At 30.7% G+C, this 254109-nt stretch overlaps 5 protein-coding genes across 9 annotated transcripts; 2 read left to right on the top strand and 3 right to left on the bottom strand.

The window, feature by feature from the left end:
- Nucleotides 1-70862: 70862 nt before the first annotated feature.
- LOC129912742 (cyclic AMP-dependent transcription factor ATF-4) lies at nucleotides 70863-119171 on the bottom strand. 3 transcript variants are annotated; one of them, XM_055991143.1, is made up of 5 exons: nucleotides 119004-119171; nucleotides 110222-110479; nucleotides 110045-110161; nucleotides 74825-75069; nucleotides 70863-71983 (listed from the first exon to the last, which is right to left on the bottom strand). In XM_055991143.1, exons 2-5 carry the CDS (start codon nucleotides 110373-110375, stop codon nucleotides 71231-71233), a joined length of 1269 nt encoding a protein of 422 aa, XP_055847118.1. In that variant the 5' UTR covers nucleotides 110376-110479; nucleotides 119004-119171; the 3' UTR covers nucleotides 70863-71230. The 3 variants fall into 3 exon arrangements, with proteins under 3 accessions (XP_055847118.1, XP_055847113.1, XP_055847125.1); XM_055991138.1 differs by having other exon boundaries at nucleotides 70863-72010; nucleotides 119004-119170; XM_055991150.1 differs by lacking the exons at nucleotides 110045-110161; nucleotides 110222-110479; nucleotides 119004-119171 and adding an exon at nucleotides 88481-88634 and having other exon boundaries at nucleotides 70863-72010.
- Nucleotides 119172-131841: 12670 nt separating this feature from the next.
- LOC129912686 (protein WBSCR14 homolog) lies at nucleotides 131842-166234 on the top strand. 3 transcript variants are annotated; one of them, XM_055991051.1, is made up of 14 exons: nucleotides 131843-132377; nucleotides 149985-150091; nucleotides 155433-155506; nucleotides 157723-157839; nucleotides 157917-158031; nucleotides 158105-158191; nucleotides 158255-158350; nucleotides 158417-158789; nucleotides 158848-160243; nucleotides 163129-163368; nucleotides 163445-163572; nucleotides 163638-163761; nucleotides 163838-163967; nucleotides 166093-166234. In XM_055991051.1, exons 1-14 carry the CDS (start codon nucleotides 131920-131922, stop codon nucleotides 166224-166226), a joined length of 3579 nt encoding a protein of 1192 aa, XP_055847026.1. In that variant the 5' UTR covers nucleotides 131843-131919; the 3' UTR covers nucleotides 166227-166234. The 3 variants fall into 3 exon arrangements, with proteins under 3 accessions (XP_055847019.1, XP_055847026.1, XP_055847035.1); XM_055991044.1 differs by having other exon boundaries at nucleotides 131842-132377; nucleotides 158105-158350; XM_055991060.1 differs by lacking the exons at nucleotides 131843-132377; nucleotides 149985-150091 and adding an exon at nucleotides 153082-153347.
- A 367-nt stretch (nucleotides 166235-166601) lies between these two features.
- Nucleotides 166602-217737, bottom strand: LOC129912909 (gustatory and pheromone receptor 39a-like). Its single transcript, XM_055991252.1, has 4 exons — nucleotides 217319-217737; nucleotides 167777-167839; nucleotides 167368-167457; nucleotides 166602-167306 (listed from the first exon to the last, which is right to left on the bottom strand). The coding sequence occupies exons 1-4, from the start codon at nucleotides 217649-217651 to the stop codon at nucleotides 167187-167189; spliced, it is 606 nt and encodes a 201-aa protein (XP_055847227.1). The 5' UTR covers nucleotides 217652-217737; the 3' UTR covers nucleotides 166602-167186.
- LOC129912678 (uncharacterized) lies at nucleotides 181313-187189 on the top strand. The gene has a single exon (XM_055991036.1). It carries the CDS (start codon nucleotides 181394-181396, stop codon nucleotides 186416-186418), a length of 5025 nt encoding a protein of 1674 aa, XP_055847011.1. The 5' UTR covers nucleotides 181313-181393; the 3' UTR covers nucleotides 186419-187189.
- A 3096-nt stretch (nucleotides 217738-220833) lies between the features above and the next one.
- On the bottom strand, nucleotides 220834-227361 carry LOC129916429 (uncharacterized). Its single transcript, XM_055996409.1, has one exon. It carries the CDS (start codon nucleotides 227359-227361, stop codon nucleotides 220834-220836), a length of 6528 nt encoding a protein of 2175 aa, XP_055852384.1.
- Nucleotides 227362-254109: the final 26748 nt, after the last annotated feature.

Raw genomic sequence — 254109 nt, 5'->3', positions numbered from 1 at the left:
TTTTTTTTTTTTGCTCTTTTAACCTACAAGCTGAAATGAGAAAAAAAGAGTACACGAAGGCTGCTTCTCATACGTTCGTCTTGTACTTAAAAATAAATATAACTATGAACTTTTGCTCAAACTACTTTAGAGTCCGTAATTAAACGATCAGTGAGTTGAAAAACAATCAAGGTCAATTAAACCATTCTATGGAAGTATTCTGAGCATTCTAATGCGGCTTTTTGAAAAATATGCACGGAGCTATCTACCGCTTTCTTGAGTCCAAGAGACATTTGCATTTAATACCCTTAATTCTTTTGTAATTTTCGATTAATTTTTGAGGAGAGGGAAAGAATATTATTATGTAAAACAAACCTACTAGCATAAATTTAAGTGTATTTTTAATTTGTTTGTTCCAGAGATAATTAAAAATAAATGAAAAAAAAAAAAACATTGCGCACGTCACCATAATGGGGTTCTAATTAAAAATTTAAACTGCAACAATATCTAGACCGATCGATTGTAAACTTGTTACCGAACCAGAGTTCTTAGTATATAGCTTTTTTGTTATATGTTAAAATTATTTACATCTACTTATACCTACTTACTACTATAGAGTTAATGGCGTCCCGTGGAGTATAGTTCCATAAACCATCCCCACCCACTACCCACATATTCCGTATCGTATAGATATTCTTAAATACTCTAAATAGGACTCAATAGAATTCCCCCTTTATCAAAATCCATTGACTTTTTTACCCCCTTATCTCTGCGCCGTGTCGCCCGTCTTTGTCGCCGGCTGCGTTGATAAACTCTTGTCGACAGCTATGCACACAACATATTTTATAAAACAAAACAAAAATTGATCCGCTTTAGTTGTGTTTATCAAATCAATATTATATAGCGTCGATAGCTGGCAAATGGCACTGTCACACATCCTCTTCCGCTCGCTCTCACTCATGTGCTCATCAGGCAAAAATAAATTATAAGTCAAACAGGCTTTAGATCGTCTCCTTCTTCGAATTTTTTTTTTTTTTTTTGAAGTTGTTAATTAAGGGATAAAGATAACAGGGAAACCCTTGTGTAGCTTTACATTTACACAAAATGCTCTTTTTTTTTTACAGCGCATGGATATGAGTATTGGAGTTTTATGGGTAAAAGTATTTGTGTCATTGCAAAGTGCGGGGTAGAATTAAATACTGGGGGATGGGGTTGAAGTTGACATGAAAATCACTTTATTACCACCTCCATCATCACCTCGTCATTATTGGCGCAACAGTCTACCGTGTCGCCGACGGACTTCCCAATAGTCGAGTCGATTGGGGTGGAACGTTTTGGCTTGTGGTGGGGTTTTGGGGGGGGTAGAAATGAAGTGGAAAAAACGGTAATTAAAGTTCTTCTTATGACGTTTGTTCGAGTTGACATTTTATTTACTTTATTTTATTATATCCCGTTGTTATTAAGAGCTTTAAAAGTAAACTGGGCATTGGTTTCATTTCATTTTTGTATGCTGCTAGCCAATAAATGGATGTTGATATCGAAATGGATGTTAAAACATGATTAACAAAAGACTTTCATCATCTTGATGAGGGGTCGGTCATTCATTGGGTCATGATGGGGTCTCATTACATAATATTTTTTAATTAGGGGGATTAAGAAGCTGTTTTCATAGAAGGAATATAATTTTTTAAAAATAAAAACTTTTAAATGAGTTTCACAATATTTAAGTCAAGTTTGTTCTTCTTAATAAGGACTGATAAATATCAGTACATTTCCTTTAACCGTTGATGAACTGAATTATACAACCTTGAACACAGCTTGACATTGAACACTAAAGCTCATGATTTAATTTTTCTTTTAATATGACTTTTCTCCTGCCAGCTCTAGCGTTGGCCATCCTTGCAATTGGCATCGCAATAAAGCACCTGAACCTGATCTATTACAGACTGCTCTTAACATGGCCAGATCGCTGTGGTTTATTACAGTTTCTGCAAAACGACCGCGACGCACGGGAGTCCAGAATGGGCATACAAAAACCAGAACCCCCTCTTGATAAAAATTTCGGAAAAGTGTAATTTTTCGAAAACGGCTCAAACGATTTTGTTAAAAAATTTCAAATGGAATTTTTAAAACGAGGTCTATATTTTAATGAAAAAACTTTTTTTTGAAAATCATTATTAACGGTACCTGCCATAGAACTGTTTTTTCAAATCCGATTATCTCCGAAACTGTTCATTCGATTTCAACGAAATAATAATATAAGCCAAATTTAAAATTTCGAAAAAAATAATTTTTGGATTTTTAAAAAAATTTTGAAAATTTTTTTTTTTGGAAAATTCAAATTCTCAAAGACGGGACATTGAATTTTTTTGAAATTTTGTTTTTAGATGTTGATTAGTGATTTCTACAAAATGGCATACCAATTTTATTTTAAAACTTTTTTCCAAAAAAATTATTTATAAAAAATTAGTTTTTTAAAAAACGGCTCTAACGATTTTGAAAATTTTTTTTCTTAAAATGCATCTTAATATATCAATCAAAATGTATACTTGTTTTGGAGGGCAATTTGATTTCAGATTTTATTTTATTTTTTTTTTAAACGAATTTTAATTTTTTCAAATTTCTATATAAAAAGTCTTAACAATGTAAGCAACTTTAATTCTAAGAGCAAGTTCGTGCAACCCAGTCGTGCATTTTATTTTTAAATGTCGTGCTAGTTCTGATACACCTTGAACCTTGATATTTATTGCAAACAAACAGCTCTCCTTCGTCTCAAATCTTCCTCTCAATAATATTGGCCTCTCTGTAATTTTGAATTCTTTCCAAGCAATATTCAAGTAAATTGACTACACTATCCTGAGAACAAAGTTTGGAAAAAAATTTCAAACCTCCATACCTACTAAATCAGCAGCACAGATATCGGACAGTTAGGTCACCATCATATCCACTGAATCCGACTTCTGAAGCTGCTTTTGACTACTTTTATTTGAAGCAGATTTCTGCAGAAGCTGTGTCTTTCTTGTACTACCCTGCTCTTTCTTCACAACAGAAAACTCATTTGGTGGAGAATGTTATAATAATCCCAGTCATTTAGCCACTTCATTAAACTCCAAAGTATTCACTCTCCGCATACAAATTTTAAAATTTTCTTTTTTTTAATGGCAATTTTAAATTTAATGGAGTGTGAATAAATTGAGGATAAAAGCTATAAAGGATTCGACTTGTATAAAAACTCTACTGATTCATGCAGGATCAAAATGACCAAAAGACCTTCTCATCTCAGTCGCTATAGAATTCTTTCACAAAGTGATTGTTGAGATCTTGTAGACGCACTCGTACACATGATCATAAAATCGAGGAATAGGTTATCGATTATATTGGGCAACAAGGGTTATGTTTTATGAAGTTTGTTTGTTTGAACTTTTTCGAAGGGTTTTAAGGTGCTGAACTCGAATAAGAAGTCAAAAATATTCTATCAGCTCGCGTTTTCTAGATATTCCCGTTTTAATATCTTAATAATGGATTTTTTTCTGCTGAGCGCAGATTTGAAATCAGCGATGCCAAATTAGTAAAAAAAACTTTTAAGAAACTTTATAGAACAAAAAAGGTGCAACATTGTTTACCAGTGTTATTTATTGATGTTCTGGGATCTTACCCAAGATTTTCCGTTATTTAAATAATTGTTTTTTTCTGCATTATCGTACCTAGTCTAAGATTACACTTATATGAGCCGGTCGTACTATAAACGAAGCCTTCATGCAAAAGACTAATGCCCCTTTATTTGACGTAGATCAAGGCCTCTTTTATTGAGAATAAGGCAGTCAATACTGCTGTTCCCATCATAATCGGCAGGGTGTGTTTGTTATCCTTATTTCCTACGCTGTCCATACCTACACACCAAACTCCAGAGCTTGCAATGATGTCGACAACAGGAGATCCCCCAACCTGAAGTGCCGGATCTTTGAACAACCTGATCCTTATTGGGCTTTAAGCTCAATATTTCAAAGTAGCAATTAGAAGTTTTTCACTTACTAGTTCATTCTGTCTTAAATAGTAAACGCCATTATGGTTTCATCTAAAATAATTTAGTCTGTATCCTGGCTCTTGTTTACTGCAACCAACAATAATAAATAATAGATACCTAAAGATTCACCAAGTATGAGAATACGATTTAGGCTTTGCTAGTAGATAAAGCTTTGTTTTGAATCAAAAAAACCTAGGAAACTGTTGCCCTCTTAATTGGACATGATTTTTGATCTCCAGTGCTATTTCACGTAAATAATAATTCTTGACAAATAAAAGTTTTGGATACACAGAGACTTTAATTTTTCGAGATAATTTTTGTGTCAGGGTTAACCCTTCTTAGAGGATATAATATATGGAGTGCTTGTGCTGTTAGTTCCGTGAAGCTTTTATAGAGGGCTCTAGTTTCTTTATTTTCATTTGATGGCTGTCATCAACAGGCGTGTTTATTTACAGCTGCGGAACCGGACTCACACTGAAAAACGAAGGCAGCGACCTCTATCCATACATATGGCGTTACAATGTATTAGGTATAGGAACAAGCACTCCATATATTATATCCTCTAAGGGTTAACCTAAAGTAACAAAACTCACAAAAACGTTTTTCATAAAAAATATAACGCGGTTTTAAAAAAGACAATAAAAAATGTAAGACCTAAAACCTAAACCAATGCAGCCTAGCCAAATTATTGACTCCCCATCATTTATATTTTGTACACATACAAAGGTAATTACCACCTCTTCATTATCTTATCTCTGACACCAATATAAGCTTCCATCATCCAATAAATGTAGATAGAGGTTAGAAACTTTCAGCTCTGCACGATTGTTCAATTCATTTCAAATAGGTAGATAAGATGACAGTCATTGAAATGCCTCATAAAATGCGCGTTTTCCTAGCAAAATTGAACTTAAACCAAGTTGATTATAATGGAAATATATATAAAATACAATAATCGATACAATGATTATCTTTTATCGAAAGTGTAGGAGAGATAACATTTGGATATTATTGTGAAGCTGGCTAAATGATAACGTAGAATGTAGTTGAGTACCTACCTAAGCCTTATTCACATTCCTATAGCGTCATGAAAAGTCCTCGTGATAATTTGCAAAACAAAATGAAAACCTTCAACACAAGTATGCATAAATGTCCATTTGGTAATGAATGGCGTCAAATCAGAATTATAGCTCATTTCTAAAATAATCATTCCTCATTACGTCACTGTTCTTGTCTAAAATTATAGTTTCATTGCAATTTGCATTTTCTATGCGAATTCACAGACAAATTTCAATTAATTTTTGCCAGAAATTCAATAGGATTTTTCTCGATTGAATTCTTGCTAATCAAAAATAAATTAGATTTACTGATGATTCCTTCGGCTTGGCAAATATATGTAGTTAAAGCGATTGTATAATGCAAAGCTTCCAAGAAATGGATTCGATAATGAGTTATTTTAAGAGAAACACATCACTATGCAATGCATTGCAAGCTTTAAGGATTGGTAAGTTGTCAAGTACAAGAAGAGATTTATTTTCGCGAATAAAAAACTTGCGAAGAGCGAATCTCCTAGCTTTATCTAGAAAAGGAAGGGCCTTACAATGCCAAATTTCTTTAATTGGGTGAAGATTGTCAGAAGAATTTGATGTTCAAAGTGGAGTCATGCAGGGCTGAACACTATCAACAATTTTGTTTAAATTGGCGATAAGTGATGTACTGCGCGCAGCTTTGACATGAAACTATGGAATTTCGATAGAGTCTAATATTCAATTTAGAAGATCTAGATAAAGCAGACACCACGTATGTTTACTCTATTAAATGATCATGGTTCTCAATCAAATGACAATAAGAGTTCATAATTGAATACCAAAAGATTCTTGGAGGTCTGATCGCTGAGTTATTTGTAACCAGGCAGATATCTGCGGTTTACAGATATGAGTTCACAGTGAACAGGCCTATGCATTAAGGCTAAAATACAAATTTATTTTTAAGGTTTTCGAAAAAAAAACTAAGGTTAACTTTTTCGTTACCAGCGTTACTCTCATGTAACATATCTTTGAAAATTCGTAAAAAATATTTCATTAAATAATTTTTTAGGTTTCGATGGCTTAATTGAAAAATAATAATGCCTAGTTACTGAATTAGTACAAAAAGTTAGTCAAATATCATACTTTTAATTTTTTTTATAGAAAAAGGGACTGAAATCCACATTCTTTTTTTTGCTTTTTACAAAAAAATGTTAATCCAGAAAGTGTTTTGTTTTTTTGGCATAGAAGAAGTACAAACATTATTGTTCTGTAAAAAGTTATTTCACCAGTTGTCCGACTTTTTTTGGTTGTCATATGCAGTGTGTGTTACTTACATATAACATGAGAATAACACATTAGTTAAGTTAATCAGTGTTGCCAGAGCCGGCTATTTATCGCCAAACGGGCTCCTTGAACTTTTAACTCGGTCCTTTATATTTTGATTTTCGATTTATGGGATTTTGGCTCTTTTCGACTGACGGCTCCTTTAAAATCAAGGCATTTTATAGCAAAAAATCCACCAAAAATGTGAACAGACAACCAATTTGCATACATTTTTCATTTGATTTTCATTTAAAATTTAATTAAAACCAAAAAACATCAACTAAATGAAAAAAATAATTATATTTGAAGTCTGATAAGCAAAAGTTATTTGAAAATTAAAAAAAAAAGTTTTTTGTGTATTTTTGGACCATATTTGGAAGCGGCTATTTTTGGCTCCAAGATTGTTCAAAATCGGCTTCTTGCCTCGAAAATATTCTGGCAACACTGATTAGTTTTGTTATTTATTATTTTGGAACATAGTGGAGTAACTAAAGCTGAAAAATTGGCAATATTAGGGAACCCGGCCGAACAGCTTAGATTTTGATGATCTTTTTTTTCAAACGTCGGTAATTAAAAATACTTTAAAGTCTATAGATTAAAAATTGCCGGTGTTGCCGTTTTGATTTTTTAAATTTAATTGAAGATTTTTGTGAACAAAAACAAATTTTTTTCAAATTTTTTTCTTAAATTTCATAAATTAATTGATGCCAAAAGATTGTCTAGGAAATTCAAGGAAAAAAATATATGGGAGTGAGGGACAATCTTCCATAGTTCAAGCGATAGATGCAATTTTCTTATTAATTGATTTCAAACACAAAAAAAAAAATATTTGAACACAACGGCAACACCTACAATATTCAAATATACATTTTTTAAAAGCTAGAAGCTTAGTCATATATGTAAAATTAAAATTAAGTTAATTGAATGAACGGCTTTTGAAAGAATGGTAATTGAACTCAGATTTTTGAAAAAAAAAAAGTTATTTAAAAAATTTTAACATGTCGTTTTTAAACTTGGTCGTAATATAAAATGCATTTATTTTCAATTTTTTTGGCCGCATTTATTATGATTTTAAATTATAAAAGGAAATGTCAATATGTATTATGGTTTATGAAAAAAATTAAAAAGTATTTCATTTTCGAAGAACTTTTTTTAATAAATGTTTTGAAAAAAAAAGTAATTTATTTTTTTTTTTTTAAGTTCAACATCTAAACATAAAATTATTTTTTATTCATTTAATAACCCTTACTGTTGAAAGTTAAACTATTAATAAAATAAATAGTTGAAAGTTTAATATTGATTTTCATAGCTTGGGTTCGAAAGGGTTAACCTTGCCGAAAAAAATACCTTTTAAAAATTTCCTCGAAATCCATCGAGTAGGACATTAAATGAAAGATTTCTTTAAGCTCTATTCATAAAATAGTTTTCTTGGTGAGCTGGTTGCTGAGATGTTTTTATCTTAATATATCTCCTTAAGCTAAATATTCATAAATGGAACCCAAAGGTTGTAGAGCTGGGCAAAATTGTATCAGTATCAGTTGTATGCATGGAATCGAAATGATGATTGAGAATGAATGGAATGAACGAAATCCGAGTTCTGAGAGATTTTTTAGATGATTTTTGACTGTGAACGATTTGGATGAACAAAACGTTCTTTTCTACTTCGTGGTTTTTGATTGTGAACGATTTGGATGAACGAAACGTTCTTTTCCACTTCGTGGTTTTTGATTGTAAACGATTTGGATGAACGAAACGTACTTTTCTACTTCGTACTTTCTTATTTTATGAACGAGATTGATATAAGGATTGATTGATTTGGTTTATAGTGATTGCAATCACTCAGAATTTTCGGTGAACGGGTCAAAAAGACCGAATCAATCACGATTGACACAGCTCTAAAAGGTTGCTGAGTTATATTTTATTTATTTAAACAGGGTTCTTCTTTACATGATTATTCGGGGCTGACTCGCTTGCATGAGGGTACGCCACTACTCGAACCCAGTCGTTCCCTCAAATATTTGTCAACAGCCACTAAATATAGTAGAGAGGACGTATTGTCCCTTTTGAAGGTGGAACTGAACAAGGCATAAACAGCTGGGAAGGCAAAGGTTTCGTTCGGGATATTGCCTAATATTTGGAAGAAGAAATCTTTGAGCTTAAAAATGAAGCTGCGAGCCAATCAATGTGTTATCAACTGCTCACCAGAGAAGGCAAAAGACCGAGAAGGTCATCATAGCGGAGAACAGTCAAAAAAGAGTCAGTGCAATTTGGGAAGAGTTTGAAGAAGCTTGAAATCTAAATAAAAAGGACCTTATAAGGAAACATCTCTCGAACTTTATCCAATAAAGACTGAAAAGAGAGCATCTTAGTTAAGACGCTAGGCGATGTTGAGGATTTAGAAAAATGGCAAACCCTATTCTGCTTCAAGGCAGATTGCAGCAAGTCATCTGCCGAATATGGTCCCACAAAATGGAACCTCAGTATTGCTTGTCCAATTCTTTAGAATGTTTACCCTCTCAACTGATCTGAGTTGAGCAGAGGCATTTACATTCTCTTTCGTTTACCTCGTCAATAAGCTCATCTCTGGTCTGAAGCCTTTCGTTGCATATCTAGTATTTGGTGAGGTTTAAATTTTAAAATATAATATTAGAAAACTATATTGAAAAAGTTTCTTCATTAACCATGCCAGTTCAATATTGAAAAAAAATATCCCCTCTAAAGAATGACTATCACACACTTTTCACAGAGGTTAAACACATGTTTGTGGTTTTGGTCTGGAATTCAACAAACCTTTTCTGAGAAGTCACCATCATCAATGTGTAGCTCAAACCTCACATTGCAATTCAATGCCCCTAGAGTAAGTGAAGTGTAATATGGGGAAAATTTCCGTACACTATCTTCGGTGGAATTGTGAACCCAATATCAAGAGCAAAAAGGATTTCTTCACTTTGTAGGACAAAAAAAAAAAAAAAAAAACTTTTTTTGACGCACTTTTTATCCAACTTTTTTTTATTGTATTTTTTACTTGCAACAATAATAGCTCACTATACATTCACACGAAGGGGGTGGGGGTGTTGAAATAGTTCATATTGTTTTACAATGGCCCCAAGTCATTTTTATATGATGGCCATCGCCATGATGTCAAGCAGTACAAGATGTTTTATACTCTTGTTTTGTTGTTATATTTTTTGTAATGTAACCTTATAACCTTTTCTGTAACAGTTCTATGCCACAAAAGCCACGATGATGATGATGACGATGAATGCGACCGAACTTAGATGGGTGGGCGGCATCGGAATCGGTGCAATGGTGGTGAATGCAAGGCAAAGCGCCAACACATAACTTTCATCTATTCAGACTTTTAAATGAGCCACAAAAGTAAAGATATGAGGGTTAAGTAACGGCGACCGACTTGAACCCGTTTCCATAGCTTAGCCCTTGCATTTGTTTTTTTTTCTTTTATTTTTTTTGTGTTGTCCCTGGAACATTGTTGAAGTGTATAAGTTTACCACCAGAATGCAAACAGTATTGGAAGTGGAACAAAATTACAAAGAAATTTATTATGGGGGTGGTGATTGTTTTGCTGATGCTTCCCTCAGAATATTTTTTCCGCCGTTGTCCTTTTTTTTTTCTATTTCGATTAAAAAAAAAAAAAATAATAATACACACGAAACGCATTCAAACCGTGTTGCCAATCTAGTGTCTTTTTTAAATTCAAGTGTGAATTATAAATTGTGCTTTTAGTTGTTGCACCAATTTTTCTTGTATTTTTGTTTTTATTTAAGTCTATCAATATTTTTTTATGTAAGTACTAATTGAATGTGAAATAAATAACTATTCTGGGTGGGTGTAATAGATGTCAGAAAAAGAGCATACCTAAAAATTAATCTAAATAGAAATGCACTTTTTCATTTATAAATTCTTCTTAAGGCAGTGCCCTTGACTAAAAAAGGAGGAGGTATAGGCTGGATTCTTAGATAGGCATTCAACTTTTGAAGTTATACGGCATTATATTATATGTATGTACCTTTTTTTTTACCAATTAAAGGGTTGTAAGTTTAAAGGGTCTAAGTGCCATTTTTATAATTGAGAGATAAAAGAGAAAAACATAATAAAAAAATACGGGTTGGGGTCAAAATTCTGCCGGGGTCAAAATTCTGCTTTCAAAATTCTGCTTTACAAAATTCTGCTTTTCAAAATTCTGTTTTTCAAAATTCTGTTTTTCAAAATTCTGCTTTTCAAAATTCTGCAAAAAATTAAAAAAGGGTTTGGAAAATGTTAAAAAGCGCGCGCTTTTTAACACTTTCCAAACCCTTTTTTAATTTTTTGCAAAAATTTGTAAAATCATCTTCTTGAAAAATTTTCTGCTAATTTGATTACTTACCTTCATAATTTGTCATTCTTTGAAAGCAAATTAATTTTTGTTTTATAAATGAATAAATTTGAAAATATTAAGAATATTAATTAAAATTTTTTTAATTTATCAAATAAAGATGAATATTCAAAAGTTTGAATAAGAAAAGGAATATTTTGTATCAAACAACATCGGTTCCAATAAGTTAAACATAGATTTTATTTGAAAGAAAGTCAGTCTATGCATTTTAAAAAATATTTGCGACAATTTAACCAAAAAATTTAGGAAAGTACCAATATTGAATTACATTAATGAGGTGTATTTTTCGGGGGGAGCGGGTCATAATTCTGCTTGTCAAAATTCTGTGGGGTCAAAATACTGTAATACCATAATTCTGTACGTCATTATACTGTAAATAAAAAATTCTGTACCTACGTCAAAATACTGTATCAACAAAATACTGACATGCAAAATTCTGTTTTGTAAAATTCTGTACGGCAAAATACTGTATATCAAAATTCTGTAAAAATGCTGTAAAAAAATATCGTTTTGATAATGTAAAAAAGTGCGCGCGCACTATGTTGCAAAATTCTGTATTCAAAATACTGTATGCCAAAATACTGTATGTCAAAATTCTGTAAGTGCAAAATGCTGTACGAACAAAATTCTGAAAGTCAAAATTCTGTATAGCAAAATTCTGGTTGGTCAAAATACTGTATTTCACAATTCTGTACATCAAAATTCTGTATATCAAAATTCTGTAAAAATGCTGTAAAAAATATCGTTTTGATGCGAGCGCACTTTTTTACATTATCAAAACGATATTTTTACAGCATTTTTACAGAATTTTGAAATACAGATATATTTAAAACAGGGTTTACTATGAATTTCTAAGAGATCAACTTAATGAAGTGGCAAGCTTCTAATGCTGATTAATCTAGGTACTTTATTAGGAGATACGGAAAAAAGAGAGAGAAAACAAAACTACACTCATTTAAAAAAACAATATGAATTAAACCACGTTGCATACCTAAAACGGATTGAAAAAATATTAAATTTATTTTGATTTTGACATTTTTTTTGTAAAATGTATTTTGTATGTTTAAGAAAAGTTTGATTCGTGTTCCTAGAATTGATTTACTTTTTTATTTTAATAATTATGTTTGTATAAAGTTTCAACTTTACTGTCAATAATTATATTTAAAGCAAGTATTTAGTGTTTTTTTATCAAAGGAAATTTCTTTAAAATTACTGTATTGAAAATACAGTATTTCGCCGTACAGAATTGTACAAAATAAAATTTTGCAAGTCAGTATTTTGTTCATACAGTATTTTGACGTCCATAATTTTGTATTTACTGTATAATGACGTACAGAATCATGGTCTTACAGTATTTTGACCCTACAGAATTTTGTCGTACAGAATTTTGACAAGCAGAATTATGACAAGCAGAATTATGACCCGCTCCCGTATTTTTCTTTGGTCAGCGCATATGATATACAAAAAAAAAACAGAATTGGCAGAATTTTTTTGTTCAAGTATAATGAATTTTGAAAAGCAGAATAGAAAAAAGCAGAATTTTGAAAACAGAATTTTCGTTAAAAAAGCAGAATTTTGAAAAACAGAATTTTGACCCGATCCCAAAAAATACTACTTACTCAACTAACACTAACAATTTTATTTGTGTGTGTGTGTACTGTAGAGTGACCGCAACTCCCATAGAAAAAAATTTTTGTCGAATTTTTTTCGGGGGAACCCCATAAAATGTTCCGCCTTTTAGATAGCCAAAATTTCAGCTCGATTGGATAAGTCTAAATGGTGCCGACACTCGCTCAAAGTATCAAAAATCTCTGTTTTTTCACTGTTTTTCGAAGAAAATTAGCTCTAGCTCCCAAACAGATGGGGTTATTTTCACTTTTTATATATTAAATGAAAGGTAGTGCTTATTACACATAATTCAGATTCAAAATTTGTTTAGTTTTACAAAAAAAAAAAAATATTGTCATCAATTTAAATTTTCAGTACTTACCTCAAAAAGAGCTGAAGTGCAAACTCGATTTAAAATAAAACATTCTATGTTATAGATTGATGTTACCTATCTAATTGAAATGCTTCTCGTATTATATATAATAATATATAATAATTTTATCAATTATAGAAGCACAGAGTAAAATTGACTGAAAAAAAAAAAACAAAACAAAAAGGGCACCCAGTGGGGGTTGAACCTGCTATGCCTGGATTGATAGGCGAGCGCTTTAACATCGGGCTAACTCAATGTTGACAATTGTCGTGACAAACTAAAACAAATCTTAAGATATTCAACGAAGTGTTATGGAATTTTCAGGATTTAAGCTTTTAATAGAAAAAAAATTAAATTTTAGAGAAATAATTTTTCTGTTTATTTACGTTTTTTTTTATAGAAACAAAATAAAATGCAGTTGTAAAATACATATTTGTTGTTTTTTTTATGAAGTTTAAGCTTCACGAGTCGTTTCGTTGGTAGTTCAATAATTTTATTAAGATAAACTCTCGCTTTTTGCTAATTTTCCTTTGTATATAAAATAAATTAACTTAAAATAAAATGTGAGTATTAATTCTGTTGCGTTTTTGTTTTAAGATTAAAAGAAGTTTTAAGAATTGTTAGTGTTTTCCAGATATATTTTGTGTTCGTTGATATGGCATTGGCAGCAAACACCGGAGAAAAAATTTTTCTTGTAGGCTATCCGTCTCATCAAATTACAGGGTGTAAATTACCCTCAAATCGTCAAGTTTTGTCAACACTATTTTTTAATTTGCGAATTGTAAAATTAAATTTAAAGGAATCTGCAAGACTTGTCATTCGAGAGGTACTTATTTTTTGGGAAAAAGCCAGAATTCAAACAAAATATGAAAAAGATGCCATTGTTAAATTAGAAAAACTTTACAATGAGTGGAGAAATCACCAACGAAATAAAAACAAAACGCTTGAAAGCACCAAAAATAAAATAAAAGAATTTGCGTTGAAAATGGACGATCTCTTTGATATAGCACATCGAGATGCCTTGACCATTACTGAAAAAAAACGCAGAATTGAAGAATTCAGATTTGATATTGGTAAGCTTTAGTATTATTATCATTTTAATTAGATCTTTGCTAATGTTGACTGATTTTAAAAGATACTGAAGATGACGCGGAAACACTGGGGACGGAGGAGGAAGCTCAAGAAGAAGTATATAGCCAGAATTCTGCGGATTGGGATAGAATGGATGTTTCTCTATCTCAGGCAACCTCTGGGCCATCGGGTAGCAGGAAAATGAGATGGAAGCGTAGTTGGATTCAGGACACCAGGAGCCACTCATCATGCTAGGTGGATGGCCAAAGCTATTTATAGCTTAAAAATATTCATGTTTCGAAGCACTGTACTGTATAGTTAAAAAAAAATAAACAATTGGATCCATTTGGATATTATTATAAGGCTTGGTACTTAGATTGTATTTTAATAAAAATATTGACTTTTTGCACTTAGACCCGTTAGACTTACAACCCTTCAATTAAAGATTCAAAATAAGTTATTGTCAAATCTCTAAAAGGGATTCAACTTCGAAATAGAAGCTAATATGTTTTATTTAAAGTTATGTAAATATTTTTATTTGACATACTTTAACTAATCTAAAAAAACCTCGTAAAATCTCGCATTCGTTAGTTGGGAATTTCAAGGTTTATTCGGAAAAATAAAAAAAAACATGGTCAATTCTTATGCATAATCGAAATATTTCAAAATCAAGATGACAAATTCCAATCAATATATATATTCGATCAAGATTTTTTTCACGAAAAGGTATCTCCTGAAAATCTCCTTTTAAAGTGCTATTTTGAGTGATAGCGGAAATAGGATAGAAAACAAAAACCATTTCAAAAAGAGTTAAAAGGAGTAAAATGGGTATTGAGTAGGAGTCTACAAATTACTTATTATTTTAATATTAAATTAAATCGCGGGACAAAAAATTTAAAGTGAAGTATTATATATAATATATTATTATTATATTTGGGGACATTTTCCACATCAAATATAGGTACCAAATGACAAAAAAGTTATTTGGAAGGAAAAATTTTCATTTTCTTGGTACCGTGAAAGCCACTTAAGTGCTTACCCACTTACCTCCCGATTAGCCCGGAGAAAAAAAATATTAAAAATCATAAAATGCACGTACAATCCTGTGTTATAACTTTTCTTAAAGTAAGTAATTTATTCTTTATTTAATTTTTTGACTCAAGTTGTTTCAATAAATAGTTTTTGAGAAATTAAGTTTTAAAGATGAAATTTAGAAAAAAAAAATTTTTTCGTTTTTTTATTGATTTTGTATCAAATTTTGCAATATTATGGGCATATTTATACCATTATTAAATGACCTGGTAGTTTTTAGTCAAATACTAAAGACTTTATTCTAAAAAATATCAAAGTTTCTAAGAATACAAAAAAAACTGAAACATACTTTTTTCCCGGGAAACCCAGTTTTTTTTATTTTTATTTGCATTCAAATTTTTTTATATCTCAAGAATATTGTGTTCTAATTGTAGGTCTATTGGAGCCAAATTGACCAAGTTATGAGTATTTTAAAACTTCGCTTACGAACGTTTTAGTCCAGAGTTCAAACTTTAAATTGTTCTCCCCACAACTAATGTTTTCAAAACCGGTGCCCCTCAAAACATCAAAACTAAGTAAAGGTCGCTTTTGAGGAGTTTTTTTCAAGTTGTTTTTATTTTTGGGGGTGCAAACTTGGGCAAACTCTTGAAATGCAAGAGTGTTCTACATATCCAGCAGTTCAATAATATATAGGTTATGCAATGTTGTGGCGTGTTGGCCTTTTTTAAAAACACTAATGTTAAAAAAAAAACAACGAAGTAAGTGTGTACTTCAACCCCTCCGTATGAAAAAATATAGTTGCATATACCTACAATTAAATGTTTTTTTTTTAGAATACCATATATAACTGGATTGTCGATGTCCATATCAAAATTTTTCACCAAAATCACTTTGAAGTTAAAAAAAACACTTAGAAAATTCACTTTTTTTTACCAAAAAAAAATTCGTGCTTACCCAACAAAAAGTCTATTATTTATTTGTGAGGTGGACCTTTTCATGGGAAAGGGATGCAACAAACAATTAAATTCGCATTTCCAGCCAGAAATAAACAAGAGTTTCGTTTATGTTCTTTCTGTTATTATTCATATATTTTAACAACTCTTCAAATTTAATTTGCTTTAAGTATGAACCAGACCTGGGGGGGGGGGGGGGGATCCGCCGTTGGGTCATGGGTGCATGAGAGAAGCCGCCATCTTGAAAAAGAGGTTTGTTCGGTTTTCAAATTACCACTATAAAACCTGTAGACAGAAAAATTATTTTTTAAATGTAGGTAGGTACACATGTACACGCAATTGAAAGTTGTACTTTCACTCACAAAAATACACTTAATAGATTCATATTATAACAAAACTGTTTTACAATTATGAGCACTAGATGGGGCTATTTGCTAATCCCTTTGATATATCTTTTCAGAAAGTAAATGTTCATACCCAAACGCTGCAAAAGAAAAAAGCCTATTACCATTCGGTCAATTGATTTAACTTGAAGTTATTTCGAGACAAACTGCACCTACTTTTGACAAACAGTTTGAATGCCGGCCGTGTCAAAGACCTTACAAAGCTGAAAACAGCAAAAAGAACCCAAATGACATCTTTAATTTAAACTAAAAGTAAATTGACTTCAACTCACAGATATTACATAAATTAAAAATCTTCGAAAGTTTGAACTTTTTCTGGCCAAATTTTGTGCATATCAAAATTAGTTTATACATATGTACTTAATTTTCTTGTGGAAGTAAACTATTTTTATGTATGTATTTTGGACATTATAGCGGCAATCGACTTCACATTCACAGTTTAAAAGATTTAAAACCTCGTCACACAGAGCATTGGCAATTTGGACATTGCTCATGCAGTTTGTTTTCGTAATAAATCCTGTTTGAGTAATGTGTTAAGTTGATGAGTTTGTTCACCAAAATCATTGTCAATGCCAAATTCTTACTCAAGACTTTCATACATTTTAATTTAAAATTTTGATATGATATTCCAGTAAATTATTATAACTCTTTTAAAATATTTCGATACTGTTGCACGAAGAACATGGCCAGAATTATGAGAGAGAAAATTGGCCTACGGGTAAATTCAAAGTTTTGAAAAAATAATCTTGAAAAGTTTTGGAGACTCAGCAAATTTATATACTTCACATATCTATGACGATGTCAAAGGAAAATAACAAATCATTGTCTTTTGAAATGCTGACTAGGTCGCAGGCACTTGCTCTTAAAGTTCAATTTGTTCAAGTTAAAATTTGGTAAATTTAAATAAATTTAAATTAAAAAAAAATAAAGTACTTTATTAATGAATTTGGACTTCAGAGTTTGATTTCTTTCACTATGATGCATTTTAAGAAGAAAACTAAATGAAAATCGTTAAAAAAAATTAATTTTGTTGAAATAGGTAGATCATAAAATTTTGAAGTATAGCTTTTAATCAACATTTTAAACAAAAATTACAAATAAATCTATGTGCTGTTTTTTTTTTAAATTGATTTTGAAAAAAAACTATTAACATATTACAGTGATTTTTATTAGTTGTTAAAATAGAATTTGTGTTCGAGAAAGACCAAAATGAGAAAAGAAACCGTTATAGGGAAGAACCGTGTGTAACTTTTTTAGAAAAAAATGAATATACTTTTTTTTCAGTGTTCTAGAAAATAATAGATCGAAAATTTTATATGGGAGGTATCCGTTACAAGAAAGATATAAAAGAAAAAAATAAAAAACAAACAACTTTCAGAATTTCATTAAAATTATGTGTGCGATGGACATGGACATACAGCCGACGCTACGCACAAAGGAGTATTCTGGCTGAAAAGCTGGACAAAAGTCGATTTTCTAAAAATCAAAATTTTGAATTAAATTTTTTACAAAGCGGATATAAATATACATGGGCTCATATGATGCACTTCTTTTTTTTTTGTGGTAAAGTGTGTGGTGTGACAAAACAAGCTCAAAGTCAGCTGTTTATTTTCTGGATTTTTTTTTTGTAATTTATGGTGATTTGGTGAGTATTGTTAGGAGATTGATTGTTAGCGAGTGTGCTTTTGAAAATAACATTTTCAAATGAAAAATACAATTGCAGGTATTGAATAATAAAATTAAAAAGTAGTTATGGAAATATTAAATGTTTTTTGTTCAATTAAATGACAGTGGGAAACGAGTCTGCCACATATAGATATTTTTATTGATTTTTTTTTTTTTAATCTAATTGCTTTGTTATAGTAGTATACCCTACTATTCTGCTTCAATACATAGATTTATGATAATTTGACTATTCTTTTAATTTAATATCAAAAACTTGGGTGCGAATATTTGCGATTAACAAAATAATTTGCGAATGAAATTTTCACTTTTAGTAAAAATCACTCATACGCCCTACTTGTTTTTCTTCCTGGCTGTTAACATTTTCGAGGAATTTTTTTTATTGAAATTAATGCATTTGGATTCACTAAGCCTAAAAATCACAATGGTTCCTTTCTAGAAGCTCTATTATTTTTCACATTATAGGTGTATGAAATTTCATACTATTTTTTTTTAGTTTTTCTTATCACAAGCGTTTTTAAAGTACTTCAACTTATTTACATAAAACCGCCTTTCATTGCATAAATAATAGTTTCTAGCAACAATAAATTGTTTTACTTCAAAAAATAATTTTGTCCAGTTTTTGATCAAAATACTCCTATGTGCGACGGATGGCATTATGAAAACCAGTGTTTTGGATTTCTTCATTTTATTTTATTTTATTTGGATTTCTTCAAATAATTATACAACGTAGGTGCATAATAAAAAATAAATCTTTAATTTTGGATTCGATTACGACATTTAAAACACACTTTTTAAACAATTATTTACCAATCGTGTGCACTAGGCAACTCCATCCTCGCCTTACGATAAATTTTGATAGAGACAATTGAGTTGGAATCGGGTCAAAACTCTGGCTTCAAAATTCTGTTTTTCAAAATTCTGCTTTTTAAAATTCTGCTTTTCAAAATTCTGCCAGCATTATATTTGAACAAAAAAAATTCTGCCAATTCTGTTTTTTAATAGCATAGCAGGCTAAAGAATAATAAACCTCATTAATGTAATTCAGCATTGGTACTTTCGTAAATTTTTTTTTGTTTAAGTGTCGCAAATATTTTTTAAAATGCATAAAACTGACTTTCTTTCAAATAAAATCTATAAACTACTTGGAAACGATGTTGTTTTATTCAAAATATTCCTTTTCTTATTCAATTTTTTTTTTTAAATATTCATGTTTATTTGATAAATTAATAAAATTTTAATTCTTTTCGGAAGTGATTATACGAGGGCCGTTTGAAAAGTTCTCGGCCTAACATAGATGGCGTTGTTTAAAAAAATTAATTTTAATTACCCAAATAGCCCAATATATATTATAATTGTATGTTAAGTTTCATTAAAATTGGTCACGTATTTTTATCAGTGCAATTTTTTTTTGAACTTATCTTTTGCTAACAACAAAAATTTAAAAAAATTTTATTAAAGTCGTTATTAAAATTTGGCCAAAAAGAATATGACGCCAAGTCAAATTAAAGAAGACTTCTATTAGACATTGGGGGAATCTACCCCTTCATATTCCAGGGTCAAAAAGTTGGCAGCCTTATTAAAACATGGCAGACAGAGCGTCGAAGATGACCTCAGAAGCGGAAGGCAAAAACTTCCACCTCTTCAGAAAACGTCGATAAAGTCCATAAAATGGTTTTAGACCACCGAAGGTTAAAATTGCGAAAAATAAGCAAGACCATGGGAATCTCCTCTGAGCGGGTTTACCACATTTTGACCGAAGAATTGATGTTGAAAAAACGTTCCGCAAGGTGGCTGCCGCGTTTGCTTAAAAAAAAACAAAAATTCAATCGAGTTGAAATCCCAAGAGAGAATCTAAAATCCATGAACTTCGATTTGTTGTACTGAACTACCCCCTTATTCAGCTGATTTGGCACCATCAGACTATTACCTCTTTGCAAATTTAAAAAAAAAAATTGGCTGAACGCTAATTCTTCACCAACGAGGGGGGATTGCTGAGTCGAAACGGTTTTTTGAAGAGTTGGAGGAATCGGCCTGTAAAAAGGGAATAGAAGCACCAGAAAACAGATGAAATTAAGTGTATTGGCATAAGGAATTTTTAGAAAGGGATTAAAAAAAGTCTTAAAATTTATTGCGTTTTTTTGGTCAGGCCGAGAACTTTTCAAACTGCGCTCGTAGTTAAAACCTTTTCTTAATATTTTCGAATTCATTCATTTATTAAACAAAAATTAATATGCATTCAAAGAATGACAAATTATGTAGAATTTTGAAAAACAGAATTATGAAAACCAGAATTTTGAAAAACAGAATTTTGAAAAACAGAATTTTGAAAAGCAGAATTTTGACCCCAACCCAATTGAGTTGAATATGGAAGCTATTTGTGATGATGACATGAATCTAGTAGCTCGAAAATTCAGCTCGAAAAATGTCTCTTAGGCTTAGAAATCTCGCTACACCGCAGTTCACAACATTAGACCATGTATAGAAAATGTGAGAGTCAATTAACGACAGCTGATATGAAGATGATTCAAAGGACAACAAAGCTTGATCAAATTAGAACTAAGAACATCCAAGGAAGCTTATAAACAGTTAAAAATATCATCTCTTAAAATAATATGAATAACTAACTCAGTTGGTATTTCCATGTTCAAAGGAGAGATTCTGAAAATCCAGTCAAAAATAGAACGTTTTGAAACGACCGCTAACCAAGAAGAATGGTAGAACTAAAAACTCTTTCAAGCAAATGTAAAAACACCCAGCATTCCGTTGTTTTCAGAAATGGAACAACATAAAGCCAACAGGTTTGCCCGCCGCTTTCTAAGGTCCACCCGGCAAAACCTACATGCAGATCACGAGTGTTAAGCAGATAGATTATAATACCGTGGAATAAATGCAGAAGAGAACTGTAAACTCCAAAAGTTAAAGATTGATAAAAATTAGCAAATTTCGGGTCACTGTGGTGTATGCGTAACATTTTTTTTTTCTTTCTAAAATTAAACAATTTAATATAATTTTTCTATTGCTCACTAATTAGATTTTTGTTATCACCTTCTGATCTTTTAAATAATGTTTATGCTGGTAATTTCCAAGTTTAAGGCACATGTAAGTGATAAAAATCACACATGCAGAATTTCGAGATTTTTAAATAAGTACTAGATATTTTTTTTTGTGATAAGTGTTTGTGTTGAAACAATCAAAGCTAACATTTAAATTCTTTTAAAAATAGGTAATCCTTTGTGATTGTAAAGAAAAAAAAATTTAATCAAAGCAAAATAATCAAAAACAATCATAACCAATTTTGCCTATTTTTGTTAAATTTAAATACTATGGACATTGAAACGGTTTCTTAAGAAAGTTGAACTCAGAGATTCAAATTGAAAAATTTGCCAAATTTTCAATTTGGATTTGGACATTTTAACAGAAACAAAGTAAATACTGCTGGACCAAGCTTTCATTACAGAAATGACTGAAAGTAATGAAAGCTACATGTAATAAAAAATATTTTAACCAACATTATTATTGCAAGAGATTTTTGGAGTTGAGTTTTCGGCCTATGTGGTTTAGTTACTTCTGTATATCTGGTTCTGGGACAAATATACTTTAAGCAACAGGTAGTTTCTATTCAATAAAATACCTAATTGAAATTCAAATTTAAAAACAAAAACTTTGGTTTTTCAGTGTTTCTGGGCTCAAATCATCGGGACAGATTTCTTCCGGAGAATTTGCATCAAACCTTCAAAAGAGGTTTTTTTACATTTGTTAAAACCAAGTTTAAAAGTTTGAAAAATATGCCGAATTCAATATACCTAGAAGCGACGGATGATAACGTTTTGTTGAAAACTAAGAACTCCTTAAGATTATGTTCAAGAGTTGTGAGTTCAACTTTGTCTGCACAATGTTTCAAATCCTTGAGGACAATAGTTCTTTTAAATTTATTATTTGTAAATTCCCCAATGTGGCAACAATGAACTTAGTGCAAGACGATATTATAAGGTGGCATAAGTTGCTGGTTATACAATGATTTATTATCCATGTTCTTTAAGCGGTGATGCTTGAATATACGAGGACTTTGTACTTACTTGGAAAAGTAGTTAAAAATCGGCTCTTGAACTTTTATTAGATTAAAAAAGAAAACAAATCCACAACTTTAAATTGTCTTGTTAATAAAAACAACACAAAAGAATTAACGCACTTAATTCAAAAAAGGACTAAGGTCAATTAGTCCTGTTGACATTCAAAAAAATAAAATTCACTATCGTGACCTTGTGTTTTTTTTTTTTATTTTTAAATTCGTTTATTATTTTTGCTTTATATTTAACTAAAACTTTAGTTTAAACATTTTTCATTTAACCGGAAATAGGAAATTCACAAAAAAGGATTCACATTTAACAGTTCTTTAAAAAGAAAGAAACAACACCGCAGCCAGTAGATATGGTTGGTATTGGTACACTTGTTGACTACGACCGATTTCCGCAACAGATGTTTGATAACTAAACGGAAAGGAGGAACTCGATTGTTTCCTCCACCACCTTAATAACATCATACCGCTATATTGAGATGTTGCCGCTACCACTTGTGGAATTGTTTTGGCATTGCACAATCAACAAGTCAATGCGACCGACAACAACGACGATGTTGTTGGAAAGAAGTACAAAAAAAAAAAAAAACAGAGTAGAAGGAAACCGTTAAGGGTAGTTGTTGGTTTCTTTTGCTTGGAGGGTTGTACCTAAAAGCGAGCGTAAATTGATTCCTTCGGCGGAGTTTGTAATGCGCAGGTTTTGAGATTTTTGTTGGTCATGGAATTGCTGCTTTTTGAATTCACTTCTAATGCCGGTAGTTTTTAACACTGTTTTGAGTGAGATTCTTCGTTTTGAGTGATGGTAACTAGACGCAGAGTACAGAGTGGGTGGTGAATGCTGCTGGGTAAACGATAAGGGTTTGATAAAAGTAGATATCATGTGTGGGAGTTTGAGGGTTAGAATAATTTTGTTGAAGGTTGGAGTTGCAAGGAAGTTGAATATTATTGCTTTTGTTTTTATAAGTCTTTTTGTCAGGGATATATTTTTTTTAAATCCCTTCGTTGGAAAATTTGAAGGGCACAAGTTGAAAAGGCATACTCAGCCAATAATTATTAGTTTGCAGAGGAGAAATGATAAAGTTTATAAAAAGGTTATGGGAAAATTGTGCACTAAATAGCTCAAGGTAAGTTATTCAGGTCTGCAAATTAATATAACCACGATTTATTCAAGGAGTAAATTTTTGAACACAAGATGGATTATCGTCTTGGACTTAGGTACATATTCACTGAGTAAAAGATTAATGGCATTTATGCACTAGACGCATTTCCTACTATCGATAGTATGATACATAACAGCCAACGTTATGAATAATTATTGGGATGAAATCCCTTCCTTTTTGTTAAATGATATTTCAAATGCATTCCAAAAGACTAACCATTTTGGCTGCTGGTAACCTTAATTAAGAATGTAAGGAAGTATATCAAAGGAACAACTAAGTGATTGTTTTTGAGTACCTTAAAAAATGGCACGAATTTGAAATTTTTGGCTTTTTACGTTCACTCATGCTCAAGTTTAACGCACATTCTATTTATTTTACAGAAAAGTCCTATTGTTAAATTATGTCACAGTATCATGGTTATTTTCTCAAATGAGACAGACATGATCTTAAATTCAAGGTATCTCTGTCAATACGTTAATCTTTTAGAGAAGAGTCATAAATTTTCATGGAGTAAAATCTGCTTTACAACACGTACGGAGTTAGTGAGCTCTCCTAGACCTACGTTAAGTACCCAAAGATACTTGCTTGATAGTTTGAGAATATCTTCAAGATTTTAATATGCCAGTTTTGGATTGACCGCACAGAAATCTCCGGATTTAAATTCAATAGAATATACGTATGAAAATGTTGAAGAGATGCATTCGCGACCAAAATCCACCTCTAAGTAGTCTTGATCAACTGAAAACTCCAATGAAAGAAGAGTTACAACAAAACCTTCAAAAGTTAATTCAGCAGTTAATGCAGCAGTTAATTTTTAGCAGGAGTGTATGTTAGAGGGAGTCGAAAATGGCCTGAATTGGATCCTGTAAATAAGAGTGTAGTGCCAATGTTGGTAGACAACATGGCTGAGCCTCTTGATACCTAAGTCCATTTCACTTGATCAGGTCAGGTTGTAAACGGCTGTTCTTTGGTGTAGGTTCAGCTAACAAGACATTTTTGATCATGGTGTGACCGTGTTTCAGCGGTGGTTGAGTTTTCAAAAAGGCATAAGGAAGTGCTCCGGTGGTGGTTCGCCGAAGCAACCACTGCATCGGTTGATCGACAAGTACAAAATTCCGGACACTGGTGGATTATTTTTACTTTCGATTTGAATATTATTTTTCTAAGTGCTGCTTAGAACAATGTATCTTCTTACAATATCAAAACATTTTTGTTAGTTAACCTAACGGTTTCCAAGTTATAATGGTTTCAGTTAGCACTTTTTTTCAAAATAAAACAATAAGTCAATTTAGTTCAAGTTTCTTTCACAGATTTCTAACTCAATTTTGATGATATATCCTTAAAATAAATTTTGTTGGTCTTGAAATACTGGCGTTTGAATATTAAATCGTAAAAATAATCAATAGAAAGTTTTTTTCAATTAAAAAACAACTAGGTAGATATTTCTTAATTTTCTTTTTTTTTTAAACACAACCATTTTAGTCCAGTGCATTTATAATTTGACCCAGCAGTTTATACCACCCCAAATTTTTATTTCTCATTCAATAGAGCATTGGCTGAATATCATTACCAGGGATAGGATCTTGTGGACCTAAAAACTTAAAAAAAGGCAAAATAAAACTCCGAAAAAGGCATAAAAAGGCATTTATTGAGAGAAAGAATGAAATATAAAAATTAATTGTAGTAATTTCTAACAACCATGAGTTTTTTTAAATTTTAGGTAACAAACGCATGCGACGAGTGGAGCCAAATAAAAGCACTCGACATCACCCACTGCAACATTCGCCGGGAGCTCTAGATTTGTGTCCCCATTCATGTCTCAATTTATTTGTTCAACTCTCTCGAGTCCATTATTTGCCAAAAAAACTGATTTGTACTTCTCAACAACATCTTTTGCGAGTGCCCCTTTCCCGGCTTCCAAATCTCTCTTGATTTTGTCCAAAATCTGGAGAACTTCTTAAATCGTATTTTCTTGATTAAAAATTTTTTTTTTTAATGTTGGAGCTTTCTCGGTTCATTTTGCATTTCCAAATATAATGACTGGACTGTAGGTAGATCTTTTCACTCGAATTCGTTAGTATGGGGTAATTAGTGAATCCTTAATAATCATATATATATTGAGTAAGTTTCCTATTTGTTTGTAGGCTTGTGTAGTTCGCGAACGAACTAGTTCAATGAACTAGTTCATTTTGGTGAACTATGGAACTAAGTTCACTTAGTTAGTTCAATTTAGTTCGCTGTTAGCAAAGAAGATTTTTTCAACAAAATAAAAAGCAACCTAGAGCAGTCGTAATATGACATGACTGAACAGCTTGCGATCACCTTACACCATAATTATTAATGTTTATGAGTTCTTTGGGCGAAAGGAAGTCCCATATGTACAAGGAATTTTCAAACGTTGTCACCAACAGCACCCTTCTTTTGGACCGACGAACGTTTAAAGAATAGTGGTTCAGACACTAAAGTGCATATGAAACTGCATCCAATCCTTTGCGGAGCGAAATCGGTTCATCTGCTCTACTTCAAGATTTAGATGTAAAAGTGCACAAAGTCGCTTATGCAAGTTTCAGCTTTCAGCGTTTCAGCTTTCAGCGTTTCAGCTTTCAGCGTTTCTGCTTCAAGCACCACTACTCTAATTTCTGAGTAAGAACAAAAAACAATATAATAAAAGCAAAACGACCTTCTCCTACACTTCCAGGAGAAATCGGAAAGCTTGACAAGTTATGGACAAAATTAAGAATTTTTATAAGAAATAAAATGTTTATCTATTATTTTTAACTTGATGTTTGTATTATATGTAGAGTACTTAAATTTTACACAAATTTGGATATATTTTGAAAAAAGTACCTAATTTTGTTTTTTTTAATTCCAACAAAAACGGAGTCATTGAAATAAATTGAACTAAATTTAACTAGTTCAGAACTAGTTCAGTAGCGTGATTTGAACTAAAATGATCGATCACTCAGATGAACTAAAGTGCCCAACTCTATTTGTTTGTATATTTGAGTGTTTTGTGTGTAGACATTACTTTAAAGACGCTAAAAAGATAAAAAAACATAGGAAAAGGCAAAAAAAGGCAATAACAAAAGAAAAGGCAAAAAAAGGCAATAACGAACGAAAAGGCAAAAAAAAAAGGCAAAATAAAATATATATATTTGGCACGAGGGGGACGTGAAACGTGTTTGTTTTTAATCTATAATGTCGTACGATTAAGCCAGAAAAAAAGGCAAATTCCACAACATCCTATCCCTGATCATTACCCTGATTTATCGCACTCTCAAAATTCACCTTTCGGCCGCCATCTTGGATTTTAGTTTTTGTTGAATATCTCGATTTTTATTTATCCTACATAAAAGTTGTGTATACAAGAAACGTAGACAATTAGACAACATAAAAGACGCAAAATTTAATTGCCTACGTTTCTTGTATACACAAATCCAAGATGGCGGCCGAAAGGTGAATTTCGCGAGTGCGAAAAATCAGGGTAATGATATTCAGCCAATTCTCTATCGAATGAGCAAAAAAATTTGGGGTGGTACAAACTGCTGGGTCGCCCATATATGAATATCATAAAAAGTTAAGCTATTAAAAAATGCTTGCATTATGCTACTTTCTAGATCACTTTATCAAAATATCATGTTTGTTCTTGGAAATTGGATCCGACCGCATCTATGGGTTTTAAAAAAATTGTCTTTCTTATTATGTTTATTCTTTAGTCTATTGGTTTTTCGTTTGGTAGCAATAAAAGTTCAATTAAAATAATTGATTTAACAAAACTATTAATATTTGCTATAGTTTTATATAAAAAAATTAATCACAAGTGAGCCAACTACTTAAAAGATCGAACTTCCTGTTTTAGAAAAAAAAGCATTTAATTCCAGATTGTTTATCTTCACACTTTACTTGTTAGATTCAAATGATCACCCGTACAAACTTAGCATGACAACTTTTGAAAATGTTTTTTTTTGTTTATGCCATAAAGTCAAAAAATTGCTGCGTACTTAATTTGGTCAGAATCTGACCACAAAGGGTAGTCATGATAACTTCATTTAAAGTTAGCATGACCATTTTTAATTTTTAGTCAAATCCAATTTTTTCGCTCACTTTGTTTAATTTTTGTTTTTATGTCGTGAAATAAAAAAAAGAAATATGTATTCATCTAACAAATAAAAGTTCAAGTTCAAAATTACTCGTATATAAATTTTTTGGTTTTTTTAGGGATACAGTCTAACTACAAGCAGACTTATAAAAATTAACATACAAAATTTCTGTGACCTTTTTTATGTTTTATGTGTGATTTCTACACAGAATATATTGCAATACCTATTTCTGTTTTGTTTTCATTAAACTTAAAGTTAAAAAATCATGACACTATGAGCCTACTTTTTTAAGGGCAAATACAAATATTATTAACAAAATGGTTATGGCATTTAAAATTCTATTGGTCTCTTGGGTCATCTTTATATTCGTGTTGGTGTAAATTGAAATGTCAATAGAGTTCCGAAGTTAAATCAATATCCGTTTAGGCATTCCAAAAAATCTCATGTGAGTTAGATAAATGTGTGAAAGGAAAATTTCATTTGCAAATAGATTAAACTGGTTTTGAATATTAATGTGGCCAATAAAGTTCTTAATGCCCCAGGTTATATTTAAGCCAAAAAAATTTCACAGCGAATCTGTGAAAAATTAAAGAAAAACACAAAAGCAAAAAACTACATAGAAGAACTCATCAATTTTAACTATGTTATGTGATGTACACTATATTAATAAATTTTATTTATTTTTTTTTTTTTATGATTTGCAAGGAAGTTGGTTATAACTTCCAAAATTGATTATCAATAAAAACGTTAAATTAGATAATTTATTTTTGACGTATGGGTTTTTTCTTAAAAATCCAGAGAAAGTATTTTAGTAATCAAGTCTAACCGCAAAATTAGCACAAAGTCAATGTTAAGAACCAGTAAAATAATTTTTGTAATCTAAGTCGTTATTTGAACTAATTTTTCAAAAAATAAAAATATTTATTGAGAGCCTTCTGTGATTTTACCCTATCCGAAGATTTTTATTCAGAAAATTATCCCCCAAACCTAAAACGGAAAAAAATTATTCAGAACAAAATAATGTGTCACGCAGCATGTTGGAGCTTCTGACAAAATGACATTCGTTCACAGAATCATTTATTATAATTTTCACTCTCCAGCATTTACCAGAGATCAGACCATCATCAGCAACAGTTTACACACAGCTATACGAACAATCTTAGCCTTATCTTTCGACCTTCCTGAAACCAATTGTTGTCGACTTGTGAGTCGCCATGTCTTCAACTTACACACATATTATTCTAATACTCTGATGGTGCGGTGTCCTTGTGTGCAACGCTATTTTGAAACTCCCGCAGTGTCAAAGGAGCCCCCAAATGCGAGAGAGATTATTATTATATCCAGGAGTGTAACATCATTGCTGTCTGCTCATTTTCATCATCATCTTCATCGCCAGAGCTGGTTGAACTTAATTCAATCAATAACAATCATTGAAGGTGAGTTTTTTTTTTTTTTTTTGTCTTTACTTTCTGACGTAAGACACAAGATAAATCTTTTCCAAACCTGAATGTTGCTATTTCGTGATGTGCATTGTTTATTATATTCGGTCTTCTAAAAATAAAACTGCCACCAATAATGTAACAAATAAAGGGATGTTATGCAAATTTTTAATATTATTTATCGATAGATGAAGGTTGAGTTTGGGGTTGAGGTCTTAGATTTCATATTGGATATTGTAACCTAAGTAAACAGTTTATGGATAAGGATTTGATGTTCTTAGAATTTTCAAGTAAATAGTTCTTTGAAGCTATAATTTGTTTTGTTTCCTTGACCATTTAAAAAGCGCGTAGGTTAATTTTGGTCAATATAATCGTGGTAAAATAGATTTTTCATTTGTATAACGAAAAATAAAGTGCCACGATTGCCATGAATATTTTTATTTTTAGATCTAGAACATATAGATATTTGCCTCGTGTCCGAAACTCATTTCTCCAATGGACAAAGTCTAGATAATGTAATAGAAAACTATTCATGTTACCGCGCTCCACATCCAGCTGACAAGGCAAGAGGTGGATCGGCGATTCTTATAAAAGAAAGCTTAAAACAATATGAAGAAACCAAGCTTACTACTGAAAATATGCAAGTAACAACTATTAGTATTGGTATGAAAAAGAAAGAGTTTAAGATAGCAGCTATATACTGCCCACCAAGACTTCAATGCGAAACACACCCATTGGGATTCAAGACTTATATCAACAAAAGGCAAAAGACTTTTCCAAGCAGGCCGTAAATACAATTGCGAATTCTATTCGTCCAGGTCGCCAACTTACTGGCCTTCCGATACTAACATAATACCAGACCTTATTGACTTTTTCGTAGCTAAAGGAATCAAACAAAATCACATTAGTGTCGAAGGTAATTATGACCTGTCATCAGATCATACTCCAGTGATTCTATCACTAAGTGAATCGGAAGTAATAGAAAAAAGTAATCCAAAGCTTGTAAATAAGAAAACAAACTTTAGTGATTTTAGAGAAAGGCTTTTAAGTTTTATAAATTTAAGATCTCCCATATATTAAATCAAGCAAATTGACCATGTTGATGTGCAACAGGCCGCTGAAGAAAGTACTCCAACATTTTCTAATAGAAGACAAAATTAAATAAAATATCCTTTAGCGATAAGATAGTTGATAATAGAGAAAAGAAGAGCTCGAAGAAAATGGCAAAATACTAGATTTCCAGATGATAAAACAACGTTTAAACGTATAAGCAACAATCTTAAAAAACAAATTTATAAATTCAAAAATGATTCACTCAGTACATTCCTAAAAAATTTAACGACTGATGCTTCAACCGATTTTTCGCTATGGAAAGCAGCCAAGCGCCCGAAAAGACCGCACGGGTCGTTTGAACACGACACTACTGGAAGTGTCTTGCACTCCAGATTTTTTGATGCAGGAATGTTCCTTGTTGTCTAAATAGTAAGACAAAACCTTTTTTTTAATCTTTTATCGAGCTATTCGTTTTTGCGAGCTTAATTAGTTATGAAAAAAGCGTACTTTTACGTACTCTCATGTTTTGGCTCATAACTCTGTTAACAATAACGGTAAAAATTTAAATAATGGCTCTGTTTTTAGAAGTAATATGTCTCTTTTTAACTGCGTTTCAATTAAACTGATATCATTTTTAAATCTTAAGATATTCAAATTTAAGTCCGTTAATTTTTTCTGCCCTATTGGATTTCACTAATTGAAAAGTTTTTTTTTATAGAAGTCAGGGTATACTTTTCTAGTGGTTTTTCATATGCCAGACTCGAATCCGAAGTCAAAAAAATTCTATCACATCACGTTTTTGAGATATTACCGTTAGAAAATCAAAAATACAATTTTTTAACAGTTTCTGAGGTTATGTCCTTTTGCGTGATAATTTGTTATCATCAAATTTGTGGTGGTTTCTTTCAATATCTGTTTAAATCTTTTCAATATCTCTTTTCCTCTCTGAGAAATCCTAAGTTGAATTCAACATGTTTGGTGCATATTCTCTATGCAAAAACATCTTGTGTTCGTTTGGGTTTCATGGCAAATCTGAAAAAATTCAAATTTTGACATAATATTCTATTTGCATTCCTTTAAGTTTTTTGGTAAGTTTATAGGTAAGAAAATTATTAATAAAAAAAAAAGGATAATTTACTCTTTTTTTAAATGGTCGCATCCAGTCTCATTACATTCAGCATTATAAAATACATTACCGCATGAGTAGAGAAAGAGAAGACGATTGATCAAGTTAGAAAAATTTATATTATCATGCAAACTAAAATAACGACACATTAATTTAAAGTACATACAATCGTTTTCTCTTCCTCTACTCATGCGGTAAAAAAAACACAAAACAAAAAATACAAAATAGAGCACGTATACGCCACAGTGCATGTGGTCAACTTGCAATTAATGTGAATAACAACTTTGCCGTAGGTGCCAAAACACCAAAATCGAAATTAAATAACACTTGCATTGAATTTGTTCAACAAAATCTTCATATTTTTCCTTAAAAATTCTAGTAAGAAACCATCGATATACAATGTTCAACATTGGAGGTGATTATTTTTTGCGAATAACTACCTTTCAGACTTTCTCTTCAACAGTTAAAATAAATGAAAAAGTAATAGGTAGTAAGACAAAATTGACCTTTATTTAATTTCACAAAGAAATATCTATTAGGTAAATGCACATGATCAGAAATCCACCTGTTAAAAAACTTTGCGACGCAACTATTCTGATTCTTTGTTGTAAGAGTTCAAAAGGCTGCTATTTTTTAGGGCTATTAATCGCATCTAGAGAAAGCTATTTTAAATTTTTGCATTGTATGTAAATACTGGTTTTCGTGACGTTCTGATTGCAGAGGATTTTGCATTGGACACTATACTCGTAAGAATGATATGTAATCCATGTCAAGGAAGATCGGAAACAAAAAACATATCTGAAACATATAATAGGACGCTTTATATTTGTTTGATCAGTTTTTGGTCCGATATTTTAAACATTTCAGGATAAAATTTTTCATTCTGGAAAAAAAAATTCAGTGTTCTTTGCCACTTTTATTGAATTATCGAAAACTTATTGAAATATAAAACTAACAGCCAGGCTACAATATTTTGGTAAAGAAAAATAGATATTAAAATAATTTTGTTGTTATATGCATTAAGTTGTATTATGGTTAATAACCAAATCGCTAATTTTACTTGAATTTCTTTGTGCTTATTGAAATGAATTGCGGCCGAATTTAACCTTACACTTTTAGCCAGCTTCACCACATTTTGACTAAAGCATTTGACATTTTTTTATAATAGATTTACTTTTCAAAAACATTTTATAAAAACCCTCCATTTAAATATTGTATATGGAAACCAATGAAGAAAAAACATTCATCAGCACCGAACAAATCTTATAGTAGAGAAACTAAAGCAAATTATTAGGGAACCCGGCCGAACAGCTCTGATTTTGACTATTTTTTTTTTTTTCAAACGTAGGTAATTAAAAATACTTTAAAATCTATAGATTAAAAATTGCCGATGTTGCCGTATTGTTTTTAAAAATTAAAATTAAATTTTTTTTTAACAAAACCAATTTTTTTTGCTTAAATTTCATAAAACAAATGTTGGGAAATGATTCTCTAGGTAATTTAAGGAAAAAAAATATAGAGGAGTAAGGTACAATCTTCCATCGTTTAAGCGATAAATGCAATTTTCTAACATTCTGACCTCAAACACAAAAAAAAAATATTTTGAAAACAACGGCAACACCTACAATATTTTAAAATACATTTAAAAAAAGCCAGAAGCTCATTCTTATCTCTAAAATTTAAATCCACTAATTTTTATTAAGATTTTTAGAAAAAATGGTCCTCAAACTCAGAATTAAAAAAAAAAAATGTTATTAAAAAAATTTAAAATGATTTTTTTCTAAACTTTTTCTAATAAAATATGAATTTATTTTTAAAAAAATTTTGGCCATATATATTATCAGTTGAATTCCGAAGCAGAAAAGGTAATATATATCACACTTTTGAAAAAAAAATTAAAAATTACTTCAATTTCAATTTGTTTTTTAATTTTCTCAAAGATTTTGGTAAAAAAGAACTTTAAATTTTTGCTATTTAATTTTCAACAGTAAGGGCTATTAAATGAATAAAAAATAATTTTATGTTAAGATGTTGAACTTTAAAAAAAAATTTGTTAAATTTTTTTTCAAAACTTTTTTTAAAAAAAGTTCTTTGAAAATGAAATACTTTTTAATTCTTTTCATAAACCTTTATACATATTGACATTTTCTTTTATAATTTCAAATCATAATAAATGTGGCCAAAAAAATTTGAAAATAAATGCATTTTATATTACGACCAAGTTTAAAAAACGACATGTTAAAATTTTTTCAATAATTTTTTTTTTTTTCAAAAATCTGAGTTCAGTTACCATTCTTTCAAAAGCCCTTAATTCAATTAACTTAATTTTAATTTTACAAGTATGACTAGGCATCTAGCTTTTTAAAAATGTATATTTAAATATTGTAGGTAGGTATTGCCGTTGTGTTCAAATATTTTATTTTGTGTTTGAAGTCAATTAATAAGAAAATTGCATCTATTGCTTGAACGATGGAAGATTGTCCCTCAATCCCATATATTTCCATATATTTTTTTTTCTTGAGTTTCCTAGGCAATCTTTTGGCATCAATTAATTTATTAAATTTAAGAAAAATTTTTGAAAAAAAATGTTGTTTGTTCAAAAAAATCTTCAATTAAATTTAAAAAATCAAAACGGCAACAGCGGCAATTTTTAATCTATAGACTTTAAAGTATTTTTAATTACCGACGTTTGAAAAAAAGATCATCAAAATCTAAGCTGTTCGGCCGGGTTCCCTAATATTGCCAATTTTTTAGCTTTAGTTACTTCACTATTAAGTTACGTATAGATGAGTGAGTCTTAACGTTTTTTTTTTTTATTTTTAAATATTATATTTTTTTTGTGTTTGTTTGTTTGTATATTTCATCAAGAGGTGACTTTTATTTTTCAGAGCCACTTGTCGAGAACAATGATCGGTTTAATATGTTAGAACAGCAGCTCTATAGTTAAAGTAAAGTAGCTAAAGCAGAACAAACTATGTATATTATAATGCTGTTCCTTGTTCGAAAATCTCAATGGCAATCTGAAGAGCAATTCCGTTCTTATGCACTCACTTCTCTGGCAGTCAATATTTACATAATCATTTCTCCTACAAGTATTTATTGGTAGCCAGAACCAGAAATGCCATCACCACCCTTTAGATCCCCAACTGCTTATGCAGCGGTCGGTGGGTGAACATTTATTGCTGCTGAGGTTGTCTTCAGCTGTTGAATCCTTAAATCATTTTATCTGTCATTGCACGTTTATAAGGATTTACATTTTGTTTTGGTCTGGAAAAAAAGGATTTGTTTTGAAGTTCTTTTTCTTTTTTTTTTCTTTCTGATGTAAGCGCTAATTGTTTTTTTTTTTTTTTTTTTTTATTTTATTTTATTTTTTATTTTATATCGAGATTGTGAAATAGATTTGATCAAAAGCAGATGTGGTTCGAACAATAATGTCTAGTGCAGGTTCATATTAATTTATTTCAATTCTTTTACTTTTATTTTTATTTTCTATTTCAATGTCAGCAAAGTTACTTGAAATTTAAATTGTATCAGTTTGAAATATTTGGGGTGAGATAGGGTGATTTGGTCAGGGCATATTTTTTGGTTTGTGTCTCTTAAAAATTGAATCATTCAATGTAAAAATAGTACTTAATTCAGATAATTATATGTAAATTACATAAGCAGCATTTCATGTGGTCGTGGTCACGGGATTACGAAGTTTGAAAGTTCTTCGAAACGTCGGTCAAGGTGAAGAAATAAATCAAATATTTCTTATAAATACGCGGTGAGTTTCGTAAAATTTAATTAAACTTAAAATGATTGATACCCACGAAAAGAATAACTTAAAATCTTATACAGCATTTCATGGTCACGCAATGGAAAAAAAAATAAATTATTTATAATGGCAACATACATAGTAATAATTTATTTTTGTTTTGATCGGTCACTGTGGCGTATGCGCAACATTTAAAAAATAAAACAATTTTTTTTTTTCGCTAAGCAAAAAATAAAACCTATTGATAGTTGTGGACCATTTTTAATGGCATTTGACATAGGTGCCCTTAATAATTATGAAAGTGGACTAAGTCACTGCTAAAATAACGACTAAAACTAGTATATACAACTAAATTAAATTTAACTGTTAGACATCATTTCAAAGGAAAATTACAGTCGGTATATATATGGACTTATTTATTACTAGTTCAATTGTTTTAAGAATGAAATACCAATGAATCGTTTTAATGAAACTATTAGGTTTGTTAACCTTGAAACAATGCAAAAAGTGACTTAGTCCACTTTCATAATCAATAATTTTAATAAAAAAAAAACATATTTTGTACCGTTAATAACGGTAGGTACCATAAATCCGTTTAGTCGATTTTGACGAAAATTTTTGAACAAAATATTTTAGTAGTCTTAATTTAAAAACAAAGAAAAGATTTTAATCAATTTTTTCCAAAACGGAATAATGAATGTTCTTGAAACTTTGTTCTAATATAGGCATAATTTTGTATTCACTAAATTAAGTATTCTAATACATTAACACTCAGTATATTAATTTGTTTCTAATATTGAAAGTATTTTAACTACACAGAGAAAAATATGAGCACCTTAAAACTAACAGTTTACCTTATTGAACTGTTTTGTAAGGAAATCAACGATTAGAAAAAGGTAATGTTTTTCAAAAACGGCTCTAACGATTTTGATTAAAATTTTTGTGTGTAGTATTACTACGGTGATCATCCGTTCATTATAATAATGAACTGTTCATTATTTGAAGAACATGTTCATTATGAATTATTTTGTGTTAAAAAAACATAAAAATGTTCATTATTTCAAAAGCTGTTCATTTTTTGTTCAGTATTTATAATTTACAATATGCTAATGCGAACGTGTCCCAGTTTTCTGAATGTTCAAAAATCGTAATGTAATTACATGCGATTTTAACCCTTGAGACCCTGAAGCTTTTGAAGAATATTCGAGCATTCGAAACTGTTGTTTTTTTTTTTTTTGTTTAAATTGCACTAACTATGGGAAAAAAGTCAGAGGAAAACAGTAGCAAGTTGGACGAGAGGTTTCAAACAAAAATTTCAACATTTAAAAATATGTGGATTTTGGATTTTCGTGAAGATTTGTTTTTGTTTTGAAATAAAAAAAAAAAAACAATACCTAGTTAGAAACTCGGTTAACTTTTTGTCTTAGTTCATTATTTGAAATTTAAAAATATGGCCACCGTAACTATTACACATATAATTTGAAATAGAGCGGTTTTTTTTGGTTTCTGAACATTTCGTACAAGATTGACCCGATTTTAACTTTTTATACAAAAGCGTTTAGCTAAAGGTAATATTAAAATTTTAGAAAATTATTAAAAAACACATTTTTGAATTTTAAAAATATTTCAATTTTTTTTTTTTTTTTGAGAACGTGTTGGTGAAAAATTTTGGAATTTCGTTTTTATATAAACAGTTTTTATTTTTTTTTTTTCAATACTTATGAAATTCCTCAAAAATATCAAATTTTCCCACTGTCGTACCTGGGCAAAACGCTTTATAAATTTTTGGAGTTGAGGTCACTTGAACTTATAAATTGAAAAAGCTTTAACATTATAGTAACTTTTACCATAAGAGCAAGTACGTGAGACCCCAGTCGTGCATTTTATTTTTCTTAGCAAAACCCTACAAGTCCAGATTTTAAAACAATAAGGAAAACTCGATTGTTTCAATACGATTTCCTTCTTGGATGAAAATCATAGAGAAATCTTAATGTTTTTGTTCTATTTTATGTGCTCTAATTTTCTCTGCGTATTGTGCTGTCTGACAATATCTTCAAATAAGATTTTGGCATTTTTGGACGGGAAGTTTGAATTACTGCGAGCGGTCGATTTTCTTTTCGGATAATCTCGAAACTACATTTTTTGACATATGTATGGTACATTCGAGATCTCTTAAATTTATCTTCCCGATTGCTTTCAAATTTATATTGAATACTTTAAGGCATATTATCTACATATAATGAAGCGTTCGATTTTTTGATGATTAGTTGGAAAGTTTCCATAAATATGAAATTTATTTTTTGTACAACTTTCTTGCTTCTTCAATACTGAGTTTCCCAAAATTTTGTTAAATCTTTTGAAGTTTGTCGGTCGAATGTCCTTAAGGATAAAGTTGTTGTCCTCTAAATAGTCCAAACTGTTATGTCTGACACTTTATTTGAAATAGGCAGTGTATCAAATAAAATTGTAAATGAAAAATAGAGTGAATAAATTTGAGTGAGATGAATTTAAAAATAAAAACAAAATCCAGACTCTGAGTTTCATGTGAAAACACATCAGGTAGAGTTTCAGCTTGACAGTGGGTGGTATGGTAACTGGGTGAGTGAGTAGAACCGAGCAATTGAATGCAACTCAAACTCACCACAATAGCAAAAGGGAAACATTTTTGAAAATTCAATTGTCGTGAGTTTGCCACAGAAAAGGTACTTAGTAATGTAAGCCCTTGAGTTTGATGTGTGTAACGTATGCCAAATGGGGTTTCATTTATTGCCCAAGTTCCATAGATGTATGAATATTCCTACAAAGTATAGTTCGCGAGGGTTACATACATTTGTATAGATGTGCTGTGAACATGATGAGAAATGTGGATATGGAGATGCTAATTGGGCATCACTCTTGTCTTTGTTGTGATACCTTGAAATGCTCAATGGATGTTTTGTTATGCCATCTGATATGCAATGGGGTATGCAATATTGAGATATTGTCACGTTCGGATTGTTGGGACAATATAAAAAGATTCACGTTTAGATTTGTGCCAGCACAAATGTATAGGCGAGCGAACGCGTAAATACCTGGAAGCAAAAGGGTTAAATAGGTTTTATATGATTCGGGTATTTGTGTAACAAGTTTATTCCAACAACGCCAACGTAAAGATTCAGTACTGAATTCATTGCTGGAATTTGGAATTTGTATAAACAAAAATGGGGATGCATTTACTAAACGCATTTCTGAAAGCAATTGAATTGCAAATGCACGTAGGTACCTGGGTAGAAGATGCACTTTTCAATTTATAAATTGGTGCTCGTTGACTCTGGGAAGTGCTTAACCGTGATTTAAAAAAAAGCAAAAAAAAAAAAAAAAGAAGAAACCCTTGAAACCTTTTCGCAGAACTGTGCATTTTCATGCAGGATATTTTTCTTAGTTCACTACACAATGATTATAAAAATTTAAATAAAATGCACCACTTGGCGCACCTACTTGATCTTAAACTAAAAGTTGCTTTAAATATAATAAAAAAAAAATAATAAAAGACTTCTACAAAAATTTTTGTTGAATTCGGTCAAGCCATTAACGATAAAATAAGAAAAATATTTTTCTTAACCCTTTCGGACCCAGCGTTACTCTCATGTAACATTTTTTTAAAAATTCGTACAAAATATTAAATTAAACAATTTTTTAGGTAACGATGGCTTAATTGAAAGATAATAATGCCTAGTTACTGGATTATTACAAAAAAGTAGTCAAATACCTTTAATTTTTATTTATCGAGAAAGAGACTGAAATTCACATTTTTTTTTTGGAAAAAAAAAAAATTTTTATATATGGTCATAATTTTGAAAAAAAGATATAAAAAATGTAAACGCAGAAAATGTTTTGTTTTTTTGCTTAGACGAAGTAGCATACATTATAGTTTCATAAAAAGTTATTTTCTCAGTTCTCCGACTTTTTTTGGTGGTCATAGGCAGTGCATGTTATTTACATGTAACATGAGAAAAACACATTAGTTTTGCTATTTATTATTTTGGAAAATAACTTTTTTCTATTCATATTTCTTAGTTGTGATGTTTTTGACCCGATAAGAGCGAAAAAACATTTTTTAATATTGATTTTCATAGCTTGGGTTCGAAAGGGTTAATTCCATCCAACCAAAGCTTTTTTTTAATGTATTTGTTTTCCTTTACAAATTAAAGAAAAATATTTTTGGCAAATTTAAACTTTCCTGCATTGTAAAAAAAAATTAAATGCAAAAGTATGTATTAATTATTTTTTTAATATTCGTCGAATTTCAATAAACATTTTTTTTTAGCAAAATATTTTTATTTACAATACAAATTTTATTTTCAATGCAAATATTTTTCAGTTGCAATAACATTTTTTTTAATGCAAATTTTTTTCAATTCCAATAAATATTTTTATTTTAATTTCAAAAGCATTTTTTTGACGTGATAACGTCTTATAAATCGATGAACCATGGCAGCCACCACAAAAAAATGAAGCCATTCAAAACACTAGTGGATATCTGTTGCCCCCCGAACAGCCACCAGTGTGGGTAGTACCGTAATCTCAGTTTGGAATTTCGACATGGTTGACTTTAAAAAATTCTAACTTCTCTTGTCGGCATCTTTGAAATGAGATTGATACGTCAGATGAAAGGTGAAATAATAAGCTTTCACATGGTATACAATTTTTTATAGGTTTTCAAACAAAAAAATTGATTCTATAGCGTGAGAACATAAAAATAAATGTTTTTTTTTGGTTTTTTTAATGAAATTTGATCGAGTTCAAAAAATTCTAGCTCTTTTTGTAGATGTCTCATAGATCGATATATATATTTTGAGCTAAGACAATAAGCTTTTAGAAGGTGTAAAATTTTTTATAGGTTGTTAGGGAAATGGAATTAATGACGTGATTAATTAATTAATGTTTTTTTTTTTGCTTTTTTTGATGAAAATAATTGTTTTCAATTAATTATTTTTATACTTTTTGCGCATTGTAAAAATTAAAAAATGGTTTTATTCTTAAGAAGAAATACTTGGATTTAAATTGCATAATTTTTTTTTGTAAGCTTTTAAAATTAAAAAAATTAATATAATGAGAAAATATTAAATTTATTTTTTTTTTTTTAGCTTTTTCTTGTAAATTATGATTGTTTGAAAAAAGTAAACTCTTCAATTGACTCATTTTAAACAAAAGCACACAACATGTTTTCTGACGACGTTATCACGTAAAATCATTGTCCGTAAACCGGTTTACAGACAACTTCTTTTTTTTCAATTGATATTTTTGCAACTCTGCTCTCATAAATTATTATTATTATTGTAAATAATTATTTGGACATACTATAATGCTGATTACATTCAGATCTAAACCAAGTCAGACTCAACCACTCCTCAACTAGTTTTTGGCAACAACTTTCAAATTACAATTCCATCAATTTCATCCTGTTTTAGTACTATATGGTTCAAAAACCAAAGACGGAATGCGTAGTGGAGTATACTGGTGCAGACTAAATCTTAGTCTCTCCTTCTGTCTACTTGACCACTGTAGCGTGTTTCAAGCTGAAATTCAAAGGAGATATTCTCTAAGTTCTAAGACATCTATCAATTTATAATGTTTTCCAGAAACCAAAAATTTGCATATTTGTATATTCTTTTATACAAAGATCAGTCCGTCCCTGTCTTTTCTTGAAGTCAAGTACTAACATTATCCTTTTCGCACAAAACTCATGGACTAAAATTATATACCCCCTTTAATGTTTACTTAGCATAGCTTGTAGTTTAAATTTCATAGCGAAAACCAAGCAAAGCCACCCAGCTTGATATAATTTAATTTTTGATTTATCTATGTTAAGCATAGGATTACAATTAAAATACAAGGGGGCAGATAATGCAAATAAAAATAAAAAAAATAAAAAAAGAAAAAAAAGGAAAAACCAACTAACACAGGACACATGAATATCAAATGACATCTGATATGGTCATTTAGGTCATGATGGTTGTTATGTGATGCTCAATTAAAATTTAACGGCTCCTTACAGATTTATATCCCTGCTTCTGATGCTACCAAGCTCCTGTTGCTTCAGGGAAGCATATCTCAAGGATACTATATCTAGCTTTTTATATCTATACAACAAAAAGATGGTTATATCGGCGTCTGGGCGCTCCAGTTAAGGGAATGCTGTGGCATGGATTATCGCTTGCAAATTAAATTTTATTTTCATTTCTTGACTCGTGTTCGTGTATCGTGTTTTTATTTTACTTATTTTTGTGTTTTCCTTTCTTTGAGAGTCAGATAAGCAATTGGGTTGATCTGCAATTTCATTACTGACACCTCAAGGCTACTGGCTAAGTAGAAGCAGAGGCTTGAGATTCTAAAAGTAAGGTTAGCAATTCCGTGTATCTATAGAAGGGTACTTTAAGAAGATTGACAACTTATTTTTTCAAAGAGTAAACCATCAACCTTAGCTACAATGACAAAGTTTAACTTTTCAACACAACAACTGAACTGAACTGAGTCTGATTAGCTTTGCTTAAGGGATGGGATTTTCATGTTTATTTTTAAAACGTTTTCTTTTTATATTCCTGCTGAGACATTTGTCGATACGACAAAAAAAAAATATATGTACATTGAAAGTAAGCTGGCGTCATTCATTTTAAAAGAAAATTAAAGTGCGTTTGTTGAAAAATGGGGGAAAAGTTGTTTTATTGAAAAACAAAAAAAAAATCCTTTATTGGACATTTTAATGAGTTTTAGTGGTTTGGACTTCCAAAACAAGGGCAGTTCTTGCTATTATTTTACAACGGTTGGACAATATTTTTTGTTTCAATTTTTCTATGTCAAGTACAAGAACAAAAAAACATGATGTAGGTTAATGTAAAAAGGGTGAAAATGTAAAATTTAAATTCAAAACAAAAAAAAACTGTGTCTGACTTCAAGAAATAAATTTTTCACGCTTTTCTTTCAAGCGAATTCCGAATTCTTCCTTATTTTGTTACCTTTCTTTAATAAAATATTTTGATCTTCTTCGCAGGCTATATTATTCTTCTTGTAGGTATATTTAACTTTTCTGTCGACGTTTCTCGTGTGGTTACATACTTCTTCAGGATAATTTTAAAAATGCCTAAAATGTATAAAATTAATACTTATCTTTAATGTTTACATTTTTAAGTTGAATTATCAACTTAATTTCAAACGGTCGACCAGAATATTTGGATTTAAGAAAACTTTACATAAATCAAAACCTTGCATCCACCTACCTAATATTTGTAGTGAGTGGGTGGAGAAGGGTAATAATCAATTTTTTCAAAAAATGTAAAGAAGCCTCGGTCTAATAACCAATCAACATTTGGTGTCAAAATTTTGCTAATCGATTTCTTACAATCGGTATACTTCACAGAATCAAATGAGTGCAGGAAAATATTTAAGGAGAATTTTAACTATTGATCACAAAAGTAGCCAGATTTTTGAAAAGGTTCAATTTTTTTTTTTTTAAATTCGACTCCTAATCGCAAAATCGACTAAAGTAGCCCAACGATAACTTTGGGTCTGAGCCACATAAAAAATTTACTCAAAGCAGCGGCAAGCTTCAGGATTTTGAGCTGTTCCATTTTTGAGGTTAACTAATTTTTGGCGTTTTTTGCATTCATAACCAGGAATATTCTTATTTCAAATTTAAAAAATATTAAAACCAAAAATAAATAATTCAAAATATTTCTTCAAATATCCCCGGGTTCCCTGAAAATTCCGGGTCAGAGGGAATTCCTACCTTTAGCCCTCTCCCCTATTGGTAACACTGTCTCTGACGTCTGACCTACAATACATTGATCTCTCTATATGTGCATGTGAATGTTTCTTGAAATTGTGTTTTCATATTCTTTGACCTCTGCTATTCAAAGAACGTTTCATAAATTTGATAGAAATTTATGAATGTTTTTGAAAGAATTGTTGTTTTTTTTAATTTTTTTAATAAATACCAATTGAACCGTTTTTATTGTTCATAATTTTTAGCAGATTACAATAATCCTTATAAAATAAAAACATATCAATGAGAGAACAATTAAAAAGTAGTCCAGCTTCAACTAATTGCAAGCGATTTAATCATTCCATTGAACTTTATAAGGATTCAATCATTTTGTTGATGTTGAATCCATACAAATTCTCTTTCATTATTTCTCCAATTTGACACTTTCAATATACTCCCCCACAAATACTTGTTAATTTATATTGCATCCTATAACAAATACTATTTATATATGAAATCGAGAGCTTCCCAGGACGAACACCATAAAAAAAAATAAAAGTCCAACAACAGTGTGCCCCTTCTGCCGAATCAATTCTTTCATGTGGTAATTGCTTTCAAATAGGATTGACACTAACCACAGATGAGGCTCGTCGTGTCGCATGGTGCAGTTTGTCGATAAAATCGACGATGCCTTGAAAAGGTCATTTGATGCGTTTCGAAAATATTTTAAATATTCATATAGTGGCACATAAATTTAAACAACAAAAAAAAAATCGTATTTAACCTCGAAAAATATATAGAGAAAATTCAAATCTAAAAGACTCCTTTTTTCCAATCCCACTTAACTTTGGAGCACATCATTTAAACACACATACAAAAAATATATATTGGATGCATACATATATACAAACGTATGTAAGGATGGAAAAAACCTTATTCCACTTCCCCTTTTGTTAGTGTTAATTTCATGGCCCTTTCTTTTCTGTTATCGACATAAAATCCTGTTTGTGTAAATAACCATGCGTGGGTGGGTGTAAATAGAATTTGATTAAAGGGTAACTTGTCACTGTGGCGCCACAAATTTCCATAAGCCCGTAGCGAACTGACTGACAAAAATAATTCTACTCATACAAAAATAAACCTCCTCCAGGATACTTGAATACATCCTTTTGGTATTTTGGACCCCAGCTAAAAAAAAAGGACACAAATCCTAGCTTCGCACTCATGTTGAAGAGAAAGTATAGGACTTTGTTGCAAGTAGAAGTCCCCAGCATCGCCAACCGTGCCGCTGCTGAACTGAGCCCATGAAGAAGTAAAAGTCGACTTGTAAAATCATACCAAGAATGATATAGAGGAGGATGGCATTTTCGTATATGATGATATAGAAGTTCCAACGGGGATGGTGACTGACTTATTGAGGGATAATAATTTTATTACTCATAGAAAAGACTAAAATAATTATTATTTACACAGCATTAAGATTAAGGAGATCATTTCAAATGCTAATTGCTAAGCAGTAAGAGCGCAACTCTGGGTTGTTGTCGACTTTGTTTTTTTTTTTTTGTATTTTTTGTATTTTGGGTCTGAAATCCTTTTAGAAAAGAGATGTCGAGAGAAGTTAATTGTCTGGAATTTATAATGCGATATGAGTGTTGTCCTGTTTCGTATGCAAAGTATGAGTGTTGGTTTCGAATTTCTATTTAATGTTGAATATTTATATCAGAGCATCGTTATCGTGCATATAAAGACTGGGACTACGGTCTCTATTATTTTTCTACCCATAATTTTTTAAAATTTTAAATATTTAGCTTTCATGAGTTATTTCGTTCATTAATACTCAAATTATTCATTTAAAAAAATTAAATTGTTAAACTCAATAAATTCGTTTTTAATCGTAAAATTCACCTGTTGAATCGATAGCTATAATGATTATAAGTTTGGCCAACTTATGAAGAAGATGTGAACGACTTTTACACACAATTTCTATCCAAAAAGTACCTACATTTTTCAGTGGAGTAAGTTACTATTTATTATGATTTATTAAAGTACTTATATATTTTCGGATTATCTGGAACAACTTATCATCTAGTACCTAATTTATAAAATTAAACGTTTATCTCCGTTAACTCGTTGTAAAATTTTGTTCCCAAGAAATTTGTTCTGAATTTGATTAGACACAAATGATCTTTAGAGATTTCTACATAATTGTTAAAATAGTTGTAAATCAAGATCCGATAAAAACCAAGAGACAAAAAAACTATCATCTTAAGCCTACATGATAGTTTTTTTGTCTCTTGGTTTGTATCGGATCTTGATTTACAACTACTTTCCTATTTTTAAATTTTCTCAAAAACTAGAAGGCATAGAAACATTTGGTTTTCAGTATTTGATAAGGAATTAATTGAAGTAGTTTACTTTATCAATTTATCCCGTAATGAAACCCAAAGTCTTGACAAAAATAGTATTCAATGTATTTTTTTTAAACTTCTTTTTCACAATTGTTGACTTTGAAATCGATTATTTCGAAAACAACTGTTTAAAATAACTTGGTTTAAAAACTATAATTAAGTGTACAATTCTAGCTTTAAAAAAAGGTATCATTCCTAACTGTAAGTGTTGCCATTGTTTTTTAATAACACTGGTTAACAAAATTAAACTTTTTTTTTGTTGCCGGAACAAAAAAATACTTTTCTGAAGGTTTTCAGTGTGCTGAACTCGAATCCGTAGTCAGAAAAAATTAATCAGCTCCCGTTTTTGAAATATTACCGTTAGAAAATGCAGTACTTCGGGCCTTATTCTTTTATAGAAGGTAAATTGTTTGAGCATATTTAGTAACGGTTTTTATAAGAACTATTTTCCACCTTTTTAAATCTGTTTAAATCTTTACGATATCTTTTTTACTTCCCGAGATATCCTCAGTTGTTTGCATATTTCATAAATTTTAAAACGTCATAATCTCCTTTATGATATATGAAGCCAAAGCCACTTACTTAATTTTAAGATATCTCAGGCAATAACAAAGATAACGGAAAGATATAAAAAGTTCTTGAAAGAAGGAAAATAGTTTTTATAGAAACCGTTACTAAATATCTTCTAACAATTTTCCTTATATTAAAAAATAAGGCCCGAAGTAGTCAAAAAAACGTTTTTTTGCATTTTCTAACGGTAATATTTCAAAAACGTGAGCTAATCAATTTTTTCTGACTTCGGATTCGGATTCAGCACACCGAAAACCTTCAGAAAAGTATATTTTTGTTTCGGCAACAGAACCCTTGTTAACCAGTGTAATTTTTTGTTTGATTTTTTAGAAAACTGCCCCTCCCGCCTAAAGGGGGAGACATAGACCCTCCCTCCCAAAACCAAAAATGATTGTATTGAATATCTCTACTAAAAACCGTTTTCAATTCTCGGCGCCTAAGTTATCGTACTCGAGCCTTGCGTTGATATGAATTTTTCTCGAAAAAACAAGTTTACGAAAAAAGAAGCTAATCCGATTTTGGTAAAAACGGATTATTATTGCTGAGGCCTTCAGGAACAAAGCCGCATCCTTTGTTTTTGTCGTCATTTTAGATCAACCTTAAACTTGTTCAGGCTCACTGTGTATTACTTTAAGAATTCTGGGAATATTCTATTTTAAATTTTGTCCATTAAATTTATTCGGTTTTTAGCATTTTATTCCCATGATTTGTCAAGGACTTTTTCTCTAAGCATTTATAGACCTTTATATTAACAGCTCATAGGTCAAAACGGTATCCATTGCTTTGACGTGTAAATCAATTTATCTATAAGTTATATAAACGGTTTTATCATTTCTTTGCGAGATTTTCGGTTCCCAATATCTAGGTGAAATTTTTTTTTTTCAAGATAAAAATCAGCCCCGAAAACTAAATACATCAACCTCTTAAACACCAAAATAAAATAATCTTGTTCTGCCCAAAAAACAGGTCCGTCAAGCTGGGTACGCCTCAACCGAAAATTCAAAATCTGAGTATGCAGGAATTTGTTGCTAATTTGTTGCTTATTTTTTACCCCAATTTCGAATTTGTTGCTCCTACCCTTGACGTCAAGCTGGGTATGCCACAGATTTAAGGAGCAAGGGTAGGAGCAACAAATTCGAGATTGGGGTAACAAATTATAACAAATGCATACTCAGATTTTGAATTTTCGGTTATGGCGTACCCAGCTTGACGGACCTCCAAAAAACAACCAATATTGTTCAAACATATCAAACTCTTTTGTATTTTTTTTAGTATAAGATCGTATGATCTTCAGAAGTATATTGAAAATTTGATGCTGTACAACAGACAAATAAAAAATATATGTAACATTCCCAGAATTCCCAAAATTCTGCTTTTTTAACGAAAATTCTACTTTTTTTCTATTCTGTCTTTCAAGTTTGACAAGTTTTTCAAAATGCTAAATTTTCCCAGGAGGGTGGGGCGTCCCGAAAACCAGGAATTAAGATATTAAGCACCCTCTTTTGCAGATCTGAAAAAATCAGACTTAATATACATATTTAGTTCCATCAAATGCCTGTTTTTTTTTAATTCAATTTCCTATGAACTTTGATAACAGTTTTGCATTTTATTTAAATTTCAACAACTAAACTATTGTTTCATATTTCTCCTTGATATTCGCTCTTCATTAAATTCACCTCTTTTATAGCCTTGAACTATAAATAAATAAGACGTGCACTTGCATTTTATTTCCCTTAAACAAACTGCCATAAACCTTAAATTGAATTCAATAAAATAGTATTGTTCGATATGAATGAAATATGGTCGTGAAGCATCTGAAGAAATTCAATGCATAAACTGCAATCAAACAACGTTATGTGTTTTGTCATTTGTGTTTAAACCACCAACGCTTAAGAATTGAACTATTTTTATTTTTCTTCCACCATAAAATAAATTTTAATCATTTTGGAAAATGAATTTAAAATTTAAATGCAGGTAACTATCGAACGCAGAGGTTTTGTATCGAATGCGTGAGTTTTCTTACTATTATTTTAAGGGCACTGTGGTGTATGAGTAACATTTTTTTTTCTTAAATGGAAAATTAAAATCTTAAAATTCCGAAGATTATCATCACATTGCAAATTATTGTTTTTAAACCGAAATAAAAGAAAACAAGCTTTAAATGGAAGCAGGGTAATAGGTCATAATTTCCTGGCATTCAGTTAATATTACTTCTGAAATAAATAAATGATTTGTTTAAGTTACTATTCTAGACTGTTTTAAACATTCTCTAAATTGAAAGTCAGAGCTTTATCATTTTTAAGGCATTTACTGACCTTGACACAAACTTTTCGCGTTAAACAAAGAAAGTTTTGTGTAAAGTGTTTTGAAACTTTTCCTGTTTCTGTGACTAAATTTATCTTTCCTTAAGTTTGTAGTATGTTTTTTTCAGCGGTTTTCGTTGTCCTTTTCACATTGAATGAAATTGGAATTAAATGGAAGGAAAAGATACCATCTACAAAAAATGAAAAAAATAGTTTTCGAGTTTGTTTATATAACTTTGAATTTTGCCCTCTTTCATTCTGTTGATGTTTGTTTTTTTTTTTTTTGTATTCAATAAAAGTTATTTCGTGGTACACTTTAGTTCATTTTTTTAATAGACAAGAACGATGAACTTACAAATTGATAAATTTAATTTAATTGAATAAACTACGGTTTTAGAGTCAAGAAGATTTATTAGGGTAATTTTGGAATCTGACAAGAGAGAGAGTGAGTTTATTAATTTATTTCATTCTTTTTTGTCGTTTTCGATTGGTTTCACTCAAAAATTCACTCATTCTGAAATCGAATGGAACAGGTCAAGTCGCTTCCACTCAATTCTGTTTTTTTATTTTGTGTTTGTGAAATTTCAAATGTCAAATATTGATATTATTTTTTTTTTCAAACGAAAAAATTATACAAATTAAAAATCTGAAGACGACGGAAGAAGAAAATGTTAAAAAAATCATTCCACTGCATTAAGGTACCCATTTTAATCTTTTTATTAATTTTAATTATAATTTTATTTAAATTTTTCAATGGCAACAAAAAAAGAATGATTGAGTATTTTTTTGTTGACATTTTAGTGTTCATGTACTAGTGATTCTGATTTTAAATCGAGAAGAGAATTGCTCTTCTGAGAAGCGTTCTGTCTGTCAGTTTTGTGCGAATAAAACACTTTCAGAAGGCTTCTGAATGATTCCGGACGCTTCCGGAGAGCCAATCGAAAACGCCATTTGTTTTGTATTTATTTTATCCTTTTTTGTGACGGGTGACTTAAGCTTTTAAATGGGCACGTTCAGGAAATATTAGGGATATTGTAATTGTTTTTAATTAAAGAATAAATTTAGCAAAATTAAATTTATTTGTGGGAAAAACGGAGTGAACAGTGCATTATATCGGTTATAATTAATATAATTTATTCAGTAAAGTTAAGTGAAATTTGTTGTCTTCCCGGTAAAATCGGTAAAATACTTAAGTAAATTTCGAAATTTGACAATAGCATCCAAACTAATTTATGTCGTTTTCGATTGGGTCTCCGGAAGCGTCCGGAATCATTCAGAAGACTTCTGAAACCGTTTTATTGGCATTAAAATGACAACCAGAACGCTTCTCAGAAGAGAAATTCTCTTCTTGATTTCAAATCAGAATCAAATCAAGAAGCACTAATACATGAATACTCATATGTCAAAGATACACTCAATCATTGTTTATTATTATTTTTCATTCAAATTTTTTTCGTTTTCTGAAATTAATTTGTTTATTTATTTTCAAACAAATGAATTAAGCTTTTAAAATATTTTGCAAACCGAATTCCCGATTAATTTGTTGAATATTAGGTACTATTTTCTTCACATATTAATTATTTTTCAAGTCTTATGCCATATTTGACATTTTAAATTTCACAGAAAAACAAACACAAACACAAAAAAAAAAATAGAATTGAGTGGAAGCAATTCAAACTGTTTTATTGGATTTCAGAATGAGTGAATCCTTGAGTGATTCCAATCGAAAACGACATTAGTCAATTTGCTCAAATTTCCGTTCAGAAAATGACGTTACCTAAATATCTAGTCCCTAATTTTTCCTGAACGTGCCCATTTTCAGATTTGTTTTACTCTATGTGTGTGACTCTAGTTTAAATTGAATTCATCGTTTAAAGAACCTTCAAGATTTGATAACATTAAGAATATTATGCAGTATGCACATAGAATTATTAAGAAATAATTTAATTTTTAATCGATTTATCTTCAAAAAGAACAAACTTATTAAAATGAAAGTCATTTAAAATTTGACAGAGTTTAACCGAATTTCATTTATTTGTAGAATAAATTTTATTGTTTAAGTAGCTGGGGTTTTAAAAAGTACATCATCTTACTTTAACCCTGTCGGACCCAGCGTTACTCTCATGTAACATTTTTTTAAAAATTCGTAAAAAATATTAAATTAAACAATTTTTAGGTTACGATGGCTTAATTGAAAGATAATAATGCCTAGTTACTTGATTGTTACAAAAAGTTAGTCAAATATCATACCTTTAATTTTTTTTTATCGAGAAAGGGACTGAAATTCACATTTTTTTTTTTTTTTTGCAAAAAAACTTTTTTATATATATGGTCATAAATCATAATTTTGAAAAAAAGATATAAAAAATGTTAATGCAGAAAGTGTTTTGTTTTTTGCTTAGAAGAAGTAGAATACATTATAATTTCATAAAAAGTTATTTTCTCAGTTCTCCGACTTTTTTTGGTGGTCGTAGGCAGTGCTATTTATTATTTTTTAAAATAACTTTTTGCTATTCATATTTCTTACTTGTGATGTTTTTAATCCGATAATACCGAAAAAACATTTTTTAATATTGGTTTTCATAGCTTGGGTTCGAAAGGTTAAAGTGCCTTATTTTCCTCAGTGTAGCGTTTTACTATAGGTCGTTTCAAATCAAAAGTCCTGACTCAGAGTTTATTTTCTCCCTTCCAATAAAATTCAGAACAAATAAACAAAAAACTCAATTTTATTTGCTCATTGCGACAAATCAACTCAAAAATAACAACAAATCATGCTTGTTTGAATGAAAGAAATGCTAGAGAAAAAAATAAGCAAATGAAAAATCTGAATTTGTTTATTTATGATTTCTATGGTGACGACTCCAAAATAATTGAAAAATAAAAATAAGATATTTACTGCACAATTATACAAATTAAAAGTTGTGAATAGAATTTTAAGTTATGAATTGCTATCATATAAACTGGACATTTCTGGTCCATATTCACCTAGTCCTATAATAATATCTTCGGCAAAGTTATCCCAACTGCCTTCAAATGATAAATATTTAAATAATTGTATGTTTTTTTGTATTGGAGTGATGCAAGCCCGGGAGACTTGCCTCTGCTTTCTTAGGCTAACCCAGTGAACCTCACAGACGGATAAATTAATTAAAATAGGGATATCAAGAACTGTTCTTCATTATTTTATCGTAATTTTAGAAAAAGTTCAGCTGCCTCATAAATGCTTCCTTCCAGTAAGGGAATGGGTTTTTTTTATTTTTGCTCAATTTTCCATGGGACTTTTGATTTGAAACGACCTATAGCTCCTCCAAGAATTCTATTTTCATTCGTCTCTAGTTTATGAGAAAATTGAAAAATAAAAACAGATAAAAACAAAAAATATTTTGAAAAAAGAAAAATCTGATAAAATAATTTTTCAATTTTTTCAAAAACTAGAAGACATAGAAACATATAGTTTTAACTGTTCGATAAGGAATCAATTGAGGCAGTTTTCTGTGTGAGTAATTTTTTTTACTAAAATTCACGGTCTGGACAAAAATAGTATAAAATGAGTTTTAAAAAAAATTTTTTCGCCTATTTTTAACTTTGAAATCGATTATTTCAAAAACTATTGGTTATATTATATTGATTTAAGCATCAAATGTTCAATTTTTCCTTTCGGAAATGGTACCATTTATTACTGTAAGTGTTGCCGTTGTTTTTTAATAATTTTTTTTATTTTGATAATTTTTTTTTTTAGAAAAATGCCCCTCCCTCCTAAACGGGGAGAGATAGACATCCCAAAAAAAAAATGTTTGTATTAAGCTCCTCTACAAAAACCCGTTATCAAATCCTGGCGCCACAGTTATCCTACTACGTGCCGAAACAACATTTTTGTTTTATACCAAAAGTTCGAATTTCTGTATCTGGATTGAAATCGAAAAAATTTTTTTTCTAAGCCAATTTTTAAGTGATTTTCAAAAAAAATACCTCGATTGATTGGGAAATAGATATAGTTTTAGAATATATTTTTTAAATAGCATATTGTTTTCAAAACATATACTTTAAATTGATGCCGAAGTTGGGCAAATGACGAAAAAAATGGAATTTTTGAACTTTGACAGCTTATAAATTCTAAGTGATTTAACCGAGTTACATGTTTTATACATTGTTAAAAAGGTATATTTTTTATCTTCTATCAGAAACTGTAAAAAAATCGAAAATGGGTAAAAACTTGTCGAAGATAGAATTTTTTCAATGAGTGAAGGTCCAAAAAACCGTTTTTTGCCCGTAACTCCAGATTTTGGGGGTGTTAGGGGATTTTCAAATACCGTTTCGTATTCAGTGCGACTAGCTCTACAAAACCTGATAGGTCTCCGCCCGCGTATATTTTGAAACCTCATTTTTGTAACACCATGTTATTAAAGTGGGTCAAAAAATACGTTTTCTTTAGATTTAAAAATATTACAATTTGAATTTAAATAAATAAATAGAAGTATCATACGAATTTAAGTATTGCCATCGTACACCCCAAAAAGTTGTCGAAAGTTGGTTGGGTTTTCATTACGAAAAAAAAAAAATATTTTAAAATTCTCCACACTCCACCTTTTTCAAGATATCGTTTTAAGTCGAAAATTGTAAATTAGCAGTATTAAGATTAAGATTATGAATTATGTAGGTATATAATTTTAAAATAAAAATATTTTTTCCCACAAAAAAAAATGGCTTGTCTGGGGTTAGAAGTGAACTCACATATAGGTACATATTATATATTAGAGCGTTCGTTATTTAGGTTTTTTTCGGGAATCAGGTGAGGAGGTTCTATTCTATATTAAACACCCTTTTTAAAAATGTATAAACTATTTTTCTAGGATAAGGGGTTAAGTCAGGACATGCGTGTCTTTTTTGGGTTTTATTTTATTTTTTATGCTACTAATATGCTTGTTTTAATAAAACATGATTGGTTTAATAAACCCAAAAAGACATACATGTCCTGACTAAACCCCTCATCCTAGAAAAATGTTTTATACCTTTTTGAAAAGGGCGTTTAATATAGAATAGAACCTCATCAAACAAATTTACATTTAAGCTAAATGGCCTAATAAGTCAACATATTCTCAAATGAGAAAAAACTTTAACCCTCTTGGGGCGGGAAAGAGCACCCTCAAATTAGTAAAATTGCAACATTAACTCATTTTTGGTAAAAAGTGGATTTAGTACAATTTTGCTTTACGCCGACGATATATAGAAATTTCTCTTGAATATTATTTCGCTTCAACCCCAAATACTTACACTTTTTCTCATTTTCACACTTCTAAATATGAAAGATAATGATAATAATGGGTTCATTATGAGTTGTAATTGTGTAGTAATGCACTTCCATTTGTCCATCTTATGACATCAAAAGCTTTCTTTTCCAAACAAAAATTCATACTCGTATTGTTTTCTTTAATATCCAGAGTTACCACACACATTTCCCACTAACATAACACTCTCTTTCGCTTTCAACTAATGAGCATGTGTGTTGAACAACGAAGAAGCATCATGGACAGGAGAAGATAATCCAATGATTACATCCTCAGATATAAAACAAGTTTATACTTACTATCTATTCAATGGCGCCAGAGTGATACCAAAATTGGATTGCATTAACGCATTTTGTTGTTCTTTTCCTTAACACACATCTTCTGTTAAGAATGGGCAGTTACTTTAAGGATTTAAATGCAAATTTTGATACATCAAGGATTATATTCCTTTTTGATATAGAATACATGCAGGTATTTGAGAAAAGGTTTAACCGTAATAAGAATTTGTTGTTATTTTTTTTTTGAAATACTTTTAAGATATTTTCCTCGACCATTGCGGGAGTCATTGAAATCTTATTAAATTAGGAAATTCAAAGTAAGAAAATTCGAAAGTGTTGTTGAATTTACCCTTAATTTAGGGTTTTATGTTAATAGAAGTAAATACCGATCAAATATTGTAGCGAGTTGTAGATACAATTTAGTAAGTGGTATAGGTTATACAAACTCGTAAAACAAAAAAGGATATCTAGCTATAAAGGTATTGAGATCTAAAATCTTTAAAGGTTTGTATTGTATCAATTTGAAAAATTATTTTCTATAACTTTTGTTAAACATTGTGGCGGTGCAAAATTTTGAGCTTCAAGCATTTTTTTTAATCAAAATCACATTAAATTAAAAAATGTTCTCATTTACCGATTTTAATAATAGACATGCATCTAGAAATTCATTCGTTTTGGTTAAAAAAAAATTTCATACCTACTTTAATCTATCTAATATACGCAAACAAAAGCGTTCCCAGAATACTTCCACAACTCAAAAACTGAAATTCAAATGGCTTAAAAACACATTAAAATCAATTATTTTTAGGTATTGGTTTTCTAATTAACAATATTTTTCAATAATTTCGAAATGTCTTACAGAAATATCAAAAAATTATATCATTATTTATATTTTAATAAAAGTTGTCAGAAGAAATCATCTTACACACAAATGGCACTGCAAGCAGTTTTTTAGTTGCCATTGTATCACCCATTTTTATATCAATTAAACGTCATTCCGGGAACGCTTGTTTTGGGATATATAAAGATAGGAATTTTATTTTTAATTCGAAAAAAAAGGCAAAAAAAAATATTTCGTTTTTTACATTGTACCTAAGATAAAACATAAAAAACAATTATGGTTAAAACGTCATTTTTGGGAACGCTCTAGAATGCAGGTTTACAAACATAATTCAGTACTTTTAATCAGAATCATCTATGCAAGTATGGCTAGGATATAATTTTTTTATTAAAAAGAGGTTGTCTGTAAAGCCGATTTATGGACGTTGATTTTACGTGATAACATGGTCAGAAAACAGGTTGTGTGCTTTTGTTTAAAATGAGTCAATTGAAGCGTTTACTTATTTCAAACAATCATAATTTACAAGAAAAAGCTAAAAAAAATACCTTTTTTATTTTCTCATTATATTAATTTTTTAATTTTAAAAGCTTACAAAAAAAAATATGCAATTTAAAAGCCAAGTATTTCTTCTCAAGAATAAAACCATTTTTAAATTTTTACAATGCGCAAAAAGTATAAAAATAATTGATTGAAAACAATCATTTTCATCAAAAAAAGCAAAGAAAACATGAATTTTTATCTTCTCACGTCATTAATTCCATTTTTTTCCCTAACAACCTATACAAAATTTTACACCATCTGAAAGCTTATTGTCTTAGCTCAAAATATATATATCGATTACGTCTATGAGACATCTACAAAAAGAGCTAGAATTTTTTGAACTCGATCAAATTTCATCAAAAAAAGCAAAAAAAAACATTTATTTTTATGTTCTCACGCTATGGAATCAATTTTTTTGTTTGACAACCTATACAAAATATATAATATGTCAAAGCTTATTATTTCACTTTTCATATGACGTATCAATCTCATTTCAAAGATGCCTACAAGAGAAGTTAGAATTTTTTAAAGTCAACCATGTCGAATTTCCAGACTGAGATTACGGTACTTCCCACACTGGTGGCTGTTCGGGGGGCAATAGACCTCCACTGGTGTTTTGAGGTTTTTCGCAAGTTTCTTGATTTAACATTGTGTAGCTTGTAGTTAGTCTACCGTTCATAGCCGTAGCTAGGATTTCATTTCGGGGGGGGGGGGGGGGGGGGGGGTTAGCTCAGACCAAACAAAATTTTTTTTTAGAAATCACAATACTTTGTATCAACTATATGTAACTGCAGTCGATTCTAAATCCCGCTAAATCAAATAGTCATTTCAACTGTGCAGAAGCGAAATATTTGCCAATATCCTTTTTAAGTATTTTTTAGGAGAGGAATTCGTAGTTAAAAGTTTAAAAAAGCCCTGCTTACGGTAAACGAATTTAAAAATGGCCGAATATTCAGCGGCATCTCTAGTTTTGTAGGTACAAAGAGTGATAAGTTGGTTGATATAAATTGCGAGCGTTAGCGAGCAAGAAAATTTTTTTTAAGAAACAAATTTTAACCATTCTAAGGCTTTATAAAAAAAATTATTTCGTACAATTTAATATATAAAACATTGAACAATGGACTTTTTCTTGCACTGAAATTTTGTAGCAGAAAATTGAGAGGTACATTCTATCTATTGAGTTCTAAATGAAATTAGCAATACTTAAAAACCAAAATTTTAAATAATCCAAGTTTTTTGACATGAGCTAATTACACTGGTCAACAAGGTTTTTGTTACAGAAAACAGGGTATACTTTTCTATAGGCTGAGCTCGAATCCGAAGTCAGAAAAATTCTATCACATCACGTTTTGGAGATATTCCCGTTAGAAAATCGAAAATGCCGATTTTTAGGAGTTTTCAAAGTTATTTTTTAGCGTTTACTTATTTTTTTTAAATTAAATTTGTAACAGTTACTAAAAGAATTGTGTCAAAATTTGAAAGCGATTGGTACAGAACTTTTCGATATTTACTATTAAAAGCAAATAAATATGAGATGCCCCAAACACTTTGATTTCAAGTTATGATTTCTCGAGGAAGAAAATAGATATTTAAAAGATTTAAACGGATTTAGAGAGACAAAGCTTAATTCTTTTAGAAACTGTTACAAATTCAATTTAAAAAAAAATAAGTAAACGCTAAAAACTAACCCTGAAAACTGGTAAAAAGCGGCATTTTCGATTTTCTAACGGGAATATCTCAAAAACGTGATGTGATCGAATTTTTCTGACTTCGGTTTCGAGCTCAGCACACAAAAAACCTATAGAAGAGTATACCCTGGTTTCTGTAACAAAAAAAAAAGTTTAATTTTGTTGACCAGTGTTATACTTCACTTTGAAATTTAACAATAAACTGAAATTGTTTAATTTTATAATTTGAAACAAAAGAATAACGAAATGTTGTAAATACAGTGCTTTGCAAAAGTAAAATCGCACCATATAAAAATGCTATTTATATAAAACCGAGTATTGCAGCGACACCCTACTATTTTTTTACTTGCTCAATAGGGCAAGTATTGGTTTCGTGTAAAAAAAAAAATTCGAGGTTTTAATCAAAACTAACATTACGATGATGGAGAAGCCCAAAAAAGTGGGTTTCGTCATGACGTCCGTCGGTCTGTGCGTCGGTGCGTCGGTGCGTCCGTGCGTCCATCTGTACAAGTAGCTACAGCCTAAACGAGTGGACGGATTTTCTTGAAATTTGGTATGGATGTTTTTTTCGTAATTTCCAAGGTTGGTTTTTTTTTGTTTTTTAATATCTCGCTTAGAACGTATACCTCCCATACAAAATTTTCGAGTTATTGCAATTTTCTCGAAAACGGCTCTAACAATTTCGATTAAATTTAGCACACGTAATGCTGTATATAGTTCTAACATAACTGCGTTTTTAGTTTTTCTCAAAAAATACGGATAGTGGAAATATAGTCTTTACATTTTTTTAAATCGCGGATGTCGGCTCTTCCCGTACATCATTATGGAGTTATTGCAATTTTCTCAAAAATGGCTCTAATGATTTTGATAAAATTAAGCATACGTAATATTCAAAAAAATTGCAGTAAAACTGCGTTTTTAGTTTTTCTCAAAAAAGTCAAGTCAAATAAAAAAAAAATTTTATTTAACTAACATTTGGCCTCCATGCCGGCTCTTCCCCTACATCAACCAAATTTCTTAAAAATGTATATAGAGGCAGCTCTAATAACCTTCAAGTAAGCTAACATAAAAGTGCTTTGAACTGCAAGAGCAAGTACGTGCGGCCCCAGTCGTGCATTTTATTTATTAAAGGGGATCAAAAAACAAGAATATTGAGAAGAACAAAATGTCCCGTTACTTTCTCTTATAATTTTTAGAAATAAAAACAAGTTTTTCTTCCATTGCAAAAGTATAATCCGAACTCAGAAAAATTCTATCACATCGCGTTTTTAAGATATTCCCGTTAGAAAATCGAAAATCCTGCTTTTTACCAGTTTTCGAGGTAGCGTTGGTAGTTACTACAGTCTCTGAATAAATCGATGCATTTATTTTCGCTTACATACTGGATTTAAGGTTAACATAGAACAAAAGTGGGTAATAAGCAACTGAAGATATCTCGGACAGTAGAAAAGATGTCTGAAAGATTTAAATAGATTTAAGGGTAATATTTCAAAAAAGAGATGTGATCGAATAAGTCCGTCTTTGGATTCGAGTTCGGCCACCGAAACCTTTTGAAAAAGCATAGTTTAGTCTCGGCACAAAAAACCCTGCATAAGTACTTGTGGTATTTAAAGGGTTCTTAAAAGAGCATTTTAAGGTGTTAACATAGTGCTTAAGGAAATGGTCAAAGAGATAAAAACTCTTTGTTATGGACCAAACAATTTTTGTTTTCCTTTTTACAAACTTCATCGACAGCTTCTGCAACGATGCAAAATTGGTAGTGATTTTAAGGGAGATTTTCATATAGGTAATCAAATCACTAAAATACAAAAACAAATAATTTAGTGCTGCACATATTAGACTTGTATATGTTTATAATATAGGGATCTTTTGATTTTCTGAAAAAAATTTCGGGGGGGGGGTAAACACCCAAACCCCCCCCCCTAAATACGGCTATGCTACCGTTATGTGTGATATACCAAATGAAAGGTAATTGTATCAGAATGCTCATTAAAGTTTAATAAAATTTCTATCTGCTCTTGGTCAAAAGTTATAACCTGTTGAATTCTAAAATTTTATTTTACCGTTATCTCAAAATTGTGTTTACGAAAATGATTGAAATTTCGCACACATACATATAGTCGTAGTCATGGTCTATCATTACTCCATATACTTTATTCCTGTATCTATTAAAGAAAAAAGATAAAAATAAAAAACGATGAAAATTGGTTAAAAAATGTCAAAAAACGTGTTTTTTTTAAATTTGTTTCTTCCGTTATTCAGTCAAAACTCACTAAACGATTCTAAGTTTTTGCACATTTATGTATAAACTAAATCCTACATGTCCTATAAGTTTGAGATTTTTTGAACGCTCCAAAAAAAGCTAAAAATCAAAAATTTCCCAAAAATACCGCTTAAAAACAAGATATTTTTCAAAAATTCATATTTCGAAACTCAGAGTGTTGGAAAAAAATCCGTATCAGACACCTAATAAAAAATTTTTTCCCTCATCTTGCACCTGGCATCTTTAGAATTGTCAAAAAAAATTTCCTTTACCCAAAATCATCATTTTGTCATAGCCCCAACACGTGTACAACGTTCAAACAAAACGTTATAGCTTAGTTTCTATAGCAAACAAAATCAATTCTCTACGACTTCGCGTTTAGATTTCAGCCCAAATTTTATCTTTCCGTTTTACCCCTGTTTACCCTATTAAATGACGGAATTTTTAAAACTCCTTCATTTAGATTAAGCTTTAGGTTATTATCTTTCAAGGAAGCTATAGAAGATTTTTGTATCTCTAATAGTTTATTTTTAATTTTTAATTGAATTTTTTTGCCGCACTGCGAAAGTGCGAGAGTGTAACGTTAGAAAATGGCGTCACTTTTTTGTGGTGACTGCCATGGTTCATCGATTTATAAGACGTTATCACGTAAAAAAAAAACTATCCAAACTACATACTAATTAAAAATACTCATAAATAGAATAAAGATATTTCTGTAACGCGACAGGGATTTTTTTTAGTCCCCTAAAAGTCATATTTGATTTATTAAAGACCTTCTACCTTAATAAATCAATTCAATATTCAAATTGAATGATCTCCCATTTCGGCGAACTTTCTTCCTGTATTTTTGGTGTTTGAATGCATTTTTTTTTTTAATGTACAAGATTTTTAAGCATTTTATTAAATTCATAATGTTTTCATTTTATTTTTGAAATAGTTTTTAAAAGCTCTATAATAAAAGACGTTTCAAAAATACCTACATCATGAAAAAATAAAAAGCACGACTGGGTCGCACGAACTTGCTGTTGGAGTTAAAGTTGCTTAAATTTTTAAGAAATTTGGAAAAAAAATAAAATTCGTTTTAAAGAAAAAATAAAATAAAATCTGAAAATTGCCCTCCAAAACAAGTATGCAGTTTTGATTGATATATTAACGTGCATTTTTAGAAAAAAATTTTCAAAATCGTTAGAGCCGTTTTTTAAAAAACTAATTTTTTATAAATAATTTTTTGGAAAAAAAGTTTAAAAATAAAATTGGTATGCCATTTTATAGAAATCACTAATCAACATCTTAAAACAAAATTTCAAAAAAAAATTCAATGTCCCATTTTCGAAAATTTGATTTTTCAAACAAAAATTTTCAAATTTTTTTTTTAAATCCAAAAATTTTTTTTTTGGAAATTTTATTTTGGTTTATATTGAAATTATATAAATGCTTATTCAAAAAAGTTTCGTTGCAATCGAATAAGCAATTTCGGAGATAATCGGATTTGAAAAAAAAACGGTTCTATGGCAGGTACCGTAAATAATGATTTTCAAAAAAAAATTTTTCATTGAAAGATAGACCTTAGCTTAAAACTAGCATTTGAATTTTTTAAACAAAATCGTTGGAGCCGTCTTCGAGATATTTCAATTTTACTAAAATCGGTATATGACAAGTACCGTTATTTTTGGTCCAAAAAAATTAATTCCAAAAACCCCTCTGGAGAGTGGCCAAATAATGCTACATACCAAGTTTGACATTAATCGGTGCATCCGTTTAGACTGTAGCTCCTTATACAGACAGACAGACGGACTTCCAGGACCCACTTTTTTGGCATTGTCTACCATCGTAATGTCATGGAAAAATGTTATCTCAACTTTTTTTTTTTTTTGTACGAATGCATAACTTGATATATAGTACCTATATCGCAAGTAAAAATAAATGCACTTACTTTGTCCATCAACCCTTTGTAAATGAACTAAAAGTTTTTTTTTTTTTTGTGTAGAAAATTATATTAAAATGGTATAGGTATAAAACTTAAAGAACTATAAATTAAAAGAGAATTATCCACCACATCCAGCTCGCCATTGACTATTCAAATTTGTCCTTCTCTCATAAGCATATAACTTTTTGTTAACAACGTAAAGGTTGAAAAACAAGCAAGGGATTAATAGAACAAGAGTAATTACATAGATACACTGGCTGTCATTATCCAATCTATTCAATTCACTTTACAACTACCCTATTCAATTAGCAACACCAACTCACATGTTTCCTTTCTTTAAGCCTATTCTTTCGATATATTTATCCGACGATATAATAACGATGCATGTTCCTACTCGTATTTAACAATTTTAAAGTATAATTAAAAACAATGAAGCTATGCTTATAAACACATGTTTACCGTTAATGAGAACAGACAAAGTTTTGTAATGGAAGAGTAGGAAGTCTATAGCGTTTGTACTTTGGAGATTTACCTTCTCAGCGTGTAACTTTTATTTAACTTCCTTAATTTTGGTCCTTTTATATATCTAAACAGGAAACGATTGATTTTATGAATGCTTTTGCAAAAGAAAGAACTTGCTGTTAACTTTTATAATAACAAAGGGATGTTTTAAACAATTAATTGAAGTTTTATATAGTTAATTCAAAAACAAACAGGAGAAACATAATGCAGAGACTCTTGTACAGGGGCGTACACTCCCTTGGGGCAAGCAGGGCGACGCCCCGGGGCCCCCGACCGACCTCAGGGCCCCCACTGGAGACAATGCAGAGCAGGAAACTGTTAGCATAAATTGAGCTACGAAGTTAATTGAAATGTATTTGAATCACTTCGGATACAAGGGAGACAAATTATGTCATTCAGTGTAATGTATAATGGATTGGTAACCACACAATATATATTGATCTGATAAAAAGGTTACCCCATGGGCCCCAACAAAAATAAACTGCTTTTTTAAAAGAAAAATTATAATTTTATCTAAGGGCCGCAAAAAATATTACTTGAAAAATCTTTGCAACCACAAAAAATACATTAAGGGCCCAAAAAAAGCAAAAAACAACTTCAAGTCAGGGCCCTGCAGGGGCCCCAAATGCTTTTACTTCAGGACTTAAAAAAAAATTAAATTAAAAAAAAATTTTTTTTTTAAATTAAATTACATTTGTTGATGGATTACTAAATATTACTTTAGGAGCCCCAAAAAATATGACTTCGGGGATCCAAAAATATTATATGAAGGGTCCCAAAAAATAATTTCTCAGGAACCCCTTTAGTTGAGAGGCAATCAAATATTAATTTGTGGGCGCCAAAATCTATTAGATACTAAGGAGAACAAAAATTTTCATCAAATTTTCTGATGACATATGACAAATATTATTTGAGGATCCTCAAAAGCTATTACTTCAGTGGTTCAAAACAATCAAATGGAAAATTAAATATCAATTTAGGGGCCCCAACATAAATACATCAGGGCCCAAAATAAAAACATTACGTTATTGGTGGCATTCCGAATATTACATCAGAACAGAGGCCCCAATACCTATTAATTCTTGGCTCCAAAAAAACTATATTATATTTTAGGGGCCTCTAAGCACTTAATTTTGAGGTCCCAAAAATATTTTTCAGGGGCCGCGAAAGAAATAAACTATGTTTGATGATGGAAAATCAAATGTGTACACATTACTTCAGAACAGAGGCCCCAAGAACTATCAATTATTCTAAGCTAAAAAAATTTTTTATTTTTCAGGGGCCCCAAAATAAATTGTGTCTGATGATGGAAAATCAAATATGTATTTATTACTTCAGAACAGAGGCCCCAAGAACTATCAATTCTAAGCTAAAATATTTATTTTAGGGGTCTCTAAAGGGATCGGGTCAAAATTCTGGCTTCAAAATTCTGCTTTTCAAAATTCTGTTTTTTTAAAGAAAATTCTGTTTTTCAAAATTCTGCTGTTTTTCTATTCTGCTTTTCAAAATTCTGCTTTTTAAAATTCTGCTTTTCAAAATTCAGCCAGCATTATACTTGAACAAAAAAATTCTGCCAATTCTGTTTTTTTTTTTTTTTATAGCATATGCGCTGACTAAAGAAAAATACACCTCATTAATGTAATTCAACATTGGCACTTTCCTAAATTTTTTTTGTTTAAGTGTCGCAAATATTTTTTAAAATGCATAGACTGACTTTCTTTCAAATAAAATCTATAACTTATTGGAACCGATGTTGTTTGATACAAGATATTCCTTTTCTTATTCAAATTTTTGAATATTCATCTTTATTTGACAAAAATTAAAAAATTTTGAATTATTTTCTGAAATGTTTAGTATTCAAAACCTTTTCTTAATATTTTCAAATTTATTCATTTATAAAACAAAAATTAATATACATTCAAAGAATGCAAATTATGTAGATACATAAGTAATCAAATAAACAGATAATTTTTCAAGAAGATGATTTTACAGAATTTTGCAAAAAATTAAAAAAGGGTTTGGAAAATGTTCAAAAGCGCGCGCTTTTTAACATTTTCCAAACCCTTTTTTAATTTTTTGCAGAATTTTGAAAAACAGAATTATGAAAAGCAGAATTTTGAAAAACAGAATTTTGAAAAACAGAATTTTGAAAAGCAGAATTTTGAAAGCAGAATTTTGTAAAGCAGAATTTTGAAAGCAGAATTTTGACAAAAGAATTTTGACCCCGGCAGAATTTTGACCCCAACCCGTCTCTAAATATTTAATTTTGGGGGCCCCTAGAACAAGTATTTACTACTTTTATGATAGAAATGTTAAGTAAGTATACCAAAGTGCATTACGAACATATTAAAACATTAAAATAAACCTAAAAATAAATAAGCCATACAAAAAAAAATTATGGCGTATACGTACTTTTTTTGTATCTAAAGGGGCCCCAAAATTTAGTCTTGCCCCGGGGCCCTCACGACTCAACGTACGCCACTGCTCTTGTACCTATTTTGTGTATATTATTTAGTATCAATTATGTTGTTGTTCTGCAGTTTTAAAAATAGTCGGGTTATTTTTAAATGCAATTATAATAATACAAACAAGAAACACTGTTATTAGAATAATAAAAATTCATGGAAAAAGAAATAAAATAAAAATTTCAAAACCATCATAACCTTACAATGTCCTTGCAAACGCCCTTACTGTGGTTAAAATTAAAACAGTTTTCGCGGAAAAAAAAAAGAAGAAAACATGATAATTTTATTTCATGTCATGCAACTGCATAATAATTTCTTCATCGATACTTATTATCGTTTGATGATTATTCCAGGTGTCGTTGTCGTCGACTTTTGTCCAGAAAATCTTTTCAAACTTTTCCAATTTTTGTCTCATAAATTTGAATGTATAATGTAATAGAAAAGTTTTATAAGGATAATTTGATTCCACTTCAGTGGCAAATCAAAATGTTTAAGGTTAGAATTGTTTAATTTTTTTTCGTTTGAAATAGGTAGGTAAGAATATAAAGAAAAAATTATAAAGTTTAAATGAAAAAAAGGAAGAGTTAATAATATCAAAATATGAAAGGTTATTTTTTATTTTTTTTTTTTATAATCAAGATAATATCGGAATTTCAAAAAAATAATGTAGACGTAAAAAAAGAAAGGAGGAGTTCTATGTGAGGAAAAAGGTGCAAACAGTGAGACACTTTTTTTTTTAAATTGTTATATTTCAGAAAGTTATCTTAACAAAACTTGAAAGTCATTTTTAAGACATATTTTATCTTAATATTGCAGAAAAAGTTATAATTATAGAATTAATGATAGCATCACATTAAAGATTAAATTAAAATGTAGAAAACATCAAAACGTCTCACTGTTTGTAAGGGGTGCAATCAGTGAGACAGGCAAAGGCGAACAGTGAGACGGAAAAATAAAACAAACAAAATTTTCGAAAACGTCAAATAAATAAGTAACTAGGAGTTTATATAGTAAACTATGTTACTTTAACCCATTTCTTCAAAAAAATTACAAAAAAAAAAGAAAAAATAAACAAAAGAAAAAACTGAAATCATTTTCAATTCATAGATTTCTTTTAACTATGTATGTCTCACAGTTTGCTTTTTGTCATTTCTAGGAAAAATATAAAATTACAAGAAACGACAATGAATTCTTAGTAATTGAAGTGAAAACTTCTTTAGTATCGTAGTGATTTGAAACAAAATGAAACGAAAACGCGTTACGAACATTCAACTTGTTATAACTTTTTTGTTTTAATAGATAGATGAATGAAATTTGTACTGTAGATAGGTTACTAAATATGTAAATTATAATTGTATTGTTTCAATTAATTTCAAATTCAAAATTCTGAGATAACGGTAAAAAGATGTTCTTTTTCTAAACACGTTATATCTTTTGATCTAGTGCACATGCAAATTTGATTTAACTTTAATAAGCATGCTGATAACATAAACTTTTATTTGATATATTACACGTGCCCTACAAGTTACACAATCTTAAATTGAAAAAATTGAAAAATACCTCAAAACATCTGTGGAGATCTGTTGCCGATGACCAGCCACCAGTGTAGGAAGTACCATAATCTCAGTCTGGAAATTCGACATGGTTGACTTTAAAAAATTCTAACTCCTCTTGTAGGCATCTTTGAAATGAGATTGATAAGACATATGAAAGGTGAAACAATAAGCTTTTACATGGTATACAATTTTGTATAGGTTGTCAAAGAAAAAAATTGATTTAATAGTATAAGAACATAAAAATAAATGTTTTTTTTTGCTTTTTTTTATGAAATTTCATCGAGTTTAAAAAATTCTAGCTCTTTTTGTAGATGTCTTCAAAAAAACACCCTTTCTCCAAAAATAATTTTAAGAACTTTGCGAATCCCTTGTCCCTGCTTTATCTAAGACCTTCATCCCGAATTTCATCAGTGTAGCATGTTTTTCCCATGGGTTTCGGTTATATTTTACCTGTTGAAGTCAAAAAACAAGCACCCTTGTTTTCAATCGGCTATAACTTCTCTTAAAGCAATCGTATCGACTTTATTTTTATGTCATTAGATTCAGCATCAAAACAAGTGTTATATGATGATATTCGACAAACAATTTTTTTCAGTATATTTTTGACCTTCACCCCCTCCCTCTTGTCCGCGAAAAAACACCCTTCCACCCAACTTTTTTTTATAGACTTTTTTTGTACTTGGTTCTTATCCCAAAAGCAAACTTTTTGCCAAGTTTCATGAGTGTAACAATTTTTTTTTTTTCTTTTAAATGCCTATTTTACCTGTACTACAAGTCTACAAGTAGGTACAACACTAATAGTTTTATGAAATAGGGCCCTGATTTTGTGTAATATTTTCCGGTGTAGGAAAATGGACAACTTAATTTTAATCGAAACAAAATTAAAACACGCGGATGGGAAAATAAACGTTTTGATCCAAACTAGCGTTACTGTCCTTGGTGCTTGCTTTCAAAAAAGAGAAAGTTCGCACTGTCTCACTCTTAGCACCTTTTAACTACATACGTTTTTATATTTTACTAATTTTACAATTGGATAGTTTATTGTAAAGTTACTAATAGGTCCGGCAGACATTGCCAAATATGTTTTAAAAAACCTTTATCATCATGTTGTGAGGTTAAAAACCCATAATTAGAAAATTATATTTTGGTTAAACGAAAAAATAAATATAAAGTTTTTTTTTGATATTGTAATTTTGTGTTATTTTTAATCTTTACTTTTAAACATAGTAGCCAACAATATATCATCAAAATAGTCAATAATGCATCGCATTTTTCTACCAAACTGCTGTGGTTCGGCTGAGCTTCTGCAGTCAAAAAAAGAATTTTTTAATTCTATTTCCATTTTTCTCGGGTGATATTAAATATCAGTTTATGTAATCCTCCAAAAAATCCCAATGTTTTTCCATAATGATTCTGAAGATGCTTTGGCTTGCATCTGTGGTTGATTCACCCGCTGCAAACCATTACTGCGGTCATCAGAAACTCTTATTATTTTTCGCAGTCGAACATCCTAGATTCGCTTAACGTTCTTCATGGTGTGTAACATGGGGTTTAATCGAACGATAAAATGATCACACTTTTGCTTAAGGTAAAAACCTATTTCATGATATATTAGCATTGGCTAAGACAAAAAAAAGGAAAAGATGCAATTAAACCCAATTCTCCTTACAATCTGGAATTATAGGTATCCTTGTAGTTTCCAAAAAATGCTAGCCAAATGCCAAACAGTCTTAAAGATCTAAAGTCAAATCAGTCTCAACTCTATAACAATATTTCCGTTACTATATTGATTCGCTGTGTTAAATTAAAGCTGAATCTATTTTGAAAACTGGGCGTCTTTTAATCTTGTTCCCATTCAAAAAAATCATTGAGCTTAAAATGAGTAGCTACCACACATATCTACTTTCTGTTTTTTTTTTTTTTTTTTTCAATGACAACGTCAATTGGGATATTATGGCTTTTTAACCTTCTCATCTGGGGGAACTTTAATCATACAGTATGTATTTAGAATGTACCTTCCTTGAACAAGCTTGAAAGTCTATTGTGCCGGGGTAGGGTATTAAATTATAGCAAATAGAAAGAAAATCAATCTCAAGTCTTAAATTTTTGTCACACGCAGCAGACATGAACGGCAGCTCTGGGAGATGGTGGTTGGCGGCAGCGGGGGTGGTGGCGACACAACAAGGACGAAGCGGACGCCACCACCACCACATAGCATCATATAAGCACAGCAACACCAAATGACAAGGACAACTCCCAAACGTAATTTGTGAATTCATTGAACTGAGTAAGTGTGAAAAATATCAATTTAGATAAAAACACAACCACACACGCATTATATTATGAAAGAGAGTAGAATAGAAACTAGAGGTATGTATGTTTGCTGCTTTGGCCTATGTTGTAGTTAGAAGGAATCCTGAATTCTGAATCCTAGATCCCAACTCCTATCCTGCATGCATATACTGCTGCTTTGAATCCGTTCAGCTCATATTAATATAAATTAACGAGGCGGAAAATTTAGTTTAGTAGTGACGGGAAATGATGTCGCACGTAGGCAGGACATCAGTCATCTTAAAGCCGGAAAATCAAATGAAAAAGTGTAAAAGGATTTAAGCTAATGTTTTGCTCTAATTCGTTTATATTTGAAATGTTAGACGCGTGGGTGGAAAACAAAATGACCTTTGCTAATTTTTTTTGTTTGTTTTTTGTTTAATTTGTTTTTAACTGATAGAAAGCTTTTGTGAATTACTTCTTTAATGTATATCTGATTATTGCGTTTATATTTTACGTACCTTCATTTTCAAAAATTAAATATTTTAAAGGAGCATCAATAATAAGGTTAAAAAGTATCTTAGTCTTAATTTGAATTAAGGATATATTCGTAAAAGAAATCGAGGTTTATCTCACTGTTGAAGGGACTTGCTTTCGGAAAAGAATACTCTCCGTCAAGAGCGTTAAGGGTAGCTTAACAAAATGCATTAGGAAAAAGGCGATCTTCTTAGAAGAGGAAAAAGATGAGATATCATTCCTTGATAGAGCTAACTACCATCACCGAGCTAATATTCTAAGAGTATTGCTCTGCTATTTGACAGGAAACCAAATATTGTAAAAAATCTAATTAGAAGGTTAACGCAGAAAGGGGACGATTTGCAATAGGTACAAAATCAGAAAGAAAAAAAATACTCATACGCCATAGTGACCCATTCCTGCGTTGCCCTTTTTTTTGCAAGTTATTTTTTCTTGCTAGAGCAAAGAGCACACAAATCGTTTTTTTTTTTTTTACCAAAGTCTAAGCTTTCTGCATTATTTTTGTGAGTTTTTCAGAGACTAAGATATACTTTTCTGTAGCTTTTCGGTGTGCTGAATTCGAATCTGAAGTCAGAAATATCCTATCAGCTCCCGAAATATTACCGTTAGAAGATGTAAAAAAACTACTTTTGAGGTTATACTTTATGTGAAGAAATTTTTTTTTAATATAAATTATAACGGTTTCTATAAGAACTATTTTCCTTCTCTCAAGATCTTTTTAAATCTTTTCGATATCTTTTTTATTGTTCGAGATATCGTCAGTTTTTTGGCTTATTGTAATGTATCAAACAGATATCACTTTTTCATCTCCTTTTTGATAAAAACATACTTACTTCATTTCAAAATATCTCGGGCAGTAAAAAAGATATTGCAAAGATTTAAACTGTTTTTCAAAGGAGTAAAATAGTTCTTATAGAAACCGTTATGATTTATATTAAAAAAGAAATCTTCAAATAAAGGCATGACATCAAAAGTGGTAAGAAAAACGTTTTTTTACATTTTCTAACGGTAATATTTCCAAAACGGGAGCTAATAGGATATTTTTGACTTCAGATTTGAGTTCAACACTCTGAAAACCTATAGAAAAGTATATCTTAGTCTCGGCACCAAACAAAAAATTAAATTTTGTTGACCTGTGTTATAGAATACGAAGTCGATCGTTTAAGATTCGATATCTCCCTTTTTGACTCGAATCGAATCGCTCAATTATGGAATTCGAAGCGAATATTTCCAATATATTCCAGCCAAATGACAGCTGGATTCATTAGATTTTGTTTGTAATGTATGTGAAAACATCACGTACCTCTTCCTTAAGCTCGGAATTAAAATAAAATGGATACATTTTAGATGTACTAAAATGAATTTGTGTACAAAAAAAGTAAGAATTTCTTAAGCCAACCATGTCGAAATTTCAAACTGAGATTACGGTACTTCCTACACTGGTGGCTGGTCATCGGCAACAGATCTCCACATGTATTTTGAGGTATCTTTCAAGTTTTTCAATTTAAGATTGTGTAATTTGTAGAGCACGTACCGTTATGTGTGATATATCAAATGAAAGGTATTATTATCAAAATGCATATTAAAGTTAAATAAAATTTGTATGTGCTCTGGATCAAAAGATATAACGTGTTTAGAAAAAGAATATATTTTTACCGTTATCTCAGAATTTTGAATACGAAATTGATTGAAATTTTGTACAATTATAGCTTGTTTAATTACCTATCAGTATTCATTTTATTCATTTATCTATTAAAGAAAAAAAGTTATAATCAATTGATTTGTCGTGTCGCTTTTTCGTTTCATCTTGTTTCAAATCACTACGATACTAAACTGAATTTCCCTAAAAAATGGTGCTAATATAATTCTAGGTTAGGCTCTAAAGAGGCAAAAATATTATCTGAGCCCTCTTGATATCTAATTTAAATTTTCTTTAAATTTCGTATTCATTTTTCTATCTCGATATGAAAACGCCCCTGCCTTGTAGGGGCCACTTTTTAAAATTGAAAAACAAAATTATAAATTCTGGTATAGTATTTCTAGTACCTTCATAAGAAAATTATTTTTAAAATGAAATAAGTAATCCTAGCTTTTAATTTACGAATTTTAAAACTCACTTATGTATTAGTTTTCAAAAATTAACACACACATATTTGTATAAGTAGTTTTTTACTGAACTTATACAAATTTAAAAAACAAAAAAAATAATCCATCTAATCGTTTCTCAAAGTATAAACCAAAGATCAAGTCGACACTTGAAAGACGCATTGAAAATTTTAATTGGAAAACATTTTGAACTAAGGACGACATTAGAGAAGAAATATTACACATACACCATAATGACCCATCTGTATCTTTGTCGTACTCTTGCTCAGAAAACTAACTACTTTATTTCCTCAAGAAATAGAAAGTCGATGTCTTCTATTTCCTGCATGCCTTTCTTCGTAATTCGCAATCGTGTAAGACATACAACATTGTATAACTTGCAATGTAAATTCTTGGATAAAAATATTGATTGATAACTAGCAATAGCAATGTCAAGGTTTACAAAATACTTACACATTTTCTTTGTATTTTCTTCAGCTAAACTGCAATTTAAAAAAAAAAAAAAACAATTACAGGTCAAACCCGCAAAATAAAACAACTTTTGCATTTATATTAACCCTTTTGTTTATATATATTTTTCATGTAAGATAAACATAATATTTTTTTTTTTTTCTTAACTCAAACAGACAGTATATCTAAAAAAAAAAACACAAAATGTTGTACATTGATGTTCTAAAAGGGTTTTTTGTTTTGATATTTTTTGATATATTTTTATTTAACAAAATTGTGTTTTCCAAAATAAAAAAATATTTAATCTAATCAATTCAATAAACACACATAAAGACAACTCGTTTTTTTGAATTGACAAAACATACATATAATTCAATTTGCATTTTAGACCAAACATTTCTTTTATAAACAAATTAAGACACACAATTCTGTTTGAGTACTAAAACATATATATAGTACATATAGATTTCTATATATAAGATGGATAATAATTATTATTTTTATTAATAACTGTTTTGTTTTGTATAAAAAAAAAATATATATATTAAAAATTGTTTAAATTACAAATATGGAAATTTGGCTAAAACAAAGATAAAAGATATTATTATTATAAAACTTTGCAAATGTTACAAAGGAAACTAAAAACTGCTTAAAAATTAAGTTAAAAAAAGTATTATTTATTTATTTAAAAAGAAAAAAAATTGCATATTATGTTTGCTCTGTTTTTTGCAAATTTAAAATCGACAAAATATTGTACTTATACATTTAAAACTGAGATAATTATTAAACTTGTGTTTATTATTTTATTGTAAATTTTACTTTACTTTTTACTATTTTTTAAGTTTCCTTTTGTTTATTTTTTTTGAATGAATGTAGATAATATTAAAATTAGGAATTACAACTTTTTATTCTGATAAAATTCCAAAATCAATTTTTTCAAATATTTAGCCTCACGCTTGCGATCAGCAAGAGTGGCCGACAATGCCTTATTGATATTGGACAATTCTTGTTCCTCAGTAAGGACAATTTCCATTTCTTGCTTCTTCTTTTGACGATAACGTGTGGCTGCATTTTTGTTTTGTTCTTTTTTGCGATTTTTACGGTCTTCCGGTCCACGACCATAAGGTCGGGTACGTTTTTTAGCGAGACTGCTGCTCGTTTGCATTTTTCCACCACATCCATCACTGGACGAGGAGGAGGAATCTCCAATTACTGACGAGTACGATGAGTCAGAGGATGATGGGGATGAACGTCCCCAATCTTCATCGATCGACTGTGAAGGCGGCGACAATGAGGACATGAAGCATGATGAATTGAATTCAGAGCTTTGTTCATCTTGCCAATCGGGTAGCTCCTTGGCACGAGTTTCAACAATTTCATCGACAATCTGACAATTCTGGGCGATATCCTGGTTGGCGACATTGTTGTATGGATTTGGGGTGAAAGTCAATTGCGACGAATTGACTGGCAAAGGGGAATTATTGATCAAATCGGATACGGTGACAGGAATCGAGGAATTGGAGATGTTCTGATAGACAAGAGTAGGAATTCTTGGTTGCTGCTGCTGCGATTGGATAATATGATGAGCTGCTTGCTGTTGGTGTTCTAAGTGTTGTTGTTGTTGTTGCTGTTGCTGATGTTGGGTGACCTGTTGTGATGAAAAGTAATCGAAGATCTGAGAATGCATGTATCCCATTTAAAACCAAAGAAAAGAAACATAAAAAAAAAGAAAGAAAGGAAAAGCAAAATTAGAAAAGAAATTTGAAAAACTTAAAATGAACACTCAAATGGATTATGGATGCGCAAGGACAACACAAGACTATGTTCCGATTTGGTGAAGGTCCGCTGATTACTTTTTGACTTCAAGAAACCTTAAAGAAGTGAATGTCTCTAGGCTATACAAGGAAATAACCTTATTGAAGTATTTCAAAATTTATTTGGCCAGTTACGCAAACACACATAATTGAACGTAATTTTAAAAATAAGTGATGTATGTCAAACATTAGCTTTTGTTTGATCAAACGGGCTTGACTGAATGACGTAAAAGTTTCCGAACCCCTAAACTCACCATCATCTTGACAACAGTATGAAATTTTTAAATGTTTCCAACTATGTTCTGTTGGTGAAGTATTCATACTGTTTGAATGCCGGTTACTTCCTCATAAGTCTATTCAACTGTTTTTATTTCATCACTTTTTTCATTTTTTAGAAATCCTTAGCGCCATTACCAACAACGTTGGTAATTTTCCTATATGAGTACTTTGGAACCATAAGTAGGAATAATAAGTTTACAGGTGTGAAACTTAAAATCATACAACGTGTGTTTCAGATAATAATAGCCAAGCAAATAAAAAAGAAGCAAGCATTTTGATTTAGAACAGAAGGAACTAACCAGTTGTAACCGAATTAATTCAGTCTTTTTTGTTGACTTTTGATTTAGAACAAAATGTTTTTTTATTCTGGTTTTTGGATCTTTTTATCTATGTAGGTTTTATAGCTTTATCTAGCTGATTATAATCTTATTTTTAGAGTTAAGGAATCTAATTTGGGAAAAAGTATTTATATACTTAAATAAATTTAGAGACTTTTTTGATGTGTAAACATTGATAGAAACACATGTTGAAATAGTTGTTCGAAAATCGAAATTAGAAGTAAAACTAAATGATTCATAAAATGAGCTGATATAAAATGATACAAGAACCCACATTGGATTTGAAATTATAAAAGCTAATACAGAAACCAATTATTTTTTTAAATAAGTAGATTCATGGTTTGAGAAGGCGAAAACTTATAGCGATCATAGTTATAGCGATCCAATCAGTGAAAATTTATAAATCCCGCAAAGGATTTTAAGTTTTAATGCAATAAGCTCATATGACAAGTTTCTAATTTGTATCTCATTTGGTTTAATTACAAGAATGTTTTCAAAAGTCATTTTTCTTAATTAGTAGTTAAAATGAAAAAAAAAAAATTGTATATCGAGCGGTGATAAAATTATTTGTTTTGGATGATTTACTCCCAAATCAAATTCATTCGAAATTCAATCGTCATTCGAATGTCAATAGTCAAAAAGTGGACAGCTGAATTAAATTGTGAGGATATCCGAAGAATGTGTTTGAAACATGTTGCAGAAGGAATTATCCATTAAAAAGCTATACGCAAAGTTAGTGCCGCATTAGCTTAGTGCTTATCAAGGTCGCAAAAGAATTGCTGAGAAAAGTTTGGAGCATTTAAAGAAGGATCCGATTAAAATTGTAATCATGCATGAGACTCGAGCCCACCACTATACGCAAAACAAAACAACAGTCGAAGTAGTACATGTGGTTCTGTTTCAAAAAGACCAAAGCCGATCATCTCTGCCGGAAAAGTTATGGCCATAAATTTTTGGAATGCAAAAGCGATTCTACTGGTCCACACAACACAATATTATTCCAACCTTCTTAATCAGCTGAACGCGAAAATTCATTCACAATTGCGCTTTTCAGCAAGACGTCAGATTCTACTTCGAAGACTTTTAAGGCGTGATCATAATAATCAAGTTCTTTTATTATAAAAGTTTTTAATTTTGAAGGAACCAAAAATCGCCAAATTGAAAACTTAAGGAGCCTAATTTTGATAAATCGGAAATGAGAACTTGAAGGAGCCGGAGAAAACTTGAAGGAGCCGGTTTGGCTATAAATAGCCGGTCCTGCGACACTGTTTAAAGTATGTACTTCTTTTTTTCAATGATAAAGCGTTGATTTCATTTGTATTTGATTTTTTTTAAGAAAAGCTATTTCTTTAAATTTAATTTTGACTACCATTCTTCTACTTTAGACTTTCTTGTCTAAGTCTTCGCCAAAAAGATCAGTGATAGACGATGCAGCTCTAATGGAGTCGTTCAACGACGTATAACAGTTTGGGAAGTCACTTTATGGTTAGAACGGCTAGAATATGTTGACGTTTCAGTTTCTTAATGCCCGTCGTACACTTAGCGTTTAACGCACTCAACGCGAATTTAACAAATTAATTATAAAAAAACGACGCCACTATACGTATACTTTTTAATTAATTCGTTTAGTAGCGATCTCCAACTGTCTAAAACTCTTTGTTTGAATATAATTGAAAGCACCATCAATTAGAATTTAAGGTTTTAAATTTGCGTTGAATGCGTTGAACGCTAGGTGTACGACGGGCATAAGTCTTTTAATGTGATTCAAGAACACAAGGGAAGATACAATAGATCCACCAGTTTGAAGGTGATTTCCAACTAAATGAGGTGCCAAATTGAAGCTGTTTGGTTGCAGTTCGAAGTAACTAAAAGAGAGTTTTGAATGTGACCTTGAAGCATCCTCCGCTATAGTGTCATCATAAGTGTAAATAAAGGAAAGCCTTCTAAGAGTTTTGATAGACCCAACACCAATTTTGAAATGAAATGCAACTAAATTTTGTGAAACATGAAACGAAAAGTTATGAAAGAAATGAAAATTAAATAATTATGTTCTTATACCTCTTTTACATCTTGGGGTCCCTGTGGTGGAGATTGTGGTGGTGTTAAGGCAGCTTGAGGTGGGGATTGTGGCGGTGTTAATTGTGTTAAGATGGTTGCACTATTGAAAATTGATTTGCTGCAATTGTCTCCTTCATAGGGATTTTGTACTTTTGTTACCAAAGATGGATGATGAAAAACTGATTCGAAAGATTCAAAGTCAATCAGTTGCTGGGGTGAAGATGATTTTACTTCAGACCATGGTTCTGTAAATAAATAAAAAAAATTAAAACATTAAAATACAGTAAATAAACAGAATATCAAAAAGTCTATTAAATTAGCATCAATAGATAAAAAAGGATTTGAGTGGGATAAAGTTCAGCTGATCTTTATTATCTACCCGGAAATAATTCCTATTTTATTCTAAAATCTCATCTCGTCATCAACGTCATCTATATCTAATCTATACCAGAAATGCTTTCTATCTGTTATAATTTGATTAATTGTTCGGATTGTTTGATAATAAACATTTTTAGAAGCCATCTTTAGAACGAATTTCTTCTTCAAAGAAGATATCAAAACTAAAAATCTACCTTTGATTGACTATAAAATGATGACAATTTGGTCAAAATTTTAAAACAAAACAATCACATACTCAAAATGTGTATTCAAAAAAGACCTTGCCAACCTTAATTAGACTAAATAAATAATTTATTTATAAAATTGCTTTATTTCAAACAAAAATATTTACCGTTGATAATAATAATAATAATTTCTAGATGTGAATTTACTGATATAGCTGCAGTTGGCAACACAAATTTAAATAGATAAGCTTTTTGCTTGAATCTCACGTTGATTTGGTGTAGTTAAAAGTTTCTCTGCATAAGAATAAATCTCTTTTTTGATAAGACCTTAACTTGAGAAGAAAAAAAAAGATAGGTTACAGATGTGGTGTTTTTTGTTTTTAATCAGGTTACAATTTTTTTTTTTTGTTTTTCAATAAATTAACCTGCCAATCTGGCTTTTTCTGATAAATGAATAATTTTCTATTTACATAAATTACATGTTATTATTAAATTAATCAAATTGAACTTACATTTAATGTTTTAACCTATGTAAAAATAAGCGTTTTGGCTTTTTCGAATTTCACAAGATTGAATTCTTTGAAACTGGTGATTTTTAAGAAAAGTTGTGGAATACTGTTATTCTTTATGCTCAAGCTCATTAAATGTTGAAAAAAGGTACATATTTTGAGATCGGAATTTTGAAACCATCTTTAGAACATCGAAAATTTTGAAAATTTTTGTATGGAGACAAACTGTGAAATCATCAAGGACAAACTACAAAATAAAGAGGGCAGACAAAAATAATTTGTAGGACTCTCCCCAACGAACACAAAATGGAAATCACAGAAACAAGGTTTTGAATGCTTTTAGAAATATCTACGTTTGAGCAATGATATAAATCACTTATAGATATATTCAAAACTGCCGTTCCAAGAAAGGAGATTCTTTCACAAAAAATTTATAAATCTAAGAAGTCATGAGTGGGGCAAAATTTACCACACTCATAGTCGAAAATGACACTTTTTTCCTTTCGTTTTAAAAAACTGGAATTTTTGGTAAAATGAGGAGTTCTGCGAGTATTATTATAGAAGAACAGTTCAGTTTCACTTCTGACGAACTGAAAATAGCGAAATAGAGTTTATGATGAATACATTTTTGCATTTCAAAGCGGATTTCAAAACACGGTGGCTAAAAGTTCAGAGGATCGAGGAAATATTTTTCAAAACCAATAAAAGTTTTTAATTAGTTAAGAAACGTGGTCTTTCAGAAGTAATATTTGAGAATTCTTCCGAACGAACGTAAAACCAAGGGCTTGAGAGATTGTGTACTTGTTGATGTCATCAATTATGGTGGTCAAATAAAATTAAACTTAAGGGCTTTCGGACATATCCAAGCCGTAAAACTACTTAAAGAAAAGAATTACAGGCTACATTGTGCCAAAGTCAGTTATCAAACTTTGTTTGGCATAACATCAAAAAGACTAATTTCAAGGTTAGAGTGTGTTTTTGAGAAATTAGAACACATAGAACTTGAGAAGTATTACTCAATATCAAAGTTGGACTTCGATGGTAGCTCGAGACATAGCTCTTATAAACAAGCTTTTCACGGTCCAGAAGCAGTCGATTCTTCTGTTTTTATCAACAACAAATTTAAAGATATGATAGGAGGTCCATTTAAAACAGAACACGTATCTTTTGGAATGTCTCCATGGTAGGATAAGAATGTTTAAATGCCTTATACATTTAGCATACAAATTATCCATTAAAGAATGGCAAGCTCGTGCCAGTGACAATCGAAATGCTGTTGATTTGTAAGTGCAGATGCATCTTAAGAGTTTTAAGGTACTATTTTTTCTTATTAAATGCGATTATGACAATAAATGGCTTAAATATGTCAGATGTGATGGCAATTGTTTCGGTATTTTAAATTAAATGCTTGTTATTATTAGATGCGAAAAAACAATGCAGCATCAATTTTATTTTAGAGAGAATCAACTGTAGTAGTGAAAAAAAATGCAAACAACAAATGCAACAAATTGTCCAAGATCAAATTATAATAGAAAACAAAATTGTATTTGTTCTCAGAATTGCTTTAGATGGAAAAATTCCACTATACGGGTTGGGCAAAATACCAGTTCAAGCAGTGCAGAAATAATATATATGTTTTATGTATTTTTATTGAATTTGAATATTTCTATATTTGTATGTAAGCCTCTTAATGAATAATTGCATTTAAATACAATTAACAGCTGCAAAAATTTCAATTCAAGTAAACAAAATTCTCAATTAAGTTGTTTTGATATATTACGTACTCTCGTGTAAAAGTATATTATAAACCACTTTGTTGTAAGTTAAAAATGTATCATATTTAAATTTAAATTGTGTAGGAAGGGCTTAACAGCAATAAGATTTGTTTGAATTCAATTTATAACTTTATTTTATTATTATTTTAAATTAAATTAAATAAAATAAGCTTTTTGCATTAACATTTGCCAGATATAAACAAATTTGGAAAGAAGGTGGTTTAGAGCAATGAACCCTGGAAATTGACCCCTTTTTATAAGGAATCTTTTACTTTCAAGTTTCAAACTATATTTAGCTTAGGATACGGAATACCAATAAAAAGCTATGAGAATTCTCATACCAACTTTGCCATATTTTCTAGCACCTATACTTTTTACTAGAGAAGTAAACTCATTGGTTTATAAATTAAAAAGCTTGCTGGTCGATAAGTCGATCCTTGTAATCACTTTGAGAAAAGATATCAAGCCTTTGACCTCTGTTTCTGACAGTTGGTCCTATCATCAAAGAATGTACTTCTAAGAAATTGTTCCTTCGTTTTAACCATAGTAGAAAAGGAGCAAAAAAGTTGAAGGGTGGTGAATATGGCTTGACTTGGCTGTCTTACATATAAATTAAAAAAAAAACTTGCATTTTATAAACGTCCTTGAACCAGTAGAATAGGTTTCGAGCAAATAAACAAATGAATCACAAGCAAAAACAACAAAAAAAATGCCTAACGATCTACTCGCATGGACAAAACAAGTATGTTAATTTCTCAATATTTAACTATAAGCCCCCAACTAAAAGTAAGTACAAGTACGAGATAAAAAAAAAAAACAACAACCCAGAACATTTTGAATTTTTAATGAAGCAGGTGTGACTGAGTCTTGATAAACAAATTATAATAAAAAAAAAAATCATTTAAGTTGCTATGCTAACTCTATATAGGGTTGCAGAAAAATATAACTTATCAATAAAAACGGGGTTGAAAAAAATCTATTGACTTAAAGTTGATTTGTTTCCAATAACAAGGAAAAATTAAATTTCAAAAAGTGGAACGTGTTGATATTTTTGTTGTTGTTATTGTTTCTGTTTTGTGTTAAACAGATCGGGGTTATTTTCCTTTCAGATTGATATTTTCTTTATTTCAATAACAATGTATTGGTTATTCAAATGATAACCTTTTCGACTTTCAGTTCATATAAATGATTGAAGTAGAACATGAGTTCTTTTTTTTCTGTTTCTCAGTAAGAGCGATAGCTTATGGGGTAACACTAGAAACGTAATGAATCACAAATCTCAACTCAATATTGTGTTGATGAAATTGATTTCCTCATGCCATATAGAATGTAGAGTAACAAAACAAAAATTATGACAATGACGAAAGTATAGCAATTATTTGACAATACTGAGGGATTTTGTCGTTTTGATCTTTGATTTTTGTTTTTTTTTTGTGAAATTTATTTTTGCCACCTTTTAGCCTCAATATCGACATTCCCTTAACACATGATCAAACACTTTCGAAAAGTCGATATCATGACGAAAAAACTGCCACAAAATTTTTAATTTAAAATTAATTTAATCTTTTTAATCTAAGATTTTTACGCAATAAAATCTACATGTAATGTGGACTAAGGACTTATTCACTGAGTCCCCTGATGGACGAACTCTGCTTTTGTGCTTTAGGTAGGTATCTGATCAGGGCAGGTTCAGACCAACAATATCTCAGGACCAAAACAATCAGTAATTTTGTCTTTCTTGGACCACACCTATTTTGGATCAATCGGACATTTTACATTGAAAACCTTCGATTGAAACAAATTAGATGCTGGCGATACTCGATTGTGTCGAACACACGCGATTGTATCGAGTTACGTGCTGTTGTCACAGCTCTAAATTTGCTTTCCTGAGCGGGTACTCTTTCTACCACCATTTCTACCTACCTATCTACCGTGAACGAATGTTCGCAATTCGGCTATGTCATCCATCATTAATATAACTTCAAAAATATTAAAAAGATTGGAATTAAATTATTGTAAAGAAATATGAAATAATCATGTTCCCATTGAAAAGGACCTTGATCAGTATTGTCACAACTTAAAATGTACATATTTAAAAGCAATATTCATAAACGTATTAAAATAAGTGCATTACGCTATGCACATTTTACACAACAGTGTTGCCTGTTTGATTGAATTCAGTTTTTACGGTTTGGACTGAAAGAAAAATTTGAACCCAGCCGACTGTTTTATTTTACAGATTTTTTTTTTAAATAAGATTTCGGAGAGAAGCTTACATTAAATTCGATCTGAAAATTTAGCTCTACATAGAAAGTACCTACTAGTGGAGTAACTAAAGCTCAAAAATTGGCAATATTAGGGAACCCGGCCGAACAGCTTAGATTTTGATGATCTTTTTTTTCAAACGTCGGTAATTAAAAATACTTAAAAGTCTATATCTAGATTAAAAATTATCGGTGTTGCCGTTTTGATTTTTTAAATTTAATTGAAGATTTTTGTGAACAAAAAATTATTTTTCAAAAATTTTTCTTAAATTTCATAAATTAATTGATGTCAAAAGATTGTCTAGGAAATTCAAGGACAATCTTCCATCGTTCAAGCGATAGATGCAATTTTCTTATTAATTGACTTCAAACACAAAAAAAAATATTTGAACACAACGTCAACACCTACAGTATTTTAATATACATTTTTAAAAAGCTAGAAGCCTAGTCATATTAGTTAAATTAAAATTAAGTTAATTGAATGAAGGGCTTTTGAAAGAATGGTAACTGAAATCAGATTTTTGTTCTTTTTAAATTTTTTTCGTAATAATAAAATGCATTTATTTTCAAATTTTTTGGCCGCATTTATTATGATTTGAAATTATAAAAGGGCATGTCAATATGTATTACGGTTTACGAAAAAAATTAAAAAGTATTTCATTTTCGAAGAACTTTTTTTAATAGAAGTTTTGAAAAAAAATTTAACTTATTTTTTTTTTCAAAGTTCAACAACTAAATATAAAATTATTTTTTATTCATTTAATAACCCTTAGTGTTGAAAGTTAAATATCAAAAATTTAGAGTTCTTATTTACCAAAGTCTTTGAGAAAATTAATTATGTCAATGCAAAAATTCAGTTTTTATCAAAAAAAAACCCATTGAAATTGAAGTAATTTTTAATTTTTTGTTTTCAGAAGATATATATTACCTTTTCTGCTTCGAAATTCAACTGATAATATTTATGGCCAAAAATGTTTTAAAAATAAATTCATATTTTATTAGAAAAAGTTTGGAAAAAAGTAATTTAAAATTTTCTAATAACATTTTTTTTTAGTTCAGAGTTTGAGGACCATTTTTTCAAAAACTCTTAATTAAATTTAGTGGATTTTAATTTAAGAGATAGGAATGAGCTTCTGGCTTTTTAAAAATGTATTTTAAAATATTGTAGGTGTTGCCGTTGTTTTCAAAATATTTTTTTTTGTGTTTGGAAGATTGTCCCTTACTCCATTATAATTTTGTTCCTTAAATTATCTAAAGAATCTTTTGCTATCATTTGTTCAAAAAAAATTTAATTTTAATTTAAAAAAACAAGACGGCAACATCGGCAATTTTAAATCGGCCGGGTTACCTAATAATTTGCTTTAGTTACTCTACTATAATTTTGTTTTCAAAAAAAAAAATAAGATGTTGTTTTTACTGGAAATTTTTTACAAAAATGTTTAACTGTTTGTTTGACTGAATTCGGATAGAAAAAATCCAGTAAAAAAATTATTTTGACAAGACTTTTGAAACATTGGCACCGCAACAGTAACAAAATAAAACTACCGACTAAATTAAAGTTGATAGATTTGTTCAAAGAATAGTACAGGTCCAGAGAACCAAAACCACTTTTTGTTCTTTTCAGTTTTTGTAGAATCAAATCAAAGATGTCGGTTGTAAAGATGTGTAAGTGACAAAATTTTCCAAATTTTAAAGATCATAAAATTTCAGAATGAATCAAAATTGTCTTTTTTTTGTATTTTATGGAAAAGACAAAAAATAAGAAAAAAATTAAATTCTCTGGACTAAAGAGGCTTTACTGTATATATAACCCAATAATAATGTACAAGGACATCAAATAGTTAAAGTACGCGTGTTAACATTTCTATTAATAGAGTCTAATTTATATTTTGACCATTTTAAAAACAAGCAATTAACTGGGTTATCTATTAAAAACAACTTAATAGACATCAATTTAAAATAAATTTACATTGTAAGTAGAGTGCATAAGATAAGAAAAATCTATCAGTCAAATCATTTGGCCCTTTTTGTTGCCAAACAAAAGAATATTCTGAAATTTTATGTTTGCGCCACTGTGATTTCAAGTTTAAAAATAAATCTTTCAAAAGTATTAACATTTTTTTTTGGGGATAGTAATTAAAATAATAATGAAACTTGTTTCCGAATTTCATAATGTTTTTTGTCAAATTTATTTTCAATTTGGGCGCCATAAATGAGAAAGCAAATAATGATAAAGTTTCTTTCCATGACATAAAATTGAAATGTGTTTTTGTTTGAGGGGTGCCAAATAAATAAATTATTGAACTCTTTCTGTACGATCGAGAAAGTTTGAAAAAATGTTTTTTTTTGTTTTGTTTGTTTGTATTTAAATTCGATCAATAAATTCATTGACCCTAATATTGGAACACAAACAGTTTAATTGTTGTTTTTTATAGAGCTTGACCTTTGATGGATAACTTTTATTTTTATTCATAAACATCTTGAAAAAAAAAAATAACAAAATAATTAAGTTAATAGAAGAATTTAAAGACGTTCGATAGTATTGATTAACCAGTACAAAAAGGAAGGGATTTTGAAAAGTTTGATTGAATCTCAAAAATGCACGAATGCAATTAAATTGGATTAGAAAAGTTTTCTAATCTTTATAAAAAAAAATATTTAAAAATAAAAATAACAAAACATTGTAAATAATCATAATTATTTTTGTCTACTTTTGTTTTAAGAGCTTAATATGGTAGCTTTGCAAAAAGATAAGATATATCTTGCTTTAGCCTTGACTTAGAGTGAGTGATAGACCTCATTTTAGGTGTGAAAGTTAATTATAAATTCGAACTTTTTTCTCACCTTTTTTTCTCAGCTAATGATATATATTTTTTATTTACGTTAATCACGTTTTTTTTTTTTAATTTACGATATTTTGATATTTAATAAGATATACTTATTTTTTTATAATAATGTAAATAATTTGTTTTGCGTCACTGCAGCATGCATGTCTAGTTAGTCTGATCATTGTATTTATTTTAAAAGTATACCCACATTATTTTAAAAATACGTGCCCGGCAAAATAAATATAAATAAATTATAAATCTTCTATTCGATTTTATCGCGCTATAATCTTTGTAAAGATAGAAGCTATACATCTGCGAAGAATCAACACAGTTAATTAAATATTTGTGAATAATAAATAAAATTGAAATAAGAAGATTGTAACTGTCTGAAAACTGTTTTCTGAAGTTCGTGTAGTCTATTGTGTCTACTTCCGAGAAAAAAATTTAAATAACATTGGCAACTATAACTAACGAGTTTTTTTTACAAGAATAAAAATCAGAAGTGTTTTTGCATCAAATCGTGACAGCGAACTTGATTACTTGATTGCTAACACCTACGCATTCATTAACTCTATTTCTTCGATAGGAAATACAAAATTGACTTCGAATTTGCTTTCAAAGAATTATAAAAAAAATCTAAACGTGATTTAAATTCAATAAATGACAACTTTGGTGTCACCAAGACAAGTAGGATAGAATTTTTCGTCTGTGGGCTTAAATAACTATTTAAACATTTTCAAATATGCACTATTTGGATCGGACATTAGCAGTGGTAAAACTGGATTAGACAATTTAAAGTTTATGTCGATCTTTCCACACGAGTAAACCAAAGTTATGTTGTACTTACGTACAAGTGGGAAGTGTAGTAACACATAGCACTTTTAGATACCAACAACAATGTGGAAAAACTTATTTTTTTTTTTTTGTTCGTAATGAGTAATGACCAAAGGTGTAACGAAATACAATTAGTTTTGATAATTTAACCGAAGGCAAGAAATATTTTGTGCACAAAACTTGTGTTGTATTCAAGAGATTAGTAGGTGAAGGTAAATTTGAAGTTGTTTTACAACATTTTTTGTAGATTGTAGACTTCTTACTCTATTTAATAGGAGAGAGAGAAGTTTAACTTGTAGCAAAAAAAAAAAAAATTTTATGAACCTACCATACAAGATTTATTACATTGCATTGGTGAAATATAGGAAATTGGAAACCAGCACTGAATTTTGCGCTATATACACTCCTTTTCATCAGAATAGGTAAACAACTTTTCAAATGTTCATTAATCATTTGTCCCCAATGGTGGTGCGTGACCTAACAAGATTTTATTGTTTTTTGATTGTTTAAGATGTTAGGAAAAGTAACGGCTAAAATTTTTTCAAAATGGACCATAACTTTCCCATTGTTTTTATGGTAAAGTATTTTTTGAGAAAAAATTAACTTATTTTTTTCTTCATCAGAATAGGTACACCCTTGATATGTATCTTTAATGTTTTTGTGGGTTTCGAGCAAATCTACCATTAAAACAAGTAACTGGACTTTCCTAAGTGTAATTTAATAATCATACTACCATTTTGAAAAACATGGGTGGATTAAAATCGCTAAATTTTGGCGAAAACACCTTAAAAAATAAAACAAAAAATTAAGGTTCCACCAGTACTGGTTTGGTTAAAAAAAATTACGATTTGTTAATATGCTCTATCCAGACTTCAGATACAAACATTCTAGGGGTAAAAAAATGAATGGTGGTAAAAAAAATGCAAAAAAAACACTCTTTAAACGAGTAAATTTTTACATGTGCTACCAGTTTTGGTGGATTAACGACAAGAATAAAAGTGAAAAACAGTTGTTGTTTGCAATTTTAGGACAGTAAATAGAATGGTCATTAGTCCCAATCTTCTAAAATGGCTGAATTTTGAAAAGACACAATTACTAAACCAAGAACAGAATTGTATGCGTTTAAGGTTTTTGAAATCCCTTACCACATGAAAAGTTGAGTGGTATTTTTTGTTATTTTGGATCAACGAAGATATAATTTATTATGTGGCCTTGGTGAGTTAAACTATGAAATTAACATTCTGCGAAAGGAGAAATCATTTTGAGACCAACTTCATTGTCAAAAAGAAGTGTTAAGGCATGGAAGAAAGTAATCTACTACGATAATACAATGAATGAATGAATTTCAAACATGAAGAATAGTCACAAAATTATTTGTAAATGAATATTCAAGAAACTTTTCCTTAATTCTCTAGTGTTTGTGAACCAATATACTGAATTTTTCAACAGGACCACGCCTCCTACCACAAAAAATGGTCTGTAAATTATTGGGAGGAAGTGCAAATTTAGGAACTACTTCAGTATCTGCCATAGAAAGCAACCCTGAACCTTGTTGAACATGTTTGGAAATGGCTAGTCCGTACTGATAAAATTTGTGATAGTCGATTTTAAGACAAAAATATTTCCTAACCCACCATTCAACAATTTAGGGATGAGATTAAAATAGATTGCGAAAAGAGATTTAACAATGCAATTTCTGGACAGTTTTGTTATTTTTTAAGGAGTAAAAACGCCACTATACAAAAAATAAAATAATTAAAATACATTTTTAAGAAGAACTTGGTTTAAATTCATTTAATTGACCACTTTTTTTTTGCTGATTCTGCTAACATTTTAAACAATGACTTGACATCAAAAAATCTTCATTTTTCCTACACTGTAAGGAAAAAAAGAATACTGAACATTTGAAAAGTTGTGTGCCTATTTTGATGAAAAGGAGTGTATATTTATATATTTTTATATCTGTTTTTAGGAATTTGTCAATACCCTTTTGAACGGAAGCCAAAAGTCGTACAACAAATTGGGTAATACATTGTTGGTAATTTTCTCTAATTTTATTAAACAACTTTTTTTGATATTTTAAATCACATTTAATAGTTGGCGTAAGGAATTTTGTTGGGCCATTTCAGATTCGTTTTCAGAATCTCAAAAAAAAAAAAAAATAGATCAAATTTTCAATATAAGGTGAGTATTCCACAGTTCATTAATTAAAATAAATACTGAAAACTTTAAGCTTTCTGGTGCAAGCAATTGCAATTGAATTCTTGTTGATATTTCTATTCTCCTATATTAATCAACCATAAATTATGAAAAAAAAACTACAAACTAACGAATTTTACACGGTTTGAATTCTTTGATAAAGATAAGAATTGTGTAAAATCATTTTTTTTTTAAATTCATTTGGATTTCATTACAAATTTAAAAAAAAATTAATGCAAATAAAATAATAACACTTGTCAGCAAAATTGCACCTTTTTATGTTTTATGGAGCTTCTTAATTGTTTTTTTCTGCACTCAGTTTTTTTCTTGCAGCTCTAGTTTGGGTTAAACAGGTACTAAGAAAATGCTTAAAATATAGCAAAAAATCAATTATTGAATATATCAAATATATTGAATCATCTCAAAAACGCAAGCTGATAGAAAAAAAATCTAATTTCGGATTCAAGTCAGCACCCAAAACATCTAGAAAAATATTGCTTTGTTTTGTTTCAGCAAAACCACATATAAGCTAGGGAAATGCTTAAAAAGTACATAGCAAAAAATCGATTATCGAAATTTTATAACGAAAGTATCTCGAAACCGCGAGCTGATAGAACATTTTTGACTTCGAATTCAAGTTCAGCGCCCCAAAAAAAAAATCGGAAAAGTTCATCAAACTCAATAAAACAAAATCCTTCTTGCCCAATGAAATAATTGCAAATTAAAAATTTTTAAAATAAAAAAAAAAAATTTACGTAAACCGAACATTTTCTTACAAAAAAACGTTATGGCATTAAATAAAATTCAATGCAAAATGTGTCGGTACATAATTTTTATTTCAAAAGCAAACTTCTTAGTCTATATTTTTACAACCCTGATATAGATCGTTGAACCCTAAGTTACAAAATTTTGCAAATTCATTAAAGAAAAAAAAAAAAAATACTTAAATACAAGTTCCAGAACAAATCATTTTTATCAAAAAACAAAACCGAATTCCATGGATCAACATAGAGCATTATGATTTTTCAAAGGAAAATTAAAATCTCTCAAAAAATTCTCACAAGTTTAACGAAGAAAAATAATTTTGAGGGTATAATCATTGTATATATATTCTTATAGTACTCTCATGAAGTAGAATTTTCTGTTTTGCGTCGCCACCGCTGGGACCGCTAGTTTATTTTATGTTTGAACCTTATGCAGAAAATTGAAGTGCAGATCTACCAAAAGATGTCGCTAAAGTATTTTCATGGATTGATAGTACTATAGAAATATATATACAATGGTATAATCTTACAGAATCTCAGCAATAACATATCACGGTGTGACACTCAAAATATATGCAGGCGTAGACCAATCTCTTTTTGTAACATTGATATTAAGCCAAACCTGTTAATAACTATGTCAAACATCACAGGACAACTCGTTATGGACAGTCTATCAAAGAACTATCACAGGGAACATTTAGTCAATTCTTTTGAAACCATTAAAAAATAAGTAAAACAACAACCACCAAAAGGTGTGTTTTTCCAAAAGAAACTCATTCAAATAAATTGATCTCAAAATTAATTTGTTCCAATCAAAACTTGTGATAATATGTGCTGTGATTTGCTGAGTTGATCTGCAATTTCAGACACTGTCTTAATGGTAATTTTAAATTAGTTTCTTTTGCAAAGTGTTAAAATTGACGCATTTTTAAATGATTTACATTTTTACCGACTTCCAAAAAGTAGGAGGTATTCAATTCGCCTGTATTTTTTTTTTATGTTTGTTACCTCATAACTTTTGACTAGGTGAACCAATTTTGATAATTCTTTTTGTATTGGATAGCTGGTGACTGCAATGTGGTCTCATTTCAATTTCGTTCAGCAATAGGAACTATTAGAAAAACTATAAAACCCAGTTTTAATCCATGGAAGTCGGTTTTGTTTTTTGATAAAAAAGATTATTATAAAAGTTGACAGCTGACATTTGGTTTTCAAATAATACCCTATCGATTAAATACAGCTTAACAAACTATTCAACGTTTCATATTATATAAATCAGCTGAAAATAAAGCACATGCTTAATGCTTACGCTTAATAAATATTTAACACCAAGAAGCCAAAAAAAAAAAAAAACAATTAAAATCTATAAAAAAGACTATAAATGGGTATATCTCCTAAAAGCCTCAGATTAATCCAACGACCATGAGATTAAACAAAGAAAAAAAAAAGAATACCTAACTACCAAAAAAATATCGGTGTTCCCATACCATTTAAATCACCTTATCTCATTGCAAAAAAAAAATAATAATAATCTTCTATCTACTCCGTTTATGACGCTCATTAAAAGATTCCCCAAAATAATACACTCCAAGAGAGATAGTCTGTTACCATCCATGCCATGTGTGAATGTTTTTGTTTTAAATTTTTGTATTTGTTATTATTTCTATGTAGGTAAGTATCTCTTTTTCTCTTGTTTTTCTAAAAATAGAAAACAAAAAACATAGTGTGTACATTCCCCCGGTTTTTTTCCAATATGAAATATTTCAAAAAATTCCTCCAAAAATTGTCAAAAAAAAAACAAAACAAAAACAAACATTAAAAAATGTAATCTAAATGACATCCGCATAGCATTTAGCATATTGAAGAATCACTGAAAAACAAAAAGAAATAACAAATAGCTAAAAAAAAAAAAATACTAACCAAATGTATTCGCTGTCGCATAGGCATTCATTATTGCAGCAGCAAGATACTCGTATTTTTCGGCGCGAGTTAACAAATGCAAACAAACCAAAAAAAAGTTATATCGACAAAAAAAATGGTTTATATCTATTTTATGTATAAAAAAAAAAAAGCTTAAAGAGATAAAAACTTGAGATTTTTCTATTTTTTTGTATAAAAATGTAAACAATTCTATGGCAAATATTAATTAAATATAAATATCAAAAATAAGTCTAAATTATTTATTAAAATTATTTTTGTATTATTATAGAGCAACAAGAAAATAAAATAAAAAAAAAATTATTATTATCTACTCAACTATACAAACAAAAATGCAATTATTTAATTTCTTTGTGTTAACTAGAACCGAATGGCTAACGAATCACAGATTTCTTCAATATTTTTTGTATTTTTTTTTTTTTTATTTTGTTTTTAGTTTAATGGAAGGTTTTGAGATTTTTTTTTTTGTTTTATAAATTTAAATCTACCTGTTGAACTATTGTTTTTCTTTTTTTATTGAATGTTTATACGATATATTTTATATAAAAAGATTAATAGAAAAAAAATTGCATGCACAATAAAATTAAAGATAAAAGTAAAAAAAAAAAAATAAGAAAAATTAAATATTTATATATATATTTTTTTTATTGTTCTTCTTGACGTAAGTTAAAAAAAAAAAAGTGTTATAGAAAAAAATATGTAACAAAAAAAAAAATATTAAAAAATATTTATGAATGGAAAAAAAAAGAGTTTGAGATACAAAAAAAATAAAACGAAAGACGCGCTTGCTGCTGCAATTTGTATTGAGACTCCTTGTTGTTGTTGGGAGATTTAACGTCTCTTCACCAATTTTTGTGAATTGAACACAATTTCACGGTTCCATGTGTAACGATATCCGCAGTGAGGTATCATGCTCACGGTTGAGCGCTTATTAGATTTGAATTATTCTTTACATGTAACAACCAGGACGAGTGGATGTTGCCAAAATTTATAACGAAACTTTATATTTCTTCCTGTTTTTTTTTTTTTTTTTGAATTTTAGTGAAATTACAAAATATTATCACTTCGAGTGTTTTTTATTTTGTTGATATTGATAAAATCCAAGAGTTAAAACCACAAATAATATATCTTATTGAAGTTCATTCAATTTGCTTAAGGGGTTTTTTGTATCTTATAGACAAGACAAGATTGAAAAAAAAAAGATCGAAACGAAATTTTTTTAATGCGTCGTTTTGTATAGCACGGCCGATTGAAAGTTTCAAACTGTTTTACTTTATACAAGTTTTTCGCTCTTTAGGTTGATCATGATGATGATGATTGTTAATGTTAATTATATTGTTGTTCCACACACAACACCATACTGCTGCTGGTTAAAAGGTGTTGGTATTGGTTTTTTTTTTGAAAGTAGTGTTGCCACTTGAAATTTTGTTATTTTCTTTTTTTTTTTTTTTTAATTCATTCTTAATGACAGGGCTTGCAACTCAGGTTTGCTTAGTTTTATTTTGTTGTTGTTGTATTTCTTAATGTTACTATTATTATCAGGAAAGACATGTTATTTGGTTTAGAAAAAAATTCTGGTTCAAATTGGAAGGCAGGTGCTTATAGGAGTGACTGGGAGTTAAACTAATAATTGAATGCTCATTACGGTTAATTTATTTTATAACCTATTTAGTTGTATCTGTCCAATGTTTTTGTTTGTCAAAAGAGAAAATGTATTTTATATATTTTTGCACAAAATTTTTTTAACTTTAATATTATTTGTGAGCGAACGGAAATATTGAAATCCAATTTCAACTGATCCAATATAAATAATATAAATTGAATTGAATGCTAAAAGTTAAACATAGTAAAAAAAAAAGAGTTCAATGCAAATAACGAATTATTATATTGAAAATTATAAGTGTTTGCCTTTTTACCGACTTCCAAAAAGGAGGATTTTTTTTCTTTATGTTTGATAATTCTTTTTGTATTGGAAAGCTGGTGGCTGCAATGAGGTCCCATTTCAATCGTTCAGTTATAGCCATAGGAACTATTAGAAAAACCACAAAACCCACTTTTGATCCATGGAAGTCGGTTTTGTTTTTTGATAAAAAAAGATTGTTATCTATACATTTGTATCAATTTTTGATAAAATTTCGCGTTATTTATTATACAATCCATAGAGTCTCCTTGATACACAAGGTCCTTTTAGCCATAAGAAAAATTATGCATCAACGTTATCGTTGCTTAATATTTTTTTTTTTTTGTCGATTAGAAATTATTGTGGGTGTTGGTAAAATGTTTTGAAATCTTTTTGTCTTCGAGAAACGTTAGTTTAAAATAAACCTCATTCTTTCATATGAAATGTATGGAAATATGTATTTTTTGTATTATTTTTATATTGTTGAGTACATTTAAATAAGGCGAAAAAAGAGTAAAACTCGGAATGAATGCTAATTAAAATTTTTGACTGCCCAAAATCTTCGTCTTGGTATTATATAACTAACCTCAAAAGTCTAGAAATATATCATGTCCGCAACAAAACAAAAATAGACATATAATACATGATTTTAAGGTATTTCTTTAATGCTGATTCCAGGCAATCTGACGCCTCTCAACAAAAAAAAAAAAATAATACCTCTTTCTTTTTTGTCATTTCATATTAACTAAACAGTGGCAAACAGTAGCAAAAACAGCAAGAATTGTGTTTTTTGAAAGAAGAGGAAATTTAAGGATATGGAGAGTGTAAAAATTCCGCAACACTCGAAAACTATGGTCTTGCTACCATAGTTTTCGAGTGTTGCGGAATTTTTACAATTGGTAACAACTGAAGGTTGTCATTATCCTTCAAAACCTGCTGCACTTGAAAATTTTAAATATATTCATCCTTTTAGAGTATATAAGCAAATTTCATTTTAACCTACCAAAATTAATCACATTTGGCTTATTAAGGTACGTTTGCGAGAGCTCTTTACAGATTTCTAACAATTGAATATTTGCCCACTTGTATTCAGAACTAAGCAATATAAGACGTGTTTTTTCTAATACTCAGCAGTATAGCTACTCATTTTTTATTTTATTCGAAAAAATAAAAACAGCACAAATACTTGTGTAATTTGTTTTTATTTTGCTAATAAATTAAAAACTGAGTAGTAGCTACTGAGTATATAAGAAAGAACGAGACTAATAACTATATTAGATTTTCTATATTTGTGACCCTATGGGTTCCATGATGTTATTAAATTTATTTGTAAAACAAGAATGTTTGAGTCAAATACATTTATATATGACAAGCAAAACAATAAAAATAAAAAATTCACCAAACCTTGGACCACAAGTGAAAAAATCTAAAAAAAATTATGCACAACAGAATAAAAACGTCATACTCAAAATTATGTGTACCTATGTACATTTTGGATTTCGACGTTGAAATCTATGTACCTAAGTTTGTTTAGCTATCTGTAACTCATCACTGCTAAAAAACGTGTCTAGTTAGAAACATTTCTGACGAAATTAATTCTAAAAATTTCTCATACTCTATTTGTATGAATAAAATCAAGGAATCTTTTCTTAATTAACTTTATCTCGAAAGCGAAGCAATATAAGAGAGATAGAAATATGTTTTAAGAGACGTTATTTCAAGTGCAACAACAAATATAGTAATAAACTTGTGACTTTCTAAAAACTAAACAAAAGCAATTTTTAGAACAAATCATTTTCTGAATGTGAGGTAAATGAATGAAATTTTCCCAACTAAATTGAATTTTATTTTTGACACTTCATTTTAAGTCATACAAAAAATCTGAATATTGTTATTATCAAAAAACCTGATTGCAATTACGCCTTGTACAATTTTTTCAAACAAATAAATTTGAAAATTAAAGAAAAAAAGCCTTGAATGCTTTCCAAACGGAATGTGTATATGTAGCTCATTGTAAGCGTGTTCATGAAATGGTACATCAGCGATTAATTTCGAATGTTCACAAGTTGAGATGTGTTTTTTTTTTGTTCATTTCACTAGGAGTATGTACCAAACTACCATGCTTTATACTCGAATAGCGCACAGTGGTGCTTTTTGGAGTAAAAAAAAATTTTTGCACGGCCATTTCTTGGCGAAAAGTTATGGTACACTGAAGTATATAAGTATGGGAAATACAAAAAAGATGCCAACTTTTTTATTCAAAATCGTGCTCTATAATGGTGCCTCCAAAATGGCGAGCAGATTATGGTTTAAATAGAATTTTTTTTTTAGGTCAAAAATATCAAAAAGTTGTTCGACCTTGTTCAACTAAAGTAAATATTAACGTAGTTTTGATTTGCATTCTCTTATTTTTTTTGGCATTTTCATATTTATCACAATTAAATAACAATAAAAATAAGTTTTTAATATTTGCGATGTATGCAATTTTTGAAGAATTCAATAAAATGATTGCATTCATTGAATTCAGATTACGAATGCGACTTCAAATTTGCAGTCACCCATCATTTCAACGTTTTAGCCTGGTACGCAGATCTGAGCTAAATTATAGCTCCCAGACAAATTATTGATAAGATGCTCAGATTAATTTTAGCTCAGCTAACTCATTTCGAAAATTTGTATGGGAGCTAAAATTTATCTCGATCTGCGTACCAGATCGAAATCAAAATTCTTTTCGATGCTATTGAAAAACAGCCCAGGGTACGACACATACAAATACTAAAGAACGGTCAGAATTCTTTCAACGTTTCATTAAAAAATTAAATAAAAAAAAAAAAATAAAATTCTTTTATGTTTTTCTTTTAAAGTGATATAAGATCATATAAAGTGGGAACACTTTGTCTGAAATTACTGTCAACAACAAGTTGTCGTCGGGTACATATTTTTTATAAAGAAAAAAAAAACGTATGAATTTTAAATTTTAGATAGAGTAGAGAGAGTGTGTAAATGTTAAACAACAAAATGCTCATTCTGGTCTTGTCGGTTGTTATAGAGACAAACAAAACAGATTCAGATTCATAACTGATCAAGATCAAATAATCGAGAAGAAAAGACAAGAAAAAAAAATCAAAATCATCGATAAAGTGAGGAAGAACAAAAAAAAAAAAAAGCATCCAGAGATTTCTGACCAGTTGTTGTTGTTAGTATTTCTAAATGATTGTTTTTTTTTTTTTTCTTGTATAGAATGTTAACAGACTCTGATTGTATTAGGCACATCACAACCTGAATTCGAAATTTAATAAAATAAAAAAAATATATATACAAATACACACAGATACTGATACACCTAATATCATTTAAGTTCTTGTTGTTGTTTTTGTATATTTTTCTTTATGATTTTATATTAGTTTTATTTTATTTTGATTTTATTTAATTTGTCTTCTTCTGTTTATTGTCCTCTTTATTTCTTATCACACACAAAAAAATTGAGTGACAACAAGACAGCGCGAGATTTGTATTTCTTATTGAGATCATTTACTTATACAACTTTAATATTCAAAGACTGTAACTCTAAAATAATAGCGTGTAATTAGGATGCAGGAAGTTTTTTTTTTTTTTGTATTTTCATTTGTACATTTTGATTGATTTATAATTTTGTTTTTTATAATTGTTCAATAGAATAATATAGTTGTATTACTTGATTGTCAAGAATTTATAATATTTTTGCTTTTTTACATGCAAAACTAGTTGACGCCCTTGATATGTGCATAGGCAATTTGTTTCTAAATAAAAAAGCATAAATTATAAATATTCAGAAGTAAAATATAGAAACAACATGAACTAGAGCACCTTGAACCTATTTACTTTGCTAAACACTTTAAATAAAAATGTAGTAATGAAAGTTCGAGATCATTGTAAAATTTTTTTTAGAATTTTTTTATAGATGATTTTTGCAGGTTGAACAAGTGCAAAGGGTGTTTTTTTTTAATTTGTATTGAAAACAAATATGAAATATAACAAGATTCATAAGAATCTTCACGTCACGTCTTTTGAAACGTGACCTTTATGGGATTAAAAAAAAAAAAAAAAATTGTATTTGCAAAACCAAAATATTTGGAAATTTTAAGTGTTCCCAGTACGAACACACAGTGGTGCCTTTCATGTTTTAAGACGCCAAAACATGTTCTATAAATAAACCAAATTCGTCGTTTTTGTAAACTAAAGAAAAAAAAAACTTTAACAATTAACCCTTTTTACTCTTATTTTGGGTTGGGGTCGAAATTCTGTATGGGCCAAAATTCGGATTTCAAAATTCTGTATTCCAAAATTCTGTATTCTAAAATTCTGTAAATTCAAAATTCTGTATTTTTAAATTCTGTAAATTTAAAATTCTGTATTCTGAAATTCTTTTAAAAACAAAATTCTAGATTTCAAAATTCTGTATTCCAAAATTCTGTATTCTAAAATTCTGTAAATTCAAAATTCTGTATTTTTAAATTCTGTAAATTTAAAATTCTGTATTCTGAAATTCTTTTAAAAACAAAATTCTAGATTTCAAAATTCTGTAAATGATAAAAGCACTTTTGAGCACTTTTTTTCATTATCAAAACAACTTTTCTTTTATCATTTACAGAACATTGGAATACAGATCTTTGGTACGGCTCTTATACACTGTTATACTTAATTTGTTAATTGAATATAAATTGTTCAACAGGCAAGATAAAAATGTATAAGTTTGGAATATACAGAATTCCAAAAAGCAGAATATTGGATTTGCAGAATTTTGAAAACAGAATTTTGGATTTACAGAATTTTGAAATACAGAATAATAGAAAAGCAGAATAATGGAATACAGAATTATGTTCATACAGAATATTTCATTCAAATACAGAATTTTGGTCATACAGAATTTTGGAATGTAGAATAACGACCCGTTTCCTCTTATTTTTTTAGTGTACTTATTCCATAAAACGACCTTGATAATTCCAAAAATATTCCATCAGACTATCCCACCTGTATTTTTACAAAAACAAACAAACAATAACGTGAAAAACATGTGAGCTGCTGTTGTATTATAGAAAGTTGTTAGTTTCATGCCACAAATTATTTGATCAAGTGTAGTTATTTTTTTATTTGAACAACAATAAAAACAAACATAGAAACAAAAAAAAAAACTTTATAAAGATGTAGCCATGCCAAATGGTGATATTTTTTTTTATCTCAAAGTGTAACACTGATTTCGATGATTTTTCACTATTTTTTTTTTTCGATTTGCGTTTAAGCGTTAAAAGATATTTGCTCTACAGAAATAGAATCTTTTGGTAAATATTTTTGCAGCAGTAAAAACAAAGCAGGTTGTATATTTTATTTTCATGAATACAAGCTGTTAAAATATAGTTACGTAACTTGTTCAAAAATAAGTTTACCTGTACCTACGTAAAAACGCTGTTAGGTTCTGAAATCAATTTAATTTAATTTTGTTTTTAGAAATTTTGTTTAAAAAAATTTCAAGTCAAATTAAGGTTAAAATTTAAACGTTTTAAGGACGGTTAGGAAATGCAGCTAGCTGAAGATTAAATTTCAAAATTATTTTTAAATCGAAAAGCTTTAAGAAATGTCAGTCTAGTTTTTAACTCAATCCTTCAAAAGTTCAGAGCTCTGAATAAAGAATTAAGGGCCATTTTTTTCACTCGGAGTTGAACAAAACTTGAGAATTTTTAATATAAAAATTCTCAAGTTATGTTCAACTCCGAGTGAAAAAAATGGCCCTAAGTTTTCATCTTTATTTATGTTTTTAGGGGTCAAATCAAATATTTTTCTATGGTGTGTAAGTATGTACACAATATTTAATGGTATTATTGTTTTATAATTGTTTCTATGTTCGTGACCTTTTTTAAATCAAAAATATAATTCTAAGGGCCAATTTATTGAGCCTCCATTAAATTTTGAAATTTATCGCTTTAGTTAACGGCCTCGTTAAACTATTGTCGCCTTTAAGTATACATCATTAAAAATTCATTTAATTCACTCTTCTTTAGTTAAAGTCCTTACTTTTAATGGAAACTTTAAATTTAAAACTCTGTTAAAAATATCCTAGGGATTTTTTATTTTGTTTGAAAAATAATCTGTCAAAAGCTACAATTTTGTCAAATCAAATAGATTTGAATTGGAAGAAAAACCAAAAAACTATGACCCGTAAGTATTTTGCAGCTGAAAACGCCAGAAAATGCAAGAGATTAACGATATACCAGTGGTAACCAAAGAATGCTACAACCTACAATTGAAACCATGAGAAGAAGAAGGAGTTAAGTGAAATTTTTAATTTTTTCCATCGGTGTCAAATAACAACTTAAATTTAAGTGTTATCGGCACTCATCTCGTGTCATTGGTTTAGAAGTAAGCTTTATATCTCTTCTTCTCATGGCTTCAATTGCAATGTTATGTATGTTATGTATGTATTATGCAGCATCTCAAAAATGATTAGTTTTGAAGCGGAGAATATAATCTAGTTGATCTAGTAGGTATTATCTGTGCGAAGTAGACAAGAAATGCATTAATTTCTTTGAATTTTGTTCTTTTTTATGGTACAAATGCATGTGTGTATACCTACAAAAAATTCTAGTCTGGACTTTTTTCATAATTGTGATGTTTTTTTAATAATTCTTTAGCTCATTTGACATTTTTCAAATAAAATAATAATTCAAATAAAAAAATTAATGAAATGACATTTGACACTAATGGATAGTGAATAAATAGAAATTCTGTTTAAAACCTCCATTAGCTCTAAAAATCCCTCTTAAAAGGTCGAATTTGGTGTTTTAACTAAAACTACTTTTAAATTTAATGCTCAATTAGTATTAATGATGCCAAACTTCAAAAAAATCCTTAAAAGAGACTGAATTAAACGAAATTGGTTTTTAATTTTAAAATTCCCTTTTTTAATGGCGATTTAAGTTTAATGGAGAGTCAATAAATTGGGCTTAAGTGGGATTTAAATTATTTATTTATTTCTTTTTTTATTTTTTTTTTCAATTTTTTATATTTAGGTGTATGTTGTGTTTCTTCTAATTTTGTCTACTTATTTTTAATTGTAATTCTTATAATAAAAAAAAATGATATCGAAAAAAAAACTGATTACGTGTTGTTCTCGTTTTATATGTATGTAAAATTGATCCAGTTACACATGAATAATAAAAAACGTCTATTGTGTTTATACTCTGTCCGATAAAAATTGGCAGAAAAAGGAATATAGGACGTTTGCATGTCACTCTGATTCAATCCATTCTTCATTCTGCAGAATAGGTCATAAGGGGAAATACGTCGCTGAATAAAGAAATTGCAACAACAATGCCGTGGCACGTCTGTGGTGTTTTTGTGTTCCAGGTTGTGTTTCAGTTTTTTTAGTAATGCTTTTTTGTATTTAATTTTTTTTAACTCTTTTATATTATTTTTTTTTTTTGTTAATTTTTTTTTTTATATTTTTCTTTTTATTTATTTTTTTTTATTTTTTTTAAATTTTTTTTTAAATTTTTTTTTTGTTTATTTTTTTTTTTTATTTTTTTTTTTTTATTTTTATTTTTTTTTTATTTTTATTTTTTTTTTTATTTATTTTTTTTTTTGATTTTATTTTATTTTTTTTTTGATTTTATTTTTTTTTTTTGATTTTTTTTATTAATATTTTTTAAATATTTTTATATTTTTAATATAAAAATATATTTTTATATTTTTAATATAAAAATATATTTTTATATTTTTAATATAAAAATATATTTTTATATTTTTAATATAAAAATATATTTTTATATTTTATTTTAATTTTATTTTTTTAATTTTGTTCTTTTTACTTTTACTTTTATTATTTATTTTTACATTTTAGGTTTTGTTTTATTTTTAACTCCTTTTTTTCTTTTTAATTTCTTTTTTTTTTAATTTTAATTTTCTTTTTTTACTATTTGTTTAATTTATTTTATAATTTGCTCATTCGTTTGGATGACAATCTCTATCATTGAAATGTCATTTTTAATTTGTATCCCAAGTTGGATTTGTTTTACGAATGCATTATTTGACAGACCATAGAAAGGAAAACACTAAGGAATATTTCTTAATCTTTGAATATCAACAACACCAGGCCCTGATGATCATATTGACACCCAAAATATAGCTACAGTTTGTTGTTAGTCAAAAATTACAATATTAAAATGAAGACTGCATTATGATCATAAAATAGGAAATTTAAAATAATATATTAAGTTATAAAAATAAAATATATTAATAAATTATTAAGAATCAATAATATATCCTTTTTTTACTGAAAATATACCATTTGCATATAAATATTGTTATGGCGTTAATTTTATTCTTCCAATAAATTAAATTTTCAGAGGTAAGAAAGGTCAAAAAATCTTCATGCACCAGCTTAATTGTCAGGTCAATAATATTTAATCCGTTACACACCCCTTCTGAGGTTAATTTTAATTTTTTTTTTATTTTGTGCCCTCTGCAAATAATGACAAAAGTATAAGGATATCGAAAAAGAATTTGTTATAGAAGTAAAAAATAAATTATTTTACATTTCATTTAAGTGTAACTGATTTCTCAGCCGACGGCATGTGTATAGTAAGATCACTGACCGGCACCTCGAGATCAAGAAACAAAAGAAGGAAACAAAAAATAAAATGAAAATCCAAAAACGAAAAAAAAACAAATTACATGAAACTCAAGAGAATATGGATGAGGAGAGTCTGGTGATGCACCACAAGCTTCAATAGCAACCTCACGCATAAACAACATTTCATTCCCCCAGATACAGCCCAGAAAAGATCATGTAATTAATTTGTTGTTTTTCGTGTTTACCTTTAAGTGTGTTTTATTTAATTTTTTTTTCTTGGTTTGTTTTTCTGTCTCATCGTTTTCGTGAAATCGATTAAAAACAATAAGTATAAATTAAACTTTCATTTGAAATCAATTTACAGTAATTGTAATAATTATTCGAACGTTGGTATTTTTTTTATATTAAAGAGAGTTAATCATGAAAATCCATTACGTGTTTGAGGTGACTGTAAACACTAACTGGGAAGTAACTAAAGTTTTTTTTTTCATTTAGAAAAAATCGAATAAGAATGCATTAAACCTTTTCGAAACTACTAAGGTGTTTTAACTTTGAAAAAATGTTCAAACGAGTTAATTCCAAAGAAATTTTTGAATTAAAATTTAATTTTGTCATTAATCATACGAATATCACTCTATAACTATTTTTTGATCCAACGTTACTTTACTAATTTTTTTTAGTTGACTCTGAATTAACTTGCGATCAATATTGTATTGGAGATATGATTGAGGAGTAAACTCGAGGATATTACCGGAAGTATACTAATTCTACAAAATAACAGTATAGTTTGAATAATTACGGTAATTTCTGTCTAAACTACTTGAAAAAAAACAAATCAACGAAAGGCAATCAGAGGAGAGTACCTACATACATACACTGCGATTCACTTGAATAGAGGCACACATTTTAGAAAACAAAAAAGCGATTGGAGCTTTGGTAAGGTAACTTACCAGATTCTAGGTCTTGGTATTCCAAAAAGCAATTTATAACAAACAATATTGCAAAAACAAAAAGCCAAAACAAGAACCGTGTGGCTACATGTTGCGTTTTTTCGCAACTCTTCACAAAACACAGTGATTCACTAGAATAAAGGCAGGCTATCAAATCGAGTAAAAATTATGAAAAACGATGGATCAAACTGGTTATAGTAATAGTATAGAAAAGTGAAGCGTTGATATTATTTGTGCATTTTAACCAAATATGGACCAAGAGCTATTATTATTAACCACGAAAAAGGAGAAAATCGGAGTTTGCACTGAAAATGCATTTTCACAGTGCACAATCACGGACTAAAGTGGAGAAATTACACAAAATGCTTAGTAACATCTTAAAAAGTAAGAAATTATAGTTTTCCATAACATTTACATTCGATGAGTATGAAGGCTAGTCCAGTGAACTTTTGTCTTGATCCAAGATGCATCAGTTTTATTTCTATTGCGATGTGATTTCAGACATTTACCTTATGGAATGCTCATGACGTTTGTTTACCCATAGTGTTAACCATAACGAAAGCTACCACTGTTATTTGTTTGCAAAGTTTGCGATTATTTTCGAACCATGTTACTAAAAGTTAATTGTTGCTTATTATAAAAAAGTATTGTTTTCTATTAAACTTTTTAGTGACATTTGTTGGTGATGTAAAAAATGTACCTCCTTTCGAAATCTAAGGAATAGGACTAATATCGTTCTGGAACATTTTAGATGGTTTGTTTTCCATCCAAAAACCACTCACCACCCCATTTTTGTTTTCTTCAAATGCAACCGTAAATAATGAACTTTTTATTTTAACTTATTTGACCATAATAGTGGTCTTATTTTGCATTTTGAGGCTTTTTAAATATTGTACACATTTATAACTTCAGTGAAGGTACAAACCATCACACTAACATCAAATAAACACCACTTTTCGTTTGATTTTAGCGCCAACGTTTATGGAACGTGCAGCTAGTTTTTGAATTAATTTTCTCTTGGCTCTTTGTTTAGGTGCCCCATGCTTTACTTTTACATTAAATCACTAGTTTAAGTCAATTTCTAAATATTCTCATACAAATTTATTGTTTATTTATTTACATTTTTACAAGATTTAAAAACCTGCCTTTGTTCTAGTGACGCAAAAAAAAAAAACACAGTGTTTTGTGACGACATGCGAAAAAACGCAACTAATAGCCAAACGGTTTCTGTTTTTGGTTTTTTGTTTTTACAATATTGTTTGTAATAAGTTACTCTTTGAAAACCCAAAACCGAAAATCTGTTAAGTTACCAAACCACAGCACCAATCGCTTCTATCTTTTGTAATATTAGTGCCTTTATTCAAGTGAACCGCAGTGTATATCTTAAATAAATTGTATGCAGTTCATGCTCTCTTATTAATCAGCAATCTGTTTTCGTTTAAAAATAAGAAATTAATTTTAATCTAATTAAGCAAATAAAAGGTAAACACGAAACGATAAGAAGATCAAATAAAGCATAATATTTCTTAGAGTTTCACAACTTATTGTAAAACAACATCGATGTAAGTTATCATCAGAAATACTTTTTTTTGTTGTCAATTGAAAAGAAATAAAATTAAAACAAAACAAAAGCATTTTTTGACTTTGTTGATACTTTCACATAACCACAATCTCAGTTTCAATGTATGGGTATTTATAAGTTAAACACATACTACACATAACCGGTTTAACAACTTGGTTTCTTATGAATATAAATAAATAATTTAAACAGTGGCTTATGAAAGAAACTATACTTTTTTTACAAATTAATATTTTTAACATTATAGAGAAGTAATTCTTTCCGTAAGAGAAAGCAGACAGTAAACATTTAAGATATCTAGTTAGCCTGACACGCAACTGGAGTGAAATATAATGCACCAAAAAAATGCTGCCCATTTTCAAACACACAGTTCCAGAAAAGATTGCTGTGAATAAAATCCGGACCTGATGCCTTCAAGAACATCAACCGAATTGTTTGACAGAAGTCACCAATACCAAAAGTCATAACACCAGCATGTGGAAGCATAAAAAGGAACTTCACATCGAAAACTTCCGCAGATCCAGTCTTCTTGTGGGAAGTTGGAGCATCCATTCGAAGGACCCTACTACTTAACACGGATAAAGTAATATTAAGCTATCAACTCGATTATTTGCAGGATTGGCTACAGACCCGAATCTGAGTATCCCAGAAGAGATTGCTGAAATAATTAATTTATTCAAACCGAAGAAATCAGCTGGACGAGATAGCATTTACAACTTCATAAAGGGGCTCCCGCAAACAGTAATGATCTTAATAGCAATCATCCTCAATAACTGCATCAACAACAGGTACTTTCAGAAGATAAGTAATAGTGCAAGAATAGTTGCGATTCTTAAGTAAGGTGCTAGGAATATTATCTGAAATTACAGACGAATCTCTTTTTTAAACAATCTAAATAAGCTCTTGAAAGAGTTGACACTCAGGAAGCTCAAGAAGTTTAACAGCGCCAGCGACAGCAACATCATCCTGGACATGCAGTTTGGCTTTCGGTAGAAGCACTCCACACTGCATCCGATCCTGACGTTTTATCAAGACATCACATAAGCTTTGAACAACATCAAGTTACCGTAGCATGCATTCTGGATATCGAGAAAGCATTTGAATTAATAGAAATTAGAAACCCTCATCCATAAACTTTATTTACCTAGCTTTCCTAATGGCACTAATTCTTTTCTTTCTTCCTATAGCACTTATTTCTTTCTTTCTTTTCTAGAGTTGCCCAAGGATTAAAGCTTTGTCCCTTCTTTAATAGCTACATGACGTCAGCCAAAATTACCATCGAGTCACAGGCATCATGAATATACAAGTACAATATACCTAAAAAAAAAACATCATCCTGGAAAAAAAAACCACTAGTCGGAATCGGAACTGATCTAACAACGGGGATGTTTTTTTTTTTCAATATTCGATGCCGATTTTATCTTAAGGTGCAACAAGTATTATCCCTCTAATAAAATCCCATAAACGATGCCTATTCAATTCTACTTTCTGGGTAGAATGCAGCTAATAGCCCAAAGGGAAGAGAAAATTTCAGCTGCCTATTTAGTTTTGAAGAAAGTTTTTTTTTTAACGTATCCATTAATTGATGCGGAAGAGAAATGGACTCTAACAGAAGTGTAAGATGCTGCTTTATAGGCAGATTATGAGGCCAACTGCCAACACCACGTACATACAGCTTCTCCTTTTGTTTAAGGAAATCGAAAACGTTCTTTAAAAGAAATATCTTGCAAAAACTGTACCGTGAAGCAATATCACGGGATTTAAAAGAAATAACCCATTTATCCTCTCGAATTGATTACATGATGTTTAGACAAGTTTTTGATCGACATTTTTGGTGCCATCATGAATTTCTCGTGTCTCAGTTTTGTTTTAAATCACTTAAGAACCATTTTGATACATGTATTTCTATCGTATATTTTTTTAACGCTTACTTTACTAGGGTTTATCTGGCTATTAAAAAATTGGCTAGTAAAAAAATATTCCATTTTAATTCAATTTCAGTTAAAAACCTTGTAGTGAACTTTAAAGCATTCTTATTATAACTTGAAGAAAGTGAAAACTTCGAAGTTAAATAGTTTCCATGGGTCAAAATGTGTTAACAAATGTTAATTGCACAGGCGGAAATAGACAGCATTCAAAAATAATCCTGAAACATATCAAAACATTTCCGTTGTATTCGTAAACAAATTTGTAAAATGAATTTCCATAAATCTCTTCGAGGTTAAAAGATAGCAAATCTCCAAACAAACGTGGGTTTCTAATCCAACTCTAATAGATTTGATCTTTTTTTATGTATAAAAAAAACCACTCACTCCCCGACAGGAACGTTACAATTCATAGCTTTAACCTTAATTCTTGAATCCAATCAAAATGCAATTCATTTTACACCCTCCCACCTGTCAATGTGTTTCATACCAAACGTGTCAAGCCTGTTATAATGTCTTTTTCCGCTACACACATGTTACTCATACATAATTGTTACAATTTATGTTTTTTTTTTAGTTTGTTTGTGTACTTCCCTTTTCATTACAACAAAAAATACAATTCAAGTAAGAATATTTATTAAGTGGTTCAGTAGCTGGAGACCGTTTCAAAACCACCACCACACAAAGTATTCAAATCAAATGTAGACTTATATGGTACATTTGTACATTCCTTTAATCGATATCTATCATGAACAGAACAGCGTATGCGCACATGGGTCACAGTTACAGTCTGGCGCTACCACAGCTGTGATTTTTTTTTAACCATAAAACAACCTTCAAACGGTTTGCAATTGCACTTAATTTGTAGCACACGCGTTAAATTTATCACTTAATAATAAATTGATAGTATTCGCGAACAAAACAAATCAGATCAAAGTTCCAGGCAAGCCAGTTGGTTGGTTAGACATGGACATGATGCCAATTAGAACTCTTTTATTCACCCTCAGCTTTGTTTTTTTCTTGTTTGTTAATAATAATAATGTATGTGGTAGGTTCCTATGTAACATTTGTTGTGTATATTTATTTATTTAAAAATAAAACAATTTAATTTGTAAAACAAAAAAAAGTAAATATAGCATGTATAATAGACTTGTCCTTGTTTATCAATATATGGATTGATTTATCAATACTGCTTTCATTTTAAAGCCATCACCGTTAAGATATTATAAAAAATATAAAATAAAATATTATAAATGAAATCTATTGCCGAGTTCCACGAACTAACTTGATTAAATCGATTTCTCAAGGCTACAAAAGTGGTTTAGAATAATTGAAAAGGATTGATTTATGAATATATAAATAAATTAGAAGAAACAAAGGAACAAAGTCCTGTTATGGTAAACTATACATACAACAACCGGGTACATTTCTAATTAGTTAAGGAATATAAAAGCAAAACATTTCTAGGAAAATAGTTTTGACACAACAAATACATTGTATTTGGTGTCTTATTCCGGAAAACTTTCATAACTGATTCAAGTAAATTCTTGGAATCTGATTAGAAACCTTGAGTTCCACACGAAAATTAAACCGTGATTATTTTGAAATACCATTTTTGATCAAATTTTAAAACGCTTAACTTATGGAACTTATATATAAAAAAATTGGAATTCTTTTCTCAAAATAAGACCCTCTCCGTATTTTCGTGAAACTTCGAAGTCGTAAAAGTCTAACAAAGTGCAACAAGAATAACTTACTGGGATGCAAAAATGAGTTGGGTTAAATGCATTGAATCAGAAATCAGATTTACTTTGGATCGTTGTCCGGGCGGTCAACTTTTTCTTTTGGGACTATTTCAAAACTAAATTTTTCGAACTGTTACCTTCGTGATCTTGATTTAAATTTTTTAAATATTCTTACATGTAGCTAGCTTGATTTTTTTTTTTTTTTTGTTTCTATTCAATTTTCTATATTTTGTCTAAAGGTGGAAGAACGACTACGTTACATTATAGTCACACGACTTAAGAATAACCTTAAGGGGGGAAATCCCTCCAGACGACACCTTTTTCACTATTTTTTTATGAAAAACTGAAAGCACTTATTGAAATTTGGAAAAAGACAAGATATTACTGACATTATCAAGAATTGAAAAAAAAAAAATTTGAAATGAAAAAATAACAAAATGGCGGCTCTGGAGCCTTTCAAAGTTGACGCCTCTAGTTTGCGCCGTGCAATGTACAGGTCCAGGAAATCATCTTAAATCAAAAACGAAATTTTTTTCCGTTAGATGATATTAGTACGCATTGCATGAACCTAAATTTATTTTTTTTTAAATGAAAAATAAAAATTAAAAATCAAAAAAACGAAAAAAAACATGTTTTTTTTACAAAGAAGTAGTTAAAAAAAATATTTACTGTACAAATTTTATTCAACTTTTAGGTTCATGTTGTGGCCAATGATTTAAGGAGTAATTTGCTTCAAATTTCAAGTCGATAGCTTCATTAGTTTTTGAGTTACATTGCACGGCGCGGAAAAAAAATCGTTTCGAAAAAAATGCGTTTAAAGTTTTCGTTTTCGTACTATGGTAGGTTCGGAGCGCATTGGTTTCGGGACTATCTAGGCACTTTTGAGGCTTCATTTAAGGCTAAGACCACTGAAAATAGTTTCTTCGGTTGATAAATAAATTTATTACGCAAAAAAAAAATAATGCAAAAATAAAAAATTCCAGAGGGATTTCCCCCCTTAATGTACCATACCTGATCACGGCGCCATTTTGCAATATTTTCAAATAAAATTTTAAAATCTGGTTCTTGAAACCCTTTATGATATTGGGTCGTATGCAATAAAGACTTTTTAGTACATTTTCTTTTGATCTAGATCTCATTTTCGATTTTTGATCTGTGAAGTGATAAATTTGAATTCGCTATTACTGCTTATCCAAATGCCGGAGTTCGAAAAAATAAAATCATAAAATTCAAAGATTTTTCAATGATGTGAGCATTAAATTTAATTTTTTTCGAAATTCGACAGTTTGATTGGCTCATTGAAATTAATCACTTCAGATCATCACAGTTCGAGAATCGACGCGAAGGGTACTCATTCCATTACAGTCAAACTTCTTTATAACGAACCTTCAAGGGAACAAAAAATTGCTTCGTTATAAAGAAGTTTTATAAAAAATTCGTTATATAGAAAATTTATTTTTTAATACTGCATGTGTTCTTTTAAAATAATATGGTACAAAAAAGAACTCATCTTAAGGAAATTTATTCATTTATATTTTTTAGTTAAAACATATCAACTTTGAAATTGAACATGCACATGAATCATAACTTTAAAATTTTTAGTTAATTCTTTAACATTGTTGATAGTGTACTAAACGACACATCAAATTTTTCAGCCACATACTTTTCTTTTCTCCACTTTCAATTTTATCAATATTCTCTCATAGCGAAATAGCCTTGTGATTGGCTAACTTAAAATGTAAACTCAAACGAACGATTCACCTGTCTATATGCGTACCATTTTCTAAAACACATGTACCCTTTTTCATGCATCCAAACATACATACATACAATAACTTTAAGAAAATTCTTGCCAAAACGGGGAGTTCCCTTTTAAAACTCGGTATACAAATCTAGTGAGCTTTTTTTCAAATTTGAAAATTGACATTTCGTTATAAAGAAACGAATTTGCTCTTGGGCCAAAAAAAATTAGTTCTTTATAAAGAGAATTTCGTTATAGGGAACTTCGTTATAAAGAAACTAATTCGTATGGAATGTTTTTTAAGGGGAAGGGGAACGAAATGAAATTCGCTATAGAGAAAATTACGTTATAAAGAAGTTCGTTATAAAGAAGTTTGACTGTATTTTCAAAACGATTGTCACAAAAAGGATAACCGTTGACGATATCGTCATTCATTTGCTCTCTGTAACTTTATCACTATCTTCTCTTGTGTTATCAAGTACTGCCTACTTTGGGGAGCTTAATGAAGTTCTAATCATTCAATAATTAAAAATAGAAGTGACAGCGCAGATTAATCAAGCGCCAAAGGTACCGGAAGAAAGATGAACTACATTATAGGGCTGCGCCTCAACTAATCATTTTTTAAACCTTCATTAAAAATTCTTTTTTTTTTTCAATAGATTTTTTTATTGTAGACAATTATTGTATTTGTGCTTATTAACATAAACAGTTTCTATAAAATTGATAAAATTCACTAAAAGAGTTTATTTTTTTTGCAAATTAACTAACTACGATACCTATTTAGCAATCGTCCGAGCACAATCGTTTTCATGATGATAGTGATTATTGAAGTTACGGAAATTAACACAATCGTGAAATGACATCGTCTGGCCCACACATCTTTTATCAAGCCATTGCATACAAACTGAGAGTCAAAACCTTTCAATAGGAAATAAATAACTTTTCACTTTTTGTTTAAACTAATGTCGTTTTCTTTCACTCCAATGAGAGTACCCTTTTAGTACTTATTTTTGCACTTTTGAAGGTTTTGTGTTCTTTGACGCCACAAAAGTGTAAAAAAAAAATTACTCCGGAGTAATTTTAGTACTACGGAGTACCCCGGATTTACTACACATTTTTAGTCAGATTTACACCGATTTGCACACACACTTATGAATTTGAAGTTTGACATTTTAAAATTTTGTTTGAAAATTGAAAAATGTGAAAAGTTTTTCTTTCAAACTATTTTGTTATTAACAAAAACAACCATTATGAATATATTTTCTATTGAATTATAATTTTTACTTTTTCCGTAGGTCTTTCTTCAATATACTTAGTTAGTATTAGTCGACGTTTCGGGTATGCTTATACCCTTCTTCAGGACTAATATTTGTGAAATATATTAAATATATTTTTTAACCTCTAAGGTTTCTATCTTCTTGGAAAGTTGCTTGTTTTTGTTTTTAATTTTTAATATTTCAAAATTTCAACAATTGAAGTCTTGAAAAAGACTTTCGTTTTATCAAAATTTCAAAATAAACGAAAGTCTTTTTCAAGACTTCAATTGTTGAAATTTTGAAATATTAAAAATTAAAAACAAAAACAAGCAACTTTCCAAGAAGATAGAAACCTTAGAGGTTAAAAAAATATATTTAATATATTTCACAAATATTAGTCCTGAAGAAGGGTATAAGCATACCCGAAACGTCGACTAATACTAACTAAGTATATTGAAGAAAGACCTATAGCCCACGGAAAAAGTAAAAATTATTTTACTAAAAAGGTCACAAAAGGAGAAATTAACTATTGAATTATATTCCGCCAGATATATTTCTTCCATTTTGTTCGTTAATTCTTCACTTTTTCCAAAATGAAATTGAAAACCGAATAAAAAAATTGTTCAGCCAGTGTTCTTCATCAATAAAAAAAAATCCTGTCCCATATAAAAAAAATCCCATTTTTTTCTGCGTTGATGGGATATTTTTATTTTACAATAATCAAACTATGGGTGTGTGTCAATTAGGCAGAAAAAAACCGATCAGAAGTATAATGAAAAATATACCAAAATTAAAACTAAGTCCGCTTCTACACGAAGACGCAAAGCGTGAGAAGCCCATAAGAGCAAAGGAGAAATAGAGTTCGAAAAAAAGGGAAGGAAGATTTTTTCGTTTTGTATATTTTGGTGTTGTTTTTTGGAATTAAAATACAGTCTGCTTCTACACGCAGACGTAGACGCACAAGATGCACATAAGAGCACAGGAGAAATCGATCTTTCTCTCTCCCTTGTTCTGATGTGCATCTTGTGCGTCTACGTCTTCCTGTAGAAGTCGTCAAACGAAAACAAGAACAAAATAAAACCAAAGAAAATAGCTGTCAAATTTGCGTCTTCAAAAAAATACTACGTGTAGAATCGCGCGACGCACCGAAACGAAAATCAAAAGGAAATTCGAAGATAGTTTATGCGCCTTCGCCTTCGTGTAGAAGCAGACTTATCAACGAGCGCTTATTTTGCTTCATATATTATTAATATTAATTTTTTTTTTTTTTTTTCAAATCATAACATTTTTTCCCTAGGCCTGTTATCACTATTTTTTTCATAGAATTTATCCATTTTTGCCTTGTCACAAACACAATTACAAAACAAAAAATTTACTCTCATTATGTTCTATCACTCCAGAAAAAGGAGTAAAAATTTAGAGTCCTCCTTAATAGAGTGAAAGAAAACGACATAAGTATATAGTTCTGTTCCCCAAAATTCAACGCTCAATTTAACTTATAAAAACAGCAAATTAATGTACCATATAAGCCACACATCAGGCTCTGAAAATCGCATGGAAATTCTCAATTTTACTTTTAGCTTTTTCGGTTTTTTTGAGAGATAGCTAAATGCGGTTTATTCCCTTATGAAGTCACTCCTAAATTAATCTATATTCCCTATATTGGCAATTTTGCTGAACAATTTATTTATTTTTTATGAAAACAAAGGTTATCTAACTTCGTATAATTATGTTTATAAATCCTACATTTATTTATTTTTTATTTCTATAATAATTCGAATACATCAGAAATGTTGTTTATTCCCTATATTCTATTAAATATATTTTTTTTTTTGTATAACTTACCTTCTTTAACATCAAACTCAAGTTCTAGAATGACTTCCTCGCCATGATTGAAGTTATCATCGAATTCTGAGGGATTTAATTTTACATCTACATTCTTATTATCTACGAATAAAATATCTGAAAATAATAAATATTTTTCTAAACAATTGTTTATATTTAACAAAGAAATCAAAATACCATTTGCAAAGTTATCTTCTAATAGCCAAGACTCAACCGATTCAAGAATCGGAAAGAGCTCGCTGCTGGGCGGCGATGATGGTTCCATTTTGCCGTTCCAATATAAATCCTGCGGAAGGGCTAACGACTCCAGAGTAAGACTTGTTGGAATCATAATTTAAGTCAAATGAAAAAGACGTTATTGATGGTATTTCTATTAAGAAATTGGAGTCGTATCCTGATGGTAAACTTGGTTGGTGTGTGGGCGCCATGGCGGCACTAAAAATTGAAAAGAAAATTTATATTTATTTATTAATTGTGTACAGATTTAAAATGTTTCAATCAGTATTGGGTAGAACCATTGACAAAATAAAAAGGGCTGGAAAACTGTTTACAGCACTAATAACAGAGAAACAATGTCCTTAATTTTTTTATTTTTCAATATAAGAAGTTTTGAAAGTACTTTATATGTAAAACCAGTGGCGTATTAAGGGGGGGAGGGTTCAGGGGGCTCAAGTCCCCCCCCCCCCCAAGCCTCCAAGATCATGTTATTATTTACATCATAATGTACATGATTAACTGAAACTTGTTCGTAAATCTTAGAGATTTAGAGGCAGCTAAGATGCCCGAGCCCTCTCCAAATTCTGAAATGGCTGTTTGTGTTTGTTTGAGTAAGAGCCTTAGCTGACGCTGAGGGTTGTGAGACAAATTTTATCAAAAAATTTTGAAAAATTTTTCAGCCCCCTCCAAATTTTTTTCTGGATACGCCACTGTGTAAAACATATAATACACAAAAAAGCAAAATACTGGTTCTGATGTTTAAGTCCTTTCACAGTCGTAAAATTTAAATAACACTAAGATAAAAGAAAATAATTTAGGTTCACATCCATTCATTGAATATGAATATCTTCTTCTTCTTCCTTTTTTCTCGGCGCTGTTATGATCTCGATGTCGAGGGGATCATAACCTTCCCACGTTACTGCTTCACACTAGTGATCCGCCTGTGGGGTTCGCCGGGTTGACCTCAGAAATCGGCGGCAAGCCTCCCGGTTTTGTATTGTTCCGTTTCTGAGGCCAACTGAATGCTGGTGTTTTTGCATTTGCTTGTACCAGGAGTTTTTAGGCCTACCTTTCTTTTTATTTCATTGAATATGAATATATTTTAGTCAAAAGTTTCGCTTTTTTTATTTAACTCGCGGGATATCAACTCAGAACATTCTTGCCTTTTAGAACCCAATAGGTGGACATTTAAAAATATATATTATTAAAAAAATTAGAAACTTTTTTGTACTTTTTTCTTGTATTTTTAATAATAATTATTTTTTGTACGAATTTTCGTAAACGAATTAAGATTAAGTTTATTACGAACCTTCTTTGGGTAGGCGGTGTTGTATGATCATATTTTTCGATCAAATGACCGAGAGGATATGATTTTCCACTATTTTAATTCATAAACCTATGTTTAAACGTAGCCTACCCACTATTATCTTTCGAGTATTCATTAAAATTCCTTTATCTTTCAAAAAAACTGCACTTTTTTATTTCGAAAAATACAAATTCAGTGCAGAAAGGGGACAAACATTAAATAATATGGAAAAATTACCTAATATAAAAAACCGAATTTTGTAAGATAAAACATTTATGTTTCCGTTACTGACGAAATATTCTCAACAATGATATACCATTTTGAAAAGAGCATTGAACACACTAACTCTTGAGGTAACTTGCCAAAATATGTAGTGCATTTTTTTACACTACGGTGCATTAAATTAGAGTCATGTAAAATTTTTGAGTACTTAGTTGGGAAAAAAAGATATTTTCTTAAAAACTGATGCAGGGTTATTTAAGGTTCCGTAGCAAAACAAAAAAATTGAGAAAAAAATAGATTTGTAGTCGCGGCACATGAAAGATCCCACAGGGTGACCATTTTTTTGACTTTTTTTAATGCCCATAACTCAAAAAATATATGGCTTTGATTTTTTAAATTGTTTTTCTGATAACTGTCACAATCTACCCTATCTACCGTTTTCGTTTCGACGTCGACTTATGCGATGTTGAGAAGATTTATACCTCTTTAGTTGGCACAACTCGTCTTATTCTTGTAGATACTGTGTTTCCATTCATTGGGCATACTTTCTACCAAAAAAATTTATTACAGATGAGTTTTTAAATTCTTTGACCAAATTATCTTCAGCTGTTTTAAACAGTTGGGCCGGTAGGACATCCGCCCGGGAGCTTTAAGCTTGTAAGTCAGGTGGCCACTATATTTTGGCCGTATCGTCCAACAAGAATGGATTGTTCTGCCCTAAAGTGGAATTGTAGGCATCTTCACCGTTAGCAGTTTGCAAGCAATATTCTTCCAATAGTGAGAAGTTGTGATTTTCAGAATAGGTCACAACTCACACACATCCTCACAATAGTTTGTGACTTGTTATTCATAAGGAGAATAATCAAGCTTTAATTCAAATTGATGACAAAGTTGTAACGGCGATGAGACCGTATTTTAAAATCAGTGCTTGAATTTAAGTTGTCAATGTTATGATTAATTTTTATTTTATCAATGGGCAGATAATCAAAACTCGTTGACCGTTCTCCGCGAATTTTAAAGAAAATTTCAATATCAAAAGGCAAACAGCGAACTAATATAACATCCTTTGTCCAATCCTAACAAAGAATACAAAAGCAAGACCAGGGGCCCTACCCTGTATTTCGTTCCGAAAGTAAAGCGGAAAGAAATCTACCTCTTTCGAAATGAGAATTCCCAAGGTGAAATTTTCGTCTCCGTAACTCGTTTTCAAATGGCAGAAGCATTTGAATACGGAAAATTTGTTTCCACAACAAATTTAATAGCGGAATGCACAAGGAATATTTCAGAATGTTATTTTTTTGAAAGAAAATTTTAGTGATGATAACAAATTAAGCAAATAAAATTTATTAACAGCTAAAATTTACAAAAAAAGAAACAATATTAGGATTTATTTCGTGTGTTTTAAAAATTTGAGAGTCCATCACGCCAAAAAAATCCACAATTTATGGCAGAGATTTTTATCAAAAACAAATGCGAAAGAAACGCAGTGCGATTTGGAATGCCAACCTGTAAAATATCAATAATTTTCCGTTTCAATCCTTTATTCATTATTTTTTGCATCTTAGTGCAGTAAAATCTATTTGCTTTCGTTTTGTACACCCAATACGTTTTTTATTTGTTTTGATTATTTGATTTGACAAATTACATAAAAAATAATTCCAAAAAAACTAATCCGTACGTGGAAATAGTATTAAGTACTATTTTTTCCCATTTCGGGAATTTTACAGAGTACCTACCAATTCAAAAGCGGAACGGAAAGCACTTTCAAATAGAATTGACTTTCGGAACGAAATGTTGATAAGGGCGCCAGAACAGAACTCTTCCTTTAAATTGGTTTTCCATTAAACTAGTAAATTCATTTAGGATTCGAAAAGGAGTCAGAGGCGTCCTCAACTCTCTCTTCTCTTTCCTAGATTTCAGTTATTTCAACAAAATTATTTTGATACGATTAAGATGATTCGAGTTCCATTTCATTGCGTATTCTAAACCTGTCAACATAGTGTTGCAAAGATTTCTACATTGATATACAGCTATGGACAAAGAAATAGCACACTTTTGATTTTTCTTACAAAAATTGGATTTATTTGGGACCTTTTAACTTATATATTATAATTTTCAGGGCATGCATTAGCTTATGGGGATTCATAAAATTAATAATTATAATTTATTTCAATTCAATTTTTAAAAATTATAATTTGTAGATAATACACTTTTTTCTTGTGGACAAACAAATAGCACACATTCCGAAAATCATAAAAATAATCATTTCTAAGCAAAAATTCTTACAATTTCCAATAAATTCAATACTACTAAGTTTGTAACTTGTTAGTAGACCACAGTTTTTCAAAGTTCCTTTGCACCTCTTTGGTAAACTTTCAACTAATGTCTGGTATCCAGTTTGTGGAGTACGGTACCACGCTTCTTTGATTCTGGCCCAAAGATCGTTTGAATTTTTGAATTTTCTTTCCCCAAGTTTAACCTTGACATCAATTTATAAATTTTCTATGGGGTTAAGATCATGAATTTGAGATGGCAAACATCGATGTTTTTGTTTGGGCCATTGTTATGTATGAATATGTAATTAACTGGCGAGAAATATGGTTCTTTGGTATTCTAATGTAATATTAAGACAAACGAATTTATCAATTCTGCCATCCACCTAACCAATGGGTCCTTACCATGCCAGGAAAATGCGCCCCAGACCATCAAATCCTATCCTCCTAGTTTCATCGTCTTGAGATAATACTTTGGCTTGTCCTTTTAACACTTAGGGCGATGGACAAATGTTTTGTCATCGGTTCCAATGCGGTTAACCTTTATTTCATCACTCCAAAAGACTCTCATTCAAAACTGCATGTTTTTATTCAGATGTTTTTTAGCTAATGCTTACCTGTCTATACAACACAGCATCGTTAAGTATCCTTCTTAAAAGTCTGCTTGACTTTTTTTCCTCGAATTCTATATTTACTTCGGGCAAAATCGTGCCAGATGACTTAAAAGGCCGACATTTGCGTTTCTTTGTGATCGCCCTATTCACTCGTATGGAAGTTTTGCGGGGAAGAAGTTAACGCAATTTAATTTCAGAGTATAAATTTCTATTTGCTTTTTTCTAAATAAATGGCTTTATCCGTCATTTATTCGAAAAATTTTGAGTTTAAGCTAATTGAGAAAGATGTTTCCCTTGACTATGTAGATCGAAAGTAATTTTCCCTTTTTTCGCAATTTAATGATTTTTTCTGCCTATTTTTTTTCAAAAATACTTGTTAATTAAATAGTAGCAATAAAATAAATGCATTTTCGTTTACAACTTTTGGACGCGAAATAAAAATTTAACGGTTAAACAAATGTGTGCTATTTCTGTGTCCACTAGCGAAGGAGACAGGAAAAGCATTATATTACTAGTGCAAATAAATATAGAAAATAACGGTACTTTTAAGATATTTTTGTCTCCATCACTTTATTTCGACAATATATACCAAAAGAAATAAAATGCACGACTGGGTCGCACGTACTTGCTCTTGTAGTTCAAAGTGTCTTTATCTTAAATATCTATTGTAAATTTAAAATTTTTTTTTAATTCGAATGTTAAGAAAATTAAATTTTTCAATTTTTTAAAACTTAAAATAAAATTTTTATTTTACATTTCAAAATGAAAAGAATTAGTTGTCTGTAAATTTTGAATAAAAATAGCTTATGCTTCGATTGAATATATGAACCTAAAAAATATGTCAATTTTTGCAAAATGGCAACGCCATATTTCCGTTCTCCGAATTTTTTGAGAAAAACTAAAAACGCAGTTTTGTTAGGATCTATAAGACCATTACGTATATAAAATTTTATCGAAATCGTTAGAGCCGTTTTCGAGAAAAGTGCAATACCTCGAAAACGGTATATGGGAGGTATGCGTTAAAAAGGAGATATTAAAAAAATAAACCCTATCTAGGAAATTACGCAAAAATCATCTGTACCAAGTTTCAAGCAAATCCATCCACCCGTTTAGGCCCTAGCTCGATGTACAGATGGACGCACAGACGCACAGACCGACGGACGGCATGACGAAAACCACTTTTTTGATCTTCTCCATCATCGTAATGTTGGTTTTGATTAAAACCTCGAATTTTTTTTTCTGCACGAAACCAATACTTGCCCTATAGTACGGTGACCATATTTCTGAAAGCGAAACCCGGGACGGATACAAAATTCGTTGGATCGCACACAGGCGGATTTCTTTAAATTTATGGCCAAAGCTAATAAATCACTTTTCTAGGTAAAAAAAAAAGTAAGGAACTGTTAAGTACAACATAATTTATTCATAAAAAACAATTATTTTCAACTAAAAAACAAAAGGTAAACATTATTCCATTATTTTTTTGTATAAACATACAATATCTAATAAATACTTCAATTCTTTGGGATATTCGTTTGATTTTGGATTTTTTTTTTGTATATTTTCTTAAAATATCTGTTACATATGGATCCGTCTTAAGTTTTTACGGTATATAACCACATTTTCAGAAGATAAACCTTGAAATAATACAAAAAGTAAACTTAAAATCAAAATTAAAATTAAGGAAATTTGTTTTTTTGTCATATTCAAATCAAATCAATGTGTATAATTCGCAGAGTAGCGCTTTGTAGCAGCTTAATTTGGCATATATATAAAGCTTATATGTGTTCAATTTATATAAGTCTAACAACATAGTTCGATGTTACTGGATCTGATACTTTTAAGTGTTATGAAATGGTTTTCTTTTAAGGCTCTGCGAACAAATACGTTTTTTTCTTTTTTTTATTAAACACTTGAGAAATTAACACAAACTTCACTGAAAACACATAGACAAATATCCCCAGGTGCATAATCCATGATTCAAAATAGGTCAAACACTTTCCCGGCTTAATATTTGGAATTAAAAAGCACAACAAGGAATAAACCGCGATAAATTGTTTTTCTTTAAGGTAAACTTTGTTTCCATTTTTAACAATTAAAATATGAGTTAAAAATTTTATGCAAATCATCGTTGGGTGTAACAGGCCAATGACATTAGAAAAATATGCCACGTCGACCGTCATGGCTTACTTTATTTTTGAGGTTTTGGCCAGGAATTTTGGGAAATCCGCCTGTGTGGATCGTTTTGAAAATATTGATTTTTCAAAAAAAAATTAAAATTTTTTTAAATGAGTTTTCATAATTTTTCCTTATTTTGATATCAAGATTTCCTAAACGATTTTATGGGAGCGTTTTTGTTGAAATCATTTAAGTCGTTTACGAAATCAGAAATCAAGAAAATGGTTTTATAATAATGTCTGTTAATAACTTCTAAAAAAATATTTTTTTAATCAAAATCGGGAAAGCTGTTTTTTAACATTTTAATTCTATTTTAAATGATTTTGAAGCTGTATGATCTTTAACACAACATGTTCTTAAAGTTTTGAAACTTATCTGGGTTCTTTTACTCTTCCATTTATGTTGTTCTTTATTCGAAAGCAATAAACAGAAGCTGGAACTAGAGTATTGACGAAAATTAAAAAAAAAAAACTAAAGCCTAGTCTAGAGACGAAACGAAAATTTTACAAAGAAATCGTAAACGAAAATTTTGCTTTTCGTTGCACTATACGCAGCTAAGGTAACGAAATTCTTACTTGTGCTAGAATATATGGAGAGCTTTGAATCGTTTTTCACTACCATTTATTTATCCAGGCAATTTTTCTTGCAGAAACAGATTTTTGACTTTGTAGACTTAGAAAAATTTTCATTTTTCTTGAGCAGCGTATACTATGCTTAATGCTTTATCCAAAAAATTAGAAACATTTTAATGTCCAACCACCGTACAAAGTATTTAAAATATTGAATACAAAATCAGAGAATGTGCAAATACGGGACAATCACGGGACAAATTACAAAATACGGGACAATTATTCGTCCCGGGTTTCTTAACACGGGACAAGCTGTAGAAATACGGGACAGTCCCGGGTAAACCGGGACGGATGGTCACCGTACCTATAGAGCAAGTAAAAAAATTATAAAAAGCATTCTTAATATCTAAAATTCGATTCGCATGATTTTCCTCAATAGTGTGCTATTTCTCTGTCCATGGCTGTATGTTGGAGTCTCCCATTTTGAATAGGTACTAAATAATTTGAAGACGAACCTTATGACTTGATTAGCTCAACAAAAATATACAATAATTATAAGCATTTAGGCGCCTATCTTCTATTTTTTTTATAAATGGAATATTTTTGGTTAAATTACTGATTAGATGGGGTCAAAAACCCTTCATTCGTCTGGAATGCCTATAATTACTTAGATTATTCAAACTCAAATTATAAAAAACCACCCAAAAATATCTCTCACAAAACATTTAATAAGAAATATTATTTATAAACAAGTATAAAAATAGCATGAAGCAAGCATGCATGATCTACATAATAATTGTATGTATACAAGTGGGATGAGGTATTGTACCTGCAAATCTAGTGTACACAATTTTTTCCATCACAAAAACAATGGAACTAAACCAATAATAATTATTTTGTTTTGTATCGTTTTTTTTTTGCTCAACGTCAGCCTTAATTTTTGCCTCATTGCGAAAATTGTAGAAATATACCCCACCTCTCTTTCAAAGTGGTGGGGTCGTTGTTTTGGCGCTTGCCATTCAACTTTCATTTCACAAACTTTCGAAATTTGCCAACACCAAACCAAAATATGGGTAGGCAGCAAGCAAACAGGCAAGTTACAGGCGTAAAATGCATGCTCCCAATAAGAAACCCCCACAAATCAATGGCACACATTATTTTTTGTTGTGTAACTTGTTTTGGAGCAAACGGAGGGCATGCCAACCAATAAAGCATCCAAAAACACACAAAAAATGATTGATTTCATATCGCAAAGGGGGTTTTGCAATTTGAATTGAATGACACTGCAACTTTCAATTATTGCGTCATCCATCGAATTCTAGGAAAACAAAACAATGACGACACATGTTTCTTTGACCATTCGATAGACCGTCTTTCATACATTCTAATTTTTATTGAATATTCAAGTTTAACAAATTAAAAATGAAATAAATTCAAAAATAAAAACATTTTATGTCAACAAAAAAAATATAATTTTGCAAACATGATTGACATACAACATGGCGGCCGATGTAATGCACTTGACTTGGAAGTTTGTAGATTTTTTCAAATAAAGATTTTATTAATAAAATTTATACTTACGCTATTTTTGAAAACATTTTTATATTATTTAAGTTGTGTGGCACGCGTGGTGCGTTAGTTTGCGTTTTGCAAAGCGTTTAGAAAGACATTTTTATCGTAAAATAAATTCAATAAACACACTATAAACTTTATACTTTTTTGATGTCATTTGGAAAGATGGCTGGCTAGGTGAGATAGTCCGAAGGTAGCTTCGGTTTGGAAAGTTTTTTTTTCGATTTTGTTTTTGTTTTTTTTTTGACGTTTAGCTAAGACTTGAACCAAAAAAGATAAATTACAAATCAAACAGTGCGAAATGTAAGGGATTGCTTTCATTATGCATATTTTATACTACTGTCGCATTTACACGATTGAAAAATCGTTTTAAATACAAAAGTGACTGGTTTTGTTATAAACATTAACTGATATATTTTGCACAGGTTGTCATATTGAAAAGAACAGTTGAAAAAAAAAAATAAAAAAAACTTCTGCTGCAGTGCAGTGGTAGTTTACTACTAGTACATGTTTTGGTTAATCTAGTACTGTCATCTACTCATGTTCTTCTTTTTTCCGAGTAGATACGATTTGTATTGAATTAGTTGAAAGTGCGTTCCATTGAAAATCGATAGTAAACTACTAGTAGTACTTTCCCACCTCCCAAAGAAACAGAGCTTATGTTATTTGAAATAAAATGCAAATACATTTCTAAAAAATCCTTGTTAAAGCATGGTACGCTGCTGATGCGAAACGAAATTTTCCATACAAAATTTCGTTAGCGAAATCTTGAACGAAATTAATTTTGTTTTGTTTTTGCTTTTTAATTTATTTTCTGATGTTATTTCTTGAATTTTTTTATTTGTATTTTTATTATTCTTATACTATGTTTCCACCTACTCTAAATCCGAGATTTAGCTAAGTAGATTTAGCATAAATCTCGAGTTTTATTCTAAATCTTGGATTGAAAGTAGGTAAATTTCTTAGATTTAGGGCAGCTGAACCCAAATCTGAGATTAAGCAAAGTAGATTTAAAATAAATCTCGAGATTTATTCTAAATCTACTTAGCTAAATCTCGGATTTAGGCTAGGTGGAAACGTAGTATTACTTTGCTTTAATACCCTACGGTATTTTTTTCTTTTATATGTTCCCTATTGAGTTTGGAGACTTCAAAAATTTTCGTTTCGCTTCAGCAGCGTACTAGCCCAGCAAACATTATCCCTTCTATAAAGCTTTACAGGAGCTACATTACCACCTGTAAAGCTTTATAGAAGCAAATTTGTTAGTCGGGAGGCTTAATTTCCGATGTGGTTTTGCAGTGAGTTAAGACTTGAACTTCAATTTACAACACTGCAAATGATACCTTATTTGTGAAACTGTACAAAAGTTGTTCACCTTTGATTCAGTCGCCAATTTCAGTGGATTAGCTGTGATTCAACTTTGGATCAAACGTGGATTTGGCTATTTTTCATATACAGGGTGATTCAGGAGTAATGTGCCAAAAAGCTAGAGCGTGAAGGTTAGGTCGATAAAAGAAAAAAATTGTATAGGAGGGGGGTCTATTCCCCCTCGTTAAGCCGGGAGGGGCAGTTTAAACAAAAATTGACTTAAGCCTTAACTACATTGGCTCAAAAAGTAAAAAAGTACATACTGGCACTAAGGGCCAGTTGTATAAACGTGGTTCAGCCTCGGATCAGGAATTTAACCCACCGATTTCGGCGGATTAGCTGCGGGTCAACTTCGGTTCAAGCATGGATGTGGCTATTTTTACATATGTGGACCTTGCACCAGTGCTAAACCGGAACCTTACCACTGATTTCAGAAGATAAAAGTTGCTGAACCACGGATTAAATATTTGTACAACTGGCCCTAACAAAACTACTTTTTTCCAAAAAATCTCTTTATTTTCTGTTCTTACGTGGCTGATGGACTTGTTGATGAACTAGTTTTTTTTTCCAATTTTTTTTTTTTCAAAATTTTGATTTTAAAGCCTGGTACGCTGCTTGCGCTAAATTTTAGCTGAGACAAAATTCCCATACAAGTTATCGATAACTTGTATGGGATCCATTTTATCTCGGCTAAAAATTTTCGATAATTTGTATGGGAGCTAAAATTTAGCGCGAGCAGCGTACCAGGCTTAAACATAAATTTTTCAAAAACTGTGCTATAAAATGGCTTTGTTTAAAAGTATTGTAAAGGCTTAACTACATTGGCTCAAAAAGTGAAAAAGTACAAAAGTGAAAATTTTCAAACGCATTTTTTTATAGTTTTTCGGCCTGAAAAATTAAAACAAATAATGCAGAAAGCTTATTTTTTGGTCTAATAAACAATTTGTATACTCTTTTTCACAAAACAATTGCGCTAGCCAGAAAAAAAAATATTTTCACTTTTGTGCTTTTTCAAAAAGTGGTGTATGTAGTTATGCCTTAAAAGACTAGGGTTTTGGTTGATTTGTATTATTTTTTTTTTCCAAAATAAGTCAAGTTTTGTTTAAATTACCCCTCCCGGCTAAACGAGGGGGAATAGACCCCCCTCCCGTACGATTTTTTTCTTTCTCGACCTAACCTACACGCTCTAGCTTTTTGGCACATTACTCCTGAATCACCCTGTATATGACTTTTAAGCATTGCTAAACCTCACTTTAACCATAGATTTCAGAAGATAAAAATTCATGAACCACAGATAAAATATTTGTACAACTAATACTACGTTTTTACGGACCCTAAATCCGAGTATTAACTCTGACAAAAAAAGGCATAAACCACATAGACTCTTTTTTGTTAATAGCCTGTTTTCACTACAGCCCAAATAAATACAAAATTTCGTTTTGCTTTTCGTTTTTCAGTACGCAGCTCTAGCGAACAATTGGAGAGTTCTTACTTATTTGTCACTTACTTTTTACTGTCCTGTGCATTTTTCTTGACTCCAAGAGCAGTGTTGATAATTTTTTCATTTCTAATTCATTTATTTCTTGCTTTAAAAATTATTTTCTGTTGATTTGTCTTGATTTTAAAATAATTTGGATTTTTTTTATTTTGACCTTGACAGAATAAGCCTAGTACGCAGATCGCGCTAAAATTTATCTTTCATACAAATTTCCTCCAAAGATAAATTTTAGCCAGGTAGTACGCAGTTCACGCGCTGAATTCGAATTCTCCACTCAATTTACTCGCGGAATAATGCTGAGCGCATTTTTTCACAAATAAATTTTGACATTTTTGTGGTTGTTGTTGTTGCTGCAAGGAATAAGAGTCAAAAAAAAACTTTGGAATATATAAAAGAAGAGGAATAAAACAAAATGAGAGCGTAAAAAAGGTATTCTGCAGGTAAAAAAAATTTGTAATATTGAATGTAAGCTGGTATAAGTAAATGAAACTATGATTCAGCCGTTATTTTTAAATTTAAATTTATCTTGGCTTTTAGCGAACGCGTGTAGAGATAAAATTTAGTTTAGCGCGATCTGCGTACTGGGCTATACTCGATGATATTTTTTCTTTCGTTGTCGACTTTGGAGACTTGAAAATTTTTCGTTTCGCATCAGCAGCGTACTTAAGCCCAGTACGCAGATCGCGCTAAACTAAATTTTATCTCGACAATTTTTATCTCTACACGCGTTCGCTAAAAGCCAAGATAAATTTAAATTTAAAAATAACGGCTGAATCACAGTTTCATTTACTTATACCAGCTCTTTGTATATAAAATCTATAGTACTATCATGAAAAAAAAACAGCGCCACCAAAAAATTAAGCGAGCGAACGAACTAAAAACTATGTCAAATTTCAAACAGAAATGTATATCTCATTTCCTTACTCTCATTATTGAATTCGATCTAAGCGCCCTCGCGACCACTCAGGTAGCGAACAAACTAAAAAATTTCACTTCATGATAGTACTATAGATTTTATATACAAAGTACCAGCTTACATTCAATATAACATTACATATTTTTTACCTGCAGAATACCTTTTTTAAGCTCTCAATTTGTTTTATTCCTCTTCTTTTATTATATTCCAAGGTTTTTTTTGCCTCTTATTCCTTGCAGCAACAACAACCACAAAAATGTCTAAATATCTGTGAAAAAATGCGATATTTCGCGAGCTAAATTGAGTGGAGACTTTTTGCAAAAGTAATAGATGAGAATTCGAATTTAGCGCGTGAACTGCGTACTACCTGGCTAAAAATCCTCGCTAAAATTTATCTTTGGAGGAAATTTGTATGAAAGATAAATTTTAGCGCGATCTGCGTACTAGGCTTTAGGCTTAAAGCCTGGCACGCTGTTCTCGCTAAATTTTAGCCGAGATAAAATTCCCATACAAGTTATCGTAGTTTGTATGGGACCCATTTTAGCTGAGATAAAATTTTTCGATAATTTGTATGGGAGCAAATTTAGCGCGAGCTGTGCTAATTTAACAACAATTTAAAAGTCAAATCAAACATACCTAAATTTTACTATTTTCCTCCAGAGGGCGCAATGATAAAAACAAAAAAAGTACTAGATTCCAATAAGAAGAAAAAATGTACCAAAATGAAAAAAAAGATTAGAAACTTCACATTTTTTTTTTATTTTCTTGAAAGAAAACCAAAAGTGAACTTTTGTCCAACCAAACAACTTTGCATTTTTTTTTTATTTTTCTTTGCATAAAATAAAAAAAACTTTCTAAAATGATTCTAAAATATTTCTATTTCTCAATTAAATTATATATAATTTTATAATACCCGTGGAATTCCTTAAAAAATGTAGTCAATGTTCAAAAGAAAGTTGAGGAAAAAAAAAATCAAAACATTCGACCTGAATGACATTTCTCTTGATTTTTTTGATATTTTTTGTGTGCTCCTACGAACCACTAAAGTACTAAATCCAAGTGGATTTTGTATGTTTTTCTAATGTCTCTAATCTCAAACAGATCTAGAACCACATCTTTTTCCAAATAACAACAACAGCTCACACATCAGCAACAAATTTAGAATTTATTTATTAATCATTTTAAATGAACAACAAAAATTCCATAACTCCACAACGACGCTCAGCTGTTTTATCTGTGGCGTTTGCCTTTGCCAACCACTTAAATCGTTATCGCTTTGCCTCACAACGGTACGACAACGACATCGACGGTGTCAGCAAAAATCGAGGACGTTCCTATTCCTCGTACTCGTATCGTAGTCAAACTCGAACTCGCACTCGGCCGACGACGGACAACAAAATCACGACGTAATATTTTTTTATTTTATTTTATTTTATTTTGTGAAGCTCAACTCAAATATTCTTGAGGACTTTAATATTTCTTATATTTTATTGAGCTAGAACCACCCCAATCGACGAGTTGGTCAAACTTTTTCTGTGTCGCGTGGTTTTTTTTGTGTAACCCAAAAACGGGCAACAAGTGTAATTTGTAATTTATGTAAATTAATTCAAAAAGAAATAAAAAAAAATACCAAAAAAATCTCACAAAAACAACGTGCGTTTTTGGAATTAAAAATTAATTCAAGTGTTTTTTTGTTTTTGTCTGGTTTTTTGAGATTTTTTTTTTCTATGCGAAAATAGAAAAGCAAAAACCACGTTTGTCTCTCACATTTCTTCGATTTTTATTGAATTTCTTTCAAAAAGAAAAACAACAAAAAAAAATTATTATAATTCGCCCTCAAATAAAAACAAAATGCAAACAAAAAAATAATTAATAAATCGATTTTGTAGTTGTTGTTTGTGTATATAGTGTTTTTTTGAATTAAATTATAATTTTTTTTGTAGTTATTTGTAGAGTGCCATTGAATTTGAATTGTTTAATCTAAATTGATGAGATAAATAAAAAAAAAATATAATATTTTTGCAATAAATTCAAACAAAATTAAAAAGAAAACAAAAACAACAAAAAAGTTGAAAAAGTGAGTTTATTTTATGTCATTTCTTTTCTTTTTGTTTATTTATCATTCATTAATTTATCAAAAAAAAGTGTTTATTTTTTTGGTTTTGTTCGGATTAATAAGGAATAGTCATAAATCATAATTTTATTTTTGTTGAGTATTTTAATCGATTTGTTTCTGTTTTCTTTGAGAGAGATTTTTTTTTTAAATTTCATGATGAAAATATTTTTGTAGTTGTTTCTTATCAATATCAATAATAAATATGGCTCCTCTAGCTGCTAGAGGTAGAGGCTAGAGCAAAGGGTACAAAAACAAAATAACAACAGTAAGGTGGGGATGTTTGTTTTCTTTTTGTTTTTTTTTTGTCTTTTTTTTATTTATTTGACAGTTTTCTATAAGTTCATGGTTGCCATGTGTGATGATACCATTTTTTACATTTTAAAGCCGTGTCTGAATTGCGTTAAATAGTTAACCCCGTGTAAAATTTTTGACACTATTGAGGTGAATACAAAATTTTCAGCTGTTAAAAGTTTAATGGGCTCTGGGATCTGCTTAAATTTAAGTTAAATTTTTTTGCAGATGGTTCTGTTCTGTTTTGTTTTTTTTTTTTTTTGAAAGGAGAATCATAGCTAAAAAGAGGCAGAGAAAAATATTAAACAATAAAATTTTTTTTATTCACCTCAATAGGGGTTAACTATTTAATGCAATTCACACACGGCCTTATTTGACAGTTTTTCTTAAGTTCATGGTTGCCATATGTGATGATTTTGTTTTTTATATTTTAAGTCTGTTCACTGACGCTGTGCTGGACTGTTCTAGACAGAAAAGTACAGCTTTTTGCTGTTCATTGAGATTTTTTCTGTGCTGAACTGTTCTAGTTTCCTGTTCATTGACAAAACTAGAACAGTTTAGAACAGGATTTTCTGTTTTTGCTTTTGAGTCAGATCAAGTTAGAACAGATGCGTGAGAAGTGTCAAAAGCAAAGCTGTAATTTTTTGTTTTTGTTTTGACTTACATAATTGTGCGAATATTTCTCGGGTGCTCGTGGTTTTTCTAACTAAAAACAATTTTTAATTATATTTTCCGCAGTAAAAACTCAAAAAATAGATAAAACTAACTAGAACCGATAAGCAAAAAATTCATTCAATTTACAATTTGTTTTTTTTTTTTATTTTGACAACTCGTCGCCCTAGTATTGGAGTGCCGTATACGCCAAATTACATTTTTTGAACTAGGTATGCAGTCGTATGTTTTCGAAGTTGCTCTTTTCAAATCTGCTATCCGTTTTTTTCTATCTTTTTTCGTTGCCGAAATATTCACTATTGTTTTGACAAAAACAAGAAATTTTGGCATTTACGTCAAATTTTACATGCAATGCAAGAATATTTTGAGAATGGTTTTGACGTACGTTATGTTTTTTTTGACGTACATGTATATGAATAAAATAAACTTCTGATTTTCATGGCGTATACGTCAAACTCATTTTGGACAAAAATTTAAATATTTTGAAAACTAAACGAATTGCAGATGTCCAATAACATGTATATAAAAGACACATTTTAATTATTTATCATACTAAAATATCAAAAAATACCAGCGGTTAGTTCTTTCGCAATTATCTTCCGAACATTTAAATGCGATTTCCCAAAAATGTAAAAATGGCGTATACGGCACTTCAATACTAGGGCGACGAACTGACGTTTAAATGACTGTTCTAACTTGATCTGACGTTTCTCACGAAACTGTGCTGTCCTGTCCTGTTCTGATCTAGAAAAATCCTCGCTGAACAGACTTTTTAAAAGTTTGAATTTCTGCCAAAAAGCGTTTTTCTTATTTAGCTCAGAAGAAAGCTCTGAACAGAGTCTGAACATTCTGAGCACGCTCTGAACAGCCATCTGAGCGCTAAGAGTTATTTTTAAATCACAACTGAACATTTTTGTCTATTTACTTGTCATTTTGTCCTGCAGTAATAAGATATAAGAATTAAAAGCCCTATTCCATTGGAGGTGGTAGTTTACTCTTGAGTAGAAATCTAGAACAACAACTATACACTCCTATCTCCTCGAGTAGAAGATCATGTGTTAATTCTAGCACTAGATCTACTCATGAGCAAACTACCACATCCAATGGAACGGGGCTAAAACTAAATTAAAAAAAAAAAAAGAAAAAAATAGACCGCCTACAACTGTACTCTTGTGCCATTATTTTAATTGTTTGAGATTTTTTTTTCAATTTCACTTGTCAAATGCTTGTGTTCAGCATTCAACTCGGTCTGTTATTTTATTCTGAGTCCATCGATCGCGCTCTGAACACGTTCAGAACGAAAAAAGGAGCAAAAATTTGAAGCTCTGAATATTCAGAGATAAAAAAATAAAATTTTTTGTTTGACAGTCCAGGCTCTGTTCTGAACTAAAAAAAAAAAACTACTAAAGAATAATTATAATTTTTTTATTTTTGAAAAAAAAAAAATCAAAATTCAGGCCTCGAACAACACACGGATAGATAAAACTTACGATATGAATGTATATCTAGCTAATGAAAGAAACATTGCAAAATTTGTAGTTCAGTTGGGGTTTGGCACGAGTACGATAACTTAGGCGACAAGAATTGATAACGGTATTTTGTAGAGGAGTATAATACAATTATTTCTTACTATAGGAGGGGGGTCTATCTCCCCCCGTTTAGGCGGGAGGGGCAATTTTCTAAAATATCACGTAAAATACAAAAAAATATTATTTAAAAACAACGGCAACACTTACAGTTATGAATAAGACCTTTTTCAAAAGCCAGAATTGTACACTTAATTCTAGTTTTTAAATCAAATTTATTCAATTAACTTTTCTCGAAATAATCAACTTCAAAGTCAAAATTTTGGAAAAAAAAAGTTAAAAAAAAACATTAAATACTATTTTTACCAAGACTGTGAATTTAAATATGAAATTAATTGATGAAATAAACTGCCTCAATTAATTTCTTATCAAATTCTGAAAACCATATGCTTCTATGCCTTCTAGTTTTTCTAGAAAATTAAAAATTAAAAATCTACCCAAAATCTACCAAAAATCGTCGTTTGTCCACCCTACGTTTAGCAGATACCTATTTAAAAAAAAAAAAACAATTTTGTACTGAAAATTCACCAAAAAAATGTTGCGCCTACACCACAGTGAATTTCTTTGTTTCCTCTCATTTAATCTCTGAGTAAATAGTAAAACCATCTTTTTTTTTTTTATCGCCACTAACTGAATATTATTATGGTTGTTAAGTCAAAATTTTGAATGTTGATTTTTGAATTAAAAAAATAAAATGCACGACTGGGGTCGCACGTACTTGCTCTTGCAGTTCAAAGCACTTTTATGTCAGTCTACTTGTAGATTTAAAAAGCTAGATCTAAATTTTAAAAAAATTGATATTGGGGAAGAGCCGACATTTAGGGCAAAATTTTGTTAAATGAAAAACATTTTTTTTTGTTATTTGACTTTTTTGAGAAAAAATAAAAATGCAGTTTTATTGCCATTGCTTTAAATATTACGTATACAAAGTTTAATCAAAATCGTTAGAGCCGTTTTTGAGAAATTCGTAATATCGTATTTTTTCGAACGTATACGTTCTAAACGAGATATAAAAAAACCAAAAAAAAACCAACTTTCAGAACTCCATAAAAATCATCTGTATCAAATTTGAAGAAAATCCATCCACCCGTTTAGGCTGTGGAAATGAGTACAGATGGACGCACAGACGCACGGACGGAATTGAGGGACCCACTTTTTCGGAATTCTCCATCATCGTAATGTTGGTTTTGATTAAAACCTCAATTTTTTTTTTTCGACACGAAACCAATACTTGCCCTATAGAGCAAGTAAAAAGGTTATTATAATATTATTATAATAAATATAAAAATAATTCAGCAATACAAAAATCTAAATATAAAAAAAGTAATTTTTGGAAATTTAAAGAGACTGAATTTTTTAGTTTTTTAAATATCTTCTAAACGTAGAATAGTGCGATATATTGACCTAAAACGTGGTAATAAATGCATTTTATCAACTTTGCCTCCCAGGATTAAGCTTATGTCCCATAACAAGTAGATAACCAGGCTATCTATAAATTCGTCATCCCGGTTCGCGACACCATCAGTTGCAACTTGAACTAGTTTTTGCGATTTAAAAAAAAGGTGAATTTCTAAGAGTTTTTTTTTAACTTAAATGATTTTGTTAAAAAAAAATTGATATGGATTTCGACAGCATAAATCTTATTTCAAAGATGTCTACAAGAGAAGTTAGATTTTTTTAAAGTCAACCATGTCGAATTTCCAGACTGAGATTACGGTACTTCCTACACTGGTAGCTGGTCATCGCCAACAGATCTCCACAGGTGTTTTGAGGTATTTTTAAATTTTTTTCAATTTAAGATTTTATAACTTGTAGAGCACGTAACGTTATGTGTGATATATCAAATAAAAGGTTATGTTATCAGCATGCTTATTAAAGTTTAACAAAATTTGTATGTACACTAGATTAAAAGATATAACGTGTGTTGGAAAAGAACATCTTTTTACCGTTATCTCCGAATTTTGAATATGAAATTAATTGAAATTTTGTACAATTATAATTTATTTAATTACCTATCTACAGTACAAATTTCATTAATCTATCTATTAAAACAAAAAAGTTATAACAAGTTGAAGTCGTGTCGCGTTTTCGTTTCATCTTGTTTCAAATCACTACGATACTAAAGAAGTTTTCACTTCAAAAAAACTTTTATTCCTATGAATAAGCTCTATCTGAGGTTTATCTGACCATTGAAAAATTGGCGTTTTAATTAAACAAGTTGAGTTAACAAACAAAATACAAAATAAATTATTAGCACAGGATTTTTTGATTTTTAATAATTTTTTTTGAAGTGAAAACTTCTTTAGTATCGTAGTGATTTGAAACAAGATGAAACGAAAACGCGACACGACTTCAACTTGTTATAACTTTTTTGTTTTAATAGATAGATTAATGAAATTTGTACTGTAGATAGGTAATTAAATAAATTATAATTGTACAAAATTTCAATTAATTCGGAGATAACGGTAAAAAGATGTTCTTTTTAAACACACGTTATATCTTTTAATCTAGTGTACATACAAATTTGGTTAAACTTTAATAAGCATGCTGATAACATAACCTTTTATTTGATATATCACACATAACGTTACGTGCTCTACAAGTTATAAAATCTTAAATTGAAAAAAATTTAAAAATACCTCAAAACACCTGTGGAGATCTGTTGGCGATGACCAGCTACCAGTGTAGGAAGTACCGTAATCTCAGTCTGGAAATTCGACATGGTTGACTTTAAAAAATTCTAACTTCTCTTGTAGACATCTTTGAAATAAGATTTATATATCATTATACAAGGTGAAACAATAAGCTTTCACATGGTATAAAATTTTTTATAGGTTGTCAGACAAAAAAATTGATTTAATAGCATGAGAACATAAAAATAAATGTTTTTTTTGCTTTTTGGATGAAATTTCATCGAGTTCAAAAAATTCTAGCTCTCTTTGTAGATGTCTCATAGACCTGATCGATATGTATATTTAAAGCTTAGACAATAAGCTTTCAGATGATATAAAATTTATATAGGTTGTCATATAAAAAACATGGATTTGAAGGTGATAGAATAAAAATAGGTAGATTTTTTCTATTTTTTTTTTTGCAAGAAAAATGATTTTTTAAGGTTTCACTTCTACCACGTGTGAATTGCACACATGATTTTTTTTTAATTTTGGGTCGACAAACGAACTCAACCAGTTTGGTTAAAAGAAAATTGAGATTGCATTTCTGCCTTAGCGGAGCTAAAAAGTTGTACATTTCTGTTTTCAACAGTCTAATCTAAACCATTAAGCTTTGTTTGAAATAGCCCTCTATTCTTCTTCAGTCCAGTCAAAAAGTAATTTAAAATTATTTCAAAATTTGGTGTTTGCGGAAGTAGTTTCGCGTACCTACTAATCTACAATGAACACAAATAGATTTTTTTTTGTTTTGTTTCGACACATCTAATTCAAACCGCCCTGTATAAGAAATTTGATAACAAAGTAAATAATATTATCTTTAAAATTTTTATCAGTTGTAGAAGAATAATCTTCTTAAGTGGCTATAAAGATTGTTTTTGTACTTTAGCTTCACTATAGGTAGTGTAAAAAAAAAAGAACTACGCAAAACAATAATGATAATCTGCTTTGGACTTTTTTTGGGTATATAAAAAATGTATTCTATTCTTACAGATTATGCAGTAAAGCAAAATCTTATTGTGACAGTGCAATTTATGAAACAAATAGGTATTCTTTTCCTTAAATAGATTAAAGGAATTTATTTGTTTATTGATTATTTTCACCAACAAATTAATCTGCTGAGAGTATAGAAATGTTATTTGTTAAGAGAATAGATTCACATCTGTACGCCTTTTTTTGTCACACGTAAAAGTGTAAATTGAATATTTTTAATAGATTTGTATTAGGAATTGAAGATAAACATCCAATCATAACAACATTTGTTGAAGAATAAACATGTTACATTTTGTATTTTATGAATTTAAATTTTCTATTAGAAAATCAGGAGCTTTGTAACGCACGTAACGCAACTTAATTCGATATTAAAACAAAATCAAGTTTATTTGCATTCATTTTACTCAATATACAAATTTAACACTATTGATTTTGAATGATGTTCGACAAATTCATAAAATTATGAGTAAACATGTCACGCCCGTAACGATGGAAACTCTCACTGGGAATGTATATTTTTAGGTTCAAAAACTAACCCTTTCCAAATGGAAAGGTAAGAACTGCTCAGCTACAGAATATTTCTTCACTTTGCCAGTTAATTTTTTAAATTAACAAGGAAAAAATAAGATTAAGAATATTTCCTTCCTAATTCGCAAAACCAAAAATGAACCATTCAAAATCGCACAAAACATAAATTCTCATTTTTAAACTATCCATTATCGTTTCCAATATTTCAGATAAAATTTAAAAAATAAATTATAACAATTTATATATGTGTAAAAGTGTGGCAGAAAATAAAAACATAAAACAATAATAATGATAACTATGTCGAATCCCTATGAAATGTATCATCGTCAGCAGCAGCAACAACAACAGCAACGTCATTCGGCTTCTCCAACTTTAATTATTTCTTCAGAATCATTACCAATTGGTTGTCCAGGAACAAGCAGCGGTAGTGGCGGTGGCAATGGGGGCAATGGAAGTGGTGGCGAATCACCACTTGGTGCTGGCAAAGAAACTATACATTCTGGCCAATTTATGGTGTCACATTTTGAAGCCGAAGAAGCTCAAGATGATGATGATAGTGAAATTAAAATGCTCGATCCAGAGGATCCAACATTATCAAAACCGGATGAGCCAAGTGAATGCACTCAAGTGCAGCTTTATGTACCAATCAAGGTCAAGGAATATGGTTCAATGAGTTTGATTGCATCGCATTTAGAAATTGAGACATCGTTGACAAAGCTTTTTAAGTGCATGAATTTGGCCTACAGGTGAGTTTTTTGATATTTTTTTAAGAGCATACAATTAATTTTATATTTTATTTCAATGATTAAATTGATTTTAAACTAAGTTTTACATTTTTATTTCGAGGAGGCTTATCTTGCGACCTTAATTTCGTGGTTCTTATCTGCCGTTGGGTTAGTAACATGGGTTAATTGTTTTCTTCTTTTTTTAATCTCACGATGGAGTGGGATGATCACGACAATCAATTGAATTTCTCATTTTCTTTTGTTGTGTTTGTTTACGTTTTATAGATTCAGATTGGAAAAATGCATTTATTTTAAGGGTCCCGACCTTTTTCAACATAAAGATGTTTTAGTCTTAAAATAGAATAATTATTAATTCAAATATAAAAATAAATATTGATCCAATGACCTGTAGATTTGAAAATGATTGAAATATTGGGTAGGCATTGTTGTTCTACAGGGTTATCGTTATTTTTGGCATAATATTTAAAACGAAATAAGCCTAGGAAAAGCTTGAAAAGTTTTTTGATTCAAATGGGTGGAGATCGAAAAATCATACTCAGCTTGGATGTAACCTAACCTAACCTAACCTAACCTAACCTAACCTAACCTAACCTAACCTAACCTAACCTAACCTAACCTAACCTAACCTAACCTAACCTAACCTAACCTAACCTAACCTAACCTAACCTAACCTAACCTAACCTAACCTAACCTAACCTAACCTAACCTAACCTAACCTAACCTAACCTAACCTAACCTAACCTAACCTAACCTAACCTAACCTAACCTAACCTAACCTAACCTAACCTTATCTTACTTAATCGGAATTATTTTTAATAACCGACATCCTTCAGGAGCAATGTTTACATTTTAGAAAAACTATAAAACTAAAAGGGTTTTTCGGTGTGCTTAACTATGAATATGAAACTATAAGAATTGTGCAGTCAGTTTTGAAAAATTTAAGTAGTTACTAAAATAATGTTTGTGCAGCATGGTGTACAAGGAATTATCTTTAACGTTTTCATTTTCGTTCTCTTTTGTACGAAATTTCCAAAATGGAGTCATAAGTTTTTGACATTCGATTTGTCAAAGTCAAAAGCAACAACAATTCCCAAAACAGACAACAACAATTTCATTAACTCAGCTGTCAAAAACTTAGAAGCCATCTTGAATTCTTTCATCTGACAGTTCTCGTTTTTTGGCAACCTGCTCACGATATTACCTTGCCTCCTTATACCATGTTTGTGAGGACTGGTTGAGAAATTCACCCTTTATTTGGAAAAAAATTGCAAAAATTCGGTAAAAACTAAATCGATCCTACCTTCGCAAATTAGTAGACACCAAGCCACCTACTGGTAAATATAACCAGAACCAACATGAAAAGTCATCTTCGTTTTTATCCGTGTTTTGTTTTTAAGTTATCTCATAGATGACGTTGTTAAGCGTTTTGGTAAACAGGCCTATACATTCAGACAAAAAAATTAAAAATGTATTTTTTTAAGATTTTCGAAAACTATCCAAGGGGAACCTCTTGTCTAAAAAAAAAGGAATTTTCACAAATTATTTCCAAATCCATTGAATGAAACATCAATAGAAAGGCCTCTTTAGGCTTTATTCATAACTGAGAACCAAAGGTTTCTAGGATTTCAGGTTGCTGAATTATTTGCAATCGAAATATTTTTTTTTGCTCCTTCGTTCGGAAACAGTTACCTTCGGATCAAAGTCCCGAAATAAGTTACATTACATTTAGCTAAAAAAATTACAAATTTATTTTTCAAGATTTTCGAAAACTATCCAAGGGGTACCCCCTTATCTAAAAAAAAACGGAATTTTCGAACATTTTTTCCAAATCGATTTTATCGATTGATCAAAAGAGGTCTCTTAAAGGCTCTATTTATAACTAAAAACCAAAAGTTTGTAGGAGTTCGTGTTACCGAATTATTTTTTGCAATCGAAAAATTTTTTTCTCTTCTCTCATTCGGAAGCAGATATTTTTGGATCAAAGTCTCGAAACAAGTTTTGGTTTACAGTGAACAGGCCAAGGCACTCAGTTAAAAAAATTGAAATTTTATTTTTTTTTTAATTTTCGAAAATTATACTTTCAAAAATTTTCTCCAAATCCATCGAATAAGATTTCATTCGATGGATTCTGTATTAAATTAAGCGGATTTCTGCATAGTTTTTTGCCAAGATGACTTCCGCCTTAAATTAGGTAAACGGACAAATCTTTTTTATTCCTTGAATGAAAATTTTCCTATTTTTATGTCGAGACATTTTAATAAACAAAAAAAACTGGCAGCCACTGGAGAACGATCCTACAACTCTTGGATCACTAGACGAGTGCTTTACCATCAGGTTTTAATAATGTCCACATACATACATACATGTCCAAATATTTCCGCTTTAGTAAAATTAATAATTGAATTTTTTTTAAGAAAATCTTTTAATATTAAGACTTATGCACATAGAATTAGGACGGAAATATTTCATTTTTAGTCGGTTTTTCTTAAGATGAAAATTCCTATTAAAATGAGATGAAATTTACTTTAAATTTAACAGAATTTAAGCTGATTCCACTTATTTTAACCGGAAATCCTATTGTTTTACGAGGTTAGAGCCTTCTTTTCAGCTGAGGGGACATTTTGGTTCACAAAAGATAGCAAATCATTTTCGAAAGTTTTAAAAGATATTAAAAAACAAAAATATCGGGAAAAAATCCGTACATTTTGAAAAATCGGGGGGTCATTACGTAATTTTGAAAACGATAATCGAATCGATGATAATCGTTTTACAGTTTGAGAATCTTTAAAGCTATTTTAAGTCAATTTTGATTCAATATTTTCTAAATAGTTAATATAAATAGAAGTTTTCTTATCCTTAGATGTCGTATTAGTCTGGGTGATTTAGTAGTTGCCTCTACAAAAAAAAAAAAAAAAAAAATACAAAAAAAATAAAAAAAATATACAAAAAAAAAAAAAATTGCTTGCTGTGGCTGTTCTAGTTTTAAGTAGTTTTAAGTTGTTTAAGTACCTAGTTTAAGTAGTTTTAATTAGTTTGTAAGTTTTAAAATAAAAAAAATGATCAGAATCCAAGTTTTATATAAATTATTTCTTGGAAAAATAAAACCATGAAATAAATATTTCAATTAAATTAGTTATAAGGCCGAAAGGCATTAGTATTAAGAAAAATGAAGTATAACTTAGGGTTATAGGAGTTAGAGTTATAGAGTTAGGACTTGCGGACATGAGATTTTTTTAGATTTTTGACATAAACAAAGATAGAAACAAAAAAATTAGGCTATTAGCACTAATTCCAAGATTGTACCAGGATGTTTTTTAGTGCATATCCCAAAATTTCCCCTTTTTTTCAAAAAATACCAGTTTTTCATAGATATGAATGTTTATTTCATTGCATTTTGCATGGGTTGACTGATGAAAAACTGGTATAACTTTTTTCAGAGACGTCAGATTTTCTTGATTTTAGATTTTTTGGCATCAGCATTAAAAAATACCTGGAAGACATGAATCATACGTGTATATAAGACCACTGTCTATTATTGCTAATTTTGAAAATCTCCTTTCGCGCTTTGACCTTGAAAATCGCGACTCGCGGACATTAGATTTTTCTAGACTTTTGAGGTATGTTATAGAATGCCAAAACGAAGATATTGAGCAAAAAAAATTTCTATTAGCATTCATTTCGAGGTGAAACCCTTATTTGACTGGATTAATATAATTTTTGAAAATTTTCATTTTCCAAAAATAATGCGTTAAACGTCAAAAATTTTTGCTATAGTTGGATCAATATGAATTTTTTAATGACCCAAAAATCAAAACTTACATACATTGAATATAATTTTGGAAAATGCATAGAAATTAATATTTTTTTTTGTTAGTGGAGTTTGCAAATTAATCGGTGATTGGAATAAATTAATAAACACTTTTAAAAAATCAAATATTGCATCCAAAAACGAATAAATTCTCCAAAAACGAGACCTAGCTATTTAGCTATCGTTTATTTATTGACGATTATTGAGAAAATAAAAAAAAACAAAAAACAAATTCAATCTCTGGAATCGAACCTCGGACACCCCAGTAAGATGCAACTACTACTACTAAATCACCCAGACTAACACGACTTCTAAGGATACGAAAACTTTTATTTATATAAACTATTTAGGAAATATTGAATCAGAATTGACTTAAAATAGCTTTAAAGATTCTCAAACTGTAAAACGATGATCATCGATTCAATTATCGTTTTCAAAATTACGGAATGTCCCGCCAAATACGGGGCGTCTGGCAGCGCTACCCGTACTTTCGCTTGAATGATTTAAACGTAGTCCTTACATCTCTAATATTTATCACATCAGTTTACCCCTGACCCTTATTTCAAACCGTATTTATCATAGAGATTCTTTCTTGATCCACACTTCACGAATGTAAAATACATAAACTGACTTTGTTTGTTTATCCATTTCAATGTTCAGAGATTCAAAAAGAATGTAGATTGATGTATTCTGTGAAATCTTGTAAGTGTCAAAATCTGACACGTAATTTATCAATATCAAAGAAACACACCTAGTTTTATTAAACAACTAACAAATTTCATAGAGATGCCTCAGAAACAAAAAAATCCAATTGTATTTTGTTATCGATATAATTAGTGTCGCCATCATATAGTTCCTGTATACAAACATACCTAACGTATAGTATGAAAACATGCCATCACACATAAATAAATAAATTGTTTAAATGTACAAAGTCAAGAGCATACACACATTCATCGTGTCTATAATAATAATTTTTTTTGTATATTCCCTCAATAAACACACCCACTTTACACACACCCTCCTTTTCATTGCGCTCACAAAGTTCTGTTTGGTTATTTTTTTGTTTCTTTGTTTTGATGTTAAAGCTGAACTAGAGTTCAGGTTATAACAACTATAAACAATGACACAACAAAATTACCCATAAAGTGCATTTCACACGAAAGCTTATTTAAATAATACCAACAACAACAAAATATATAAATGATGCGCAAGTAAACGCATCGATTTGTAAGAATTTAGCGTCTGGCGATGCGACGCGCGCGGCGGCGGGCGTTCGAAGCTATTTAACGACATGCGCTAACAAATAATAAAAATTCACTTGTTTATTTTTGCTATTTAAAGTTAGTTTTTTTTTTCTTTTGTTTTTATTTTATTTAAAATAAGCTTTATCGCATTCGTCATTTTACGTCAATGAATGACAGTGACTATGACGTTAAGTAAAACAATATACAAATACATACATATATGTAGATATCTGTAAAGATCTATTAAAATGATAGCTTTATTTGTTTGAGTAGCTTAAAAACAATTCTGTCAATATTGATGAACAAACTCAGATAGGTATGTGAATAAGTAGAGGGAATTTTCTTTTTATAAATAAGAATTTAAAATTTTATTCATTTATATATTGCAATAATTAATGTTATGCAGATGCTATACACTATTAAAATGTTTAAATTGGCTTAAGTGGCTGTTAGCAACGAACCGTATGCCGATTTGTTTAACTCATTCGCACATGAAATGTTTTTGGCTGTTAATTATTTATTTTAAGTTGACATTATTTTAATAATAAAGAGATTTGTATTTTGAAAATTTCTGTATTTATTTTTAAAATAAAAAAATAGAAGTCCATTAGATTGTTTCTGGGTTCTTGAAAGATCTCTGTCTGGGATATGACATATAATTGATGATCGATTCACACCAGCCTTTTCTTTTAATTCAGCTCTGTCTAATATTAGAAGGATAGTTTTGGTTTTTCATATTTGTTACCTTTTATATGGTGATGTGTTCTTTTTGTTCATTTGATCAAAGTGTTCGATCTAGTTTTTCATGCTTTTGAATAACACCAAATTCTTTGGTGGACAGTAGAGATACGCTCTCATAAATCCGTTTTCTTCCACATCTTTTTGAAAGAGAAAGTTACAACTAATTTTTTCTAATTATCGTTCAACATTCGAACCAGTGAAAAAAGAACAGAATTTATCTCCGTAAATCCAGAAGTGTGAACTCAATATTTTTTAACCAAACGGTCTTATTCGTTTCTCCATGTTTCTATTAAATAGAAAGAATATGCTAATTTATCTCATAAGAGGTTAAAATTAATGTCAAATTAAATTTAAGTTCACACTGAAAGTGAAAAAACAGGGTTGCCATTTTAAAAATGGCGACTTTTCCGTAGCAACTTATTTTTTAAAGGAAAAATTGTCATATCGTCGGCGTAAAGCAAAATTGTTCTAAATCCACTTTTTACCGAAAATGAGTTAATGATGCAGTTTTAGTAATTTGAGGGTGCTCTTTCCGAATTTGAAAAGGGGTTTTGTCTAAAAAATTTCTTTTCAGCAGATAATATAATTTAATGGGACAGAACAATAAACACAAATAAGAAGCCTTCTGAAAATGAGACCCGAGTATTCTTGATTGTTCTAAGTCCCATCATATTTTGTTCTAAGTCCACTTTTCATTTAAGGAAAGTGCGTACTTGTATAGGAATTGTTCTATGTCCAATTTTGGGTTTTTAGTTTTAAAAAATATTTAAAAATAGTATGCATCTACTAATGAGGTAAACTTGTATCGTTTATTCAAGAGAAAAGAACAAACTTTATAAAAAACATAACTTGAATAGCGAACGAGCAGAAAAATGTAGCTTTAAACCAATTTGAAAATTAAAAATCTTCCCCTGTAAAATTTGCTTTTATGACAGAACAATTTTGCTTTACGCCGCCGACTGCCGACAATATGTCTAAATTTTTCATATCTTTGTAATTTGTTAGTTTTCTGACATTTTTTTCAATAGGCATGCATTTACTTTTAAAAAAAATGTATGCATCCAAACTTCTGGTGAACAATTAAGATCAATGGAATCGAAGATCGTCTGATTAATAATTCTAGAAAAAACCAATCTGCATTCAACAAATTGTTCAATACAAAAATATAACACATACGCCCCAGTGAACTTCTAAGGCAGTGTTTCCCAACCCTTTTTGTTCCGAAACCGTGAACAAACGAAATAGACCAGTTTGATTGAAAAACTTTGAAGTCGGTGTTCTGAATTTATGAGCTAAATTCAATTACATATTCTTCTTTTTTCACGAAACCAAAATTAGCCGCATAGTAAAGCTATGCGCAGCAAAGCAGGCTTTTCAACAATTATATTTTTATTTGAATGTTGCTATACTTTTTCAATTTTTGCTCCTCCAAATTCCAAAATATTGTAATTTTTTGTTTGTAATACAATACATGTAAATTTGAATTGCCCCTAAAAAGAAAACAATAAATCGAAATTTGTAGATTTCACAAGAATTTTTATTGCAATATCAATAAATAAATATAATTATATTTACCAAGAATCTAGCATTTGATTTTAAATGAAAAAAAAAAAAAATAAATAAAAATCTTACCCATGATTCATATAGCACTAAAACCAGAAAAAAATTAATGCCATCTGACGATATTCTGATATCTCAATCTTATGCCACACGCTAGGCAATCTGGGAATTTCCTTGGAATTTGTTATTAATTTTTAAACGCTTGTTCAACTTCAAATATTTGATTTTAATTGCTATCAAAATGCTATTTCCTATTAATGTTGCATTTCTAAAGTTTACTAATAACTAAAATGTGGAGTTCTGCTTTCACCTGTGTATTTCAATTAAATGAAATTACCTTGGATTTTTATAGTCAAGATTCAAACATAAATAAAATTCCACATCTAAACAATTTCTTAGGATTTTTTTTTATTATTATAATGTTAAAGTTTGCATAAATTGCATGAAAATTGATTTATTCATGCCTAAGAAGTTAAATTGGAATAAGGTTTTCAAAATTATAACTTTATCAACATTTCTATACAAAAAAATGGGCTTGTGGATTTGTAAAAATGTATAAGCTATTAAAAGAAATGATGTTAATTTTTTAAATAAAGACTCAATTACAAAAAATTAAACATTATGGTTACTTGGTACTTGAGCGTATACGATTTTTCTGGGGGTTTTTTATTTTATTATTTGTTAACAAAATAAACCCTCAAACTTTATACTTATAATAAATATTATCAATTCTTTTGAAATTATAAAGCGCTACTTCAAATGGCGGGTGTGGCTTTTAATTGATTTATTGTAGTTTCAACAGTTAATTGAAATCGCGTAATCATGATTGTTTATGTATTACATAAACAATCAGGGTGGCTTTTAGTAGCCTAAAGTACACATCATATACATGACTGCATTTTCTTAATTTCAGAAAAGTTTATTTTTTTTTCAAAAACTATGTGTGTTTTATAGTTCATCCTAATACATACAAATAGGAGCCGAGTACCATTATCTTAAATACAAGCAAATACTCGGCAACCCTTACCTCTATAATATAATGATACATTTTGTTTGGAAAATGAATGCTTTTTTAATGTTTAAGATTGAAACAGGGTAGCCGGTGTTTTATTTATCTGGAGTTTGGAAAAGACACCCGACATCTTTATAGATTGGTAGTCTTCTAATAATCCAGTAAGAAATAAATTGCACGACTGGGGTCGCACGTACTTGCTCTTATGCTTAAAGTAACAATAATGTTAAAGCTTTTTATTCAAGAAATTTAAAATTTCATAAGTAGTATAAAAAAATTAAATCTGTTTTTATAATTAATTAAACTCCGTTTTAAATTATCTTAAAAAAAAAAAAAATATGCCATTTTATTTCTTGTATAAAAAGGTATTTTTAGAAAAAAAATTTCGAAAATTGTAGGAGCCGTTTTTTAAAAAAATAATTTTTTATATATAAAAATTTTTTAACATTTAAAAAAAAAAAAGTTGGTATGCGATTTTGAAGAAATAATTAATTTACACATAAAAACTAAATTTAAAAATTTTTCATTGATCCGTTTTCAAAAAATTGATTTTTCAAAAAAAAATTTTGAAATATTTAAAAAAAAACCAAAAATGCGTTTTTTGAAAATTTTCTAAAATTTTATTATTATCTTTACTTACACACTTTTGTATAAAAATTTTCATTTAAATTGGGGTAATTTTGTACGAGATATTCAGAAACGAAAAAAACCGTTCTATGACAGGTACCGTTAATAACGGTACAAAAAATATTTTTTTTATTTTAAAAGTTGGCTCTTATGTGTTGTACTACACACAAAAATTTTAATCAAAATCGTTAGAGCCGTTTTTGAAAAAAATTAACTTTTCTATTTCCGTTATATGACAGGTACCGTTAGTTTTGGTCATAAAAAAAAAATTTCAATTTCCCCTCTAGGGAATCACCAAAAACTGCTAACTACCAAGTTTGAAGAAAATCACTTCACTCGTTTAGGCTGCAGCTCCAGATAGAGACAGACAGACAGACAGACAGACAGAATTGCCAGACCCACTTTTTTGGCATTCTCCATCATCGTAATGTCATGTAAAATTGTTATCTCGAGTTCGATTTTTTTTACGAATCCTAAACTTGCCCTATAGTACCTATATCGCAAGTAAAAATGGAAAATTGTCAAAGAAATTAAAACATTTGTAACAGGCTGATTTTTGGTACAAAGCTTGATGTTAGGGTGGTTTACAATCTGTGAAAAGTCCTGAAAATTCCTCTGTCCGCTAGTCCCATTATAAGGGGTCAAAGGTCACAAACATTTTTTATTTTAAAAACGCTAGGATTTAGACAAAAATAATGTTTCACAAAATTGTAGCTGCGGTCATACAAAAAACAAGTCCTATGGAAAAAAGTTGTACAATTTTTTTCTACGAAATTTGGTGAAAACTTACATTATTATGTCCCAAATACACGGTTGTCTTGGTGACACGATTATTAGATTAAATTAATTTAATAAAATATTAAATTTAAGCTCACTAAATGGGCAGACTGCTGCGATTTTGGTGTTAACCATTAAAATATACTATAGCTGGTTCTGTTCTCAAGGAAATACAAAATACCAGAGATTGTTCATGCCCCGACCAAGGGTGTTCATTAGGGTGGGTCAAAAAAAATCGAAATTCGTTTTTTCGATTTTGTACTCCGAAAATATACACCTCTAGAATATATACACCAAATATGAGCTCTTAATATTAATTTTTACATCAAGCTTCTACTAAAAAAAAATCACTTTTTTATTAATTGACTTTTTAGCAAATTTCTTTACATATTCTTGTAGGAAATTGAACGCATGACATATTCTTGCAGAAAACAGATTGCTCCACAAAAAATGTCTTATTAATTTTTTTCATTAATCTAACCATTCTAAAGATATTCGAGGTCAAAGTTAAAAAAAATTATAAAAAAAAATTATTTTTAAAAATTTTCCAATTCACTGAAACTTCATTATTTTCAAATTAACAAGATGTATTCTTGTAGGGGCTTAAACGTTCTACAAAAAATTCCTTGTCATCAAATTGATTGCTTTAACCGTTTAGAAGATATTCGTATCCAAATCGCAATGCATACGGGTCATAAGAAAACTATTGAAATCAGTGGGCATTAGTTTGGATACGAATATCTTCTAAACGGTCAAAGCAATCAATCAAAATATGTCATGCTCGTTTGATTATTATAATTTTTCAATTTGTTACAAAATTAAGAACAAAAAACGAATTTTTAAAGATTTTCTCGATTTTTGGACCTCAAATATCTATTAAACGGTTAGATAAACGAAAAAAGGTGAATTGAACCTTATTATCTTTTTTGCAGCTGCACAGAGAAAAATATGACCCGCTAAAAACTAACAGATTGCCATATTGTTTTACCGTCCATACATTTCATAATAAAATCTTATTAAAACCAACGATTAATAAGGTTTTTTTAAGGAGATTTCTTATTATTTTTATAGAGAAAATCTTATTAAAATATGACTGAAAAGTTGATTTTTTTTTGCAACTTAGCACTAGAACAAAAATCGCGATCAATATTTTCACGGCAGGTTGGTTCAGGTGGTAAGGTGGGCGACTAATGATTTGAAGTCTCCAGTTCGATTCCCAGCCTGGTCACCTTTTTTTTTATTTTTTTGCAGATTTTAAAACAATAAGGAAAACCCGATTGTTTTAATAAGGTTTCCTTCTTGGATGAAAACCATAGAGAAATCTTATTGTTTTTGTTCTATTTTATATGGTCTATTTTTCTCTGTGTGTGAACATGAAAAAGTTGCACCTTTTGATCTTAAAATACTCCTAATTTTCAGTTATAAAAATTAAATTTGCTAGAATAAGTTGAAACACTCGATAACCTTTCTTAAAAAAAAATAAAACTAGAAGTATATACGAATAACAATTTATACATTAAACACGTGCCACACATCTCTTACCTTTTTTCCTTGCAAATTACATACTTGTCAACCATAGTACAATTGTTTCGAAAATGTGATAAAAATATAATAAAGCAAATACTTGAGAGACAAAAAAAAACATTCATCTAATACTATAATATTTATGGGGGCGTGTAATAGGGGTGTGTTTTTCAACCTTCAGCTTATGAAATCATTTTCCGGCTTTTAAAAGTCCATTTATAGCACAGTATTAACTGATAAGCAATTCATATCTTTTGTAGTTAGAGTAAATTTCCATTGGTTTTGTATACCCTTGACTGATAAAATAAAAAATAATAAAATGACAATTCAAATGTATGTCTTATTTCAAATAAGAATAACCATTTGAAAAAGTACATATTGAAGCAATTTATTTTCAAAACAAAATCAAATAATAGATAAAGTTGTGCTAAAAGGAATAATTAACAACAATAATAATGGCCATCAAAATAGGCGCCGGTATACACTTCAACAATCAGTGCATTTGAAATATTTAATTATTTGCAAGACAATTTCTTGTATATTTATTAATAAATGTATAAGTGTTGTCTTAAGTAAACTCTTTAAAAATAACTTTAAATAACAAAACAAGCATTGATAACGTGCAGATAATAATAATTGAATATAAAGTGGGGCCACTAACAGTATGCCTTTGTGTGTTATGTCAAATAATGTCTTATCTCAAAAAAATAAATAAATAATAGAAAATAAATTAACCTTTATTCAAAACAATTTCTTAATGTATAAACACGTAATTTCTGAAAATAATGTTTAACAAAATTATTTGATTTTAAATTGTTGGAGTGATCCGCACGTACTTTTTGTTCAGGAATCAGTTTGAGTTTATTTTATTTAATAGGAAAAACAGTTTCAAAAACATTAAACAAAAGTTCAACAATCACTTTAGAACTCTAAAAAAAAGAACGCAACTTGATTTCTTTCAACAAGATGAATATTTGATCCGCGGATCAGCAACTTTTGTCTTCTAAAATCAATGGTAAGGTTCCGGTTTAGCACCCGTGCAAGGTCCACATATGCAAAATTAGCCACATCCATGCTTGAACCGAAGTTGACCCGCAGCTAATCCGCCGAAATCGGTGGGTTAAATTCCTGATCCGAGGCTGAACCACGTTTGTTCAACTGGCCCTTAGGAGCAAAAAAAAAAGAGGTTGTCTGTAAAGTCGATCTACGGACGATGATTTTACTTGATAACGTCGTTAGAAAACAGGTTGTGTGCTTTTGTTTAAAATGAGTCAATTGAAGCGTTTATTTATTTCAAACAATCATAATTTACAAGAAAAAGCTACAAAAATTAACTTTTTTATTTTCTCCTTATATTAATTTTTTTATTTTAAAAGCTTACAAAAAAAATTATGCCATTTAAAAGGCAAGTATTTCTTATAAAGAATAAACCATTTTTAAATTTTTACAATGCGCAAAATGTATTAAAATAATTTATTGAAAACAATCATTTTCATAAAAAAACATGAATTTTTATCTTCTCACATCATTAATTCCATTTTTTCCCTAACAACCTATAAAAAATTTCATACCATCTGAAAGCTTATTGTCTTAGCTCAAAACATATATATCGATCAGGTCTATGAGACATCTACAAAAAGAGCTGGAATTTTTTGAACTCGATCAAATTTCATTAAAAAAAGCAAAAAAAAACATTTATTTTTATGTTCTCACGCTATGGAATCAATTTTTTTGTTTGACAACCTATAAATACCATGTGAAAGCTTACCTATTATTTCACCTTTCATATGACGTATCAATCTCATTTCAAAGATGCCTACAAGAGAAGTTAGAATTTTTTTTAAAGTAAACCATGTCGAATTTCCAGACTGAGATTACGGTACTTCCAACACTGGTGGCTGTTCGGGGGGCAACAGATCTCCACTGGTGTTTTGAGGTTTTTCGAAAGTTTCTTGATTTAACATTGTGTAGCTTGTAGTTAGTCTACCGTTATGTGTAATATACCAAATTGAAAGGTAATTGTATCAGGATGCTCATAAAAGTTTAATAATTTCTATCTGCTCATGGTCAAAAGTTATAACCTGTTGTTATTTTACCGTTATCTAAAAATTGTGTTTACGAAAATGATTGAAACATCGCACACATTAAGTCGTGGTCATGGTCTATCATTACTCCATATACTTTATTCCTGTATCTATCAAAGAAAAAAAGATAAAAATAAAAAACGATGAAAATCGGTTAAAAACGGTCAAAAAACGTGTTTTTTAAAAACTTGTTTCTTCCGTTATTCAGTCAAAACTCACTTAATGATTCCAATTTTTTGCACATGTATGCATAAGGCCAAAACCTACATGTTCTATAAGTTTGATAACAGTGTTGACGCCTAATTTTGTTTTCCACATCCTTCACCTGGCACCTTTAGAATTGTCAAAAACAATTTTCCCTACCCAAAATCATCATTTTATCATAGCCCCAACACGTGTACAACGTTCAAATAAAACGTTATAGTTTAGTTTCAAAATTTTTTCTTAAGCGCAGTTATTTTTAAATTAGTCTCATCTATCTATAGCAAAAAATCAACTCTCTACAACTTCGCGTTTAGATTTTAGCTCAAATTTCATCTTTCCGTTTTACCCTATTAAATGACGGAATTTTTAAAAATCCTTCATTTGGATTAAGCTTTAGGTTATTATATCGTTCAAATAAGCTATAGAAGATTTTTGTATCTCTTATAGTTTATTTTTAATTGAAATTTTTGCCGCGAGAGTGGAACGGGAGAAAATGGCGTCACTTTTTTGTGGTGGCTGCCATGGTTCATCGATTAATAAGACGTTATCACGTCAAAAATGAAATCAAACTGCGTTCTGTAATACATAAATGTTAATGGTACCATTGAAAAACTTGAAACAAAAGCTTTAAGCCAATTCTAAAAACTTAAAAATCCGTTCACTTTATAAAGATCCAATCAACATAAATGAATGTATATAAGGAAAAAAAGACTGAAATTGAAACAGAGAGTATCTGTTTCATTCCATTGCAAATATTGTGTTTTTTTATTTACTAATTTATTTGATTCCTTTTTTTGCTCCTATGTGTGGAAAAACAACTTAAAAATCGTTAGAGCTGTTTTTTTTTTAAATAACTTTAAAATTCTGAATAAAAACTTAAACAAATTTTTAAAAAATAATAATATCCGGTTTTCGGAAAATTGAGTTTTCATTATTGTTTAAGTTTTACGTTGATTTATATTAAAACTGTATAAAAGCTTTTGCATAAGAAAGTCTTTAAAATTGTAGTAGTAATGTGGGAGACAGTCGAGTCAGAAAAAAAAAAAAAAACATCAATAACGACTTTTGATTTTGTTAATTTTTTTTTTACCTTATCTAAAAATTTAGACTCACAATTTTAATCAAAATCGTAAGAGTCGTTTTCGAGAAAATTCAACATTTCCAATAATTATGTATAACGATAGCCGTTATTTTAAGTCAAGAAATAGAACTGGCCAAAAAACAAGAGCACATTAAATATTTTATCAAAATCGTCAAGCCGTTTAAAAAATAAAACTGTTTCAAAATAGATTTATGGCAAATGCTGTTATTTTCGGACAAACAAATAATTTCCCTCTTTAAAACCTCCTAAAAACTCTTCATACCAAATTTTTAATACTACATATGTTTAATTTTGAATAGTATTTAGATAAAGTAGGTACAAATTTTTTGTTAGCTTCATCAGGCTAAAGCTATGCAGCAAAATTATTGCACTTTATTTATTTACCGATGATATTTTTAGTGTTTAATTTTTTTTTTTTGCTACATTGCAGTTACACAGTAGCAATGATATCATTTTCAAAAAGTGCACTCACATTTTATTTGTATAAACAAGAGTAGGTTTTTTTTCCTCATCGAATACCAATTTGCTGACTTAAACTTGCGGACCATCGTCACACATTTATTTGTCTACAAATGAATTTTGAATAGTATACGAAAAAACATGAAACGTAATTAAAGATGAACCTTTGTCTGGACAAAGGTTTTATATCATGCACTTTTGGAGTGTCAATCACGGCTTCAGAAGTCATGTTACATTCGCCTGTTGTTTGCTTTTTAAGGTTTGACATAAAAATGAAGAAATTTAACACTGGTAGTACATTAAGATGGACTTTATCAATGAACTGTTTTCAAGGTTCAAAATTAGTGTATCGTTCTGCATATTACTTGAAGAAATTATGAAGTACTAATTGATTGAATGAATAAATTCATCGACAGATTGCATTTTGTAGTTGTGAAAACTTCTTTTTTGATTTTTCCTGATAGGTGAGCTAAATCCGCTTTAAAAAATTTCACCTTAAGTTAATAGGCATTACCAATAACAAAATTTAAAACTCAATTAAATGTTCAACTGAATTCTACATATTTCACCATTAAGTACGAATGTAGTTTTTAAAATTCAATGCTCCTTTTTATTTTTAAATAAAAAAAAGAAAACTGGATGCAAACATTTTTTAACGATTTCGAGAAAATAAAAAAAAAAAACGAAACTACTTTTTTCTAAGAAACTTCTTCACCCTGGACATGTTGATAAATAATTGAAACATTAACCTTTTTCTTTTACTTTTTCTTTTTTATTCAGAGTTGTATAAAGGTTCAATAAAGTGACACAGTTTTGGATTAACCCTGAATTATTCTTCTTTTTATTGAGAACGCCTGAAAACTACAAATTAACAAATTAAAAAATTAAAAATTGGGATTATGAAAGTCGTCGTGTCTGCATTGTGTGCCACTGGCATAGCATGGAGTCCATTATTTCCGTCTAAAAGCAGTTCTAATGTTCTTTTTGTGCCACAGATGACCATAAGGTTTGTAAGGTCTTTTGTCGAGCGTGCCACAGTCACTTGAAGGCCCTGCCACCGAAATTTTCGATTTCGAACAGAAAAAATAATTCTTGCTGTCCAAACATGCAACTTGAAGCGTTTCGAAAACAAATTTATCTGTCCAATTAACCCCCACAGAATTTTCTGTTCGCTTAGAATTTTTCCAGAAACTTCTTCAAATAGTGGATTTGGGAACAATTATAATATTGTACTCATAATATTTTAAGGACTATTATTCTGCATTGCAATGACCCGATCCGTTGACCTATGGGGTTCGAAACCAAAGATATTCATTCATTTCATAAAAGAAATCAATAAAATTTGAAACAACGTTCAATAGTTGCTACTACTTCTTATTTTTTTTTAACGAATCGAATTAAAAAAAAAACTTGGATTAATGGACTTTAACAAGTGAGTGAAAAAAATTAGAGGCCTTAATTTATCAAACTAAAATTCTCTTTAGATTAATCTTTTAGTAGTATGTTATTCTTTTTTATTACAAGGCAATTGGCGACACATGACATGACTTTAGTAGTTGCCATCTCCAAAAAAAAAAAATATTAGGAAAGCATCAGTTCAAATCGGATTGATCCAGTTTCAATGTTGACGTCTTCCCCATTTATTAGATGAAAAGATGACTTCTTTTATCCATTTCTATGTGGGTATTTATTTTTTTCAGATTTTATTTTTGCAACAGTGTAGCAGTGACAGTACTTCCTGGGGTCATCATAACTTGATTGAATAAATATCTTTGAAGAGCACTGCATGCCATGGATATGGATAGAACTTGATTCATCAGCATTTTTTAGATTTAATAATTGGTGTCGGCTAACTTACTCGATGTAAATTTAATCCTAATTTTTGTTTTAACGGCAATTATGTTGTTTGTGAAAGATATAATGGGAAATGTGATTTAATTAACATTTTTTTCACTTTTATTTAATTACTCATATACTCGTACCTAGGCACATGGAGAATAGAATTTTACAATATATACTTAATGCTAGTATGTATGTCATTTTTTAGTTTGGAATTGGGAGATCTACTTTCATATTTTGGCGTCATAATATAAATAAAATATTTTAGATTTGTACAGCTTTTGTGAAGTTTTATATAGTTAACAGCGTGTCCTCGTAGATCTAATGTTTGTTCGATACAAGTCCAGGAGCTCAAAGTAGATTCCTTATCAGAGGGCCAAACGGTTCATATGAATTTTTAAGGCAAGCTCTCTAATCATTATGGTTAAATCTAATTTCGGTGGTTTTTGAATAAAAGCTCTTAGGCCCAATTTTCTCAATCAAAATGTACCTAAAATATATAAAATACAATACCTTTATCAGACGTTAAAGTGTTTTAAGATTTTTTTTTTTGTTGTAAAAATAACCTTTTAACGTAATCTTTTATTCAAACAAATAATTTGAGGCAATGTTTTTTCTTTCAGTCAAAAACTTACATCGCCAAAATGGAATCACTTCAAAGGAGTTCGATTACGTTGGAAAGACAAAATTCGGTTAAACAATGTCATTTGGAGATGTTGGCATATGCAATGTAAGTTTTGAAATTTCGATATAAGTTAAGAATTTTTTAATGAAGGGTTTCATACGGGAGGGAGCAAAAATATTTTTAGGAGATGTTCGTTGCTGGTTCATTTACAATTTGCATTGAATTTCTTGATGATTCCACATTTTATCAAACTATCAAAATGTGATGACTAAAATGTAAACCATTTATAATGATTATAATTCAAATGATTAACTAAATTCAAACATTTCCAAACAAATAGTTTTGGTGATAAGTTATCTGGTCATTTATAATCCTATTTATAATCTTAGTTTGATAAACAAAAAAGTTTGTTTAACATGGAAACGTACCTGTTCAAAAAAAAATTCAACTATAATAACAAATAAAACCAATATTGTCGAATTGATTTTTTAGCAAAGGTTTGATTATTACCTTTAAGCGAATTTATTGATGTCAAGAAGTCTAGAGATACCTCAAGACTGACTCAAGTCAGAGGCAAATTAAAAAAAGAACATGACATGTGATGATTAAAACACTCGAAAATGATTTCGAAAATATAAGCACTGTGACTAGTCTAATTGAAAGACTTATGGCTCACCGTACTTTATTTCATTTTTCTCATAAAATTAAATCTTCATTTGAAATAAGCCTTTCTTCATAGGGCGTTATTACCTTCACCCTATTTCTTACATATAACTAATATTCACAATAAGAATATGCTGTTGATTTTGAGAAGATTTAAATAATTGGCATGCCATCTAAGTGTTTCCAAAAATACAGATCTGCGTAATAATAAATAATAGTTTACCCCTTTTAATAATATTGTTCCTTAAATTATTTTATTATTTTTGGTTACCCTATTTAATCATATGACAACTTTACCTTGAATTATTATCGCTGTAGTTCTAATACCTCGTAACCCAGAAAAAAGCGATTTTGGACTAATGATGCAATTACATTGTTAAAAAAAATCCGGATGTAATAGAAAATACCCTGTTTGCCTAACATCGATAGTGTCAGAGCTTCCCTTATTCAAAACCAGATCATTTGTATTGATTCTCATACATTTCATACTTAGTTTTTTGCCTCTCCTGAAAAAAAGACTTTTCTGGGTTACGAGGTATTAGAATAGAACTACAGCGACGATATTTTAAAAGTTATTATCATTAAAAATAATTAAGATTTTAGATTTTAGATTTTACAGAAAAATTCTTTACTGCCGCACTCTTAGCAAACAAACTTAGTGTCTGATTAATGTAACGTTGGTTACCAACAGAAGTTTATTTTTTCTTAGCAAATGTTAAAAAATAAAAAAATTACTGAATTATGAAAGTATCTAATGGGTAAGCTACATCCATGAGCTGAGCTAGACTTAAGGCTCAACTATAATAGGCATATGCGCGCATAGGCTTTTGTCAAAATCCAACGAACTGCTTCGCCCTGTTTCTGAAAACATGAGGAGTAGCCATAATGAACATACGCGCGCATAGCCTTCTGTCACAATTTACATTTTTGTTTTCCATAATTTTTGTAAAAAAGAAACGCGTTGAATTACACAAAAATATTTTTAAAACTGGTTTTATTCGATTCACAATTCGTTTTATCACATTTTTATTGTGTGAAAATTAATTTAATTTTTCCATCCCCCTTGCATCCATGTTGTTTACATTTTATTCTGAGAAATTTACTCATGCCGTGCGCTTCAGAGCAGTTAGGCTGCTGTTTTCTGTCATTATAATTTAAATAAAAAGGCCAGTTTGAAAAAAATCAACTATCAATTTCTCAAAAAATTACTAAGTAAGCCCCCGCACACTACAGACTTTCTATCGGCCGATAGTTTAGTCGGGTTGGGCTCCTAGTGTGCGCACAGGCAACCGACTAAACAGTCTGGTCGCTAGGAAACATTTTAGTTTGAAGGCAATTGTGTAGCAAAACAAACTTTTTTTTCGATCAAACAAACTTTTTGATCGGCCGATACTCAATCGTTGTAGTGTGCGCACTTTCATACATTTTGATACTGATTAAGAGACCGACTAAACTGTCGGCCGATAGAAAGTTTGTAGTGTGCGGGGGCTCTAAAGTTTCTCGTTCAATATTATTTTTTTTACTTGGAATTTATAAAACCGTGCATATATTTTACAAGTCTTCTTTCCCAACTGAAATAAAATATACATTTAGAAACCGTTTTTTTTTTTAATCGAGAGCTTTTTAGTTCTTCATCCTATAGACAATTTTAGATAACTTTTGTGTAGTTGAATGTTTTGTGCTGCGAAGCAGATAATCCTAATGCAAATATAACTAATTTAGTTTTATCTCATGTATGAAACTAGAACTGTTTAAATCCTATTTTAATATGATAATAAGCATTTTTTTCAGTGTACTTTTAATCTTATATTGTTGATCTTAGCAAATTTTATAACCATAGCCATAGTCAATATTATAAAATTCCCAAGGAAGCAATACATTACCCTAGAGAGAGCAAGTAAAAGTGTTTTATAACTGATAAGGCAATAAAGCACTAAAGATGGAATCATACAAACACAAAAAACGAAAAAAAAGCTATTGGTAATCTTTGCAAAATGATTTCACATAGCCCCCTTTTAGTCTTAAATCGTATATATGAGCGATTAAATCTCGGTTCTCTTCTAAACTCGTCTAGACTAACTCTTACTGTACTTAAGTTGAGAAGTTTCTAGCTTATTTAGTCTTTCATAGGTACTAGAGTAGATTTCTAGGTTGCTGAGTTCAATAGTCTATGGTTATTTTCCTTTCAAAAGTGTTTGAGTGAAAATTAAGAAAAAAAAAATAATAAATAACAATAAAAATAAAGTTAAGAGTGAAAACGCCATCACCATTGAATATATCTCTATTTTAATTTTACGAAAGATTAAAGTTTAACTTGTTATCAGTTCAATTTATTTTAATCGACACTTTTGACACTTATTTTATAATTTTACTTTGGTGGACTTTTGTTGTTTTATTGTTGAACTTACATAGTTAATGAAGATTTTTAATATTGAAAAAAATATAATTTCGAGTAGTTTTTGAAGCAAGTTTTTTTAAAAGTTTGATTTCAAAATATAAAACAGACTAACCAAAGAACCTAAATAGTGAATCTTGAACTTAAAAAAAAAAACACAAACCTACGAGCATAGTGAAGAAGAAAATTTTGAACTTATTTAATCAAACTAAATACATGTATAGAATGTTTAAGTATAGTATTGTTCTCTGTAAATTAAGACGTAGCCGTTACAAATTACGAGTACTCAATGGATGTCTTTTGGTAATTCAAATTAAAAAATAAATATTTTTAAATTTTAATTATTTTTAATTGAAAACTTATAGATCCTCAAATCATTTTTTTTACAAATGACATGAAATCATAGAAGACAACCGTATCATTCGATATTTAACAGACGTCTTATTTGCATTACGTTTGGCAACCCTGTCTCTGGCTAACTGCAATAGGAAAACAATGTTGGTTGAGGTCGTTTTCTACTTGTGGTCTACGATTTTGCTGAAGAATTTTTCTACTATGTTGTGCATTAGGTTTGAATTCGAAAACTCGGCGAGTTGATGTATCGATTTCGGTATGCCCAAAGTATCCAAGATATCTCAGTCTCTGTGTAATTAGCCTTTTTACATAATTATTCTATCTTTTTCTCCAAGCTGCATCGTATGCTTTCACCGAACATCAACTGCATTTAACACATGCACAATGGAATGAAAAATTCTTTTACAGACTTTCCGGGGGGCTAAATGACCTGATAAACAAAGGTTGACAAAGGCAATTCTTCGTTTGATCTCTAAACTGATGTCATTTCAGGGGATAAAAAGACAAGATAGACAAGTCTTTGGCTACTTTGAGTTTTATTTCAACATCGTGATGACTTATATATACGAATTCATATTATTGGATTTTTTTTTACCAACGCATGCATATACTCTATTTTCGTCTTAACAACCAAACAAAATTGTTTAAATGAGTTGGTGGACGTTCTAGACCTAATCATCTTCCATTGCTGTTAATAGTTCGTCGGTAGGCTCTGGTCTATGCAATGAATTTTTTTTTGTCGCCGCGAGACTTCGTTTGCGAAAGTGTTGTCGTGCGGTACTTTTCGACTTTCGGACCAAATAATATGATCTCTTTTCCAATCTAAACGTTAAAATCACCAATCTAAATCTAGACTTCGTACATCGGAAATTTATCATTTTTTCCTATCACCCGCACTCAAAAAGTAGCTTTCTTCTGCGGATCATATTCCAGCTTCATCTCATCACTTTTTCTGAACGGTTTTAATACACCTTGTACCTATCGAGACCCCATACTAATTATTTGGTTGCACGAATGCACATGGTTTGTCTAAACTAAGACATCAGAATTGCTGATTCCAAAATATTTCCTACGTTTGAAATGGTACTTCAGGTAGTTAACAAAAAAAGATCCAAGTGACTTACAATTCTTTACCGTTTGTGTGTGGTTGCAATTAGTTTGCTAGTGGAGAGATGTTCTCTACCATGAGCTTTTTAATCTTCCTACTTTTCTGCCTTTTGAGTGAGCGAGTTCCAATGCATTGCTTGTGTCAAATCCACTTGTCATTTACCACTTCGCAGAATAGATTTAATTAATTCCTGGCCCGTTCTCCTGTGAAGTTCTTCGGTTGATATACGATCGGGCCAGAAAATCTTTAAGATGTTACGAAAACATCTATTTAAGAACGATTGTAGCTTCCTTGTAGCAGTTGATGTAATTGAAAAAATTATTTCTCTAAATATTAGACAACATCTGAATAGGATCATTTGCATTCTCGATTTGGCTCCCAAATTGGAAACTCTCTACTTTCTTTAGCAGCAGTTGAGAATATTCATTTGAAATGATGTCTTGGTTCCGTATTGATTTACAGCTTCACGATTTATAAACTGTGCCCAAAACCAATAGCATTTCTAAAACTCCGCCTAGTTTAAGTCTATCGTATTAGTCGGCTTACTGATATTTCCCATTTCTCATAAAAATGACTTAAAATCAAGTTTCCTATATTTCTTGGTGCCCTTGGACCAAGTACTAAACGAGTTTAAACTAAGTATTAACTTGATAAAATTGGGTTTAAAAAATTTAAAGTCGCAATTTAAAAGATGGAATTTTAAAATATTTATGCCATTTCCCAGTTTTCTGATTTTATCGGGACTAAAAAATAATTGAGAGTGAATAAATTGGGCCTAACTTGCTTAAATTGTTTCTTTTATTATAAATATTAAACTGACAAAAAATGTATTTTCATAAAATGTATCACAAAAATAAAAATCTAAATACAACAATACTCAATTCATTCTTTACCATTAATTATATATTTTTATTTATTCTTTACAGTTATATTAAAAAGAAAAACCCCAGTGTGCCAATTCGCTTCACCCTTGGATGCAGATATTCACAGTAATCCACAGGTGAGTGTATTAATAGATTTTTATTTTTATTAATTCATTCAATAAAAATTCTCTTATGTGGTTTTTTTTTAAACCAAAATGGCAATAATACGTACATACGATTACAATCAAACACGTGACTGTAGGTTGCCAAAACACTTTTAAACCGAAAAAAAAAACACAGGAAACCATGTTCAACGTCCGTTTGCGATTAGTTTGTCTTTATACTTTTTACACTTTTTAAGTATAACAAAGCGGGTGGATAAATATTTTAAAGTTTTTTTAAGGTATTTAATTTTATTGCAAATATATACGTAAATCAAATAGCATTAACCAAAAATAATACAAATAGCATCTGTTCTTTTGTTAAGTGGAAATTTTACAATTTTAATTTCAACACCTATTGACGTTATGTGACATTATCTAGTCTTTTGTTATCAATTTGAGAGAGTTTGCGTAGGATTTTACAAATCTTTAAGGCTATCATCATCTTTGCTTTATGACACTATCTTTTATTTCATTGTTATCAAAAATTAAGTTTTGCCTAGGTGGTGTCTTTCTGATGAGAAGTTGCCACCGGTTTTTGTTTCTGTTTGGTTGTTTTGTTGATGATCTGTTATCTTGAATTAATTTTTGTTTTTAAATTTAATTTCAAGGTTAAATAATTGTTTTTTTTTTTTTAAATTTGTTCTTTTTTATTTTAAATAGCTATTTAGGTAAGTTCTCTTTGTAAAACATGTGGTTCCTTTTATTTTTTGTCGTTTGAACTGTTCTTTTAAGGATTTTAAAATTTTTTGATTCATACTCTCCCTATCCAGTTCTAAAATTTGGAATTTTCAGTGTAAAAAATGTTAGCAACAGTCCATATTTATGTCTTTTCTTTCAGTTTTGCAAATTAATTCAGTCTTACTGTCGGATGTAGTTTTTCTTTTCGTTGGAATTTTTTTTTTAACAGTTCCCACTTACAAAAATGTTGATAAATTTTTGTTACGAGTCAAAACTAATTGCATACTTCTAAGCTCAATCAGCTTAATAGTGCCTTCTTTTATTTGAATATTCTTTGTTGGTTTCCCTAAAAATAAATCGTCACATTTTGAAAAAAGATTAGATTTAGATAGAAACAAAAATTATCCATGCAAAATTTTGTAATACATACAATGGGAAAAAGATAACACTAACTGGGCTATCTCCTTCCGTCCCAAACCTGCGGAGAGATAACAGACTCCTGCGAGCTAATTTTAACTTAAAATATATTAGGCCTCCTGCAAACACAAAAAAGTGTGGGTTGTAGACCCAATAATTTGTGGACCAGTCTCCTCCACATTAATTTTTTTCATTATAGCTAGCTATTGATTTTTTGTACTATTTTATTTTATTTTATTTTATTTTATTTTATTTTATTTTATTTTATTTTATTTTATTTTATTTTATTTTATTTTATTTTATTTTATTTTATTTTATTTTATTTTATTTTATTTTATTTTATTTTATTTTATTTTATTTTATTTTATTTTATTTTATTTTATTTTATTATTTGTTTGCCTCTCCATCTCGGCTTTTCTCACTACCGTTTTACAAAAATTGTTACAGAACCATGCTCCTATTTCCTGAAGCACGACCGAATTATAATAAGAAAGAGCTTTGTCGCTCGGCTACAATCCGCTTTGTCCGGCTACAATCCGCTGTGGATTTGGGCCTCACCCAAAAAGCTTCGCCAGCCAGCTCTATCCTTAGCTCTCTACTTCCTGTAGTGTACACTCAAAATTTTGAGGTCAACCAAGACTTTTTCATTCAATCGCCTTTTTTTTTTGGAGTCCACATTGCAGAGAAAAACATTGGCCTGTTCAGAAAGGACATAAAAGTTCAGAAACGTCTAAGAAGTTAAGTTAACTTAAGTGTTGCGTCTAACTTACTAATTTTTCCTAAACGTGGTCTTTCTCTCTGAGGAGTGCTAAAAACTTTCTAATCATTGCAGTTCAGAAATTGTTTTTTTTTTTATGAACATGTTTTCGAAAACTTAGGTTCATCAAAGTATTTTAATTAAAACGAAGATTTCCTGATTTAACTTGTTCCAAACCGTCTTTAATAAATTCATCCCCCACTACGCCATATTTTTCGCGCAAATTTGAATAAAAGCTGGGATCGAAAAAATATAAAATACACTCTTCGTATCAAGTCTACAAATTTTTTACCTTTCGATACTATTTTTAATTATTTAATATTTCATTTATTTTTAGAGTGTTGTCCTTGAAGGAAAGTACTGGAAAAGACAGTTAACTGTCATCAAAGCAGAATACAGGAAATGGAGACGTAATTTCAAGTCAAATAATTCTGGCTGTTTGATTTACGACACGGTATGTTACATACATATATTGCCTTTTTGAGACTTGACAATATTCATTCCTATTTCTTTATTTTTTTTTTTGTATAGAAAAGTGAATTGGATCTCTTTGAATGGTCACCGATGCTAACTGAAGACTGGACTACAGACACTTTATTTTCAGCTATAAATGTACCATTTCCCTTCCCTGATCCAAGAGAAATTGGTAAGACTGATCGATCATCTCTTAAAACCCTTATAAACTTCTCTAATAAATAATTTTTCTCTGCAAATTTCAGCTAGAGGAGCAGGAAATGCAGATTTTATTCAACCTAGCTTAGGACCATTGCAGCCAAATTTAGATGATCTTGATCTAACATTTGAAGGTAGGCTACATCCGCACTTAGCCGATTTCAACGTCCAAACTAACAAGTTTTTGTTTGAATCAGAACTTTTGCAGAATACACGTCTTCCATCAGTACCCGAAGAGGGTAATGACGATATGTTAAAAGCTGTCGATTATGGTAGTTTTTCAGCAATCATGGGTAACTTTTTCGAAAAAAAAATTCTACTTGTATTTGAAAATATTTTTATAAAACCAAAAAACCTAGGTCCTGATCAAATGGATTCCAGTGATATGATGGATGTTACAAATCAAAATCAATCCATGTCCAATGGTGAAGACTCAACCATGATGGAATTGAATACCCCATTAAATGCCATACAATACTCTGAACTTGAAAGACAATTTCAAAATAATTTAGGAAGTCAGCCAGATTTAAGCAATACAATGATGATGAATAGCGCTAATAACAATAATAATCAACAACAACATTCAGTTGATTCAGATTTTAGTACGTCACCTAAGCGCCAATCGATCAAAACATTTCCAATTACAATGGAAAATTCTGGCAGTCAAATGGGATTCTCAACTAAAAGCGTTATTAAAGGACGCGTTTCAAAGACTTCACAAAGACCATTTAGGTAAAATTATACATTTTTGTTTTATATCCAACAAAATTATAATGATATCTTATTTCAGACGAGAACCTCATAATTATGATAAAGCACAACCCACCCTCCATCAAACTGAGATCTATCAGCAAATGCTTGCCGAAAGCCAACAACAACAACAGCAGCATTTACAACAATCTCTAGCCCTTCAAATCCAAGCACAACAACAATCAGCATCCAATCAACAATCAAATCTGCAACAACAACAGCAGCAGCAACAACAACAATTATCCCAACAACAATTTCCCACAGTTATGATGAACAACAATGGAAACAACAACAACTTTGGCATGAGTCAATCCCAGAACTTGCTCAATATACCTCAAAATTCGAATATCAAATCATATCCAGTCGCGCAGAAGGGTACTCTTCTGCCCAATGTTAAAATCGAACCTCCACCAGCACCCTCCAATACCCTTATATCAATGTACACCATAAATAGTAACAATCCAACGGGTGATTTAGGCTTCCATCGACTAGCGAATCGTTCACAAATTGCCCAACAACCTAGTATCTCATTACCTTTGCCCTCTTTTAAGCCATATCCGAATGTACAAAGTTTTCCAAAGTCTGCTTCAACTGGCAACTATATCAATGTTCGTGCTGCTATAGCGGGAGGAGGTGTACCTGGCGGACATATGAATACACTTTTGCAGGATCATGTCCAGCAACAACAACAACAACAGCAGCAACAACAACAGCAACAACAGCAGCAACAACAACAGCAACAACAGCAGCAGCAACAACAACAACAACTTCAACAACATCAAATTCATTCTCATTCTCTACCGCAGCCCCTTCGCCAACATCAACTTATTCTACCCTTAAATACGTCATCTACATCTAGTCAGCAGCAACAACAACAGCAGCAACAACAACAGCAGCAACAACAACAGCAACAAAGACAACAGGAACAACCAATTATAACTAAAGAAATGTTCCGTTCCAACAGTCTGCCACTTAATTCTTCCCTACAAAAGCTCGAACCACGTAGTATTGAGCATTTTGTTGTACCCAAGTACCAAGCAAAAAGTAATAAATCTCGTTCGCGTAGCAACTCCATCCACCATCAAAGTTCCTCCACAATGATTAGTGGTGGCAGTGTTGTGGCAAGTGGATCGAGTTTGCAGGTACCACGGCTGCAAACAGCAACCAGTGATCCAATGTTGAATTCAACATTGGCACAACTCCTGACAGCTCCTAGTCAGCCACCCTCTGCCTCAGCAACTAGCTTAAGCTCGAGCAGTAGTAGTTATGTGCCATCAGCAAGTGATATACGCGTGTCTTCCCAGCAACAACAACAGCAACAGCATCATCAGCATGGATTGCATCAATCAATGCCGAAGGCAACATCTCCAAAGAAGTCAACCTCGTTACCTGTCCCAGCGCCACCACTCATGTTGCATAGTCCTCCTGGAAATAAAGTAAGTTTCATTGTTTTTTAAAGTTTGATTATTTTTTTGACGTGATAACATCTTAAAAATCGATTAACCATGGTAGCATCCACTAAAAAGTGACGCCATTTTCTCCCGTTCCGCCTGAAATTTTTAGGAGTGTGACATAAAATGCAATTCAAAAATTAAAAATAAACTATTAAAGATACAAAAATCTTCTGAGCTTATTTGAAATGTAATAACCTAAAGGATTTTAAAAAATTCAATCATTAAATAGGATAAATAGGGGTTAAACGAACTTGCAAAAAGGTGGCTATTTTCTAAACGCAACGTTGTAGAAAGCTGAAATTTGTTTTTAATCGATAGATAAATTTATTATTAGGCTGCCAAAAATATTGAAAAAATTCTAGAAAATTTCAAAACCAAGTTATAAACGGTTTTTTTCTAAACTAAAGCATTTGGTAGACCTTTCACAAAGCGCGAATTTTTTTTAAAGTCTGCGTTTCGAAATATAAATTAAAAAAAAACACCTACTTTTATTTTTAGGTATTTTTTTTTATTTTAAGCAATTTTTTTGAGCTTTTAAAAAATCTCAAACTTATAGGACATATAGATATTAGCCATGGGCATGCATGTGCAAAATATTGAAACTTTAAAATGATTTTTGATTGAATAACGGGAAAAACAAGTTTTTTGGCCATTTTTAATCGTTTTTTATTTTTATAATTCGACAGTTAAACTTCATAACCTCGTAAGTCGTTTTTGCAAGTTTTTCAGAAATCAAAAAACAAAATGTGTTTCTTGTTTTTGTATGGGATCTATCAATACGAGTGTTAGAATTTTGTAATTTTTGAAAAATGTTCAGAACAACATTGTTAAGCTGAATATACCAAAAGATAGCTCTGAATTTTCTGAATTGTTTGCATTAATAATATTTTTTCGAATTTTTAGACTTACGAGGTTATGAAGTTTAACCGTCGAATTGTTTCTTTAACAGATAAATGAATGAAATTTATACTGTAGATAGAAAATAAGGGGAAACCGACGAAGTTACGAATACCAGAGTTACGGGCGACAGAGTTACGAGCGTCAAAGTTACGCGAAACCGAAGTTACGAAAAACAAGAGTTACGAATTCTAAAGTTATGTTAAGCTATGACATGTGATTTTTGGATTGGCAACAATTGCAAGGAACGATATGGAATTATGGAAATACAAACGTTGAAATAGAAAAAAAAAACATAAGTATACATATGTAAGTTTGGGGGACATAATTGAAATTAACTTCTTATTTGTCCAACTAATATTGCACCCACGTATTTTTTTTTTTTTTCTATTAATTAATATAATTATTCATAGCGTATTTTGTAATACCCACTTTATATATCTATACCTATCCAATCAAAATTTTACAAGATTAAATAACACCCATTTTCGCTTAACTCATTTAGTTCTGACCAATGAGAAAAATGTTAATCTCTTGTTTGTATTTCCATAATTCCATATCGTTCCTCGCAATTGTTGCCAACCCAAAAATCACATGTCATAGCTTAACATAACTTTAAAATTCGTAACTCTAGTTTTTCGTAACTTCGGTTTCGCGTAACTTTGACGGCCGTAACTCTGTCGCGCGTAACTCTGTTATTCGTAACTCCGTTACCATTTCGAAAATAAGCAGTTATTTAAACACTGTCAGAACTCAAGAAAACTGGTTTTGCAGAAAACGAGTTTTAAATTTAGTATCGATCTATTTTTGTATGTATGTAAAAAGTTAGTTTCTAAAACAAAACTAGTGCTCCTTCTCCGTCAATTTTTAAAGTTAAGAAATGAGTTTTTTTTTTATTCCAATAACTTCTGCATTAATAACTCAAAACTCGTGATTTTTGAGTTATGACAGTATTCAAGTAAATGAACGATATGTATAAAATATCAATAAATTTCGCATTCACAATTTTGAGATAATGGTAAAATTATGTTTTTATTTTAACACTTTATCTTATATATCTTTTGATTTAGAGAAGATAGAATCTTGATTTATTGAGCATGCTGATAATGTTACCTTTCATTTCAGTTCGAAATTTCGACATGGTTGGCTTTAGAAAATTCTTACTTTTTTGTAGGCATCATACAGATATGATTGAAGCGTCATATTAAAGCTAAAATAGTAAGCTAAAATATGATATGAAATTTATTACAGGTTGTCATATATAAAAAAATCGACTTTAAGGAAATGGAAGAAAAAAAGCTTGATTTTCTTGCTCTTTTTGATAAAAATTGATTGGGTTCAAAAAATGTTAGGCATCGTACAGATATGATTGAAGCGTCATATTGAAGCTAAAATAGTAAGCTAACATATGATATGAAATTTATTACAATTTATTACAGGTCATATAAAAAAAATCGACTTTAAGGAAATGGAAGAAAAAAAGCTTGATTTTCTTGCTCTTTTTGATAAAAATTGATTGGGTTCAAAAAATGTTAGCTCTTTTTGTAGAAACCGTAAAGACATGGTTGATGTAAATATTTTGAGCTAGCACAATAGGTTTTCAGATGGTAGGTATAAAATTTATTATAGATTGTCATATAAAACAAATGAATTTTTGGGTGATAGAAGCTTTTTTAAAAAAAAAATTATTGTTTTTCATAATTTTTTTGTATACCTTTTGAGCATTGTATAAATTTAAATATGGTTTTATTCTTGAGAGTTATTCATATAAAAAAATTGACATAATGAGAAAAGAAAAAAGGCAATTTTTTTAGCTTTTTCTTGTAAATTATGATTGAATTCAAAAAATTAATTCGTTTTTCATAAAAATTCGTTTTTAACATAAATAAATAAATATCACGTAAAATTATCGTCCGTAAACCGACTTACCAACAACCACTTTTTATTAAAACTTGATTGTATTTTTACAGATGTTAAGCTTCCCACCACCTTCAGGTCATATGTCCACAAGCAACATAAGTTTATCGCCTGAATCATTTCATGATCAAGATTCTCCACTATCGCCAACGCACACATTAAAATATCCACGAGAGACACATCGCCGGGCGGGACATATTCATGCTGAGCAAAAAAGAAGGTACAACATCAAGAATGGATTCGATATGTTGCATTCGTTGATACCACAATTACAACAGAATCCTAATGCAAAAGTAAATGCGTCTTGTCAACAGTTCTTTAAGTTTTATTTATTTGAATATTCTTTTCTTCTCTCTCTCGTTTGTATAGCTAAGTAAGGCAGCAATGTTGCAAAAAGGTGCTGATTATATCAAGCAATTGCGGACCGAACGAAATATACTCAAGGAAAAAATGGATTTGCTTCGGAAGGAGAGAGATAACTTAAATAGTTCACTATCGTAAGGATGATTATTTAAAATTTTAATTCAAATAGAGTTAAATTTGTGTGAATATTATTTTTAAGGCACCTGCACTCTATTTTACCTGCCAATGGAGCACCAGTTACCCGCCAACGCACTGAACACGTTCGACAATTGTACGAGCATTATGTAAAGTGTCGTACCATGCAGAATTGGAAATTCTGGATTGTGAGTTTTGTTTAAATTTTGTACTATTATCTTTTCGAATATGTAAAAGTAACTATTATTTTTGTTTTGTTTTCAGCTTGGTTTGATATTAGAGCCACTTTTAGCATCTTATACAACATCTGTGTCAAGTGCTAGTGCGGATGAACTCCAACGAACAGTTTTCTTATGGGTGGATCAGCACTGTTCGCTAGTTGATTTGCGTCCAGGTAAAAAAAAAAAAACATTATGAATATTTGACGATGGTAGAAATAGCCCACGACTTTTGAATTTAGTCACACACTTTTAGAGTCATAACTTACTAGAAAAGTTAGTCAAGATTTTTCTCAAGTCCACGTTTGAGCTTTCGTTAATGTGACGCTGTTGGATAAACGCGTTTTTAGGCATAAATAACAGCTTATTTATTATTGCAAAGTGAAAATTATAAAGAAATTTTAAAAAGCTCGTCATCAGCCTCGTAAATTATGTACTAAAATAGTGTTCAAAATTTTAAAAGGATCGGTGCAGGAGTCTTGAAGTTATGATTGGCACGCTTTAAAGTTTTGATATAATACGTTAATAAGTGAAGTATTAGGATACTCATAACTTCGTCAATTTGCTTGATATATATTATACATTCAATTAAATTTTTTTAAATGCAAAAAAAAAGGACGAAAAAACTTAAAGTTTCCTGAAAAGTGGATCATTTTTGTACAATAATAATTGTAAAGCGCTTAGTTGCTTTTTTCCAAATATTAATCAATTCTCGATAGAAAGTGTCATACTTTTTGGTGTTCAAAATCATACGAAAAGTGATTAAATTAGTTACACATAGAATACGATAAATCTAGTATTTTTTTATATTCAATATTTCGGATTCAATATGGTGTCCCGAATTAGCATTTAAAAAGAAAAATTAACAAAACTGCTAAATATTTCATTTTTATTTAAAACAAAACATATTTTTCTAATAGATTTTGATATCACTGACGATAAAATTTATGAATGACTATAAAAACCATCAAAATAATTGTATCGGCGCCGATTTTGAGAAAAAGTGCAATAAAAGTGCAGTTTTTTTCAAATGATTATGATACCAAAAAAATTACTGCCTCTCTAATATGTAGCTCAATCATACGTGATACCAAAAATATAATTTATCAATGTTTAAACGAATCCATCTGACCACAATATGAATTTGAATTCTCGTGAATTTTCACATTTTAATTGCATTTTTCGGACAGAAGTTAATGAGTAAACTCACTTAAAGCATATTTTTTTTTTGGTTTCAGGGAATGATAAACTGTTGTAATGCCAAAATTTTTGTTTTGTTTCCATAATCATTTAAAAAACTGCAGTGTTATTGCACTTTTTCTCAGAATCGGCGCCGATACAAGCCGGCAGACTTACATGTTTGTTATTGCTATAGATGGACCTCCTTGCTCTATCAATATAAATCGGTTACCTCTCGCGCAAGAAATCTGCTGCCGGCTCTTAAACTATGTAAATTAGTTCAGTATAATTTCAAGTTTCTCATTAACTAGATAGGTTTTACAGATGGTTTTGATATGTCACGGGTTACTGACACTCAACTTCATTTACATCTAATTGCATTAACCGTTTACGCCATACCAATTTGGAAGAACTTGTGTAGAACTGAAACAACATCACATCCCATAAATGTTTGGCTCCAAGGGAGATCGTAGTGCTTTCGATAGACTTGAATTGATGATAATGTTGAAAAACGTGCTGAATTTTCGATTCCGCTAAAATTTAAGTGCATCGCTATTTCAAAAGCATCTGTTGTCTCAGATTCGTTTAATTGCTGATTGCATTTTTCAATCACTTGTGCATCGCTTTCCGAAATTTCATCTTAAATTTTGGTCTTATTGCTTTTCCTCTAGTGTCATCTAGTCACTATTAAGAAAAAAATCATCTCTATAGTAAACAAATGATTAGGTATAATAATGTATCTCCCTTATCTTCACCCTCGTGGTTTTTTATACCTAAATGTCTCAGAAACCCTTCGCGCTAGGAACAAATTTTTTGATCAGCACGTTATGAATTCCAAAATACTAAAATTTCATCAAATCTTATAGAAACCACTTTTCCCAGAACACAGGTCCGACGTTTTTTTTCTATTCTTGTAGTGGGTAAAAATCGTTTTATATTTGTTTGTCTATTAGTTGAAAATGAGTTGACAGAAATGCAGAATCAAATACACTCCATTTAAATAATATTTTTCCTACCGACTGTAATAACTTGTTTCTTATTTCGTGCGCTATAATTATTTGTTTTGTTTATTTAAATTTTCTACAGTTAAATTAATAAAATCAAAATGTTTTTTTATTTCAGCTGTTTCAAACAAACTACGTTACTTATCCACAACGACTGATATTTTATCTGACCCGCCATCAACACTACAGGAAGAAGTATCTAAAGCGATTAATAACACTCCAGGCCAACATCCCAACCTAACAGGCTCATAGTCAAAATTGAAATTTTTCTTCTAAATAAAAAATAATACGAAATTATAAAAAAAGAAACAAAAAAAAAATATGAATCAAACAAAAAAATTAAAGTACAATTATTTAAAGAAAAAATAAATATATATATAAATATAAAAAAAAAGTTATAACCTATTGTTAAAGAGTCAAGCATATAGTTTTATAAAAGATTCTAGATTCTTTTTTTGTCGTGTGCCTAATTGAAAATAAGCAAAACAATATATATCTACATTATATACAATAATTGTTGATGAAAAGTCGATTTTATTAGCTGTATTGAGTTGTTAGTTGTATAAAATATATTTTTTTTTGTTTTATTTAAGAATCATAAATTTGGTTTAAATATTTTTTTTTATATAATTTTTGTTAAATAGCGCAATTTTACATTTATATGCAATTTTTTATTTTGTTTGTTTAAATTTTATATCACTTATCTTTAATTTTTAAATAATAACAACAACAACAAAATTTAAAAAAAACGTGTGCCTTATCAAAAAGAAATTTAAATTATAAAATGTTTACTGATACCGTTACAATATGAGAGTGTGGTATTAGTAAAAAAGAAAGTGTTTAGAAGAACTTTTAAACAAATGCTTTTTGTTCTTTCTGTTAGCTGTTTTATCTTATTTTTTTTTTTTGTTTTATCCCGAAAACAATAACATGTAATTTAATATGATTGAAAATTGTTATCAAACATAATAGAATAATTTTAAATCAATATAATTCGTTTTGTAAAAAAAAATGCTTTCTTGTTTAAATATTTGTGTCCTGTGTTTTATACTTGTTTCGTATCCTTCACCAACAATTTGATTCTTCGTTGAAACTTGATTCTGAACAGCGGAAATATTTTCCCCATCAAAAAGTTATTGTTTAAATGAGAAATAGAGTCGCACATAAGGACCATGGCTAAAATTCTGTTCCCCATTTAAAGTCGTTCCGAAGTTACGATACTGTAGGAGCTGACATAGTCGTTGTTTTTGTGCCAAGAAGTCTTTTGTTTGTATTTTCCATATCCTTGAATTGTATTAGAATTACCATGTATGTGAAAATTGCAGCAAAAATCTAGGAAACCAATGTCATTTATATGATTTAAAAAATCTTTTGAATTCATTTTTTAACGTACCTTAAATAGCGTTCGTTTGTTTAGTGGAAAGAAGCCATATGCTGTGAGTATAGGTTTCTGTTGTATATTTTTCATAAGAAATTTATCGACCTTGAAAGAAATATAAAGTTGTTTTCCTTTAAATAGTCTATTTTTTTAATCTAAGTTTAATAACTACAATTGTTTTTCTCTCGAATATAATGAAGCATGTTACGCTCCGCTGATAATAATTAAATAAAAATACATTATTTGTAAAGGGAATATAATTTCAAGGGAAAAAGAATATCATTTCATTAGAAATTCATAATAGTGAATAATTTTCAAAGAAATAAAATGTCCTTTAAAATGCAGACCAAGGTTCTTATATGCAGGTATTAATTTATTATCTTGCAATTTACTAAACTATGTATCTGAAATTTTATTTACCTACCATTTTTTCAATATCAGTTCCCCTTCGTGATATCCTTGAAAGAATTCTTGCTGTTTTATTGGCCTGAAAAATGGAACATTTTATTATTAAACAGTTTTTGAAAAGTTGAGAAGAAAAAAAAGCTTATATTCAAATTTCAACATTCGACATTAATAATGTATTTTAATCTTACACAAAAACTTGGTCAATGAGAATAAGAAAAGAGCAGGGGTCCCAGAATGTTAGTTGGTTCAATATAGGCAGGATCTAATTTGGTTCAATCAAAGGTTTTCGAGAACGCATGATCGAATCGAGTTAACAAAATAATTGTTCCAAGTTACGAACTGATACCCCAGGTGTTATAAGAGCAATCATTCCGGATAAGAAGAGTTGCATCGTTTTTTTTTTCTGACAAAACGATTATTCAAGTTTCATTTTCTACGAATTTTCTTAGACTGCAAAATTTAAGATTACAAAAAAAAAAACTAAACTTAAACTAAACATTCAAAATATCCTCTTTATACTCTACAAAGAAATAAATTCTACGTTGTTAGAAAATTTGTTTCTTACGTTTCAATCAATTTGGAAAAGGTTTTAAAATTGGTCTTTTTACGGTTTTTCAAACTATTTACTGCTATTTTATAACTATGGACGATAAGTTAGAATGAGGCTTAATTTTGTGAGTTTAATATAAAAAAAATATAAGTTTTCAAAAGAAGTTAAATTTTGAAAATGCTTAAATATAATTAGACTCAAGAGAACATTTTCAGAATATTGACGATTTAAAAAATATCATTAAGGCTTAATTTATTTACTCTCCTTTTAAAATGTTAAATTTTAAAATTCGTAGTGATTTAATGGCGACTTTAAATATAATGGAGAGTGAATAAATAGAGCCTTTAACTACTGTCAATATTGGTTTCAGATCACCAATTTTTATTACAGAAGAAGAATAATGTACAAATATTTTTTTTAATATAAATAAGAAGATGGCGTCAAAAAAAAACATTTTCAAAATCCAATCGATGTTTAAAAAAAAACATAAAATACTCTACATGGGCTTCATATTAATATGTAAGTATTTTGTTCATTCTAAAATGTTTTTCTGCCGAATGATACAAACATAATACATTATTTAAAAATGGAACCAAATAAGTAAAAGAAAATAATGGAGCTGGTAAAAATTCTGACTTCAAAATTCTAGATTTCAAAATTCTGCTTTTTTACAATAAAATCTTTGAAAAAGTGTGTAATTTGTTTTTGTGCGAAAATAGGTGATGTTGATAAGGAGACGAATTGCCCCAGTAAGTGCTCTTTTAACCAACAATTTTGAAAAATTGACAAGGTATTTGAAGAACTATCCCTGTCTGTGAAAAATGTTTCTATATATTTTAATGATCATACTGAATGTTTGATGTAATTTCTGAAAATCAATTAGATACACTGGGCAACAAAAGTTTTGTTTTACCAAGTTTGATGAACTTTTCCGAAAGTTTTTGAGGTGTTGAACTCGAACCCGAAGTCAAAATTTTTCTATTAGCTTGCGTTTTCGAGATATTCCTTTTCTAAAGTCTCAATAATCGATTTTTTTGCTAGAGCTGGTAGAAAAAAAAAAACTGATGGCAGATTAGTTAAGAAACTTCATAAAGCATAAAAAAAGTGCAATTTTGTTATATTTTTGGAAATAGGGAATTGAGTTATTTGTGTTTTTCGGGCGCCATTATGAGGGCAAAAAAAAACAAGTACCAACTCTTTTTATTCTCCGAATTTACATTTTTATAACTTGGTCGCTCCAGTAAGCGACAATATCAGCTCAAACTATTTGTATTCTATTTACCTCTTCTGATATATCCGGATAACATGTGAGAACAGTATAAAACATAATTGGAATAATCCAAAAAATGAAACTAAAACCATTTAAAACAACATTCTTTAACACGTAATTTTGCAGCCAACGATAAATATGCAAAAATCCAGTTGATGCATTGATAATTGTCGATGTCAATTTCAAAAGCAACACAAATCCGTACAATAATGAAATATCACATTTACACAATCGTATAAGTTCATTACGATCGATCAATAACTCTTGCAAACTTATCATTTGCGTAAAGTCATTTTTGAGCTTAGACAAATGCTCAATCGTTTTGTGCATCAAAAAGAAAGTTTCATTGATCATTCTTATAAGTGACGTATAAATCGCTAATTGTAATCCACCGAATACGAGTTCAAAAATTTCAATAAATGGGGAAGGACACTGATAATGACGCATAAATGAGTTATTAAAACATTTCACAGATAATCTTATTAGGTTGATAGAACAACACACAACAAAAACCAGATATATCAAAAATAATCGACATGAAATATCAATGGACGATTTTTTAAAATCAGTTTTGCACAAATCTTTATATTTATTATTCAAACGTATTACACATTTGCATATTTTGAGGTTAAGTGCTTTTCGGCGATATAAAATTATGTTGCACAAAATTTGTGAAACACCACCAAAAATATGAGCGATAAGTCTGTGAATTTGAGTCGAATTAATAAAATCATAAGAACTGAAACAATAGTCCAAAAATGGTTGAACGGTTGTTAAACCAACGCAAATCAAAATAGCGAGTATGGACAGATAATATGCTATGATAGCTGCATAATAGCGTATTGATTGTTTTGGAAGGAATTGCAACTGATTTTGTTGGTTTTCATAAATAGGAAAAATTCCGAAGTAACTTAAACAAGAAAGTTGAATTGATAGTCCTTTGGGAATGTACGAGTACATCCTTGCGGGAATAATTCTATTAAACTGCTACATGCTACAAAAAGTGACACATCAATTTAGTTGTTTATTTTATGTTTTTGATATTTTTCGATAAAATGATTATTAACTTCTATTAAAATTAAGTGTGTTATTACATTAAATTCTCGCTTGATTTATTTTGTGATTTTAGGAAGAATTTTTCTGGATTGCTGATTTACAACAAAACAGAATAAGCAATCAGTTTAAGTTAAATTATGTTATTTTGTATGGCAATATGGCAGGCATCAAAGAAGAAAAGTAACAATAATTTCATATTAACAAGAACATTATGTTTTGCTTTATGAGTTGATTTGTATGAGTTATGTATATATTTTGAATATTCAAGTTGCGCTCTGATGTTTATATTGGCACTCATTGTTCACGGTTTAAATTAGATTATAGATAAATTTTATTACAACCTTAAATTCGGTATTATTATACAATTTCATACATTTAAACATCTTTTTCTATTTTTTTAAATTTAGATTTAAAAATTATTTTTATTAATATGCATTATATTATATCTTTACTCGGTGCGTTTTTTTGTGCCAGACTTAATATCAACAAAGGAAAACTTAACTTCTTTTTTAGAGTTACGTTTTTTTTTCTTATTCAATTTTGACATACCTACCTAATTGTTTTTACTATTTTTTTTTTTTTTTTTCAAAACGAAATGTTTTTGAGACTATAGTAGTGGTCTAAACTCTTGTCAACAAAATTGAACTTTTTTTTTGCCACAAGAACCAAGACATACTTTTCTAGAGGTTTTTGATGTGCTGAACTCGAATCTGAAGTGAAAAAAATTTGATTGGCCTTCGTTTTTGAAATATTACCGTTATAAAATGCTAAAAACGTCATTTTGGCTGTTTTCGAGGTTCTGGTTTTATGTGAGGTATGTAATTCATTGTAAAAAAAATTTGTAACGGTGATTATAAGAAAGAGATATTCTTCTTTTAAAAACTTTTTAAATTTTCCCGATATCTCTTTTTTTGCTGGAGATATCTTAAGTTTAAGTTAATAATCCAAAGAGAAACTAAACTTAATCTAAAGTTTAAGTCACTGTACAGTGGGTACCCTCCCATAAAAAGTGCGGTCAAAAATATAATGACCATTTTTTTTTTAATAAAACGCCTGTATTATGACTTTATATGATTTATTATGGCAAAATAATACATCAAGTCAATTTTTTAAATTTTTTGTTATTTGGAAGAAAAATAAAAAATAAAAAAAAAATGGTTAATGCCGGGAATCGAAGCTGACTGTCAGTCGTTCACCTTACCCTTAATAAAAGTGCCAATAAGGCAATCTTTTAGTTTTAAGTTGAAATTTTTTTTCAGTGTAGGGTCATTTAAACTCGTATTACTCGAAAAGGGGAAAAAACTGCGCTATTATTTTGAAAGGTAGGACAGTATTCTTCATTTGAGAACTTAAATTGTTGAAGGTACTCGAAGGTAAGCCAACTAAATCTCCAAATCTACTGAAAATTAAGCTAAATAAAAATGATTAAAATTGCTTCGGTTACGACTTACGAGCCCCATTACAAGAAGCCTTAATGTTATTTAACAATATAATTTATGTTTTTAGGAAGTATTAACCATCTCCTTTAATATCCATAATAATTTAACATTTTCCACAATTTTTTTACATCCGTTATGACTATCCCAAGTTCACACCTTATAACTGCAACGATAAGCAAGCTATACTTTATTTTATATATTGACTTTGAATGGTTATTAAGAAATGAAAAAAAGGTGTAACCATCTGACTTTTTTTGGTGGTACCCACTGTGCACTGGTCACATAATTTTTACCACAAGACCTAAAATATACTTTTCTAGAGGTTTTTGGGTTGCTGAACCCGAATCCGCAATCAGAAAAATTCTATTAGCCTTCGTTCATGAAATATAACCTTTATGAAAAAAAAACTTTTTTTGAATATTTCTTATAATTAAATTTTTTGAAATATCTTTTTTTTTTGTTTAAATTACAATACTTAAATTGAATTAAATTTGTTAGAATCATAGTTCGGGTCTTTTTATTGTTTTCTTATCCCACATAGAATATCAAAACTATGATTAAAAACAAAAACAAAATAGCCTATTAGCAATTATTCCGAGGTTGTACATTGTACAATTATGTTGTTTAGTGCATATTCAAAAATTCCCCAATGTTATTTCATAGGTTTACGTGTTTTTGTTCAATTAACTGTTTTGATTCTTAATGATGATGAATATTAGAAGGCTTAATAAAAATTTTGTTACGTTACCATAATTTTTAAAGAGTTTTCGGAAGTAGGTTTGCTACTATTACGTTCATATGGTACGTAAAATTGCCTTGATTTTGGATACCGTTGAAAGCATGTGTCATATGATGTGAGTATTATTTATCTCGCTGTTTGTCCTTGAAAATAGCTATACTTGCGGACATCAGATATATTTTTGACTTTTGAAGGTTAGTTATAAAATACCAAAACGATAATTTTGAGCAAAAAATATTTCTATTAGCATTCACTCCGATGTTCAACACTTATTTGACTGGACTACGAATATTTGGCGAAGTGTCAAAGAAATTAAGATGAATTTTTGATTCGCTTTACAACGTTTTTAATGCATTGGGATTTTCTGGAAAAAAAAAAATTGATGAACGCAATGATCTAAGATCTAAGAGGCTTCTAAAAACAGAAAATTCCGATAGAGAACATATGGCTTAATCGAGTAATATCTTGTCGAAAACTGAATCGATTTTATTCAAAATTTACAGACAGATAATTTCAAAGTATTAAAAATTTCAAAAAAATGTTTATGAAAAATAGCAAAAAAAGAAAATACATGTTATCGATTTGGCTTTTTGGACCAATTACCGATTTTACTGTCTCTTCGAAAAAAACACCCTTTCACCTAATTTTTTTTATAAAAACTCTTTATTCTTGCTTTCTATCCCAAATTCAACGTTTTCATAAAATTTCATTAGGGTGATCCATCATTTTTGTTTTCACTCAAAAAAACACCCTTTTAACCGTGAAATTTTTATAGACACTTTAGATTTTTGTTTCTTATCTCAAAAGTTACATAATTCCTGAATTTCAATAGGGTAATAATAGTACTACTCTAGTATTGCACACTTTTCCAAATATACCCATATTTTCTCTACACCTAAAAAAACCCCCTTTCACATGAAAAAAATGTATAGATTTCTTTTATTCGTAATCCCGTTGAGAAAGAGAACATATTTATTGAATTTCGTGACGGTACCTTTTGTTTTATTGGACTTATCGCGGATTTTCCCTATTTTCCCAATAAAAAACACCCTTTAACCTAAAATATTTGTATAGACTTTTCGGGTTCTTGGTTTCTGTTATAAATGAAACATTTTTACCAATTTTCATTGGTGTAACAATTTTTTCCCAGTTTTTGTGGTAATAATTCCGAATTTCACCATTTCTTAAAAAAAAAACACCCTTTCACTCAAGATAATTTTGTATTTTTTATAGATTCTTAATTCAAGTGTCATATGATGATATTCGACTAACAATTTTTTTCGGTATATTTTTGATCTTCACCCCCTCCCTCTTGTCCGCAAAAAAACACCCTTTCACCCAACTTTTTTTTATATACTTTTTTTGTCCTTGGTTCTTATCCCAAAAGCAAACTTTTTGCCAAGTTTCATGAGTGTAACAATTTTTACTTGCTCTATAGGGCAAGTATTGGTTTCGTGTAGAAAAAAAAATTTGAGGTTTTAATCAAAACCAACATTACGACGATGGAGAAGATCAAAAAAGTGGTTTTCGTCATGCCGTCCGTCAGTCTGTGCGTCTGTGCGTATGTGCGTCTGTGCGTCCATCTGTAGGTACATTGAGCTAGGGCCTAAACGGATGGATGGATTCGCTTGAAACTTGGTACAGATGATTTTGACGTTATTCTCTAGACCCGTTTTTTTTTTTTTTTTAATATCTCCTTTTTAACACATATCTCCCATATAACGTTTTCGAGGTATTGCAATTTTCTCAAAAACGACTCTAACGATTTTGATTAAATTTGGTATACGTAATAGACTTATTGATTCTAACTAAAGAACTACTGCTGTACAAGTCAAATCTTGACAGTCAAAATAGTAACCCTAGAACATGCATAGTAGCTAAGAAACAGTTTAATCTTTTTCTTCTAACTACTTACAGCAACATTGACCAGACTACGGTAAAACTGGAACGCGATGGGCTTCCAACGCTCATCTTCTCTTCCACCTACATGCCGTATGATAGCATAGAAGGACCACCGGCAGATATCACTAAAACGTTGATATCTTTTGCAAGTAAGAACAAATTTGATATCATTTTAGGTTGTGATTCTAATTCACATCATGTGCAATGGGGAAGCACTGACATAAATACTAGGGGCGAGTCCCTCTTCGAATATATTATCGAAAATAACCTTGTGGTAGCTAACAGAGGCAACACCCCCACCTTTGTTACAAAAACACGTGAAGAGGTTCTTGATATTACTTTGACGAATAACTCAGACACTTGCCTATTAGAAAAATGGAAGGTTTTAGATGAAATCTCTTTTTCCGACCATAGGCTAATAGAATTTTATACCCCTGATGCTGATAGGCACAATAAGCCCTTTAGGAATAATAGGCGTACCGATTGGCAGGTATTCAATAGGGAAATAGTTAAGAACCTCAGTCCCCTGAGGACTGATAATAATCTAGACCCAAATGGCTTAGATAAATTGACAGAGGAATTCACAGGAATTCTACGCGATGCATTGGACAAAAGTTGTCCTCTTATTACCGCGAAGAAGAAAAACAACAAACCACCCTGGTGGACAGTTGAGCTCAGTAACATAAGAAAAGAAACTAGAAAACTTTTCAATCGTGCTAAACGCACTAGAGCTGAAAGTGATTGGGAATCCTACAAAACCAGTCAAAGAAAATTTAAGACAGAAACTCAACGAGCCAAACGATGTTCTTGGAGAAACTTTTGTAGTACTATCGAATGTACAAATCATTCGGCAAGACTAAGGAAGATCCTCTCCAAAACAATCACTCCTATAGGCTCCCTAAAAGGGCCTGATAACCAATGGACTGAATCTTGTCAAGACAGCTTAAAACTCCTGGTGCAAGATCACTTCCCAGGTAGTAACTCTGAATTGGAAAATGTTTCCACAAACTCTTTGCACTCATTTTGTGAAATTCCTAGAGAAATTATTACGAAAGAAAAGTTGATCTGGGCCATCAACTCCTTCTCTCCTTATAAATCTCCAGGCCTGGACGGCGTCTTCCCCTTGATGCTGCAAAAAAGTAGTGAATTCATTATTCCATACCTGATCTCAATATTCCAAAATAGCCTACAACTGGGATATGTCCCTAAAACATGGCGTGAAGTCAAAGTTGTCTTTATACCTAAAGCTGGTAAATCCAGTTACACAGAACCAAAAGATTTCAGACCTATCAGTCTAACTTCTTTTACACTCAAAACTCTTGAAAGATTAATCGATATACATATCCGCAGTTATTTAAGACCGGAGACTATATCACCCTTTCAGCATGCATACACAAAAGGTAGAAGTGTAGAAACAGCCTTACATTGTGCAGTCAGAACAATAGAAAAGTCACTTGTGGTTAAAGAATATACCCTCGCAGCATTTCTAGACATAGAAGGAGCATTCAATAATGTTCATAATAGTGCAATTGAAAAAGCACTCACTGATCTTAAAATAGAAGACACGGTCATAAAATGGATCGTGTGCATGTTGAAAAACAGACAAATAAATAGTGAATTAGGTGGGTCACATATTAAAATGTACGCATCTAGAGGAACTCCGCAAGGCGGTATTTTATCACCTCTTCTTTGGATTTTGGTGATGAATGAGATTCTCATCAAACTGAATAACAGCGGTGTCAAGGTTATAGCCTACGCAGACGATCTAGCTCTTCTAGCGACAGGTAAATACCTAACCACTGTAAGCGAACAATTAGAAAGCGCATTATCTAAGGTCAGTAACTGGACCAGGAGATGCGGTCTTAAAGTAAACCCCCTTAAAACAGAAATGGTACTTTTCACAAACAGAAGGAAAATTCCTCCTTTTGCAGTGCCAAAAATTGATGGCACCCCACTTAAGATTTCGGATAAAGCGAAATATCTCGGAGTGATCTTGGATAAGAAACTTAACTGGGGTCCAAACATTCAAGAAAGATATAAGAAAGCCACGTTTGCACTTTACTCATGCAATCGAATTCTTGGCAGAAACTGGGGACCAAATCCTAAAATAATCATGTGGATGTATACCGCCATTGTCAGACCCATTCTGACTTATGGCAGCTTAGTCTGGTGGCAAGCTCTGGAGAAATCCACGAACTTGAAGACCCTAACCAAAGTACAGAGAACAGCATGCATTAGCACTACGGGGGTGATGAGGTCCACTCCAACCGCAGGGCTGGAAGCAATCCTTAATCTCACTCCCTTAGATCTATTTGTACAAGAATTAGCAGCAAACAGCGCCCTACGACTCAGTCAAACCAACATTTGGAATACTAGTCAAAACGGCCACACTACGATCCTTTCTAACTACGTTGGCAACAACGTAAGTACAGATTACATGACCCCTTACTTAGACTTCAACAAGTCTTTTAATGTCAGTTTCCCAAACAGACAAGATTGGGAAAACAGTGTACCTTTCTCAAATGAGTCGACTATCGCCATCTTTACTGATGGTTCGAAAATGAATACTGGGGTTGGTGCAGGTTTTTACTCAGAATACCTTAACCTTGCCAGTTCTTTCAGGCTCCCCGATCACAGCAGTGTCTTCCAAGCCGAGATATTGGCAGTGAAAAATGCTGCTAAACAAATATCCATGATGGCGATATCACCTGCTGACATCACCTTTTTCATTGATAGCCAAGCGGCAATAAAAGCGATTTCTGCCACCTTAATCAAGTCAAAGCTTGTTTCTTGCTGTCGCGAAGAGCTTAGGGTTCTTGGTATGCAGCATAATGTAAGACTCTGCTGGGTTCCCGGCCACAGTGATGTGTTCGGCAACGAAAAAGCGGATGAGCTTGCAAGGGAGGGCTCAGTTCTTGATCCCTCTCTCATAGACCATAACATCAGAATCCCACAATGTGAAATAAAACGAAATATTGTCAACAATATTTCACAAAAAACAAATGAAAGATGGAACCTCCTAGAATCCTGCGGTCACACCAGGAAACTATGGCCGAACTTCGACGAGAAAAAATCAAACAAGATCTTACTACTTAGTAAACCTTCCTTAAGATCCCTAATAGGCATCTTAACGGGACATAACCTACTAGGATACCACAAAAAGAAAATGGGGCTTAGTACGGATGATCTATGCAGAGGCTGCGGCAATGAGGACGAACAGGAAAACACTGTTCACTTCCTCTGTCACTGCCCAGCACTCTGTCGCACTAGGAAAAAATTCTTAGGAAACTACTTCTTTAATGAATTAGAAGAACTTTCGGAACTTTCAGGCAATAGCCTACTGAACTTTGTAAAGTCCTCCAAATGGCTCGAACAACCATAGCATTCATAGGTTATCACTTTTTCATGAAGTTACAATACTTCAGGGTATCACAAGGGATCTACATTGATCTAAGTGTGACGGTAACAAGATCAACTGTCAGCCCATTTAACCTAACCTAACCTAACCTATTGATTCTAACAAACCTGCGTTTTTAGTTTTTCTCAAAAAATGCGAAGAACCGAAATATGGCGTTGCCGTTTTTCAAAAATTGACATATTTCTTAAGCATAAGTCAATTTCATTAAAAATTTACAGACATCATTTTTAATTATAAAAAAAAACTTTTTAAAACATTTTTGAAAAAAAAAATTTTTTAATTTAATTTTTAAACTTTCAATTTTTTTTTTTTTTTTATTTTTTTTTCGACACTAAACAAAATCTTAAATTTCCAATAAATATTTAATATAAGGATACTGTGAACTGCAAGAGCAAGTACGTGCGACCCAGTCGTGCATTTTATTTTTTTTATTTCTTGATTTTATGTACTATTTTACCTGTACTAAAAAGACTTCCTTAAAACAAAAGAGCTGAGCAGCGAACTTATTTTTTTTTATTGCTTCAGCTAAACCTAATTCTAAGTGAAATACTACTTTTTCCAAGGTCTGTCGTACTGTGATATTGTGATTTGGTTGATGGTGGACTTTTCTGGCTAAAGCCACAAATCTCTTTATTTTTTTCTATTCTATTTTTCTAGAACTTGGGATCTTAAATTTATTTTTATTTTTGAATTTTTATTTTGGAATCAAAGAAATAATATATATTAAAAACAAAAGTTGCAATGTATAAAATACTTATTTTTCACAGTCTCCATGGTCTAGCCTGAATTTTTAACTTTTAATTGTTGGTAAAAACATAAAAATGCAATTTAAATATGCAATAAAACGAAATTTTAAGCTCAAAGTACATGTGCATCATATTTACCTCTTCTGTTATATTCTGATAACATGTGAGCACAGTATAAAACAAAATCGGCATGATCCAAACAAAGAAATTAAAACCATGAAAAGTAAAATTAATTAACATGTTATTTTGTAGCCAAAGATAAACATGCAAAAATCCAGTTGATAAATTGATAGTTATTGATATCAATCTCAAAAGCAGCACAAAGCCATACAACAATGAAATATCACATGTGCACAATCGTATAAGTTCATTTCGATCAATCAGCAATTCTTGCAAATGAGCAACTTCTAAAATGTCATTTTGTTGGAGATTTGGCAAATTCTCAATAATTTTATTCATTAAAACCAAAGTGTTCAACCACACATTAAAATGAATTTAAATACAAATTAAAACACATTGTATAATTTTATAAGAGAAATGAATTTACTAAACACTGAATTAAAAAATTAAATAACTCATTAAAAATCTTGTTTTTCATTTTTTTTTTAAGATCATATATTACATATCACATTTTAAATTCTTAATCTAACTTAATTCTAAACTTAAAATTAATAAAAATGCTTAATATTCAGCTTCAATCCTGAAAAAGAAAAAAAAAAATTTTTTTTTTTTTATATGTTGCAAAGGTAAAATATCATCAATTTACCCTATGTTATAAATGCAATGTAAATAAAAAAAAAAAAAAATTTGCAAATTTATGTCCATTGGAGCGCCAGCAAAATCTAATTGCCTAATAAGGAAGTTGGAACCTGCAAATGAAAGAAAAATTAAATTAAATTGCTTTAGTTTCATATTTGTAAACTATTAGCACTAAATTACAAACAAAAAACAACACATAAATCACAAAATGAACAATTTACATTGAAGTTGCAATTTGCAACCCTTATATTAAAACACACAACGTCACAAGTTTATTTTTTTTGTATTAAATATACATAAACAATTAAAATAAACAAATATAATCACTTTAATGATTAAACGAAAATGTTTAATTGTATATAAACAATTAAATACACAAATTTACAACAAAAGGGTTTATCAAAACATAACCTACAAAGTACACATATTATTTTTACTAAAATTTCACTTATAAATTTATGTCCCCGAACAAATACACATTAAATTTAATTAATTTAACAATCTTTTGATATTTTTACAATAAAAAATTAAACAAAACACAAATATTTCACGAATAAAACAAACAAATAAAGTTAAACGTCACTTGCAAACATGCGCGAATAAACAAAGTTGTTTTAACGATACAACTTTATAAACCGAGATTAAAAAACTTATTCACAATACAAATATTTAGTTGGGGAACAATAATTTTGTAATGAATTATAAAAAATGTTAATAATTTATTAATAATTTAATATTTTATAATTCCTAATAGATCCAATAAGTGAAAAAGAGACAAACATATATACCGACAACAACAAACAATCATATGAAAGCTAAGCAGCTGGAAGAAAAATGCTGCCAAGGTTCATTATTTTCAACAAATTTCTACAAATTTGAATGGCAGCACCAAAGCTCGAATTAGAATATAAAAGGGCGACAATTTTCTGGAGAAACTCACTTTTTCCCGACATTCCAAGCGAGAAGGATCTATCAAAAATTGTAAGTTGTAAATCAAATTGAAATTGTTTTACGAATATATACGTAAAACAAATATAATTTGATATATTTTTTAACATTAACATTTAAAACTAAATAGTAAAGAAAAGGTGAAATTCGAAATTGAAATCGATCGATGACAATATACGTCGTTCGAACATAATCTCGAAAAAACCCTTTTTTAGTTGTGATTGTTAGTAATTAATTAACATAAAGTAGTATTTATAATTAAAAATTCGATTGGAAAGTGTTTGATGGCAATATACGTCAAACACAAATCTTTCGAAAATATTTATTTATATTAAATTTAATTAATTAAGCATTATCCAATAATTGTTAAGAAATTGAACGGATAATAAAACTTACATTTATTAATAAAATTATCACCGCTTCCGACTTCTTATTTTTATGAAATTTGAACTTTCGTCGAATACGTACAGTTGTAAGTATCAACGTTGGTCAAAAAACATTGGTGGTTCCATCCAGGAAGGTGATAAATATTAATAATTTGTTAGTTTATTAAAACCGAATACTTTTCTTTTTTTTATTATTTTTTTTTGTTCACTTTGTTTTTTTTTCTGTGCTAATCACAGCAAAAAAAAATCAATTACACGACCGGGTCACAAATTAATCGCATTTATATCCATTCAATCATGAATGATCTTGACAAACTATTAGTCAATCAACTCGTTTTGAAAACGAAGATTGAAAAAACAATCGAAAATGGCAAGAAAACCAGATTGGAAAAACGAACGGCTGGTTTTTACAAACAAAAAATGATCGATATGCGTGAGTTTTGGCATGAATTCGTTAAACAAGATCGACAAATAAATGAAGCCATCATCATATCAAAGGCTGAGTGCGAGAATGCTTATATAAAAAAGCAACAATTCGATGAAATCGAAATCAAATACGATGAGTATATGGGCGAGCTTGAAGATGGTATCAATAGAACAGCTACAGATACCAACCCAAATTCAACGGTTTTAGCAGAACCTCAGTTCAAATATACTCAATTGCCAAAAATTACATTGCCAAAATTCGATGGTGATTATAATTCATGGAGATCATTTTCCGATTTATTCACATCATTAATTCATGATAACAACCAGCTGCAACCGGTACAAAAACTCCATTATTTAAAGGGATGTCTTAGTGGTGATGCGGAAAAATTATTAAAACATACTCCCATCACTAATCAAGATTATGAACCGGCTTGGAGTAAATTAAAAAAGCGATATGAAAATACTAGAACTTTAGCAAATTTTCACCTCAAGACCCTAGTCAACCAAATCAAAATTACTGCTGAATCGGGAAAGAGCCTAAAAATGTTAGTCGATACAACCGAAGAGTGCTTACAGCAGCTCAAGGCGTTGAAAATAGACACCAGTCAATGGGATGCATTGTTGATATTTTTGATAGTTCAAAAATTACCATTTGTGACATTGCGCCTCTGGGAAGAGGAATTGGGAGATAACCAAGAACTTCCAAAATACTCAACATTTTTAGCATTTTTAAACAAAAGGATTCGAGTATTGGAATCCATCGGTAGTACTATTGGTGCAAAACCAAGTACCACCAACATCAAAAGGGAAAACATTCAAACCTATCACACCGTCGTTAATTCTCATTGCCCAGCCTGCAACGAAAAACATTACGTCGGGACCTGTAAAACTTATTTAAATATGGATGTACCTACACGCAAAAAAATAATTAAAGCATCGAATAGATGCCTTAACTGTTTTTCAAACAAACATTCGCACGCAAAGTGTCGAAATAAGTTTAAATGCAAACAATGTCATCAATCACATCACACTACACTTCATTTCGATGAGTCTTCATCAAAGGATTCAAATACTGAAAGGGTTAACAGTAATGATGCTGAAAGGACAAACACTTTCCTGTCAATGGAAAATTGTAATGCTCTATTGCCAACGGCGTTGGCAACAGCATGTGACCGCAATGGTCGTTCAACAATATTGCGATGCCTGATAGATACAGGATCGCAAACCTCATTCATCACAGAAAAAGCCTGTCAGAGGATGCAAATACGTGGAACACCCACATCAATACAAATTCACGGTCTAAGCAAAAACCAAACTGCATGTTCCAAACAAAGGGTGCAGTTAAGACTTAAATCTACTAAAAACAACCATACGGCGGTAGAAGTGAAAATGTTCGTATTAGAAACAATCACTGACCTACTGCCAGCTAAAGAAACATCAAGTCAAGTCTTAAAACATTTCAAAAATCTTGAACTAGCGGATCCAACATTCTGGAAACCTAATCCAGTCGACATTTTACTTGGAGCTGATGTATATGGCCATATTATTCGCGAAGGCATACGCTACGCTCCAGGTAGATCCGTAGTCGCCATCAACACTATATTTGGATGGATAATATTAGGAAATAATTTTATCTCACCTAACGTTTCAGTAAAGACATTCATCGCAACTACAAACCCCATCAACGAACTCGGATTTCTACTTCAGAAATTCTGGGAGATGGAAGAAGTGCAAACCTTCAACACACAAACTCCAGAAGATCAAAAATGTGAGGAGTTATATAAAGCCAACTATGAACGGCTGCCAAATAATCAATATATGGTAAAATTACCATTCACAGATCCAAATGGACCAAGTCTAGGTTCCTCAAGGGAACTCGCGCTGAGGCGTTATGAATATTTACAAAGGAAACTATCCAAGAACGCACAACTTAAACGCGAGTATGAAGCCTGTTTGGATGAATATATAACCATGGGTCACATGGAAGAATGTGAACCACCCAAACCAAATGAACCACATTATTACATACCACATCATGCGGTTTTTAAACAAAGCACCACTACCAAACTACGGGTAGTTTTCGACGCATCTGCTAAAACTACAAATGGTAAATCACTGAACGAGCAATTATTGATCGGTCCAACCATACAACCGAAGTTATTCTCTACTGTTCTCAATTGGAGAAAACATAAGGTAGTGATCACAGCAGACGTTGAAAAAATGTATCGAATGATTTGGATGCACCCAGAACATCGCACGTTTCAGCGCATCCTATGGAGAGATCCAGAAACAAAAATGCTTAAAGATTATCAACTTAAGACCGTCACCTTTGGCGTGTCCCCTGCACAATTTTTATCCGTTCGCACAGTACAACAAGCAGCACTAGATGAACAAGAAACATATCCATTAGCAGTGAAGGCAACATCATCAGAATTTTACGTTGATGATTTACTGAGTGGAGCAGAAACCATCGATGAATGCCTGGAATTACAAAGGCAGTTACGAGATATGCTTAGTAAGAGTGGATTTAAACTCCGAAAGTGGGCAAGTAACCGAGTAGAAGTCATATCACACTTACCAACAGAAGATAAGGAGCTACAAGGTTCACTCGAACTACAAGAAACGGAATCTGTAAAAACTCTGGGAATTCGATGGTATCCTGCAGAAGACTACTTCACTTTTAATGTTCAAGGTTTATCAGATACGCAGGCCAAAACCAAACGTATCATACTCTCGGAAATAGCATCATTGTACGATCCAGTTGGATGGATCTCGCCTATCATCATAACAGCCAAAATACTTATTCAAACCCTTTGGATCGGCGGTTACTCTTGGGATAGCAAGGTTTCTCAAGATATCACACAACAATGGTACGATTTTAAAGAGGATTTAAAAAATCTGAATAAACTAAAGATTCCGCGATGGATTGGTATATCGAAAACCAACCAAACAAACCAAATTCACGGATTTTGTGATGCTTCTATTAAAGCATATGCCGCAGTTCTATATATTCGAACCCAAGATGAAAATGGAAACATCAAGGTAAATTTATTAACTGCAAAATCCAAGGTTGCTCCAGTAAAACCAATAACTTTACCTCGTTTGGAATTAAACGGCGCATTGTTGCTAGCCAAACTTATAAAAGCTACGATTCAAGACATGCAACTTGAAACCTTTCCTGTATTTCTATGGACGGATGCTACTATTGTTTTACAATGGATTCGAGAGCATCCATCGAAATGGAAAACTTACGTTGCAAACAGAGTTGCAGAAATTCAAGATGTGACACCTACTGAATATTGGCATCATGTTCCCACAAAGGATAATCCAGCTGATTTAGCTTCGCGGGGAATAACAACCAGGCAAATCCTTGATTGTGATCTATGGTGGCATGGACCTGAATGGCTTAGCCAAAATCAAACCCAATGGCCAAGAAATCCAATTCAACTCGAAGGAACAACCTTAGAAGCCAAGGCACCATCTATAAACACATTACTTTCAACGTCTTCAAGCGACTGGTTGCCAAAGTATTCATCATACACTAAACTTGTCAGAGTAATAGCTACGGTATTGCGATTCGTCGAAAATTGTCGCGACCGTGAAAATAAACGAACAAGTCCGTTATCCGTTAAGGAATTGAATGAATCAAGCACGCTGATCTTAAAAATGGTACAAATCTCAGCCTTTAAATCTGAGTTAGATATATTCAAGGCAGAAAAACCTCTATCCAAGAAAAGTCAGCTTATAACGCTTAGCCCATTCTTAGATGGAAATGGTTTGATCCGAGTTAGAGGTAGACTGGAAAACGCAGATGTTCCATATGATATGAAACACCCCATCATTTTACCACGAGATCATCACGTCTGTAACTTGATTATTGATAAGGCCCATAAGGAAACATTGCATGGAGGCACTTCATTGGTTCTTAACACTCTTCGCAATAATTTTTGGATCCTCGATGGAAAACGAGTCGTAACACGGGAAATTCATAAATGCGTTATATGTGCAAAACATCGAGCAGCAACAACGCAACAACTAATGGGAGCTTTGCCGGCACCTAGAGTTAACCTCACAAGACCCTTTACACATGTGGGTATTGATTACGCTGGACCCATACAACTTAAAATGTCCACTCACAGAAACGCAAAACATTACAAAGGATATTTTTGTATCTTCGTATGCATGGCAACCAAAGCTATACATATAGAGGTCGTATCAGATTTGACCTCAATGGCTTTCATAGCAGCTTTAAAAAGGTTCGTGTCTCGACGAGGATTATGCTCGGACATATATTCAGATTGCGGAACGAACTTTAAAGGTGGAAAGGTGAAATTGGATCGCGATCTAGAACAAGCCATCAAGGAAGCAGCTCCAAACATAGCAAATTATTTGTCAACCTTAAACATTAACTGGCATTTCAACCCACCTGCCGCTCCACATCACGGAGGATTATGGGAAGCAGGTGTAAAATCCATCAAATATCATTTACGTCGTGTGCTAGGCACAACGGTTTGCACATTTGAAGAACTCGCGACATTGCTTGCTCAAATTGAAGCATGTCTAAACTCAAGACCCTTATGTGCATTGAGAAATGATATTGATGATCTGGCGGTTCTAACCCCAGGTCACTTCCTCATCGGTCAGGCTTTAAATGCAATCCCTGAACCTGACCTAACAGCATCAAACTCTTCGTTCAACCAAAGATGGAAACATGTCCAACAAATGAATCAACATTTTTGGAAAAGATGGTCAACGGAATATTTAAACCGTCTCCAACAACGCCCTAAATGGCTAACCAACGAACAAAGCCTTAAGGTTGGAGATGTTGTCCTAATAAAGGATGAAAACACTCCACCGACTGCTTGGCCTTTAGGGATAATACAAATGATTCATCCTGGAAAGGATGGATTGGTACGAGTTGTAACGGTTCGAACAAGATTCAGTACTTGTCAAAGACCCATTGTAAAAATTTGTCGTTTGCCGATCGACCAAGTCGAAACTATTACGACAACATGAAACCAATTTATACTAATACTTTGTCCATGTGTTGTTTGTAGTAGTTACATGTCGTGTCGTACTTATAAAACTTTCATACAAATTTCTACAGATAAATATTCTTACAGTTTAATATGCAATCCAACTGGGACGATATGGATTATATCACCATTCTTGAGGATATAAGGTTTTCACCACCTACCATTTCAACCCCATTGGTAGAATTGATACAGGAAAACCTAAGGTGGTCGGCTGAAGTGGAGAATGAATCCGAATTAAGGTGGTCGGCTGAAGTGGAGAATGAATCCGAATTTATTCAAAATAATGAAGGCTTTACCGAACCCCAAATACAAATTCATAGAAACGAAGGCATACCGATTCCGGTTACTATTAATGGGTCGACGATACATTCCCTCGACAGATTACGCCCATCCTCCACTATACAAGAAATAAAAATGAGGATAGATAATGATTATCAGAAGTTTATAACCCGCGAAGGGGAAGAACTCTTCATTAACAGGGATACTCTTAGTAGGATTGATTTTGAACGGATCCGAAATAGTAAGAGGAAACAATTTTCGGTAAACCTACCTGACAGGTACCAAGTTAAGGTAAACGTAAACAAGGCTGGAAAGGTTGTCTTTCATCACCACCATCGCCGTGGGATAGAAAAAATAAAGGCCAGAATACTTGAACGTAACCGTTCAACGGGGGGAGTATGTTCAACCACACATTAAAATGAATTTAAATACAAATTAAAACACATTGTATAATTTTATAAGAGAAATGAATTTACTAAACACTGAATTAAAAAATTAAATAACTCATTAAAAATCTTGTTTTTCATTTTTTTTTTAAGATCATATATTACATATCACATTTTAAATTCTTAATCTAACTTAATTCTAAACTTAAAATTAATAAAAATGCTTAATATTCAGCTTCAATCCTGAAAAAGAAAAAAAAAATTTTTTTTTTTTTATATGTTGCAAAGGTAAAATATCATCAATTTACCCTATGTTATAAATGCAATGTAAATAAAAAAAAAAAAAATTTGCAAATTTATGTCCATTGGAGCGCCAGCAAAATCTAATTGCCTAATAAGGAAGTTGGAACCTGCAAATGAAAGAAAAATTAAATTAAATTGCTTTAGTTTCATATTTGTAAACTATTAGCACTAAATTACAAACAAAAAACAACACATAAATCACAAAATGAACAATTTACATTGAAGTTGCAATTTGCAACCCTTATATTAAAACACACAACGTCACAAGTTTATTTTTTTTGTATTAAATATACATAAACAATTAAAATAAACAAATATAATCACTTTAATGATTAAACGAAAATGTTTAATTGTATATAAACAATTAAATACACAAATTTACAACAAAAGGGTTTATCAAAACATAACCTACAAAGTACACATATTATTTTTACTAAAATTTCACTTATAAATTTATGTCCCCGAACAAATACACATTAAATTTAATTAATTTAACAATCTTTTGATATTTTTACAATAAAAAATTAAACAAAACACAAATATTTCACGAATAAAACAAACAAATAAAGTTAAACGTCACTTGCAAACATGCGCGAATAAACAAAGTTGTTTTAACGATACAACTTTATAAACCGAGATTAAAAAACTTATTCACAATACAAATATTTAGTTGGGGAACAATAATTTTGTAATGAATTATAAAAAATGTTAATAATTTATTAATAATTTAATATTTTATAATTCCTAATAGATCCAATAAGTGAAAAAGAGACAAACATATATACCGACAACAACAAACAATCATATGAAAGCTAAGCAGCTGGAAGAAAAATGCTGCCAAGGTTCATTATTTTCAACAAATTTCTACAAATTTGAATGGCAGCACCAAAGCTCGAATTAGAATATAAAAGGGCGACAATTTTCTGGAGAAACTCACTTTTTCCCGACATTCCAAGCGAGAAGGATCTATCAAAAATTGTAAGTTGTAAATCAAATTGAAATTGTTTTACGAATATATACGTAAAACAAATATAATTTGATATATTTTTTAACATTAACATTTAAAACTAAATAGTAAAGAAAAGGTGAAATTCGAAATTGAAATCGATCGATGACAATATACGTCGTTCGAACATAATCTCGAAAAAACCCTTTTTTAGTTGTGATTGTTAGTAATTAATTAACATAAAGTAGTATTTATAATTAAAAATTCGATTGGAAAGTGTTTGATGGCAATATACGTCAAACACAAATCTTTCGAAAATATTTATTTATATTAAATTTAATTAATTAAGCATTATCCAATAATTGTTAAGAAATTGAACGGATAATAAAACTTACATTTATTAATAAAATTATCACCGCTTCCGACTTCTTATTTTTATGAAATTTGAACTTTCGTCGAATACGTACAGTTGTAAGTATCAACGTTGGTCAAAAAACACAAAGTTCTATAGATAGTCCATGTAATTGAGTAATAAATCGTTAATTGTAATCCACCGAAGAAGAGTTCAAATATACCAACAATTGGGGTATGACATTGATAATGTAAAATTGAGTGTTTAAAACATCTCACCGATAAAAATATTAGATTAATAGAACAACACACAAAAAAACCCAGATGTATTAAAAATAACCGAAATGAAATATCAATGAATGGATTTTTCGTATCAGTTTTGCACAAATCTTTATATTTTTTATGCAATCCAATAACACTTTTGCATATTTTAAGGTTACGTTCTTTTTGTCGATAGAAAAGTATATTGCATAAAATTTGTGAAACACCACCAAAAATATGAGCGAAAAGTTTTTGACCTTGGATAAAATTAACAAAATCGTCAGGATTGAAATGATAGTGCCAAAATGGTTGAAGGATCGTGAGGACAATGCAAATGGATATAGTGAGTATGGACAAATAATATGTTATTCGAGCGGCATGCCACCGTTTTGATTGTTTTGGTAGGAATTGCAATTCATTTTGTTCGTTTTCATAAACAGGGAAAATTCCGATAAAACTTAACAAACAAATTTGAATTGATAGTCCCTTGGGAATGTACATGCTTGTTTGAATACTTTTATTAAACTGCAAAGGTGTTAAATCTGTTCGAGGAAGTGGCGAATCAATTTGGTTAATTGAAAATATTTTTTGATGAAATATTAAAACTTTTGTTGTGAAAGTAAAGTCTTACTTGAGTTGTTTTGTGATTTTAGGAAGAATTCATATGCGTCGTTGATTTATGAACAATGTGAAATAAACAAACATTCAATATTTTTATTGGCAGTTGATTGCACCAAAAAAGAAAAGTAATAGAAATTATGAATAGAATAGAAAAATATGCAGACCCAAATGCCATATAAATAACAATATTATATTTAGTTTGGAATAGACTTTATGAGTTTATTTGGATCATTTATTTTGAATAAACAAGAAATCTGTTGGGCACTATTCGGTGACACTCAGTGGCCATGGTTAACACCCGAGCAAGTTAAGTTAATAACATTCCTACGAATATGTTTATTTCTTCAGTGCATAAAACAGCTGTTTTAAGACCTATTTTTAAGGCAGCATCAGCTTACTAGATACTTCCAATTGTAAAAAATTGCATGGAACAGCTAACATAAAGCTATTGGATAGCTTTTTGTTGTTGGGTTGCAAACAATGTTAAAAATTAGCAAAGAAACGAACCATTTTCTGTCAAAAAATAATCTGAAGGTATCCGAGAATTTCTGGTATAACTCAGGTAAGCGAGTGATCAGCTAATAACTGCTTCTTCTCAATTATTACATATTTTTCTTGTTACTGCTTGGGCAAGCTAGCTGGATAGCTTTTCAAATCACTCAAAAAGATATTCCAGATACGGGTATCCCAGATAGAATATCCGATAGGTGATAACATTCTCTGATTCAAAACAGTTTCCAATAAAATAAGAGCACCGGAAATTTAATTATTGGAGAGTTTGCAAACTGTTTAAACGAGAGTCTGGACAAGGATCATTATGATCTAGTGGTTTTCAAGCATGGTATGTATAAAAAGAGAAGGTGTGATCATTAGAAAAAAGTCTGTATCGAGAACTGTCTGATGAAAGAAAAAAAGATGGCTTCTTAAGTTTTTGACAGCTACCCTATTGATATTGTTGTTGTAAAAAAAATTTGCTTTTGACTTTGCTAAATTAAACGTCAAAAACTTATTACTCCATTTTGTAAAATGGTGACTCTAATAATCATACCTTGTCTTTTTTTACCATGATTTTCAAGGACTTCAGTAAGGCTTTTGATACTCTTGATCACTCAAAACTAATAGATGCACTATAACGAATCGAGATTAGAGAATGTAGTATGGAGTTCTTCAAGGATCGAAAATGGGCACACTTCTGTTCTAACTCTACACCAAAAATACAGTTGTTGTTGTACGTCACAAGTCTCTGGACACGGTATTAACAATTATACAAGAAGAATTTAACGCAGCAGTTAGATTGTGTCACAACAAGGGATTAATTACACTGGTTGGACATTCGATTTTCGATACCACTATTTTTTTCTAACATATGTACTTTAACCTCAGAGTCTCAGAAATTTCATTTAAAAAAATAAAATGGTGGAAACGTTTTCGAGATATTATTTTTCAGTTTTTACTTGCGATATAGGTACTATATGTATATCAAGTTATGTATTCGTACAAAAAAAAAAGTTGAGATAACATTTTTCCATAACATTACGATGGTAGAGAATGCCAAAAAAGTGGGTCCCGGAAGTCCGTCTGTCTGTCTGTCTGTCTGTCAGTCTGTCAGTCTGTCAGTCTGTCAGTCTGTCAGTCTGTCAGTCTGTCAGTCTGTCAGTCTGTCAGTCTGTCAGTCTGTCAGTCTGTCAGTCTGTCAGTCTGTCAGTCTGTCAGTCTGTCAGTCTGTCAGTCTGTCAGTCTGTCAGTCTGTCAGTCTGTCAGTCTGTCAGTCTGTCAGTCTGTCAGTCTGTCAGTCTGTCAGTCTGTCAGTCTGTCAGTCTGTCAGTCTGTCAGTCTGTCAGTCTGTCAGTCTGTCAGTCTGTCAGTCTGTCAGTCTGTCAGTCTGTCAGTCTGTCTGTCTGTCTGTCTGTCTGTATAAGGAGCTACAGCCTAAACGGATGGACCGATTAATGTCAAACTTGTTGTGTAGCGTTATTTGTCGACTCTCCAGAGGGGTTTTTGGAATTAGTTTTTTTGGACCAAAAATAACGGTACTTGTCATATACCGATTTTAGTAAAGTTGAAATTGCTCAAAAACGGCTCCAACGATTTTGTTTAAAAAATTCAAATGTAAGTTTTAAGACAAGGTCTATCTTCTAATGAAAATTTTTTTTTTTGAAAATTATTAACGGTACCTGCCATAGAACCGTTTTTTTTAAATCCGATTATCTCCGAAAGTGCTTATTCTATTTCAACGAAACTTTTTGTGATAAAGAATTTATATAATTTAAATATAAGCCAAAAGCAAAATTTTGAAAAAAATACTTTTTGGATATTTAAAAAAATTTTGAAAATTTTTTTTTAAAAAATCCAATTTTCGAAAACGGGACATTAAATTTTTTTGAAATTTTGTGTTTAGATGTTGATCAATGATTTCTACAAAATGGCATACCAATTTTATTTAAAAACTTTTTTTCCAAGAAATTATTTATAAAAAATTAGTTTTTTAAAAAACGGCTCTAACGATTTTGAAATTTTTTTTTCTGAAAATGCATGTTAGTATATCAGTCAAAACTACATACTTGTTTTGGGGGGCAATTTGATTTCAGATTTTATATTATTTTTTTAAAAAACGAATTTCCTTTTTTTTTCCCATATATTTAGATTTTCCAAATTTCTATATAAAAAGTCTTTAAAATTTAAGCAACTTGAACTCTAAGAGCAAGTACGTGCGACCCCAGTCGTGCAATTTATTTGTCATTGTTCTTATAAGCTTACATATATCTTCAGTAATAAATGACCAATCTGAATAAAATTAAACCAGCACCTGAAAGCTGATAAAATAAGCAAGAAACAGTAGAATCATTTTTCTGTGTCACTTCAGATGTTTAAGTGCAATGTTTCAAAATATTTTTAAGAAATCGATATTTTAAAGGAAATAATTGACAAAAACAAATTTGTTACCGAAAGAAAAAATCCAAAGTCTTTCGAATCCTCGCTATTTTAAATTTTGTATGTATAGAGTTCCGGTATAGTACACTATCTAACAAAGATAACAAGATACATTTCTTTAAAGATATGATCATTTCTATAATGATCAAAATTTTAAATTCTTTTTGTTACTTTCCGAGTTCTTATCTATAATTTGAAAAGCAAGCCGGATTTGAAGATTTTTATTAAGTAACTTTTTGTAGATAATTAAATTTTTTATTTAAAAATGGTTCAAAAAGACCAAAAAACACTAGATTTTGTAAGTTCAAATTTGTGATCATCATGATAAAAGAAAAAGTATCTTTTTTTTCGAATTCGTCTTGCTTTTCAAGTTATAGACAAAAACTCGGAAAGTAAGAAAAAAGAGATGAAAATTTTGATCATTATGAAAATGATAACATAGATCTTTAAAACTTATTTATGTATATTGTTATCTTTGCCAGGAAGTGTACTAAACAAACAAAATTTTCAAACTAGAGGATTCGAAAGATTTTGAATTTTTTTTTCAGTAAGAATTTTTTTTTGCCAAAAATTTCCTATAAAAATCGATTTTTTTTAAAATAGTTTGATACATTGCACTGTTCTTTTGTTCAGATTTGTCATACTTAAAATATTGCACGTAAAAACGACAAAAAACTTTGAAAAATCAAATCTCGAAAACCTATCCATAAACATTTTTTTAAATAAGATTTTCCAGTTTTCTGTGTTTAAATCTCGTAAAGTGTAACGGAACTTGGTGTCCAAAACATTTTTAATATGTTTGTAAACTATTCTAGTTAAACAAGGGGTATTCATGAAACGGTTTAAACTACGGGAAAACCTGGTAAACGTGGTAAACTGGTAAATGTGTCAATATTTTGTATGGGTCTGAAAGAAAACAAAGTTTTGTTGCCTTCGTTTAAACGAAAGAGCTGAGCAGAGAGCTTTTTTTTTTATTTTTTCAGATAAACTTAGGTACATCAACTTCGGTACAGTGTGTCTTTCTTTGACGACAGCGTATACGTTAGATCTTCGAACCCATTTTAGCCACATTAGCTTCAATGCTCACAAAAGCGAAACTGATATATCATTTATTTAAGAATCGCTCGTAAAAAACAGATTTGTTACATTTCAATACATACATACCTCTTCTGTTATATCCTCAAAGGACGGTAGCATAATATAAAATGACTTTGCCATAATCCATACTACTAAATGATAACCAATAAAAATGTCTATATCAGTATGCATAACAAGTATATAAAAAAATCCAGCAGATAAACTGGCAACTGTAATACTTTGTTGTAAAAGTACCATTAAGCCGTACAATGATGAAATGTCACATTTACACAATTGTATTAGTTCATCTCGATCAATTAACAATTCCTGCAGCTGAACAAGTTGAAAATTGTCATTTTTGTGTTCCATCATTTTATTCATCAAAATCAAAATATTTTTAACCATATTTACAAGTGACGTATAAAATGTTAATTGTAATCCAGCGAACAAGATATCAGATATGCCGAAAATTGGCAAGTAACACATTTTGTCCATAGTCGAGTTTATTAAACAGTATTTTGTGTATAATAATATTGTGTTGAATGAACAAAGTACCACTAACACCAAATTTATCACAAATAATCGAAATGAAATGTCACTGCAGTCATTTTTGGTATCAATTTTGCACAAATTATTATATTTATTATTCAATCTTAAAAGACAATTGCAAATTTTTAAATTGAGTTCTTTTTTTCGATAAAACAAAATATTACATTGTAGTGTTACATAAATACCAACAATTTGTGCCAAGAGTCTATGCACTTGCACCGTAAAATAGACATTTTGGGCATTATTATATTCGAAATAACATTTTTTAATTATCGTATAAATGCCACAAATGACAAGTGTAAGTGTGGAATTGTAAAAAACTAAACGAGCTGCGTGCCACCGTTTTGAATTTTTCGGCAGAAAATTTAATTCATTTTGTTGGTTCTTATAAACTGGGAAAATTCCCAAATAACTTAACCAAAAAAGTTGAATTGATAAACCTTTGGGGATATTCATGGTGATGAAGATGAAAATGACTAACAACTTTTGCTGAAATAGGGAGGTTTTTATATCTGTTTAGAAATATAAGAAGTGATCCCTACTAATTAGTGTTAATTGATCAAATTTTTCCAAAAAAAAAACGATAATAGTGGATATTTGTTTTGTTTCAACAATATTTCACTTGATAAGTTTTTTGATTTTAGCTTTTTGTTTGTAACATTGATTCGAAGGATAAAAGGAAATGAAAAAAAAACATTGATACGAAACAAAGTACAAAACCAAAACAAATAAAAATTTTACCAACAGTTTTATAGTGAAGTACAAATTGGATGGTTGTTTATTGTCTTAATAATTTCATTATTATATTATTTTGTTGTTTTTTGGCTTGTTTACCCTACTAATTGGCAGTATGAATAACAAATAGCTACAACTTGTCAGATTTACAAAAATTGACAAGCTGACAAATTGCCAGTTGTTTCATCACACAATTTTCAAATGTCCTTGCTTTTACACTCCTTTATATGAGAAAGTTCATTCATTATGTAATAAATAAGCATTTACACAGAGAAAAATATGACCCGCTAAAAACTAACAGATTGCCATATTGTTTTACCGTCCATACATTTCATAAGGAAATCTTATTAAAATCAACGATTAATAAGGTTTTTTTAAGGAGATTTCTTATTATTTTTATAGAGAAAATCTTATTAAAATTTGACTGAAAAGTTGATTTTTTTTGCAAGTTAGCACTAGAACAAAAACGGCGATCAATATTTTCATGGCAGCTTGGTTCAGGTGGTAAGGTGTGCGACTAATGATTTGAAGTCTCCAGTTCGATTCCCAGCCTGGTCATCGTTTTTTTTATTTTTTTGCAGATTTTAAAACAATAAGGAAAACCCGATTGTTTTAATAAGGTTTCCTTCTTGGATGAAAACCATAGAGAAATCTTATTGTTTTTGTTCTATTTTATGTGGTCTATTTTTCTCTGTGTATATGACAAAGAAAATGAAAAAAAAACACTGTTAATGTGGAAGATAAACTCCATTTTAATGTTTCTCAATATGATTTTAATGAAGATATATAAAATGATGCACATTGGGGCAGAATGTCCTTAAATGTGGATACAAATGAGCACTTACAGCTAAGAATTAAGTTTTGATGACATGTTACTATTATAATTGTAATGGTTTTTTTTCTTACTATAAGCACAATAGTTAAAATTTTTAACTATGTAAAAAAAATCCTCTATTTTTTTTTTTCAGATTTTTATCTATATCCCTTACTCGAACTGTAACAAGGTGAAATTCTAGTACTTGGACTTTGCGTCTGAATTTTTCCATATATCTCCTTTACGGCTTGATGGATTTTGTTCTAATTTTGCACAATTATACTAACAATGATCCTTAGTAATATTGCATTCCAAGATGTTTTTAAAAATACTTTCTTATACCACAAAAAAAAGGAATTCAATTTTTTTCGTACCTATAACTTGTAGTAGACTTTTTTTTTAGATTGCTCAAAAACGGCTCAAGCAATTTTTTGCAAACTTCGTCAACACGTTAATAGACAATGTTTAAATAATGTTGCATGCTTTTAATTAGTGTTTTATTTTCTTTGTAAAAAGTATCAGAAAACCATTTAAAATTACAAGGAAACTAAATTACTAATGCAAGTTTTTAGTATGCAACATTATTTAAAAATTGTCTGTTAATGTGTTGACGAAATTATATCTCCAGGGTTGACAGAGTCATAAAGCTTTAATTTTGTAGCTGCATTAAGGGGTAATAACACTTTGTAAACCATGAAATCGAGCGTCATTTTCATCGGCGTATAAAACAAAGAAGAAATATTATTTTCTTTTGGTGTTTGTTTAGTTTAATTAAGTATATTAATAGGTAACAGAATAGGCTAATGTTAAATTTTTAATGATGTAAAATTTTTTAAATGGCGGTGTAGTTCAGGATGATAGTAAAATTCTGTGCTCCCATCGGGCGACCAACTAACTCCTACAGCTGAAATATTAAAATTTAACGATTTTATAGTCTTTTTTTCAACGAATTTTGTTTTTGGAATGAAATAATTTTTTCAAACTAATGCCATTTCTTTAAAAACTAATATTTCAAAAAAATCCTACGTACTTCACTAGAGAATAGTATTTTTAAGCTCCACACAAAATTTCAGCCCAATCGGTTAAAAACTGTAGGAGTTAGTTAGTTGCCCGATGGGAGCACAGGATTTTACTATCATCCTGAACTACACCGCCATTTAAAAAATTTCACATCATTAAAAAATTTAACATTAGCCTATTCTGTTACCTATTAATATATTTAATTAAACTAAACAAACACCAAAAGAAAATAATATTTCTTCTTTGTTTTATACGCTGATGAAAATGACTCTCGATTTCGTTATTTACAAGGTGTTATTACCCCTTAAACAAAAGAAACCCTTAAGGGGGGAAAACCCTCTGGAATTTTTTTATTTTTGCATTAATAATTTTTTGCCTAAAAAAATCATTTATCAACCGAAGATACTATTTTAGTGGTCTTAGCCTTAAATGAAGCCTCAAAAGTCCCCAGATAGTAGGGCTGTAAAAGTAACAACAAAACAAGTACCCGCATGTATACGTTGCTTTTGATACTAGTACCCGCATCAATAATATCGTTACTCGTTACTTTCGTATGTTTCGCATTTTTCGTATATTTCGTATGTTTCGTGTGTTTCGCATGCTTCGTATGTTTCGTACATTTCGTATATTTCATGTATTTGATACGTTTCGTATGTTTGGTATTTTAAGTATGTTTCGTACGTTGGTATAAGGGTGTAAAAATTTTTTTTGAAAAAAAACCAAAAACAATTTGTATAATCTAAGCTACATTTTAAGGCCATAAACATTAATTTAAGTTGCTTCGTTCTCATGTTATAAGAGTTTGAAGCTAAATTTTCGAAAAATCTTTGGTAATTTTTTGTTTATACAGGGTGTCCCACAGTCACCGCCCCAAATGAAAACCATGGATTCCTGAGGTCATTTTAAGTCGAAAAACTTAAGAGGTAATTTTCTCGTTTTCGTCCCGTTTTCGAGTTACCACGGTTTTCATGATTTTTGCTGTCTTGTTCTTTAACTGGCCTTATCTTTGCCAAACTAAGTTTGATTTGAAAGATTTTTTTTACAACCAATCAAGAATTTATTACAGTTTAAGTTTGTCTCAAAACTTTTTTTTCTGCGGACAACCGTTTTTCTACAATTTTGCATCAAACACAATTTTCTTCGTTTTTTAAGTTGTTTTTTACACTTTCATATCATTTAAGTCAAAAAAACACGTTAATGAGTATTAATTTTTTGTCCTTTTTATTTAAGCCTAGTTTATTTTCATAAAAAAAATAAGTTTTATTTCATAAAAAAGGCTACTGAAAGTAATTAAAAAAAATAAACAAACTGAGTGAATTAAAAAAAAAATAATTTTTAAATAAAAAATTAATTTAAATGAATTAAAAACTTTTTCTGAGCTATTGTGGTTAAGAAAAGAACAAATAGATAAAGTTCAGAAAAAGTTTTAATTCATTTGAATTAATTTTCTATTTAAAAATCTTTTTTTTTTTTAATTCACTCAGTTTGTTTATTTTTTTTAATTACTTTCAGTAGCCTTTTTTATGAAATAAAACTTATTTTTTTTATGAAAATAAACTAGGCTTAAATAAAAAGGACAAAAAATTAATACTCATTAACGTGTTTTTTTGACTTAAATGATATGAAAGTGTAAAAAACAACTTAAAAAACGAAGAAAATTGTGTTTGATGCAAAATTGTAGAAAAACGGTTGTCCGCAGAAAAAAAAGTTTTGAGACAAACTTAAACTGTAATAAATTCTTGATTGGTTGTAAAAAAAATCTTTCAAATCAAACTTAGTTTGGCAAAGATAAGGCCAGTTAAAGAACAAGACAGCAAAAATCATGAAAACCGTGGTAACTCGAAAACGGGACGAAAACGAGAAAATTACCTCTTAAGTTTTTCGACTTAAAATGACCTCAGGAATCCATGGTTTTCATTTGGGGCGGTGACTGTGGGACACCCTGTATTTGTTCCATAATCTTATCACATTTCTTTAGAGACCTTTATTTCAAAAGTACAACGCGCAGATCTCGTCGTTACTCTTACATTATGTTTCGTTACTTCAGTACCCACTAACGAAACATACGAGTAACGATACTGTTTAGAAAGTAACGCTTCGTTACTCGTTACTGAAGCAAATACCCGCATTTTAGTAACGAATACATACGATTTGCTACAGCTCTACCAGATAGTCCTGAAACCCATGGGTTCCACGCCTACCACAGTACAAAAATGAAAACTTTAAACGAATTTTTCTCCAAACACGTTTTTTTCCGCGCCGTGCAACGTAACTCAAAAACTAATGAAGCTATCGACTTGAAATAAAGTGCAAATTACTCGTTAACTCATTGGTCATTGCATGAAAGTTTAATATAATTTTCACAATAAATATTTTTTTTTACAATTTGTTTATAAAAAAACATTGTGTTTTTTGGTTTTTTTTTTGGTCTATAATTTTTATTTTACACTTTTTTTTTGCTAAATTTAGGTTCATGCAATGCGTATAAATATATTTTAATGGAAAAAAAATCTCTTTTGATTATAAATAACACTGGTCTGCAAGTAAATCTTCCTTTAAATAAAACTAAACTTTTCTAAAGGATTTTTGTATGCTGATTCCGAATCCGAAGTCAGAATTGACCTAGCACGTCACGTTTTTTAAATATTCCCGTTAGAAAATCTCAAAAACTCATTTTTTTTGCTGTTTTCGAAGAAATATTTTGGCATAATGTAATCTTTTTCAATTGAAATTGATACGGTTTATGAAAGAACTTATTTTCAATTTCAATCTTCTCAATATCTCTTTTCTTCTCCGAGATATCTTAATTTAAGTAAGTTTAGAAGGTTTGGCATATCTTACCGTAAAGAAACTGATCTCTAAAAATTAATATATCTGTCTCCCTAGAACAAAAGTATACTTTTCTAATGGACTTTAGTGTGCTGATTTTGAATCCGAGCTCAAAAAATTTCGGCCAGCTCTGGTTTTTGAGATATAGTATTTTTTTTGAGATTTTCTAAAAAAAAACTTGATTTTGTGATACTTTAATGCGAATATCTTAAAATCCTGACGTGATAGAATTTTTTTGACTTCGGATTCTAACTATAAGAAAAGTGTACTATTGTTTCTAGGAGAAACAAATCTGAAGCTTTACAAGGCAGTTTATTGAATAGTTTATTAAAAATAAGATATTTCTAAATAGAAAAATAGTATATAAAATTACAAAACACGTAAAATTTTTTTCCTCAATTAAGGTGCTTTTGTTCATGTAGGATTTACTTAAAAGTGAAGGATTTCGAAATGTCTGCTTTTATTGTCAATCAGTATTTTAAATAAATTGCACGATTGGGGTCGCACGTACTTGCTCCTATGCTTAAAGTGACTTTAATATTACAGCTTTTTATTCAAGAAAATTAGGGAAAATTAAAAAAAAAAATAAAATCTATTTTTATAATTAATTAAACACCGTTTTAAATGATCTTTTACAAAAAAAAGCAAGTATGTCAGTTTATTCCTTGTATAGAAAGGAATTTTTAGAAAAAAAATTTTCAAAATCGTTAGAGCCGTTTTTTAAAAAAATGATTTTTTATATATAAAAATTTTCTAACATTTTTCAAAAAAAAAGTTGGTATGCCATTTTGAAGAAAAAATTAATTTACACATAAAAACGAAATTTAAAAATTTTTCACAAACACGTTTTCAAAAAATTGATTTTTCAAAAAAAAATTTTCAAATATTTTTCAAAAATCCAAAAATGTGTTTTTTGAAAATTTTCTCAAATTGTAATAATACCTTTACTTGAACGCTTTTGTATAAATTTTTTTATTGAAATCGGGTTAGTCTTGTACGAGATATTCATAAATCAAAAAAACCGTTCTATGACAGGTACCGTTAATAACGGTACAAAAAATATTTTTTTTATTTTAAAAGTTGTATCTTATGTGTTGTACTATACACAAAAATTTTAATCAAAATCGTTAGAGCCGTTTTCGAAAAAAATTTACTTTTCTATTTCCGTTATATGGCGGGTACCGTTAGTTTTGGTCATAAAAAAAAAATTTCAATTTCTCCTCTAGGGAATCACCAAAAATTGCTAACTACCAAGTTTGAAAAAAATCGCTCCATTAGTTTAGGCTGCAGCTCCAGGTACTTACAGACGGACAGACAGACAGACAGACAGACAGACAGACAGACAGACAGACAGACAGACAGAATTGCCGGACCCACTTTTTTGGCATTCTCCATCATCGTAATGTCATGTAAAATTGTTATCTCGAGTTCGATTTTTTTTACGAATCCTAAACTTGCCCTATAGTACCTATATCGCAAGTAAAAATGAGTAAACATGAATGTAAAAGAACATATTTGGTGTCAATCGATAGGTCATATTATGAAGAATTTGTCGCTCAATGCGACAAATAGTTTTAATTATATACAAGTTCAAATGAATCTAAAAGAGGGATTTTTTAGAAACTACTCACATTTTTCAAAAATCATTTTTACAAAAATGGTACCTGATAGAATTTTTCTGATACCAGATTTAGATTCAGGAAAGTCTAATCTTTCATAATATCGAAAAATTATTTGAAGGAGAAAAAAAAAGTTAAATTTTTCAGACCAGTGTAATTAACTGGACCTGGGCATTTCACGGCGCAAACGCGAGGCATCAACTTTAAACGGCTGTAGAGCCGCCATTTTGTTTTTTTTTTTATTAGGTACTTCAAAAAAATTGTGTTAACACTTCATGATGTCAATAATATCATGTATTTTTCCAAACTTTAATTAATGCTTTCAGTTTTCCAAAAAAAAATTCTTGAAAAACCCGTCGTCCAGAGGGATTTCCCCCCTTAACGAGGCATGATGGTATTGAAATTCAAATATGCAGTTCAAATGTACATACAAATATATTGAAGATACAAAACCCTACAAAAGTCAAACTTTTGACAATTATTCTTCTAATAATTTTTTTTTTAATAAAATTAAAGAGTTTTAAAAGAAGAAGCTAGCTAAAATTTCATTACGATCCATTTGTGGATCAACCATTGTTAGAACTCGTACAAATTTTTAGTTAAAATATTTAACAAAAATAAACAGTTAATTTAAACGTTGTAACCGTTAATAATGTCGCTATGTCGTCCATATTGCCAATGTCGCCAAAATTTTTATTGCAGTTAAATTTTATTTTAAATACAAAATTCAAACCTCATTCACAACCAGCAATTTGTATCTAAGTTTGTTATTGATTTGTCATAAATGAATGAGTTTTAAAGCTGAACAGTTGACTGAAGCTTTATTCATAGTTTTGTTCATTATACAAGGCGACATCCCTTAAACAATTATATCCCTTTAGCACAGTACGTTGCGTTGCTGAAAGAAAACGAGATTTAAGATCTAAGTCTCTAAGAAGCCTCTAAGAAGTCTTTTGGTGGCCACTTGAATTATTCAAAATCGAGGTTATGAGGGACCTACTTTTAATAAATACATACCTCTTCTGTAATATCCTGAAGAGCTGGTAGCATACCGTAAAAAAATGTTGCCAATACCCATGTTAAAAAATGGTACCACATATAAATGTTGAAATCAAATTGCATAGTAATCAAATAAAAGAAACCAGCAGATAAACTAACAACTATAGAAGTTAATTGCAAACAAACCACAAACCCGTACAATGATGAAATTTCACATTTACACAATTGCACAAGTTCATCTCGATCAATTAACAATTCTTGCAGCTGAACAAGTTGCCAAGTGTCATTTTTCACCTCGATCGTTTTGTTCATCAAAATTAAAATATTGTTGACCATATTAATAAGTGACGTATAAAATGTTAATTGAAATCCACGGAATAAAATGTTTGTTATGGCAAAAATTGGAGAGTAACAAAGTTTCTTCCCTTTTAAATAACAGAAAATGAATGAATAGATAATGTTGAGTGAATACAACATCACTAATACCATATGTATCACAAATAGACGAAATGAAATATCAATACAGTATTTTTCTATTTCAATTTTGCATAAATTATTATTATATTTATTCTTTAATCTTAATAGACACTTGAAAATTTTCAAATTGAGTTCTTTTCTTCGATAAAACAAAATATTGCAATAAAGTATTACAAAACTACTATAAACATGTCCGAATAGTCTGTGCATTCCCACCGTAAAACCGAAATTGTGACCACTAATATACTCCAACGAAAATTTTTTAATGACCGTATAAATTGCACAAATGAAAATTGTAATTGTCGACAAGTGGTACACTAAACGAGCTGCATACCACCGTTTTGAATGCTTCGGCAGAAAATCTAATTCGTTTTGTTCGTTCTTATAAACGGGGAAAATTCCCAAATAACTTAAACAACAAAGCTGAATTGATAGACCTTTAGGGATAGGCATGGTGGTGGGCTTTAAGTGACTACTTCTACTGTGTTAAGGAGGTTTTAAGGAAGTACAAGAAATTTGTATCTATTGTTTCAATAACATTTCGCTTGAATAGTTTTGTGATTTTAGGTTTATTGTCTTAAGCAAAAACCAAAGAAATAAACAAAAAATTATAATTTTGTATCATGGTGTATAAGTATAACTACCAAAAAAAAAAACAAAAATAAAACAACAAATTGTGCTGTCACTATCATAATAGCAATAGGAAACAAGTTTTAATAGGAAAATTTGACCAGTCACCAGTTCAATGGTTTAAGTTAATTATATACTTTTTTGTTTGTTTGTATATTTGGGCTTACGTGCCTACGTACCTATCGCATAATTTAAAAAAATATGTCAACGTTTTGTACAACCAAAGTTGAGTTTTGTACAAGCTTGAAAAGAAAGTTATAGCTAAGTGAAAATACCGGTCAGGGGAAACGTTTTACCAGTCCGGACATTTTTCAAAATTATCTCAAAGCAAAAAAAAAAAAAATTAGATTTGTATTTTTTTTTTTTTGCTATTTCAGAGTTTTTTTTTTTTAATATTAATTTTTGCATTTTTTACGAATTTAATATTTTTAAATGAAAAATTTGGGATCCCACATTTTAGATTGAAACCTTTTATTTAAGTTTTCGTAGAAAAACTACACTCTTGTTTTAGAAAGTATTGAGAAAAAGTGAAAAAAAAAAAACAAAAAAAAACATTTTTTGTTTTTTTTTTTTTCAATCAAACTATTTTTTTCAATTCAATATTTAAAAAAATACATTAAAAAATCTAAAAAAATGGAAAATTAGCAAATTGAAATTAAAACCACATCTGGTCATACATTGACCGTACAATGTTCACCTAAAAGAGGAAGTGTTTCAGAAAACAGTGAGTAATTTTGTTTTTCTTTAATATTTTAATTATATTGGGAAAAAGAAGCGATTTTTTTAGTCAAACTTCATAGCCGAGAAGGTATTCTTATGATTAGCGGAGCAGTATCCTACCATGCGGCTATTAAACTCGATCTGAATTTCAGAGGCTGTCGAGTGTCGACCTGCTAAGAAGCCCAAATTAACAGCCACAATGAAAAAAAGCGTCTGAACTGGGCCAGACATTGCCGTGATATGGATTTGGACTTCTGGAGATCGGTAATTGAATATTTTATCTATAGATAACAATTAATTTACAAAAATTTACCATTGTTTAATTGATTTCCCTATTTTGTTGTTATTTTTAACAGAGGTCTGCTTCAGCGATGAAATCACATTTGAGATCTTAGCAAACAAGTCTCAGTTTGTACGTCGCGTCGTCGCTGCTGTGCGTCCCTGCCACACACCCTGATACGTTAAAACTTATTTGCAAGAAATTAATATCCCTGGACTGTCCGGGTAATAGTCCAGATATGTACCCAATCGAAAATGTGTGGGAGTTGATAGATTGAGAAGTGGCTAAGGAAAAGATAACAACAAGAACTCAACTATTTGAAAAATTCATTAGATGCAGATAGTAGTAGTTCAGTTGATCAGTTGGACGTATATGTCCAAAGTTTGCTTAGAAGATCTACATATACATATAAAAATAAATATAATTTATTTTGAATACTTTTTTTTATAAAGCAAAGTTTAAAAGTTTAAGTAATTTAAAATTTTAACTTAAAAAGCCTCCCCGGAAATCATAATAGACAGAAAACTCTAAAAAAAGGACAGGAAAGACGGTAGCTAAATTCAAATCTACCAGGGCATCAGAAAAATAAAAAGCACCAAATCTGCCCTAGCGATGAGATTTTCCTTAATTCACAAAAATTAATTTAACTGATGTAAAATCGAGGCATTGGATCTTAAAAGTGCCATTTTATAGACGAGATACAAGAAAGGTCGACAGCGCAGGTGTCTAAATATATTTTTTTGTAGTGAGCATATTGAGTCCATGAACCTCCTGATGAGCTAGCTGAAATATGCCAGCATGGAACAAAAGATAACATAGTCCAGTTCAGTCTTGTTTTGAATATAAATATATGATTTATTCTCAATAAATGATATATTTTAAATTTATAAATATTAGGAAATGAAGTAAATATGCAAAAAGATTCAGAATCAGGGGGACATGAATCGTGTTTGTATAAAGTCTTCACTTTCTCACAATAACGCAAAAAAGGCAGGCAAAGTTAGGAAATCCGTTCCCTTGTTATTTTTATAATGAAACCAAACTTTTGTAACTTATTATATTATTTTTTAGATGTTCTATATTTCCTTGTATATTAAGTCTTTGAAAGTAACTCTTGTAAGACGTTAACAAATAAAAAAATGAATAAATAGTCAACCACCTTCAAAGGAACCCGGTTATTATCAATCTATGTTTGCTTTAGACCTGTTTACGTTTATTAGATTACAATATTCATACCTCATCTGTTATATCCTGAAGGGCTGGTAGCATACCGTAAAAAAACGTTGCCGGTACCCATGTTAAAAAATGATACCACACAAAAATGTTGAAATCAGTTTGCACAGTAATCGAATAAAAAAAACTAGCTGTTAAACTGACAACTATAGAAGCGAATTGCAAACAAACTACAATCCCGTACAATGATGAAATTTCACATTTACACAATTGCACAAGTTCATCTCGATCACTTAACAATTCTTGCAGCTGAACAAGTTGCCAAGTCTCATTTTTCACCTTGATCGTTTTGTTCATCAAAATTAAAATATTTTTCACCATATTTATAAGTGACGTATAAAATATCAAATGAAATCCACGGAATAAAATTTCAGTTATAGGAAAAACTGGAGAGTAACAAATTTTCTCTCCCCTTGAGAAACAGTGCATGTATGAAAAAACTATGTTGAGTAAATTAAACATCATTAATACCAGATGTATCACAAATAGTCGAAATGAAATATCAGTGCAATAGTTTTGTATACCAATTTTGCACAAATTGTTATATTTATTCTTTAATCTAAATAGACACTTGCAAATTTTAAAATTAAGTTCTTTCCTTCGATAAAACAAAATATTGCAATAAAGTATAACAAAACTACTAAAAACATGTCCGAATAGTCTATACATTCCCACATTAAAACCGATATTGTTACCACTAATATACTCCAAACATTTTCGAATGAACGTATAAATTGCACAAATGAAAATTGTTATTGTTGACAAGTAGTACACTAAACGAGCTGCATGCCACCTTTTTGAATGCTTTGGCAGAAAATCCAATTCGTTTTGTTGGTTCTTATAAACGGGGAAAAATCCCAAATAACTTAGACAACAAAGCTGAATTGATATACCTTTGGGAATATACATGGTGGTGAGCTTTAAGTGACTACCGTCTTCTACTGTGTTAAGGAAGTTTAATAGCTGTTAAGGAAGTAGTAACAAGAAATTTGTATCTATTGTTTCAATAACATTTCACTTGAATAGTTTTGTGATTTTAGGTTTATTGTTTTAAGTAAAAACCAAAGAAATAAACAAACAATAAAACAAAATTTGATGTATAAGTAATAAGTTGGAAGGCTACCCTAAGACAACAAAAAAAAAATATAGAAGTTGTGCTGTCAACTTTAATAGGAATTTTCATATATACTTGGTTTATTGTTTTGTTTGACCACTTCATTGGTTTAAGATATTAATATACTTTTTTGTTTGTTTAAATGTTGGGGCCAACCGCAGAGGCGGACTGACCCACCGGACACTCTGGACTTTTCCCGGTAGATCCTCGGGCAAGAAAAAATTTCTTAAAAGCACTTAAAATTCTTATTTTTAAAAGAAAACTTTCTCATAAAATTCAATCAAATTCAAGGTTAGAGGCCTAAGTGTATAACATCACTCTAGAAGCATGCATAACATCGTTAACATCTCGTTTCCGGTAACAATGCAAAATTGCAGCAGATTTTTTTCGACCCCAAAAATTTTGTGCATATATGGGATTCCAAAGAAGACGATGGAAAATTTTTTTAAATTAATAAGCAAATTTTGCAAAGTTACTTCTGGGCAGTTGCGATCAGAATTGATCCACTTTGCTTCATCATGGCCCAAAACAAAAATGAGTGCAAATGATGAACTCATCCCAGAAAGTGATTCAAAAACAAAAAAACTGCCGTAATTGCGGTTGTTGTTGTTTTAATGTTTTGCAGCGCTATTATTTCGATTTAAAAACATACAAATATGTTTTTCTCGGATACATATTGATCACGATATAATAATAATAAACTTACTGGCAGAAAAAAGTAATTTATTGATGAAAAATATCAAAATAAATTTCTAAAATGTCCTAAACCTAAAAAGAAACCACCAGCGGAATATAAGAAGAATGGCGCAATGTGGTGTCTTCCGATGTAAAGAAATTTAAACTGGATAAAAAGATAGGTTTAATTAATATTTTAAGACTTCATGTTATGATTGGGGAGCAGTCAGTAACCAACTGTTGAACTTGAATTTCAATCATCAAGAATGAAGGCCAATATCTACAAGGGAATATTGGAGAGAAATTTTTCAAAATGTTCAATTACACGGTGTAACACTCAAAATATACGCGGGCGGAGACCTATCAGGTTTTGTAGAGCTAGTCGCACTGAATACGAAACGGTATTTGAAAATCCCCTAACACCCCCAAAATCTGGAGTTACGGGCAAAAAACGGTTTTTTGGACCTTCATCCATTGAAAAAATTCTAGCTTCGACAATTTTTTACCCATTTTCGATTTTTTTACAGTTTCTGATAGAAGATAAATATACTTTTTTAACAATGTATAAAACATGTAACTCGGTTAAACCACTTAGAATTTATAAGCTGTCAAAGTTCAAAAATTCAATTTTTTTTGTCATTTGCCCAACTTCGGCATCAATTTAAAGTATATGTTTTCAAAACAACATGCTATTTAAAAAATATATTCTAAAACTATATCTATTTCCCAATTGATCGAGGTATTTTTTATGAAAATCACTTCAAAATTGGCTTAGAAAAAAAAAATTTTCGATTTCAACCCAGATACAGAAATTGGAACTTTTAGGTATAGAACAAAAATGTTGTTTCGGCACGTAGTAGGATAAGTTGGGCGCCAGGATTTGATGAAAGGTTTTTGTAGAGGAGCTCAATACAAACATTTTTTTTCTTTGGGAGGGGGGTCTATCTCCCCCCGTTTAGGTGGGAGGGGGCATTTTTCTAAAAAAAAATTATCAAAATAAAAAAAAATTATTAAAAAACAACGGCAACACTTACAGTAATAAATGATACCATTTCCAAAAGGCAAAATTGTGCATTTAATTCTAATTTTTAAATCAATATAATATTCCCAATAGTTTTTGAAATAATCGATTTCAAAGTTAAAAATAGGGGAAAAAAATTTTTTTAAAACTCATTTTATACTATTTTTGTCCAGACTGTGAATTTTAGTAAATAAATTACTTAAACAGAAAACTGCCTCAATTGATTCCTTATCGAACCGTGAAAACTATATGTTTCTACGTCTTCTAGTTTTTGGGAAAATTGAAAAATTATTTTATCAGATTTTTCTTTTTTCAAAATATTTTTTGTTTTTATTTGTTTTTATTTTTCAATTTTCTCAAAAACTAGAAGACGTAGAAACATATAGTTTTCACGGTTCGATAAGGAATCAATTGAGGCAGTTTTCTGTTTAAGTAATTTATTTACTAAAATTCACAGTCTGGACAAAAATAGTATAAAATGAGTTTTAAAAAAAATTGTTTCCCCTATTTTTAACTTTGAAATCGATTATTTCAAAAACTATTGGGAATATTATATTGATTTAAAAATTAGAATTAAATGCACAATTTTGCCTTTTGGAAATGGTATCATTTATTACTGTAAGTGTTGCCGTTGTTTTTTAATAATTTTTTTTTATTTTGATAATTTTTTTTTAGAAAAATGCCCCCTCCCACCTAAACGGGGGGAGATAGACCCCCCTCCCAAAGAAAAAAAATGTTTGTATTGAGCTCCTCTACAAAAACCTTTCATCAAATCCTGGCGCCCAACTTATCCTACTACGTGCCGAAACAACATTTTTGTTCTATACCTAAAAGTTCCAATTTCTGTATCTGGGTTGAAATCGAAAATTTTTTTTTTCTAAGCCAATTTTGAAGTGATTTTCATAAAAAATACCTCGATCAATTGGGAAATAGATATAGTTTTAGAATATATTTTTTAAATAGCATGTTGTTTTGAAAACATATACTTTAAATTGATGCCGAAGTTGGGCAAATGACAAAAAAAATTGAATTTTTGAACTTTGACAGCTTATAAATTCTAAGTGGTTTAACCGAGTTACATGTTTTATACATTGTTAAAAAAGTATATTTATCTTCTATCAGAAACTGTAAAAAAATCGAAAATGGGTAAAAAATTGTCGAAGCTAGAATTTTTTCAATGGATGAAGGTCCAAAAAACCGTTTTTTGCCCGTAACTCCAGATTTTGGGGGTGTTAGGGGATTTTCAAATACCGTTTCGTATTCAGTGCGACTAGCTCTACAAAACCTGATAGGTCTCCGCCCGCGTATATTTTAAAACCTCATTTTTGTAACACCGTGTTATTTTTGCAACTAAAAATTTGACATTTCAGCATGACAATGTTCCTATCCATACGGCCCGGACCATACCAAAAACTTGATCTCACAACACAATATTAATTTTTTTGAATGGCCACCGTACTCACCAGACTTTGATAGAAAAGTTTAGCGGTGGCTAGCTCGCTGGGCTTACGAGTTTGGTCGTCACTATGAAGAAGAAGTTTTTTCTGTTATAAAAAGTGATAACAAGTGCTCCCTTAAAAAAAAAAATCCATAAGTCAACACAATGGAAAAGAACAGAAATGGTAAAATCTATTTTTTTTTTATGTTAAAAAAACGAGGAAGTTGCCTTCTATGAATTAAACGTTCCTGAACAAATACAGTTGTATAAATTAAAAGCCAGAACAAGAGTGGCAAACAAATCTGTGTGCTATTATAAAGATTGTAAATAAAGTGTCATTCGTGATTTTGCAAATAACCATGTTTGTAGAGTTCCAGAGTGTAGTGATAGTTCCATTCAGCACTGCCACTGTCATCTAACCCAGGAATAAATTTATGAAAACAAAAAATGAAAGTAACGAATAATATTAAAGATTGATGTGATGCTCATTCAACTATTGGAAACAGTTGAGTGCGAGAAGTTTATAATGAAGAATGCGGAAAAACTGCAATTTTGGATTTGGCTTTTGGAAAAATTCAAATGTAATTTATAAACAGTAGGTATACCTTTCAAATATGCCCAAAAAAATAGTATAACTGTTACAAAATTTACAACCTTGAGATCGATCAGTGTCAAGTAGCTTTTATAACGAGTTTCCAAGAACGAATTCCGCTGATCGACAAAAGCGTTGTCATAAACACGTAACTTCGACACCAATCAAAAATTGTACTCCCTGGCGACAAAATTGTGTCAGACGAGCTCAATAAAAAAAAAAAAAATCGATCCTTATATACACTTGTGTGCAACAACAATGTCGGTATTCGTGATCTTTTGAACAATCGTTCACTAAAAATTAAAATTGTTGTGCTGAACTCAATAGTTCAGCTATAAATTCGTCGCTGAATTCCACAACCTAGGCAAACGGCGACACGTGGAGACTGGAGAGTGTTCACAAGGTTACATTGTCTATGAGCAGACATAGTTTCGACGTGATGTGAACAGAAAAAGTATTTAAGGGACGTTACGTAAAAAAACTTTAGCCGTTTGGTAACTTGAGGTGTGTGAGCGCTTGTGCAATGCCACCAAACTGAAATGTAGGTTTTATTTTAAATACCACCACATCAATAATTACATCACCTCTGGCAGTATTAAATGTAAACATTATTTAAATTTAAAATAATTTTATTTGACGAGTAAGCAATTATATTGGGTTACTTTTTCGGCTTTGATTTCGGGCTGCAAAAATTTTCAAATTGGGCTATCAAACTAGTTCAGTGTCAAGTAGCTTTTATAATGAGTTTCTATCAAGGACGAATTCCGCTGATCGACAAAAGCGTTGTTATAGACACGTTACTTCGATACCAATCAAAAATTTTACTCCCTGGCGATAAAATTGTGAAGAAACAGGATATCGTTTGAACACAAATATCAGACGAGCTCAATAAAAAAAAGTAATCGATCACACTTGTGTGAAACAACAAGTTCGGCATTCGTGATCTTTTGAACAATCGTTCACTAAAAATTAAAAGTGTTGGTGCTGAACTCAATACTTCAGCTATAAATTCGTCGCTGAACTCCACAACCGAGGCAAACGACATGGAGTGTTCAGAATGTTATATTGTCTATGAGCAAACATAGTTTCGATGCGATGTCAACAGAAAAAGTATATAAGGGACGTTAGCTATAAAAAACTTAAGCCCGTTCGGCGTTTGGCAACATGCAGGGGCGTACACTCCCTTGGGGCAAGCGGGGCGGTGCCCCGGGGCCCCCGACCGACGCCAGGGCCCCCACTGGAGACAATGCGGGGAAAAAAACTGTTAGTATAAATTGAGTTACGAAGTAACCAGGGAGACAAATTATGTCATGCAGTGTAATGTATAATGCATTGGTAGCCACACAATATATGTATATTGATTTTAAAAAAAGTAACCCCAGGGGCCCCAAAAAAAAAATAAACTGCTTTTTTAAAAGAAAAATTATAATTTTATCTTAGGGCCCCAAAAAATATTATACTTGAAAAATCTTTGCCACAACAAATAATACATTAGGGGCCCCAAAAAAGCAAAAAAATATTATTTGAGGATCTTCAAAAGTGGTTCAAAACAATCAAATGGAAAATTAAATATAAATTCAGGGGCCCCAACATAAATACATCAGGGCCCAAAACAAAAACATTACGTTATTGGTGGCATTCCGAATATTACTTCAGAACAGAGGCCCAATACCTATTAATTCTGGGCTCCAAAAAAATTATATTAGGTATATTTTAAAGGCCTCTAACCACTCAATTTTGAGGCTTTAAAAATAATTTCTCAGGGGCCCCAAAATAAAAAAAATATGTCTGATGATGGAAAATAAAATATGTATTTATTACTTCAGAAAAGAGGCCCCAAGAACTATCAATTCTAAGCTAAAAAAATTTGTATTTTAGGGGTCTCTAAATATTTAATTTTGGGGGCCCCTAGTACAAGAGTTTACTACTTTTATGAGAGCCATTTTAAGTAAGTATAGCAAAGTGCATTACGAACATATTAAAACATTAAAATAAATCAAAAATAAATAAGCCATACAAAAAAAACCTATGGCGTATACGTAATTTTTTTTTAACTAAGGGGCCCCCAAATATCAAAGGGGCCCCAAAATTTAGTCTTACCCCGGGGCCCCGGCGACTCAACGTACGCCACTGGCAACATGAGGTGTGTGCGCGCTTGTGGAATGCTACCTAAGCCAAACTGAAATGTGGGTTTTATTTTAAATACCACCACATCAATAATTACATCACCTCTGGCAGTATTAAATGTAAACATTATTTAAATTTAAAATAATTTTATTTGACGAGTAAGCAATTATTCGGGCTAATTTTTCGGCTTTGATTTCGGGCTGAAAAAATTTTTAAATTGGGCTATCAAACTAGTTCAGGACTGGAGTGTCAAGTAGCTTTTATAATGAGTTTCCATCAAGGACGAATTCCGCTGATCGACAAAAGTGTTGTTAAAGACACGTTACGTCGTTACTTCGATACCAATCAAAAATTTTACTCCCTGGCGACAAAATTGTGAAAAAAACAATATATCGTTTGAACACAAATATCAGACGAGCTCAATAAAAAAAAAAGTAATCGATCACACTTGTGTGAAACAACAAGTTCGGCATTCGTGATCTTTTGAACAATCGTTCACTAAAAATTAAAAGTGTTGGTGCTGAACTCAATACTTCAGCTATAAATTCGTCACTGAACTCCACAACCGAGGCAAACGACATGGAGTGTTCAGAATGTTATATTATCTATGAGCAAACATAGTTTCGACGCGATGTCAACAGAAAAAGTATATACGGGACGTTACGTAAAAAAAACTTAAACATGGCGTTTGGCAACGTGAGGTGTGTGAGCGTTTGTGGAATGCCACCAAACTTAAATATGGTTTTCATTTTAAATACCACCACATCAATAATGACATCACCTCTGGCAGTTTTAAAGGTAAACATAATTTAAATTTAAAATAATTTTTTTTGACGAGTAAGCAATTATATTGGGCTACTTTTTCGGCTCTGATTTTGTGCTACAAAACTAGTTCAGGACATGGCAACCCTGTATATGCATAAGAATCAGTAAGCAGAACCGTGGGTGAAGCAAAGTACTGAACCTTGTAGACCAGACACATTTCCTAGGATGCCAAATGAGGAAGAAGGTTCCTTTTTCAGGTCATGAATAGTGATTCCTTCGTTGTCGCAACATCCTAACACCAGGAGAAATGTTTCGAAGAAAAAAGAAACAAGAAAGGATAAAACAGAAGAAACTCAAACCACAAAGAAACAAAAGGCTGCGACAGAGAAAAAGGTCTTTCAGATGAATTAATTAATTGCTCGAAAATATTCCTTAAAATTCTTAAATTTCTCTTACGTTGACAATAAATTGAAATCATTAAAAATATTCAAATAAAACAACCAAAAAGAACTTGAATCTTTACAGATTTTTCACCTGTTTGATGCCCATACAAATTGTTAAGCATAAAGAAGTAGAAAGTTAAAACCGATGTTGCCAAAGCGATAAAAACTAAAATCGACATGAATTTTTAACAAAAAATTAAGTTTTTGTCACAATTAGAGGAGAAGATCTCCTGTCAAATGCAATTGACAGGATACAAAAAAATTGTGTGCTAAAATTACACAGTTTTTAAAGTCTCTATTAGCGGACCTGTTTAAATCAACTAAATTAAAATATTGGTGATTGAACTCTAAAAATAATTTAATTATTGAAATGGAAGTTAAATTAATTGCTATTTACGATATGATAAAATTACTTTGACACTATGGGTACCATGCGGCACTTTTTTGATCATTAAAAAAATATCGTTACTCACCTGGGTTTGCACGGCGTCATCATTAAAAACTATGACAGTACTCAATATTGTCGGGAAAGCACAGGCAATAACCCCAAAACAAACTAAAACATCGTTGATTTTTGAAGTTTTATTATAGTTAAGGAAATAAGTTATCGATAAAGGAATACTGGCCAGTACTATTAAAGTGAAGACAATATTAAATAATACACATAATCCATATAATTCATTGACGTCCCGAGAGCATAACTCAATTAACCATGATCTCTGCTTTAATAGAGGCTTTAGTTTAACTTTAAAGCTCCTCCTGTCAATATTTAAAACACTCTTAATATCATTATTTAGTATTGAAATGATTTCTTTCGCAATTACAACAACCGAAGAATGAAATAACATCATGAGTCCACTAAAAAACAATGGAAATGTTCGAAGAAAAATCGAAATTATATGTAACGCTGATATATTGACAAAGAAAATCGTCACCAAGTAAACAGAATGTGCCACAGCTAATGACATAAAAAATAACCAAATTATAAATAATTTAAGTGTAATATTATCCTTAAAATGTCTCAAAAATAAATGTCTTCTATCTAAACGAATTAAATTAACAACAATTTCTAAAGTTCTTCGACGATTACACCAGAAGCAAATATTTGTAATAATTTGAATTATTGCTGCAGCAGTTACAACAATATTTTCATAAATATATCCAGTTGTATTTATATTTCCATCGAAAGTAATTGAATAAGTTTCTAATTTATAAAGTAAAACAACACAGTAAATAGAAGTTACATTGAAGAAAATAAATAAAATTAGAATTTTTCTGGTATCGGATTTTTTGCAAATAAATTCGAATGTAGTTTTATCACTGGAGTAAGGTAATAGACCGAAATATTTTAAACCTTTTAGGCACAATAAGAATCCTTTACGTACTCGCATTATTCGATATTATGGTTATATCGCAACTAAATAATAGAAATATGTATTTAAATCGATTTTAGACAATTTCGATTTACACGATTAAATGCGCAATATTTGAACAAGTACCTAATTTATTAATTGATTTCAATTACTTCGTGTTGGAAATAGAAGTATAATTAATTTTACATAATGGAGATCAAGATAAATTAATATAATTCATCAAATTAATGAAGGTACATTAGTCACAATAAAAACCGATGTTATTGTACCACGTGGCGAAATGATTAATGCGGTGTCCGGTGTACCGTCACCAGGCAAGAAACAGGGGCAGGGGGGGCTTGAGGCTGCTGAAAATGAGACTTTGAACTGGAAAACAAAAAATTGTAAAAATTATCTTTCCTGGGCGTTGCGAAAGGAAAACGAAAATAAATGACCACTCAAATCAGCAATAAGGCCAATATTAAACACGAGCTACCAATTTTAACTGCCATTATGAGGCGATGAAGATAGTGGAGCTCTTTTTATTCCTGTCGATGAACAGACATCTGAAAAACTATGGAAAACCATATTATAGAGCATCACCACTAAAGCTGATAACTGAGTTAAAGTCAACGAGGACGTTTACCATGATTTCAAGCTCTAATACTTGTGACAAAATATATTTTAGAGGTATGATTACACAAACATCGATTTAAAATTCAGCAGAAAGGAAAGTAAAACCACCATGTTAGAAAAACATCTTCACTGCTTCAAAACTGTCTTCAAGGAGGACAAAGAACGGGTTCATGATTCTTTTTGAAGTTGACTGATGCTAACAAACTTTGTTTTTACTGCGAAATGCAAAAAAAGTACATTTTCAATCTGATAATCAAGGAATACAACAAGTTTGTAAAGTACCTATATAAATAGGTACCCTTTCTCTATTCGTGATAGAAGAATATACTTTTATTTTAAAACTATGCAAGAAAAAGGCTGCCATCAGCCAATAAAGGAAAAAATGTTAAATAAAAATTAACAAGTTAGAAGAGTTCGTGATCATATCGCAAGCTTTTCTACCATAGATTTGCATAGGTATTATTGCAGGGCTAGTACAAGTAGGAAATATTTCGAAAGACATTTGAAAATTTACAAGGAATTTTTGATTAATCAAAGTATGTACTTTTTTACGGATGGAAATTTAATTACAGTTTTATAAACCAAAAAAAGGATCAGTGTAATCGATGGCTGTTTGGTTTTCAAGGCAAACAAAAGCTGAACTTTAACTGAAATGAGTAAATTTAATGAGCACAAGAATTAAAATAGATCTACATATGAAGGCTGAGATAGATTTTAAATTAAATTTTTTTAAATTAAATTAAATGTATGTAATACATATAAGAGCAACACGATAATTAGACGCCGCGCCGACCGATACCCGGAAAACCTCGCCGACGGTAACAAAAATACAAAAGCTTAGAAGTTCTACGTTACCAACACCTTTTCAACTTCAGACAAACAGTTCAAATATCAATTAAGATGTAAGTTTTTCATTTAAGTATATTAATATTATTTTACAATTTAGGCACTGTTGCGCTGTGGTACTTTATTTAAAGATAGCCTAAAAAAAATATAAATATAAAAACTGAGTTTCAGTAGTCACTACTGAGATAATCTAATTTCCTAGGACTCGGAACAGCTGGAAATGAAAAAGTCGAAATCGAAATTGGAGAAATAGAAAATTCAAGTTACATCAAAAAAATGTTTTTTGCTAATCCACTTTCCATGCAAGGATGAAGGATAAAGTTATTTGAGTGTCTTTGGTTGGAATATTAACTATCAAGTACAGAATGGCGAACAAACAAAGACACTGAAATTATTGTCAGCCAAAAAAAGGCGCAAATCCAAAAGGAATTTAAAATTAAAACTTCCTTAATTATTGACAAACTAAAACCTGGATATGGTAATACAAAAGTACAAGCACAGGGAATGTCGTAAAGCAGCCCATAGACAAAAGTGTCTTGCACACAAATAATGTCGATAAATCGTATAAATAATGTCGAGCCACCGAATAACACCGAGTGGAGAAAAGTCTTTGGCCTGTCTGACACTTTTTGAATAAAACAACAACTACACTAAGAAAACATAACGCCAGGGATAACTTTACTTCTAGTATATTTAATCAGAATAAAGTTGAATATACCAGAAATAAAGTTAAATATACCAGAAGCATAGTCATCCCTGCCTTATTTTTTCTCTGTGTACTACTAATTAATTGTTCTTTTTAAAAACTTACCTCTTCTGTAAAATCTTGTAAAAAAACAATAATGGGAAACATCATAAATTGCACTACTCCGTTAATTAAACAAACATTCACAATAAAATAAAACAACATTCCAAAAGTATTTGGCGTTCTTGGCTCAAATATATAATTCGCATAAAAAGGACCTGCTGGCCCATTAACAAGAGAATTTGTTAGCATAAATATTATTGGAATTCCATACAATGAACTTATTTTCACTTCACATAAATTTATAATTTCACTTCTGTCAGTTAGGATCTCTCCTAGGGTAACTTGTTGATGATCACTGTCACTTGAGAAAACACTTTTCACAAGTTTTTCATTCATGCGCGCTATTGTTTCTTTGATAATTAAAACAATAGTAGAGTAAAATATTAGAATTAATCCAGTTAAAAAAAGTTGTATTTCAACAACTACAAACTGTGATATATAGAATATATTCCAAAATGAATAATACAAATAAATCATGTTCAACGAACACATGACACAAGTTGCAAGGTATGTTACGAAATAATAAAATCCCCGCAGGTGGCCATGGCACAGAGGAATAGATGGATGACTTCAGAGCCAGACATCGTGGGTTCAAACCCAGCGGTCGGCTCAGAAGTTTTTTCTAAATCGCCAGCTTAACTGAAGCCACCTGTGCGATAACATGAGACAATTTTCAACTATGTCTCCTCCTCTGTGCCACGTAGTTCAGTGTTGTATGTTCTTCTCTCGTTCTTTCTCTCTTTGTCTTTCTGTGTTGTATTAATGTCTTGTGTTGTATCAGCAAAATGGATTAGATTCCGAAGCTGCAGTGTTTCTAGTCCGGAGATTTATCTTCAGACTAGTTTAATATGTAATGTAATGTAATAAAATCCCATATCAACATTATTGTTTTCACTAACAACTTTCAGATATTTTTTCTCGAATTTCAAAATTATAACGATAATTTGGAATATTTGCTCCTTTTCGAAATAAATTAATAAATTAGTAATAAGTTGAGTTGTGCCAGCAATAATACAAATAATTTGCTCGTATTTTTTCGCAATTTTAGCTTCGTTGAACTCAGACATTGAATCGAAACTCAGAGCAACACATATTGAGCCCACTATTAAAGTTAGATTAGATGCATACAAAATTAAAATGAATTTCCAATTTTGAACACGTTTTTGAATTAATTGAAAGTCGTCATTTTGATGAGAAACTGGTAATAGTCCTAATATTTTTAAACAAAATAATTGTAGTAAAATCCCTTTACGAATAAAGTTTTTCATGGCAGCACTATATTAGTTCTACTAATAGAATTCAAATGGTACTGTTTAAGATCAATAAATTAATTAAGTTGAGTACCTTAAGGTAAAAATTCGATATCGCATTATTGTTTCATTATCATTTCACAATGTCAAATGTATCGACGATGACCATGGCAACGTTCGTTGATTTAGACTTATGAAAATTGAATGAAGTGAAAGTGTATTAAGTTATTCACATATCTATAAATATGAGTGTACCTTGCATAATGTCTCGTTTCTTACAAACTCGGTAGGTATTTTTTATTAAAAATTAAGAAACAAGGAATGAAAAACAAGACTGGTAGAATTTAAAAGCCAACACAAAATATTTAACTGAACTTTGTTCATATTACAGTAAAACCCGTTTAAGAGAATTCCGCTTATGTGAAATAATTTTGTCATCCCCAAAAATCCCTGCTTTAATGAAAGAGTAACTGTGATATTTTGCCGTTTCTTTTAAGCGGGTGTGACTGAATTATATTTTACTCTATTTAATATTTGTATTCTTTTTTTAAAATGCCATTTCAAAAATTATTTACAAATATTCAATAGCTGAGAATAGTTCAAAAATATAAAATTTGTTTAAAAATAAAAATAAATTAACTGAAATTTATGTAAACTAATTAAAATAAAGAAGCTCTTTAATTGAACTTTTATAACTTGAGCAGACACCACGTCATTGAAATTTGATTCGTCTCGTGGACCTGATATTCCTCTATTCAGAAGATTTAAAGCACAGTGGAAAACAATTGATTAGACAAGCTTTGTCATCCATTTAATTGGATGACAAAGCTGTGAGTATTCTTGTAGATGTTAGGTAAGAAATTATGTTGACTACATTGAAAAGGATAGAATAAAATTATCATCGTGACGACTACAAGGAGCTAAAATTATTAATTTAGAAAGACATCTTCCAGCTGGCATTCAATTTCGGGCACCAGGCTAGAGCTTATAATTTGGCAAACTGGAGTTAATTGCCTTAAAATAATATTGTTTTCAACGACAGTGACAAAAAAAGCTTTATCATATATTTACTGCTACACTCAATCTTGGTTTTCTGTCCGATAAGAAGTTGAGCAAGCACCATTAAACGACATCAATGAAAAAAAAACTTAATTCATATAAAGAAGACGACAAGATTATAGCTCAAACTGCGATAAATAAGTTTCTGAACCATTTATGGTACTTAAATGAAGAATGTGGAACTTTTTTTCTATTTTGGTCAACACCTTTTCTCCACGAAGTCTGCAAACTGTCAATGAATTTGATATTTCTCGTGTAATAAAAGTAAACAATACCGAATTTTCGTGTCGTGCAATTCGTTTTCAATAAAATAAAAAAAAGCTATAAAAAGACATAAACTAAACTACTACAATGTCAATACACAGTGATAGGTGAAATCCTATTTAGAGGGTGAAATCAGGTAATGCAATCGGCATTGCATCGCTCTTCAATTGGTAAGTTTTATCTTATTCCAAGACATATTCTACCTAAAATTTCTAATTTATTATATCTTTTCCATTTTCAGGTAAACATCAAACACTCAACATTAACCATTTTATCACCTGTTTATGAAAAGATAAGTGATTTGTCTCACTAGGGAATGTCATGTCGGTGAAGCTAACCTTTTTAATGGTAGTTCTAAGAAAGATCATAGTGGCATAGTTAACAAAGTGGTCTTTAGTGTTAATAAATAATAAGCTAATAAATATTTATTATTAAATAATAATAATACCAATAAATAATGAATTGTGAAAAATTTGTGGGAAAAAGAATGAATAGTGAATAACTGTATGTTCCATGTTCATTTGTACATAAAAATAGATGTTATAATTTAAAAATAAAGTTGTGTAAAAAAAGACTGAGCTATAACATTTTAAATATTTAATTTGTTGGGCGAATTGGCCACAACTAAAACTTTTTTGTTAACTCGCAAATAAAACACAAATTTAATTTGCATGGAGTTACAAATCCTTTAAAAAATGAAATTTTATTTAATTTAATTACAAGAGATTAGATTAGATTACTTACTTAGTTTTATGGTATAATTTTAGATATTTAAGTTATTTATAAAGAAAAGGCAAAAAGCCACCTCGTGGCTAGCAAATCGGAAATAGAAAAGAAAATTAGAAAAGTAGTTCAATGACAATTTAGGTTATGAAGATTTCAACTTATGTGGCTCCATCTAGATGCCCAAGGTGAAACTACTTCTAGGGTGCGCACACACCTTTTTCAACACTCCCCCTTGGTAGTTTCTCCTGGGGACTCATTGGGAGCTTTGATGTCGAGAAGGGCCAATTTGACTGCAGGTCTTTCGTAGATTCCACTCTGCGTTTGTATGAAAGCGCTTCGTACTTGATCGTCTTTTGAAAGCTTAACTTTGATTATTCGTCCTTTAGCCCAACTGTTTCTGGGACTAGTTGGGTCAACGACCAGGACTATATCGCCGACCTCTAAAGGTTTTGCGGGTGTGAACCATTTTGTACGCCTGGTAAGTGTGGGCAAGTATTCTGCTACCCAGCGCTTCCAGAAGCGGTCCGCAAACTGCTGTGAGGTGAGCCAATTTTTACGTAGCACTGTCACGTCGTCGTTAAATTCCACCAAAGGTTTGGAACCACTGGCCGAGCCTAATAAAAAGTGGTTAGGTGTGAGAGCTTCTGGATTTGCAGGGTCTATTGGAATGTATGTCAAGGGCCGTGAATTAATTATATTTTCTGCTTCTATCAACATACTGCGCAGCAATTCGTCATTCGGATTCCTTGTCGGCGCAATAGCATAAAGGGCGTTTTTAATGGAGCGTACTAAGCGCTCCCAGCTACCACCCATATGCGGTGAAGCCGGTGGTATAAATTTCCATTGAGTGCTTGTAGTAGTAAATGTTTCCGCCAATCTATCACTCTGGATACAACTAGCCGCTTCCCGTAGCTCTCGTTCTGCGCCGTGAAAATTAGTGCCGTTGTCGCTATGAATCTCGATGGGCGTTCCTCTTCTGGCAATGAAGTTTCTGATACAGAGGATACATGAATCTGTAGTCAAGGTATGGGCAACTTCTATGTGGACTGCCCTTATGGTGAGACAGGTTAGAAGCACTCCCCAGCGCTTTTCAGTTCTTCGACCTACAGTAACCAAAAGGGGGCCAAAGTAGTCGACGCCAACGTACGAAAATGGTCGACAGAAAGACGCGAGTCGCGCCTGTGGAAGTGGTGCCATGATTGGAGGGCGTGGAGAAGCTCTATTAATCTTGCACTGCGAACAATCTTTCTTGATGGCTCTCAAAGCTGATCGCACCTGAGAAATGTAAAAGTTTTCGCGAAGAATATTTACCACAGTTTCATCGTTTTGATGGTTGTAACGATGATGAACATCTTCGATAATAAGAGTGGTTATGCGATGAAATCTTGGCAGGATAATGGGTAGTCGGAAGTCCAGGCTGAGTTTTTCTTCCAAACGGATTCTGCTATTGGTTCGAATGAGACGATTTTCATCCAGGAAGGGGCACAGATTAAAAAGCGGACTGCTTTTCTCGACACAACGGTTCATGGTTAAGTCTGCAACCTCTTCGGCGTATTCACAAATTTGTGCTTCTCTTAACAGTTCGTTTTGCGCGTTCTGTAGTTCTTCACGTGACAAAAGGCCACTCACCTTAACTGTCTTGTTTCTTTTAGTGCTTGTGTTGTGCACAAATCGAAGGGCATACGCCGTACTCCTAAGCAGCTTCCACCAGGTAGGGATTTCATTGAATCGGAAAATAGTATCTCGACCGAAAGTATGAATGGCAACAAAGTTAGTTTTAAGGTCTTCAATTGTCCTAAGCAGCTTCCACCAGGTAGGGATTTCATTGAATCGGAAAATAGTATCTCGACCGAAAGTATGAATGGCAACAAAGTTAGTTTTAAGGTCTTCAATTGTAGAACCCACGACAACTTCCTGCGGCCATTGATCTGCAGAGGATTTCAAAAAAGCTGGTCCATTGAACCATCGGCTAGTGTCTTTGAACTCTGGAGGTTTTTGCCATTTTGTGGCTTCGTCCGCAACGTTCATATTTGTAGGAATCCATTTCCATTCTTCTATATCGGTAAGTTCTAAAATTTCGCTAACTCGAAATGCTACGTACTGCCGGTATCTGCGGTGATCAGATCGGAGCCAACACAAAACGGTTTTGGAGTCTGACCAGAAGTATTGTTTGCCAAAGGAAATGCCGTGTGACTCTGTGATACATTTAGCGAATCTTGCTCCAAGTAGCGCTGCCTGCAGTTCCAAGCGAGGAATTGATAAGGCCTTAAGAGGTGCTACACGAGTTTTCGCCCCTATAAGACTAGTCTCCACTAGCCCGTTGTTGGAACTTCTTATGTACGCTACCGCCGCGAAACCGTTTTCGCTGGCGTCGACGAAAACATGCAATTGTACATCGGAGCCCAGAGTTGAAGTCACGTAACATCTTGGAATCTTAACCTCCTCGACTTTGGATAGATGATGCACCCATTTCAGCCATTTTTTGTATTCATCGTTTTTGATTTCATCATCCCACTCTATTTTAGATCGCCAGATCTCTTGGAGCAGAATCTTGATGTACATGAGGAAACACGATATAAGTCCTAAAGGATCAAAAATTGTCATCATAACTCTGAGGACTTCACGCTTAGTTGGACGTTTTGACCCAAAAAGAATTTCCCTTTGATTTGGGTTTGTAGTAAGCTTGAACGTAAGGCAGTCTAAAGAGGTGCACCACCACATCCCAAGCACCTTTTCTGTACCTAGTTCAACATCGGCGTTCATGCTTTTTTGTTCTGTTGGTTCTGATTGAAGTGCTCTTAGAACTGCGGACGAATTGGAAACCCAGTTTCTGATGTGAAACCCACCCTGCTTGTGAATGTGTCGAATCTCCTGAGCTAATGTGATGGCCTCTTCCTCAGTCGGAACACTATCCATCAGGTCATCTACGTAATGATTTTCCTTAATAGAACAGGCCGCTCTTGGAAATTCAGCTGCAAAGTTATCGGCGTTGGTATTTTTGACGAAATGTGCGGTACATGGGGAACAAGTTGCCCCAAAGGTCATCACTTTCATAATGTATGTATCGGGTTGCCCTTCTTCGCCATAGCCCCACAAGAAACGCTGGTAATGTTGGTCCTCCTCTCGAATACCGACTTGGTGGTACATTTCCATTATATCCCCACAAATCGCGATCTTGTGTTGTCTGAATTTATAGATGACGGACGTCAGAGGAGTAAGTTGATCAGGGCCTTTGAGGAGTAAGGAATTGAGTGAAGTCCCGCGAACTGCAGCAGCAGCGTCCCAAACGATCCTAATTTTTCCAGGTTTATTTGGATTTTCCACAGGAAAAACTGGTAAGTACCATGAACGGTTTTTATTCTCCACAATCTCTTGGTGGGTGATTCTTCGTGCATAGCCTTTTCTGACGTATTCATCGATTTTACTATTTAACTTTTCAGCTAGAACTGGGTCACGCTGCATTCTCTTTTGTAGACAGACTAGTCGTTTTCTGGCCATCGGATAACTATCAGGCAGTTGAAATTCATCAATTCTCCAGAGAAGTGTCGTTTCGAATCTCCCATTCTTGCGAACTGTACGGGTGTTCAGCAGATTCAAAGCTCGGGCATCATCGTCAGACATCATTAGCTTTTTCAACTCGTGTGTTCCGAAATTATCATCGCAAATAAAGTTTTTCACAAGGCGGCGTAGCTCGGGGTCATTGCATTCGCAAACATGAAAGCTGTGAGTTTTATCAGACCTGTTTGCTTCTTCGACACACTTTCCATGAATCACCCAACCTAGGCGAGTTTTTGTCGCAACCGGTTCATTTGGACCTCTTTCTTTAGATTTAATCGGGAATCCAAGTTGTGTATTATCGAGACCTATAAGCAACAGTGGAACGGCTTTGTTGTATGGATCTATGTCGAGTCCTCTTAGATGTTCAAACTTCTTCCGCAACTCATCGGAATTGAGTGTTTGGGCTGGTAGGCATAGTTTCTCAACAGTGTGTACATTTGCTAGTGGGAACTTCTTTGCGTTGGCGGTTGTGCTTGATATTTGTAGGTTGATTAACTTGGATTTACGCTCAAATCGGGAAGTGTTTCCAGTCCACTTCAGACACAGAGGTCGTGACTCTCCTTTCACATTCAACTGCTTGGCGAGATCTTCATCCATTAACGTTACGGATGATCCATCGTCCAGAAACGCAAACACCTTTATTTTTGTTCCGTTTCCATAAAGGAATACGGGCACGACTCGGAACAGCACAGAATCTGTATTATAAGATGTACTTTCGGAATGAATTCCGACCGTCCCATCCGTAGGTTGTTTTTGGTCGTTGTGTAGGAGCTGATGATGTTTTAACGTACAATTGTTTTTTCCACACAGGGCTTCTGTCTTGCATCTCTGATTCAAATGTTTTTTAAGGCATTTACAGCAAAGGCGGTGCCTTCTCACCTCCTCCCATCGAGCGGTGCGGCTCGATTGCACGAACTTCTTACACTCTGCCACTGAAGAACAGCTGCCACCGCAGACATAGCACTTGTTTTCTGGGTTGGTTTGACTGTAGTGGGCGTTTACGATTCCTTTATCTTTCCATTTGGTGCGTTTCTTCTCTTCTGCATATGTGGAAGGAGCTGTGACCAGAACCCCATTTGCAGCTTCGGCCATCGTATACATCCACGAACTGAAGTGTACGAGTGTGCATAGCGGTAGTGATTGCTTGTGGATGGCCCAATTAAGCCGAAGGGCAGGTGGAAGCTTGTCCACAAGTTCTTGCATCAGCATGGGGTAGTTGAGATGGTCGACTATACCACAGGCTTCGATTGTAGCACAGAGGTTCTGCACTGCTATTGCAAATGTGACAATAGTTTCGAGCTTTTCTGCTTTGGGCGAGGGTGTGGAAGTAATCTTTCGAATCAGCGTGTTTATAATCAATTCGGGTCTGCCGTACAGCATCCTCAAAGTCTCGATGACACGTCCTACACAATTAGGTTGAATGATCAAGCTTCTTACTGCCTCTAATGCCCCACCTTTAAGAGCTTTGTGTAGTCTTATGAGATTTTCCTCATCGCTAAAACCACCCAGTTCAGTGCTCCGATTAAAACTTGCGATGAATAGTGGCCATTCCGAGGGGTTTCCATCGAAAGCAGGCAAGTCTCGGATTAAATGACGCGCTGCTAAATTATTTTTCGTTAAAAAATTATTTGAGGGCGTATATTGTTGCATATTGTTGAACGAGGGCAAATATTGAGAGGACGGTTGGTGTTCGGGGTTTTGTTCTTGAGAATGCTGATGAGTTTGATTGTTTTGAACACCCTGTTGATTGTTTTGAACACGCTGTGATGTTGGCATTAAAAAATTAACTGCGGCTGTGTTGTGTTGATGGTCGGGCTTTGGTAACAGAACTTCCTCACCGGCAGAATGGAACTGGGTAGAACCTGGAATGACAGCTGCGGGAGACGACTGATGTTGGTTAGGGATGAACGATGATTTCCCTTCAGCGCCGCTACACGTATTAGAAATGTGTTGGTGTTGAGAAGTAATCGGCATGAGGTCAAGGGGACTGGGGTTCACGTTCGTCGTGGAGTGCAGGTAATCCTTCTGTGTTGTTCCGTCAATCCACTTACTAACATTCACTTTTGCCTTCGCACTTTTATTTTTCGTCGTCTCTGAACCATGGGGAGCCTCATCGTCATCGTCCGAGGAGCTAAAAACTTGATTCATAATTTGGTACTTTTTGGTTATGTACTCGGCATCCCTTTCTTTTCGTAGCTTGAGTTCTTCTTTGTCGCGACTTTCCCTCAACTGCCTTTCCTCTTCGATTTTCTGCAGCTCTATTTGGAGTCGCTTAGTTGAAGAACATTTCGAGGATTGTGAACTGCTGGAGTTAGGTCTCGGTGGTTGGAACGGAGCCTTTGAAGTTCGATCATCCTCGGCTAGCACAAGACCTTGAGTTGAAGTTTTTTTTGTTGCTGAGAAGTGTCCGTTGCTTAATAAAGATGTTAAAGGTACACGGTGCGCGAGGGTCATACGACTGTGGGCATTTGATAAGAATGTATCCGCATACGGGGGTAAGGTTGGCAACCCAAACACGTTCTGAGTAGAAGTTGTCGCGAAGGGGTATGGTTGGCTATAGTACGCGGAAGGGTTAGAAAGAAAAATATTTCCACACATGGCAGCAACTTCGGCCGCACTATGCGCAGAAACTTTCACAGAACTTTGGGCGGATGCAGCAGGGTTATGTATTGCTGATAGTGACTCATAGAAGGCAGCATTCAGTGTTGTTGTCTCATTGGCTAAACGTCCACGCATGGCAGCATCTTCGGCCGCACTATACGCAGGGAATGCTGCTGAACTTTGGGAAGATATAGTAGTAGTTGGAGTTGTAAAAACGGCTGAACTTCCGACTAAAGCAGCAAATTCGGCTGCATTTGTCGCAGGAAGCGTGACAGCGCTTTGCACTAACGTTGCAGTAGTTGTTGCTGGTGTTTGTGACGATTGGCTATTGGCCTTTGTACTAACCCCACTTATTGCAGTTGCGAAACCCGCTCCTGAAACACTAGCTACGCTACACTTACTCTTACCTTGGCATATCTGACATAGATATGATTTTTCTTCTATGCTGACGTTCACACCGGCGCAGCTAAAATGATTCCACTCGTTGCACTGGTCGCACTGGACCATGTCTTCGGCTGAGTCGGGCTCTTTACAGCTGCGGCAGTTGTACTCTTCATCGACCGGTTCTGGTGTCACTTTGGGTGGCATTTTTCTTATTGGTTTATCTCAAATAAGATTTGTAAAATGTTGGGCGAATTGGCCACAACTAAAACTTTTTTGTTAACTCGCAAATAAAACACAAATTTAATTTGCATGGAGTTACAAATCCTTTAAAAAATGAAATTTTATTTAATTTAATTACAAGAGATTAGATTAGATTACTTACTTAGTTTTATGGTATAATTTTAGATATTTAAGTTATTTATAAAGAAAAGGCAAAAAGCCACCTCGTGGCTAGCAAATCGGAAATAGAAAAGAAAATTAGAAAAGTAGTTCAATGACAATTTAGGTTATGAAGATTTCAACTTATGTGGCTCCATCTAGATGCCCAAGGTGAAACTACTTCTAGGGTGCGCACACACCTTTTTCAACATAATTTATATTGTATTTTATTTATTTAGTTTCATTTGACTTATCAACACGATTGCAGACAAAAACTCAATAATATGTATTCCACGGACGAAAAAGAAAGCATCGTCTAAATATAAAAACATAAAACTGAAACTGAAACTGTCAAAAGTCAAACTACAATCAACACAGCGTTGCCAGATTCCCCGATTTCTCGTATTTCTCCCGATTTGTTGAGCTATTTACGATTGCCCGATTTTGTGTTTAAAAATTAGTTTTTCTCCCGATTTTCAATTCAAAAAAGAATGTGCTACCTTAACATCGTCACTTTTTTCATAGAAACATTTCAAATTTTATTTTAAAGTTGGCAGAACTTCACTTAAATGTTTTAAAAATTCCTTATTTGTTTCCTTTTTTTTTATTTGTTGGTTTTAATCTATCAAGAGAATACCTGAGTAACAAAAAGGATCATTCCACAATTCAGACGATATCGTTATGACGATAATCTTGCTTCACTTAAAAGCGATAGTTAACTTTTATCAGACGACATCGTTTTGACGATTGAAAAATTTTTTTCTGTCTGGTCAATAATATTTTAAAAAATGTCTTTAAAACGACAGCGCTTATTGACGATAGGTAAAGGTCTCGTTTTCATTTATTTGTTGTTTTTTTCATGGATATTTTATATTCGATTTAACCGAAGTTTTTAGGATTTTATTTCATTCAGCCCTATTCTGCTATCCATCGGGGGGAAAAATCGCTAAATATTCACCAATTACCATTCTGCTATTCATCGGGGGGAATCCAAACTCACGTCGGTAATATCGGTAATGTTGTTCAGTATTCCACTAATCACGTGAATGAACTTGCTCCATACATTTGCAATCCGCATAAAAAATGTTGCGGATCTGTCACTTTTGTTTGTAAAAATAAATTCACCATCGTTGAAATTAAGCAAAATGCCACTTTTCATAAATTTTTAATTATTTCTTAACATTTAATCGGCTGCTTTTATTTTTTCTATGCAAATAAACACAAACAAAAAATTTTTTTTCCTTTCAATTTACTTCGTCGCCATTTTTTTTTTAATTTGACGTTCACCTGGACGTCAAATTGAGGGATGATAATGCAGTTTACCCGATGGATAGCAGGATGGCAAGGTAGAGTTAAAGTGAACCGAATGTGTGAATCGGATCTGAGATTCACGGGAACAGCAGAATAGGGCTGTATTTCTTAACATTTAATCGGCTGCTTTTATTTTTTCTATGCAAATAAACACAAACAAAAAATTTTTTTTTCCTTTCAATTTACTTCGTCGCCATTTTTTTTTTAATTTGACGTTCACCTCGACGTCAAATTGAGGGATGATAATGCAGTTTACCCGATGGATAGCAGAATGGCAAGGTAGAGTTAAAGTGAACCGAATGTGTGAATCGGATCTGAGATTCACGGGAACAGCAGAATAGGGCTGATTATTACACCAGAGCGGGCTTTTAAAATATTTTTTTATAAATGCATTTGTCTTCCATTATAAAAAAAATTTCATTGAAAATAATTTTTTTTTGCAAATGAAATAAAATTGCGTTAAAAAATGTTAATAAATTTAAATTAAATAATTTTTAATTTAAATTAAATACTTTTATTCTACTAATGGAAACAAGAAAATTCTCATTTTCAAGGACTATTTAATTTAGAAAATTTTTTACACATACATATATAATATAAGATCTGTTTGGGTACTGTCTTAAACAGAAATATTTCTACTTTTTACAACATTATTAAACTTTTTCCTGTTTGGGTATTCAAGAACTTTGAAGTTTTAAAGATTTCAAATATTTTTGAAGGTTCTCAAACTGTGATGTGGCAAAAAACTTTTTGTGAAGCAAAAAAACAGGCAACCACGTTAACAATAATCGTTTTTTTTTCGATTTTATCAATTCAAAAATTACAGAACGACACCCCCCAGTTTAAAACTCAAAATATTTCAAAACGACAAACAAGGTCGAAAACAACAAAGAATTCATTTTACTCTAGTTAAATATTAAAACAAAACCACATCTCAGCCTTTGCTCATGAAATAAAAAATGTCTAGGCCGGAATTTGATGATTTATTGTTATTCAACCCAGAACTTGATGACAATGCTATACAGGAAGTTTTCTATCGAAATTAAAGATTCTGTTTTATATAAAATCTGTTTTATTTAAAGTCTTGATTTTTTTTTAATTTTTACTGATTCCCCGATTTTCCCCGATTTTTGATGTGGTTATCTCCCGATTTCATAAAATATTTTATGGCAACACTGAATCAACATAAAATTTAATTTAAAAAATGCCTTAAAAACGACATAATCCCAAAATACGCACAAATCCAAATCAAAATCAGCAATAAAAACTAATAGATTTTAGGGATGCAGCACGGACACTTTGAACTGAAGTAAATTCATTACTAGGTAGGTACTATGTAATAGAAATTCTAGTAGGGGTTTTATTTTGTGACATCTGATATTTAATGTGTGATTTCAGGAATAAATGGAAATGTATCGTTTTCAAATATATGAAGAGGCCTGCAGTATAAAGTAAAGAAAAAATTTATAACTTCACCAACAAATCCGCTTCAAATTATTGAGGCCTTCCAATTGGAAACCGTTTGGAATAATCTATGAAATTTCAAAAGGCTAGTCATTTTACACATCATCTACTTATTATGTTAGAAGGACAATTAAAAAAAACTAATTGAAAAGAACAGAACTATATTCATGAACGGAACTTTTGAAATTTTTCCTCAAGGATTTTAAAAAAATTCAAAAATTAAAGGATCCATTTTTGCCAAGTCGCAAGTTGTGCGAAGCAGACACGCTTTGTTTCAAGATATCAGAGCCTCAAAACCGATATCATTGGTTTTCCATAAGATAATGATAATGGTCCATCCTTTGCTGCCACAAAATAAGATAGAAAGGCCATTTCGGGACATAAAATCCAGGATTTTGTTGATGGACTGCTACAACAATATGTCATCATTGTTAAAATTTTTGAAAAATACTGGATTTAAAAATTAATTTTAAGTTTTTTTTGTACATCTTGTTCAGTTTTATTTTAATCCTTTAATTTTAACACTTGTGTGTACAAGGAAAACATGACCATGAAGTATATCTGTGGTAATAAGTTAAAAGAGCTTATGTCGACATAAGTGAAAATCGATTTTATTTGCTTAACATGTTATTGTTCACCTTTTGTTCAGCTTTGTTTTAGTCTGGGTCTCATTTCTCTACGCAAAATATAAACCGTTAAATTTAAAAAAATCATATTAGCTTAAGTCTTTTTGAACAAAAACTGCATTTGCATAATAGCTTATGTATATGTTAAAATAAAATCGTACAAATCTTAAAAAGAATACATTTTTTTAAATCAGCTTAAGTCGTGACATAAGCTTTTATGACAATTTGAATTCAAATATATTCATCGCTTAGGTCAACATAAGCTATTTTAAACTTGTGGTCGAGTGAACCATTTGTGTTCTTATGTCGACCTAAGGAATTTTAAAAAATTGCATTTTGAACCAAAACCAATTTTTTCAAAACAGCTTAAGTAACATAAGTTGTTTTATTCCTTGAAATGTCCGCCAAATTGTGTACTTAAGTCAAAGTAATATATTTTTTCAATTGTAACGGTCGTCCCAAACGTTTTCAAGAAAAAATATACATATGGAAATAAAGGGTATAACAAGCTTGTATCCTAAAAAAAAAATTGTTAGTCTAGCGGCAACAGTTTAAAAATAATCACAAACAAAGTACAAAAAAATGGTGTCCAAAAAATGATAAAAATTGACTTAAGCTCTTAACTTATTGACACAGAACGGTGTTTTGAGTTGCTCTGCTATAAAAAATGGAAACTTTTTTAGTTTCCTCACCGTTTAAAGAGATGAAAAGTTTCTTAAAAGCCGACTAATTTGTTGCTCCAACAAATTTGCCTCGAAAGTCTTATTAGTAATAAAGTAAAATTAAAAACAAACGCTCTCAGATCGTAATTCAGAGTCGTCACTCAAGTAAAAATTTTACTCAAGTGAACATTTGCTCTTGCAAATATAGCTTATGAATTCCAACTGAGGAAATTTTGAAGTAAATGCTTGTGCAAACACTCAGAAAATTCATCTCAGACATGTGTGCTTGAGAAAACTGCTTTTGATATGACATTTAAAGACATTAAGAATCCGTAAAAGCCAATTGTACAGCAAATATCTAAATTTGCTACTCTTCTTGACCCATCGAACCATGGGTGCCATCTTAGGCCGGCCATCTTTGGCAGATTTTTTGTATTTTGAATATGCCTACGACATCTACTGGTAGGGCGTATTAACTGTATGACTAAGTTTAATAATGAAGGTAGAGAAAATTTCAAAAAATTCAAAAAAAAAAATTTCAAATTACACCAAGTTTTTAATTCAATTCCTCCAAAAAGTACCAAGATGTTAAATCATAAATTCTAAATTAACAATCGTAGTTTGACAAAAAATTTATCGCTGGATCTTTTACCTCTTTTGTTGCATCTTCAAAGAAAATAATGGTAGGAAATAGCATTATTTGTATCATATTTAGTAAACAACTATGCACAATCATATACCAAAGTATGTCAAAAGTCTTCGGAACACTTGGATCAAATAAATAATTTGCGTAAAAAGGACCTGCTGGACCACTGAATACAGCAGAACCCACCATAAATATCAGTGGTATTCCATACAATGAACTTATTTTCTCTTCACATAAACGCACTATTTCACTTCTGTCTGTAAGGAACTCATTTAAGTGAAAATAATGACACTTTTCACTTGAGATGAAATGTCTTTTAATTTGTTCATTGATGCACTGCAATATTTTTTTGATTATTAAAACCAGAGACATATAAGATATTAGAATAAGTCCACAAAAAATTAATTGTATTTCAAAAACTATCCATTGGGCAATGTAGAATAAATTCCAAATATCAGCAGACCAATATAAATAGGCCATGTTTAAGGAACATAATATACAATTTAACAGATAAAGTATGAAATAATAAAATGTAATATCTTTTTCACTATTTGATTTAACACTTTTTACATATTTGTATTCTAGCTTAACAATAATATCTATGATTTTAAATATTTGATCTTTATTTACATAAATTAATAAATTAGCAATAAATTGTGTTAAACCAATAACAACAGCTACATATTGCTCGTATTTTCTCGTGGTATTGGTTTCGTTGAACGTCGATATGGAATCGAAAGTCGAAGCACAACTTAAAGTAGATAAAACTAATGTAAAATTAAATAGACCAAGAATAAAAACCGATATCTGATATGCAAGTGTATTTGGCGTAAATTGAAGCCGGCCATTTTTATAACAAATCGGTATCAATCCGAACAGTCTTAGACAGTATATTTGCAATAAAATTCCTTTACGAATAAACCTTTTCATGACACCGGCTAATGTTAATCGACTGACATGTTTCAAATGTCCCTACTGGGGGTAATTAAATTAATTATAGTAGATACCTAGTTTATGTCTTATCACTCGATTTTGGTTTTTCCTTTCATTGTTATTTCATAAACTAAACCACTTTGTTGACTTTAGCTAATTAGATCTAAAAAACAAGTTAACTTGTTTAATATAAGAACTAAACCTGATTGATTACAATAATTTATTTATTATGATTGAACAGAGACCTCGTTAAGAATACTTAGCATTTGTGGGTATTCATTCGAAAATCGAATGTTATGTTAAATTCGGTGACGTGAAATAACGCCACATAAAATAACACCCAATTTTAAATTTGGCCTTATTTCGTTTTTAAAAACGAAATAAGACCAATTTGGCTTGATTTCGATTTAAAAAAGAAATAGGGAAAAAAATGGAAATCACTCCGAACATTACACTGGTAAGCAAAATTAAACTTTTTTTTGTTGCCGAAACAAAAATATACTATTCTGAAGATTTTCGGTGTGCTGAACTCGAATCCGAAGTCAAACATAATTTATTAGCTCCCGTTTTTGAAATATTACCGTTAGAAAATGCAGTACTTCGGACCATAATTATTTATATAAGTTGAATTGTTTGAGCATATTTAGTAACGGTTTTTATAAGAACTCTTTTCCACCTTTTTAAATCTGTTTAAATCTTTCCGATATCTTTTTTACTGCCCGAGATATCCTCAGTTGTTTGGTACAATTTTCCTTATACAAAAGAATAAGGTCCGAAGAACTAAAAAAAAAAAACGTTTTATTGCATTTTCTAACGGTAATATCTCAAAAACGGGAGTTGATTAGTTGTTTCTGACTTCGGATTTGAGTTCAACCGAAAACCTTCAGAAAAGTATATTTTTGTTTGGCGAGTGTGAGAGGTTCGTTGGAATTCGATTTTGGAGTGAAAACCTAGCTAAATTCTACGACATTTTGAGTGGGAGAGAGTGTATGTGTGAGTGGAAGTGGGATCAAAGAAGAGTATAGGCTTATCATGACCAAAGACTTTTTGGTTGACTACGACAGCCTTAAGAAGTTTGAAAAATTTTGAGAAGAAGAAAAGAAACAAGAAGCAATAATGTAGCTAAGAGTTGTCGAGCATCAAAAAAGTTGGAAAGCTGTCGCAACGACTGTATTAAAATATTGAAACCGGATGTACAAAAAAATATTTTTGATTGGTGACTTGGCTCTCGGGATGCAAGAGCAAGTTTTGTTGGAAACTAAATAAATGTTACGAAGCTCCAAAATATCCAAGACATACATTTTCATTGAACCGAAAAAATAGAACTTGTCATGTTACAACTTTTTTGAAATAAATGGAAAACGAGAAAAAGTTTGTAAAAAATGTTTCAAATACAATGCAAGAAAAAGACAAGCTTTACAAAAGCAACTTTGAACGTTTATCTTAACCATACGCGACTTATCGGGTGTAACTTCAAAAAACTATATGTGGCATGAAGGAATTGCTGGAAGAGGGGCAAAATTCCAACACTTGTGGGAGCCAAAATCACAACACAATTGTTGTTGCGATGTTTTTGCGTTTGATGCATTGAGACAGCTGAGCATAAATTCTTAATTCCTGGCCACACAATGGAGTGTGATATAGACCATTCTGTCATCGAAAAAAAAAGTATGCGAACTCAAATATTTAGCACCCCTATGATTGGTACCAGCCTGAAAAAATTTTTGGTACATGAATTTTAAAACCCCCTGAAGTTTGGAATTTTTCAAGTTTATTGAAACCAAATGCGACATGCGAGTTTGGTTGTTCGAAACAAAGATGAAGATGGGAACATCTTTGGTTTTCAAATCAAACAAATGTTTGCGTTGTTCAAAATCAGATCCCGGAAAAGTCTACTTTAAAATAACACTACATGAAGAAACGATGTGTAAGTTTCAAACGAAGGGGTAAAAACTCGTCAAACCTTTCCTTGAAAAACGTAATACCTCCACCGATATCAGAAGAAAAATTAAAATGACATCAAGTTAGCTGCTGGAATCGGAAATTGTCCAACAATATTAATTTTAAATTTTTGTTTTTACGAATTTTTGTAGGGTTGTAGGGTACGAATTACATACTTGAAAAGCACCTACTAATTTTGTAAATTTTTCGTCGGTTTTTAAAGAAAAAGTTTGTGTGAAAAATGTAATTCTAGGTAGTCTTTGGAAATCTAAATTAAAAGACTATGGAGAAAACTTCTTATTACCTTCTTTTTTTTTACATATTGGTATGAGTATGAAACAGGAAATCATCTTGGCTCTAACGCTGGTGTTAACTCAATTTATATCTTTAGCATTGCTTTTTTTATTTGTAAGACATCAAAACAGGAATCTGTCACATTACTTGAAGAAAATTTTGAAATTTTGAGAACAAGGGAAAACTATTCAAATGACTTAAGTGAAAATGATTATAGGAGAATTGACATAAAAAAACAACAAAGTGTATTTAACGGACTTATTATTTATATACTTTTTTAAATATGAGCGTTGAGCGTTGATGTTAAGCACAATCTGTATGAAGGTGTGTGTTTTAGGAAATATTCTCGAAAATGTTTTTGGAATAAATTGAAGACGGCCATTTTTATAACAAATCAGTATCAATCCGAATAGTCTCAGACAGAATATTTGCAATCAAATTCCGTTACGAATAAACCTTTTCATGACACCGACCGGCTAGTGTTCATCGATTGACATGTTTTAAATGTCCCTACTGGAGGTAATTATAAATTAATCATAGTGCCTAGTTACATTATTTGTTATCGCTTGATTTTCGTACCTCCTTTCATTATTATTTCATTGTTATTTCATAAACGAAATAAATAACAATTTTGTTAACTTAACAAACTAGTTAACTTGTATAATAAAAGTATAACGCATAGTTTTCATAATGATTTGCTTATTAATTTATTCATGAAAAGAGATTTCTTAGGATATGCACTGCACTCTATGCCTGGCAACTTTAGACCAAAAGTCTTTGGGGTAAAACGATTTACTCAGGTATCATTCCTCGTTTTCAATGCATCTAGGTTGCTGTTTATTTTAAACTAATATCAGCAATTATTATTTAAGAAGCAATCTCGCAGGCCAGAGTTCTGCACCCGTGAACACACTTTCAGGTTCAAGTTCACAAAATTTTATTTTTACTTGCTCTATAGGGCAAGTATTGGAGTCGAAAAAAAAATTGAGGTTTTAATCAAAACCCACATTACGATGATGGAGAATTCCAAAAAAGTGGGTATCGCAATTAAGTCCGTGCGTCTGTACGTCTGTTCGTCTGTGCGTCTGTGCGGTTGTGCGTCCATCTGTACACATTTCCACAGCCTAAACGGGTGGATGGATTTTCTTCAAATTTGGTACAGATGATTTTTATGGAATTCTGAAAGTTGCTTTTTTTTTGTTTTTTTTATATGTCGTTTAGAACGTATACCTCCCATACAAAAAAATACGATATTACGAATTTCTCGAAAACGGCTCTAACGATTTTGATTAAAATTTGTATACGTAATATTTAAAGCGGGATCGGGTCAAAATTCTGGCTTCAAAATTCTGCTTTTTTAACGAAAATTCTGTTTTTCAAAATTCTGCTTTTTTTCTATTCTGCTTTTCAAAACTCTGATTTTTAAAATTCTGCTTTTCAAAATTCTGCCAGCATTATAATTGAACAAAAAAATTCTGCCAATTCTGTTTTTTTTTTTTATAGCATATGCGCTGACTAAAGAAAAATACACCTCATGTAATTCAACATTGGTACTTTCCTAAATTTTTTTGTTTAAGTGTCGCAAATATTTTTTAAAATGCATAGACTGACTTTCTTTCAAATAAAATCTATGTTTAACTTATTGGAACCGATGTTGTTTGATACAAAATATTCCTTTTTTTATTCAAATTTTTGAATATTCATCTTTATTTGATAAATTAAAAAAATTTTAATTATTTTCGGAAATGTATTAAAAACCTTTTCTTAATATTTTCAAATTTATTTATTTATAAAACAAAAATGAATTTGCTTTCAAAGAATGACAAATTATGAAGGTAAGTAATCAAATAAGCAGAACATTTTTCAAGAAGATGATTTTACAAATTTTTGCAAAAAATTAATTTTTTAATTTTTAATTTTTTTGCAGAATTTTGAAAAACAGAATTTTGAAAAGCAGAATTTTGAAAAACAGAATTTTGAAAAACAGAATTTTGAAAAGCAGAATTTTGAAAGCAGAATTTTGTAAAGCAGAATTTTGACAAAAGAATTTTGACCCCGGCAGAATTTTGACCCCAACCCATTTAAAGCAGTGGCAATAAAACTGCATTTTTATTTTTTCTCAAAAAAATCAAATAACAAAAAAAAATTTTTTTCATTTAACATAATTTTGCCCTAAATGTCGGCTCTTTACCAATATCATTTTTTTTTTAATTTAGATCCAGCTTCTAAAATCTACAAGTAGACTAACATAAAAATGCTTTGAGCTGCAAGAGCAAGTACGTGCGACCCGTGCATTTTATTTAGAAAGCACTCAAGCTTGCTGTCGAATGTCAATCATTGTAATATGCATTTAATGCTTTATTTAACGATATATCCATTTTGCTCAATTTCAGAAAATGCTGAATTTCATTTTCGACACTATTTTTTTTTCTTTTAGAAGCTCTTCCGGAGTTTCTTTCGAAAATGAAAACTTAAGAGAGCAGCAATAGCGGGTTGATGATGGCGGATTTGTCTAAATTTCTTCTCCGAAGAGTTTTAAGGTCGCAAGTAAATTTAAAAATACATCAATTGTTCATCGGAAACACCTTCCTCTGGCACTGCAAACTTTTGTATTGGCTTTGACCACTTGCACCATCACATCCCCATTTGGTGTGTGCCAAGTATTTGCTTCTGTTATTTTTTTCTACGAAGGGAAAATATCATGTCCGATAGCTTTCGTAGCTCTTCGAATGTTCTCATATTGCTCTTTGTTTAATTTACCTCAAGGCAAGAGCCTTGATCAAATCGGGATCAAAAGCTAATTGCTGTGATGAGAATGTCGATCCGGCGGCATCTTTTAAAATTTGGGGGACATTTTCTTGAAGTTTTCTTATTTTATTTTATTTTTACTGCAATTGCAGTAAAAACAACATGCAAACAACATTAAAAAAAAAACATTATATTACCTCTTCTGTTACATCTTGAAGAAAAACTATTGTCGGAAACAGCAAACATTGTATCAGATTCAATAGACACGAATTCACAACTATACTCCAAATTCTTTCAACAGTTAAAGGAACGTTACCATAGTACACGCCGGATGGGCCATTGGACAAGGCACTTATCAGCATAAATATTAAAGGGATTCCAAATATTAAACTTATTTTTTCTTCACACAAAATAATGATATCTTTTCTGTCTTTTAGAATTTCTATTAACTTTCTACTTGAGATTATTTGATTTGTAATTTGATTATTGACACTTGATAATGTATTTTTGATTACTAAAACTAGAGACGTATAAAATGTTAAAAGTAATCCACTAAATAAAAATTGCATTTCAAAAGCTACATATTGTGGAGTATAGAATTTGTTCCACAATGAAAATAAACCGCAACTGTACAAATAGATCATGTTTGAGGAACATATAACACTAAATATCAAATACACTATGAAATAACAAAAAGTGACATCTATATAACTATCATCGCGTAGATACTTTTCTTCGAACTTGGAAACTAGCTTCATGATTTCAAATATTTGCTCTTTTTTTAAATAAATACAAAGATTTGCAAAAACTTGAGCAAAACTGACAAGTAAACACCCATATAACTCGTATTTCTTCGAAGTATTCGCATAATTATACGAAGATATAAAATCGGAATTAAAAATACACCATAAGGAGCATGATATTAAAGTTAGATTAGATGCACATAGAACTAAAAACGAGACCCAATGCTTTTGATTGAATTGAAGTTGACCGTTTTGGTAACAAAGTGGAAGCAGTCCCAAAAGTCTTAAGCAACAAAGTTGCAGTAAAATTCCTTTCCGAATAAACCTTTTCATTGCAATAACTTTTTTAATCTAAGAAATGGGTGGATCCACATCATGAGTATGAGTTCAATTTGTATCTGTTAATTGATTAAGTTGTTTTCATTAGGTGATTATGTATAGGCTAATAAGAAATATCAACAATTCTAAACTAGAATTAATTCCATTAATTTGTTTGTCTTTGATGACTGTTTATAGTAGATACCTTTACATCAATATCAAGTTTATTTGAACAGTTGAGTGGATTAGAAGCTTAAAAAAAGCCGATACAAATTACAAAGAGAATTTGAGACAGAACTGAGCCCTGGGGCACACCACTTTTTTTTCTCAAACTTGAATTGAACGGTTGTGTTTCCTTCCGGTAGTTTCTAAACTAGTGAAGGAAAGACTCATCCACTCTAAAAACACGCATTGTTTTTTTTATTAGTAGTATTTTTTTCTGCAGTTTGTTCAAAACCATAGTCTAAATAAAATTTTAACTATGATTTTGTTTGCAAAAATCTTAAAACTATTGTGAAAAACCTCCGAGAGAAACAAAATTGTTCGATGTCGTTGCCAATAAATAGAAAAGCTAATGAAGCCAAACGATTTCTTTTTCTCGGGCTTGAAATAGGTATCGTAAAACATTCAATGATGCAGAGGTCTGAAATTTCAACTCGTATCTCTAGTGTTTTTAAAGTGTGAGATAACTGAAAATTACTTTACAGAAGTCATTTCAAGTATAACTTGAAAACTATATAACTTACCTCTTCTGTGACATCTTGAAGAAAAACTATGGTTGGAAACAGCAAAAATTGTATCACATTTAATAAGCACGCATTCACCACGATGTACCAAATTGTTTCAAAAGTAAAAGAAACATAGACATCAAGCATGTTATAAGCATAATACGGGCCAGCCGGACCATTGGACAAGGCAGTTGTCAGCATAAACATTATAGGGATGCCAAATATTGAACTTATTTTCTCTTCACACAAAATAATGATTTCACTTCTGTCTTTTAGAGGTTGTATTAAATTTGTTTTTGAGTTTATTTTATTTTTAATTTGATCATTGACACATGATAATGTATTTTTAATTATTAAAACTAGAGACGTATAAAATGTTAAAAGTAATCCACTAAATAAAAATTGCATTTCAAAAGCTACATATTGTGGAGTATAGAATTTGTTCCACCATGAAAATAAACCGCAACTGTACAAATAGATCATGTTTGAGGTACATATAACACTTATTATCAAAAACACGATGAAATAACAAAAAGTAAAGTCTACATTACTACCATCATCTCCATGATACTTTTCTTCGAACTTGGAAATTAGGTTCAGAATATTCAATATTTCTTCCTTTTTTGAATAAATAAAAAAATTAGCACAAACTTGTGTTAAACTGGCAATAAAACATCCATATAACTCGTATTTCTTCGAAGTAACTGCATAGCTTAACGGGGATATGAAATCGGAATTAAAAATACACCATAAAGAGCATGTTAATAATGTTAGATTAGATGCACATAGAAATAAAAACGAGGTCCATTGCTTTTGAATTAATTGAAAATGACCGTTTCGGTAACAAATTGGTAATAATCCCAATAGTCTTAAGAAAAATATTTGCAGTAAGATTCCTTTTCGAATAAACATTTTCATCGCAATAACTATTTTAATCTAATAAATGGATGAATTAACAATATGGGTTGGAGTTCAATTTGTAACTTTTAATTAGATAGAGTTCAAATAAGACATCGAGTAAAATTAATTGGATTAAAAAGTGTATTTGATGGGGTTATAATTATCTTTTTGTTTACTTACATATATCAAATAAGTATTTTAACCCGTTTTCCGCAGTTCCATTGAGAAGAGTACAACAAACGAAAAAGGATATGCCGCCATCAATATTCAAGCAATATGTGATGAATTGGAATATTTCACAAGTGTAGATTGGAGATGGCAGGCCTTGGTTCACGATTTCAGAATTTGGAGAAACAGTGCTCTGAAATCCAGTATGAGAAATTCTGCTAACATTGTATTGCTTGGAGATGAAGGATATGGAATTGAAATCTGGTTAATGACACCTTAAGGCCAACACCAGAAAATGTTTTTCAACAAAGTGCATTCAAAAGAGAGGGTTATAAATTATAATGGAGAGATGTTTGTTTAAATTAAGAAAAGATTTTCATCCTACGACATTGCATACGGCTTCACACAGATAATATTCCGAGTATCTAATCTAAGTGACCGAAGAAAGATGCTGATTGAGCAGTTTTTTTGTGAGATCGATCACTTGAAAATAAAAAAAAAAAGTAGAAGGTAATATAGTCAACTTAGATTTGAATTAGAAGTTTGGTTTATCAATCTTGCATGCTAGAATTCGTTTGTTCAAAACCTTACTACTCTACTCGAAGACGTAGACGCACAAGATGTACATAAGATGAAAGGAGAAATCGATCTTTCTCTCTCCCTTGTTCTTATGTGCATCTCGTGCGTCTAAGTCTTCCTGTAGAAGTCGTCATACGAAAACAAAAACAAAAACCAAATAAAATAGCTGTCAAATTTGCGTCTTCAAAAAAATACTAGGTACGTGTAGAAGCGCGCGACGCGACGCACCGTAACGAAAATCAAAAGGAAATAAAAAGATAATTTCTGCGCCTTGCGTCTTCGTGTAGAAGCAGACTTATCAACGAACTCTTATTATGCTTCATTTATGTTATTACTATTAATTTGTTTTCAATTCATAAAATTTTTTCCCTAGGCCTGTTATCACTATTTTTTTCAAGGAAATTATCCATTTTTGCCTTGTCACACACACAATTACAAAAAAAAAATTATTACTCTCCTTATGTTCTATCACTGTAGAAAAAGGAGTACTCTACTCCTTAATAGAGTGAAAGAAAACGACATAAGTAAAGACTAGGGCTCATAGTTGACGTACCAAAGCCTGGATTGGGAAATACCAATGACGGAAATACTAGCAGAATGTTTTTTGATGACCCCCACTATTGCATCGGAAATCTTATGTGTTGATAAAGACCTTATTTACCGTTTAAAGGTAATACTTGAAACCATTTCTTCTGGGGATGAAGTAAACTTTAATTGATTTTCCAATTTAATTTTGAAACTGATCAGCTATATGTAATCCCATATTCTTGGCATCCAATGACCCTTACGTTGCACAAAATATTAATTCCTACCTATTGATCAGTTTTCAGAAGAGGCTGCTGAAGCAAGAAATAAACATTTTCGCCAATATCGTGGACGTTTTTCCAGGAAGTTTTCACGAATCTCCTGTAATCTTGATGTTCTCAATAAGTTGATGCTTACTCCTACTTCCGACTCTCTCATATCAAGTATGAGGGCATTTTCGAAAAAAAAGTCTAAGCGATTTTTAAATAAAGTTAACTAACAAACAGGTTAACAAACAGTGCCTATTAAGAATTAGTTTCTTATTTTTTTTATTTCTTTCATTGTATAACGTATAAGAAAAATATCGTTAACTAAAAAGCATTATTAACTTTGGTACGTTTTAGTAAATTCGAACTTATATTTCCATATTATGTAAATACAATCTAAATCCTTTTTAGAAAATTTTGCTGACTTACTTTTTTAATAATAATTTATTTCGACAGTTTTTAGATGTCTTTGCCCCTTTTGGTGTATCTAAGAGCTCGATAAAAGTGAAGACCTCAAAAAAGCAGAAAGAGGTTATTCGACAGAATACGTCGGATTAGCTTACGGAGTCAATACCAGGAAGGACACGACAAATGTCAAACTATGGTGAACGAATGTTAGTACAAACCCTTTTTTGAAAACATATCACGAAATCGACTGTCCACAAATTATACGTGAGTATAACGCTCATATGGTTGGTGTCGATTTGATGGATGCCTTCATGGGTCGAAATGGTTTACAAATCAAAACTCAAGACATAACAACAAGAATTTTCTATCATCTTTTGGATATGGCTACAACAAATGAGTTTGTTTTATATAGACGACGGAACGCTGAAAAAAAATCAAAACTAAGATGAAGAAGAACAAATTAAAGATTATGACGATGTGTGAATTTCGGTTGAGCATTGCCAACGAACTCTGCTTCTGCTGAAAAAAGATGTGTTGGTCGTCCATCATCTGCTGCACAGGCAGATAACCATGTTGGAAAAAAAGCTACACAGCCGGTAGCAAGTGTGAGATTTGATAGAACCAATCATTTTCCAGAATGGGAACAAAAAAATCATTCAAATTGTGTAAAAAGTCCGATACACACACACTTTGTACCAAATGCAATACTTATGTTCTTCGAAAGTAAAAAAGTGTCTTAAAAGTTATCACACAGAATAATAATACCTATGTAGTTTTGTGAGGAATTAAAAATTTTTTTTGGATTTGAATTTTGATATTTAATTTTGCAGTGAACCACTAAAGCCGTCTATAGACGGTCTTCCGTAATTTTCACATGGAGCTTCCAGGTGACATTTTTTGGACAGACAAACTGTCTAACCGAAAATTCTGACGAATAGACAAGAAATGCAATAGAAATTGGGCAATGTTTAACTTTAAAAACTTGTTTAAGGGCACCATTTATCTTACCTCATCTGTAGAATCCTGCAGAAAAATAATGCTAGGAAAGAACATAAACTGGACAAAATATATCAAGCCAACATTCACAATTATACACCAAATTCTTGCTAAATTATTCAGATCATTTGAATAAAATATATAATTTGCATAATAAGGACCAGCGGGGCCATTAAAAAGAGCACCTGTCAGCATAACTATTATTGGAAATCCATAAATCGAACTTATTTCCTCTTCACATAAAAAAATTATTTCACTTCTGTCTGTAAGAATTTCATTTAAATGAACACGATGAAATTTTATACTTTCAATAATTTTTTCATTAATACACGTTAGTATTTTTTTAATTTGTAAAACTAAAGACGTATAGAATGTTAAAATCAATCCACTAAAAATAAGTTGTATTTCAAAAACTACATATTCTGGGGTATAGAATTTGTTCCACGTTGAATAGTAACTGTATAAAAAGATCATGTTTGAGGAACATACAACACTTATTATCAAAAACACTATGAAATAACAAAAAGTGACGTCTATATAGTAACTATAATCGCGCAAATATTTTTCTTCAAACTTGCAAATTAACTTTACGATTTCGAATATTTGCTCTTTTTTGAAATAAATACAAAAATTTGCAAGAACTTGGGTAAAACTAGCAATGAAACACCCATATAACTCGTATTTCTTCGAGGTATTCGCATAATTAAACAAAGATGTCATATCGTAATTAAAAATACACCATAAGGAACATGCTAATAAAGTTAGATTAGATGCACATAGAACTAAAAACGAGATCCAATGCTTTTGAATTAATTGAAGTTGACCGTTTTGGTAACAAATTGGAAGCAATCCCAAAAGTCTTAAGCAACAAAGTTGCAGTAAAATTCCTTTCCGAATAAACCTTTTCATCGCAATAACTTTTTTTAATCTAAGAAATGGGTAGATCCACATTATAAGTGTGATTTCAATATATTTCTCTTAATTGATTAGGTTGTTCATAAGTTAGGTAATTATGTTTGTTTGTGAATAAGAAATATCAACAATTCTATAGACTAAAGGTAATTCCATTAATGTTTCTGTCTTTGATGTGTGCTTATAGAAGGTACCTCTACCTATGTTAATCAATTTGGTTTCAATTCAAAGAAAGCTTTTTTTTCAAATACATACTAAGGAAATTTTATGTCACCAATATCAAAAAGCTCCCAAAAAGACAGAAGAAAAATAGGAGCTAGGGCCAGAAAAATTAGTTCATGATATTTGATGATTGGTATTGACGTAGAATTTGACACTCAATAGCAGGTTCAAAGTCTCCCAAATGCATAAATAACATTTATTTTGATAATTTCATTCAATTAAGTCATTTAATTTTGCTAGTACATGTCCTTTAAAAACAATTATTACAGTAGAAAGCATTAGTTTTTATTGATTTGTCTCAGTGTATTAATAGGCTAACTAAAATTGTGGAAGGCTTGTAAGAACGCAGTCTTGTAAAAGCGGCCTAGAATTTGTAATTTTATAGGCGTTGACAGCGTAAGTCAACGCGACCCATAGTAGAGCTGTAGGAAACCGTATGTATTCGTTACTTAAATGCGGGTATTCACTTCAGTAACGAGTAATGAAACGTTACTGCCCAAATAATTTCGTTACTCGTATGTTTCGTTACTAGTACTGAACAAGTAACGAAACATGCGAAACATATGAAACGTGCGAAACATACGAAAAATACGGAACATACTAGTAACGACGATACTCCAATTCCAATACCAATTTGGATTGGATATACGAAATGCGAAACGAAAACAAAATGGTACACTGCATTTGTCGTGTGCGCATTATTTCGCATCTCGTATCGGTTCGGTATCATCATTTATGTATTTTACCATTTTGTTGTTCTGTTTTTGTGTATGTATATCAAAACGGGTAAATAAGAATTCTGTTTCTTTCTCTTTCGTACCTGTTTTTTATGGACATGTGGGAGTGAGATATGTGAAAGTGTGTTTGAGTGTAGTGTAGATACATTCCAATTAGAATACCAATTTGGATAGGTATACGAAATGTGAAACAAAAACAAAATGGTACACTGCATCTGTTGGGGCGTAGCCGTACTTGTATTCTGTTTTCTCCTTTTGTAATTAATAAAAAGAATTTTTCTTTTCCTTTGTTTGATTTGTTTAATTTATTTTATTCTTTAGTTTGATTCAAACAAATAATTACAATTTTGGTTTTATTCGTGGTTTTAAGTTTTTGTTTTTTTTTTTTTTTTGATTTCAAGTAGGTACTACTTTCTTGCTTGTGTGTGGTGAGGTGGTGTCTGCCATGAGTGACGACAACTTTGAATGAGAATATGGAATGAATTTTACTGAATGAAATGATTGAATGGTTTTTTATTTTAGGTTGGCTGCAATGACAATTTTTAAGTTTGGACCGGGAGGAAACGAAACATGGGCGTGTTCGGGAATGAGGATAATTTGCGTTCCGCAATTTTCCCTACAACTGAGTACGCTTTTTACGTATTCGTTTGCGGTTCCCCTCGGTAGAACATTCTGAATTGAACAGCATTTATCGCATCTCGTATCGGTTCGATATCGGTATCATCACTTCATCACCACGACGCAACCAATCTGTTTATGGCCTTTGTGTTAATAGTTGATATTTAGCTTAAGAATGTACAAAAGTTTTTTGGTTTTTCGAAAAATTAGTTTATTATCGGTGCAAAATTTTCAACACAAAAAAAAGGAGAGAAAACGAGGTTTGAAAATCACTCTCAATAGAAAAAATAAATGAAAAATTGTTCGACATGGTTGTATTGAAGTGTTAATATTTCGAGATCTGCGCGTTGCACTTTTGAAATAAAGGTCTCTAAAGAATTGTGATAAGATTACTGAAAGAATATAAACAAAAAATTACTCAAGTTTTGTCTAAAAATTTGGAAAAAAATCATAAAAGTTTCCACGTTTGATTAAAAAAAAAACGAAAAAAATTCAATATAGCTACCTTTAAACTCTTATTACATGAGAATGCCGCAACTAATTTTAATGTTTATGACCTTAAAATGTAGCTTAGATTATAGAAATTGTTTTTGGTTTTTTTCAAAAAAAAAATTTTTACACCCTTATACCAATGTACGAAACATACTTAAAATACCAAATATACCAAACGTATGAAAGACATGGAATATACGAAATGTACGAAACACACGAAGCATGCGAAAGTAACGAAACATGCGAAACACCCGAAACATACGAAATATGCGAAAAATGCGAAACATACGAAAGTAACGAGTAACGATATTATTGATGCGGGTACTAGTATCAAAAGTAACGTATACATGCGGGTACTCATTTTGTCGTTACTTTTACAGCCCTAACCCATAGCGTTATTATAAACAGAGGTGGATTTACCACAAGGCTGAGTAGCAGCAAATTTGGGACCGATTTTTTTTACCTTTTGTCAAGAAAGATTTTTCCATGATGGCTTTCAGATGTCTTACAGATAGAAGATAAAAGACTTTCCTCTCTCGCTTGTTATTACACATTCAGAAAGCAGCAAATTTCTAGAGTAAAACAGCTAGTTCACCGCCCCTCAACCAGTAATCGACCTCTACGGCCTTTGCCCACATATTGTTTGAGTGAAAAGAGCAAAATTGTAGAAAATTAATTCCTTTTTCCCACTAACAACAAAATTGTGTGAAAAAAATGACTACAAATCAAAACTATTTACACAATAACTTGTATACATATACAGGGTGTCCCACAGTCACCGCCCCAAATGAAAACCATGGATTCCTGAGGTCATTTTAAGTCGAAAAACTTAAGAGTTAATTTTCTCGTTTTCGTCTCGTTTTCGAGTTACCACGGTTTTTATGATTTTTGCTCTCTTGACCTTTAACTAGCCTTATCTTTGCCAAACCACGTTTGATTTGAAATATTTTTTTTACAACCAATCAAGAATTTACTACAGTTTAAGTTTGTCCCAAAACTCTTTTTTCTGCGGACAACCGTTTCGCCACAATTTTGCATCAAACACAATTTTCTTCGTTTTTTAAGTTGTTTCTTACACTTTCATATCATTTTAGTCAAAAAAACACGTAAATGAGTATTAATTTTTTGGGCTTTTTATTAAAGCCCAGTTAATTTTCATAAAAAAATTAAGTTTTATTTCATAAAATAGGCTACTGAAAGTAATTTAAAAAAAAAAACAAACTGAGTGAATTAAAAAAAAAATAATTTTTAAATAAAAAAATAATTTAAATGAATTAAAACTTTTTCTGAGCTTTATCTATTTGTTCTTTTCTTAACCACAATAGCTCAGAAAAAGTCTTTAATTCATTTAAATTAATTTTTTATTTAAAAATTATTGTTTTTTTAATTCACTCAGTTTGTTTATTTTTTTTAAAATTACTTTCAGTAGCCTTTTTTATGAAATAAAACTTATTTTTTTTTATGAAAATAAACTGGGCTTTAATAAAAAGCACAAAAAATTAATACTCATTTACGTGTTTTTTTGACTAAAATGATATGAAAGTGTAAGAAACAACTTTAAAAACGAAGAAAATTGTGTTTGATGCAAAATTGTGGCGAAACGGTTGTCCGCAGAAAAAAAGTTTTGAGACAAACTTAAACTGTAGTAAATTCTTGATTGGTTGTAAAAAAAATATTGCAAATCAAACGTAGTTTGGCAAAGATAAGGCCAGTTAAAGATCAAGAGAGCAAAAATCATAAAAACCGTGGTAACTCGAAAACGTGACGAAAACGAGAAAACTACCTCTTAAGTTTTTCGACATAAAATGACCTCAGGAATCCATGGTTTTCATTTGGGGCGGTGACTGTGGGACACCCTGTATAGATAAATGAAAACTCCCGATAATTTAAATTTGTTTATTTTGTGGATTTTTACAGATTATCATTAAAATTTTCCAAAAATGTTTAGTTAAAAAAAAGCGGAGAAAGTGCGATTTAATAAAAGCTCTCATGGAAAAAATAACGGAAGCTTTTTAGACATGGTTGCATTGAAATGTTATTATTTTGAGACATACGCACTTTTCATATTAAAGTGTAAAATAAAAAATTTGGTGAATAAGGCCGTGTGCGAACTGGGTTAAAATTTTGGTTAAATTTTCAATTTATTTTTTTGGTGTGCTAATTGGGTTAAAATGGGTTAAATCGGACTTTTTTGGCACTATTTTGATTAAAATTGCTTCAAGATAAAACAAAATTACCATAAAAAGTGTTTTTTCTTATTTTCAATAACTTATTTTTTTTTTGCAAGAAATTCTTAATTTAACAAACTTTTTTTATTTTTAATGATAATTTCCAGCTTCATTACGATAAAAAATACCATTGTGACCGTTTTTAATTCAGTCTTCAAACCTTAATTGAATTATTGAATTATTCATAGTTCACAGCTTTTAACAAAATAGAAGTAAAAAAAAAACACATAATCAATTCGTACATTTTCAATTTTTGAATATGAAATAATAAATTAAATAATAATATGGGTTCTCAAATGTTCTTGGTTTTTTTTTTTTTTTTTTGTGGTCAGTCAATTAAACCTTCAAAATTAATAATTTCAAATGTAAAATTCTCTCTTGAAAAACATCAAATTTTAACGACTAGTGTCTGTCATATTTTGACCAACACAATTCGCACACGGCCTAATTCTACCGATTTCAATCTTGTGTGTATGGTTCGAGTAAAGTCATTTTAAATGAATTTGCAGCCAAAACGAAAAAAATTTGCTGACGAAACACCCGATGAGGAAATGAGAATGACCGCGAGTGATACTTTTAGGATAAATACATTTCTCGTCATAATTGACTGGTAGCCGAGTTAGAAAAAAGGAAAAAAGCATACGCCAATTTCAACGACAAATTTTCATTTCTTACCAAAATTACCGAACTATCATCATCAACCTGACAAAAAAGGCACTTTCCTTAGAAGAAATGTATCCAAATGATATAGAGACTGAGTTAGTACAAGAATGTCTACATTTTCAAGGCCGCATTACTTCAGAATGCATTTTGTTAAAACCAGAATCAACATCATTACAAAGTCTGTCTTCGTTTCTGCGGAAACAATGTTTGCAGAATGTTTACCCGAACCTGGGCATAGCCCTTCGTATGGCCGTATGTCCACCGGCTACAAATTGTTCTGGTGAGAAAAGCTTTTCCTGCCTTAAAGGGTAAAAAAACTATCTTAGATCGACCCTGAACCAAGAAAAGTTTAATGCTTTAGCTCTTTTGTGCATTGAATTAGATTTAATGACGACATAATCGATAGTCCAATGCACGACTGGGGTCGCACGTACTTGCTCTTGCAGTTCAAAGTATCGTTATCTTAAATAGCTATTGGAAATTTAAGATTTTGTTAAGTTGAGAAAAAAAAATCAAAAAATAAAGTTACAAGTTAAAAAAATTAAAATTAAATTTTTTTTTTCAAAAACTTAAAAAAAAAAATTTTTCAAAAACTTTTTTAATTTTTTTTTTTAATTTTTGACACTTCAAAATTATGTCTGTAAATTTTGAATAAAATTAACTCATGTTTTGATGAAATATATGAACTTAAAAAATATGTTAATTTTTGAAAAACGGCAACGCCATATTTCCGTTCTCCGAATTTTTTGAGAAAAACTAAAAACGCAGTTTTGTTAGAATCAATAAGAGTATTGCGCACACCAAATTTAATCGAAATCGTTAGAGCCGTTTTCGAAAAATTTGCAATACCTCGAAAACGTTATATGGGAGATATGCGTTAAAATGGAGATATTAAAAAAATAAAAAAAAGGGGTCTAGGGAATTATGTAAAAATCATCTGTACCAAGTTTCAAGCAAATCCATCCATCCGTTTAGGCCCTAGCTCGATGTACAGATGGACGTACAGACGCACAGACGCACAGACCGACGGACGGCATGACGAAAACCACTTTTTTGATCTTCTCCATAATCGTAATGTTGGTTTTGATTAAAACCTCGATTTTTTTTTTCTACACGAAACCAATACTTGCCCTATAGAGCAAGTAAAAAGGTAGGATATAACAGTTGTAAGTGCAAGGGCGGCAAAAAATTATGCAGCCTATTATGATTATAAACAGCAATAAGACTAGGCTGCTGAATGAAAATTTTTCTTTTTCCTACTGAAAATAACGTTAATAATGCCCATGGTGGCTACATCCTACATCTTTATCTTTCCACTTTACAAAAAGAATATTATTATTTACACCGTAAATCCTAGTACGCAGATCGCGCTAAAATTTATCTTTCATACAAATTTCCTCCAAAGATAAATTTTAGCGAGGCTTTTTAGCCAGGTAGTACGCAGTTCACGCGCTAAATTCGAATTCTCATCTACTACTTTTGCAAAAAGTCTCCACTCAATTTAGCTCGCGAAATAATGCTCAGCGCATTTTTTCACAGATAAATTTTGACATTTTTGTGGTTGTTGTTGTTGCTGCAAGGAATAAGAGGCAAAAAAAACTTTGGAATATATAAAAGAAGAGGAATAAAACAAAATGAGAGCGTAAAAAAGGTATTCTGCAGGTAAAAAAATATGTAATGTAATATTGAATGTAAGCTGGTATAAGTAAATGAAACTGTGATTCAGCCGTTATTTTTAAATTTAAATTTATCTTGGCTTTTAGCGAACGCGTGTAGAGATAAAAATTGTCGAGATAAAATTTAGTTTAGCGCGATCTGCGTACTGGGCTTAAGTGTGCTCGAAAACTCTTTTGATGAATTGTTGCCAAAATACTTTATAATGGCTTCACTATGGATAATTTTTCGTGCATGTGCCACATTGTTGATATTATTATCAAAAGATATTCATAAGAGATCAGAGTTTTGCAATTTTGTCATTTGTGTAATGCATGTACATGATTGTAATCTCATAAAAACGATTTCGTAGCATGTTGTTTGCTACCAATGCGGTTCTTGTACTTCATTTTATTTCCAATACCTACCTGACTCCCTGGGCATTGAATGGTAAAAATTATAAGTACGTAATTCCTATGAAAATTCCCAATTCTTCTTTTGATGGTTATGTTGAGAAGCATAAAGTCTAGTTTGATTTAAGATCAATTCTTTTATACCTCATTTGCTATTTTTTATCAAATAGAGACTTATTGTCTAAATTACATTTCATATTCATTTTGTTTATTTTGAATTGATATTTTGTTATTTAATTTAATTTTTTACAATTTTTCAAAATTCAAATACCTGACCTTTTTACTGTCGGCAAAGTAGTCTGTTTATATAAGAGCATTGAAAATTTTCAGTTGGTCTTCTCCCAAATAAAATCTTACAACAAAAAGAGAAGGACAATGGTGAAGGAGATAAAAATTGAGTAGATCATGAGGAGAGCGAAAATTTCGTTTTGGGGAAAAAGTGTATAATTGACACGTACACAATTATTTAAAGGTATGTATAGGGTAATGGTAGATATTCGGGACCTCTAAACTTGAAGAATTTTAATCAAAATTATATAAAAACATCAAACCTATTTATAAAGTTGTATAAATTTAATTTTGATGTAAAATTACTTATTGTTCAGTTAAAATCTTTCAAGTTACAACCAAGTAGGTATTCCGGAATTCTACACATGGCTTATAATCTTTTCGAGCTCGTAGAGGTTGGAATTCGATAAGAAATAACGAGACACAAAGTAGGTTGAGTTTGATTTTAGATTTTGAACGGAACGGAACAGTTTTTTTTTCGGGAGCAAGCCCCATAGCTTAGCATAAGTCGGGTAGATAAAAAAAAGATTCAATCAATAAAAAAAGGAAAAATAAAAGTGTAATGTCAATCCGAACAAAGATTTAAAATATTAAAACAAAATATTCCCCGGAATATTCGTGTAAAGAAACAAAAAGGTCGTCTCTGGTTATGTTTCTGGCTGTAAATCTTTGAACCAGTGAGTGGGATTTAAGGTGATTTCTGAGGGCTAAAGGTAATAAAACACCAAACGAATAGTTCATCGATTAACCTTTATTTGGTTTTCAGGTATAAATTGATGAAATGGTTGGGCCATAAGAATTTCGGGACACGTGTTTGGAATTTTGCTATATCATCAGAAACCCAAAAAAAAAACCATCAATAAATTATCAACATTGATGTTTAACTGCGAACAAGAATCAAGAACACTCAACATCCATCAAAATATAGTTTTAACGCACTGGCCTGGTGAAAATGATTTTATTTTCATGAAAGAAAATCAAACTCGAGGCGGGAGAGATTGGATGTGAAAAAAATTGTTTTATTTTACTTTTGGTCATGCATTGATCGAAAATATCGTATGTTGGGAGTAACCCACGTTATAAGCCGGGCTTAATTTAGGCTTGGCAGTTTCATATAAAAAAAACTCATGTGACGCAGACATAACTGTTTAGGTAGTGCTGTTTTTTTCATTTAAGTAGCTTTAGTTATACTAACTTTTTCTATTTACAGACAACATGTTACGGAATTAAGACTATACAAATCAGAATAAGGAGATTTGATTCACCGGACAAGGAGAATATCCCCCTATCTACATCGCAGCAGTGGAGAGAAAAACCGGTGAGAGATTATTAATAAGTTTCATTTTGGTTAATGTATTAAAATTGGCCTGACATTTAAAGGTCATGTATTTGCTTTATAAAAAAAATTTCATATAAAATTTTACAATAAAATGATGCATAGCTAAAATGGTACAAGAAAAATGAATAATAGTTATAGAGAACAAAAAAAATAAATAAATAAGAAGTAAAAAAAAAAATCACAAAGTATGAATAAATTATCTAAAAGTAAATATCACAAATTTTGATTCTTTTAAATAATTAATCTAAGCTTAAACTAAATTTCACAGATTATACTATTTTATAAATATATTAAAATAAACCTACTAATTAAAATTAAAAAATATCACAGTATGTAAGTTAGTATTAGTACCTAAGCAAACAGTTAATTATATAAAAAATTTAAAAATACCCAGGGCAAGTAGTTTGTAACTTAAATCTAGAAATTACAGTTGCTCATACAAATCACTATTAATAAGCTAATATCACAGTTAGTAATGTCACATAAGTTAAATAAATAACATTCAACAGTAAAAATAAAATAACAACATAATATTTAAAATAATTTAAAGGCATGCAATAAACATATGCATTTAATGCATCAAACACAATAGGGTAGAGGGACGAGATACTTGGTTAGACGCTTTACATTTACACTGTTTACATACACTACAATTATGCACAGTAGGGTGTCCGTTATTTCCCAAAGTGATGTTTTCGGGGATGACACCCCCTAGATCGAAAGCTTAGGGCCTAAATAAGGGGAATTTAGCAA

The sequence above is a fragment of the Episyrphus balteatus genome, chromosome 1 (genome assembly GCF_945859705.1).
Source record: "Episyrphus balteatus chromosome 1, idEpiBalt1.1, whole genome shotgun sequence".
In the NCBI taxonomy this organism is placed as follows: domain Eukaryota; kingdom Metazoa; phylum Arthropoda; class Insecta; order Diptera; family Syrphidae; genus Episyrphus; species Episyrphus balteatus.
The sequence above is the reverse complement of the archived record's forward strand: the minus strand, read 5'-3'. Positions and strand labels throughout refer to the sequence as shown.

What these genes read in the sequence shown, in the direction of transcription:
- LOC129912742 (XM_055991138.1), bottom strand. Translation starts at nt 110,375, where the DNA reads ATGATTCCAACAAGTCTTACTCTGGAGTCGTTAGCCCTTCCGCAGGAT. An exon ending in AGAAGATAACTTTGCAAATG is followed by an intron (nt 110,162 to 110,221) that starts GTATTTTGATTT and finishes TATTATTTTCAG; the next exon opens with ATATTTTATTCGTAGATAAT. An exon ending in TGAGTTTGATGTTAAAGAAG is followed by an intron (nt 75,070 to 110,044) that starts GTAAGTTATACA and finishes ATTTATTTACAG; the next exon opens with AACCATGGTCTGAAGTAAAA.
- LOC129912686 (XM_055991044.1), top strand. Translation starts at nt 131,920, where the DNA reads ATGATAACTATGTCGAATCCCTATGAAATGTATCATCGTCAGCAGCAG. An exon ending in TGCATGAATTTGGCCTACAG is followed by an intron (nt 132,378 to 149,984) that starts GTGAGTTTTTTG and finishes TTTTTCTTTCAG; the next exon opens with TCAAAAACTTACATCGCCAA. An exon ending in GCTAGTTGATTTGCGTCCAG is followed by an intron (nt 163,968 to 166,092) that starts GTAAAAAAAAAA and finishes TTTTTATTTCAG; the next exon opens with CTGTTTCAAACAAACTACGT.
- LOC129912678 (XM_055991036.1), top strand. Translation starts at nt 181,394, where the DNA reads ATGATCGATATGCGTGAGTTTTGGCATGAATTCGTTAAACAAGATCGA.
- LOC129912909 (XM_055991252.1), bottom strand. Translation starts at nt 217,651, where the DNA reads ATGAATGAAAAACTTGTGAAAAGTGTTTTCTCAAGTGACAGTGATCAT. An exon ending in GAACTGATATTGAAAAAATG is followed by an intron (nt 167,458 to 167,776) that starts GTAGGTAAATAA and finishes ATTTCTTTCAAG; the next exon opens with GTCGATAAATTTCTTATGAA. An exon ending in ACAAACGAACGCTATTTAAG is followed by an intron (nt 167,307 to 167,367) that starts GTACGTTAAAAA and finishes TTGGTTTCCTAG; the next exon opens with ATTTTTGCTGCAATTTTCAC.
- LOC129916429 (XM_055996409.1), bottom strand. Translation starts at nt 227,361, where the DNA reads ATGCCACCCAAAGTGACACCAGAACCGGTCGATGAAGAGTACAACTGC.